This window comes from Mobula hypostoma, chromosome 28 (assembly GCF_963921235.1).
Source record: "Mobula hypostoma chromosome 28, sMobHyp1.1, whole genome shotgun sequence".
NCBI lineage: Eukaryota > Metazoa > Chordata > Chondrichthyes > Myliobatiformes > Myliobatidae > Mobula > Mobula hypostoma.
This window is the reverse complement of record NC_086124.1, coordinates 2,274,315-2,500,012: the sequence shown is the minus strand read 5'-3', so window position 1 is coordinate 2,500,012 and position 225,698 is coordinate 2,274,315. Positions and strand designations below refer to the sequence as shown.

Sequence of the window (225,698 nt, the reverse complement as noted above, 5' to 3'; positions counted from 1 at the left end):
GTATACAACCTGAAATTCTTACTCTTCACAGACATCCACAAATCTAAAAAAAAACCCAATGAACAACAAAAAAAGTTAGAATCCTAAAGCCCACCCTCCCCCCATGTATAAACAGCAGCAAAAGCATCAGCCCCCTCCCCATCAGCCACCACGCATGCAATATCAAGCCCCCAGGGACCATGATCTAGAGTCCATCAAAAATTACTGTCCATCCCAACACGTTGACATTTCAGACAGTCTCCCTCTTGCTCTCTCTCTCTCCCTTATGATGGAGAGGTAGATATCGTTCCTGCCACAGTGATAGAGGAAGCCAGCAGCTCACTGTTTCTGCAGCATTGCTTATTCGAGTTCTCCCAACTCAAGAAGCAGCGGACTCTCTCTCACCATCGAGAGAGAGAGAGAGAGAGATCGCTCGAGTGCAGAGGCCTCCAGCATCTGCGCCCGCTGTCTTGATGTTTCGATCTCCCGTGATGCTTCAGCCAGCGACATCAGTGAGGAACAAGGTCATCCATAGGGTCGTACCCCGAAGGCGCATATCCTCCAAACCGCTCCTGGAGATCCTGAAAGAGTTCGGAAGAGTGAGGACCCACCACTCGTGAAGAACATAGTTCGAGCACAGCTGTAGATCATGGATTCTGACAGCACCCCAGCCACCTTGCAAAGGGAAAAAAGAGACACGAGACCAGGAGATATAACCTGTTTCACAGACAGAACATGGAATAGTACAGCACAGTACAGGCCCTTCGGCCCACAATGTTGTGCCGACTCTCAAACCCTGCCTCCCATATAAACCCCCACCTTAAATTCCTCCATTTACCTGTCTAGTAGTCTTTTAAACTTCACGAGTGTATCTGCCTCCACCACTGACTCAGGCAGTGCATTCCACGCACCAACCACTCTCTGAGTAAAAAACCTTCCTCTAATATCCCCCTTGAACTTCCCACCCCTTACCTTAAAGCCATGTCCTCTTGTATTGAGCAGTGGTGCCCTGGGGAAGAGGTGCTGGCTGTCCACTCTTATCTATTCCTCTTAATATCTTGTATACCTCTATCATGTCTCCTCTCATCCTCCTCCTCTCCAAAGAGTAAAGCCCTAGCTCCCTTAATCTCTGATCATAATGCATACTCTCTAAATCAGGCAACATCCTGGTAAATCTCCTCTGTACCCTTTCCAATGCTTCCACATCCTTCCTATAGTGAGGTGACCAGAACTGGACACAGTACTCCAAGTGTGGCCTAACCAGAGTTTTCTAGAGCTGCATCATTACATTGCGACTCTTAAACTCTATCCCTCGACTTATGAAAGCTAACACCCCATAAGCTTTCTTAACTACCCTATCCACCTGTGAGGCAACTTTCAGGGATCTGTGGACGTGTACCCCCAGATCCCTCTGCTCCTCCACACTACCAAGTATCCTGCCATTTACTTTGTACTCTGCCTTGGAGTTTGTCCTTCCAAACTCAAACCTCGCACTTCTCCGGGTTGAACTCCATCTGCCACTTCTCAGCCCACTTCTGCATCCTATCAATGTCTCTCTGCAATCTTTGACAATCCTCTACACTATCTACAACACCACCAACCTTTGTGTTGTCTGCAAACTTGCCAACCCACCCTTCTACTCCCACATCCAGGTCGTTAATAAAAATCACGAAAAGTAGAGGTCCCAGAACAGATTCTTGTGGGGCACCACTAGTCACAATCCTCCAATCTGAATGTACTCCCTCCACCACCACCCTCTGTCTTCTGCAGGCAAGCCAATTCTGAATCCACCTGGCCAAACTTCCCTGGATCCCATGCCTTCTGACTTTCTGAATAAGTCTACCATGTGGAACCTTGTCAAATGTCTTACTAAAATCCATATAGATCACATCCACTGCACTACCCTCATCTATATGCCCGGTCACCTCCTCAAAGAACTCTATCAGGCTTGTTAGATACGATCTGCCCTTCACAAAGCCATGCTGACTGTCCCTGATCAGACCATGATTCTCTAAATGCCGAGAGATCCTATCTCTAAGAATCTTTTCCAACAGCTTTCCCACCACAGATGTAAGGCTCACTGGTCTAAAATCACCTAGACTATCCCTACTACCTTTTTTGAACAAGGGGACAACATTCGCCTCCCTCCAACCCTCTGGTACCATTCCTGTGGACAATGAGGACATAAAGATCCTAGCCAGAGGCTCAGGAATCTCTTCCCTTGCCTTGTGAAGCAGCCTGGAGAATATTCCGTCGGGCCCCGGGGACTTACCCGTCCTAATGTATTTTAACAACTCCAACACCTCCTCTCCCTTAATATCAACATGCGCCAGATCATCAACCTCACTCATATCGTCCTCACCATCATCAAGTTCCCTCTCATTGGTGAATACCAAAGTGAAGTATTCATTGAGGACCTCGCTCACTTCCACAGCCTCCAGGCACATCTTCCCACCTTTATCTCTAATCGGTCCTACCTTCACTCCTGTCATCCTTTCGTTCTTCACATAATTGAAGAATGCCTTGGGGTTTTCCTTTACCCTATGAGCTGGAAGAAGTCATCCAGGTCTGCAGAAACCGCTGGTGTCGTCTTTAGCTCCTCCCAGTCCCACTTCACTGTGGAAGCTTTAGAGAGGTTAGAGGTAATTTACCAGATTTCTCTTTGGTTTATGAGGGAAGGTTGAGTGACCTAGAACTTTTAGAGCAAAGGAGAATAAGGGGTAATTTGATATGTATGTATAAGAGTGAAAGGGCAAAGGTGGGTTACAGGCACCTTAAAACCAGTTGCTTCAGGCAGTTGGGGCCTATCAGTCGTGCTTGGCTGCTTTGAAGTAAACCCTGAGGGAAAATTACAGAGCTGAGGTCCCTACATTGAGTTCAACGCCGACTGGTGACTCCTGTGACATCTCTGGATCCAAACTGAATTGGTCTCTGCCATTCCTTTGGGTTTATCAGATGCGTGGAGAGGGGGAGCTTGCTACATGGGCAACAGTTTGCTGTCCATATTGTACTCCCCTGGCTTGTGTATCCAGACAGATAGGATGCCACATCCATGGTTGACCCTCAGCGATGGAAGCCTCAGAGTGGACAGCCAGCACCATTTTCCCAGGGTATCAATGGTTGATACCAGAGGACATACAGTTAAGATGAGTGCAGAAATGTTTAGGGGAGATGGGTCTGAGAACACTACAACATAGTAACAGGCCTTTAGCCCATCTAGTCCATGCTGGCCCAGTGCTCCACCTAGTCCTATCTACTTGCAACCTGGACCATATCCCTCCAAACCGCTCCCATTTATACCTTTACAAACCTTGCCTAAATCTTAGAATTAAACTTGTGTTTACCTTTTCCGCTGGCAGCTCATTCCACACTCCCAGCACTCAGGTGAAACATTTCCTCTTTCACCCTAAACCTAGCTCCAGTCTCACTCAGCCTGAGGGGGAAAGTCTGCAAAATGTCGGAGTTATTTTTAAACACAGTAATAGATGCCTTTAACTTTTGAAATTTTGCACTTTCTATATAACTGGTTTGGATATGAATGATAGCTGTTTGCAGATGACATGAAAATAGGTATGAGTGTAGGTATAAATGAGTCCTGAAGTAGGGTCTCGGCCCGAAACATTGTCTGTTTATTCCTCTCCATAGATGTTACCTGAACCGCTGAGTTCCTGCAACATTTTGTGTGTGTTGCTCTGGAGAAACATCTGCAGAAAATAGGTATTTGCAGCAAGAATGATATTTTTCAGCTGTTAAAATGGACAGGGAAGTGGCAGATAGATATTATTTTATTTAGAGATTCAGCACCTTGTGGCCCAACAAGAATGTGGGAGGAAACTAGAGCACCCACACGATCACGGGGAGAATGTACAAACTCCTTACAGACAGGCGGGAATTGAACCTGGGTCACTGGTGCTGCTATGGTGTAACACTAACTGTTACACTACTGTGTTGCAATTTAATCCGTGTGAGATGACGTGCTTTGGGAGGTCAGATATTTATAGGCATGACTGTCGATTTATCCTTCTGGTAAAAAAAAGTTTTCCTCCCCCTCCCCTCTTCTATTCCCTACTCAGACTTACCTCTTCTCCTCGCCTGCCTATCACCTCCCCCTGGGTCCCATCCTTCTCTTTCTCTTGTGCTCCACTCTCCTCTCCCGTCAGATTCCTTCTCCAGCCCTTTACCTTTCCCACCCACCTGGCTTCACCTATCACATTCTAGTTATCCCACTTCCTCTCTCCCCACCTTTTTATTCTGGCATCGTTCCCCTTCCTTTCCAGTTCTGAAGGAGGGTCTTGGCTTGGCTCGAAACATCAACTGTTTATACTTTTCCATAGATGCTACCGGACCTGCTGAGTTCCTCCAGCATTTTGTGCGTTGCTCTGGATTCCAGTATCTGTAGACTTTCTGCTGTTTGGTTAGGACGTACTCTGTGAAAAGTGGAGTCCCAGGGAGTCCTGACAAACAGAAAGGCCTTTGTGTTCAAGTCCAGGAATCGCCGGGAAAGGTGGAGAAGGAGGCATACAGAATATTTACCTCCTTTGGTTGAGGCATAGAATATGAGAACAGGGAAGTTACAGCACAATATTTGAAATTTTGCTTTGTCCAGTGGAGGATTATTGTTTAAGTTCCGGTTGCCACTCTGTAGGAAAGAGGTGATTGCACTGGAGAGGGTGCAGAGGAGATAACCAGGGTGAAACACTTCCATTATAAAGAGAGGTTGTATAGGCTGTTTTTGTTTTCCTTGAGGGACGGACGTGGATAAACAAAGTTATGAGGAGCATAGATAGTAAGAAAGAGCCTAAGCACGAAGGGAAAACCTATAGGATCAAGGATCTTCCAAAGACTCAAAGTACATTTATTATCAAAGCATGCATGCTGCAAACAACCTTGAAATTTGTCGTCCCCACAGACAACCATGAAACAAAGAACCATGGAACCAGCCCGTCAAAAGAAAAACATCAACCACCCCCTCCCCACACATACAAAAAATATCTCCCAACCCACAACAAAACACAGAATAAAAAACACAAAACCAAATGGCATATTTCAGTGCAGTTCAGCTCAGTGTTCATTATCTGCAGGCCGCCCTGGTTTAAAAATCGCGCAAAAGTAGCAACCAGGGCTAGAACACATCATAAACCTGATTTAGAGTCTTAAATCTACAAACTGTGGCGATTAAACCTTGCTCTGGCACCATTCTCCAACAGCATCAAGGGGGGGAGAGAGAGAGATCGCTCAAATGCAAGGACTTTTCCTAGAGAGCGAGAGGGAGGCTGCCTCATGCAGATACCCTCCTCCGACAGCAGCGAGCGACAGGCTGGTAGGTGGTAGTGCAGCCGCCTCGATGATTTCAGTCTTCCTTGGCACTTTAATCGGTGAGAGATGGAGTCAATCACGGGCCCGCGCCCCTTCTCCAGGCTTCCTGTCCTCCACGTCGCCCACTTTGCTCACAGCCTCGTGGAACACTTTCGGAGACAGCAAAGCGCCAGATTGTCTGGCCTGAAAACATACCGCCAGAATGTCCATTGGCAGCAGAAGCACATCAGAAATAAGATGAAGACGTAAAAGAAATGACAGGAGTTGCTTTGTGAAACATCTTGAAGATGTCGCCTTTGGTAACGTTGTTTGCTGGCGCTTTCTCCTCCTGGATAAATGTGGATTTACCATGCACGCTTATGTGTATTAGGGATTTGCTGTGGTGTTTTGGCAGGACACGCAACCAAAAAAAACAAAACAACTACAAAGAATCACATAAAAATCAGTTTGAGGTTAAAGGGAAGGGGTAGGGGAATGAGATTTAATGGGGATCTAAGGAATGAATTTTCACCCAGGATCTGATTGGAAAATGGATCACCCTGCCTGAATTAAAGGTGGAGACAGGTACACAACATTCAATTATCTGACAAGCGCTTGAATTGCAGGGTATGGAGGGTGACACACCAAGTGCTTAGAAATAAGTTTCCCCTCAAATTCCTATGAAAAGAAAGGGAAAAAATGGTGAATTACACTAAGTATATATATATATATATATATATATATATATATATATATTAAATAGTTAAATCAGTGCAAAAATAAAAATTGAAAAAAGTAGGAGGTAGTATTCATGGGTTCAATGTCCTTTCAGAAATTGGATGGCAGAGAGGAAGAAGCTGTTCCTGAATCATTGAGTGTGTGTCTTCAGGCTTCTGTACCTCCTCCCTGATGGTAGCAATGAGAAGAGGGCATGTCCTGGGTGATTTTTTTTTATTAAATGCAATCGTGAACAATAGCCAGATCAGAAATGCTGATCAAGTCAACTAGTTCCCAAAGAGAAATCTGATAGGCCAGTCAGATGGTTCACTGTGGCTCAGCGATAGAACACAAAAAATCATATGTACAGTTAAGAAACATTAAAAAATAGTAGAAATACTGGAGTCATGATGATCATGATGAAATCTGCTGGAGAGAGACATTTATACACATGCTGTCCTCCTTAATTCAAAGAGATTGAAGGATAAGGTTGCAGGGTGACAAAACGTGGCCGGAGCCCTTGGAACTAAAATCTAATCTCTACCGGGAGAAAACAGCACCTGTTCTTTGCGCACTGTTCTCCAGCAGTTTAAGGACTAAGTCCAGCCGGAACATAAACAAGTGTTGTTGAAAGTCGGTATTAACCCTACCTACCAACAACCAAGCATTGCCATCCTGGTCCCCTTCATGATAGCTTATGAAGAAGCACGTGACTTCCCTCCCAGAGATCCTTAATGATGGATGCCACCTTTTTGAGGCATTGCTCCTTGAAGGTGTCCTGGATAGAACAGAGGCCAGTGTCCTCAATGGAACTAGGACAACTCTCTGCAGCTTCTTTGGATCTTGTACAGTAGTACCAACACCCCCCCCCCAACACCATACCAGACAGTGAAGCAACTAGTTGAATGCTCTCCACGGTACATCTGTAGAAATTTGCGAGTGTTTTTGGTGACAAACCAAGTCTCCTCAAACCCTGAATGAAACAGCCGCTGTTGTACCTTCTTTGTAGCAGTATCGATGCCCAGGTTAGATCCTCAGAGATATTGACACCCAGGAACTGGAAATTGCTCATTCTCTCCACTTCTGACCCCTCTATGAAGACTGGTGTGCCCTGTATAACATCATCTCTGTTTCCTTCATTCCAAGGAATAAAGGCCTAGTCTGTCCAGTTTCTCCCTATAACTCAGTTCCTCTAGTCTTGTCACCATCCTTGCAAATCTTCCCTGCACTCATCCCAGTTTAATAGCATCTTTCCTATAGCAGGGCGACAAAATTGTACAAAATACAGCAAGTGCAGCCTCTCCAGCATCCTGTACAACTGCGCCATGGACTCCCAACTTCAAAACTCAATTAGTTAATTCGAATATGAATGAGGGCATAAAAATAACACAACGTGAGAGAAATAAAGCAACAGTTTCAAGATATGTAAATGCTAGAAAAATGCAGTAGGCCATGCTCCATTGGTGAAGGGAAGAAATTAAGTCTTGCCCCATTGGTGAAGGGAAGAATGAAGTTGTGCCACATTAGCGAAGAAATGAAGCTGTACCCCATTGGTGAAGGGAAGAAATGAAGCTGTACCCCACTGGTGAAGGGAAGAAATGAACTCATGCCCCATTGGTGAAGGGAAGAAATGAAGCTGTACCCCACTGGTGAAGGGAAGAAATGAACTCATGCCCCATTGGTGAGGGGAAGAAATGAAGCTGTACCCCACTGGTGAAGGGAAGAAATGAAGCTGTACCTCATTGGTGAGGGGAAGAAATGAAGCTGTACCCCATTGGTGAGGGGAAGAAATGAAGCTGTACCCCACTGGTGAAGGGAAGAAATGAAGCTGTACCCCACTGGTGAAGGGAAGAAATGAAGCTGTACCTCATTGGTGAGGGGAAGAAATGAAGCTGTACCCCATTGGTGAGGGGAAGAAATGAAGCTGTACCCCATTGGTGAGGGGAAGAAATGAAGCTGTACCCCACTGGTGAAGGGAAGAAATGAAGCTGTACCCCACTGGTGAAGGGAAGAAATGAACTAATGCCCCATTGGTGAAGGGAAGAAATGAAGCTGTACCCCATTGGTGAGGGGAAGAAATGAAGCTGTACCCCATTGGTGAAGGGAAGAAATGAAACTGTACCCCACTGGTGAAGGGAAGAAATGAAGCTGTACCCCACTGGTGAAGGGAAGAAATGAACTCATGCCCCATTGGTGAAGGGAAGAAATGAAGCTGTACCCCACTGGTGAAGGGAAGAAATGAACTCATGCCCCATTGGTGAAGGGAAGAAATGAAGCTGTACCCCATTGGTGAGGGGAAGAAATGAAGCTGTACCCCATTGGTGAGGGGAAGAAATGAAGCTGTACCCCATTGGTGAGGGGAAGAAATGAAGCTGTACCCCACTGGTGAAGGGAAGAAATGAACTCATGCCCCATTGGCGAAGGGAAGAAATGAACTCATGCCCCAAATGAACTTCAGAACTGGTCTTTTCTCGTAGATGCAGAAAGGCTTGTCTATCTGACACTGTTGAAAATGCTGAATTGTCCAAGTGTAGAAGAGTGAGGTAGTTCATCACAGGAACAGGCCCTTCAGCCCACAATGTTGTGCTGCACCAATTAAATTAGTAATCACATGGCCAACTGAACTAATCTCCTCTGCCTACACGATGCCCATATCGTTCCATTTTCCTCACATTCCTGTGCCTAAGAGATGCTCTGCAGTCCCTGACATATCTGCTTCTACCACCACCTCAGACGGTGCATTTCAGGCACACACCACTCTGTGTATAAAAAAAACTTGGCCCTCGCGTCTCTTTTGAAATTAGCCCCTAGGGCCGGAAATGCATGCCCTTTGGTATTAGACATTTCAACCATGGGGAAAAAGGTGTCTGTCTAACCTATTTATGCCTTTCAAGCTGAAGTTCATTCGTCATTCAACCGTACATGAATAGAGTCAAACAAAACAGCATTACTCCGGGACCAAGTACAAAACACAGTACTGACAGTCACACACAGCACAAAGCACACACAGCCTATGTAAGACAGCAAGCACTTAGAAGATATCAGTAAAATCCAGTCACATAAAAAATATATAGTCCAAGATCCGGAGTCCTTGAATGTTGCAGAAATCTGTATTCAGGCGCAATATGGCATGTCTTCTGCCGAGTGAACATGGGGGTGGGGTGGGGGAACACTGACTCCAGCTCATAATCGTATAACCTTCTATCAGATCTTCCCTCAGCCTCGCCTCCAGAGAAAACAACCGGAGTTGTCTGACCTCTCTAATGTTCTAGCGTATGCCCCCTTATCCAGGTGGCATCCTGGTAAACCACTTCCGCACCCTACAAAGCCTTCACATCAGATCCATTGGTTGACTGGTATCACAGCAGGAGTCTTGCACTCACCAGTCAGACCAAGGGTTGATTGTGAACCTCAGGAAAAGGAACATGCAAAGGACCTCATTGAAGTGTCATTGGTGGAAAGAATGAGCAACTTTAATTTCCTGGCTGTCAACATCTCCGAGGACCTGTCCTGAGCCCAGCACTTCAACACAGTCACAAAGAAGCCACATCAGCAGCTCTACAAGCAAGGAGTTTGACAAAATATGGTATGTCACCAAAGATGGATGGTGGAGAGCATTCTGACTGGTTGCATCTCAAATGGTATGAAGGTTCCAATGAGCCCGATTGAAAGAGGCTGCAGAGGATTGTAGTTCCACCATGGTCACAATACTCCCTGCCTTCAAAGACCTCTTCAAGTGACAGTGCCTCGAGAAGGTGGCCATCATTAAAGACCCTCACCGCCTGGAACATACCCTCTTCCCCATCGAGGAGGAGGCACAGGAGCCTGAAGTTACCCACTCAACTTTTTAGAAGCAACTTCTTCCCCTCTGCCATCAGATTTCTGAACGAGCACTACCTCACTTCTTGCTCTCCTTCTGTGCTAATTGATTTTTCAAATATTTCTTATTGTAACTGAGTCATTTTTATGCATTGCTCTGTACTGCGGCCACAAAACAACATATTTCACGACATACAGTACTGTATTTGTCAATGTGGAGTGGAGAGCGAGTTTGTAAATTTGGCGGGAGCAAAGGATGTTGGGAATGGCGAGGGTGGAGCGCTGTGGGGAGGGGTGTGGGACAGGGGGCAGAGAATGAGTGCTGAGGCATGGGGGGGGGGTGCGGGTGCAGACACACCCAGCCCTGATGCACCAGGCAAAGTAATTTGATTCCAAACATGAGGAAATCTGCAGATGCTGGATTTTCAAGCAACACATAAAAATTGTTGGTGAACGCAGCAGGCCAGGCAGCATCTCTAGGAAGAGGTACAGTCGACGTTTTGGGCAGGACTAACTGAAAGAAGAGCTAGTAAGAGATTTGAAAGTGGGAGGGGGAGATCCGAAATGATAGGAGAAGACAGGAGGGGGAGGGATGGAGCCAAGAGCTGGACAGGTGATAGGCAAAAGGGATATGAGAGGATCATGGGACAGGAGGCCCAGGGAGAAGGAAAAGGGCGGGGGGGAAACCCAGATGATGGGCAAGGGGTATAGTGAGAGGGACAGAGGGAGAAAAAGGAGAGAGAGAGAAAATATGTAATAAATAAATAAATAACAGATGGGGTACGAAGGGGAGGTGGGGCATTAACGGAAGTTAGAGAAGTCAATGTTCATGCCATCAGGTTGGAGGCTACCCAGACGGAATATAAAGTGTTGTTCCTCCAACCTGAGTGTGGCTTCATCTTTACAGTAGAGGAGGCCGTGGATAGACATGTCAGAATGGGAATGAGATGTGGAATTAAAATGTGTGGCCACTGGGGGATCCTGCTTTCTCTGGCAGACAGAGCGTAGGTGTTCAGCGAAACGGTCTTCCAGCCTGTGCTGGGTCTCGCCAATATATAGAAGGCCACATTGGGAACACCGGACGCAGTATATCACCCCAGCCGACTCACAGGTGAAGTGTCGCCTCACCTGGAAGGACTGTCTGGGGCCCTGAGTGGTGGTGAGGGAGGAAGTGTAAGGGCATGTGTAGCACTTGTTCCGCTTACAAGCGACTCCCTTGTCCATTCGCCCCCCCCCCATCCCTTCCTACCGATCTCCCTCCTGGCACCTATCCTTGTAAGTGTGAACATTGACTTCTCTAACTTCCGTTAATGCCCCACTTCCCCTTCGTACCCCATCTGTTATTTATTTATTTATTACATATTTTTTCTCTCTCCTTTTTATCCCTCTGTCCCTCTCACTATACCCCTTGCCCATCCTCTGGGTTCCCCCCCCCTCCCCCTGGCAGGTATGATATTGTGGCCATCACTGAGACCTAGCTAAAGGATGCATGTCTCTGGGAGCTGAACGTCCAAGGATACACGGTGTATCGGAAGGATAGGAAGGTAGGCAGAGGGGGAGGTGTGGCTTTATTGGTAAGAAATGATATTAAATCATTAGAAAGAGGGGATATAGGATCGGAAGGTGCAGAATCTTTATGGGTTGAGCTAAGGAATAGCAGGGGTAAAAGGACCCTGATGGCAGTTATTTATAGGCCTCCAAACAGCTGCAGGGATGTGGACTGCAAATTACAACTGGAAATAGAAAAGGCTTGTCAGAAGGGCAGTGTTATGATAATTGTGGGGGATTTTAACATGCGAGTGGATTGGGAAAATCAGGTCGGCACTGGATCTCAAGAGAGAGAATTTGTAGAATGTCTGCGAGATGGCTTTTTAGAACAGCTTGTTGTTGAGCCCACTGGGGATCGGCTGTGCTGGATTGGGTATTGTGTAATGAATCGGAGGTGATTGGAGAGATTGAGGTGAAGGAACCCTTAGGAGGCAGTGATCATAACATGATTGAGTTCACTGTGAAATTAGAAAAAGAGAAGCCAAAATCTGATGTGTCGGTATTTCAGTGGAGTAAAGGAAATTACAGTGGCATGAGAGAGGAACTGGCCAAAGTTGACTGGAAAGAGACACTGGCGGGAAAGACGGCAGAGCAGCAGTGGCTGGAGTTTATGCGAGAAATGAGGAATGTGCAAGACAGGTATATTCCAAAAAAGAAGAAATTTTCGAGTGGAAAAAGGATGCAACCGTGGTTGACAAGAGAAGTCAAAGCCAAAGTTAAAGCTAAGGAGAGGGCATACAAGGAAGCAAAAATTAGTGGGAAGACACAGGATTGGGAAGTCTTTAAAACCTTACAAAAGGAAACCAAGAAGGTCATTAAGAGAGAAAAGATTAACTATGAAAGGAAACTAGCAAATAATATCAAAAAGGATACTAAGAGCTTTTTCAAGTATATAAAGAGTAAAAGACAGGCGAGAGTAGATATAGGACCGATAGAAAATGATACTGGAGAAATTGTAATGGGAGATGAGGAGATGGCAGAGGAACTGAACAAGTATTTTGCATCAGTCTTCACTGAGGAAGACAGCAGGATACCGGACACTCAAGGGTGGCAGGGAAGAGAAGTGTGCGCAGTCACAATTACGACAGAGAAAGTACTCAGGAAGCTGAATAGGCTAAAGGTCGATAAATCTCCTGGACCAGATGGAATGCACCCTCGTGTTCTGAAGGAAGTAGCTGTGGAGATTGCGGAGGCATTAGCGATGATCTTTCAAAAATCGATAGATTCTGGCATGGTTCCGGAAGACTGGAAGATTGCAAATGTCACTCTGCTATTTAAGAAGGGGGCAAGGAAGCAAAAAGGAAATTATAGACCTGTTAGCTTGACGTCGGTGGTTGGGAAGTTGTTGGAGTCAATTGTCAAGGATGAGGTTACAGAGTACCTGGAGGCATATGACAAGATAGGCAGAACTCAGCATGGATTCCTTAAAGGAAAATCCTGCCTGACAAACCTATTACAATTTTTTGAGGAAATTACCAGTAGGCTAGACAAGGGAGATGTAGTGGATGTTGTATATTTGGATTTTCAGAAGGCCTTTGACAAGGTGCCACACATGAGGCTGCTTAACAAGATAAGAGCCCATGGAATTACAGGAAAGTTACATACGTGGATAGAGCATTGGCTGATTGGCAGGAAACAGAGAGTGGGAATAAAGGGATCCTATTCTGGTTGGCTGCCGGTTACCAGTGGTGTTCCACAAGGATCAGTGTTGGGGCCACTTCTTTTTACATTGTACATCAACGATTTGGATTATGGAATAGATGGCTTTGTGGCTAAGTTTGCTGATGATACGAAGATAGGTGGAGGGGCCGGTAGTGCTGAGGAAATGGAGAGTCTGCAGAGAGACTTGGATAGATTGGAAGAATGGGCAGAGAAGTGGCAAATGAAGTACAATGTTGGAAAGTGTATGGTTATGCACTTTGGCAGAAAAAAATAAATGGGCAGACTATTATTTAAATGGGGAAAGAATTCAAAGTTCTGAGATGCAACGGGACTTGGGAATCCTCGTACGGGATTCCCTTAAAGTTAACCTCCAGGTTGAGTCGGTAGTGAAGAAGGCGAATGCAATGTTGGCATTCATTTCTAGAGGAATAGAGTATAGGAGCAGGGATGTGATGTTGAGGCTCTATAAGGCGCTGGTGAGACCTCACTTGGAATACTGTGGGCAGTTTTGGTCTCCTTATTTAAGAAAGGATGTGCTGACGTTGGAGTGGGTACAGAGAAGGTTCACGAGAATGATTCCGGGAATGAGAGGGTTAACATATGAGGAACGTTTGTCCGCTCTTGGACTGTATTCCTTGGAGTTTAGAAGAATGAGGGGAGACCTCATAGAAACATTTCACATGTTAAAAGGCATGGACAGAGTGGATGTGGCAAAGTTGTTTCCCATGATGGGGGAGTCTAGTACGAGAAGGCATGACTTCAGGATTGAAGGGTGCCCTTTCAGAACAGAAATGCGAAAAAATTTTTTTAGTCAGAGGGTGGTGAATCTATGGAATTTGTTGCCACGGGCAGCAGTGGAGGCCAAGTCATTGGGTGTCTTTAAGGCAGAGATTGATAGGTATCTGAGTAGCCAGGGCATCAAAGGTTATGGTGAGAAGGCGGGGCAGTGGGACTAAATAGGATAAAATGGATCAGCTCATGATAAAATGGCGGAGCAGACTCGATGGGCCGAATGGCCTACTTCTGCTCCTTTGTCTTATGGTCTTATGGTCTTTTCTTTCTCCCTGGGCCTCCTGTCCCATGATCCTCTCATATCCCTTTTGCGAATCACCTGTCCAGCTCTTGGCTCCATCCCTCCCCCTCCTGTCTTCTCCTATCATTTCGGATCTCCCCCTCCCCCTCCCACTTTCAAATCTCTTAATAGCTCTTCCTTCAGTTAGTCCTGATGAAGGGTCTGGGCTTGAAACGTTGACTGTACCTCCTCCTAGAGATGCTGCCTGGCCTGCTGCGTTCACCAGCAATTTTTATGTTTGTTGCTTGAAGTTCCAAACAATTGGTTTATTGATCATTACAGAATGTCTCTCTGGTGCTTCCCGCTCCCTCCCCTCTCCCTTCCCCTTTTCCCAACCATGATTCCCCTCTCCCTGCCCCCTTCCCACTCTCAGTCCACAACAGAGACCCGTATCAGAATCAAGTTTATCATCACTCACATACGTCATTAAATCTGCTTTTTTTTTGGTAGCAGCAGTACAGCGTAATACATAAAATTACTACAGTACTGTGCAAAAGTCTCAGACAGCCTAGCTATATAAACACTGCCTAAGAGTTTGCGCAGTACAGTATGAAAGTGATAATAAACCTGACTGATTCTGAACTCCTTTATGTGTCTCCCCTCTGGCAATCTGATGGTTAAACAGGAGGCAATGGTCCAGTTTCCACCCCCTGACTGAACTCCACGTTGAGGCATGAATCCAGTTACAGTCTGCCGATGGGGGTGTAACTCTCTGGTTTTGCACAGGCATCTACGGTCACTTCTAGGTTGGAATAATCAGAACTCTGACTATTTCTTCCCTCCAAGAGGACCACAACTTTGTCATAGGGTTTGGAGGCTGGCGTGCCTCAGTGACTCAGCTACGCTGGCTGGAGTCAGGGCTTTATGCTTTGGCTCCTGGTAGGGCCACCCATGTCGAACAGGTCAAAGAGTAGAGGCCAGACAAGGAGTGGTTCGGGGGCTCAGCTCAGAATTAATAATCCTGACCAGTAAAACAAAACTGTTATGGAAACAGCAATGAAAAATCCTTCTACACCTGTACGTGATGATATTTCTGAGTCTCCACATGACTGCCAGTAGGAGCTTCATTGCTGCCCTAGTTGCCAGCATCATGGGCAGCAGGTGACTATTTATGGCTCTCCACAAATCTGGTCTGACGGTGAGACCTTAAGCAGTATGACAATAATTCTACGTTTCTGTAAAATCCAAAAACTTGCCTTATAAGAACATATAACATAGAATAATACAGCAGAGGAACAGGTCCTTCAAAGTTCAAAGTAACTTTATTATCAGTGTACATATATGTCACCATATACAACCCCGATGTTCATTTTCCTGTGGGCATACTCAGCAAATCTACAGAATCAGTGAAAGACTGCCCAACTTGGATGATCAACCAGAGTGTCAAAGACAACGAGCTGTGCAAACACAAAAAGAGGGAACAATGATAATAAGTGAATAAGCAATGAATACCAAGAACATGAGGTAAAGAGTCCTTGAAAGTGAGTCCATTGGTTGTGGGAACAGTTCAATTAGTTTGGCCCACAATGTTGTGCCAAACTAATTAAATTAGTAATCAAATGGCTGACTAATACCTTATGAATACGCAACGTGCATATCGTTCCATTTTCTTCACACCCATGGATGTGTCAAAGAGTTTCTCAAATGCCCCTAATGTATCTGACTCTACCACCACCCATGACAGTGATTTCCACATAACCATAACACTCCTTGTCAAAACAAGAACTACCTCTGACACCCCCTCCTATGCTTTCTTCCAATCACCTTAAAATTATGCCCTTTTCCATTAGCCATTTTTGCCCTAGGAGAAAAGTTTCTGGCTGCCCACTTGATCCTAATGCCTCTCATCATCTTGTACACCATTTATCACCTTCATGTCTATTCTTATTGAGGGATTTGCCTCCAGCAAATTCTCCAGATTCCAGCAACTGCACTATCTCATGTTCTGAGCATTTTCTCCCTCTGCTTTTGGTTGGATTTGACACGCTCATTATATGAGAACTCAAGACCTAGGAGCAGAATTAGGCCATCTCACCCATCAAGTCTGCTCTGCCATTTTATTAAGGCTGATCCATTTTCTCTCTCAGCCCCAAACTCCTACCTTCTCCCCATATCACTTCCTGGCTGACCAATCAAGAACCTATCAACTCTGCCTTAAATGCACCCAGGCACATGGCCTCCACAGCCAGCTGTGGCAATGAATTCCAGAATCCCAGTGGATTATCAACACCCAATTGCCCACCATTGAGAACATCTACCATAAACGCTGCCTGGGCAGGGCGAAAAGCATTATCAAGGATGCATCTCACCCTAACCATGGACTTTTTACTCTCCTCCCATCCGGTAGGTGCTACAGGAGCCTCCGCTCCCACACCAGCAGGCACAGGAAGAGCTTCTTCCCTGAGGCTGTGACCCTGCTGAACCTCACATCACAGCGCTAAGCAGTATCGCATCCATATTGTACTGTCTCAGTACTTTTATATTTGTGTGCTGTAGCATTTACTTTTTATTCGCAGTTATTTTGTAAATGACACTATTCTTTGCATTTCTGGTCAGATGCTAACTGCATTTCATTGGCATTGTATCTGTACTTGGCACAATGACAATAAAGTTGAATCTAATCTAATCTAATCTAAAATTCATCATCCTCTGGCTAAAGAAATTTCTCCCCATCTCTGTTCTAAATAGAGCCCCTATATTTTGAGGCTGTGTCTTCCGGTCCTAGACTCCCCCCCCGCCCCCCCCAATAGGAACCATCCTCTTCACATCCACTCTATCCAAGGCCTCTCAACATTGGATTAGTTTCAATGAGATTCCCCCCTCATTCTTATAAATTCCAGTCAGTACAGGCCCAGAATCATCAAACGCTCTTCATATGACAAACCATTCAATCCCGGAATCATTTCCGTGAACCTCCTTTGAACTCTCCAATTTCAGCACATCCTTTCTTAAATAAGGTCCCAAAACTGCTCCAAGTGAGGCCTCACCAGTGCTTCACAAAGCCTCAACATTACATCCTTGCTTTTATATTCTACTCTCAAAATGAGTGATAACATTGCATTTGCCTTCCTCATCAACTCAACCTCCAAATTAACCTCTGGGCACATGAATGTAGGGAAAATGCTGTCCTTCCCGACAACGTCAATACTCATTCCAACAATAGTTATTCCATTGTGCTTAAATTACTGATGAGGTTTGTTTTTTTTTCATAAAAGCCATATCCCTCTGAATCTTTAGGATGGTTGAGCGCTCTGAGAGAGTGGCAGGTCATAAAGGTAACTCGTGGTCAGATATTTACCTTACTTGGACGTGACAGATTGTCTGATTTATTATTGTGAAATGTACGAAGATAAAGCTTTGCCTTGCATGCTGTCCACACAGATAATTTCATCGCATCAGTTATTGAGGTTGTAAAACAATAAAAGCTTACAGAAACACTGACAACACGCTGGAGGAACTCAGCAGGTTGGGCAGCATCCGTGGAAACGATCAGTCAACATTTCGGGCCGGAACCCTTCGTCAGGACTGAAGAGGGAAGGGGGCAGAGGCCCTATAAAGAAGGTGGGGGGAGGGTGGGAAGGAGAAGGCTGGTAGGTTCCAGGTGAAAAACCAGTAAGGGGAAAGATAAAGGGGTGGGGAAAGGGAAGCAGGGAGGTGATAGGCAGGAAAGGTGAAGGAGGAATAGGGGAAAACACAATGGGTAGTAGAAGGAGGCGGAACCAAGAGGGAGGAGGTAGGCAGCTCGGGGAGGGGGCAGAGTGACATAGGGATAGGGGAAGGGAGGGGGAGGGAATTACCGGAAGTTGGTGAATTCTATGTTCATACCAAGGGGCTGGAGACTACCTAGACGGTATATGAGGTATTGCTCCTCCAACCTGAGTTTAGCCTCATCATGGCAGTACAGGAGGTCATGTATTGACATATCTGAATGGGAGTGGGAAGCAGAGTTGAAGTGGGTGGCTACTGGGAGATCCTGTCTGTAAACTTCCAGTAATTCCTTCCCCCTCCCTTCCCCTATCCCAGTTTCACTCTGCCCCCTCCCCCCAGCTTCCTATCACCTCCCTCATGGTTCCGCCTCCTTCTACTACCCATTGTGTTTTCCCCTATTCCTTCTTCACCTTTCCTGCCTATCCCCTCCCTGCCTCCCCTCCCCCACCCCTTTATCTTTCCCTTTACTGGCTTTTCACCTGGAACCTACCAGCCTTCTCCTTCCCACCCTCCCACCACCTTCTTTATAGGGCCTCTGCCCCCTCCCTCTTCAGTCCTGATGAAGGGTTCCGGCCCGAAATGTCGACCGATCTTTTCCACGGATGCTGCCCGACCTGCTGAGTTCCTCCAGCGTGTTGTGAGTGTTACTTTGACCCCAGCATCTGCGGAGTATTTTGTGTAAAAGGTTACAGAATAGAGTCGTAGAAAAGTACAGCACGGAAACAGGCCCCTCAGCCCACCTAGTCCATGCTGAACCATTTAAACTGCCTACTCCCATCGACCTGCACTGCCTTCCATACCTCTCCCATCCATGTCCCTATTCAAACTTCTCTTAAACGCTGAAATCGAGCCCGCGTGCACCGCTCGCGCTGGCAGCTCACAACCCTCGGAGTGAAGAAGTTTCCCCTCATGTTCACTTTAAACTGTTCACCTTCACCCTTAACCCCTGACCTCAGGTTGTAGTCCCACCCAACCTTCGAGGGGAAAGCCTGCTTGCATTACCCCTATCTATGCCCCTCTTAATTTTGTAAACCTCTGTGAAATCTCCCCTCAGTCTTCTACGTTCCAAGGAATAAAGTGTGACAGTTTTAGAGAAAGTGCAATGCAGGCAGACAATAAAGTGCAAGGTAGATTCTAAGGTCAAAAGTCAGAATCAGAGTCAGGTTTAATATCACCGGTACATCGCGAGAAATTTGTTAACTTTGTGGCAGCAGTACATGCAATGCATGATAATAAAGAAAAAAATAAATGTTCTCCACAGTACATCTGTACTTTGTACTAGGGGGACTGTTCAAGTTTCTTACAATAGCGGGTGCAAAGGGACTTGGGAGTCCTTGTGCAAGACTCCCAGAAGAATTATTTAAAGTTTGAGTCTGTGGTAAAGAAGGCAAATGCGATGTTGTCATTTATTTCAAAGGGAATAGAACATAAAAGCAAGGAGATAATATTGAGGCCTTATAAGACACTAGTCAGGCCACACTTGGAGTATTGTCAACAGCTTGGGGCCCCTTATTTCAGAAGTCATGGGTCGTCATTGGAAAGAGTCCAGAGGAGTTTTTTGAGGATGATTCCAGGAATGAAAGGGTTAACATACGAGGAGTGTTTGGCAGCTTTGGGCCTGTACTCACTGGAATTTAGAAGAATGCAGGGGATCCCATTGAAACCTACTGAATGTTGAATGTGGAGAGGATGTTTCCTATGGTGGGGGTATCCAGAACTAGAGGGCACAGCCTCAAAATTGAGGAGTGAGCTTTTAGAACGGAGGTAAGGAGGAATTTTTTTTTAGTCAGAGAGTAGTGAATGTGGTGGAGGCCAAGTTTGCGGGTATATTTAAAGCGAATATTGATAGTTTCCTGATTGGTCAGGGCATCAAGGGATATGGTGAGAAGACAGGTTTATGAGGCTGAGTGGGATCCAGGATCAGCCATGACAGAATGGGGCAGTAGACTCAATGGGCTGAATGGCCGAATTCTGCTTCTTTGTCTTATGGTCTTTTGGATAGAAGCTGTCCTTGAACTTGGTGGTACATTGTATTTTCTGCCCTAAGCCCTGTATAAATGGGATTTAATCTCTCTACTCATAAGCATATGGTTCCTTAAGTTTTATATATACACTGTATGTATATTTATTTGGTTCCTTAAGGTTGCTAAGGGGGGGAGGAATGGGGATAAAACCCTACTATCTATTAAATGCTCCAAATGGCTTGTGACTCAAATATCCTCTGACAAGCAAGTCCATCTCCTGGGTTTCACATGTAGCTTAGTGACTAAGCCCGGTGGAACCATTTCTATTGACAGGAGAAAGGGCAAAGGTGGGTTACCTTTAATCCAGTCACGTCGGGCAGGTGAGGCTCGTAAGCCATAGTTGGGAGCTCATCTAGAAGGAAAGCTCTGATCTCAAACCTTGGCTGCCTTGCGGCTCTACCTGCTAATGGGGAAGGCTTTAGGAGTAAACCTGGAGGGAGAAATCCAGAGCAGGTGTCCCGAAGGCGGTCCTACATTGAGTTCGATGCTGACTGGCAGCTCCTGCGAAGCCGCTGGTGCCAAAATGTATTGGTCTCTGCCATTCCTTTGGATTCATCTGATCCGTGGAGACGGGGAGCATGACACATGACCAAAGGCTTGCTCTCCATATCGTACTGCCCTGGCTTGCATATCAAGACAGCTAGGACAGAGCATCCACGGTTGACCCTGACCAATGGAGCCCTATGTTAGCCCATGATTTGCCTCTTATAGCAATGCTCTTTAGTAAAATAAAGTGATGTTGCTCACTAGTTCATTTAATTGCTCATTAATGCACAAGTATGATGTTCAGCATTACACAACAATCTTCAGAAATGCCAACTTGCTTCATTTATCCCAGATTTGACATTATGATGGGTATTTGGCACTGTATCAAAAATATTTAGAAGCATGGGAGCAATTTACAGGGAAAGTCACTCTAGTCCCATGAAGGTGATAAAATTGACATACTGTATCCCAAAGAAGTCTTTAAATCTTTGAGATTTGTCATTGGTTAGAATCAACTCCTGTCTCAATAAGGAGCCACATTAGGTCTACAGCAGATGTGATCCCATTGGCCTTTGGTCACCTGGACAATACAAATTCCTACATCAGGACGCTGACTATTTACTATAGCTCACCATTTAATGCCATCATTCTCACAGTCCTGATCAATTAGGTTACAGAACCTGGGCCTCTGTACCTCCCTCTGGAACCGGATTCTTGACTTCCTAACCAGAATAACATCTCCACTGCACTGACAATCAACCCTGGCCCTCTACGGGGATGTGTGCCTAGCCCACTGCTTCACTCTCTCTACACCCATGGCTGGGCACAGCTCAAAGGCCATCTATAAATTTGCTGATGACACAACCATTGGCAGAATCTCAGATGGTGACAAGAGGGCATACAGGAGCAAGATATACCAGCTAATTGAGTGGTGTTGTAGCAACAACCTTGCACAAGATCTCAGTAAGACCAAAGAGCTAATTGTGGACTTCAGAAAGGGTAGGACGAGGGAACACACACCAATCGTCATAGAGGGATCAGAAGTGGAGAGAGTGAACAATTTCAAGTTCCTGTTGTTAATACATAAAGATTTTATTACTCATTTTTCGAACTTCCTCTCAAACACTATGCCCAACTTTGATCGAGTTCTGATTCTTGGTGATTTTAATATACATATTTGCTGTCCCGCTAAGCCTCTTGTAAGTAATTTTATGCATCTGGTTGAATCTTTTAATCTTGCTCTGCTTATTACCGGACCCACTCACAAGCTAGGCCATACACTTGATCTAGTCTTAACATCTGGTTTTCCAATCTGCAGTGCGGTAATAATTGATGCTTGTCTGTCAGATCATAGCGCTGTTATGTTTGAGGTATCTCTACTTTTTTCCTCTATGAAATCTCATCTTCCTGTACGTTATGCTTGCTATATTAACTCTTCGACTGCCAGTAGGTTCTTTGAGGCTCTCATAGCTGCTCCCAACACTCCCCATCTCAGCACTGAGGAACTTTCTTCCTTATTTAATACCACCTGCTCTTCCATTCTGAATACTGTTGCTCCCCTTAAGTTCAAAAAGCCTAAGCCTAAAGGTTTGCCTTGGCTTAATGACACCACCAGAGCCCTGAGGAGGGAGTGCAGGATATCCAAACGAAAGTGGAAGTGTGATAAGCTTCTAATTTCTTTTGAAGTTTTGAGAAACAATCTTCACAAATATCAGGAAGCAGTTAAAGCTGCGAGAGCAAAATACTTTTCTGACCTAATTTCTAACAACTCTCATAATCCCAAGGTTTTATTCAGTACCATAAGTTCTGTCATTTGTCCCACCCTTAGTATCAGCTTAGATGCGTCCCCTGCTAAGTGCAAAGAATTTTTAAAATTCTTCATTGGCAAAGTTGAGGACATTAGAATGAACATTTCCCACCCCTCCCCACCCGCCCGTAACCTAACTGTCTCACTGGTTTGTTCATCTAAACTGGACTGCTTCCAACCCACCACGCTTCCCTTCCTTACAAAGATTGTGTCCACCATGAAACCTGCAACCTGCCCCCTTGACATTGTCCCCACTGCCCTCCTGAAGGATGTCTTTGACATAGCCGGTCCCAGCATCTCTCTATTATCAACAGCTCCCTGGCCACTGGTACCGTTCCAACCTGCTTCAAACGCGCCGTGGTCCAGCCCCTCCTGAAAAAAAACAACTTAGACCCTACCTTACCTAATAACTACAGACCTATTTCTAAACCTCCATTCCTGACAAAGGTTCTCGAAAAGGTTATTCTCAGTCAATTGCTGCCCTACCTACACCAAAACAACATCTCAGAAAGATCTCAGTCAGGTTTTAAGGCTTATCATAGCACAGAGTCTGCTCTGCTGAAAGTGTACAATGCTCTCCTCCTCTCTACCGACTCAGGTGACTCTGTCATTCTAATTCTTCTTGACCTCAGCGCAGCGTTTGATAAGTGGATCACATCATTTTAATAGACCATCTCCAGTACGGAGTTGGTGTTGATGGCACTGCCTTGAATTGGTTTATATCCTACCTCAAAAATAGAAGCTTCTCCAACAACATAGGCAAATTTTCCTCTCCCCCAGCTGGTCTCTCCTGTGGGGTTCCACATGGTCCATCCTAGGTCCTATTCTTTTCTCTATATATATGCTTCCCCTCGGCCAAATCATTCAAAAATATGACATTTCTTTCCACTGTTATACTGATGACACACTGCTTTATCTCCCCTTAAAACCAAACGATCAGTCAAATCTAGTCAGCCTCATGAACTGCCTTGAGGACATAAAGTGTTGGATGGTACAAAGCTTCTCACAGCTGAATGAAGGCAACTCTGAAGTTGTCCTATTTGACTCCATCAAAGTGATTACCAACAGTCTTGGTAACCTGTCCACCCTTGTCAAACCCCATGTTAAATCCCTTGGTGTGATATTTGATTCCACCTTTAAGTTTGACAAGCAAGTTAATGCAGTAGGAAAAGCCAGTTTTATCCAGCTTCGTACTATTGCCAAAATCAAGCAGTTTCTCTCTTTCAAAGATCAAGAAAGTCATCCACGCCCTTACATCCTCCCGCTTGGACTACTCCAATTCCCTGTATACTGGGATTAGTCAGTTGTCCCTGTCCCATCTGCAACTGGTCCAGAACGCCGCAGCCAGGCTGCTGACAGGTGCCCGGAAGAGGGACCATATTACTCCTGTCCTGGCCTCTTTCCACTGGCTGCCAGTACAGTTCAGAATTGATTTTAAGGTTCTCCTGTTTGTTTATAAAGCCCTAAACGGGCTGTTTCCTCCTTATATCACAGACCTTCTAACCTCTTATTCTACTTTCAGGTCCCTCAGGTCGGCTGACTTGGGGCTCCTGGCTGTCCTGCGATCTAAACTTAAGCTCAGGGGTGACCGCGTCTTTGCTGTTGTAGCCCCTACACTGTGGAACAGCATTCCTCTCCCTATCAGACCTGCCTCCTCCATCGACTCTTTTAAATCCAGGCTCAAAACTTACTTTTATTCACTAGTGTTTGATTCCTCCTGATGCAGCTGATTTTTGGCTTGTGCCTAGGGCCCTTGTGTTATTTCTTTTGTGCCTACAAGCTGTTTGCCTTGTGGTTATGTCTGCATTTCTCGTATTTGTGATTTTAGCTATTCTGCTCTGATCTGTCCAGCACTCTGGTCAACGTGGGTTGTTTTTAAATGTGCTATATAAATAAATTTGACTTGACTTTAAATCTCTGAGGACCTAGCCTAGTCCCAACATATCAATGCTCTATAAAGGCGGCAACACAGTGGCTATATGTCATTAGGAGTTAAAAGAGATTGTGTGTATCACCTAAAGCACTCCAAATTTCTGGAGATTTACTGTGGAGAGTATTCTGACAGGCTGCATCACCATCTAGTACAGGTGAGGGGTGGGGGTTTGCAGGGTGGAGTTTCTGCACAGGATTGAAGCAAGCTGCACAGAATCATAACATTATCTCTATCATCTGTACTAGCCAAGATATCTTCAAGAAGCAGTGTCTCAAAAAGGCAGCATCCATCATTAAGGACCCCCATCACCCAGGACCTGCCCTCTTCTCATTGTTACCATCAGGGAGGAGGTACAGGAGTCTGAAGACACACACTCAGCAATTCAGGAACAGCTTCCTCCCCTCTGCCATCGATTTCTGGATGGACATTGAACCCATGAACACTGCCTCACTACTTTTTTATTTCTGTTTTTGCACTATTTATTTAATTTAACTATTAAATATATATACTTACTGGAATTCACAGTTTTTTCTATATTATTATGTATTGTATTTTACCACCTTTTCAGAATTAACAAATTTCACAATATATGTCAGTGATATTAAACCTAATTCTGAAATACGGGATTGGCTTTAATAATGTCCTAGCGTGATCTATCTGAAGCTTCAGTAACCAACTGGAGAAGGTATCAGCCCATGAGATTCACTCTCAGAAACTGACAGGATGTGGCTGTGGCATAATTTTTTGTGAAACTGAATATAGCTATTTTAGCCGCATCCTTTATTACGCGTTCAAAGTGAGCACAATACACAATACAACTGACTCCTTAAAGCAACCACCGTCAGAAGCACATCTAGAGACAACGCTTTCTGTACCAGGACAAGACTCCATGCAAGACAGAAGTATGATTTGAAAGAAGCCAAGTATATCTCTGTGATTTCATGAAGTCTCCCTGTCCTAAATGAAGCATTCTATATAAAGAAAATTGTATTTTCTGTAGGTGTGGTTTGCCAATCTAAATATCTGTCAACTTACAAGATGGGAGTGTTGAATGAAGTAAAGGTCACAGGGTGAAGGAGGAGGGTGCTTGCACATGTTGCAATACATTTGGTCATTTATACAGATTTATATTGTTACTGTGCATTTAGATCATAAGACAAAGGAGCAGAAGTCGGCCATTCGGCCCATCGAGTCTGCTCCGCCATTTTATCATGAGCTGATCTATTCTCCCATTTAGTCCCACTCCCCCGCCTTCTCACCATAACCTTTGATGCCCTGACTACTCAGATACCTATCAATCTCTGCCTTAAATACACCCAGTGACTTGGCCTCCACTGCTGCCTGTGGCAACAAATTCCATAGATTCACCACCCTCTGGCTAAAAAAATTTCTTCGCATTTCTGTTCTGAATGGGCGCCCTTCAACCCTTAAGTCATGCCCTCTCGTACTAGACTCCCCCATCATGGGAAACAACTTTGCCACATCCACTCTGTCCATGCCTTTCAACATTCGAAATGTTTCTGAGGTCTCCCCTCATTCTTCTAAACTCCAAGGAATACAGTCCAAGAGCGGACAAATGTTCCTCATATGTTAACCCTCTCATTCCTGGAATCATTCTAGTGAATCTTCTCTGTACCCTCTCCAACGTCAGCACATCCTTTCTTAAATAAGGAGACCAAAACTGCCCACAGTACTCCAAGTGAGGTCTCACCAGCGCCTTATAGAGCCTCAACATCATATCCCTGCTCCTATACTCTATTCCTCTAGAAATGAATGCCAACATTGCATTCGCCTTCTTCACCACCGACTCAACCTGGAGGTTAACCTTAAGGGTATCCTGCACGAGGACTCCCAAGTCCCGTTGCATCTCATAACATCCAGTCGCGCTCTGTTCTTGTCATAGTCATTCACAGGGGTTCCCAACCTTTTTTTTCTGCCACGGATCCTTATATTAACCGTTGGTTCATGAACCTGAAGGGTTCCCACCATGATGTGTGTTGTGGCCGATAGCCTAAGGAGTATTTCACAATTAAATCTAAACCATACTGGCGGTTGATTTTTCTTCTTTATATATATAGATAGATGATTGTAAGATGTATTGCTCTGGAGGTTGGTTACTAATGGGTTTTTCTCTCTCTCTTTTTTCTTTTTCTTTCTCTTGTAGTTACTGGGTTTTTTTCTTTTAGTAGTAGGGGTTCTCTTTTTCCTTCTTTTCTATATAAAAAATATTTTTTTTCATTGTCATATATTATTCTTTTTTGATAAGTTTTTTTTCATCAGCTTTATTAACTGTATATATATATCAATTTGCTGAAATCTTGTACCATTTTAAAGCTATAGAAGATTATATATCAATAAAAAGATTTTTAAAATGAAATCTAAACCATACAATTCTTGTCTTGATCTTCTCTTGAGCATTTCCCTGGAGAAGGAGTTCCCAACCTGAGGCCCAGAGACCCCTCGGTTAATGGTGGGGGTCCATGGCATAAAAAAGTTGGGAACCCTGCCCTGGAGCATAGATTGAAAGAGTGCAGAGAAAACTTACAAGGCTGTTGCCAGGACTTGATTTATAGGGAAAGGTTGAATTGGTTCAGACTTCATTCCCTGGAGTGTAGGAGAATGAGGGGAGATTATTGATAGAGATATACAAAATTATGAAGGATATACTGTAGACAGGGTAAATGCAATGCTTTTTCCACTGAGGTTGGGTGAGACTAGAAGTCATGGGCTAAGGGTGAAAGGTGAAATGTTTAAGGGAAATCTGAGAGCAAATTTCTTCACTCAGAAGGTGTTGAACCAACAGACTCTTGAACCAAAGAGGATAATTTCTCTCAACTTCATGTGCCCTATCACTGAAATGTTCCTGCAACCTATGGACTCACTTTCAAGGACTCTTCATCTCATGTTCCCGATATTTATTTCTTATTTCTTCTTCTTATTCTTATTACTACATCTTCTTTTTGTATTTGCACAGTTTGCTATCTTCCACACTCTGACCGGATGCCCTAGTTGTGGTGCCTTTCATTGATTCTGTTATGGTTATTATTCTATAGATTTGTTGAGTATGCCCACAAGAAAATGAATCTCAGGGTTGTATGCGGTGACATATATGTACTCTGATAATAAATTAACTTTAAACTTTGAGAGTGCGGAACGAGCTGCCAGCAGGAGTGGTGGATGTGTGTTCAATATCAACATTTAAGAGAAACTTCGACAGATACATGGCTGGGAGGGGTACAGAGAGCTATGGTCCAGGTGCAGGTCAATAGGACTAGGCAGATTAATAGGTCAGCACGGACTAGATGGACCGAAGGGCCTGTTTCTGTGCTGTAGTGCTCCATAACTCTTTCTCTTGTATCAAGAATCAGGGCCTGACTTGCCAAATATTTCAGTACTTTGAGCCATTCACATTTCTGCTTTATCTATAATTACATATGCAAACGATTTGTGTTTTTACTGTGTCTGCACATTGGTCATTGGTCTTTTTTCTCATTGGGTTCTTTTGGGTTTCTTCTTTTGTGGCAGCCTGTAAGCAGACGAATCATAAAGATGTATAATCTATACATCCTTTAATAATAAATCTATTTTGAATTTTAAACTTACTCTGCAGAAACTTAAATGAAGAGCTGGTTGTCTCAAAATCTGTGCTTTGTTGCTCTGGATAGTTTTCAGTCTGAAGGACAAAGTAGTTTGCCGAGTGTACCTGGAAAGCAATATATACAGCATCTCTTCCACAAGATTATTCAGATTTAGATTCATATTTATTTATTTATTCACTTCCTTATAGAAACAGAAATCTACAGCACATTACAGGCCCTTCAGCCCACAATGTTGTGCCGACCATGTAACCTACTCTAGAGACTGCCTAGAATTTCCCTACTGCACAGCTCCCTATTTTCCTAAGCTCCGTGTACCTATCTAAGGATCTCTTAAAAGACCAAAGTATTTCAAAAAAACAAGATGATTGAAACTGTGCTCAAAGACATAAAGTTTAAAGATAAAGGAAAGTACTCTTCGAGGGATGCCTACCGTGAAGGAGATTAAATCTTCTCTTCAACGGGAGTTCGGTGTAATTGGGCAGTCTGGGCTCATTGGGCTGGAAGGATCCATTATGGTGTTATATCTACAAACCCCATTTCCAGAAAAGTTGGGATATTTTCCAAAATGCAATAAAAACAAAAATCTGTGATATGTTAATTCACGTGAACCTTTATTTAACTGACAAAAGTACAAAGAAAAGATTTTCAATAGTTTTACTGTGCTTTAGTTGTAAAGTTTGAGGGAGAGACAGGAACACAGAGCCTTGGTCAAGGGAGAGACAGGAACATGGAACACAGAGCTGGGACCCCTCCTTGGAAACAGGACATAGGGCCCACTAGGTAGCGGCAAACAGCCAGACCTACCTAATGAAGGCATGGACACAGAGACAGTTCAAAACAACAACAGACAGTTCCTTATCTTGCTCCAGTGATGGAACTTGAAAGCAGAGCAGGCAAGGCTTGGCAAGGCTTCAGACAAGGCAACAGAAGGAAGGGGAAGGGATTCAGACAGGGGGTAAGGACAGGAACAATCCAGCAGCTGGAGGCTGAATCCTGAAGCTATTTCTGAAGCCAGCCCAAACGAGAATCAGCTGCCTCAACAGAAACTGGGGGAAACTGGAAAACCTGGAATAAGAAACATGGACCGGACCGTGAACCAGAATGCGGATTTCACGGACCGGACCATGACAACTATACATGATTTTGACAGTGTATGCTCCTTTCTCTGTTTGTATTATTATTGAATTATGTATTTGAGATAACCTCTCCTCTGGTTTGTATTTACCCTTATTCTTTTAAATCAATAAAAAAAATTGAAAGTGAACATTACATCAGGGATGATACAAGAGGGCATGTGTCATTTCATCAGGGACACACAGAAGACTAGCAGGGACACAACCTATCCCTCAAGCACCTCCTTCCCCACAAACATTAGAGACCATGGGTTCCACACCAGCTTCATGAACTGTCTGAGGATCCACAGGTTGCCATGGAAACAAGTCATCCTTGATCTCGAGGGACTAGCCAGGATATATACAAATGCAGTCCTAAAGATTGTTCTAACTGTGGCTGGTGGTGGGGAAAAGCTCCCACTACCTACTTAATGCTCTATGGCATGCATCTCAAATAGCCTCTGACAACCCAGTCCAGCTCCTGGCCTTCACGAGCACCTTAGCTACTAAGTCCAGTGAAAATATGCCTTATTTCAGGAGAAAGGTGAAAGGCAGGTTACCGGCACCTTAAAACCAGTTGCTTTGGGTGGATGGGGTTCATCAACCATGGCTGGCAACTCATCTAGGAGAAGGAAAACTCTGATTTCAAACCTCTGCTGACTTGCGGCACGGGGAAGGCTTCAGAAATAAACCCAGAGGGAAAAGTCCGGAACAGGAGTCCCTAAGGCTGTCCTACATTGAGTTCAAAGCTGACTGACAACTCCTGTGATACTGCTGGTGTCAAATTTTATCAGTCTCTGCTGTTCCAGATGTGTGGAGAGAGGGAGCTTGCTACATGGGCAACAGCTTGCTCTCCATATTGTCCTGCCCTTGTGTGTCCTCCGAGAGGACCACATCCTTGCCAGGGTTTGGAGGCTTGCCTACTTCAATGACCCAAAGAGTTATGTTGGCTGGAGTCAGGGCTTTATCCTTTGGCTCTTGGTAGGGTCACCCATGCCAAACAGGTCAAAGGGTAGAGGTCAGACTAAGAGTGGTCCACCGATCCTCCAGGTTTGGTGGTTCAGCTCTTGTCTAACAACCCTGACTGGTAGGACAAAACTGTTACGGAAACAGCAATGAAGAATCCTTCTACATCTGAGTGTGACGGTATTCCTGAGTCTCCACCCGGGACTTGTATAACTGACGTAGTGAAAACCGAGAGGAAGCTACTGGCGTGATGAGGGAAGCCCTGAACACCACCAGAGATGGAGGACCTTCATTACGGCCCTGTGCACTGCAGGCACCCAGCACTCTCTGCGTGGAAAACTTGCCCCTCATATCTCCTTTGAAATTACCCCCTCTCACCTTAAATGCATGCCCTCTGGTATTCAACCCTGGGAAAAAGATATTGTCTGTCAACTCTAACTATGTCTCTCATAGTCTTATAAACTTTTAGCAGATCTCCCCTCAAGTCTATCCAATCTCTCATTCAAGTACTTTCCCTCTAATCAAGGCACTATCCTCGTAAACCTCTTCTGTGTCCTCTCCAAAGCCTCAACACCCTTCCTATAATAGGCTGACCAGAACTGTGTGCAATACTCCAGATTTAGCCTAACTGGAGTCTTCTGAATCTCCAACATAACTTCCTGGTTTTTGAACTCAGTGCCTCAACTAATAAAGGTGTTGCCTAGAACCAGATGCACCTCCTCAGCAAAAGGCGAATTCTTGTAGAAGGAAGTATTTGCTTTAATTATACCTCTGCCCCACCTTTCTGAATCACGTTTGCCATTGCCAAGTAATCTTTGTCCAGGTAACTTCATGAATGTAATCGGACCAGTAATTAAATCAGACAAAGGAATGTAGGATCCTGCAAACAAACCTCCTGTCCCTTAACCAGGAAATCTGGCTGATCAGTACGTGCATATCCTTCAGAGGAGCATTTTCTATCACAGATAATCCGTATGTGGCTCGATATAAATGGGAATACGTTTACTAATGCTGAAGACTTGTTCCTTTCTCTGACTACGAAAGCCAGGGGCTGCCTGACACCCAGACACGACCTCCAACTTGCAGTTTTAAAGGGAATTCTTGTCTGATAGTATGAGTGAACGAAGCTGCAGAATGTGGCTCAGCTGGGTCCTGGTTCTAATCGCTGCTTCTGTTGGTGAGTACTTCAGAACAGATGAGTTTTAACTTTCTTACTTAGTTTTAGATTTTTTTTTACTTTAACTTGTGCAGTTTTTCCACGTCTTATTAATCTTTTGATAAATCGACAATGTGAAAAGATACAACTGAAAAAAATCAATTTAAAAGCCAAGGTTTACAAAGTTTCTGCCAACTATTAGTTCAAGGGCAGATCAACACGAGGGAGCAGTCTTTCCATGAAAGAATATATTGAGGGCTATAGGTATCCCGAGGTAATTCCTATAGCGAGGATGCGTTCGGCACAGCTTTGTGGGCCGAAGGGCCTGTATTGTGCTTTAGGCTTTCTATGTTTCTAACATATGTGGCATCTGCTTATCGTTCCTCTACAGAATGATATGGAATGATATGATAATGATATTGATATGGAATCAATTTATTAAATTGCTGTTGAAGTGTAACAATTCTGTGAAGGATTTCAGGCCAAAATGTTGACTGTTCATTCTGCTCCATAGATACTGCCTGACCTTTGAGTTCCTCCAGCAATTTGTGTGTGTTACTCAAAATTTCCAGCATCTAAAGAATCTCTTGCGTTGAAGAATATGCAAATCTTTGTTGCTGCTGCCATCAGTCGAAGTCTTGATCTAAATTTAGTTTTCAGTGAGGTCCTTGATCTGCCTTATCTCCTACATCTTCAATATTAATAATTACAACAAGAGTCAATCTTGGAATGGTTGTTCTTTGGAACTCACCTCCACAGTCTAAAAGCTTGGATTTGAACCCCCTTGGATACAGAGACCAAAGCACCTCATGTTTCACATACAAATTCTCCTGAATGTCAGTCCAAGGCCTCCTCTACTGCCATGATGAGGCCACACTCAGGTTGGGGCAACCCTTATATTCCATCTGGGTCGCCTCCAATCTGATGGCATGAACGTCGATTTCTCGTACTTCCAGTAATTGCCCCATCCCCACTCCTTATTCCTGTTTTCCTCTCTCACCTCATCTTACCTGTCCATCACCTCCCTCCAGTGCTCCTCCCCCTTCCCTTTCTTCCATGGTTTTTTACCTTCTCCTGTCAGCTTCCCCCTTCTCCAGCCCTTTATCTCTTTCACCAATCGACTTCCCAGCTCTTCACTTCACCCCTCCCCCTCTTCCGGTTTCACCTGTCCTCTATCATCTTGTACTTCTTCCTCCTCTTCCCCCCCCCTCACACCTTCTCCCCTTCCTTCCGGTCCTGGTGAAGGGTTTCGGACCGAAATGTCAACTGCTTACTCATTTCCATGGATGCTGCCCGACCTGCCGAGTTCCTCCAGCATTTTGCATGTGTTGCTCTGGATTTCCCCCATCTGCACACTTCCTCGTGTTTGTGATCTTCCTTTCCTATCCTGCCTGGATTTCAACTTGCACAGGGGTCAATTGGAAATTGGTGGTGGGAGTGTGGGGAGTGGGTTGTAAGTGATGAGGTTGTGGTATGGTGTGGGACTAAGCTGATAACTGAGATCTTTGCAACCTTGAAATGTGCCTTCTGCTCAGAATTCACCACTGAGCTCGAGGGAGAATAAATCTGAAACCCTTCAGCGTTCCATAATCAAAATCTGCAGAATTGTATGTCATTTAAACTATTTTCCATTTTTAGGTTCCTTTGCTCTGATGGAGTTGCCCAGACCAATTCAAGTGCAGATTAACTCCAGTAACTTCAAGTACGTGCTCCACTGGATACCTGGAGGACCTGAAGATTCCACGTACATTGTTGAGTACCAGATGTATGTCCTTTTCATAAATCTACTTTTAATAATGGGAGCGTCCTAAAATGCCTCAGCGAATGTTGCTGATAGGGAGCTGTAGAGTCAGCTGAACCAACACTTGGTCAAAGCTACTACAGCACAACCGTCCCTGGTTCGGTTCCTGCCGCTGTCTGTAAAGAGTTGATATGTTCTCTCTGTGTGACTGTGTGGGTTTCCTGTGGGTGCTCCGTTTTTCTCCCATATTCCAAACTAACCATGTGTGGGTTAATAAGTTAATTGGTCACAGGGGTGTAATTGGGCCCTTGAATCAGAAGGGCCTGTATTGAAAAAAACAAGTGCCTGAAAGGAGAGTGAGATAGGGAGGGCTAGGGAGGACATTCCTCAGCATGGAGCCTTGGCTGCTGAAGGGAAGACTGCTAATGGAGGGGCAAACTTTGGAGTTAGTCAGCAGATCAGAATTGGTGTGCAGACCACAGGGATTGGCTGTTTTGGAGAAGAAAGATCTGGCAAGAGGTAATGATGGTCAGGAGACCGGAACTGGTATGTAGACCTCAGAGGATGATTGTTCTGGAGGAGGTTAAAGATCTTGCAAGGGGCAGTAATGGTCAGGAAATCAGAATTGGAGCATAAACCTTAGAGATAGTTGCGTTGGAGGAGGTTAAATATCTGTCAATGATGGGTATGAACGACTTTATTTTTAAAATCAAGGCCCTTTTATAAATGACTTGGATGAAGAAGTGGGAGGGTGGATTGGTAAGTTTTCAGCTGCCACAGAGGGTGGTGGTTTTGTGCACAGTGTGGAGGCTTGCCCTTCCTGAAAGACCCCAGGCTGCCCTTTCTGAAGGACCCTCAAAGCAGGATCTCGAGGACATTGAAGCACACTGGGCCTCTCTGAAGACCACCATCCGTGATACGTAAAAACATCACTGGACACAAAACCAGGAAAAACAAAGATTGGTTTGATGAAAATGACAATGAAATGGAAGAGCTAATCGACAACAAAAGGGAAGCTTTCTGTGCCTGGCAAAAGGACATCAACCGCAAGGCAAAAAGAGAAGCCCACTCTGAAGCTAAGGCCGAGTTCCAGAATAGAGTATTGGAAATAAAAAATCACTGGTGGACTGAAAGGGCCCCAGAAATACAGTAGCCTGCTGATTCTGGTGATATCAGGCGTTCCTTTATTGTCACTAAGGCAGTGTACGGCCCAAATGACTGTGGTCTAAACTCTCTTCGCTCCAAAGATGGACAACGGCTGCTAAAGGACAATGATGCCATCAATTCTTGATAGAAGGAACACTTTCAGTAGCTACTGAATTGTAACACCACCATTCACATTGAAGTCATCGACCCACTCCTATAATGATCTATGAAGGAGGACATGAATAAGCCTCTACTACCAAAGAGGTGAGGGCAATTGGCAAGAAACTGAGGAACACCAAGGGCACCGGCCTGATGGAATTCCAGCAGAAACCCTCAAGGAAGGTAGCACAGAACTTTTAAATCATATTCATCATCTGCTTGTCAAAATCTGGGACCAGGAGAAGATTCCTGCTGACTCAGAGACACCCTGGTTGTCATACTCTTCAAAAAGGGTGACAAAGCTGAGTGCGGAAATTATAGAGGCATCTGCCCCCCTGTCTACAACAGGAAAGGTACTCACCCCAATTTTATGTGACCAGCTTTCACCTCCGGTGGAAGATCGCCTTCCTGAGACTCAGTGTGGCTTCTGTCCAGCCAGGAGAACATCTGGCATGATTTTTACAGTGCACCAATTGCAGAAGAAAGCCTGGGAACAAAATCTCCCACTCTATATGGCCTTCATAGACCTTACAAAAGCATTTGACCTTTGGCAGGTACTGTCCAAAATCGGGTGCCTGCAGAAAGACCTCCTACAAATGAAGCCAGATTCTCCATAGGACAGATGAGGGGTCTTTAACCTTAACAGATTCAAGGCAAAGAGCAAGGTGCCAACTACTTCCATCACGGAGCTCCAATATGCAGACAACAATGCCACCATAGCTCACTCTGAGAAGGATCTGCAGTGCATCATGAATGCTTTGGGCAGAGCATACAAGCTGCTGGGACTTGATCTAAACAAGAAAACCCAAGTTCTGCACAAAGCCACTCCAGATCAAGTTCCTAAACCTCCAACCATCCAAGTTGACCACATCCCTCTTGAGAAAGCTGATCAGTTCTCATATCCTGGCAGCCTTCTTTCTTCAAGAGCCAACACTGACCTTGAAATAAACCACAGAACAGGCTGTGCAAGTGGAGCTTTTGCCAGGCTGAGAAAGATCGGGATATCAAGACCAACACTGAGCTTCTGGTCTATAAAGGTAAAGTCGTCCCCTCCTTGCTACATAGAGCAGAGTCATGGACACCATACAGCAGGCACATAAAATACATAAAAACTTACCATCAAGGATGCCTCTGAAAGATTCTGAGAGTTAGCTGGAAGGACAGGTGCAGTAACTCCAGCATCCTGGAGGAAACTAACATTAACTCCATAGCCACATTTGTGATTCAACATCCATATGCCTGACTCCCAGCTCGTTAAACAATTCCTGTTCGGCCAACTCAACGATGGAAAGTGCACTCCAGGAGGGCAGAAAAAGCAATTTGAAGACAATATCAAGTCTACCTGAGGAAGTGCCACATCAACCTGAATGGATGGGAGAAATTAGCACCGGATAGGAAAAGCTGGAGAAGGACTGTCTATGAGGGGACCGCATTGCTCGAAGAATACCTCCACTGTGCCACTGACACTAAGCTGCTTCAACGTAAGGAGAGACTGGGAAAGGCCCAACCAGATACGTCCGCCACCACTTCAATGTCTTTGCCAACACTGCATTAGGACTTGTGGATCGCGGATTGGCCTCTTCAGTCATCTCAAGAGCCACAAGTGACCAGATCAGCCACCAGGAGAAGAATCATACTCAACTATGAGTGGTTGCTGGTGATGATGCAGTGTGGAGAGTTGTCATAGGTTATGAATAGATACAATGCAGAGCTCGGCTGAGAAGTGGAGGATGTAGTTCAATCTGGAAAAGTGATTCACTTTGGAAGGTCGAACTTGAAGGCAGAGTACATGCTTAATTGCAGAATTCTTAGCAGCATGGAGGAACTTGGGGTCCACGTCCATACATCCCTCAAAGTTGCTGCACAAGTGGATAGGCTGGTTAAGAAGGCCTATCATGTGTTGGCCTTCATTAGTCATGGGAATGAGTTCAAGATAGACAAGGTTATGTTGCATAGAACTCTGGTCAGACCACCCTTGGAGTATTGTGTTCAGTTCTGGTTGCCTCATTATAAGGAGGATGTGAAAGCTTTAGAGAAGGTGCAGAGGAGATTTACCAGGATGCTGCCTGGATTAGAGAGCGTGTCTTATGAGGAAAGGTCGAGTGAGCTAGGGCTTTTCACTTTTAAAAGAAAGAAGGATGCAAGGAGACTTGATAAAATGGTAAGAGGCATGGATAGAGTGGACAGCCAGAGACTTTTTCCCAGGGTGGAAATAGATAATACAGGGGGCATAATTTTAAGGTGATTGGGGGAAACTAAGGCAGGATGTCAGAGGTGGTTTTTTCACACAGGGAGTGGTGGGATGGTGGAACATATTGCCAGGGGTGGTGGGTGGGGGTAGATATACGTATTAGGGACATTTAAGTGATTCTTAGATAGGTACATGGTAAAATGGAGTGCTGTGTGGGAGGGAAGAGTTAGATTGATCTTGGAGTAGATTAGAAGTTGTATTTGCATAAGTTGTATAAGACATTAGTGAGACCTAATTTGGAGTATTGCATGCAGTTTCGGTTACCTATCTACAGGGAAGATGTAATTAGGTTGAAAGAGTACAGAGAAAATTTACAGGGATGTTGCCAGGTCTGGAGGACCTGAGTTATAAGGAAAGATTGAATAGGTTAGGACTTTGGTCCTTGCAATGTATAGATGATTGAGAAGAGATTTGATAGAGGTATACAAAATTATGAGGGGTATAGATAGTGTAAATGCAAGCAGGGTTTTTCCACCGCGGTTGGGTGAGACTACAACTAGAGATCATGGGGTAAGGGTGAAAGATGAAAAGTTTATGGGGGACATGAAGGGAAACTACTTCACTCAGAGGGTCTTGAGAGTGTGGAACGAGTAATTCAAAGTTTAAGAGAAGATTAGATAGGTAGGGGTATGGAGGGCTATGGTCCCAGTACAGGTTGACGGGAGTAGGCAGTTTAAATGGATCAGCATTGGCTTGATGGGCCAAAAGGCCTGTTCCTGAGCTGTGGTGTACTATTCAGATAGCCTGGAGACACAAGAGACTAAAAGGGCCGGAATCTGGAGCAACACACAATTGAAAGGAGGAACTCAATGGGCCAAGCAGCATTTGAGGAGAGAAAAGAATTGTCAAGGCAGGGTTTCCACCCAAAATGTCGACAATTCCTTTCCCCCCAAAGACACTGCTTATCGTGCCGAGCTCCTCCAGCAGGATGTTTGTTGCTGAGAGTGGAGTTCGGGCTCTGACAATGGCTGGCGACGGAGCTGCTAACTGGGGCATGGAGTTTGGGGCTAAGGAAAATGGCTTTGATTTTCCCAGTTCTTATTTGAATTTATTTAAATCTTTAAATATTTAAATAAAGAAGTTTCTGTGCATCTTCTACCAGACGCTGAGATCTTGTAGCATAAAGACTGAAAGTAGATAGACGACGGTGTGTGTGTGTGTGTGTGTGTGTGTGTGTGTGTGTGTGTGTGTGTGTGTGTGTGTGTGTGTGTGTGTGCCCTTAACTCCTGGTGGAGTCGTCGGGGTGCCGTCATGACAGGCTTTTTGAATCGATCTGTTTTTTGGTGATTGCTCATTGTACGGCGTGTCTTGGGCATCTGAAACTTGGCGGAGCCCATCCCTCTCCAGGTTTTTTTTTACGAGGTCAAGTTGCTAGCTCAACACAACCCAAGGGCTGAGTGTCGGATGGAGAGCGTGCAAGGGAGCCGGTCGGATTCGAACTCAGGACCTCTTGCCCTGAAGTCCAGCGCTGATGCCACTATGCCACCAGTCGGCAGTGGCCATAGTTAAATAAGGTGATCAAGTTCACCACAGAATGTGAATATGAGAGATTCTGCACTTGCTGGAAATCTCAAGCAACACACATAAAATGCTGGGTTATCTCAGCAGGGGAGTTTGGGGGTTGATGTTCTTGTCGCCATCAGCACAATTCGTTGTTATTCCCCATGGTGGTGGGGTGTGGGTGTTGATGGTTTTTTTTGATGGTCTTCTTTGTTCCATGGCTATCTGGAGAAGATGAATCTCAGAGTTGTATACTGCTTGCATACTTTTGTAGTGCACTTGGCTTGCCCACACGTTCATGTAGAGGAATCAGCTTTCAGCCCCGCCAAACAGGGTATTCAAGTTTGGATGGATGCTGTGTAACGTACTCCAGTACAAACCCACAACACAAAATATCAGACAGTACACAATATGTGATAAAATGATTACACTTTATATCTCTTACTTTGCTATGTGGTTAGTAGAGAAACAAAATATAAAAGAAAAAGGCACCGCTTTTATTAAATAGTTTGTGCACAAAGATCGTTGGAGCTCACGCCTCAGGTGTTCCTCCATAGACGACCTCCGCCAAAATGTCGCCGACCTCCGGACCCTCGAATTCCCGTATACACCGTCTGGTGATCACCAAGCGCTCTCCGCACTCGTCCTTCCTCTTCACTCCCCTCGACCGAAAAACCCCGCAAAAAGCCCCGGCTCCCAGACATACAAGAAAAAAAAACATGTCTCCCATTGGTTAGTTACCCGTTATCTGTAGTCATAACCCAAACATCGCAGCTACAGAGAAACCACTACGTCAGCGGTTAACATTACAGAGAAGCCATAACTTTAGCCTTCGCGGTTAACATTACAGGGAAATGCTACACTTTGATAATGAATGTACTTTGAAGCTTGAAGGTCATGCAGCATCTATGGAGGGGAACAAACTGTCCCATACAACCATTAAACATAGGAGCAGAATTAGGCCATTTGGCCCATCAAGTCTGTTCTGCCATTCCATCACGGCTGATTTATTATCCCTCTAAATCCCATTCTCCTGTCTTCTCCCCGTAACCTTTGACGCCCTTACTAATCAAGAACCTATCATCCTCCGCTTTAAATATACTCAATGACTTGGCTTCCACAGCTGTCTGTGACAATTAATTTCACAGATTCACTATCCTTTGGTAAATAACTTCCTCTTCAAGTATCCAGTCCTGATGAAGGGTTTCAACTCAAAACATCGACTGTTCCTTTCCCTCAGTAAATGTTGCCCAACCTGTTGAGTTCCTCCGGTATTTTGTGTGTGTTGCTCAAGATTTCCAGCATCTGAGGAATCTCTTGTGTCAGCAGTGCTTAGTTCCAAGTCAGGTATCTTTCAGCAGGAATTGAGTCCTTCACATTAGTCAACTATACAAAGTTCAAAGTAAATTTATTATCAGAGCATAATGCTAAGATTCATTTTCTTGCAGGCGTACTTGATAAATCCAAAGTAGAATAATAACCATAACAGAATTAATGAAAATCCCACCAACTTGGACGTTCAACCCAGTGTGCAGAAGACAGAAAACTGTGCAAATACAAGAAAAAAAAAAGAAATAATGATAATAATAATAATAGATAAATAAGGATATGCAACCCTGAGATTCATTTTCTAGTGAGCATACTGAATAAATCTGTAACAGAGTGATAACTGTAACTGAATCAATGAAAGGCTGCAGACACGAGGAAATCTGCAGATGTTGGAAATTCAAGCAACACACACAAAATGCTGGTGAACGCAGCAGGCCAGGCAACATCTATAGGAAGAGGTACAGTCGACGTTTCGGGCCGAGTCCCTTCGTCAGGACTAACTGAAAGAAGAGCTAGTAAGAGATTTGAAAGTGGGAGGGGGGGGGGATCCAAAATGATAGGAGAAGACAGGAGGGGAAAGGGATGGAGCCAAGACCTGGAAAGATGATTGGCAAAAGGGATACAAGGCTGGAGAAGGGAGAGGAACATGGGATGGGAGGCCTAGGGAGAAAGAAAGGGGAAGCGGGGGAAGCCCAGAGGATGGGCAAGGAGTTATAGTGAGAGGGCCAGAGGGAGAAAAAAGAGAGAGAGAAAAAGGAGAAAAAATATATATATTTATTTAATATATTTTATATATATATTATTTCCCCCCCCCTTTTTTCCCCTCTCTCTTTTCTCCCCCTCTGTCCCTCTCACTATAACTCCTTGCCTGCTCTCCACCCTCCGGGCTGCCCTCCCCCCTTCTCTCTCTCCCCAGGCTTCCCGTCCCATAATCCTCTCCCTTCTCCAGCCTGGTATCCCTTTTGCCAATCATCTTTCCAGCTCTTAGATCCACCCCTCCCCTCCTGTCTTCTCCCATCATTTCGGATCTCCTCCTCCTACTCCCACTTTCAAATCTCTTACTAGCTCTTCCTTCCGTTAGTCCTGACGAAGGGACTCGGCCCGAAACATCGACTGTACCTCTTCCTAGAGATGCTGCCTGGCCTGCTGTGTTCACCAATGATAGACCGCACTAACTTGGGCATTCAACCAGTGTGCAAAAGACAACAAACTGTGTAATTAGAACAAGAAAGAAATAATAACAATAATTAAATAAGCAATAAATATTGAGAACGTGAGATGAAGAGTCCTCGAAAGAGAGTCCATAGTTTGTGGGAACAGTTCAATGATGGCAGAAGTGAAGTTGAGTGAAAGAGCCTGACATTGCTGCTCATGCCAGCTGGCGGTGCTGGCAGTTGATGGTATTGTGCACGTACATACACACCCACTAATGTTTGCCACTGGTAATGATCGCTTTAAGTTCAATTCCTCTAAACTCTCAGCTTCAGAGTTTTGTTTAGATCTGTTTTAAGCAGTGAAACAGCTTCAGTTGCTCGACTGGCAGCTCTCCAGCGCTTCCTGTTCACATATCCGTACCCAGAAGAAACCCAAAGCCATTACCCTAAAAGGAAGTATATCTCTTGTTTTGTCCTATGTTTTGTAAAGTTGTCGTCTCATTTTATCAAGTCAATCCAAATCCAGCTGCCGATTGTTTACTTTTCACTGGAATTATTCAATAATTTCCCTGCAAAAGGCGTATATATTTTTTTCTTAATGGTGAGCATTACAGCAAGATGTCCTGTAGAGCCTGCAAAATACCGGCATTCAGTTTCACTTGCAAATTGACTGATGACTTTGTGTTGACCTTGCCTCATAGTTCAAACAGTTTTTATTGTATTCAGTTCAAAGGGCTGAATAAGTGATTTGTTCATCACTCGAAACTGGATCGTTGCCAGTAAGTATATTAGCCTTTTTAATGGCCGTCTCTGAACTAGCCTAGTCATTGATATGTTTGTCTAGATAGACACATATAACTATAAGATCATAAGACATAGGAGCAGAATTAGGCCATTTGGCCCATTGAGGCTGCTTCGTCATTTCATCGTGGCTGATCAATTTCCCTCTCAGTCCCAGTTTCTCGCTTTCTACCTGTATCCCTTCATACCCTGACTAATCAAGAATCTATCAACCTTTGCTTTAAATATACCTACTGATTTGACTGCCACAGCCGCCTGCGGCAGTGAATTTCAGATTCACCACTCACTGGCTAAAGAAATTCCTCCTCATCTCTGTTCTAAATGGATGTCCCTCTATTCTGAGACTCTAACGCCTGGTCCTAGACTCTCCCACCAAAGGAAACATCCTCTGCACATCCACCCTATTGAGACCTTTCAACGTTCGATAGGCTTCAATGAGGTCACCCCTCACTCTTCTGAATTCCAGTGAGTACAGGCCCAGAACCACCAAACGCGCCTCATATAAGTCTTTCAATCCCGGAATCATTTTCGTGAACCTCCTTTGAACCCTCTCCAATGTCAGCACATCCTTTCTTAGATAAAGGGCCCAAAACTGCTCACTATACTCCAGGTGAGGCTTTGCCACTGCCTTATAAAGCCTCAACAGTACACCCTTGCTTTTTAAAGATCATTGCTAATGAAAACCTATCACTAGAACAAGTCTACCATGCTACAAAATGCTACAAGTCTACAAAACACCTAAAATAAGTAAAATACGAATACAGTGAACTGTAACCTCCTAATCAAAACATGGCATCATAGGTGGAGAGTGAAAGCCTGCCGTTGTTTGTTGGGGTTCAGGTGTTCTCTCAAAGCTGCTGTGTCGTTTCAGTTACCCTGCAAACTTCATATGTTCATTATATTAGTGGTATTGTGATAAATTTTACTGTTAAGTACATATGTGTGATGGACAAGTGTAAGACAAACACTGCTTACCAGCAGCATTTTTTTTTAGATTATGAAGACACACAGTCCTCTTTTATTGTCATTTAGTAATGCATGCATTAAGAAATGATACATTATTTCCTCCGGTGTGATTTCACAAAACACAGGACAGACCAAGACTGGAAAAATCTGACAAAACCACATAATTATGACATATACTTATAACAGTGCAATAATACCATAACTTGATGAAGAAGTCCGTGAGCACAGTAAAGTTCAAAGTCTCTCAAATGTCCCACATCTCATGCAGACGGGAGAGGGAAGAAAAACTCTCCCTGCCATGCCGACCACAATCCAACTCTGAGTCATCCGAAAACTTCGAGCTCTGATCAGCTCTCCGACACCGAGTACTGAGTGCCATCTCTGTCCAAACAATTTGACCTCCTTCTTGGTCGCCAAAAGCAGGCAAGGCCGGGGATTTTGAGGCCTACCCTCCAAAAGATTCCCGACCACGCAGTAACGACAGTAACGAAACGAGCATTTCAGAAATTTCTCCAGATGTTCCTCTGTGCTTTCACGTCCATTCTCCATCAAATCAGAATTGTCCACGGCCCCTACTTAACATATACGATATCATTTTTCACCGGAGGGCTGCGCACGCGCAGGCGCGCCGCCATCCTCTCCTCCCGAAACCAATTCGATCAGTTCAAACTGGGATTTAGCGTCATGGAAAAGTACAGCGCAAAACTGGCCCTTCGGCCCATCTAGTCTATGCTGAACTGCCTACTCCCACCGACCTGCACTGGGACCATAGCTCTCCATACCCCGACCTATCCAAACTTCTCTTAAACATTGAAATCGAGCTCACATGCACACTTGTCCTGGCAGCTCATTCCACACTCTCACAACCATCTGAGTGAAGAAGTTTCCCCTCAGGTTCTGGTTAAACTATTCACCTTCCACCCTTAATTTATGACCTCTGGTTATAGTCCCACCCAAACTCAGTGGGAAAAGCCTGCTTACATTTACCCTGTCTATACCGTCATAATTTTGTACGCCTCCATCAAACCTCCTCTCAATATCTACATTCCAAGGAATAAAGTCCTATCCTATTCAATCTTTCCTTCTAACTCAAGTCCGCCAGACCTGGCAACATCCTTGTAAATTTTCTCTGTACTCTTTCAAACTATTCTCTGTACATCTTTCCTGTAGCTAGGTGACCAAAATTGCACACAATACTCCAAATTAGGCCTCACCAATGACAGCCATCCCAAACTATCTCATCATATAATCCAGAATCTGAAAAGGTCCGAAATCCGAAACACTTCTGGCCCCAAGATCTCAGATAAGGGATACTCAACCTGTACAAGTTGCCACTGAATAACTGGTGTAAAATAGGACAGGTGACGTGGTGTTAATGTGACAGGGAATTTGTCCAGGTGCTGGTTGACTGTTTGGCATGGTCTAGATGGCCCAGATGTAGTGTTCTATAACTTTAATACTGGCATTTCACACTTGTTCTATATAAACATCACCTCTGTCCATCCCAGATGCCAAACACAATGATATTTCAGCAACTTAGAAACGTAGAAAGCCTACAGCACAATACAGGCCCTTCGGCCCACAAAGCTGTGCCAAACATGTCCTTACCTTAGAAATTACCTAGAGTTACCCATAGCCCTCTATTTTTCTAAGCTCCATGTACCTATCCAGGAGTCTCTTAAAAGACCCTATCGTTTCCACCTCCACCACCGTTGCCGGCAGCCCATTCCACGCACTCACCACTCTCTGCATAAAAACATACCCCTGACATCTCCTCTGTACATACTTCCAAGCAACTTAAACCTGTGTCCTCTTGTGGCAGCCATTTCAGCCCTGGGAAAAAGCCTCTGACTATCCACACGATCAATGCCTCTCATCATCTTATACACCTCTATCAGGTCACCTCTCATCCTCCGTCGCTTCAAGGAGAAAAGGCCGAGTTCACTCAACCTGTTCTCATAAGGCATGCTCCCCAATCCAGGCAACATCCTTGTAAATCTCCTCTGCACCCTTTCCATGGTTTCCACATCCTTCCTGTAGTGAGGCGACCAGAACTGAGCACAGTACTCCAAGTGGGGTCTGACCAGGGTCCTATATAGCTGCAACATTACCTCTGAGCTCCCAAACTGCAAGAGTTGGATGCTGCGTTTTTGTTACACTGTGCGGGGTGGAAAAGTAGTGGTTAGCATGACCCTATTAAAGCACCAGTGACCCCCATGCAATTCCATCAGTGTCTGCAAGGAGTTTGTGTATTCTCCCTATCATCACGTGGGTTTCCTCCGGGTGCTCTGGTTTCCTCCCACAGTCCAAAGACATACCGGTTAGTAAGTTCAGAGTGAGGATCAGAATCAGGCTTAATATCACCAATGAACTGAAATATGTTGTTATGTGGCAGCAGTACCTGGCAATGGACAATAATAAAAATGTTAATTACATTAAATGTATATATATTTTAAAAAATTCAATCACTCCAATCACATCATCAAGTTCACCGATGACACGACCGTGGTGGGTCTCATCAGCAAGAACGACGAGTCAGCATACAGAGAGGAGGTGCAGCGGCTAACGGACTGGTGCAGAGCCAACAACCTGTCTCTGAGTGTGAACAAAACAGAAGAGATGGTTGTTGACATCAGGAGAGCACGGAGCGACCACTCTCCGCTGAACATTGACGACTCCTCCGTTGAGACCATTAAGAACACCAAATTCCTTGGTGTTCACCTGGCGGAGAATCTCACCCCGTCCCTCAACACCAGCTCCATAGCCAAGAAAGCCCAGCAGTGTCTCTACTTTCTGCGAAGGCTGAGAAAAGTCCACTTCCCACCCCCACCCGCTATCCTCACCACATTCTACGGAGGTTGTATTGAGAGCATCCTGAGCAGCTGCATCACTGCCTGGTTCGGGAATTGCACCATCTCGGATCACAAGACACTGCAGCGGATAGTGAGGTCAGCTGAGAAGATCATCGGGGTCTCTCTTCCCGCCATTACAGACATTTACACCACACGCTGCACCCGCAAAGCTAACAGCATTGTGAAGGACCCCACGCACCCCTCACACAAACTCTTCTCCCTCCTGCCATCTGGCAAAAGGTACCGAAGCATTCGGGCTCTCACGACCAGACTGTGCAACAGTTTCTTCCCCCAAGCCATCAGACTCCTCAATACCCAGAGTCTAGACTGACATCTACATCATTCATTATTATATTGTAATTTGTCCTCTACTGTGCCTATTGTCTTGTTTATTAATTATTGTACTGCCCTGCACGGTTTTGTGCACTTTATGTAGTCCTGTGCAGGGCTGTAGTCTAGTGCAGTTTTTGTGTTGTTTTACGTAGTCTAGTGTAGCCTTGTGCTGTCTCACATAGTCTAGTGTAGTTTTGTGTTGTTTCAGGTAGCACCAGGGTCCTGGAGGGACGTTGTTTCGTTTTTACTGTGTACCGTACCAGCAGCTTATGGTCGAAATGACAATAAACTTGACTTGACTTGACTTGATTGAATAATTAGTTCAAAAAGAGATTTTAAAAAATAGAGGTAGTGTTCGTGGGTTCAATGTAATCAGATGACAGAGGAGAAGAACCTGTTCCTGAACTGGTGAATTGTTGAGTGTGTGCGATCAGGCTTCTGTACCTCCTCCTTGGCAGCACTGAGAAGAGGGCATGTCCTGGGTGATGGGGGTCCTTAATGATGGAGGCCACCTTTTTGAGGCATCACTCCTCGAAGATGTCTTGGATACTACAGAGGCTGGTGCCCATGATGGAGCTGACTGAGTTTACAACTCTCTGCAGCTTATTTCGATCCTGTGTGGTGGCCTCCCCCACCCCCCCAATACCAGATGCAGCCAGTTAGAATGCTCCACATGGTACATCTGTAGAGAATTGCAGGTGTCTGTGGTGACCTACCAAGTCTCCTCAAATTCCTAATAGAATCCGGCTGCTGTCTTGCCTTCTTTGTAGCTGTATCGATATGTTGGGTCCAGGTTAGATCCTCAGAGATACTGACGCCCAGGAACTTGAAGTGTTAACTGTTCTCATGGGTGGAGTTGGATGTGCGGTCTTGTTGTTCCAGAATGCCCTGTTATCGTGGTGTATTGCTGAATAGTAAAATATACTTCTGATTCCTTTTTCAGTTACGGAGATGCTTGGAAGATGAAACGTGAGTGTTCCCACACCTCCGCTCACTCCTGCGACTTAACCGCTGAGATTGCGCAGGAGGATAACTGGTACTATGCCAGGGTGATGGCAGTGGGGACAGACACCAACTCATCCTGGTCCATGTCTGAACGGTTCTGCCCTTTGGACAAGAGTGAGTATCCTTTCCTAGCATTATAGATTAGATTTTAAAAGGATAGTTTCATTTGCACACTGACACATGAAAATCGTAGGCATAAGAGATTCTGCAGATGCTGGAAATCCAGAGCAAAACACACAAAATGCTGGAGAAACTGAGCAGATCAGCATCTATGGAGAGGAATAAACATCTGATGTTTCGGGCCGAGAAGGAGGATTCTGAAGAAGGGTCTTGGCCCAAAATGTGACTGTTTATTTTATTTTCCATAGATGCTGTCCAACCATCAGACTCTTCAACCAAAGGGTTGAAACTTGCCCCATCATTGAAGGGGAGGGAGAGAACGTCGACTCAGACCATGACAGGCCTGCGTCGGGCAGTTTCATGCCTTACAAGGCGCAGATTGGAAGTCTGTGTGGGGCGCCACTCCTCGCACAGACACCAGAGCAATGTGTGGTTAAGTGCCTTGCTCAAGGGCACAAACACGCTGCCACAGCTGAGGCTCGAACTAGCGACCTTGAGATAACTAGACGAACACCTTAACCACTTGGCCACGTGCCCAACACAATTGCCCATCATTGAAACGTTCCCACAACCGATGAACTCACTTTCAAGGACTCTTCCTCTCATGTTGTCAATATTTATTGATTGATTGATTGATTGATTGATTTATTATTTTGCCTTTCTTTTTGTATTTGCACACCAGTTCTCTGCTCTGTTGGGTGTGGTCTTTTATTGATTCTGTTATTGTTATTGGATTTATCGAGTATTCCCCCAAGAAAAATGAATCTCGGGGTAGTACATGGTGACATACATGTACTTTGAAAATAAATTTACTTTTTACTTTGAAATTTCCTCTTCTACGTCATCTACGGTCCAATGCCTCTCCTGCCTAGCACCTGAGGAAGGGTTTTGGCCTGAAACGTTGACTGTACCTCTTCCTAGAGATGCTGCCTGGCCTGCTGCGTTTACCAGCAACTTTGATGTGTGTCACCTCTCAGGTTCTGACACTATTCCCACTCTCCCTTCCTCCACCTGCCCCCTCCCTTTACCCAGATCGACCCCTTCCCTCCACTTCTACCCCTCCTCAATCTTTCAGCCCTGATGAAGGTTCTCAACCCAAAACATCAACTGTCCATTTCCCTCTGCAGGTGTTGCCCGATCTGCTGAGTTCCTCCAACAGCTTGTGTGTTGCTCAGTGATTTACCAGCTGACTTTCTGTCCTGTTGTGTTAGATCTGCACGACTCCTCCCAAAGTATAAAACTGGCTGTGTTGTTTCTGTTCCCTGCTCTCCTCTGGAAGCCAGCACAAGGAGGCATTCTGGAGTTGGAGTATTTAACATTCCACCTCCACAAGTACCTTTATTAGAAACCAAGCAATTTGCATTCACACAGCTCCTTTCACATCCGATAATTTCAAAACACTATACGGTCAGAGAAGCTGTTTAAAATGCAGAGACTAATGTAACACTGGAACTGTAGTGGCCCATTTCTCTTCAGAAAAGCCACACAGACAGTACTGGGACAATGAGCAGGTGTTGTGTTTCAAAGTTCAAAATTCAAAATAAATTTATTACCAGGGTACAAGCATGTCACCACATACAACCCTGTGACTCATTTCCTGCCAGCATACTCAGCAAATCTATAGGACGGTAACTGTAAACTGTAAACGAACTGAGCAAATGCAGATGTAAATAAATAGCAAGAAATAACAATATAACAGAGTGCTTAAGTGAGTGTAGCTATTCCCTTTTTGTTTAAGGGTGTGACGGTTGAGGGGTAGTAACTGTTCTTGAACCTGGTGGTGTGAGTCCTGAGGCTCTTGTACCTTCTACCTGATGGCAGCAGCGAGAAGAGAGCATGTCCTGGGTGGTGGGGATCTCTGACGATGGAAGCTGCTTTCCTGTGACTGCATTTCATGTAGGTCTGCTCAATGGCTGGCAGGGTTTTACCCGTGATGGACTGGGCCCAATTCCTAGCTTTTCTAGGATTTTCCACTCAAACACATTGACATTCCCATACCAGGCCGTGATGCAGCCAGTCAGCACACTTTCCACCACACATCTATAGAAGTTTCCCAAGATTCTTGATGACATGCCAAATCTCCGCAGACTCCTGAGGAAGTAGAGGCGCTGTTGTGCTTTCTTTGCAATTATATTTATATGATGGGTCCAGGTCAGGTCCTTTGAATTAGAGACACCCAGGAATTTAAAGTTACTGACCCTCTCCATGTCTGAGTGTCTGATGATTACTGGCTCATGGACCTCTGGTTTCCCTCTCCTGAAGTCTACAATCAGTTTATTGGTCTTATTGACATTAAGTGAGAGGCTGTTGTTATTCCACCACTCAGCCAAGTTTTCAGTCTCCCTCCTGTGTGCTGATTCATTACCACCTTTGATACGGCCCACAACAACAGTGTCATCAGCCAACTTGTATAGGGTGTTGGAGCCGAACTTAGCCACACGGTCATAGGTGTAAAGCGAGCAGAGCAGAGGGCTAAACACACATCCCTGTGGTGCCCCTGTGCTGTGGAGGAGATGTTTTTGCAAATCTGAACTGACTGAAGTCTACAAGTGAGGAAATCCAGGATCCAATTGTACAAGGGGCACTGAAGCCCAGGTCTTGGAGTTTACTGATTAGTTTTGAGGGAACGATGGTACTGGATGCAGAGCTGTAATCGAAAGGGAGCATCCTGATGTATGCATCTTTGCTGTCCAGATGTTCCAGGGTTGTGTGAAGAGCCAACGCGATAGCATCTGATGTAGACCTGTTGCATTGGTAGGCAAATTGGATCCAAGTCACCATTTGACAGGAGCTAATACGCTTCAACACTAGCCTCTCAAAACACTTCATCACTGTGGATGGAAGGGCCACTGAGCGATAGTCATTGAGACAGGTTACCACACTCTTCTTGGGCACTGGTACGACTGAAGCCTGCTTGAAGCAGGTGGGTACCACATATAACTGAAGTGAGAGGTTAAAGATATCCATGAACACACCAGCCAGTTGGTCAGCACAGGTCTTCAGTACTCAGCCAGGTTCTCTGTCTCGACCAGATGCTTTCCCTGGATTTACTCTCTTGAAGTCAGCCCGCACATCATCCTCAGATACTGAGACCAAAGAATCTTCAGGGAGACATGGCGGTGTGCGATGGTTCCTCCCTGTTCTGGTGCCAAAGTGAGTACAGAAGGCGTTGAGCTCATCTGGAAATGAAGCTCTGCTCTCCACTATGTCACAATTTTTAGCTTTGTAGGAGGTATGGCATTCAAACCCTGCCACAGTTGTCGAGCATCCTTCGTTGATTCCAGTCTAGTCTGGGGTCTCCACTTTGTCAGAGAGGTGGCTTTCCGGAGATCATACCTGCACCTCTTCATCTCCAGACCCGAATGCCTCTGGTCTGCGCTATGCCAGGCAGATGCGGCTCACCAGCTGTGGTTGGCAGCTCAGCAGAAGGAAAATTCTGATCTCAAATCTCTGCTACCTTCTGGCCATACCCTCTACTGGGGAAGGCTTTGGGAGTAAACCCCGAGAAAAAATCTGACACTGGAGACCCTAAGGCAGTCCTACGTTGGGTTCAACGCTGATGGGCAAGTCCTGCGACGCCATTGGTACAAAACAGTATCAGTCTCTGCCGTTCCTTTGGGTTCATCAGGTGCACGGGGAGGGGGAGCTCGGTACATGGGCAGCAGTTTTCTCTCCATATCGTACAGACCTGGATTGCATATCTAGACAGCTAGGACACAACATCCATGGTTGACCCCGACCCGCAGAGAGCTCCAGTGTGTTTTATGGAGGCACAGTGGCATAATGGTTAGTGTAACACTTCACAGTGCCAGCGATCATGGGTTGGGTCGCCCATTGTCTAGAAGGAGTTTGTACGCTCTCCCCGTGACCACGTGAGTTTCCTCCGGGTGCCCCAGCTTCCTCCCACTTTCCAAAGACATATGGGTCAGACAGCTTCGTTGAGCACCTCTGTCCCATCCGCCACGAGCAGAACTCCCCGGTGGCCAAACATTTTAATTCTGATTCCAGTTCCCATTCCAACGTGTCGGTCCATGGCCTCCTCTCGTGCCAGGATGAGGCCATCCTCAGGGTGGAAGAGCAACACCTTACATTCCACCTGGGTAGCCTCCAATATTGATTTCTCCTTCTGTTATAAAAAAAATCCCTCTCCACACTCCCTTCTTTCTCTTCTGGAGAAGGGGGGGAGGAGAAGATGGCGACGCGACGGCAGCGTGCGCGGCCACTTCGGTGGTGATGTCTGTTATCTGTCAAGTAGGGGACCGTGCACAATCCTGATTTGATGGAGACAGACATGAGAGTACGGAGGAACATCTGGAAACTTCTGAAATGCCCGCTTCGCTGCCGCTGCTACTGTGTGGTAACCAGAATCTCCGGAGCAGAAGGCCCTGAAATCCCCGGCTTTATGTGTTTCAGCGGCCGGGGTGAGGTCGAAGGTGCTTGGCAGAGGATGGCGCTCGGGAGGCTGGTCGGAAGCTCAGCGTTTTCGGGCGGATGGGCTCAGTGTTGGCTGTGGTCGGCTGCTTCCAAGGCATTGGCAAGTTGACGGTGCCTGGTTTATGGCAGGAAGTTTCTCCCTTTTGCCGCCTGCTATCGGGGACTCGGGAGTCGATCGACTCGGGATTTTTGAGACTTTATTTACCGTGCCCATGGTTTGTTCTTCATCAAATTATGGTATTGTTTTGCACTGCTGTAACTATATGTCTTAATTATGTGGTTCCGTCAGTGTTAGTCTTTGATCTGTCTTGTTTTCTGTGATATCACTCCGGAGAAACATTGTATCATTTCTTAATGCATGTATGCATTTCTAAATGACAATAAAAGAGGACTGAGTGTTCTCATAATCTAATTTCCCACTCTGACCTTTGGTCCACTATCCTCTCCTATCAGATACCTTCCTCTCTAGCCCTTGACCTTTCCCACCTACTTGGTTTCACCTATCACCTTCCAGTTAGCCTCCCTCCCCTTCTCCCCTCTCCCCACCTTCTTCTGCTGTCATCTTCCCCCTTCCTTTCCAGCCCTGAGGAAGGGTCTTGGACCGAAACATCAACTGTTTGTTCATTTCCATAGACGCTGCCTGACCTGCTGAGTTGCTCCAGCATTGTGTGTGTGTGTTGATATAGGTTGGTGAGTTGCGGGCAGGATATGTTGGCGCCAGAAGTGTGGTGACACTTGCGGGCTACCCCCACCACTGTGTTGGTCATTGATACAAATGCGATGTACATGTGACATCTTACAGCAATGTTGCGAGGGATTGAATGGAGCTCAGAGGAGAATGCTGGAGCAGCGTGACTTCCAGAGAGTGACATCCCTGCACTGATGTCAGGCAGATCTTGGTCATTTTTATCCACCCTGAAACTTCTTTGGTTAACTAAAACTGGTTATGTGGTAGTTGTCAGTGACTAACAGAGGTAGTGGGTAAGATTAAACATTAAAGATAAAGATACACTGTATTTGTCACATGTACATTGAAATGTCGAAGCATGACATGAAATGTGTTGTTTCTGTCTGTGACCTCTGCCCTCAGGCCCGAGAGTGTAACGAAGTGCCAAGGCCTGAGTTCGAGAATGAGGAACGATCCAAGGTTGGGACGATTTAGGTGCCAGGCCAGATCATGGCTTTGGGGCTAGAAGGGAGGGACGGGGCGGTTCAGCTCACTGTTCTGTGAGGTCTACTCGTCTCTGCGCTGAACTGAGGCTGCGGCCTACAACTAACAGGCTCCTGGATCAGCTGTGGCGATGGCCGGCTTCACAGCTGTGGACTCACTTTCGTAAACTTCAATTGTTTGTTTCCTTTTGTTGTTTGCACAAATTGTTTTTTTTCCCCTACACATTGGGTGTTTCATGGTCTTTTTTTTTAAATGGGTTCTATTGGGTTTCCTTGTTTTGCGGCTATCTGTAAGGAGACAAATCTCAAGGTTGTATATAGTTCACATACTTGGACAATAAATGTACTGTGAACTTTGACCAACACAGTTCAATGGTGCACTGAGGGCAGCCTGCAAGTGTCGCTGTGCGTCTGACTGTTGTGTACGATGCTCACAACTTACTCAGCCTCACCTGTTAGTCTTAGGAACGTGGGAAGAAACCGGAGCCTTGTTAAAGAAGTTTGAATGTACGGCCCCAGCGAAATCACTGTGCCTTGGGTCTTTCGATTACTGCAGCCAGTTTTAAACATTCTCCACATCTGTGTCTCTTCCAGCTGTTATCGGAGCCCCAGCCGTGAAGAACACTGTCAGCACGCGATCTTTCAATGTCTGGGCAGAACCACCGAGCCTCCCACCTGTTGGGGGAATTCGGCGCTCGATTCAAAACATTTTCCCCGAGATTATATACGACTTGCAGGTTAGCCATCCAGCAACAAATCAAGTGGTAAGCAATTATGTCACTTCCGTTAAGTTTAAACATGACTTTCGGTAAAATGAAATGGTTGGAAGATTATACATTCTGATTTTAGTTTCATTATACAGAGTCATAGAAGAGAACAACACAGAAAAAGGCCCTTAGTCTATACCAAAACCTTTTAATATGTCTGCACTGGGGCCACAGCCATCCATACCCTTATCATGCACGTGCCTGTCCAAACTTCTCTTAAACGTTGAAATTAAACTCATACCCACCACTTGTGCTGGCAGCTCGTTCCACACTCCCACCACCCTCCCAGTGAAGAAGTTTCCCTTCATGTTCCCCTTAAACTTCTCACCTTTCACCCTTAACCCATGACCTCGAGTTGTAGTCCCAGCCAAACTCAGTGGATCTATACCCCTCATAATTGTGTATCCCTCTATCAAACCTCTTTTCAATCTTCTACGTTCTAAGGAATAAAATTCTAACCTATTCAATCTTTGCTTATAACTCAGGTCCTCCAGACCCAGCAACATCCTTGTGAATATTCTCTGTACTTTTTCAATCTTGTTTACATCCTTCCTGTAGGTAGGTGACCAAAACTGCATTCAGTACTCCAAATTAGGCCTCAGCAATGTCTTATACAACTTCAACAGAACATCTTGTACTCAGTGCATTGATATATTGTGTGTGCTATATTCTCATTTTACATCTTGTATTTTCATATTCTGTGTTGCATTTTTATATTCAGAAATTATGCATTATAATTTTATTTTGATTGTATTTATTATTACTTGGTGCGTGGCCAAGTGGTTAAGGCGTTGGTCTAGTGATCTGAAGGTCGCTAGTTCGAGCCTTGGCTGAGGCAGCATGTTGTGTCTTTGAGCAAGGCACTTAACCACACATTGCTCTGCGACGACACCGGTGCCAAGCTGTATGGGTCCTAATGCCCTTCCCTTGGACAACATCGGTGGTGTGGAGAGGGGAGACTTGCAGCATGGGCAACTGCTGGTCTTCCATACAACCTTGCCCAGGCCTGTGCTCTGGAAACCTTCCAAGGTGCAAATCCATGGTCTCACGAGGCTAACGGATGCTTATATTATACGAGTTGAGACTTTATAAAGCACTGGTGAGGCCTCACTTGGAGTATTGTGAGCAGTTTTGGCTCCTTATCCAAGAACGGATGTGCTGACATTGGAGAGGGTTCAAAGGAAGTTCATGAAAAGATTGAAAGACTTTTCATATGAGAAGCATTTGTTGGCTCCCTGTCTGTACTCATTGGAATTTAGAAGAATGAGAGGAGATCTCATTGAAACCTATCGAAAGTTGAAAGGTCTTGACAGAGTGGATGTGGAGGGGATGTTTCCGATGCTGGGGGAGTCTAAGACCAGAGGACACAGCCTTAGAATAGAAGGGCATTCTTTTAGACTGAGATTTACAGGAAGTTGTTGGTTCCTGATTAGTATTGCTGCCTGCCACACCTCCAGCATTGCCTGAGGTCAGCTACAGGGTCATCAGTCAGGGATGTCTCACTTCCTTAACCCTGGTACATCTCCTGGTGGCGGAGCAGTGACAGGGACGTCTCCCTGCCACCCCTGCAGCTTCCAGTGGGGTTAGTCAGTCCCCTGATTTCTGTCCTTCCTCCTCAGCCACAGCAAAAAGCTGCCCTTTTCTGCCTCTTCAGCCAATTCTCTGGTGGCCGTCCTGAGCCTTGTTCCAGTCTCTGTCATATCACAAAGTAACCTTCATCGTTGGGCTGACGAAGCCCGGCATCCGACCTCCACAGGCTCGGTGCTGGTCATCCAGCCATGTTCCCTACACTCAGCTGCCAGGCCTGAGTACTTCAGCCTCTTTCATTTGAGGGCAGCCTCCGTTCCTTCCTCCCATGGGATAGTTAACTCAATGAGGAGGACCGTCTTGGTGGCTGTGGACCACAGTACAATGTGTGGGTGGAGAGATGTGGTGGTGATTTCTCTGGGGGACTGCGGCTGCCTGTCGAGATCTGCCCTCGTGTTCCACTCCTTGCCTGTGGACAGGAGTCCTGAAGGAGATCTTGGGTGAATGCATTCAGCACTCTTGCCAGCTTTAACAAACGGGATGAGTTGTTGTCCTGCTGGGGAAAGGTTGCTTCTCACATCCTGCCTGCAAGTCTCTGGGACAGAGATGAGGAGGAATTCCTTTACGCAGAGAGTGGTGAATCTGTGGAATTTGTTGCTGCAGGCGGCTGTGGAGGCCAAGTTCACTGGGTATATTTAAGGCCGAGGTTGGTAGATTCTTGATTAGTCAGGGCGTGAAGGGATACAGGGAGAAGGCAAGAGATTGGGACTGAGAGGGAAATGGATCAGACATGATGAAATGGTGGAGCAGACTCGATGGGCTGAATGGCCTAATTCTGCTCCTATATCTTATGGTCTGGCTTCCTCCCTCTTCCTTTCCTGTCGTGATGAAGGGTACCGGTCTGAATTGTCAACTCTTATTCCTCTCCAAGACGCTGCCAGACCTGCTGAGCTCCCAGCACTTTGTGGGTATTGCTCTGAGTTCCCAGCATCAGCAGAATCTCTTGTGTTTATGTTATATTTCTATGATATTTTTATAATACATATTTTTAATTAAATGCATAATATTGAGGGATTACACATTATACTATTTATTATTTGTATGGTAACTTGTAATAATTTTTCATATCTTGCACTGTACAGCGGCCATTAACTGTCAAATTCCATGACACACGGTAGTGATAATAGATCTGATTCTGTTTGGTTTATTTTAGTTGAGAGATTACAGATCATATTTTGTTTTCAGGTATTTTCTGACATCAGCAAGAGTGGAAATTTCACAGTTAAGCCCTTGGAGCCCAGTACCGAATACCATGGGACCATGAAGCTTCTCCTGAAGAGAGGAATTTTTTCCAAAGAGAGCCAGACTGCACACGTCTTTATCAAGACTGAGCAAGGTTGGTATGGTTGCGGGATGTGGGCTCCTTCTGGCCCTTCAGGTGGGAGGTTTGACCTTGCTCTGTAGTGAGGAAGGAACGTCCTTTAAACGAACCATCAGTGACCGACATGGCCGAAGCGACTTTCGACCGGCAAATAATTCGACCCCCAACATGACATCGGGAAGTCTGGGACCAGAGGGCACACCCTCAGAATTCAGGGACACCCATTTAGAACAGAGATGAGAATAAATAGAGATGAGGTGGGAAAGCTATTGGAAAAGATTCTTAGAGATAGGATCTCTGGGCATTTAGAGAATCATGGTCTGATCAGGGACAGTCAGCATGGCTTTGTGAAGGGCAGATCGTGCCTAACAAGCCTGATAGAGTTCCTTGAGGAGGTGACCAGGCATATAAATGAGGGTAGTGCAGTGGATGTGATCTACATGGATTTTAGTAAGGCATCTGACAAGGTTCCACACGGTAGGCTTATTCAGAAAGTCAGAAGGCATGGGATCCAGGGAAGTTTGGCCAGGTGGATTCAGAATTGGCTTGCCTGCAGAAGGCAGAGGGTCGTAGTGGAGGGAGTACATTCAGATTGGAGGATTGTGACTAGTGGTGTCCCACAAGGATCTGATCTGGGACCTCTACTTTTCGTGATTTTTATTAACGACCTGGATGTGGGAGCAGAAGGGTGGGTTGGCAAGTTTGCAGACGACACAAAGGTTGATGGTGTTGTGGATAGTGTAGAGGATTGTCGAAGATTGCAGAGAGACATTGATAGGATGCAGAAGTGGGCTGAGAAGTGGCAGATGGAGTTCAACCCAGAGAAGTGTGAGGTGGTACACTTTGGAAGGACAAACTCCAAGGCAGAGTACAAAGTAAATGGCAGGATACTTGGTCGTGTGGAGGAGCAGAGGGATCTGGGGGTACATGTCCACAGATCCCTGAAAGTTGCCTCACAGGTAGATAGGGTAGTTAAGAAAGCTTATGGAATGTTAGCTTTCATAAGTCGAGGGATAGGGTTTAAGAGTCGCGGGGTAATGATGCAGCTCTATAAAACTCTGGTTAGGCCACACTTGGAGTACTGTGTCCAGTTCTGGTCACCTCACTATAGGAAGGATGTGGAAGCATTGGAAAGGGTACAGAGGAGATTTACCAGGATGCTGCCTGGTTTAGAGAGTATGCATTATGATCAGAGATTAAGGGAGCTAGGGCTTTACTCTTTGGAGAGAAGGAGGATGAAAGGAGACATGATAGAGGTGTACAAGATAATAAGAGGAATAGATAGAGTGGATAGCCAGTGCCTTGTCCCCAGAGCACCACTGCTCAATACAAGGGGACATGGCTTTAAGGTAAGGGGTGGGAAGTTCAAGGGGGATGTTAGAGGAAGGTTTTTTACTCAGAGAGTGGTTGGTGTGTGGAATGCACTGCCTGAGTCAGTGGTGGAGGCAGATACACTCGTGAAATTTCAGAGACTACTAGACAGGTATATAGAGGAATTTAAGGTGGGGACTTATATGGGAGGCAGGGTTTAAGGGTCGGCACAACATTGTGGACCAAAGGGCCTGTACTGTGCTGTATTGTTTTATGTTCTATGTTCTATGTTCTTTAAGCAGAAGGTGGTGAATCTGTGAAATTTGTTGCCACAGGTGGCTGTGGAGGCCAAGTCATTGGGTATACTTAAGACAGATCTTGATAGATTCTTGATTGGTCAGGGCACAAAGGGATACAGGGAGAAGGCAGGAGATTGGGACTGAGAAGGAAATGGATCAGCCATGATGAAATGGCAGAGCAGACTCGATGGGTCAAATGGCCTAATTCTGCTCCTATATCTTATGGCCGTAGAGAGACTGCTGGATACAATGGGTTGGCAGCATCAGTTGAAAGTGAAACAGTTAATGTTTCAGGCCTGGGATCTTTCATCAGAGCACCTGAAGGGTCCAGACCTGAAATGTTATCTCTGATTCCCTCTTCACAGATACTGCCTGACCTACTGAGTATTTTTTACAATATATATTAATGACTTGGATGAGGGAATTAAATGCAGCATCTCCAAGTTTGCGGATGACACGAAGCTGGGTGGCAGTGTTAGCAGTGAGGAGGATGCTAAGAGGATGCAGGGTGACTTGGATAGGTTGGGTGAGTGGGCAAACTCATGGCAGATGCAATTTAATGTGGATAAATGTGAAGTTATCCACTTTGGTGGCAAAAATAGGAAAACAGATTATTATCTGAATGGTGGCCGATTAGGAAAAGGGGAGGTGCAACGAGACCTGGGTGTCATTATACACCAGTCATTGAAAGTGGGCATGCAGGTACAGCAGGCGGTGAAAAAGGCGAACGGTATGCTGGCATTTATAGCGAGAGGATTCGAGTACAGGAGCAGGGAGGTACTACTGCAGTTGTACAAGGCCTTGGTGAGACCACACCTGGAGTATTGTGTGCAGTTTTGGTCCCCTAATCTGAGGAAAGACATCTTTGCCATAGAGGGAGTACAAAGAAGGTTCACCAGATTGATTCCTGGGATGGCAGGTCTTTCATATGAAGAAAGACTGGATGAACTGGGCTTGTACTCGTTGGAATTTAGAAGATTGAGGGGGGATCTGATTGAAACGTATAAGATCCTAAAGGGATTGGACAGGCTAGATGCGGGAAGATTGTTCCCGATGTTGGGGAGGTCTAGAACGAGGGGTCACAGTTTGAGGATAGAGGGGAAGCCTTTTAGGACCGAGGTTAGGAAAAACTTCTTCACACAGAGAGTGGTGAATCTGTGGAATTCTCTGCCACAGCAAACTGTTGAGGCCAGTTCATTAGCTATGTTTAAAAGGAAGTTAGATATGGCCCTTGTGGCTACAGGGGTCAGGGGGTATGGAGGGAAGGCTGGGTTCTGAGTTGGATGATCAGCCATGATCATAATAAATGGCGGTGCAGGCTCGAAGGGCCGAATGGCCTACTCCTGCACCTATTTTCTATGTTTCTATGTTTCTATTTTCAGCATTTTCTGCTTTTGTTTCAGAATTCCAATATCTCCAATTTTTGGATTTTCAAATCCATGATTAAAATTGGAATTATCAGTGAAAGGCTGGTTCTGAGAGGGCAGCTGTCAAATATGTCACTAATCATCAGCATCTCCTGCCTCACCATGAGAAAGTTACTGATGACCGGCAAAGTGCTGTGCTACTCCATACCTCCAATCTCCCTGGTGACTCTTCAGTCTGCAATGCCCCTTGGAGAGTTAAATATTCAAGATTCAAAATTCAAAATGTAATTTCCTGTGCACAAGTGTAAAGGAGAACAAAATAATTGTTACTCCGGAACCAATGCAACACAAAAAAAACACAATTAGATAAAGAACACAATATTAATAAAAAAGAATAAATATACAAATGTTTGTAAATACATAAGATAGTTTATATTCACAGATTGATTGTACATCCATAAAGTGATGCTAGGCACAGGAGTGTCTGTACATAAGGTGACTCTGACAGGCAATGATAAAGTAGTGGTGGTTGAGGGTGTGGAGGGCTGGGTTAGTGGGTGGAGGTGTTGATCAGCCTCACTGCTTTGGGGAAAGTCACTGTTTTTGAGTCTGGTGGACTGGCTACGTAGCCTCTTCCCTGGTGGGACTGGGACGAACAGTCCATGAGCAGGATGGGTGGGATCCTTCATAATGTCACTGGCTCTTTCCTGGCACGTTTCTGTATCTATGTCCTTGATGGTGGGTAGGCTGGTGTCAGTGTTGTGTTGGGCAGTTTTGACTACCCGTTGTAAAGATGTCCTGTCACCGCAGTATAGTTCAGTGTAAGTGGGGCTGTATCTACGTTTGTTCTGCATTTTTGCCATTAAACTGGAAAGGGCACAGAGTTTTACAGTGTTATGAAGATCTACCCCTTAGTGATAATGATCAGAGAGGCTCAGAGGGAATCTGTAATTACCAACAAATACCTTCATTGTCTCAACTAAAAAAGCACATAGGTCCACAAGCAAACTACTTGTGTGCACACCCACTAGGATGCCCTGACCCTCCATGAACAGGAAATGAAGAGAAAAGGTATTACCCAGCAAAAGAGTCTGTGCTGGCCAGGCATTCCCACTCCAATGTCTCCGTGTCCATGGAGTCCTCCACATCCACAGTGGTTGATCTCTGGAGAGTTATCATTCTCCCATATTTGAAGCTCATGACTCTTATAGTGTTCCTCCATCAGTTCAAATGATGCATCTCCGTCCTGTTGGCTCAAAATCTACCTGGGCCACCTCCTTATTGACTTGGGTCCAGGGTTATAACCGGCATTGTTCTATGGTCTCTGCCCTTGGACTCCTGCCTAAATTCTTTTCAATTCTGATTGGCTCAAAGCAGGTGATCCAGACACTGGGTCTAATGAGATTACAGATTGCTTCTCTGGCAAGCCTGCCACTTTACATAATAAATAACTAGTTGCCAGAGAATGGTGTCAGGTTTAGCAGGTCATCAGCTGAAACTCCTTGTGTCCACATTCAATTACTCTGATTAGATTATCCCAGAGCAAGAATCAGCTCATCAAACAGTTCACAAGATGGAGATTACAGAGCAGCTTCACAAAGTGGCATCTTCCATCTCCTTCAAGCAAATGACAAGAACAAAGGCAATTGGAACAACAATTGTCTACTTCCACCGTCCTTGTTTCATTTGAATTCACTGATTTGTAGACTGTAGTTCTTTCTGGCCAACAACACGAACATTGCCTTGTCACAGGAGCCTGAGTTAGAGGGAGAGGTTGTGCAGGCTAGGACTTTATTTCCTGGAATGTTGGACACTGAGAGGTGACTTTAGTTGAAGTGCAAAGGGTATTGATATGATGAATGCATGCCATCTTTTGCCAGGGAAAAGGAGCCAAAAACTAGAGGTCAAAGGTTGAAGGTGAGAGGGTGGAGCATACATGGAATAAGCTGCCAGAGAAAGTATTTGAGACACAGAGAATAACAATATTAAAACAATATTTGGGCAAGTACATTGATGAGAAAGGTTTCGACCAGCGCTTCTCAACCTGGGATCTACGGACCCCTTAGTTAATGGTAGAGATCTGTAGCATGAAAAAGGGTTGGGAACCCGTGGTTTAGAAGGATATGGGCCAAACATGGGTAAATGATGGGCATCTTGGGCAGCATGGATAAGATGGGCTGAAGGGCATGTTTCTGTGCTGTACATCACTATGACTTTCTGATCTTCCTGGCTGCTGGATCAAAGGAGAGGGAATGAAGTCAGCGCGTAATTTCTACAAGGACTTCACTCAGCTTGGGCGGGGGGAGGGTGGAGTAAAAAGGTCGCAAAAATTAAGCAAGGTGATAAGGTGCAAGAGGGGAATGAGTTGTCCGGTGTTAGTAACGATGATGATTATTGAGAAATCTGGGTGCATTTACATATCTGTCTCAGTTCCTCAATGACTTAGTAACCATGAGATCATAAGACATAGGAACAGAATAAGGCCATTCAGCCCATCGAGTGCTCCACTATTCCATCATGACTGATCTATTATCCCTCTCAACCCCATTATCCCTGGACCCATTGATGCCCTGACTAACCAAGAACCCATCAACCTTCACTTTAAGTATACCCAATGATTCGGTCTGTGGCAATGAATTCCACAGGTTCACCACCTTCTGTCCAAACAAATTCCTCCTCCTCTCAGTTCTAAAGAGACATCCCTCTATTCCGAGGCTGTGCCCTCTGGTCCCAGGTACTCTAGGAAAGAGTGTATGAATGTAGCACAAAATAGTAATGTAGCGGTTGGCACAACGCGTTACAACGCTAGATGTAAACTCGGGGTTCAACTCCTGCCAGAGCCTGTAAGGAATGTGTACACTTCTCCCGTGACTTCATGGGTTTCCTCCCACATTCCAAAGACTTGTGGGTTGGGGTTCGTGAGTTTTGGGTCTGTGGACTATGCTGGCTCTCTACCATGAGGGTCACAACCTCGTCTACGCCGGCTGGAGTCAGGGCTTCATGCTTTGGCTCTTGGTAGGGTCACCCATGCCAAACAGGTCAAAGGGTAGAGGTCAGATTAACAGCGGCCCACCAGTCCTCCAGGCTTGGGGGTTCAGCCTAGGGCTAACAACCCCGACTGGTAAAACAAAATTGTTACAGAAATGTCACAAAGACTCCTTCTACATCTGAGTGAACAGGACAGGCAGAGATGGACCTTCACAGCGGTGTAACGGGCCGTTGGTATGTTGGCTCTGGAGGTATGGTGACATTTGCAGGCTGCCCAGCACAGTCCTCACTGATTTGATTTGACGCACACAACACCTTTCACTCTATGTTTCGATACACATGTGACAAGTAAAGTTAATCTTTTTATGAAGTCTTTTAAGCCAATTAGAATAATTAATCTGCTTTTGCTTTTCACAGAATGGACACTGGTGGCTATTCTGCCAGCTGCTGCGTTTATTTTGTTTGTAGTACTCATCGTTGGAATATTTATCTGGATGGCGTACAGTTACACAAGACACCACCGATCTTTGCCCCGAGCCTTGGTATGTTCGGCGTCTGTATATTCAGTAATAAGTTCAAGTTCAACTTCAGAATCACAATCAGAGTCAGAATCAGAATCAGGTTTAATATCACCAGCATCTGTTGTGAAATTTGTTGTCTTTGTTGCAGCAGTACAATGCAATACATAACAATAAAAAACTGAATTACAGTAAGTATATATATATTAAATAGTTAAATAAGTAGTGTAAAAACAGAGATAAAAAAGTAGTGAGATTGTGTTCATGGGTTAATTCAGAAATCTGATGGCAGAGGGGAAGAAGCTGTTCCTGCATCACTGAGTATCTGTCTTCAGGCTCCTGTACCTCCTCCCTGATGGTAGTAATGAGAAGAGGGCATCTCCTGGGTGATGGGGGTCCTTAATGATGGATGCCTCCTTGGTGAAGGATGCCTTCTTCTGGTCAGTGTATTTACAAGACGGGCGATCCCAGCCATTATCAATACTCTTCAGAGATTGTCTGCCTGGCGTCAGTGGTCACATAACCAGGACTTGTGATGTGCACCAGCTGCTTATAAGACCATCCACCACCTGCTCCCATGGCTTCAGGACATACCCCGGCCGGGGGGGTGGGGGCAGGGGTGGTATGGGCTAAGCAGGTGCTACACCCTGCACAAGGGCAACTTGCAGGCGAGTGGAAGGAAAGAGAGCCTTACACCTCCTTCGGTAGAATCATATCTCCACCCCACCACCCACCAGAAAACAACACGAGGAATTCTGCAGATGCTGGAAATTCAAGCAACACACATCAAAGTTGCTGGTGAACGCAGCAGGCCAGGCAGCACCTCTAGGAAGAGGTACAGTCGATATTTCAGGCCGAGACCCTTTGTCAGGACTAACTGAAGGAAGGGCTAGTAAGAGATTTGAAAGTTGGAGGGGGAGGGGGAGATCCAAAATGATAGGAGAAGACAGGAGGGGGAGGGATGGAGCCGAGAGCTGGACAGGTGATAGGCAAAGGGGATATGAGAGGATCATGGGACAGGAGGCCCAGGGAGAAGGAAAAGGGGGAGGAGGGGGAAAACCCAGAGGATGGGCAAGGGGTGTAGTCAGAGGGACAGAGGGAGAAAAAGGAGAGAAAGAGAAAGAATGTGTGTATATAAATAACTAACAGATGGGGTACGAGGGGGAGGTGGGGCATTAGCGGAAGTTAGAGAAGTCAATATTCATGCCATCAGGTTGGAGGCCACCCAGATGGAATATAAGGTGTTGTTCCTCCAACCTGAGTGTGGCTTCAACTTTACAGTAGAGGAGGCCGTGGATAGACATATCAGAATGGGAATGGGATGTGGAATTGCTGAACACCTACGCTCTGTCCACTAGAGAAAGCAGGATCTCCCAGTGGCCACACATTTTAATTCCAGGTGAACTGAGGCGGGAGGAAGGGGGATGAAGGGAAAAGCTGGAAGGTGATAGGCAGATCAGTAAAGAGCTGAAGAAGAAGGAATATGATAAGTGATGAGTTTTTCCAATAGGAGAAAGGCAAGGAGGAGGGGAAAAAGGGAGAGGTGATAGGCAGGTGAAGGATTAAGGAGGATCCAGAATGGGGAATGGAAAAAGAGATGGGGGGGGGGAGAAATTACCAGAAGCTCCACACCTTCTTAGTCTGACTCCTCATCTTTTTCTCTCCAGTCCTGATGAAGTGTCTTGGCCTGAAACGTCCACTGTTTATTCCTTTCCATAGGTACTGCCTGACCTGCTGAGTTCCTCCAGCATTTTGTGTGTATTGCTCTGGATGTCTAGCATCTACAGATTTTCTCCTGTTTGTGATCATTGAAGATTTGTGTTAATTGTCACCAATAAGAGCAGTATTTTTGTAATTAATGCAACTACAGGTCAAATGAAATCTGGATTAAAGATTAGCGTTATTGGTCAAATATACACCAAACCATTGAAACAAGCAGTGACATGTGTCATTTGTGTGAATGACCAACACAGTCCAAATATGCAAGTGTCACCACTCATTCTGGTGCCAACGTAGCTAACCCATAACTTCCTAGTCCTAATCCTAACCATACATGTTGTGTATTTAATATTTCAATAACATTTGAATATTCTTGTATATAGATTGTTTGATTAAGCATTCTTGTTCGTTTTAATAATTCATTGTGTGTTATATGTAAAAATCTGTTTATTGCGTACGTCACCACACTACCACGTGATACGTGCACGCCTCACTTGAAGAAAACTCATATTTCGGACTCCTGTGTCTTCACTTGAATTATTTTATTTCATTGAGATACAGTGCAGAGTAGCCCTTCCTGGTCCTTCAAGCCGAGCCGCCCAGCAACCCCTGATTTAACCCGAGCCTAATCACGGGGCAATTTACAATCCTACCAACCGGAACCTCTTTGGGCTGTGTTTTGAAGTTACAAAACATAACAATATATCTTTGGAATATGGGAGGAAACCAGAGTACCCAGAGGAAACCTACACAGTCAGAGGGAGAACGTACATATTCCTTGCAGACAGCGTGGGGAATTGACGCGGACCACTGGCGCTGACCTGGTGTTATGTTAACCGCTACGCTCTGGTTCCACCCCACATTTCGACTCATCATTGATAAGGGCAGATTTTCTTTGTAATTCATGCAATTACAGGTCAGCTCAAACATGAGATAACTCTGTATAACTGCTATTCCAGAGAGAACCATTGGCTCAGCTTACTATTTTAAGAGAGTGATCTGTTTATCAACCTTGAATGAAGCCTCGTCCAGGAGTTCACTAATGCTCAGCTTCTTGGGATGGGGGTCAGTCATTGTCTTTATACAGAATGGGGGGAAGTTGGAAATCCCACTGACTGTACCACAAATAATATCTGCTTGCATTCCGGCAGCTGTGCCCAACACTCACACGCGGTTATTTTTACAGCCCAGCTTAACTGTAGCTGCAGCTGTTGTCTATCTGAACAGCTAGCTGTTAAAGGGGCTCATTTAGCAGGAATCGCCAGTCTAAATCATTAAAATTTAAGATATTATCTTCTCATCATCAAGGTGTTCGGTAGAATTACTTTCTTAGGATTAGTTGGAGTTATTGTGAGATCGGTTGTAGATTGGTGAGCAGCATCAACCCTCTGTAATGAAAGCAGCTCAGCTGCCAGGCTTCCACCTCTTGCCCCTCCTGTCCCTCCAGCCTACCTCCCCACCTGCCCCTCCTGCCCTTCCTGACCCACCTGCTCCTGCTGTCTCACCTGCTCCTCCTGCACCTTCTACCTGTCCTACCTCTCCCGGCTTCCGTGGATTGGCACCAGAGGGGAAACAGTACTGCCTGCAGAAATGAACTTGGGAGGAGCGGAGTTCATGGTTACCACATAAAGATTGCTGTTATCAATGCCTCAGCATGAGGGTTGATTGTGTGGATACTGTAGAAGGTTGAAGTGGGACATCGGTGGGGTGCAGAGTTGGGCTGACAAGGGGCAGAGGAGTTCAACCAGGAGAAGCGTGTGACGTGGAAGGTCGATCTTGAAGGCAGAGTTCAGAATTAATGGCAGTGTGGAGGAGCAGGGGGACCCTGAGTTTCCACATCCATAGATCACTCAAAGCTGCTGTGACGGTTGATGTGGTTAAGAAGGCATATGGTGTGTTGGCCTTCATTAGTTGGGGGATTGAGGTCAAGAGCCGTGAGATAATGGTTACAGCTCTGTAAAACCCTGGTTAGACTTCACTTGCAATATTGTGTTCAGTTTTGTTTCAGTTTGGTCGCCTCATTACAGAGAGGATGTGGAAGCTTTTAGAGAGGATGCAGAGCTGATTTACCAGGATGCTGCCTGGATTAGAGACAGTGTCTATGAGGAAGGGTTGAGCGAGCTAGGGCTTTTCTCTTAGAAGTGGAGGATGAGAGGTGACTTGATAGGAGTGTATAAAATGATAAGAGGCACAAGCAGCCAGGGACTTTATCCAGGGCGGATCTGGCTAAAACGAGGGGAGATCATTTTATGGTGATTGGAGGAAAGTACGGGGGATGGGGGGGGGATGTCGGAGGTAGGTTTGCATGAAACGCTCTGCCAGGGTGGTGGTAGAGGCAGACATATTAGGGATGCTTAAGATGGGTGCATGGATGAAACAAAAATAGACAGCTATGTGGGAGGGAAGGGTTAGATTCATTTTGGAATAGATTAAATGTTTGGCAGAACGTCGCAGGCCTGTATTGTGATGTACTGTTCTATGTTCCAATATGGAATGTAAGGTTTCTGAACTGATACATAAAACATAGAACAGTATGGCACATTCAATCCACAATGTTTTGCTGACCCAGCTAAAAAGCAAATCAAAAACACCCAAACACTAATCTCTTCTCCCTACATAATGTCGACATCCCTCATCTTCCTCACATCCATGTGCCAATCCAAACATCTCTTAAAAGCCTCTAATGTATTTGGGTCTACCACCAGACCAGGCAGTGCATTCCAGGCATCCGCAAACTGTCTGAGTAAAAAACTAACCTCTCACATCTCCCTTGGACCTATCCCCTCTCACCTTCAATGCATGCCCTCTGGTATTAGACATTTCAACCCTGGGAAACAGATACTCTCTGTCTACTCCATCTGTGCCTCTTATAATCTCCATCAGATCTCCCCTCAGGCTCTGGCGCTCCAGAGGAAACAACCCAAGTTTATCCAGCCTCCTGTGATAGCACATGCTCTCTAAACCAGACAGCATCCTGGTAAACCTCTTCTGCACTCTCTCCAAAGTCTCGACATCCTTCCTATAGTGGGGTGACCAGAAATGTACGCAATACTCCAGATGTGGCCTAACCAGAATTTTATAAAGTTGCAACATAACCTCTTGACTTCTGAACTCAAAAGTCTCAATAGTAAATAGTGTTCTTAATACTAATGATAGTTTAATTGTCTGTGTTAATTTCAGGATCTGGAGCAAATCCTTTCGAAGAAGCAGTCTCCACTACATTTGACTCCAACCCTCCATCTGATCTCCAGCCATAAGGATATTTTCCAGTTTGAACACGATGTCCATATGGAGGATGTGGGTCTCTTAATGTGCCATTCCTGTGACAGAGAAGAGATATTGAAACCGATAGAACTTGGCTTGGGCATGCCGAGGGGCACCTATGCACCCCAAAATCACACCAGGAAAACACAGACAAATGCTCCGAGTTCTAGTGATTGTGAAGTTCAAAGTGGTCTCTCATCCGGACCAGTGGATAATGGATGCTCTTCGCTATATCGTCCCCAAAGCAGTGAGGGTCCGTCAGATACTGACGCATCAAGCCAAAAATTTCTACAGCCACTGGCTGAAAATTATTGGGCAGTTCTTCCAGTGATATCTCCAAAAACTGATGCAAATGGAGAAAATGTATCCACCACACAAGATAAACCATTAAGTGCATTGAAAATACTGGGAGAAGAACCTTTTTACAATAAAGAAGGCAAAATATTGCACATTGATCCTGGAATGGAGATGCAGATATTGGATCTCCTGGATGGACAACCAGTACCATATCCATCATTCCATGATGACAAGCAGCACGTGTACCAGGCCAACTGGCAGGAGAAGCAGCCCATGGAAATATTGTCTTCACTGAAGGAAGAAATCCAACTCAACCCATCGTTGTGTCAATATAGGCCACAAGTGAAGAGACAAATATTTCTGTCACAGTTGGAGGACAAGGATGTAATTCAATGTGAAGGAATGGATGGACTCCCACCAAAGAAATTATCCTTAACTGATGTTTTACAAACTGATCAATATTTTCCTGGGCCCTCGCTGTTGGACAACTTCACTGCCCTGGTCCCGGTAAAGCCTCCTTGGGAAAGTGACTACAAAAATCAGCTGCTCACTTCAAATTCATCCAGGAGGGAAGGGCAGCAACTGAGTTTACAGACAGAAACTGTAGCTCAACCAAGCGACCTTCTTGCAAATTGGGAAGTCCGCGTTCACTTGGACGATTAGATCCCTGAAGAAGTACTTCTTCTCCTAGATCAGGGGTTCTCAACTCTTTTTTTATTTCATGCACCCCTACCATTAACTGAGGGGTCCATGAAAGCCAGGTTGGGAACCCCTGTCCTAGAAGTATTCTCCATCCCTGGTCTGTGTGATTTGAATATATTGGAACAGGAGGAAGGCAACTTCTAAAGATACTTGGTGAATGGAGAATTTTCATTCTGATGTTGAAGCTGAACTATTATGATCTGTAGCCTGGTTCCAATGCATTCTATGGACTGTTATCAATGAAGGAAGCCAGGTGGGTGGGAAAGGTAAAGGGCTGGAGAAGAAGGAATCTGATAGTTGAGGAGAGTGGATGTCACTCATGTTAACTGAGATGCTAAAGCAATCTATATGATGACTCTCCAGTAATATTTCCTTTCCTCAAACCACTTTTCCTGGTTGTACATAACAAGAAATTTAAATAAAAACCATTGTATATCATTTGATTCTAAATCATAAAGGATCATCGAATATTGGACTTTAAAATCAAACATAGTTTATCAGTACATTACAAACTGTGAAATGGGTAAGATTACCACCAGTACAGCCCACTTTTAATCTACTCCAAGATCAATTTATCCATTCTTTCCTGCACAGCCGTCCATTTTTCTATCATCCAAGTGCTGATCTAAGAGGCTCTTTAATGTCTCGAAGACATCTGACTCTACCAGCACCCCAAATATATCTGACTCTACCAGCACCCCAAATATATCTGACTCTACCAGCACCCCAAATATATCTGACTCTACCAGCACCCCAAATATATCTGACTCTACCAGGGCCCTAATATATCTGACTCTACCAGCACCCCAAATATATCTGACTCTACCAGCACCCCAAATATATCTGACTCTACCAGCACCCCAAATATATCTGACTCTACCAGGGCCCTAATATATCTGACTCTACCAGCACCCCAAATATATCTGACTCTACCAGCACCCCAAATATATCTGACTCTACCAGGGCCCTAATATATCTGACTCTACCAGCACCCCAAATATATCTGACTCTACCAGCACCCCAAATATATCTGACTCTACCAGCACCCGAAATATATCTGACTCTACCAGGGCCCTAATATATCTGACTCTACCAGCACCCCAAATATATCTGACTCTACCAGCACCCCAAATATATCTGACTCTACCAGGGCCCTAATATATCTGACTCTACCAGCACCCCTAATATATCTGACTCTACCAGGAGCACTCAGAGTCGGATTGTGGTCGGGCATGGCAGGGAGAATTTTTCTTCCTTCTCCCGTCTGCGTGAGATGTGGGACATTTGAGAAACTTTGAACTTTACTGTGCTCATGGACTTCTTCAATAAGTTATGGTATTGTTGCACTGTTGTAACTATATGTTATAATTATGTGGTTTTGTCAGTTTTTTCAGTCTTGGTTTGTCCTGTGTTTTGTGGTATCACCCCGGAGGAAATAATGTATCATTTCTTAATGTATGCATTACTAAATGACAATAAAAGAGGACTACGTGTCTTCATAATCATATATATCTGATTCTACCAGCAGCATAATATATCTGACTCTACCAGCACCCCAAATATATCTGACTCTACCAGCACCCCAAATATATCTGACTCTACCAGCACCCCTGGCAAGGCGATCCACACACCCACCATTCTCTGTATAAAAAAGTACATCACAACAAGAAGTTCATAACAATTTAGCGTGCAGGGCAAATTAAGTGATGAATGAACTACAGAGGCAAGTTGCGAAAAAGTCATCTGTTGGATTCTGTCCACCAGAAGAGGAGGAAACATCTCCCAGATCCAGCCCCTCGAGCTAGAAGGCGTTGGGAAGATGATTATTGTTTGGTCTGAAGTTCTGTCCTCAACAAAGAAAATGCAATCAGACGGTGACAGTCCAGAGAGGGCAGTGTGTTCACAAGTGTGTGTGTGTGTGTGCACGAGTGAGCGCACATGCTTGAGTGTGCATGTGTGTGTGTTTGTGCGTGTACTTATGTGTTATGTATGTTCAAGTATCTGCGTGTGTGTACACACGTGTGAGTGTGTACATGTGTGTGTGAGTGTTCACACATAGACGTGTGTGTGCATACTTCCTCTTTCTGGGCCCTCAGCTCCCAGTGGAGCACAGGCCATCGGTGACCTTCCATCTCCATCGTCCTCTGTTCTGAGCCAGTTTCTCGAGGGTGGGCCAGGAGTGCTCCCATCGTCTAATGTCAGTATCGACGTCTCTCCTCCATGTATTCTTTGGACGTCCCTTTTCCCTCTTTCCTTGGGGATTCCATTGCAATGCCTGCCCAGTGATGTTGTTGGTTGGATTTCTCGAGGTGTGGCCAACCCACCTCCATTTCCGATTGTGTATTTGTATGTCTGTGGACTCCTGGTTGGTGTTTTCCCACAGTGTCTGGTCAGTTACTTTGTCAGTCCATCTGATGATTAGGATTCTTCACAGGCACAGGTTGATGAAAGCCTGCAGCTTTTGTAATGTCTTCTTTGTTGTTCTCCAGGTCTCAGGGCCGTTTAGGAGCACTGTGTTAACATTTGAGATGAAGATTCTGATGTTGGTTTTGCTTGATATGACTCTGGTTGTCCACACTTTCTTCAAGATGTTGAAAACAACTTTGGCCTTGTTGATCCTGGCTTTGACATCCTCCTCCTTTCAACAATATCTCTCTGATGGTGGACTTTCCTGCCTGGTACATGGTTCTCATGTTCAGGTACCCAAGGTAGATAGTGACTTTAGTGACAAAAGAGTCGTTGGCTGCACAGGATCCTGATGATTTACCCTGCGCTCTCTCATCTGCTCACTCGATAATGAGCCTCTTCTCACAAAGTCGATGGTCTGGTTGGAGTTCATCACTGTTTCTGCAATCCATTGTATCCCCTGTACAGGGGATTGGCCTGTACGGCCTCACCAGAGCCCTGTTGGCCAGCCATACCCGTTTCCACCTCTCACGATGGGAACATAGGATTGGACTTGGAGAGGTTGTGTGTGCATACATACTGTATGAAATGATATATGTGTGCATTCATGGCTGGTAACTTAATTTATTACTCAGTTTTAATTGCCGTGGTCAATTGCCCATTATGCCACTGGCATTTTAGGACAGCAATGAAGGTCCTCCATCTCTGGTGGTGTTCAGGGCTTCCTTCATCACGCCAGTAGCTTCCTCTCAGTTTTCACTACTGTCAGTCATACAAGTCCCGGGTGGAGACTCAGGAATACCGTCACACTCAGATGTAGAAGGATTCTTCATTGCTGTTTCCATGACAATTATATTTTGACCAATCAGAGTCGTTAGCCTGGAGAACCAGTGAAGCACTCTATGCTTTGACCTGTTTGGCATAGGTGACCCTATCAAAGGTCAAAGCCCAGAGTGGGCAGGGGAGAAGGGAAGGAAAAAAAACTGGAAGAAGAAATCAGTATTCATGCCATCAGATTAGAGGCTACCCAGATGGAAAATGTTGCTCTTCCACCCCGAGGGTGGCCTCATCGTGGCAAAAATGGCCATGGACCGACACGCTGGAATGGGAATGGTAGTCGGAATTTAAATCTTCGGGAAGCTCCTCTTTTGGCAGATGGAGCAGAGGTGCTTGATGAAGCGGTCCCCAAGTTTACAACGGGTCTCTCCAATGCAGAGGAGGCCACATCAGGAGACGGTCAGGCCCAGGGAACTGGAAGTCGGATGAGGAGATTGGGAGCATAAGAAGTGGAGGTGGGACTGGACTGAACCAAGGGGATAGAATGGAGTCGAGGTTTGTGGACACAAGTTGCCGTGGGGCAGGAACAGGCAGAGAAAATGGGCCTAGCCAATCTGATTCCCTTGCTGTGTGTGAAGAGCTTGTACCGTACATTCCCCCTCCAGGTTTCCCCCGGATGCTCTGGTTTCCTCCCACATTCCACCGATGTACGGGTTAGAATTAGTAACTTGTGGGCGTGCTACGTTGGTGCCAGAAGCACGGTGACACTTGCGGTAGCACATCCTCAGACTGTGTTGGTCATTGACGTAAAAGCCACATTTCACCGTATGTTTCGATGTTGTGACGACAAACAAAGCTAATTCTTAAAGACAGGTTCTTCCAGTATTTTGTGTGTGTTATTTAACTGACAGAACCTCTGCATCTACTTACCTGCCTGTGGCAAACCACCGAGTCTGCCTGTCCGACACAGCTCTGTTCACATCCATTGTGATTCGAACATTCGCCAAAAAGGGCGGAGTTGGCCAAATTATCTTGAACCTGATTGCAAAAGCTGTATTCCTGTTGTTTACCTTAGATATCATGTCATCTTTCCAGTGATGACAAGCCCAAACACATTTCGTTCACTTGCCTTTGGATTCCTTTGGCTGACATTCTTCAGAGTTTTGTATCAGTTCATCTTCTCCGGTTCCCACGCTGAGTGGAGGCACAATTGAAAAGGGAGGGGAGGAGGAGTGGAGGAGGGGTGGGGAAGGGCAGGGAGGAGGGTGAGGAGAAGAAGGAGGGAGGAGGAGGAGAGGAGAGTGGAGGAATGAGGGAGAGGGATGAAAAAGGAGGGGAGGAGGAGGGAAGGGGGAGGAAGGTGAAGATTAAAAGGGGAGAAGAGGAGGGGAAGGAGGGTTAACGGGAGGAAAGTGAGGAGGAGAATGGGCAGGGGAGGAGGGGAGAGAGGAGGGATGAGGGAGAGTAGAAGGTGAAGTAGAAGAGGGATTCTGCAGATTCTTTCTGAACCATCTCCCATCGACCCAAGGCAGACCAATGTGCCATCCAGATGGAAAATGAGGTGTTGCTCCTCCAAACAGAGTGTGGCCCCATTGTGGTGGTAGAGGAGGCCATGGGCGGACATAGCGAAATGGGAATGGGAAGTCAAATTGAAGTAGGTGGCCACTGGGAGGTCCTGGCTTTTGCAGTGGACGCACCAAAGGTGGCATGACAATTCAGAGGTTGAGACTTCGTTTTGAACTCCCAGCAAGATGTTGAACTTCAGAAGGTGTTGTACTCTCTCCCCAGAACACGAGAAGGCTTGTTCATGAATGGGAACACATACGAATTAGAAGAGAGAAGGTATCGGAGGCCTTGAAATGCATAAAGGAGGAGAAACCCCAGGACCTGACCTGATGAATTCTCAGAACTTGTGGGAAGCAGGTGAAGAAACTGCAGAGACACTTGCATCAGATCTGGCCACTAACGCAGTCCGGAGAACTAGAGAGTGGTTAATGTGATACCATTGTTTATAAAAGGTAGCAAAAACAAGCCAGGAAGCTCACAAAGGTGGGTGGGTAAATTGCTGAAGGGATTTCTGAGAGACAGGATCTACCAGCATTTGGGGAGACGGGGCCTGATTGGGGACAGCACAGCTTTGTTTGTGGGAAGTCATGTTTGATAGATCTCTTTTAGGAGGTAACCAAGAGGGTAGATGAGGAAAGGGCATTAGATGTAGTCCTGACGAAGGGTCTCGGCCCAAAACGTCGACTGTAACTCTTCCTATAGATGCTGCCTGGCTTGCTGCGTTCACCAGCAACTTTGATGTGTGTTACTAGATATAGTCCACCTGGATTTTAGCAAGGTCTTTGACAAGTACCCTCATGGCAGACTATTCAGGGTTAACCTCATGGTTCGATCGCGTGGGATTCAGAGGGAGACAGCAGACTGACTCAGTAGTAGGATGATGATCCAGGGTTGTTTCTCAGACTGAAGGCCTGTGTCCACCGGTGTACCGCAGGGGGCTGGTGCTGGAACTGTTACTGTTTGTAACAGAGATCACCAAAGAATGCATGGGGGCATGTTAGTAAGCTTGTGGACAGTACTTTAACAGGTGGTGTAGAAAGTGTGGAACATGATGAAAAACTACAGAGGGATCTTGATCAGTTAGGTATGGGGACTGACCAGCTAGTTGAGCGGTGTCAAAGCAACAACTTGGCAGTCAACATGAGCATCACCAAAGAGCTGACTGTGGGCTTCAGAAAGGTTAAGTCGAGGGAGCGCATGCCAGTCCTCGTAGAGGGATCAGAAGTGGAGAGAGTGAGCAATTTCAAGGTCCTGGATGTCAATACCTTTGAGGATCTCATTTAGACCCAACATATCGATGCAGCTACAAAGAAGGCATGACAGTGGCTGTATTTCATTAGGAGTTTGAGGAGATTTGGTTTGTCACCTAAAATACTCAAAAACTACTGCAGATGTACGGTGAAGGGCATTCTGACTGGTTGCATCACTGTCTGGTGCGGGGGGGGGGGACGGTCTGCTAGTGCACAGGATCATAGCTGCAGAGAGTTGTAAACGTAGTCAGCTCTCATGGCCACTGGCCTCTGTGGTATCCAGGACACCTTCAAGGAGCAGTGACTCAGAAACGTGGCGTCCATCGTTAAAGACCCCCAACCACCCAGGACAAGTCCTCTACTCAATGTTACCATCAGGGAGGAGGTATGGAAGCTTAAGGGTGCGCATTCGGTGATTCAGGAACAGCTTCTTCCCCTCTGACTTCCAATTGCTGAATGGACATTGAACCCATGAACACTACCTCACTACTTTTTTATTTCAGTTTTCGCACTACTTATTTAACTATTTTTCATTTTCATTTTAAAATCTTTTTTATTAATTATTATTGAAGATCAACAGAAAAAATTCATTAAAGTAATCAAGTCAACATGTCAATATGTACAATGAGAATTAAATTATCAAATAACTGACTAAAAAAGCTAAATAATATATCAATAATAAGAAGAATTTAACTATTATATATATATAGTCTTACTGTAATTCACAGTTTTTTCTATACTATTAGGTCTTGCATTGTGCTGTTGCCAATAGGTTAACAAATTTCATGACATATGCCAGTGATATTAAAACTGGTTCTGAGGATTGGCAAAAGTCTTTCAATCCCGATAAATATGAGGTATTGCATTTTGCGAGAACAGACCAGGTTAACACTTCTATAGTGAATAGTTGTGGCCTGGGGAGTGCTATGGAATAAAATGACCTTGGAGTACGATTGTCACAACCTCAGGTCATCGGTAGAGTATTCTGAGTGTTTTGCTATTTTTTTGTATTCCCTGCATTTGATTAATTATAATTATTTGTATTGTTGCCCTTCAGGTTTTTTTGATGTGTTATAGTTGGGTCTTCTCTAGTTTACATTTAAGTTGTAATTGTCACTGAACTTAGACCAGTACAGCACAGGAACAGGCCATTCGGCCCTCAATGTTGTGCTGAACCAGCTAAAAAGTAAATCAAGAAGTACCCAAACACTAATCCCTCCTACCCACACAATGTCCATATCCCTCCATCTTTCTCAAATTCTTGTGCCTATCCAAATGTCTCTTAAGAGCTTCTAATTTATTTGTCGCACCACACGATCAGGTTTATCTCTGCCTGCTCTTGCTGTTTCTATGCCTGATGCGAGAACCTACACACTGGATAAAAGCTTCCTTCACTGTGCTATCAGAATTTGGAACAGCCTTCCAGATGCTGTGGTTGGAAACTTCTGCGACGATGGGGTCCAAGCCTTCAAGAGTCGAGTGCACAAACACCTATCATCTCTGGGAGGGAAGTCACGTGCTTCTTCATAAGCTGTAGGGTAAGAGTTCAGCACGGACCAGAAGGGCGGAGATGGCCCGTTTACGTGCTGTAATTGATATATGGTTATATGGTTATCATGAAGGGGACCAGGATGGCAATGCTTAGTTGTTGGTAGGTAAGGTTAATACCCGACTTTCAACAACACTTGTGAGTTATGCTCCGGCTGGATTTAGTCCTTAAACTGCTGGAGAACAGTGCGGAAAGAACAGGTGCTGTTTTCTCCCGGTAGGGATTAGTTTTTAGTTCCAAGTGCTCCTGCCATGTTTTGTCACCCTGCAACCTTATCCTTCAATCTCTTTGAATTATGGAGGACAGCGTGTGTATAAATGTCTCTCTCCAGCAGACTTCATCATGATCATCATGACTTCAGTATTTCTACTATTTTTTAATGTTTCGTAATTGTACTTATGATTTTTTGTGTTCTATCGCTGAGCCACAGTGAACCATCTGACTGGCCTATCAGATTTCTCTTTGGGAACTAGTTGACTTGATCAGCATTTCTGATCTGGCTATTGTTCACGATTGCATTTAATAAAAAAAAATACCAGCTAGCACATTCCAGGCATTCACCACTCTCTGAGTAAAACACTTACCCCTCACATCCCCTTTGAAATTACCCCTCTCACCTTAAATGCTTGCCCCCTGGTATTAGACATTTCAACCCTGGGAAAAAAGATACTCCCTGTCTACTCTCTACCTCTTATAATCTTATAAATCTCTAACAGGTCTCCCCTCAGCCACCGCTGTTCCAAAGAAAACAACCCAAGGTCCAGTCGAAGAAGACAATCCAGCCTCTCATGATAGCACCTGCCCTTTAAACCAGGCAGCATCCTGGTAAACCTCTTCCGCACCCTCTCCAAAGCCTCAACATCCTTCTTATAGAGCGGTGGCCAGGTGTGGCCTAACCAGAGTTCTATAAAGTTGCAACATAACCTCTTGACTTTTGAGCTCAATGCCTCAGCTAATAAAAACAAGCATTCTGTAAGCCTTCTTAACCAGTCTATCTATCTGGATACTTCCAAATGTAATACAGGTCAACCTTCACTAATCCGGCACCACTGGGACCTGACCAGTGCCGGATTAGTGAAAATGCCGAATTACAGAAGGATCACATTAAGCATAATCAGTGCCGGATCATCGAAGGAACCGGATTACAGGTAGTCGGATTACTGGAGGTCGACCTGTATCTGTTATGTTTTGTAACTTCAAAACATCAAATTAAAACAGTCGATTCCTTACAGGCAGTGGTGGGAATTGAACCCATCTCACTGGAGCTGTAAAGCATTGTGTCACCCAGTAGGTTAAAAGCTTGGCAGAACATTGTGGGCTGAAGGGCCTGTACTGTTCCATGTTCTATGTTCTCTATGTCAGTGATAATTAACCTGATTCTGATTCTGAACACTCAGAGCCATAGCTGAGTGGTTTTGATATAATTGTCCATGTTAGTTAAAGTCCAAGAAAAGAGAACAAAGGTCTTATTCTCTATATTTATTGAGGTGATTAATTAAGTTTCTAAATATAACGGACTGGAAAGGTCACAATGAACAGCAGCAACATTTCCTTTCACTGTGGGTCATTCCTTTTGTCAGCAGCTGAGAAGCGGCTGCTCGCATTTGTCCTTCAGCTCTCGTTCAGACTGAACACTCTCGTCATAACCTCCACCTTCCGACTCCTGACGACTGAATTTAACCAGCTACTGGTGAGTACCTTGCTTTTCGAGATGGAACGCTGATAAAGAGGTTGCCTCCTCATTAAGACTGAAACCTGAATGGTTCGGTTTGAAGTGGAGAATGCCTTCAGGATTAGATGTTGTAAATCAGGATCCTGAACCAGTGTGGATTACTTCACTCACTCCAACTCTGAACTGATTCCACAACCCATGGACTCACTTCCAAGGACTTTACAACCCATGTTCTCAGTGTTCTTTATCTGATATTATTACTTTGTTTTCATTTTATTCTTGTACAATTTGTTGTCTTTTGCTGATTGGATGTTTGTCCGTGTTTGTTGTGTGTATTTTTAGACCATACGACCATACGATATAGGAGCAGAATTTGGCCATTTGGCCCATCGAGTCTGCTCTACCATTTCATCATGGCTGATCCATCTCCCTCTCAGCCCCAATCTCCTGCCTTCTCCCCGTATCCCTTCATTCTCCGACCAATCAAGAATCTATCAACCTCTGCCATTAATATATCCAATGACTTGGCCTCCACAGCTGCCAGTGCCATCGAATTCCACAGATTCATCTCTCTCTGGCTAAAGAAATCTGGCCTCATCTCCGTTCTAAAAGGACGTCCCTCTATTCTGAGGCTGTGCCCTCTAGTCTTAGACTCCCCCACCGTAGGAAACATCCTCTCCACATCCACTCTGTCGAAGCTTTTCAACATTTGATGGGTTTTAATGAGATTCCATCCCCCACATCCCTCATTCTTCTAAATTCCAGTGAGTAGAGGCGCAGAGCCATCAGATACTCTTCATATGACAAGCCTTTCAATCACAGAATAATTTTCGTGAACCTCCTTTGAACCCTCTCCTATGTCAACATTTTCACTGTTTTTATGCGTTTCTTGTACTTACTGTGAAAGCCTGCAAGAAAATGAACTCTTTATGTACTTTGATAATAAATTTACTTTGAGATGGCATCCCCAAAGGCAGTAAGTGTCAGCAGAATTCTGCGCTGCAAAGCTCAGCTCTGTGTCGTTTAATCAGAGCTGACGTTTGACGTACACTCAGTGGCCACTTTGTTAGGTACAGGGCTGGAACCCCAGCGTGGTCTTCTGCTGCTGTGGCCTATCCACTTCAATGTCCGGTATGTTGCGTGTTCTTCTGCATACCACTGTTGTAACCTATGATTATCAGTTACTGTCGCCTTCCTGTCGGCTTGAACCAGTCTGGCCATTCTCCCCTGACCTCTCTCATTAACAAAGCATTTTCACCCACAGAACTGCCGCTCTCTGAATTTTTTTAAACCCTAGAGACAGTTGTGTGTGAAAGTCCCAGGAGATGAGCAGTTTTTGAAATACTCAAACCACCACATCATTCCACAATCAGTCACTTAGATCACTTAACGTCCCCATTCTGGTGTTTGGTCTGAACAGCAACCCAACCTGTTGACCGTGTCTGCGTGCTTTTATGAGTTGCTGCCACATGACTGGCTGATTAGATATTTGCATTAATGAGCAGGAGCACAGGTGGATCTAACAATGTGGCCACTGGGTTTCAGGGCCGAGTTAGGCCATTCAGCCCAGGAATGCATCTGAATTGAGATCATGAGCATTCTCGAGCAAAGTTCTGCAGATACTTCTGGCACTGGTGAGGGTTCACCTCGTGGCATTTCGCCACCCACGTCCACGTTCAGTGGCTGGGATTTCAGCTGCTGTGGGTCACAACAGGATGTGGCGTAGACAGCTTACGGGCTGGCTCTCAAATCTGCTCAGTCTCTGTGCCCCTGAACATACGTTTGACGAGATATTGAATGCTGTCCACTCTCTCACAATTTAAACTAAAGATAAAGAGAAAAGACTAAATTTTATTTGTCATGGGGAGAGTTATAGAGAAGAACAGCACAAAAACAGCCTCTCGGCCCATCTAGTCCATGCTGAATCATTTAAACTGCCTACTTCCATCAACCTGCACTGGAACATCGGAAATTAGGACTAGAGACTAGGGATGGGACAAGGCTGTTTAAATGGTTCAGCAAGGGAATGATGGGCCAAAGGGCCTGCTGTATGGCTCTATGATTAGGCCTTTATTCCCTGGAACATTGGAGACATGCCCTTCTTACACCTCTGATCCATGAACCAATCCAAACTTCTCTTAAACACTGCAATCAAAATCGTACCCATCACTTGCGCCGGCAGCTCATTCCACACTCTCACCACCCTCTGAGTGAAGGAGTTTCCCCTCATGTTCCCCTTAGACTTTTCACCTTTCACCCTTAACCCATGACCTCTAGTTGTTGACCCACCTAACCTCAGTGGGTACGTCGAAGCATGCTGGGAGATGTTTGTTGGTAGGGCTGTTCGCCCAGCCTGGAGTTCGGGACACATGCATTTCGTCACCAGTCAAGGTGACACCACCACTGCACTATTGGTCCTCAGGCTCAACGAACAGGCCTACAAACAAACAGCCAATCCGAGCCACTGACCTTCTCTTTTCATTTCAGACTCTGAAGTGTTTTGTTTGTGCTAATGACCAACACAACCCAAAGGTATGCTGGGGGAAGTCCATTCTTATATATCCATATAACAATTACAGCACGGAAACAGGCCATCTCGGCCCTTCTAGTCCGTGTCAAACTCTTACTCTCACCTAGTCCCACCGACCTGCACTCAGCCCATAACCCTCCATTCCTTTCCTGTCCATATATCTGTCCAATTTAACTTTAGACGACAACATCGAACCTGCCTCTACCACTTCTGCTGGAAGCTCGTTCCACACAGCTACCACTCTCTGAGTAAAGAAGTTCCCCCTCATGTTACCCCTAAACTTTTGCCTTTTAACTCTCAACTCATGTCCTCTTGTTTGAATCTCCCCCACTCTCAATGGAAAAAGCCTATCCACGTCAACTCTATCTGTCCCCTACATAATTTTAAATACCTCTATCAAGTCCCCCCTCAACCTTCTAACACCCACAACTTACTAACCCTAACTCGTATGTCTTTGGAATGTGGGAGGAAACCGGAGCACCCAGAGGAAACCCACACGGTCACAGGGAGAGCGTACAAACACCTTACAGAGACAGAATTGACCCTGGGTTACAGGCGCTAACTACAGAACGATGGAATACAATAATTGAAGGCCCTTGGACAGGTATTGGATAGGAAAGGCATAGGGAGACATGGTGTCAAAACCAGGGGTAGTTTTTTTAAAAAAGCGAGGTTTTATTGTCATTTAGTATGTAGACTGTATTTTCTCAGTCTCACCGCCTTGGTATGGGTAGTCTTTGGATTGTTTGCCTTTCACGTCTAATTGTCTGCCTCTGCTCCAGCTCTTGGTTTTCACTTTGGTTCTCAGGGATCATGGGGATTGTTAGACTCTCCTTGTATTTATCACGTCAATTCAATTTGGGGTAATTGAATTAGCACAGGATTTTCAATGTTTTGACTTTACCTGTTTACTTATTTGGGGTCATTGTGGCTATCCCTCGAGGTCGAGGATGATGGTCTTGGTTCCATTGATCTATTTTTGGGCTCTCAAGTGGCTTATGGGTCCAAACTTGGCTTTGAAAGTTCTTCCGCATTCAGGACAGGTAGTTCCAGATGGCAGATCAGGCTTTGGTTGTTGCTGCCTCTCTTTCCATTTTCTTCTAATTCTGCATATCTGTTGGCTTCGAAAGTTGCTGTTCCTTCCCGGATGATGGCTCGCCAGAGTTTCCTGTCCTTGGCATTGGTTTCCCAATTGTTGATGTCGATGTTACATTTCTTCATGTTTGCTTTTAAGATGTCTTTGAATCTCTTCTATTGTCCGCCTCTTCTACGTTTGCCTTCTTTAAGCCGGGGGTAGAAGATTTATTTTGGCAGACGTTCGTCTTTCATCCGAACAACATGACCCCTCCATCTTAGTTGGTTCTTGATGACGGAGGCTTTAATGCTTGTTGTTTTTGCTTCATTTAACACGCTGACGTTGGTTCTTCTATCTTCCCAGCTGTGGTACAGTAGTGTAGTGGTCAGCCCAACTCTTCACAGTACCAGCGACCTGGGTTCAATTCCCGTCGCTGCCTGTAAGGAGTTTGTATGTTCTCCCCTTGACCACGTGGGTTTCCTCCGGGTGCTCTGGTTGCCTCCCACAGTCCAAAGACATACCAGTTGGTAGATTAATTGGTCATTGTAAATTGTTCCTTGATTAGGCTGGGGTTAAATTGGGGGATTGCTGGGCAGTGTGACTTGAAGGGCTGTATCTCAATAAGTAAGTGATTTATTTGTTCATTCCTTTATTTTTGTGACTTATAGCTATTTGTTATACCTGCATTGTACTGCGACACAAAGCAGAACATTTGATGAATAATGGTGAGCGACAATGACCCTGATGCTGTTCCGATCGTCAGCACAAGGGCGGGGTAATATTCGAGCTTGAGACAAAGCATTTCTCTGCTCCTGTCTGTCACAAACAACTGGAACGGTTTTGTTACTAAGCTAGGACCAGGGGCACCAGGATTGGAGTTTTCCGAATTCCTCCTTGGCAGCTGGGATCAATAAATTCAGACCATTGACTAAATAGAAAGGGAACTCAAATATGCAGGGAATGGAAGGATATGGGTGTGTGTACGTCAGAAGGTTGGATATGGCCCAGGAGCAGAGAGAGAGACTGAATCGGGTCAACAGTTCACTGACTTTAATCGGAACTGTTGCAGAATTTAAAGGAGAAGAAAAACAATAAATGCTGGGCTGATAGGGCCGTTAACTAAAACTCTCAGAGTGAAAGTTAAACACCAACACTGCAGCTGGAAACAACAACTAAATACGAACTGAATATTGCCCCTTTCCAGTGTCAGTCGAAACGGTCGTCCTCTTTCCTGGGTATGCAGAGAGCATAAATGTTGCTGTGCCTTTGGTCAAATGTCGACAAGTCTGCAATGAAAAGAAGGGAGTTAGATACCATCATAATGAGAGAATAATTAGCAGGAACGTACGTACTCCCCAGCATGATTGCCGAAACTGACACGCAGCTCGCTCAGGGTGGGGGTGCCCCATTGCAGAGCCCGTGGTTGTGAGAGTGTGGGCAGAAAGGATTAGTGGAGTTGACCATCTGATGACTAATGTAATGAGCTTGGCACAACATTGTGGGGAGGAAGGCTTGTTCCCGCACTGTTCTATCCATCATATCCATCTTTCTAAAGACCAGCGTCAGTAGTGAGCCTCAAACTACTGGAGTAGAACCATCGTTATAGAGAACTATAGCACAGAAACAGGCCCTTCAGCCCATCTAGTCCATGATGAACTGTTATTCTGCCTAGTCCCATTGACCAGCACCTGGACCATATCCCTCCATACCCCTCCCTTCCATGTACTTATCCAAACTTCTCTTAAATATTGGAATCAAACCTGCATCCATCACTTCTACTGGCAGTTCATTCCGCACTCTCGCCACTCTCTGAGTGAAGAAGGTCCCCTCAGTTTCCTCTTAACCCATCTTTCACCCTTAACCCATGACCTCTAGTCCTTATCTCACTCAAACTCAGTGGAAAAGGCCTACTTGCATTTACCCTATCTACACCCCTCATGATTTTGCACACCTCAGACAAATCTCCTCTCAATCTTCTACATTCCAAGGAAAAAATCCTAACTTATTCAACCTTTCCCTATAAATCAGGTCCTCAAGTTCCAGAAAGAGCTTCATAAATTTTATTGCTATTTTCCTGTAGGTAGGTGACTGGAGCTGAGCACAATGCTCACAATTAGGCCTCACCAATGTCTTATACAACTTCAATATCACATCCCAGCTCCTGTTCTCAATGCTCTGCTGTGAAAACCAGTCTACTTCAGCAGTGTGTCCTCTCAGGGAGTAAACCTCCACCCCTCACCTGTTCTGGAATCTCCATGTGTCGCCCTCAGCTGCCCTCCAACACTTTGACAACAGTTCTACTATTCCACACTGCACTTCACAGTTCCGCAAACTTCATCAAGTTGGAAGACAAGAGCAGCAACTACTTGGAAATGCCTCGCTCCCAAATTACACAGCAAACTGACCGGGTATCCAACAGCGAGACTGTACAGAGGACAGTAAAAATTTCCGAGAGGACCACTGGGGTCTCCCTCCCCCCATTTGTGACTCATTGCAGCTGTACAGGGCCCTGGAGACCACACCTGGAGTACTGTGTGCAGTTTTGGTCTCCAAATTTGCTAATGAGGGAGTGCAGCGTAGGTTCATAAGGTTAATTCCCGGGATGGTGGGACTTGCATATGTTGAAAAATTGGAGCGACTGGGCTTGTATACACTGGAATTTAGAAGGATGAGAGGGGATCTTATTGAAACATGTAAGATTATTAAGGGTTTGGACACGCTGGAGGCGGGAAGCATGTTTCCGCTGATGGGTGAGTCCAGAACCAGAGGCCACAGTTTAAGAATAAGGGGTAGGCCATTTAGAACGGAGTTGAGGAAAAACTTTGTCACACAGAGGGTGGTGGTTCTGTGGAATGCTCTGCCTCAGAAGGCAGTGGAGGCCAATTCTCTGGATTCTTTCAAGAAAGAGTTAGATAGAGCTCTTAAAGTAACGGAGTCAAGGGATATGGGGAGAAGGCAGGAACTGGATACTGATTGTGGATGATCAGCCATGATCACAGTGAATGGAGGTGCTGGCTCAAAGGGCCGAATGGCCTACTCCTGCACTTATTGTCTATTGAAGTATTGTTGAGGATCCCAACCACCCACCCCACAATCTCTCTGTCCCACTACAGTCAGGAAGGAACATCAGGACTAGGACTGATGGACTGGATAACAGCTTTTACCATCAGGATGTGAGACTGATGAAACACTGCCACCACTGAGGTCTCATCACCAGGAGAGTGAGCTTGTTTACCCCTGCTGGACACTCAATGTATTTTGAATTATATTTTATTAATGTATTCATGGTGATATTTTGGTTTATGTGTGGCGTGCGATATATGTTTCGTAGGAACACTGCAGTCCTGAGGAATGTAGCTTCATTTGGCTGTATATATGTACAGTTAGGTGACAATAGACTTGAACTTGAAACACGGTGCCCCCTCTGTTCCAGGAAATATCAGACGCGAGTCATTGTGTTGAGTCATGTCTACCAGGATCCTGATGCTTCACCAGGGCAGACCAGAGCACTTTGAACGTTCACCTCGAGGGCCAAGTTCAGACATAAAGGCAAGACCAGCAGAGACAAGGCCTGTCGTACTAAGGTGGGTCCAGAATGGGAGATTTAGTTCTCATCTGTTAAATGCCGTAAAATATTAGCATAATGAATAATTATCTTCTATATTCTGTACAACAGCAGTTATATTTCATTGGAGGTTTGAGGAGGTTTGCTATCTCACCAAAGACACTTGCAATTTTTTACAGAAGTTTGTAGAGAGCATTCTAACTGGCTGCATCACCGTCTGGTATGGTTGGGGGTGGGGAGGGTGGGGTCACTGCACAGGATCGAAGTAAGCTGCAGAAAGTTGTGAACTCAGTCAGCTCCATCATGGGCACCAGCCTCCGTAGTTTCCAGGACATCTTCAGGGAGTGACGCCTCAAAAAGGTGACATCCATCATTAAAGACCCCATCACCCAGGACATGCCCTCTTTTCACTGCCATCATCAGGGAGGAGGTACAGGAGCCTGAAGACACTCACTCAGTGATTCAGGAACAGTTTCTTCCCCTCTGCCATCCGATTTTTGAATGGACATTGAACCCATGAACGCCACCTCCTACTTTTTTATTGCGATGTTTACACTAATTTAATTTATCTATTCAATATATTCAATATATACATACTGTAATTCTTTTCTCTCTATTATTTTGTATTGCATTGTACTGCTGCCACAAAGACAACAGATTTCACAACATATGGCAGTGATATTGAACTTGATTCTGGATTCTGATTCTGATTCTGATATGTATTGAGATACAGCGTAAAGCTTTTCTAGATAGAGTGGACGTGGAGAGAATGCTTCCAATAGTTGGGGAGTCTGGGGCCAGAAGACACAGCCTCAGAATAGAGGGATGTCCATTTAGAGTGGAGATGAGCAGTAATTTCTTTAGCCAGAGGGTGGTAAATCTGTGGAAATCATTGGCACAGGTGGCTGTGGGAACCAAGTCATTGGGTATATTTAAAGTAGAGGTTGAAAGGTTCTTGATTATTCAGGGTATCAAAGGTTATGGTGAGAAGGTAGCAGAATGGGATTGAGAGGGAAAATAAATCAGCCATGATGGCATGCCAGAGCAGACTGGATGGGCCGAATGGCCTCATGCTCGACGAGCAACACCTCAAATTCCATCTGGGTAGCTTCCATCCTGATGGCTTGAACATCGATTTCTCTAATGTCCAGTAATTTCACACCCCTCCCCCTTCCTTCTCTTTCTATTCCCCATTCTGGCTCTCCTCCCACCCCTTCTTTCCTCCTCACCTGCCCATCAACCCAGTCTAGTACCGCTCCTCCTTCCCTTTCTACCATGGTCTACTATTCTCTCCTATCAGATTCCTTCTTCTTCTCCCCTTTCCCTCTTCCACCAATCACCTCCAGCTTCTTGCTACATCACCTGTCCCCACCTACTCACCTGGCCTCACCTATCACCTGCCAGCTTGTGCTCCTTACCCTCCTCCCACCTTTTAATTCCTCCTTTGGCTCCCTTTCTTCCCACTCCTGATGAAGAGTCTCGGCCCAAAACATCAACTGTTTGTACCCATCCATGGATGTTGCCTGACCGCTGAGTTCTTCTGGAATTTACTGTGTGCTCCTCTAGTTTTCCAGCACCCGCAGAATCTCTCGTGTTTGTGCTGGAGAAGAGTACAGGCACTGACGGGGCACCTGTGAGCAGACAGGGAACGGGAGATGACAGAATCAGACAAAGGAAATGGACACTTGGGCTTGGCAAATGCCATCCCGCATTTCAGCTGATGTCAGAGGTGGGAGGTAAATATAGCCAGCCATGAGTGTTCAGACCAACTGCAAGGACAAAGGCCAAGCTTTCAATGCATTCACAGTGACCTGATCACCATCCCATTGCTCATTCCTGGTTGGACGCTTCACTGCTCCTACAGTGACGGGGCACCTCCCGCTCACTCCCGGTAAAGTTCAGCTTCTCTCACCAACAATCCAGGATAATTCAAAGTTATCAGAATCAGGCTCATTATCACTGACACATGTTGTGAGATTTGTTGTTTTTGTAAAAGCAGTACAGTGCAAAACACAATTACTTACTTACGGCCTGTTACGGCACTGGTGTTCAGGGCAACAATGGAAGTCCTCCATCCCTGGCGATGTTCAGGGTTTCCTTCATCGTGTCAGTAGCTTCCTCTCGGTTTTCACTACTGTCATTCATACAAGTCCCGGGTGGAGACTCAGGAATACCGTCACACTCAGATGTAGAAGGATTCTTCATTGCTGTTTCCGTAACAATGTTGTTTTACCAGTCAGGGTTGTTAGTCCTGAGGTAAACCCCAGAACCTGGAGGCCCGGTGGACCACTCTTAGTCTGGCCTCTACCCTGTTTGGTATGAGTAACCCTACCAAGAGCCAAAGCGTAAAGCCCTGATTCCAGCCAACAGAGCTCTCGGGGTCACTGAGGCACACAAGCCTCCAAACCCTACAACAAGGTTGTGGTCTTTGTGAAGGGCAATACATAAAATATGCTATAAATTAGAATACTGTGCAAAAGTCTTAGGCACATATATGTAGCTCGGGTAACTAAGATTTTTGCACAGTAACTGTAGTACAAATATAATAATTTACTGTAGTGATTTTATATATTGCACTGTGCTGCTTCTGAAAAAAAAAACAAATTTCACGACATGTGTGAGTGATGATAAACCTGATTCTGATATGGGTCTCTATTGTGGTCTGAGAGTGGGAAGGGGACAGGGAGAGGGGAATCATGGTTGGGAAAAGGGGAAGGGAGAGGGGAGGGAGTGGGAAGCTCCAGGGTGACATTCTGATAGATGCCAGCTCTTTGAGGCACCGCCTTTTGATTGTGCCCTGGATGGTGGAGAGGGTGGTGCCCAGCGTGGAGCTGGCAGAGTTTACAACCCACTGCAGCTTTGACCGACCCTGTACCGCGGTGCCCCCACACCAGACGGTAATGCACCCAGTCATGGGGAGAATGCACAGGCTCCTTAAACTCCACCGTAAATAAAACTTCTTGTACTTCATCTTCGTAAAGATAGCTTAATTCCAGTTGTGCTGAAAGATTCTGACAATACTAGAATTTAAGTGTTATGACTTTTGTGTATAGCTTTTCGAGGCAAAACTTAATTCAAGCATTCTCTTCATGCAGACCTGGACCACACAGGCATGGGAGAAGAGGGGAGAGGGAGCCGGGAAAGCAGGTGTTATTTGGAGATGACATGAAGAAGGTGGATAAAAGCTACTATAAGGCTCAGAAACTTCTGCTAACGAAGGCTGATCACAAAGCGATATATGATCAGGTAACGTAAACCGTCCCAAGAACCATAAACACGAGATAGTTTGCAGATGCTGGAAATCCAGAGCAACACACACAACATTCTGGAGGAACTCAGCAGGCCCAGGCAGCCAGTCGACATTTCAGGCCGAGATCCTTCATCAGGACTGGGAAGGAAGGGGAAGACACCAGAATAAAAGGCGGGGGGAGGACGGGGGGGAGGGAAGGAGGATAGCTCAAAGGTGATAGATGAAGCCAGGTGGGTGGGAAAGGTCAAGGGCTGGAGGGGGCAGAATCTGATGGGACAAGAGTGGACCATGGGAGAGAGGGTAGGAGGAGGGCACCCTGGGGAAGATGATAGGCAGGTGAGAAGAAGTAAAAGGTCAGAGTGGGGAATAGAAGGGGAGGGGGAGGGAAAATATTTTTTACCGGGAGGGATTTTTTCTTGGTATTTCCTCACACTACTGTCAAGGCATCGCAGAGGTGTTATGGCGCAGAAGGAGATTATTTGGCTCTTTGAGGGAATCACAATCAGAAACAGGTTTACTATCGCTGACAACTTTCAGGGACCACTTTATTCGGAACCTCCTGTAACAAGTAACGTGGCCGCTGACGGAGGAGTGCTGATGGAGGGGTGTGGGGCAAGTAGTAGAGATCGAGTGCCAGGCGTGAGTGTAGACACACCCAGCCCTGAGACATCAGGCAAGGGCATTTGACTCCAAACAATTGGTTTATTGATCATTACAGAATGTCTCTCTGGTGCTTCCCGCTCCCTCCCCTCTCCCTTCCCCTGTTCCTGACCATGATTCCCCTCTCCCTGCCCTCTTCCCACTCTCAGTCCACAATAGAGACCCAGATCAGAATCAGGTTTATCATCACTCACAAATGCCATGAAATTTGTTTTTTTGTGGCAGCAGAACAGTGCAATACATGAAATTACTACAGTACTGTGCAAAAGTCTTAGGCACCCTGCTACATATGTGTGCCTATGATTTGATTACCAAAGTACATATATGTCACCATATACCACCCTGAGATTAATTTTCCTGCAGGCATAAATGATAAATCCAATAACCGTAATAAAATCAATGAAAGACCATAGTGGACAGCCAGTGTGAAAAAGGCAGCAAACTGTGAAGATATAAAAAGAAAGAAACAAAAGAAATAGCAATAATAACAATAAATAAATAAATACGCAATGACTATCGAGAACTTGAGGTGCGGGGGTCCTTCAATTTGAGTCCATTGGTTGTGGGAACAGTTCTGTGTTAGGGTGAGTGAAGTTATCCCCTCTGGTTCAGGAGCCTGATGGCTGAGGGGTAATAACTGATCCTGAACCTGGTGGTGTGGGTCCTGGGGGCTCCTGTACCTTCCAGTATGCAAGACAAGCTTTCAAATAAAACTTGTCTTACATATTGTTCATAGAAATCAAATCATTATACAGTACCTTGAGGTAGAACAAGGTAAAACAATAACAATGCAGAATGAAGTGTAACAGTTACAGAGAAAGAGCAGTGCAGGAAAGCAATAAGGTGCAAGATCATAACGAGGTAGACTGTGAGGGCAAGAGTCCATCTTATCGTACAAGGGAACCTTTCAATATCCTTGTAACAGTGGGGTAGAACCAGCCCTTGAACCTGATGGGCTGTGCGTTCAGGCTTTGGTATCTTCTGCCCGATGGAAGAGGAGAGAAGAACAATGCCTATGGTCTTTGATTATGTTGGCTTTCTTTACTGAGACAGTGAGAGTGTAGACCATGAAGAGGAAGCTAGTTTTTGTGACGTGCTGAGGTGTGTCCAAGACTCTCTGCAGTTTCTTGTGGTCACGGGCAGAGCAGTCACCATACCAAGTCTTTATGCATCCTGCGGAAATATATCTGTAACCCCGAATTCTTGATGAATTCATAACTCTCGTAACGTGTAATGTGTCAAAATGGAACCTGCGTGATCCCAGGGTGCTTTGCTGGTTTGGGTGGAGGCTCACAAGAAGTGTGTGTGTGTTTTATCGCAGGGGGTGAAGTTGTAGCAGAGAATGTTTTTACAACAGAGAAAAATAGGAGACTGCTGTCATTGGGGGAAAGAAGTCTTAAATGGACTGATTAAAGACAAATGCAGATAAGGAAGGAATGCCATTCCGGGATGGAACGACCTCAAAGACATGAAGTTGATGAATTACTGGACTTTGCAAATGTATAAAAAGTTTGTTTTAAGCTGCAAGGTTGTAGCTAGCCTCCAATGACTTAACACACAGAGTTAGACCTTCCCTTGCAAGTAATAAATGTAATTATAATTTGATTCTCTCTGAATTAGTTGTAGTTTGTTACTATGTATTAGAAGACCTCGCTGAACAGTGCACAACAATCAGATTGGATGCTTTTTATGGTGCAGCAATCGAAATTGATGAAGCTCTATAGGAACATGCCAAATTTCTTTGGCTTTCCGAGGAACTGGGAGTATTGGAGAGCTCTCCACACCATGGTGGGACCAGGAACATCAGATAACACCCTGGTGAAACTCTTCTAGAGTCATGGAGTCATAGAAAGGCGTAGCACAGAAACAGGCCTTTCAGCCCATCTAGTCCATGCCAAACATTTAGACTACTTACTCTCATCGACCTGCACCAGAACCATAACCCTCCGTACACCTCCCATCCATGTACCTATCCAAACCGCCCTTAAATGTTGAAAGCGAGCTCGTATCCACTCCTTGCAGCTCGTTCCACATGCTCACCACCCTCTGAGTGAAGAAGTTTCCCCTAATGTTCCCCTTAAACTCTCACCTTTCACCCTTAACCCATGACCTCTAGTTGTAGTCCCACCCAACCCTTATAGATAAAGCCTGCTTGCATTTACCCTATCTATGCCCCTCAGAATTTTGTGTAGAACATAGGACATAGAAATCGACAGCACATTACAGGCCCTTCGGCCCACAATATTGTGCTGACCATGCAACCCACTCTAGAAACTGCCTACAGTTTTCCTACCGCATAGCCCTCTACTTTTCTAAGCTCCATGTACCTATCTAAGAGGCTCTTAAAAGACCCTGCACCGTCACCTGCAGTGCATGCCACGCACCCACCACTCTCTTTATCAAATCTCCTCTCAATCCTCTACGTTTCAAGGAAAAAAGTCCTAGCCTATTCAATCTTCTCTTCTTGCTCAGGTCCTGCAATCCCAGCACCATCCTTGTAAATTTTCTCTGTATTCTTTCAATCTTATTGATATCTGTATCTCTTCTGTTGCCGCTGCATCTCTGCTGTAGTGTGGTTGTCCAGACCTGCACACCCTGAGCACGGTCTGACCAACACATTGTATCGATTGGGCCCCTGCCCCTGAAGACCCGAGGAGATCTCGGGCCATAACCCTGCATCAAGGCATGAAAGGGTGTCAAATCACGAAATATCATCCGTCCACTTCCCCCCTGCATGACTGCGTGACCCACTGAGTCCCCACAACTGATTGCATGATCTCCAGATTCTGGTATCTGCCGTCTCGTGTGTGTCTGGCACGAATATACCTGAGGCCTGTGGACATGTTGTTGTAGGTCGAGAAAAGAACGACAGAGAAGAGGAAATATTCCGAACAGCTTTCCATTCACCAACCCGAGATTGTGGTTGGACTGAGAGCACACACGGTGTGGGAGAAGATGAATGTCACACTTTCCTGTATCATCCAGGGAGCTCCAACCCCTCAGGTGAAATGGTAAGAATAAGTGAAATTTAATCTGATGCGGTTACACGTCCCCTTAATCTACTAAACACAAAGTATAAAGTGAATCCCTGGAATGTGTAAATACTCAGCAGGTCAGACAATGTCACCGCAACCTTTCAAATGGTGAAAGACCTCGAAAGAGTGGATGTTTCCCATAGTGGGGGAGTCTAGGACCAGGGGACACAGCATCAGAATAGAGGGGTGTCCTTTTAGAACTGAGATGGGGAGGAATTTACTTAGCCAGAGGGTGGTGAATCTGAGGAATTTGTTGCCTCATGCAGCTGTGGAGGTCAAGTCATTGGGTATATGTAAGGCAGAGGTTGATAGATTCTTGATCGGTCAGAGCATGAAGGGATACGGAGAGAAGGCAGAAGTTTGGGGCTGAGAGGGAAATGGATTGGCCATGATGAAATGTTGGAGCAGACTTGATGGGCTGAATGGCCTAATTCTGCTCCCATATCTTATGGTCTTATCTGCGGAGCTGGTGGAAGAAGATGACGCATCACAATAGCGGTGAAGACGGAGGAAGGCTGCAGTAGTGAAGAACCCCCAGTCACTCGACCCTGACCCTGGTCTGACAAAGATCACGTGGAGGCTGCCCGTGCATCAGCCTCCCCGCGTTAAACAAAATCACGCATAGGCATTCTCCATTAAGGGAATGAGTAGGTGTATCTGGATCGGTTTCTATGGCCACCTGAAGACTCCACAAATAGACAACCCCTCGACTCAGGGACTGAATTACTTTAGCAGACAGTGTAACCTCAACACTGTGTTGTTTGATATTCTGAGCAGGACAGGGCTCCCAGTGAGAACTCAATCTAACATTGTTTCCGTCAGGTACAAGGATGGAATTCTGATTAAACCAGAAGATGTTCCAGGAAAGTACACAATTGAGAACAAAGTTGGCTTACAGATACTTGAGATTAGTAGGTAAGTTTGCTGAGAGTCATGTACATACATACAGTAACTGAAACAAAAATATGGGACAGAATGGAGAAAACATGATGTCCATCTTTCACAAGTGAAACCTGATTTATGTCTTGATTCCTTTAACAGAATATTGGAATAAAACACTCAATGGATACCTCCTGTACTGAGTAATGGTCACTGAGTCTATGTTCATGATCTTCTGCTGCTGTAGCCCATCCACTTCGAGGTTTAACATGCAGTGCATTCAGAGATGCTCTTCTGCACACCACTGTTGTAACGTGTGGTTATTTGAGTTACTGTCAGCTTGAACCAGTCTGGCCATTCTCCTCTGACCTCTCTCATTAACAAGGCGTTTTCACCCACAGAACTGCCGCTCACTGGATATTTATTTCTTTCTCGCACCATTTTCTGTGACCTTTAGACACTGATATGCATGAAGATCCCAGGAAATCAGCTGTTTCTTAGACCCTCAAACCACCCCATCTGACATCAACAATCATTTCGTACTCAAAGTCACTGAGATCACATTTCTTCCCCATTCCGATGCTTGGTCTGAACAGCGACTGAACCTCTTGACCATGTCTGCATGCTTTGATGCATTGAGTTGCTGCCAGATGATTGGCTGATTATATATTTGCATGAACGAGCAGGTGTACCTACTAAAGTGTAGATTTCTTCAGAGCAATTATGTCTTATCTCTTAGAAGTTCCCTTACAATCACCAAAAGGTGGTAAAAGTTTCTTTGGTTCTTTGACCTTTCATCAGCTCTCACCCAAACTAGTGGTCATTTATTCTCCTCCATGGATGCTGACCGACCTGCTGAGTGCTTCCAGCACTTTGTTTGTACTCCTCAACCATTGCCAAAATGGATTTGTCATTACATGCAGAATGAATCCTGACAAGACCATAGTTTGGAGGCAACACACACAAAATGCTGGAGGAACTCAGCAGGGCAGGCAGTATCTGTGGAGAGGAATAAACAGTCGACGTTTCAAGCCGAGACCCTGCATCAGGACTGCAAATACAAAACAAAAGAGGGAAATAGTTATGATAAACAAATAAGCAATAAATATCGAGAACATGAGATGAAGAGTTCTTGAAAGAGTCCCACTAGTTGTGGGAACATTTCTGTGATAGTTTGCTCCATTTTTTTTCTCTCTGTGTGTGATGGTCTTTTGCTTTAATGGATTCTTTTGAGATTTATGTGTCTTGTGGCTGCCTGTAAGGAGACAAATCTCAAGGGTGAAGAAGGTATAGATGCTTTGATAATAACTGTACGATGATAGTGCTTGCTGCCTAGGTATTGGCCACCTCCGTTGTCAAGTACCTGTCTTCTCTACTTCTCTTCCTACACACTAGCTGTGATGTCGAAGTAACTCGGCCTCTCTCTGATTACTAGATGCAGCCCAAAGGATTCTGGCGAGTATTCTGCGATAGCCACGAATCCCCATGGAGAGGCATCGTCCTTTGCTACAGTCCTTGTGAACAGTAAGTCTCCCTCTTGTCTCTAAACTGTGTGGCAACTTCGAGTGATTAATATATCAAAGAAGTTTGATGTGCTGTGCAGAACACAACATTTCTATTCCCACTAATTTGTCATGATTTATAGTAATATTATGTCTTTGCACTGTCCCACTTTTGCAGAGCAACACGTTTCACAACTGGTAGGTCAGCGATAACGAACATGATTCTGGTTTGGACAAACATTTTAGGAACAGTTTCTTCCCTTCTGTAACAGGTTTCTGAACAGTTCATGGACACGACCTCACTATCTTGTTCTCTTCTTGCGCTTTTTTATGTTGATAATTTTATGGCTTTATAAGGCATTGGTCAGACCGCACTTGGAGTATTGTGAGAAGTTACAGGCCCTTTATCTAGGAATAGATGCGCTGGCTTTGGAAAGAGTTCAGAGGTGGTTCGCAGGAATTATTCAGGGAATGAAAGGGTTAACATGTGAGGAGCGTTTAACAGCTCTGGGCCTGTACTCACTGGAGTTTAGAAAAATGAGAGAGAACCTCATTGAAACCTATTGAATATTGATGGGCCTGGCACACTGGTTGTCTGCCCTATTGGTGCAATCTTTCATTGACTCTGTTACGGTTATTAGATTTATTGAGTATGCCTACAAGAAAATGAACCTCAGGGCTGTATATGGTGACCTTAATAAGGCGATAAGACCATAAGACATAGCAGTAGAATTAGGATATTCAGCCCATCGAATCTGCTTCGCCATTCCATCATGACAGATCCCGAATCCCACTCAACCCCATACATCTGAATCCTTGCCATATCCTTTGATGCCCTGACCGAACAGGAAACGATCAACTTCCACCTTAGTATAATGAGACCATTAGACATGGCAACCATAGGTACTTTGATAATAAATTTACTTTGAACTTTTTGATCTTTGAGTGGATGTGGAGAAGACGTTTCCAATAGTGGGGGAGTCTAGGACCAGAGAACACAGCCTCAGAAGAGATGGACATCCTGTTAGAAGAGAGATGGTGAGGAATTTCTTTACCCAGAGGGTGGTAAATCTGTCAAATTCTTTGTCATAGACGGCTGTGGAGCCCCAGTCATTGAGAACATTGATAGGTTGATAGGTTCTTGATTAGTCAGGCCATCAAATGTCATGGGGGGGAAGGCAGGAGAATGGGGTTGAGAAGGATAAGTCAGCCATGATGGAATGGCGGAGCAGACTCATTGGGCCGAATGGCCTAATTCTGCTCCTATGTGTTCTGGTCTTATAACCAGTCTATGTACGTAAACCAACCTTATAACCAGTCTATGTACGTAAACTAACCTTATGTATTTTTTATTTGTTGTACATTTTATTGTGTTTGTTGGGCTTATTGTGGCTTTTATGCTGCGTCAGATCCAGAGTAACAGTCACTTCCTTCTTACACTCATGTAATGATGAATGACAATAAACGATCTTGAATCTTGACCTCATCCAATTATGCCGATGGCCAACAGCTGTGTATAATCTGCATAACATTCCGGTCTGCTGGTGCTCACGGCTGGAAAACTACCGGCACATCCCAACCAACTGGAGACACAAGATTCTGCAGAGACACAAACTACTAACCTCAGAACGGGCATTGACCATTGCAATATCGTTAGGGACTACAGCAGAACTACAGAAAAGGAGGTTAGAATGTGAAATGCACAAAATGTCCCCGAATGGTACAAAAAGCCAAAGATGTTATTGATGTGGCAAATCTTCCCATGATGCAAATGGCTGTTGGTTCAAAGAAAAAGTCTGCAGGAAATGTCACAGACATAGAGAGAGTGTGCAGGACAGACAGAAAGCACAACCAAGTGAAAGGTCTCAAACACAAAAATAAGCAAATGCATAAAAGCGAATGTAAAGCAGAATCAGACAATATAGAGTCTGACAAAAGTGAACAGCCATGCCTAGAACTGAAGCAGATTGCAATATAATATGAATCACAATAAATGTGTCTGGTGTAAAACAGAAAATGAATCTGGATATAGGTTCAGCTTTGTCTATAATTTCAGAGGCTGACCACGACAGACTGTTTTCTAAGATACCGTTAGTGATGCTAAAGACCTACACAGGAGAAAAAGTGTCTCCCAAAGGCAAACTGAAAGTAAATGTGATGAATGGAGGCCAAACACAACAGTTAGAGCTTTATGTATTGGAAGGCAGAGGGCCAGCACTTTTCAGATGGGAATGGTTGAGAAAAATCCAACTAGACTGGCACTCAATCAAAGCTCTCAGTGTGACATCCACAGGCAACAGCAGCCCAAATAGTGGGACTAACGAGAGACTGGCACAGCTACTTAATGCTAATGAAAAGTGTTTTGAGAAGGGGATTAATAAACTCAGAGGCATGAAGGCCAGAAGTGAACTGGATGAAACAGCAACACCAAGATTCCTCAAAGCGTGTCCAGTGCCTTGTGTACTGCATCCTAAAGTGGATGCTGGCCTTCAGAACTTAGAGGTGTCTGGAATTCTCTCCAAGGTTGAGTGGAGCAACTGGGCCACACGCATTGTCCCAGTGATCAAGAAAGGGAAGGGCAGAGCTGTTCACATATGTGGAGATTTCAAAGTGAGCAGCAACCCAGTATTATGTACTGCGGAGTATCCCCTGTCGTGGATGGAAGACATTTTTGCATCTTTGGCAGGTGGGGAGAGGTTTCCAAAGATTTGACTTGTCTCAAGCCTATCTGCAAATGGAGATTGAGGAGTCAAGCAGGAAGTTCCTCACAATCAACACTCCGTAGGGACTGTTCCAGTACAATCATTTCGTCTTTGGCGTCACATCAGCTCCAGCAATTTGGCCAAGTGTTCCAAGATATCTCAGGAACACAATGTTATTGTGATGACATCATTGAGACTGGCAAAAATTAAGAAGAGCATCTCCAGATCCTTGGTAAAGGGCTTCCCTGGCTGAATGTGTACGTCCACGCGCAAAGAGAGGGAAGTGTGAGTTTTTCAAGAATGAAACCTCAGTATCACGCCCCTGTCCTTGTGTTCTAGACCTCCTGAAATGAATGCCAACATTCTACTTGCCTTCTCCACCACCGACTCAACCTGCAAGTTAACCTTTAGAGTATTCTTCACAAGGGCTCCAAGTCCTTTGCATCTCAGATTTTTGGATTTTCTCCCTGTTTAGAAAATAGTCTGCACATTTATTTCTACTACCAACATTGTATTTCATTTACCACTTTCTTGCCCATTCTCTTAATCTGTCCAAGTCCTTCTGCAGCCTACCTGTTTCCTGAGAACTACCTGCCCCTCCATTAATCTTCATATCACCTGAAAACTTGGCAACAAAGCCATTTATTCACTCACTTCAAAACTGAATTGATTTCACAACATCTGGACTCACTTTCAAGAACTCTACAACTCATGTTCTCAGTAATATCTATCTATTTAATTATTATTATTATTTTTGTATTTGCACACTATGTCTTCTTTTGCACACTGGTTGTTTGTGTGTGTTTTTTCATTGAATCTATTGTACAGTGGATTCCAGATAATTGGGCCACCAGTTAATCAGGGTAGATTCTTAGGTGGGACACTCTTAAAGAATAAAAACAAATTGACAAAATTGATGGGATTCCTTTATTTAGGACACTGTACCACTTAGTTGGGACAGAAGACTGTTGCTGAGCCGTTTCTAACTAGCGTCAGTCTCATGCACTTGTGTGTCCAATAGACAACTACATTGTGTTTCAAACAAACAGTTTTTAAATTGCTTCAATTGAGTGTTTTGTTTTCAAAACGCAGCAATTTTTGTCACTGATAGTTACTGAGAAATAAGCAGTAAGACAATTCAGAACTGTTAAGCCTCACTGCATTTTTAAGCATTCAGTCTTAGAGATGTCAGGAACAGCTGGGATTAAAAATGAAACAAGTTCACTACCTCAACAAGTTAGGAACTATGAGGAATTTGAAGGTAGTGACAATCATCTTGAATGTTACAATGAAAATGAAGATTTGTAGGATGCAATCGTCGAAAGCATTGTATGAAGGCAGTCCATTATCTGCACTAGGTGTCTATGTTGATTTTGTTTATATACAGTCAATCAAAAGAACATGGCAGGGTACACTACATTATTTTCTCCGTCATTAACTATTGGGAACATACACAGTTTTACAGTACTGTGGAGGCATTGGTAGTGTTCTAGCTTGTACTGTATTTCATTTAAATACATACATTGTTAGTCAGTTAAATGGTAGTTTGTCTCTTTTATACCTTTTAACTCTTTCCATAAAACTTTGGCTAATTGGGGCAGCCACTTAATTGGGCCAAAAACTACTGGCCTCGATGTGTCTCATCTAACCAGAATCCAATGTATTTCTTTGATCTTCTGTGAATGCCTGCAAGAAAATGGATCTCACGGTTGTATAGGGTGATATATACGTACTTTGATTAAAAAAAAATTACTTTGAAGTTCTGAGCTGGGTCTCCATGTTCACCAAATTTCCTTCAACACTTTGATTTGTGATCTTTTACAGAATATGAAGGCTCAGACGCAGGCAGTGACTCTGTTGGGCTGAAAGGTAAGTGACGTGTGCCTCCAGGCAAGCAACAATTTATTTATAATTCGGAGATACAGCACAGTGACAGACCCTTCTGGCTCAATGGCCCAATTACACTCATCTGACCAACTAACCAACTAACTCGTCCATCTTTGAAGCATAGGAGGAGTCCCGAGTATTCAGAGGAAACGCCCGCGGTCCTGTGGAGGACAAACTACTTACTAACAGTGGTGGGAATAGAACCCATGTCACTGGTGCTATAATAAGACATACCCCATTCGGCCCATTCAGTCTGCTCGGAGTAGCACAGTAGCGATATGCTAACTGTCATGCTACTAGGCCAGGCCCTCACCCCACCCCACCCAAGAGTTGTTAACCCTTTCACCAGTGGAGCTGCAGGATAGGTATAATGATTTAGCCAGAAATGGTTTTAATTTTGCCTTTGTGACTCTCACAGTTTTATGTCAGCTAACGTAATAATGTAAGTGTGAAATACAAATCGGAATGTTATTTAAAATAATCTAAAAGTGAACAACTTACTAACTGACTTACTCGGGCCCTCAGCTCCCAGCGGAGCACAAGTCATCGGTGACGTCCCGTCTCCATCGTCGCCTGAAGTCGATGGTCTGGTTGGGATCATCACTGTTTCTGCAATCCATTGTATCCCCTGTACAGGGGATTGGCCTGTACGGCCTCACCAAAGCCCTGTTGGCCAGCCTTACCCGTTTCCACCTCTCACGCCGGGGACTTAGGGTTCGACTTTGAGAGGCAAAAGCTGAACGACACCAGCAATACAAACCTGTAGATTTAGAGATTAGCTTTATTTGCTGCACGAACATTGAAACATACAGTGAAATGTGCCGATTGTGTCAATGGCCAAAACAGTCCGAGGATGTGCTGGGGGCAGCCTGCACGTGTCTCTGTGCTAGTGGTGCCAAATTAACACGCTTACAACTTACTAACTGTAACCCGTACGAGTTGGGAATGTGGGAGGACAGCAGAGCACCCGGAGGAAACACACACAGTCACGGGGGAAAAATGCACAACCTTTTACAAACAGTGGCAAAATGAAACTGGGTCGCGTATGCACTGTGACCTGGTGAAACCACACCTGCAGTACTGTCTACAGTTTTGGTCTCCAAATTTGAGGAAGGACATTCTTGCTATGGAGGGAGTGCAGCGTAGGTTCACGAGGTTAATTCCCGGGATGGCGGGACTTGCATATGTTGAAAGATTTGAGTGACTGGGGTTGTATACACTGGAAGTTAGAAGGATGAGAGGGGATCTGATTGAAACATATAAGATTATTAAGGGATTGGACACGCTAGAGGCAGAAAGCATGTTCCCGATGTTGGGGGAGTCAAGAACCACAGTTTAAGAATAAGGGGTAGACAATTTAGAACGGAGTTGAGGAAAAACTTTTTCACACAGAGGGTTGTGGTTCTGTGGAATGCTCTGCCTCAGAAGGCAGTGGAGGCCAATTCTCTGGATTCTTTCAAGAAAGAGTTAGATAGAGCTCTTAAAGATAGCGGAGTGAAGGGATATGGGGAGAAGGCAGGAAAAGGGTACTGATTGTGGATGATCAGCCAAGATCACAGTGAATGGTGGTGCTGGCTCAAAGGGCTGAATGGCCTACTCCTGCACCTAATGTCTATTGTTACATTAAACGCTAGGCTACCATGTTGCCCTTTGCCCTGTGAAATCTCCAAGCAATCCAGTCAGGTCAAGGACAATTAGGAATGGACAATAAATACCATAACGTCATCATCATCATCATTATGTGCTGTGTTGTATGACATCATCATTATGTGCCATGTCGTATGACATCATCATTATGTGCCATGTCGTATGACATGAGCAGTCGTGGTCTTTCCATGATCATGATTGTTCTTGGCAAACTTTTCTACGGAAATGGTTTGCCGTCGCCTTCTCCTGGACAGTGTCTTTACAAGATGGGAGACCCCAGCCATTATCAATACTCTTTAGAGATTGTCTGCCTGGTGTCAGTGGTTGTGATGTGCAGCGGCTGCTGGTACGACCATCCACCACCTGCCCCCATGGCTTCACGTGACCCTGTTTGGGGGCTAAGCAGGTGCTACACCTTGCCCAAGGGTGACCTGCAGGCCAGCAGAGTGAAGGAGCGTCTTATTCCTCCTCCTTTGGTAGAGACATATCTCCACCCTACCACACCAAATGTTTTGCCGTGCATGTGATAAATAAATCTGATTCTGAATCTCCGTCTCAAGCGCAGTTATGGGTGAGTGTAAAATCAAGATCCAAGAGATGAATAAATCGCAAAATCTTACAAGCTGAAATGCATTGCCAGTACCACTGGAGGATTCGTGGTCCACTGGGATTTTCACTGGGAACATGAGTGAAACCAATTATCAGTACGATGAGCAAAAGAGCAGAGGAACGTGGTGAGCAGGAGTAACATGTCCACAAAAACTGGCATTTACACCTTGGGTCAAAAGAATACATTTCTGTGCGGTGGTGATGCCATGATTCTATCATCTTAATGCTCTTGGTGAATTGGATTGGCTGTCTAATTCACCCTGGTCAGTAGAGTCAGAGAGTCATAGAAAAGTACAGCAGAGAAACAGGCCCTTCTGCCCAAATAGTCCATGCTGAAACCATTTAAACTGCCTGCTCCCGTCAACCTTTCCTGGGACCATAGGCCTCCATACCTCTACCATCCATGCTACTCTTAAACATTGAAATTGAGCTGGTATGTACCTCTTGTGCTGGCAGTTCATTCCACTGTCTCACGACACTGTAGGTAAAAGAACATAGAACAGTGAAGAGTACAGTACAGGAACCGGCCCTTTGACCCACAATGTCATGCTGAGCCAGCTAAAAAACTAAAAAAAACACAAAAACTAATCCTTCCTACCTACACAACGTCCATATCCCTCCACCCTCCTCACATCCATGTGCCTATCTAAATGTCTCTTAAAAGCCTCTGATGTATTTGGCTCTCCCACCATACCAGGCAGTACATTCCAGGCATCCGCCACTCTCTGAGTGAAAAGCTACCTCTGACATCCCTCTATTCTAAAAGTTTGACAATTCCTCTCCCCCCCCCCATCCCCACAAGTGTTGCTTGACCCTCTGAATGCCTCTAGCAGGTTGTCCGTTGTATTAACCATTTCAATGGCAGTGTCAAATGTGCGGCCAGAGTAAGGTGATGGGCAGGTGAGGAGATGGGGTGAGATGGATCATGAATAGGGAATGGAAGGAGAAGGAAGGTGGACGGTGGAGAGATTACCAGCCATTGGAGAGATCGATGTTCATGCCATCAGGTTGGAGGCTACCCAGACAGAGAATAAGAGGCATTACTCCTCCAATCTGAGTGTGGCCTCACTGGAACAGTGAAGGAGGACGTGGACCGACACGTCAGAATGGGAGTGGGAATGGGGTGGCCATTTCTGCCTTTTGTGGTGGACAGAGCGAAAGGTTTTGACAAAATGGTTTCCCATTCTGCATGGAGTCTCACCCATGTGGAGGAGGTTAAACCTCCTCTGTGTTGTGTCATCTTGTGGTTCTGTACTGTCCTGTTTGGTTTTGCAGCTACGGTTTTGTGTACCAATTGAAAGCAACATCACTCCCTCTTACTCTTTCCTCCAGCCAGTCCAATAGTGCCGGCCATTGACATCGTTGATGGGTTTGGAGCTTCATTCGGGAAGGAGGGTGGATCTCTAACCCTGAGCTGCACCTTCTCATCGGCCTTGACAGGACACCCAGGAGAGATCTGCTGGCTTCATGACGGTGGGTGCTAATGGCTTTTCACTTTCTATATGACATTTCTTCTCACTGCTGCTCCCTGAGATTGAGTCATACCTTAATTCAGACCAAGAGACATGGGAGCAGAATTAGGCCATCATGGCTACTCTGCCATTCCATCATGGCTGACCAATTATCCCTCCTAACCCCATTTTCCTGCCTTCTCCCCATAACCTTTGACACCCTGACTAATCAAGACCCAATCAACCTATCAACCTCTGCTTTAATTATACCCAATGACTTGGCCTCCACAGCCGTCTGTGGCAGTGAATTCCACAGATCCACTACCTTCAAGTTCCTCCTCATCTCTTGTCTAAGTGGACATGACTCGAGTGCCCTCTGGTCCTAGACTCACCCACTATAGGAAACATCCTCTCTACATCCACTCTATCATGAGTTTTCAATATTTAATAGGTTTCAATGAGATTCCGCACTTCCCCAACATCCTTCTAAATTCCAGCAAGTACAGACCTAGGGCCTTCAAATGCTCCTCATGTGTTAACTCTTTCATTCCCAGAATTATTTTCCTGAAACTCTTCTGCACCCTCTCCAATGCCAGCAGAGTAAATTAAGTTTATAATCGCAGTGTAAAGTGTGAATTGCTTAAACCAGTGAATGACCTTGGCAACTTAGTAAAATTATCTTCTGTTTGTTTTGCCTTATCAGCATTCACATGTTGAGTTAACAAGGGTTCAATGAGTGTGTTCCACTTCTGGCTCTGTGATAGGACTGACAAACAGTTAGAAGTCAGATAACTTAATGTGAATATTGTTGCCCAGAAATTAAAGTAACAGATTGCACAATACAGTAATAGCTTACTCATTTCCTGTCTAAACAGATGTCTCTCTACTCTAATGCTGTGTCCTTTTGTCTTAGGCTCCCCCACCACAGGAAACATCCTTTCCACTTCCACTTTATCAAGGCCTTTCAACATTTGCTAGGTTCCAGTGAAGTCACCCCTCATCCTTCAGATTCCAGTGAGTAGAGGCACAGAGCCATCAAACACTCCTCATACGACAAGCCTTTCATATAACATATAACAATTACAGCACGGAAACAGGCCATCTCGCCCTTCTAGTCCGTGCTGAACTCTTACTCTCACCTAGTCCCACCGACCTGCACTCAGCCCATAACCCTCCATTCCCTTCCTGTCCATATATCTATCCAATTTGACTTTAAATGACAACATTGAACCTGCCTCAACCACTTCTGCTGGAAGCTCGTTCCACACAGCTACCACTCTCTGAGTAAAGAAGTTCCCCCTCATGTTACCCCTAAACTTTTGCCCTTTAACTCTCAACTCATGTCCTCTTGTTTGAATCTCCCCCACTCTCAATGGAAAAAGCCTATCCATGTCAACTCTATCTATCCCCCCTCATAATTTTAAATACCTCTTTCGATCTCAGAATCGTTTTTGTGAACCTCCTTTCTCAGATAAGGGAGCCAAAACTGCACACAATTCGCCAACTGAGGCGTTGCCAGTGCTTTGTAAAGCCTCTCTAGTATGTCCCTGCTTTTATATTCTAGCTTGCTACCAAGGAAATCCATAACATATGCTGAGTTGTCTTCTGCAGCAAGAGCCCTGTGCCAGTTGTTATGAGATGTGACCTGTCAACAGAAATGCAATAACATTTGAAATGGAAGCAAATATGTGGGCTAGACAATGTGGCAAATGCTGATGCTAATCGTTATTGTACCTGCAGGAATTCCAGTGAAGGAGTCTAATTTGGTGAAGATTAAGACCTCGAAATATTCCACCACACTGACCCTCACTCACATCTATAAGGAGGATGAGGGTCTCTATAGTATGTGCCTCCTGACAGGGGCAGATTACAAGGAATGTAGTGGATATGTCTTTGTGAGAGGTAAGAAGATGCTCCTGCTCTGAAAATAAAGAACGTGTCCTGTTTTAAACACAGAATGTGTCTACTTTATCAGACTTCGATGGGACACTGACCTGGTTAATCTGTCCACTGTTACGCCGTTATATGGTGGCGGAATCTAGGACCAGAGGGCACAGCCTCGGAAATAGAGGAATGTCCATTTGGAATGGAGATGAGGAGGAATTTCTTTAGCCAGAGGGTGGTGAATCTGTGGAATTTGTTGCCACAGACTGCTGTGGAGGCCAAGTCATTTGGTATATTTAAAGCAGAGGTTGATAGATTGTTGATTAGTCAGGGCATGAAGGGATACGGGAAGGAGGCAAGAGATTGGAGCTGAGAGGGAAAATGGATCAGCCATGATGAAATGGTGGGGCAGACTCAATGGGCCGAATGGCCTAATTCTGCTGCTATGCCTTATGGTATTATGGTCTGTATTTCCAGTCTGTGCTCCGTTCTTTGTGGGTTCACATTGTGGAGTTTATTCTGGGCTCCTTGACTGTGTAGGTTAGTTGCACAGTCAATCAATGTTGGCTGCCTATTCCTCAGGTAGATTTGCCCTACCTCAACCTGTAATCGTTGGATTTCAGAAGGATGAGACAGGGCATCTCATTGAAACCTACTGGACACCGAAAAGCCTGGATAGAGACAACGTACAGAGGATGTTCCCATTAGTAGGAGAGTCTAGGATCTGAGGTTATGGCTTCAGAATAAAGGGACATCCTTTTAAAACAGAGATGAAGAGGAAATTTCTTCTTTCAGGGAGTGGTGAATCTGTGGAATTTATTGGCACAGGTGGCTGTGGAGGACACGTGATTAGGTATATTTAAGGATGAGATTGATGGGTTCTTGGCTGGTAAAGGGGTTTAAGGATTACAGGAGGAAAGAGGGGGACTGCCAATGCGGGTATCAGCCATGGTCGAATTACCGAGCAGTTTCAATGGGCCAGGTGGTCTAATTGTACTCCTATGACCTGTGATCACTCAGTTGTTCTGATGATTTACTGATCAGTTTTTTTTTGGTTGCTATACCATCTTCTTATTTAAATTTACTGAAGTTATATCAAAATTGACACAAATAGAGAACACTTCTGTCTTCAGGTTTGAGTGTCATTGGACTTTTGATAAAATGTTGATAAACTCCTAAATGCCCGAGAGCGTACTGTAGTGCCAGGGACTGGGTTCGAGAGTGAGGAATGACCCAAGGTTTGGCCAATTTAAGCGTGGGTGCAGATTGCAAAGGTCAGAGTGTCGGGGCTGGAGGAGAGGGACAGGCTGGTGTGCCGCTCCCTGCTTGTGAGGTTTACCCGTCCCTGCGCTGAACTGAGGCTGTGGCCTGCAACTACCGGGCTCCTGCATCAGTTATGACTGGCTTCATGGCTGTGGACTCACTTTCCTGAACTTCAGTTCCAAATGCTATTGGCGTACCTGTTGTTGGCACGGTTTGATTTCTGTTCTGCATATTGGGTGTTTGACAATCTTTTTTTTTAATGGACTCTATTGTGCTTCTTTGTTTTGTGGCTGCCTGTAAGAAGATGAATCTCAAGGCTGTAGCTAGTATACGTGCTTCCATAACGAAAGCATTATGCAAATTATAAATAAATACATAATTAAATAAATAATAGAGAGATAGATAAATACTTTATTGATCCTAGAGGAACTTACAGTGTCACAGTAGCATTACAAGCGCACAGATATACAAATATTAGAAGAGAAGTAGAAAGAATAAAAAGATAAGTTACCACAAACATTCTGACAGGAGGGGGCCATCACTTCCCTGACTATAAGTTGACTCATTATAAAGCCTAATGCCTGAGGGTAAGAATGGAGCAGCGCAGTTGTCTTAGTCTATTACTAAAAGTGCTCCTCTGTTCAGCCAAGATGACATGCAGAGGGTGAGAATTGGCAGGATTTTCTATAGGGTCTTTTATTCTACCACAGCCTCCAGTGTGTCCAGTTTGACCCCCATAACAGAGCCAGCCTTTCTAATCAGTTCTTTCTAGTATTGAGAACATGTGTTTCAGAGTCCTCTAAAGTGAGTCTATGGGTTGTGGAATCAGTTCAGAGTTGAGGTGAGTGAAGTCATCCATGATGGTTCAGGAGCCTGATGGTTGTAGCGTAATAACTGTCCCTGAACCTGGTGGTGTGGGGCCTGAGGCTCCTGTACCTCCTGCCTGATGGTAGTAGCAAGAAGAGAGTATGGCCTTGGATGGTGGGGGTCCTCGATGATTGTGCTTGGGGATGAGTTCGATGCAGCGGTGAGCACAATGAATCATTAGAAGTCGGCACGTAACAAAGCAAATGGGATCTGCCAGTGCTATTGTATTGAGCTCCCCCTTCAGGATATTCTTCAAAAGCTGCATTTATCATTCACCGTAGAAGAAAGCAACACCGGAATGTTCAAGGCAGTCAAGTCAAGATTGCTTAATGTCACTTCCAGGTCACAAGTGTGAAGGAGAACAAAATAATTGTTACTCCGGATCTGATTCCTTTGAACATAGAAGATTGAGAGGGGATTTGATTATAGTGGGTATAGACAGGATAAATGCAAGCAGACTTTTTCCACTGAAGTTGGGTGGGACTACAACCAGAGGTATGGGTTAAGGTTGAAGATGAAAAGTTTAAGGGGAAACTTCTTCACTCAGAGGGTGGTGAGAGTGTGGAATGAGCTGCCAACACAAGTGGTGCATGCGAGCTTGATTTCAGCCTTTAAGTGAAGTTTGGATAGGTACGTGGAAGGGAGGGGTATGGAGGGCTATGGTCCCGGTGCAGGTTGATGGGAGTAGGCAGATTAAATGGTTGGCAAACACTAGATGGGCTGAAGGGCCTGTTTCTGTGACTCTATGATGCAGCACAAAAAAAACACAGTAAGGTAAAGAACAAGATTATTGGTTGTCCATTGTATCTGACGATGACAATAGACAATAGACAATAGGTGCAGGAGTAGGCCATTTGAGCCTTCAAGCCAGCACCGCCTTTCACTGTGATCATGGCTGATCATCCACAATCAGTATCCAGTTCCTGCCTTATCCCCATAACCTTTGATTCCACTATCTTTAAGAGCTCTATCCATCTCTTTCTTGAAAGCATCCAGAGACTTGGCCTCCACAGCCTTCTGGGCCAGAGCATTCCATACATCCACCACAGTTATATTTGTACAGTTCTGTGGTGTGATTGTAGGTGGCTGCTGGGTCCAAGTTGTGAGCGACCTAGATGTCCTCAATAAGGACATGAGTACTGTGCTGGATCTGGAAGGGGAGCCGCTGTTATTGGTTTCCTTCTCTGTGGGGCAGCAATTCGTACCGCTTGGCGCCCGTACTCCAGGTTGTTGTGAGCGGTCCTAACCAAGGCAGGCCAGCCACTCTGGTCTTGTGTCCTCTGTTCCAGCCGTTTTGGTACAAGCCCGGCAAGTGCACTGTTAGTTTTCAACCTGTTATGGGCCTGCCTCCATTCCTCTTGCCCAGTGAAGCTCACCATATCACAGCTGATTGGGGATTCAGGAACCCTTCATGCATAACACGCCCTGTCCACCGAAGCTATGCATTTACAATTATGCCTCAACATTCATAGCACAATAATAATATAAACACAATAAATATAAATACATAAAAACTTAGATACATAGATTGATTAATTGTCCATAAAGTTACTTTATGTACAGGAGTATCTGGACAAAGGTGACTGAGAGGAAATGATAAAGTAGTGGTTGTGGGTGTGGGTGTGGAGGGGTGAGTTCGGGGTGGAGGTGTTAATCAGCCTTATTGTTTGGGGAAAGTAACTGTTATTGAGTCTGGATGCTGCATAGACTGTTCCCTGATGGGAGAGGGTCAAATAGTTCATCAGCAGGGTGCAGTGCAGTCAGGGTGAAGGCGAGGACCTTGGATGCCAATGGAATGTGTTGAAGAGAGATTAGTAATGGATGTCGTGGTAACACAGCCCTGATCTGATGAAGTCAATGGAAGTTATTGGGATCTCTTCTGGGGGGGGAGGTGTGACCTGTATAAAAGGGATGAGTTACCCCTGAATCTGAGGGGGACCAATATCCTTGCTGGCAGATTTGCTAGAACTGTTGGGGGGGATTTAAACTAAATTAGCAGGGGGTAGGGAACCAGAGTGATAGGGCGGAGGATGGGACAGTTGGCATACAAGTGGATGCAGGGTGTAGTGAGACTGTCAAGAAGGATGGGGCAAAATTGCAGTCAGTGGGATGAGTTGCAGTGTAATATAGGGACAGATCAAAAGGGTGATGAATACAGTTCTGAAGGTGCTATATTTGAATGTACGCAATACATGGAATAAGGTAGATGATCTTGTAGCACAGTTAGAGATTGGTAGGTACGACTTCACGGGCTTCACTGAATCATGGCTGAAAGAAGGTTATAGTTGGGAGCTTAAAATCCCAGGCCACACATTGTAATGACAGGACAGGCAGGTGGGCAGAGGGGGTGGGGCAGCTCTAATGGTAAAAAATTAAATCAGGTGTTTAGAAAGAGGGGTCTTGGGATTGGAAGATGTAGAACCCTTGTAGGCAGGGTTTAGAAACTGCAGGGTTAAAAAGACCCTGGTGGGAGTTACCTACAGTTCTCTGAACAGTAGCCAGGACTACAAGTTACAATGGGAAAGAGAAAAAGCATGTCAAAAGGGTAATGTTACCATAGTCATGGGATATTTCAATATGTGAAGAGATTGGGAAAATCAGGTTGGTGCTGGATCCCAAGAGAGAGAATATGCAGAATACCCATGATATGGATTTTTAGAGCAGCTTGTGGTTGGGTCCATTAGGAAAAAGGTTATTCTGGATTGGTCATTTCATGGACACCCCGCTCTGGTCTTCTGCCTGCTCTGGATCTCTTTATTGCCAACTGCCGACGGGACATCAACCGTCTCGACTTCACCGCACCTTGTCCCCATTCCAACCTCACTCCTTCGGAACGCTCTGCTCTCCACTCCCTCCGCACTAATCCTAACATTATTATTAAACCAGCTGATAAAGGGGGTGCTGTCGTAGTCTGGCGTACTGACCTCTACCTTGCCGAGGCACAGCGACAACTCGCGGATACCTCCTCTTATTTACCCCTCGATCGTGACCCCACTAAGGAGCACCAGGCCATTGTCTCCCACACTATCAACGACTTTATCCGCTCAGGGGATCTCCCATCCACTGCTACCAACCTTATAGTTCCCACACCCCGCACTTCCCGTTTCTACCTCCTACCCAAGATCCACAAACCTGCCTGTCCTGGCCGACCTATTGTCTCAGCTTGCTCCTGCCCCACCGAACTCGTTTCTGCATACCTCGACACTGTTTTATCACCCCTTGTTCAATCCCTTCCGACCTATGTTCGTGACACTTCTCACGCTCTTAAACTTTTCGATGATTTTAAGTTCCCTGGCCCCCACCGCTTTATTTTCACCATGGATGTCCAGTCCCTATATACTTCCATCCCCCATCAGGAAGGTCTCAAAGCTCTACGCTTCTTTTTGGATTCCAGACCTAATCAGTTCCCCTCTACCACCACTCTGCTTCGTCTAGCAGAATTAGTCCTTACTCTTAATAATTTCTCCTTTTGCTCCTCCCATTTCCTCCAAACTAAAGGTGTAGCTATGGGCACCCGTATGGGTCCTAGCTATGCCTGCCTTTTTGTTGGGTTTGTGGAACAATCTATGTTCCATGCCTATTCTGGTATCTGTCCCCCACTTTTCCTTCGCTACATCGACGACTGCATTGGCGCTGCTTCCTGCACGCATGCAGAACTCGTTGACTTTATTAACTTTGCCTCCAACTTTCACCCTGCCCTCAAGTTTACCTGGTCCATTTCCGACACCTCCCTCCCCTTTCTAGATCTTTCTGTCTCTGTCTCTGGAGACAGCTTATCCACTGATGTCTACTATAAGCCTACTGACTCTCACAGCTATCTGGACTATTCCTCTTCTCACCCTGTCTCTTGCAAAAACGCCATCCCCTTCTCGCAATTCCTCCGTCTCCGCCGCATCTGCTCTCAGGATGAGGCTTTTCATTCTAGGACGAGGGAGATGTCTTCATTTTTTAAAGAAAGGGGCTTCCCTTCCTCCACTATCAACTCTGCTCTTAAACGCATCTCCCCCATTTCACGTACATCTGCTCTCACTCCATCCTCCCACCACCCCACTAGGAATAGGGTTCCCCTGGTCCTCACCTACCACCCCACCAGCCTCCGGGTCCAACATATTATTCTCCGTAACTTCCGCCACCTCCAACGGGATCCCACCACTAAGCATATCTTTCCCTCCTCCCCTCTCTCTGCATTCCGCAGGGATCGCTCCCTACACAACTCCCTTGTCCATTCGTCCCCCCCATCCCTCCCCACTGATCTCCCTCCTGGCACTTATCCGTGTAAGCGGAACAAGTGCTACACATGCCCTTACACTTCCTCCCTTACCACCATTCAGGGCCCCAAACAGTCCTTCCAGGTGAGGCATCACTTCACCTGTGAGTCGACTGGGGTGATATACTGCGTCCGGTGCTCCCAATGTGGCCTTTTATATATTGGTGAGACCCGACGCAGACTGGGAGACCGCTTTGCTGAACATCTACGCTCTGTCCGCCAGAGAAAGCAGGATCTCCCAGTGGCCACACATTTTAATTCCACATCCCATTCCCATTCTGACATGTCTATCCACGGCCTCCTCTACTGTAAAGATGAAGCCACACTCAGGTTGGAGGAACAACACCTTATATTCCGTATGGGTAGCCTCCAACCTGATGGCATGAACATTGACTTCTCTAACTTCCGCTAGGCCCCACCTCCCCCTCGTACCCCATCTGTTACTCTTTTTTATGCACACATTCTTTCTCTTACTCTCCTTTTTCTCCCTCTGTCCCTCTGAATATACGTCTTGCCCATCCTCTGGGTCACCCCCCCCGTCTTTCTTCCCGGACCTCCTGTCCCATGATCCTCTCGTATCCCCTTCTGCCTATCACCTGTCCAGCTCTCGGCTCCATCCCTCCCCCTCCTGTCTTCTCCTATCATTTTGCATCTCCCCCTCCCCCTCCAGCTTTCAAATCCCTTACTCACTCTTCCTTCAGTTAGTCCTGACGAAGGGTCTCGGCCTGAAACGTCGACTGCGCCTCTTCCTATAGATGCTGCCTGGCCTGCTGCGTTCACCAGCAACTTTGATGTGTGTTGTTTCTGGATTGGTTGTTGTGTAATGAACCAGATTTGATTATGGAGCTTAAGGTGAAGGAACCCTTGGAGGCAGTGATCATAATATGATAAATTCACCATGCAATTTGAGAGGGAGAAGTTAAAGTCAGATATATCAGTACTAAAGGGAATTACAGAGGCATGAGAGAGGGGCTGGCCAAAGTTGATTGGAAGGGAACACTAGTATGGATAATGGCAGAACAGCACAATGGTTGGAGTTTCTGGGAACAATTCAGAAGATGCAGAATAGATACATCAGATCCATCCCAAGGAAGAAGTAATAGTATTCTAAAGGCAGGATGAAGCAACTGGGGCTGACAAAGGAAGTCAAAACAACATAAAAGCAAAAGAAAGTAGAGAAGAAACCAGTGGGAATTAGAGGATTGTGAAGCTTTTAAAAACCAACAGAAGGCAATTAAGAAAACCCATAAGGAGGGAAAAGATGAAATATGAAGATAAGCTAGCCAATAATATCGAAGAGGATTTCTGGTTAGATGCTAACTGCATTTCATTGACTTTGTATCTGTACTCGGCACAATGACAATAAAGTTGAATCTAATCTAGTCTAACCTAATCTAAAAGGATTTTCAGACATTGAAGAGTAAAAGAGAGGCAAGAGTATATTTTGGACCACGGGGAAATGATGTTGGGGAAGTAGTAATGGGGGACAAGGAAATAGCAGACGAACCAAATAAGTATTTTGCATCTGTCTTCACTGTGGAAAACGCTAGCAGTATGCTGGAACTGCAAGTGTGTCAGGGGGCAGAAGTGAGTGCAGTTGCTGTTGCTAGTGGAAAGGTGCCTGGGAAGATGTTTGGTGTGGATTGTTAAGGATGAGGTCTCAGGATACTTGGGGGCACATGATAAAATAGGCCCAAGTCAACATGGTTTCCTTAAGGGAAGATCTTGCCTGAAAAATCTGTTGGAGGAAATTACAAGCAGGATAGACAGAGAAGAATCATTGGATGTTGTTTATATGGATTTTCAGAAGGCCTTTGACAAGGTGCCACAGGTGAGGCTGCTTAACAAATTAAGGGCCAATGGTATTACAGGAGAGATACTAGCCTGGATGGAGCATTGACTGATTGGCAGGAGTCAAAGGGTGAGAATAAAGGGATCATTTTTGGATTGGCTGCTGGTGACGAGTGATGTTCCACAGGGGTCTGTGTTGGGACTGCTTCTTTTTACCTTGTATGTCAATGATGAAATTGATGGTTCTGGGCCTCTACTTGCTGGAGTTTAGAAGAAGGAAGGGGGATCTCATTGAAACCTATTAAATATTAAAAGGTATAAACAAGTGGATGTGGAGAGGATGTTTCCGATGGTGGGGGTGTCTAGGACCAGAGGCACAGCCTCAGTATAGAGGAACATCCATTTAGAACAGAGATGAGGAGGAATTTCTTTAGCCAGAGGATGGTGATTCTGTGGAATTCATTACCACAGTCGGCTGTGGAGGCCATGTCATTGGATGTATTTAAGGTGGAGGTTGATAGGTTCTTGATTAGTCAGGGCATGAATGGTTACATGGAGAAGGCAAGAGAATGGGGTTGAGAGGGAAAATGGATCAGTCATGATGAAATGGCAGAGCAGACTCGATGGGCCAAATGGCCATATTTCTGATTCTACCTTTTATAGTCTTATGCCCTTATGGAATCAAATATTGGAGGATGAATATAACAAAGATGTGGTTTCTTCTTCCTTCCAGCCCAAGTTATCAAGATGGGTGTCAATGTTTGAACATGCCCTAGAAGGGAAATATATATCCAGGGAGAAGGAAAAACACTAAAGATGACGAAAATCTGAACTAAAAACTGAAAATCTTCAAAGCATCAGGCAGTATCTGTGGAACACACACAAAATGCTGCAGGAACTCAGCAGATCAGGCAGCATCTATGTCAGGGAATAAAGAGTTAACACTACAGGCTGAGGCCCTTCATCAGGCCTGGAAAGGAAGGAGGCAGAATCCAGAATAAGAAGCTGGGGTAGAGTGGAGGATAAAGAGAGCAAGATGGCAAGAGATAGGTGAGATCAGGTGAAGGGGAAGGTGGGTGAGGCAGAGGGGATGAAGTAAGAAGTTGGGAGGTGATGGACAGAACAGGTAAAGGGCTGAAGAATCTGATTGGAGAGGAGACTGGATCATGGGAGAAAGGGAAGGAGGCAGTGAACCAGAGGGAGGTGATGGGCAAATGAGAAGAAGAGAAGGGGTGAGAGGGGAGATCTGTGGAACGAGAAACAAAACTCAGATGGAGACAAAAGACACTGCAGATGCTGGAATATGGAGCAAGAAGTTAACTGCTGAAGGAACTCAACAAATTGGGCAACATCTGTGGAGGCAGACAAATGGTTGTCGATTTGGTCAAGTCTGGATTCTGATCATTTCGTTCCCCATGCAAATGCTGTTTGACCCAATGACTTCCTCAGGTGGGTTGTTTCTTGCAACAGAATGTGTGTTTCTGCACAATGACCTTTTATTACAGAACAAAATTCCAAGCCACACTACAGCGTAGTAGTGCTCACTCGATCAAGGGAAGGATGTGGAGAGGTGCTGGAGAGGGTTTACCAGGACGCTACTTGGATTAGAGAGCATGAGCTATTAAAGAAAGGTTGGACAAAGTTGTATTGTCTGAGCTTTTTAAAATCATGGGAGCCACAATTTTATGGATGCAAGGAAAATGGAGGGAACATGGATAAAGGAAGATGGAGAGATATGGACATCACGTTGGTAGGAGAGTTTAGTGTTTGGGTGTTTTTGATTTGCTTTTCAGCTTGTTCAGCACAACATTGTGGGCCGAATGGCCTGTTCTGTGCTGTACCATTGCAATTTGGGGGAGTTTGAGAGACATTTATATTGAATTCTAATTAAGGGGAGATATGGATGGTACACAGGCAGAGCACATCTAGTATAAGTTAGCATCAAGATTGGCACAACATGGTGAGATGAATGGCCTGTGCAGTTCTGTTCTGCTCTATGTTATTCTGATGGTATCAGATTGATTGTCACCAGAGGATGTTCTTCCTGCTAATGAAAATAAAGCCTCCAGCTTTTCTGAAGTGGACCACGATGAGAGGGACGAGGAAAATGTCCGTAAATATCTCAGGAGCCTTGGGTCCCACACCACCAGTTTTAGGAAGAGTTATTACCTTACAACCATCAGGCTCCTGAACCAGAAGAGATAACTTCACTCACCTCAACTCTGAACTGACTCCATGATGTTCAGACTCACTTTGAAGCACTCTACTACTTAAGTTCTCAGTATTATTGATTTACTTATTTTTTATTAATTTGCACACTTTATCTTCTTTTGCACATTGTGTCCAGAACTTCTGACGTGGCCTCCTCTACACTATGAGACCTATCATAAATTGGGAGACTACTTCTTCGAGCACCTGTGTTCCATCTGCCGAAAGTGGAACTTCCCGGTGACCAAATATTTTAATTCCCATTCCGACGTGTCAGTCTAGAGCCTCCTGTATTGCTATGATGAGGCCACCCTCACCTGATGAAGGGTCTCGGCCCGAAACGTCGACTGTACCTCTTCCTATAGATGCTGCCTGGCCTGCTGCGTTCACCAGCAATTTTTATATGTGTTGCTTGAATTTCCAGCATCTGCAGATTTCCTCGCGTTTACCTTATATTCAGTCTGGGTGGCCTCCAATCTGATGGCTTGAATATCAATTTCTCCATCCAGTAAAAGAAATTCCCTCCCCCTCCCCGCTTCTTCTATCCCCACTCTGACCTTTTACTTCATCTCACCTGTCTATCACCTCCTCCTGGGTCCTCTCCTCCTTCCCTCTCTCCTATGGCCTACTCTCCTCTCCTATCAGATTCCCTCCTCTCCAGTCCTTTACCTTCCCACCCACCAGGATTCACCTCTCACCTTCAACTAGCCACCTTTCCCTCCACCCCAGCTTTTTATTCTGGCGTCTTCCCCCTTCATTTCCAGTACTGATGAAGGGTCTCAGACCAAAACATCAACTGTTCATTCCCTTCTGTAGATGATGCCTGACCTGCTGAGTTGCTCCAGCATTTTGAGTGTGTTTACATTTGCACATTGCTTGCTTGTCAGTCTTTATTTATGTATAATTTTTCATAAATTCTATTTTATTCCTTTATTTTCCTGCAAGAAAATGAATCTCAAGGTAGTATATTGTTCCCTACAGGCACTTTGATAATAAACAGTGTGACTAATTCACAATCAGTGGCACTATCTTGCTCACACAGATGCCTCGGCGGCAGTACCTGGAGCAGCCGGGTCTCCTCTGGACGTGGAGTGTCAGGATGTGAACAAGGATTACGTGCTTGTTACCTGGAACCCACCCAGTGCAGAGGGAAGGAGTCCAGTGATCGGCTACTTCATCGACAGGTCAGTGACGGGAAGTTCTCTCTGTCCAGTTGCTACCAGCGGCAGTGAATGGCCCCATTTATTCCTGGAAAATCTGTTTTTTCTGGGCGGACCTGTCTATAAGGAAAAGGATTAGCATTTAAGCATTTAAGGAAATCTTAGATCAGGGGTTCCCAACCTTTTCTATGCCATGGACCAATACCAGTAAGCAAGGAGTCCATGGACCTCAGGTTGGGAATCTCTGTTGTAGATGATCACATGGATGAAATTCAAATGGAGGGCTATGTAGGAGGGAAGGGTTAGATTGCTGTCGGAGTAGGTTAAAAGGTTGGCACATCATGGTAGGCTGAAGGCTCTATACTGCGCTGTTCTATGTTCTGTGTTTTATGTCACATATACATTGCAACACACAAGGATCGTTTGCAACAATGACCAACACAGTCCAAAGATTTGCTGGGAATAGCCCACAAGTGTCTCCACGCTTCCGGATATTTCAAAGTTCCAAGTAATTTTATTATCCAAGTACATGTATGTCACCAGATACAACCTGAGATTCATTTTCTTGTGGGCATACTCAATAAATCTGTAATAGAATAATAACCATAACAGAATCAATGAAAGACTGCACCAACTTGGGCATTCACCCAGTGTGCAGAAGAGAACAAACTGTGCAAATACATAAAGAAAGACATAATAATCACAAATATATGAGCAATAAGTATTGAGAACATGAGATGAAAAGTCCTTGATAGTGAGTCCATAGGTTGTGGAAACGTTTCAATGATGGGGTGAGTGAAGTTATTCCTTGTGGTTCAAGAGCCTGTTGGTTGAGGGATAGTAACTGTTTCTGAACCTGGTGCTGTGGGTCCTGAGGCTCCTGAACCTTCTACCTGTTGGCAGCAGCGACAACCTAGTGGTGAGATTCCTGATGATGGCTGCTCCCCTCCTGCGACAACATTTCGTGTCGATGTGCTCAGTGCTGGGGAGGGCGTTATCGTGAGGGACTGGGCCGTATCCATCACTTTTTGTAGGATTTTCCATTCAAGGACATTGGTGTTTCCAACGTCTCTGGAATGTTGGAGGAAACGGGAACCCCTGGAGGAAAGGGGAACCCCTGGAGAAAACCCACAGGGTGAACGTACAAACTCCTTACAGAGTCCTGATCACTGCCTCTGTAAAGGATTACACTTGCCTCTATACCACTGCGCCACCATACCAGAGGATACCAGGTACCAGAAGACCTACTTCTTTGGCAGAACTGATGAAGATCTGGCAGGAGGAAGGTGTGTGAGGAAGCTAAGTGACAAACAGTGAATTCAGGTCCTCTGTGGTTAGTCGCCATTGACGTGACCAAGGCCAGTTGTGTGAGGGGCACTCCCAGGCTGGGGGCTGGCATTTGGTGGAGCACCGTAGTGGTGGGGTGGAGTTACAGTCAGGAACATATCCATGCTGATCACAGAGAAACAAATTTTCACATATAAAATTTCTCAGACAAGGTAATGATTTATTTGCAGTTCCAAGGAGTGTAGTGGTTAGCGCAACGCTGTTACAGCTCGGGGCGTCGGAGTGCAGAGTTCATTTCCAGCGTCCTCTGTAAGCAGATCTGTACATCCCTTCCCGTGTGTGCGTGTGTGTTTCCTCCGGGTGCTGCAGTTCCTCCCACAGTCCAAAGACGGACAGCTTAGCAGGTTAGAGTGTAAAGTGTCCTGTGATTAGGTTGGGGTTAAATCGGTGGGTTGCTGGGCAGCGAGGCTTGATGGGCCACAGGAGCCGGTTCCACACTGTATCTCTCAGTAAATAAATAGGTTCACCAATAAATAAATCACAAATAAATCAAGAAATCAAGCAATCAATCAATCTCACCTGTCATCTGCCAGCTTGAACTCCGCTCACTCCCCCAAACTTCTTATTCTGCTTTCTGCTCCCTCCCTTATCACTCCTGATGAAGGGCCTCGGCCCAAGGTGTTGACGGCTTGTTCATTTCCATAGACGCTGCCAGACCTGCTGAGTTCCTCCAGCATTTTGTGTGTCTTGATAAAGAAACACATCTCTGACTGTAGCACGAAAGGCATTATGTTGTAATGGCCACACATTCGACACCGCCATTGAAATGGCTAATGCAACAGAGAGTCTGCTGGAGGAACTTAGCAGGTCAAGCAGCATCTATGCAGGAGAAAGAAATAGTCAAACCTCTGAGCTAAGTCAATTTGACCTGACCCTCTGAGATTCCTTGGCCTCTACAGATGCTGCCTGACCTGCTGAGTTCCTCCTGCATTTTGTGTGTGTTGCTCCAGATGTTGAAGGAATGGGCCAGGCACCATCTACCAAGGGAAAAGGACAGGTGAGGTTTTGGGATGAAACTCTTCATCAGGACTGGAAGACAGAGGAGAGCTAACATGAATATAGATGAGGGAAAGGGTTGAAGCATGAGCTGGCTTTCTAAACTGCTTATCTTCCCGTTAGCTTTCAGTCCAGATGGAGGGTCTCCACCCACAACATCAACTGCCCATTTCCCTCCACAGTCCTGCTTGATCCACTGATCTCCTTCAGCATAGTCATAGAAAAATACAGCACAGAAACAGGCCCTTCAGCCCATCTAGTCTGTGCCGAACTACTTAAACTGCCTACTCCCATCGACCTCCACTGGGACCATAGCCTTCCATACCCCTACCATCCATGTACCTATCCAAACTTCTCTTAAACATTGAAATTGGGCTCCTCCAACCTGAGCGTGGCCTCATCGGGACAGCAGAGGAGGCCATGGACTGACAAGTCAGAATGGGAACAGGAAGTTGAATTAAATGAGTGGCCACTGGGAAATCCCGCCTTTTGTGGCGAACGGAGTGAAAACAGTCCCCAAATCGACACTGAGTCTCCCAAATGAGAGGAGGACCAGGAGCACCAGATACCATAGACAACCCAACAGAGTCGAGGGCGAAGTGTTACCTCACTTGGAAGGACTGTTGGGGCTCTGAATAGTAGTGAGGGAGTGAGTTGGGGTAGAGGGCAAGTGTAGAACTCAGAGTCACAGGGAACTATGTCCCGCTGGCAGGGTTAAGTGCCTGAAGGGAGATCAGTGGGGAGGGATGAGTGGACAAGGAAGTCACGTTGAGACTCCAGCAACCGGTGTGTCTGGAGTCTGTGTGCAATGGCATGGTAGTGTAGTGGTTAATATAACATTGGTTGGTAACCCAGGCTCAATTCCACCGATGTCTGTAACAAATTCATATGTTCTCCATGTAACCGTGTGAATTTCCTCCGGGTGCTCCGGTTTCCTCCCACATTCCAAAGACCTGAAGACATAGGAGCAGAATTAGGCCATTTGGCCCATCGAGGCTGCTCTGCCATTTCACCAAGGCTGATCCATTTTCCCTCTCAGCCCCAATCTCCTGCCGCCTTCTCTTCATGCCCTGACCAATCAAGAGTCTATTGACCTCTGCCATAAGTACACCCAATGCCTTGGCCTCCACAGCGGCCTGTGGCAAACACATACAGGTTAGTAGGATGATTGGTCACACGTGTGTAATTGGGCAGTGTGGGCTCATTGGGACAGAAGGGTCTGTCACTGTGCTGAATCTCTATATAAAATAAAATCAATACAACCGCAAGGTCGCCAATGGTAGGCAACAATTCATCAATGCCATGTCAGTGAGATTGTTGCCTCTGTCACTCTATATCTGTTGGAGTCATGTCAATGAATCTCTCGGCCATGGAGACTGGTGTATTTTGATCTATAATTCTAGGAAGGAGGTGGGGAGTGACGAGTGGTTGACGTGCAATGAAACCCCCGAGAAATTATGCAAGTTTCCCGTCCTGGGTCTCTTGGAAAACCGAACATATCAGTTCCGTGTCCGGGCTGTCAACAGCGCAGGGATCAGCAGACCGTCACGTGTGTCTGAGCCAGTGACCACGGTCGACACTTTGGCTGCAACCAGGATAATGCGTATGTATCTTCGACAGAAGCAACCTTGTTTTGTCAGACATAGAATACCAGAGTTCAGAAACAGGCTCTTCGGCCTGTCTGGTCCATGACAAACTATTATCCTGCCTAGACCCACCAACCAGTAACTGGACCGGAGAGCTCCAAACCCCTACCATCCATGAACCTATCCAAACTTCTCTTAAACGTTAAAATCAAACCACATCCACCACTGGCACTGATAGCTCGTTCCACACTCTCACCAACCTTGAAGTGAAGAAGTTTCCCCCTCATGTTCCACTTAAACTTTTCACCTTTCACCCTTAACCCATGACCTCTAGTTGTAATCCCACCCAACCTCAGTGGAGAAAGCCTGTTTGCATTTACCCTATCTATACCCCTTATTATGTTGTATACCTCTATCAAATCTCCCCTCATTCTCCTGAGCTCCAGGAAATACAGTCCTAGCTTATTCAACCTTTCCCTATAACTCAGGCCGTCCAGTCCCAGCAACGTCACGTCCTTATAAATTTTCCCTGTACTTGTTCAATCTTATTGACACCTTTGTGAATGGGGTGATTTTACATGGATATCTCTGTACCATTGATTACTTCCTTTATCTAGGGGATGTTTACAAAATGCAAGCAGGCTTTTTCCACTGAGGTTGGGGGAGACTGCAACTAGAGGTCATGGGTTAAGGGTGAAAATTGTGTAAAGTTGAAGGGGAACATGAGGGGAAACTTCTTCACTCAGAGGGTGGTGAGTCTGGAACGAGCTGCCAGGGCAAATGGTGGATGCAACTTCAATTTCAACATTGAAGAGAAGTTTGGATAGGTACATGGATGGGAGGGGTATGGTCTGGCTGCAGGTCGATGGGAGTAGGCAGTTTAAATGGTTCAGCATGGAATAGATGGGCCAAATAACCTAGTTCAGTGCTGTACTGCTCTATGACTCTTGGATGGGAGGGGTATGGAGGGTTATGGTCGAGGTGTAGGTCGATGGGACCAGGCAGAATAACAGTATGGCACAGTCTAGATAGGCCGAAGGGTCTGTTTCTGAGCTGTAGTGCTCTAGAGACTCTATGTGGGTGTTTCTGGGCTAATTGCCCATCCTTATGGTCACTCCTAGAGCTGCTGTCGTCCCTGTGATGTGGCCTTGGCCCATTGTGCTCCTGGCAGCTGTTACAAGGTTTAGGCTTGATGACAAAAGATCTCAAAGTCAGGATGGTGTCTGACCTGCAGTTCAGCCAGAAGCTGCCGCCCTTGTCCGTTCAGTCAGAAGCTGCCGCCCTTGTCCGTTCAGCGGAGAAGCTGCCGCCCTTGTCCGTTCAGTCAGAAGCTGCCGCCCTTGTCCGTTCAGCGGAGAAGCTGCCGCCCTTGTCCGTTCAGTCAGAAGCTGCCGCCCTTGTCCGTTCAGTCAGAAGCTGCCGCCCTTGTCCGTTCAGCGGAGAAGCTGCCGCCCTTGTCCGTTCAGTCAGAAGCTGCTGCCCTTGTCCATTCAGTGGAGGGTGGTGATGGGTGCAGCAGGTACCGCAGAAGAAGACTTGACAAGGGACGGACTGGCATGCAGCTCTGGAGAAGGGTTGGGGGTGGACCGTAAGTTCGATCCAGGTCCTGGAACGTGCATGAATTATCTGGTGGGGGAGGCTGACATTCTGCTAACTGATTGTCGTCCTGCCCTCGCAATGGTGATTTCTTACCAGTATCCATTGAATAAAGATTCTCTCGTTTCACACCCACAGACATCCAGACCGACAGAGGTGAGATCGTGATCACCAAAGATGAACTTGAAGGTAGGCTTCGATCAGTGGAGCTATGGGGGGGTGGGTTGTGTCACTCCTCTCACAGCAGTGAGCAGCCCTGTCTGCTTGTGACTCCTTCGACAGAGTTACACACACAAAATGCTGGAGGAGCTCAGCAGGCCAGGCAGCATCAATGGACAGGAATTAAATAGTCAATGCTTCAGGCTGACACCATTCATCGGGACCGGAAAGATGACTCTTCATTCCTCTACATAGATGCTACCTGACCTGCTGAGTTCCACTAGCATTTAGTGCGTGTTACTCTGGATTCCCTCAGTTGTAATTGTGAACAAAATCAATGGAGAGACACTGAAGCCAATGCACATAGAAATGTTTTATTCAGCAAACATGAGCAACAGGCATCACATTGAGTCACTCTTGAAAGAAGAGGCCTCCCGACCCAATAGTACATGATATTTTTACATGCAAAAGATCAAAGGTAAACGCAGGATCATTCTTTAGTTACAACGTATCTACAATGCTTCCTTTGAATTCCATGTAATTTTCAAACACCCCCTGTTTGCACCCTCACTCCAGACACCCAACATCAAACTTAATCCCCACTGCCTCTGGGCCACGTTCATGTATATGCGAGTATCCAAGGTCCAAGGGGAGTGTGTCTTTGTTTGGAATTGACCCCAACCTGCAGCTCCAGGAAGCCCGTGGTTTAGAGCTGTGTTTCAAATTCAATCTGCCATCCATATTCAAATCTGAAGGTTGGCTCTCGTTGAACTTAATATTTACTATTTACCCTACATCCAGAATACACCTTAACACCCAGCATCTTCAGAATCTTGTGCGTTTTGATAGAATTACATTCCATTATTAATTTTATTTCGAACATAGAACATTAAAGCACCATTCAGGCCCTTCGGCCCACAATGTTATGCTAACATTTTAACCTACGCTAAAATCAATCTGACCTTTCCCTCCTGCATAGCCCTCCATGTTTCGATCATCCGTCTGCCTATCTAGGAGCGTCTTAAATGTCCAAAATGTACTGTACCTGCCTCTTCCACCACCCCTGGCAGGTACAGTGCATTCCAGGTACCCACTACTCCCTGTGTAAAATACCTTTTATCTGACAAGCCCCCTGTACTTTCTTCTAATCACCTTAAAATTATGCCACCTCATATTAGCACTTCCGCCTGGGGAAAATATCTCCGGCTGTCCACCAGATCTGTGCCTCTTTCCATCTTGTAAACCTCTATCAAGGCACATTTCATCCTCCTTCACTCCAAAGAGAGAAGCCTTAACTTGCTCATCCTTTCCTCATAAGACAAGCTCTCTAATCCAAGCATCACCCTGGTAAATCTCCTCTGCACCCTCTCTAAAGCTTCCACCTGCTTCCTATAATGAGGTAACCAAAGCTGAACACAATATTCCAAGTGCAGTCCAACCAGACTTACTATTTGATCTCTTTCTTCTCAGCATTCTGGGAGAGATCTCATGTGGCCCTGGGGATATATCCATCATCATCATCATTACGTCTTCTGATGTAGGCGATCGCGTCTTACCATGACTGTTCTCAGCAAATGTTTCTACAGAAGTAGTTTGCCATTGCCTTCTTCTGAGCAGTGTCTTTACAAGATGGGTGACTCCAGCCATTATCAATACTCTTCAGAGATTGTCTGCCTGGCGTCAGTGGTTACATAACCAGGACTTGTGATATGCACCAACTGCTCATACGACCGTGCACCACCTGCTCCCATGGCTTCACGTGTCCCTGATCGAGTGGTGGGTGGGTGGGGGGGGGGGGTTAAGCAGGTGCTACACCTTGTCCAAGGTGACCTGCAGGCTAGTGGATAGAAGAAGCGCCTTACACCACCCTTGGTACATACATATCTCTCCACCCCACCACCCATTAGCCAATATTAATCATTGTAATATCTTTAAATGTCTCCATCTTGGCCTTGACATCCTCAGGGACTAAGACTCCACACACCTTCTAGGATGAGATTCCATAGACAGGGACAATAATGGGAAAGGTTCCCAACCTGGTGTCCACGAACTCCTCGGTTAATGGTGAGGCTCCATGGCACAAGTAAAGTTTAGAAACCCCTGGTTTAGAATGAAATGGGCCCAACGTGGCAAATGGGACTACCTTAGATGGCACTCTTAGTTGGCAGGGACCAGATGGGCCGAGGGGCCTTTTTCATGCTCTATGACCCTATGACTCATCACTTCCTGTGTGATGACATCATCTCTCACCTCTGACCCGAATGGCTGACCACTTATTTTGAGGTTGTGACCACTGGCTCCACACTCCACAGGAAATGCTATCCCGCATGTTCTCTGTCAAACCCCAGGGGGATCAATTAAATGCTGAGAACTGAACCTTTATTTTCTCCAGGAGATGTCCTCATTCCGCTGCCTCCCACCAACCTCCGGGTTTCCGAAGTCGGACAAACGTACGCAGCCCTTTGCTGGAACGAGCCGAGCCCGCGAGGGAGAGAGCCTCTGACCTACTGCGTGGAAAAGGTGAAGGCAAAACCTCGTGGTCCAGCAGCCAGGTTGGACGCCTGTCCACGTATCATTCAAAAGTTTTGACCTGACTAGTGGCAACCTTATTTCAGCAAGCGTAAAGCTGTCATCATTATGTACTTTATTGTCCAGGAAGTGGGAAGGGAATTCCGATCTGACCCAAATATTAGTTACTGACCTCCTGCACAACTTAAAATGGGCCACATCTGCTGAGCTTAAAACAGATCAGAGATACATTTTCAGGAGGATGCTGATCCAAAGTCCCATCTGGATATGACGAACAACGCACACAAAATGCAAGAGGAACTCAGCAGGTCAAGCAGGATCTATGGAGGGGAATAAACTGCTGACATTTCGGCTGAGACCCTTCATCAGGAACAGAAAAGAAGGAGTTAGAAGCCAGAATGAGAAGCTGTGGGGAGGTATGGATCACAAGCTGGCAGGTGATAGGCAAGATCAGGTGAGGGGGAAGATAAGTTGTGGTGGAGGTGGGGTGAATAAGAACCTGGGAGGTGATTGGTCAAAGAGGTAAAGGGCTAAAGAAGAAGGAATCTGATTGGAGAGGACAGTGGACCATGGAAGAAAGGGAAGAGGAGGGCAACCAGAGAGAGGTGAAGGGCAGGCGAGGAGAAAAGAAGGGCTGAGAGGGTAGCCAGAATGATGAATAGTAAAAGATAGAAAAGGAAGTGGGGAGTAATTACTGGATATTGGAGAAATCACTCCACTCCAGACAGAATATGTTTAGGGTGTTGCCCCTACAACCTGAGTTTGGCCTCGTCGTGGCAGTAGAGGAAGGCATGGGGCTGACATGTTGGACGGGAAGTCAAATTGAAATGGTCTCCACCAGGAGATCATGCCTTTTTCAGCAGATTGAGTGTTGGTCCTTGACAAATCAATCCCCCGAGTCTGGATCAGGTCTCACTGAAGCGGAGGAGGCTGCACTGAAAGTACTGGATCAGTAGATGACCCAAAACAGATTCACCTCACCTGCAAGGACTGATTGGGGCCCTCAATATCGGTGAGGGAGGAGGTGAAGGGGCAGGTGTAGAACTTGTCTCGCTTGCAGGGATAATTGCCAAGAGGGAGATCAGTGGGGAGGAACGAGTGGACAAGGGAGTCAGATAGAGAGAGACCCTGCAGAAAGCGGAGGGTGGGGGAGAGGGAAAGATGTGCCCAGTGTGAGGATCCATTGGAGTGGTGGAAGTTATAGAGAATGATGTGTTGGGTGTGAAGGCTTCTGGGGTTAGGGTATGGGGAACCGTGTCCTTGTTATGTGATGAGAGTTTGGGGGGAGTGTGGATGTCTGGAAAACGGTGGAGATGCAGGTGAGGCCAGCATCAATGGTGTGAAAGGGAAAGCATGTTCTTTGAGAAAAGAGGATATCTCAGATGTCCTGGAATAGAAAGTCACATCCGGACAACAGATGGGACAGAGATGGAGAGAAGGGAATAACATTCTTACACATGGCTGCAGTCATGATAGCTGTGAGAGTTAGTGGGTTTGTAAAAAATGTCAGTGGATAGCCTATCACTAGAGATGGAGACAGACTGAGAAAGGGGAGAGGATCAAATACACCTGAAAGCAGTGTGAAAGATGGAGGCAACTCTTTCCATGCTGCAGTTGTCAAAGCAGCGTAGAAAGAGTTGAGGAGCATTACCGGTGAGGGTTTGGAACATGGACTGCACCCTACAGCCGAGAGCAAGGCATGGCTGGGGCCCAGGGCCCATCTTTTGTTTGGAGAAAGTCGAAGGAGCCGAAAGAGAAATTGTTGCGGGTGAGACCCAGATCTGATTAACTCAAATTTGCAATAAGCTCCATTTAAGTTTTAAAAAATGAAACGTTCCACTCACCCAAGCAGTCCGTGTTGGTGCAACAAACAATCTTCTGTGGGAACTGAGTAGGTCGAGCAGCATCAGTGTGAAGGTAAGGAATTGTCGACATTTCGGTCAGACCCTGCTTCAGGACCGGTTGCGGAGTTTGACCTAAAACATCGACCAATTCCTTTCCCTTCCACAGATACTGCTCGACCAGCAAGTTTCTCCAGCAGACTGGTTGTTGGTGCTCCAGATTCCAGCAACTGGGACCCCTAGTGTGTCTTCAGTCCATGTCGGTCTTTCTTCTCCCACAGGCTGTGAGGCTCACTTGGTTCCTACGTTCCTCAAATGTGGTCTCCAGTACCGAGCACATTAGTCTCTCCGACCTCCTCTGCTGTTCCATAGATGGAACAGCACCACCGTGAAGCTGGAGAAGTAGTTACTAATCCCTCAGCCAGCATCACCAGAAGACAGTTCCTGATTTACCATGATTGATCGTGTGGACAGTCAGAGGCTTTTTCCCAGGGCTAACATGAGAGGGAACAGGTTTAAGGTGCTTGGAAGGAGGTACAGAAGAGATGTTGGGGTAAGTTTTTTATGCAGAGAGTGGTGAGTGCGTGGGGTGGGCTGCTGGTGACGGTGGTGGAGGTGGATATGATGGGGTCTTTTAAGAGACTCCTGGATAGGTCCATGGAGCTTGGAAAAATAGAGTGCTTTGGGTAACCCTAGGTAATTTCTAAAGTAACTACATGTTCAGCACAGCTTTGTGGGCTAAAGGGCCTGTATTGTGTTTTTTTAATGTTTCTATGTTTCTATGCTCCCAATGGCATTCATCCCAAATAGCCTCTGACAACCAAGTCCAGATCCTGGTCTTCACATGGGGCTTGGCTACTCAGCCTGGCTGAAACATTTCTACTGATGCGAGAAGGAGAAAAGGCGGGTTACTGACACCTTAAAGCCAGTCACTTCAGGCAGATGGGGCTCGTCAGCCGTGTTTGGCAGCCCATCTAGGAGAAGGAAAACTCTGATCTGAAACCTCCGCTGTCTTGCGGCTATCCTTTCTCATGGGGAAGGCTTCGGGAGTAAACCCCATGGAAAATTCCAGAGCTGGAGTTCCTAAGGCAGTCCTACAATGAGTTCAACGCTCACTGGGACTCCTGTGACGTGACCAGTGCCAAACTGTATTGGTCTCTGCTGTACTTTTGGATTTATCAGCTGCATGTTGGGGGAGGGGGGGTCTGCTGTATGGGCACAGCTTGCTCTCTCTATCCTATTGCCCTGGCTCGCATACCGGCCTGCGTTTCACAGAGACAGCTCAGACACAATATCCATGATCGACCCTGACCAACGAAGAGCTTCAATCTAGGCCGCATCTCATAAACCCCTTCACTGACCACGTTGCTCCGGAACGATTTAATTCTCTGAAAGGTGTTGAGAGAAATGCAAGCTTATCTCCCTTTCCCTCAGACACCCAGGGCGGGAATGTTGAGTACTTGGGTTTCATAGCTACAAGTTCCCCAAATAACCTTACAAATGGCCGGAGACCCAAGTCCGTTCACCTCTGTAAGTTTGCTGGGAAAATCAAAGGCCTGACGTCTGCGAATCTGCTAGTCTACCGGAAGCCAGCGCTGGGGTTAGAAGACTATGTCCGGGGTGGATGGGAGGACGTGAGGGCAGAAAGGGGCTTGTTTTGTTGTGTTCTTTAGTTGCTTGTTGTGTCCTGTCCTGTTCTGCCGAGCATTGTGGGTAAGCTATGCTGGCGCTGGAATGCGTGGCGACTCTTGCGGGCTGCCCCCAGCACATCCTCGGGTGTGTTGGTCGTTAACGCAAATGATGTATTTCACTGTATGTTTCAAAGTTCAAAGTAAATTTTGTTATCAGAGTACATCTATGTCACCATATACAACCCTGAGATTTATTTTCCTGTGGGCATACTCAGCAAATCTATAGAATAGTAACTATAACAGGATCAATGAAAGATCAACCAGAGTGCAGAAGACAACAAACTCTGTGAATGCAATTATAAATAAATAGCAATAAATAACGAGAAAATGAAATAACAAGATAAAGAGTCCTTGAGGTGAGATCATCGTGGACAAGTGTAGTTATCCTCTTTTGTTCCAGAGTCTGATGGTTGAGGGATAGTAACTGTTCTTGAACCTGGTGGTGCGATTCTAGAGGCTCCTGTACCTTTCAGCTGATGGCAGCACCGGGAAGAGAGCACGGCCTGGGTGGTGGGGATCTCTGGTGATAGATGCTGATTTCCTACAACAGTGTTTCATGTAAATGTCGACGTACACATGATAAATAAATCTGAATATAGCTATTAAGCAAATGGGGCAGGCAGGTTACGCACAGCAAGCCCCCATGAACATAATTCACCAGACAATTTTGGCCAATCACATCTCCTGTGCGTTAGGCACTGACCTTTGCCTTGTACTGACGCGTTCTGAGTATATCACCCCCCTCCTTTCCACCCACTGCCTTTCAGCCCACACCCTCTTCCACCTGATGCCACTCTTGCTGAAAACCCTTGGCTTTCTCCCCGTCCCAATGCCAGGCCATCCATCCAACCTGCAGAGTGCTCCCTGTATTTATTACTTTGATATACACACACAAAATGCTGGAGGAACTCAGCAGGTCAGGCAGCATCTATGGAGGGGAATAAACAGTCAACATTTCAGGCCGAGGTCCTTTGTCAGGACTGGAAAGGAAGGGGGATACAGCCAGAATAAGAAGGTGGGGGGTAGGAGGGGAAGGAGCACGAGATGGCAGGTGATAGGTGAGAGCAGGTGAGGGGGAAGGTGGGTAGCGGTGGAGGAGGAGGGATGAAATAAGAAGCTGGGAGGCGATAGTGGAAGAAGTAAAGGGCTGAAGAAGAAGGAATCTGTTAGGAAAGGAGAGTGGACCATGGAAGAAAGGGAAGAGGAGGGAAGCCATGGGACAGAGGGAAGAAGAGGGACCAGAGTGAAGTGATGGGCAGGTGAGGAGAAGAGAAGGGTTTAGAGGGGAGCCAGAATGGAAAAAGAGAGAAGAGGGAGGGAAATATTTTGATCTGATGTTGGGAAGGGTGAGGAACCTGTGACCATAACTGGATGGTAACCTCTGCCAACTGGAACCAAGTCGGTCCATGTCAGAAAACCATTAAAGTCGTTGGTCTGTAACAATGGTTTTGTACGTGAGTAACTGATTACAATTCATGCTCAGTCTTTCTGTTTTCTTCCCGTTTAGTCCGTGGCTGGAAGCAACAGCTGGCAACGAGCAAGCATGGACATTACAGTGAGCTGCCCGAGATTTGCAGTCACTGGCTTGGACGAGACGACATTGTACTGCTTCAGGGTGCGTGCCGTCAATAAGTACGGCATCAGTGAGCCATCCCAACCTTCTGAGGTCATTCAGTTTGGACAAACACCAGGTAATGTCTCACAGGCATAAAGACTAGCACTTGCCAGGTCTCGTCACTAGGACTGTTTACCTGTGCTATGCACTATATGCATTTTGAGTTATATTTTATTAACTTATTGATGGTAATATTTTGGTTTAAGTGCTGTGTGTGATATATATTGTGTGGGTGCTCCATGGTCCTGAGGAACGTTGTTTCATTTGGTTGTATATATGTACAGGCTGATGACGATAAACTTGAACTTGAAATTGTTCAGTCCATTGTTGTTAGAGGGTGAAGCCAAAGTACAAATGTAAATCAATAAACTGGGTTATGATTGTTCCAGTATGTACTGAGACAGTGTAAAACAAAACTTGTCTTACATACTGTTCGTGTAAATCAAGTCACTACACAGTTCATTGTGTTAGCTGTCTGTACCATTCAGCCAGCTTTTCTAAATAGGTAGTAACAGACGACAACAAACTCAGAGTGGATCAAACTTTCAGCACATTTATTACTTGCAAGAGTAGACTTCCTCCATCGTCCAAGTCATTGGTAGATAGCTTCAATCTAACAGCTCCAAACAGATCATTTTTATAGCGTTTACAGATTCTAGTAGTCATCAGCTTCATGTCCATGAGGTTATTCCATCCCTTAACTGCATTCCTGCTTTATCTCACATTTGTCTTGCATGAGCCCAGTTGACTTTGTCCTTGGATCTTCTCCACCCAGCGGCTACGTCCTGTGCTTCTGCTTTTAATCATGCAATCTCCAAACACTTCCAGCTTGAAGTTGTGTACTCCTGCGAGCTTCTCATCCAGCTATGGCTTGGGGCGTCAGAGTCTGGGGTTCAATTCCAGAGCCGTCTCTAAGCAAGTTGGTGTGTTCCTTCCCGTGTGGTTGTGGGTTTCCTCCGCGTGCTCCGGTTTCCTCCCACAGTCCAAAGATGTAGCGGTTAGTAGGTTAATTGTCCTGTGATTAGGCTAGGGTTAAATAGGTGTGTTCCTAGGCCGGAGGGGCCTGTTCCATGGTGTATCCCAAAATAAATAAATTACCCAGTGCATTGAGGTAGAACAAGGTCTCTCCCAGATCCAGCAGGTCACCACTGGGAGCTCTACTTTGGACAACCACTAACTCTGTCTTTCTTCTGCTGTCCAGCTCCTCCATCCCCACCACACAGCGTCGTTCCTGTCCGAGACACAAAGACGTCGGTGGACGTTCTCTGGAAAGGCCCCGAAGATGAAAGTGAACCGATGGGTTTCTATGTCTATGCTTGTCAAGTTGGGACCAACAACTGGGAAATCTGTAATAACAAGCCTGTGAAATCAAACAGGTCAGGAGAAACTTATTTCAGTCTAATCAAACCAGGTCAGTGTAATCTGTGAAAGTCTCACAGTAAATGGGACGAAAGCGTTGTCTCTCCATAAGACTCAGCAGCAGAATTAGGCTATTCGGCCCATCGAGTCTGCTCCACCATTTCACCATGGCTGATTTATTATCCCTCTCAGCCCCAGTCTCCTGCCTTCTCTCCATAATCCTTGATGCCCTGACTAATCAAGAACCTATCAACCTCTGCTTTAAATATACCCAATAACTTGGCCTCCACAGCTGCCTGTGTCAATGAATTCACTCTCTGGCTAAAGAAATTCCTCCTCATCTCTGTTCTAAATGGGCATCCTTCTGGTCTGAGCTATGCTCTCTGGTCCAAGGCTCACCCACCATAAGAAAACATCCCCTCCCCATCCACTCTATCTGGTTTCAGTGAGATCCCCTCTTGCTCTTCTAAACTACAGATGGCACAGGCCCAGAGCCATCAAATGCTCCTCATACGTTAAACCTTTCATTCCTGAGGTCATTCTCGTGAACTCCTCTGGACCCTCTCCAATGTATGGATAAAACATTGGATCTGTATTCTTTGGAGTTTGGAAGAATTGAAGGTGAACCTCATCTGTATTGTTTCACTTTTTTGTGAATGCTGCTTGTACATGATGGTATGTTCCTGTGATGTTGCTGCAGGTACAGGTCCACAATTCATTGAAAATGCTGTCACCGGTAGGTAGGATCGTAATGAAAGCTTTTGGCACATTGGCCTTCATAAGTCAAAGTACTGAGAACAGGAGCTGGGATGTTCTGTTGAAGTTGTATAAAACATTGGTGAGGCCTAATTTGGAGTATTGTGTGCAGCTTTGGTCACCTACCTACAGGAAAGATGTAAATAAGGTTGAAAGAGTACAGAGAAAATTTACAAGGATGTTGCCGGGTCTGGAGGACTTGAGTTATAAGCAAAGATTGAATAGGTTAGGGCTGTATTCCTTGTAACACAGAACATTGAGGGGAGATTTGATGCAGGGATACAAAATTATGAGGGGTATAGACAGGATAAATGCAAGCAGGCTTTTCCCACTTAGTTTCGGTGGGACTACAACTAGGGTCATGGGTTAGAAACATAGAAAACCTACAGCACAATACAGGCCCTTTGGCCCACAATGCTGTGCCGAACATGTATTTACTTTAGAAATTACCTAGGGTTACCCATAGCCCTCTATTTTTCTAAGCTCCATGTACCTATCTAGCAGTCTCTTAAAAGACCCTATCATATCTGCTTCCACCACCGTTGCCAGCAGCCCATTCCACGCACTCACCACTCTCTGCGTAAAAAACTTACCCTGACATCTCCTCCATACCTACTTTCAAGCACCTTAAAACTGTGCCCTCTCATGTTGGCCATTTCAGCCCTAGGAAAAAGCCTCTGACTATCCACACAGTCAATGCCTCTCATCATCTTATACACCTCTATCAGGTCACCTCTCATCCCCTGTCGCTCCAAGGAGAAAAGGCCAAGTTCACTCAACCTATTCTCATAAGGCATGCTCCCCAATCCAGGCAAATCCTTGTAAATCTCCTCTGCACCCTTTCTATAGTTTCCACATCCTTCCTGTAGTGAGGCGACTAGAACTGAGCACAGTATCCAAGTGGGGTCTGACCAGCGTCCTATATAGCTGCAACATTACCTCTCGGCTCTTAAACTCTGTCCCACGAGGGTGAAAGGTGAAAAGTTTGAGGGGAGCATGAAGGGAGACGTCACTCAGATAGTTGTGAGAGTGTGGAATGAGCTGCCAGCGCAAGTGGTGCATGTGAGCTCGATTTCAATGTTTAAGAGAAGTTTGGATGGGTACACAGATGGTAGGGGTGTGGAGGGCTATGGTCCTGGTGCAGGTCGATGGGAGTAGACAGTTTGAATGGCTTGTCACAGATTAGATGGGCTGAAAGGCACATTTTTGAGCTGTACTTTTCTATGACTCTGTGTAAGTTTTTCATTGCCCTATGCATACATGTACCTGTGCATATGATCATAAACTTGACTTTAACACATCACTTTACAAGGATGTTCCTATGACTTGAGGGGCTGAGATAGAGGAGGCTAAGCCTTTATTCTCTTGAGCATAAAAAGGTTGAGAGTTGATGTAAAAGAGGTGTATAAAATCATGAGGAGCACAGAGAAGGTGAATGCACTCGGTCTATTTCCCAGGTCCGAGACTCAAGAACTGAAGGCCACAGTTTAAACTGAGAGGGGAAAGATTTAATAGAAACCTGAGGGGCAAAGTTTTCACCCTGAAGGTGGTGCGTGTGTGGAATGAGCTATCAGAAGGAATGGTTGAGACAGGTACATTCATCATCATCGTTATCTGCCATGTCATATGACGTGGGCGAACATGGTCTTTAACTACCATTGTTCTTGGCAAATTTTTCTACAGAAGTGGTTTGCCATTGCCTTCTTCTGGGCAGTGTCTTTACAAGATGAGTGACCCCAGCCATTGTCAATACTCTTCAGAGATTGTCTGCCTGGCGTCAGTGGTTACATAACCAGGACTTGTGATGTGCACCAGCTGCTCGTACGACCATCCACCACCTGCTCCCATGGCTTCACGTAACCGTGATTGGAGGGGCTAAGTAGGTGCTACACCTTGCCCAAGGGTGACCGGCAGGTTAACGGAGGGTAGGTAGTGCCTTACACCTCCTTGGTTGGAGACCTATCTACAGCCTGGCACCCAAAGGCAGGTACGTTAACAACATTTAAAAGATATTTGGACAGGTACATGGAAAGGAAAGATTTAGAGGGATGTGGCCCAATGCAGAAAAGACAAGATTCTCGGTCAGCATGGACCAGATGGGCCGAAGGGCCTGTTTTCATATGATAAAGTATGTCTCTGCCTCTCCATGATTACACATTGTTAAGGGTGCCAGCATTTCCATGACTGGAAGGGTCTCTAATGGGTGGGCTGAAGGTCCCCTCTGTCCACTTAGTGGGCTTTACACCCAGAGGAACGGGGAGGATTATAAGTAGAGGTGAAACTTTGTACAGATGTGCTTTAAAATAAAATTTCAGTTTAACATGGGACCTTTTCTTATCCATCTGATTCCTAGAAAGAATCATAACAAATGTGTCTGTCTCCCTCCACCAGTATCATAGTGCATGGTCTCATCCCTGGGAAGGAATGTGTGGTGATGGCTCTCTGTTGAATCCAACAAGGACAGGAGACTTGTGCAGGGGAGTTTTTGTTGTGGAAAATTCGTTGCACTGGGACAGTTCCACTCTCGCAACCTCACAAGTCCAGGTTCAGTGGGACAAGTAGTTGTCACAAGCTGGGGACTTTCTTGGTTGCAGTGGATGACTATGACTTCTCCTGTGCCTTGTCGTGCCCTTCGCTCTCCACGGAGCGTTGCAGATTCGCCATCTTCACCATTGGATCTCACAGCTGATCCCACCCGCCCTGCCCACGGGAGCTGACTTGGCATGCTAGGACAGACATGACCCTATCTCACCAGGCCATGACACCCACTGGCTACCCTCGCCTGGTTTAGCCCGCCTGTCGAAGCGGTGTATCGGGATGTGGCCGCTGTCATATCCAAACAGCTACTTGGAGCCACAGGTGAGAGCTGAGTGTCCGGTGGGGACCACAGGTGAGTGAGCTGCCCTGGAGTGGACACAAGCCCCTTCACCGGTGCTGCTACCCCTCCCTAAATACCCATACACCTGAACATAACCATTGATCAATGCGGGATCTATTTGTGTCCATCTAATACCACATGAACCCATGGGTGACGGGGTGGAGATATGTCTCTACTAGAGGAGGTGTAAGGCATTCTAGCCTACAGGTCACCCTCGGACAAGGTGTAGCGCCTGCTTAGCACCAGCCCCCTCCCCCCCCCCCCCGGATCAGGATCACCTGAAGTCATGGGAGCAGGTGATGGATGGTCGTACGAGCAGCTGGTGCACATCACAAGTCCTGGTTATGTGACCACTGACGTCAGGCAGACAGTCTCTGAAGAATATTGATAATGGCTGGGGTCACCCATCTTGTAAAGACACTGCCCAGAAGAAGGCAATGGCAAATGAGGAGCAATATTCTCTCTCCTTCACCAGTGAGAGAGAGGCTGTCTGAGATATTGAAGTATAGGAATGGACTGTAGTTCTTGATGGACTCTAGATCATGGTCTTTGGGGGCTTTGCTATTGCCGGCACGGTGGGCGGTGGGGGTTGATGCTTTTGCTCCTGCTTGTGCATGGGACTGGAACAGGTGGGGGAGCGGCTTGGAGTTCTAACATTTTCTGTCATTCATTCTTGGCGGTTTCCTTCTGTTTTGTGGATGTCTGTGAAGAGTAAGAATTTCAGGTTGTGTTCTGTATACATTCTCTGGTATTAAATTGAACCATTGAAAGCAGTTCTGTAGAGAAATTTGCAAAGAACAGACATGGCCATGGAAGGAGCATCATCATCTACATCATATGACAGGGCACATGATGATGATGATGATGACGATGATGATATTGGTGGTGATGATGTTGATGATGTTGATGATGATGATAATGATGATGATGACAATGATGATGATAATAATGATGATGGTGATGATGATGATGATGACCACATGAAACTGGAAAGAATCACTCCAAATGTGTCCATTTCCTTTCGGCAGTTTCAAAGTGCATGGTCTCAAACCAGGAAAGGAATATGTATTCCGTGTGAAATCCATCGGCAAAGCTGGACTCAGTGACTACTCCGCTGAATCAACACCAATCATTGTCAACAATTCCATCTGTGAGTATTCAACAAAACCTTTCTGCCAGCAATGGTGATTATTGCCTTAGGTTTGAGTTCACCTGTAATGGCCATCAGGCTGGGCAGCAGGTAAAACTGAAACACGGGGCCCTGAGGCCCCCACTGCCTACTATCCTTCTGATTCATATACAGTCTCTGGAAAATAACATGACATTGAAGACCTCAGAGCAATATCACAGTGCCAGAGGGACATCAGGAATTGCCGTGTATTCTGCTCACAGACCCAGATTCAGAGTCATTTATTTATCAGGTGTACATTGAAACACACAGTGAAATGTGCCGTTTGTGTTAACAACCAACACACCCAAGGATGTGCTGGGGGCAGCCCACAAATGTCGCCACACATTCTAGCACCAACATAGCTTACCCACAATGCTCACCAGAACAACAAAACAAGGCTCAACAGACACGACACTCCAGCTCGATGGCTCTACCTTCCACCACATGGGCCAGACAGCAGTGATGGGTACAGGCAGAGGCAGCAGCACTTGCTTCGTGATTAACCCATTGTGAGCCACACCTGGGGCACGGTAGAGAAGATGGCTGAGGACAAACAGAGATGGAGGACCTCCGTTGCTGTCCTGAAAAGCATTTGACGATGGTGCTGTGCAGATGAGATGGTCCTCTTCCAGGTCGCCAGTTCCTTTTAGACAATTTTTAAAATTGTAATTTACAGTAATTTTTTACACCTGCATTGTACCACTGCTCCAAAACAGCAATTGTCACAATGTATGTCAGTGGCAATAAACCCTGTTTCTGAACAATGTTCACAGACAGAAGAACAAAGATTCTTTGAGTGTCCCGCTGTGGAATTTCATCCACTGGGGAATGTTGTTTTCAGCCATCTGTGGTTTCAGAACTTTGGACTTCTATTCTACAATGTAGAACATGGAACATTTTGCTTACGTCCATGTGCCTGGTCTAAGAGTCTCTTAAACGTCCCTAATGTATCTGGCTCTACCACCACCTCTGGCAGTGCATTCCACACACCCACCACTCCGACATCTCTCTATACCTTCCTCCAATCACCTTACAAAATATCACCTGTTTAACAGCAAACACGAACAGTTTGACACAGTATGGATGAGAGCATGAAGATAAATCCTGGAGAGAAACAGGTCTAAAACTGTAAGGAACATCGCCACCTACAGGTTTTAAAAGTTGCGACTTAAAACTCGGCTTATCGATTCCATTACCTATCACAGGCAGGGAGTGAATGGAGCTATGAAAAATGGGGAAATATTTCTCTCTTTTAGCCTTCCCCTTGGGGAATGGAGCAGGAAATTCTCTCCTGGCCATGTTTCTGGGACGGAATGGGCTTTGACATGGTTAAGACTGAGAAGGGCCAACATCAGACCGGTTTAGTCTGCATCAGATGCATTTAGTAACTACTGTTAGCTCGTGTGGCCAAGCCACTCTTTGGCATTCACCTTCCCACAAACAACCACGAAACAAAGAAACATTATGGAACCCGTTCAAAGAAAAACATCAAACACCCGATGCACAAAAAAAGAACAAATCGTGCAAATGGCAAAAAAAGCAAGCAAGTAATGCACAGAATATATAACATCAAACCACAAAGTCATTGAAACAGTTCAGTTCAGTTCAGTTTAGCACTGTGTCGTTCGTTGACTGCAGGCTGTAGAGCCAGTAGTCCCATCAAACTCACACAAAATAGCAGTTTAAAAAAGGAGTACCAGCTGAGGGGTTGTACTATGTTCTGTGTCCTAAGAATGTAAAATGTAATCAGAATGTAAAATTTTATCTGCCCATGGAGGTTGTAGGGACAGGATCACCACAAGGTCAAATTTTACAAAAATCCAAGGTGAAACAGTAGCCTGTTATACGTGTGAGGGAAACCGTCTGGATGCATTTTGGATTTTTAATATTTTAACCTGATGAACCTTTCTTCCCAGTTCTTCCGTCTGCTCCTTATGACCTGACGCAGCTGAGCTCTGGAAGGACTGAAATGATTATTGCCTGGAAGGAGCCCAAATTCCCTATTGGACCCGAGATTTTGGGATATTTCCTGGACTGCTGTAACGCAGCGCTGGCTGAGTGGCATGAAGTTAACATTAAACCCATAAAGACCAGATTCTACAAGGCAAGACTACGTGTTTACACTTATTTTCCAGTTTTCTTGGACTAATTTCTCAATCAGCCTCAGAATAGAGGGACGTCCATTTAGAATGGTGATGAGGAATTTCTTTAGCCAGAGGGTGGTGAATCTGGAATTCATTGCCACAGGCAGTTGTGAAGGCCAAGTCATTGGGTGTATTTAAGGCAGAGGTTGATAGATTCTCAATTAGTCAAAGCATCAAAGGTTATAGGGAGAAGGCAGGAGAATGGGGTTGAGAGGGAAATGGAGCAGCCATGATTGAATGGTGGAGCAGACTCGATGGGCCTACTGGCCTAGTTGTGCTCCTATATCTTATGGTGTTATGGTCTAATTTCTTTATGGTAAAGTTATTAGCGCATCAGTACCTAGGGCTTCTAGTTTTGTCATCTATATTAGTAGTTTTTTTTGTATAATTGCTACATCAGTTCTTCATTATCTACGATTTGGGGTAGTTTTTATGTTTCTTTTTCCATGAGGACGACACTAAATATGTTTCCTTTTTGCTCATTACAAATCCCTTACTCATCTGTAAAAGAACACAAATGCCCTCTCTGCTCCCTACTGTTGTTACATCTATAAAAATTGTTACACTTATAAATATTTGATGTTCCTTGCCTGTTTCTTTTTCTTGCCATCCATCTTCCCGCTTTTTAATTGATCTTCCTTTGCTGATGTCTCAATTGCCCCCAACCCCCAGATTGGGTCCTTTCTGTCAGAGTTATATGCCTCTTCCTTCAATGTGCTACTGTTTAATTTGGTCTGTCAGCCACAGAGAAATATCTTTACTTGTTGGGTTTTGACCATAAAGGATTTTTTTTTGTATTTTGCTTATTATTTGTTGAAGCACTGTCGTAAGAAAGCAGCATCCATCATCAAGAACAAACTTCTATAGATGTGTGGTGGAGAGTATACTGACTGGCTGCATCACAGCCTGGTATGGAAACACCATAGAGACGTAATCATAGAAACAGACCCTTCGGCCCATCTAGTCCATGCCAAAGCATTTAAAGTGCCTAGTCCCATCGACCTGCACTGGGACTATAGCCCTCCACACCCCTGCCATCCATGTACCTATCCAAACTTCTCCTAAATGTTGAAATCGAGCTTACATGCACTACTTGCACTGGCAGCTCATTCCATGACCCTCTGAGTGAAGAAGTTTCCCCTCATGTTCCCCTTAAATTTTTCACCTTTCACCCTTAACCCATGGCCTCTGGTTGTAGTCCCACCAAACCTCAGTAGAAGAAGCCTGTTTGCATTTACCCTATCTATACCCCTCATAATTCTGTATTAAATCTCCTCTCAATCTTCGACATTCCAAGGAATAAAGTCCAATGCCCTTGAATGGAAAATCCTCCAAAAGGTAGTGGATACAGCCCAGTTCTTCACAGGTAAAGTCCTCCCCATCGCCGAACACATCTACATGGAGTGCTGTCGCAGGAAAGCAGCATCTATCATCAGGGACCTGCCCCACCCCTACCCTGGTAATGCTATCTTCTCAAAGCTGCCATCAGGAAGAAGGTACAGGAGCCTCAGGACATGCCACAAGGTTCAGGAACAATTATCACCCCTCAGCCATCAGTCTGTTGAACCAAAGGGGATAACTTCACTCAACTTCACTGGCCTCAGCATTGAAAGGTTCTCACAATATATGGACTCAATTTCCAAGGACTCTTCATCTCATGTTCTCAACTTTTGTTGCTTGTTTATATATTATTATTATTTCCTTTTTATACTGGCACAGTTTTGCAGACTGGTTGAACACCCATGTTGGTGGGTTTTTTTGTTGATTCTGTTATAGTTGTTATTATTCTATTATGGATTTACTGTGAATGCCCACAAGAGAATGAATCCCAGGGTTGTGTATGGTGACGTACATGTACTTTACTTAAATTTACTTTGACCTTTGAACTCTAAATGCTTACCTGCTTGCAATCGTATCTTGCATCCAACCACAGTCAGCTGCCCTTTTACTCCTTCATAGAGCATAAAACATGGAAGATGACCAATTTTACTCTCCAATAGAACCCTCTATCATTTTCCTATAATCTACGTGCCTATCCAAGAGTCTCTTAAAAGTCCCTAATATGGGTGAAGGGTGGGGTGTGGAGATACGTTTTTTAGTACAGGAGGTGTAAGGTGCTCCTTCCCTCTGCTAGCCTGCAGGTCACCCGTGGGCAAGGTGTAGCACCTGCTTAGCACCCCCCACCCCCACCCCCGGATCAGGGTCACGGGAAGCCATGGGGGCAGGTGGTGGATGGTCGTACGAGCAGCTGGTGCACATCACAAGTCCTGGTTATGTGACCACTGACTCCAGGCAGACAATCCCTGAAGAGTATTGATAATGGCTGGGGTCACCCGTCTTGTAAAGACACTGCCCAGAAGAAGGCAATGGCAAACCACTTCTGTGGAAAAATTTGCCAAGAACAATCGTGGTCAAGACTGTGATCATTCATGTCAAAAAAACACAACACATAATGATGACGATGAAGAAACAGTTAACCATATAACCATATAACCATATAATATGTAGGTAGATAGATATGGCAGATAGGTAGATTTTTGCATGGCAGGGTAATTAATCGTTCTGGGGAACAGACAGGAGATGAGTCCACTGCCAGATCAGTCATAATCTTATTGAATGGTGGAGCAGGCTCGATGGGCCGAATGGTGGATCAGACTCGAGGGGCCGAATGGCCCATTCCTGCTCCTAGTCCCTCATGAGCAGCATGTAAGACAGGTTTCTCACTGTAGCTCGGCGCACGTGACAATAACAAACCAACACCAATTCCATCTTTGTGTTATTTTCTGTGATCAGTCCAGAGCACCGTGGGCCATAGTTCCCACCACAACGATACCCCCACCTGAATGGAGGCAGAACTCATATTTGGTGTTTCATTGCTTTTGTAGGTGAAGAACCTAAGAGAGGGCTGTTTCTACGAGTTCCGTGCCTTCGCCATGAACTGGGCGGGTGTGGGACCGCCGTCGGCAGTCAGCGACCAGTTTAAGTGTGAGCTGTGGACGATGCCACAGCCCGGTGAGTCTTCCACCCCTCTTTAGCAGTCTCAGTTACTGCCTCTCTTTGGCTAACACTCGCCACCTTTCAACTGCCCTTGGAAGGAATGTTCCGGTACAAGTCAACGGGAGTAGGCAGTTTAAGTGGTTCAGCATGGACTAGATGGGCTGAAGGGCCTGTTTCTGTGCTGTACTTTTCTGGGGCTCATGTTTCTAATTGCCAAGTCATAGAACACAGAATGTAGAACAGTACCGCACAGGAACAGGCCCTTCGGCCCACAATATTGTGCTGCACCAATTAAAGTTAGTAATCAAATGTCGACCTAAAGTAATCTCTCTGCCCACACAGTGCCCTCACATTCATGTGCCTATCTAAACATCTCTAATGTATTTGCCTCTACCACCACCCAGGCAGCACATTCCAGGCACCCACCACTCTTTCCGTAAAAAAAACTTTCCCCTCAAATCCCCTTTGAAGTTACTCCCTCTCACCTTAAATGCATGCCCTCTGGTAGTAGACATTTGTACCCTGGGAAACATACTCTCTGTCTAACCTATCTATGCCTCTCATAATCTTATAAACCTCGATCAGATCTCCCCTCAGTCTCCAGTGCTCCAGAGAAAACATCCCAAGTTTATCCAAACCTCTCATTATAGCACATGTCCACTAATCTGGTCAGCATCCCGGTGAACCTCTTCTGCACCCTCTCCAAAGCCTCAATATCCTTCCTGTAGTGGCCAACCAGAAATGTACGCAATACTTCAGATGTAGCCTAACTAGTTTTATACAGCTGCAATATAACTTACTGACTTTCAAACTCAATGCTTTGACTAATAAATGTAAGGATTCCATAAGCCTTCTTAAACACCCTATTAACCTGCATAGCCACTTTCAAAGATCTGTAAACTTGGACCCCAAGATCTTTCTGCTCAGCAACACTATTAAGGGTCTTGCCCTTAACAGGGTACTTTCTCCTTACCAAGGGTACTTTGCCCTACCAAGGTGCAACACCTCACATTTTGCTTGGTTAAAATTCATTTGCCATTTCTCTGCCCAGATTTGCAACTGGTCAATATCATGCTTATTCTTTGCCGGTTTTCTACACTATCCACAATTCCACCAATCTTGCAAACTTGTCATCTGCAAACTTACTAACCCACCCATCTACATTTTCATCCAGGTCTTTTATATACATCACAAACAGCAGAGATCCCTACAGAACACCACTAACCACAGAGCTCCAGCTAAAAGAAGCCCCTTTGACCTCTACCCTCTGTCTTCTATAGGCAAGCCAGTTCTGAATCCAAACAGCCAATTCACCAAAGATCCCATGCATCTTAATTTTGAGCCTCCCATAAGGGACCTCGTCAAATTCCTTACTAAAATCCAGGTAGACAACATCTATCCAGCAATCACCCTCATAACCTCAACAAAATACCTATCGTTAGAAAGACATGACTTGTTCCGTGCAATGCTCGCCCTAATTTGGCCATGGTTTTCCAAATGCCCATAAATCCTATCCCCAAGTATTCTCTCCAATAGCTTCCCTATCGTTTCCAGGCTTATCTCTGGTTCCCTTCTTGAATAATGGAACAATATTAGCTACTTGACTGCGATTCTGATTCACCAATGACGTATGTGTAGAATTCCTTGGGAGTCTCTTTAACCCTACTTGCCAAGGGCTTTTCATGGCCCCTCCTGGCTTTCCCCTTCTTTATAATTCTCAACTACTCTGTTTGATTCAAGCTTCCTAAGCTTTACATACTTTCCCTTTTTTTGACTAAATTCATCACCTCTCAGTACTTGATCCTCTTGATAAAATGTGGGCAGATACGAAAGGGAGAACAAACTTGTTCTATTTGTTGGACGGATCTACCTGATACTAATAATGATCAGGGAGGCACAGAGAGAATCTGTAATTACCAACAAGTATCTTTTTGTCTCCATGGAAGAATATGTGAATTTACGCAGCTGAATACCCATGTGCACACCTGCTAAGTTTTCCTGACCCTCCACGAATAGTCAAAGAATAGAAATTTAATACCCGGGAAAGAAATCTATGCCGGCCTTCTGTTTCCGCTTGCGGTCCCACTCCGATTTCCGATGGTGCTACCAAATACGTGTGACAGCTTACTGGCAAATCATACGGCAAGAAAATTGACTAAAATCATTACTTATAGCATCTTTTGTGAAGCAAATTGTGGTGACCTATCGCCGCAGACAGTGAAAGGGCAAGCGGAAGAGAGGCTGGTTTGGTGGACGAGCCGTGCTGGGGCCTTGTGAGGCGCAATGTGTTCGAACCGCCGGGTTTGCAGACAGATTCACAGTTTGTATTGCTGCAGGAGATGGAGTGAGAAATTTGGAGGAGCCGATACGGAAGAGTCCACCTAACCCGGGTGTGAGGTTGGATTACTCCAGTGCCGAGCCGATTTGGCGAGATCGAGACCGGCTTTGAGTGGTGCAACCCAGCCGTATCGGGGTGCCTGGGTCCAACCCTAGTACGTGACACGATCCGGTGCTTGGACAACTTAAACGTCAGCCCAGCTAGACTGAAAGTCCAAGTGTCGGGTACGGAGGCGAGGATCAAGATAATTTTGCTCCCACTCCCACAAATGGAACTGATCGGACTGCTGTGGGTTTCTGTCCCACTGCTGTGAAAACTGGGGGCCAAGGCTTAGCCTGGACCCAGTCTAGCTGCTCCGGGAGTGGATCTGGGACACAGACTGGTTCACGATGCTGTTGACTTGATTCTATTGTTCGCACAATGTGTGTTTTTTACTGTCTCGTTCTCTAAGCAGTGGTTTTTTTGGTCCTTTATTTAATTGGATTGTTCGAGTTTCTTGCTTTGTGGCTGCCTCTAAGCAGACAAATTTCAAGTTGTATAGTTTATACATTCTTTTGAAAATAAATATGTTCTGAATCTTTGAATCACCACGTGTCCATGAGGTCCCCCATGTCCACGATGGTTGGTCTCCAGAGAGTTGCCTCTCCTTTGCATTTGAACCTCTTAGCTCTGATAGTGTTCCTCATCAGTTCAAATGATGCATTTCCATCCCTTTGGCTCAAGGTTTCCTGACCCACCTAGGTTACCTCTTGTTGTCTCTGGTCCAGGGCTACAATCAGCGTTGTTCTAGGCCTTTGACCTCAGCCTTGTGCCTTCTGTTCTTTTCAATTCTGACTGTTTCAAGCCAGTTAAACCAGGTGACCCAGACAATGGGTCTAATGAGATTACAGATTCCCTCTCTGGCAAGCCTGACACTTTACATAATAAATAGCTACTCATCTGAGAATGGTCTCAGTTCTAGGCAGTCATTAGCTGAAACTCATCATGTCCAGATCCAATTGCTCTGATGAAGTTATCCCAGAGCAAGAATCAGTTCATCAAACAGTTCACAAAATGGAGTCTGCAAGGGCAGTCTCACAAAATGGCCGTCTCCATTCCTGTTCACAGTTTTTTTGGCTCTTTTTGGCCAACTTGATGAAGCTTGTGCTCAGATTTCACTTTGACACTCTGATCTGTTTCAAACTCTGCTGACTATGATACTCACTCGTCTCTGGTCTGAAGGATTATCTGAGCTGAGGTGTCGTGCTCGGGATGTAACAAATATCTGTGCTAATTCTGGACTCTCGCACATCAACAAATATAATCACTCTGCTGCTGTTGGCCTTGGTCCTGGATACCAAAAAGCTGTAAATGCAGGAACTCCCTCTCTAACCCTTTCTTTCCCTTTGTGACTTACCATCTACCCTGAAGCTAGCCCTTTGCCATCAGTCCTAAATCTCATTATGCAGCTTGATCATAATTTATTTTTATTTGCATTTTTAGAAAATGAGACCATGAGACATCGGAGCAGAATTAGGCCATTTTCCAGTCTGCTCCACCATTCAATGATGGCTGATTTATTAACCCCCTCAAAACCATTCTCCCACCTTCCTCCTGTGATCTTTGACACCACTACTAATCGAGAACCTATCAACCTCCATTTTAAACATACCCAAAGACTTGGCCTCAGCAGCCATCCGTAGCAATGAATTCCACAGGTTCACCACCCTCCGGACAAAGAAATTCCTCCTTATCTCTATTCTAAAGGGACATCCTTGTTTTCTGACACTGCCTTCTTGTCCTAGACTGCCCCACTATAGGAACCGTTCTCTCCACATCCACACCATTGAGGCCTTTCAATATTCGGTAGGTTTCAATGAGTCCCCCCCCCCCCCACCACCTTAGTCTTCTAAACTCGAGTGCCTACAGGCCCAGGCTATCAAACGTTCCTCATATGTTAACGCTTTCATTCCTGGGATCATTCTAGTAAACATCCTCTGGACCTTCTCCTCTGCTGGCATACTCTTGTGTTCTGAGAGTGTACACTCTGGCCCTAGACTCTCCTACTACTCTTGTGAAGTAATTTCAGCCATGCGATGTTGGTAACGATGGCATGCCTCATAACTTGTCTGTTTCTGCTCTGCTGATCTGTTGCTCCAAAGGTTTACAGTGCGTCTTCCGTTACCTCTGGCAGGGCCACCGTTTGACGTGATGTTCTTCGAGGTTCGCAGCAACTCTCTGTTACTAAAGTGGCAGTCTCCGCTCTACACGGGGAAGGACTGCGTAACGGGCTATCTCGTTGAGATGTGTGAGACAGATGGAGGAGAGTGGACACTCCTAAATAAAAAGCCAACGCCTGACACGCACATGAGGGTTTGTAAATGTTCTGCAAGTTCTGACAAAAATGACAGGCAATGGATTTTCAGTCGGAGAAAAATATGAATTGCAGTCACTCTGTAGGCTTCCCTACATCGTTGGGATGTGAGTTCACGTCCAACTTTATTCCTTGGAACATAGAAGACCGAGGGGAGATTTGATAGAGGTACACAAACTTATGAGGAAAATAGATAGGGTAAATGCAAGCAGGTCTTTTCCACTGAGGTTGGGTGAGACTGCAACCAGAGGTCATGGATTTTGGGTGAAAGGTGAAATGTTTCAAGGGAACATGAGGGGAATCTTCTTCACTCAGTGGGTAGTGAGAGTGTGGAATGAGCTGCCAGCACAGGTGGTGCATGTGAACTCAATTTCAACATTTAAGAGAAGTTTGGTGAGGTACATGGATGGCAGGGGTATGGAGGGCTATGGTCCCAGTGCAGGTCAATGGGAGTAAGCAGTTTAAGTTTTCAGCATAGATTAGATGGGCCAAAGGGCCTGTTTCTTCACTGTACTTTTCTATGGCTCTGTGGCTGCTCCAGACCCCAGTACAGATGGAATTCAAACTCAAAGTAAATTTATCATCAAAGTCTGTATATGTTCCCATATTCTACTTTGAGATTATGTTTTTCACAGGGATTTACAGGAAATTAAAGAAATACAGTGGAATTTATTAAGACTGGCATAAAAAACAAATTTGATGGAGAGAGAGGAGACTGAGGCCGGGCGGTTTCTCATGGGTGAGGAGAGTAACTCAGGTACCACAGCACCCCCGTGAGATGTCTTTGGCATCTGAGAAAGCCAGTCCCCTCCCTCAGCCAGATACTGAGACTCTACACTGCACTGGCAGTTAAACAGTAACTTCCCGCTGTGGCTCTCAGCCGTTTCTGGCTTTTGATTATACTTTCCGATCCCTTTGGTGATAACCACACCTCACTTTCAGAAGAACTGTTCTCTGAAAACCCTGTTTCACAATAATATTCCAAAGTCTCCCTCCATTACTCTGTGTACATGCACAGAGGTAGCAGGGATAGAAAAAACAGAGGGGGTCTAGATTCCAGATTGTTTAATGTCAGTCCCAGTACACAAGTGTTAAAACCATAAAATACAGGAACAGAATCAGGCCATTTGGCCCATCGAGTCTTCTCCGACTTTTCATCTTGGCTGATTCATCTCAGCTCCAATCTCCTGCCTTCTCCCTTATCCCTTCATGTCCCGACTAAACAAGAACCTATCAACCTCTGCTTTAAATATACCCAATGACTTGGCCTCCACAGCTGCCTGTGGCAATGAATTCCATGGATCCACTACCCTCTGGTTAAAGAGACTCGATTGTGTTTCCTTGTTTTGTGGCTGCCTGCAAGAAGATGAATCTCAAGGTTGTATTTTATACATTTAGCAATACCGTGTGGAGCAGGCCTTTCTGGCCCTTCAAGCCACAGCGCCCCAGGGACCCCACAACGGACCCTAACCGAGTCACGGGACAATTTACAATGACCAATAAGCCTACCCAGTATGTCTGTGCGAGGAAATTGGAGGAACCGGAGGAAATCCGCGCACTCCATGGGGAGAGACTCCTTACAGAACAGCGTCGGAATTGGACCGAGCTCCAGAACATCCCAGACTGTAATAGCGTCGCGCTAACCACTACGCTACCATGGCGCCCGCCTTCCTGACGCTCTCTGTAAGGAGTTTGCACGTTCTCCCCGTGACCACATGGGTTTCTGTTGGGTGCTCCGGTCTCCTCCCACAGTTCAAAGACGTACTGGTTGGTAGGTTAAATGATGATTGTAAATTGTCCTGTGATTAGGTTGGCTAAGTTGGGGTTGCTGGGTGATTCAGCTCGAAGGGCCGGAAGGGCCTATTCCACACGGTATCTCGATAAACAAATAAATACCACAGGTATTCCATGGTGCATACTTAAAGTAAAGGCATCCGTTAGTCTTGCGAGACCATGGATCTGTGCCTGGAAAGTCTTCACTCTCCAGGGCGCAGGCCTGGGCAAGGTTGTATGGAAGACCAGCAGTTGCCCATGCTGCAAGTCTCCCCTCTCCACAACACCAATGTTGTCCACGGGAAGGGCATTAGGACCCATACAGCTTGGCACCGGTGTCATCGCAGAGCAATGTGTGATTAAGTGCCTTGCTCAAGGACACAACACGTTGCTTCGGCCAAGGCTCGAACTAGTCCAACGCCTTAACCACTTGGCCACGTGGTGGATTCTTACTTCGACAATAAATGTACTTTGAACTTTCAACCTTGAACCTGTGCCATCTGTTACCTTGTACAACCTGTTACCAGGTGACTGCCAAATAGTTAACAGATGATGAGGCAGGAAAAGAAAGAAAAGTTTCTGAGGTTTAAATTACTTGTGTTTCTTTAATCTCATTAAGATTTCTCAGCTGGTAGAAGGCAAAACTTATGTTTTCCGTGTGTCAGCACTGAACTCTACGGGAGCCGGGGTCCCATCAATGCCATCGGATCCTGTCTGTGCAGAAACCAGACCAGGTTTGGTGATTTCTCTCACGATCTGCAACATTCCCTCTGATTTCCCGATGTCCCTGTTCTCACCGGGACAAGAGACACGGCCTGAGGCACATCTGTTGTTTTCCACAGGTACCACAGAGATAGAGACGGGTGTGGATGATGATGGAAATATCTTCCTGGTTTTCCAGAGCCCAGAGATTGACGATGCATCAAAGTTTCTTTGGTCCAAAGATGACCAGGAAATCGAAACTCCTGACAGAGTGCAGATTGAGACTTCAGGAAACAGGTAAGCATCTGGGCAAATTCTACAACTGTCGGCAGTAAGTAATAAGATGGAAGATCAAAGACCATAGTCAGCAGTTCTAGCAGCTGAGGTCCCTGGGCGGCGTGTCTCAAAGTTGTAGGCCTGACGTTTGTGAGCCTGGAGGCCCAGAGGCCCGGAGGCGGCCTGTCCTGGACCGGAGGCCTGTCTGTGTATGTGAGTGATGGGTGGGGGTGGTGATTGGGGCTTGTTTTGCTGTTGTTGTGATGAAGCCCATGGGCATGCTGTGTTGGAATGTGTGGCTACACTTGTGGGCTGCCCCCAGCACAGCTTCAGATTGTGATAGCTGTTAATGCAAATGACTCGTTTCACTGTATGTTTTGATATACATGTGATGAATAAATGAATCTTATATCTGGAACAAGATAAACACCATCATGATTAAATTCGGCAGGTCAGACTGCCTCTCTCTCATCTCTCCCTCTCTCTCATCTCTCTTGTCTCTCTCATCTCTCTCTCCCTCTTTCTTTCTCTCTGTCCTTTTCCCTCTCTCTCTACCTCTCTCCTCTCTCTCTCCATTTGTCTCTACTTTTTCTCTCTCTTTTTCTTTGTCTCTTTCTATCTTTCTCCTGCTCTCTCTCCCCTTTCTCCCCTCTCTTCCCCTCCCTCTCTCTCCCATCCTCTCCCTCTCTCTCGCACCCCCCCTTCCTCCCTCCCTCTCCCCTCCCCGTCTCTCTCCCCACTCCAGGTCTAAACTCATCCTACTTGACCCATCTGCTCAGGACCTGGGAATGTACTCTGTGGTGGTAACCGGTACAGATGGGGCCTCCTCCAGTCATAAGTTAACCGATGAAGGTAAATCTAACTCCAACCCTGTCAAATACAAAACTGAACGTTTCCAATTGGAATTTAAGTTCTAACCATTATCTTGCAGAGCTGCAAAAGCTGAAGGAACTGAGCCACCGAAAAAAACACCCACGTGAGTCTTCATTATTGAAATGTTTCCAATCCGACCTAGTCTGAAATGGAAAATAGTGCTCCTTTCACCCTCAGCTTGAGGAAGTCCAACTCCCATTCTATTTCTGTAGGTTTGCAGAGGCAGATGTGTCCAGTGTGGGAACCACAGGCTCTCCCGCAGCCAGGGTAGGTTAACCAGGCAGTGGGCGATCAGTGCGTTTTCCCTGACCACCTACCCCAGACCTGTGTGTCCACACAATGCATGGCGTTAAAGTTTCTACTACTGTCCCAGATGTTCCCACAGAGACGGGAGGGAGAGGAGGAGAGGGGGAAGGAGGAAAGGTTGGGGAGAGAGAGGGGGTGGGAGGGAGGAGTTGGTGGTTCTGGGTGCAGTCTCCATAGGAACTGCTCGCCATTAACTGTGTTCCCACAGACAACATGCTGGGCATGAAATGTCCCATGGTGCCAAAGGCTGCAGAAGCCTCTGTGCATTGGCAAACCAGGTTTAACAAAAGTCTTCATCAACATTGTCCCTGCTGGGGACCTGTTGCCTGGGATTATCCCATGCATGGAAATGCAGTGACCTGGATCAGTAAATGTTCCAATGACACTAAGATTGGGGGTGTCCTGAACAGGGAGGAAGGCTATCAAACTGTCCAGCACAAACTGATACAGCTGGAAAAATGGACTGAAAAACAGCAATTGGAATTTAATGCAGACAAGTGTGAGGCATTGCATTTTAGTAGGACCAACCAGGGCAGGTCTTACACAGTGAATGGTAGGACACTGAGGAGTGTGATAGAACAAAGGGATCTGGGAATGCAGGTCCATAATTCATAGAAAGTGGAGTCACGGGTAGATAGAGTCATAAAGAAAGCTTTTGACACATTGGCCTTCAGAAATCGAAGTAGTGCATACAGGAGTTGGAATGTTATGTTGAAGTTGTATAAGATGTTGATGAGGCCTAATTTGGAGTATTGTGTGTAGTTCTTGTCACCTTCCTACAGGAAAGATGCAAACTAAATTGAAAAAGTGCAGAGAAAATTTACAAGGATATTGCCAGGACTTGAGGACCTGAGTTATAGGGAAAGTTTGAATAGATTACGACTTTATTCCTTGGAACATAGAAGATTAAAAGGAGATTTTATAGAGGTATACAAAATTATGAGGGCTCTAGATGGGGTAAATGCAAGCAGGATTTTTCCTTTGAGGTTGGGTGAGGTGAAAACTAGAGGTCATGGGTTAAGGGTGAAAGGTGAAAAGTTTAAAGGGAATATGAGGGGGAATTTCTTCACTCAGAGGATGGTGAGCATGTGGAACAAGCTACCAGCAGAAGTGATGGATGTGAGTTTGATTTCAACATTTAAGATAACTTTGGATAGGTATATGGATGGGAGGGATGTGGAGGGCTGTGGCCCAGATGGGACAAGGCAGAATAAGAGTTTAACATGAACTAGATGGGCCAAAGAACCTGCTTCTGTGCTTTAGCGCTCGATGACTTTAAGTGAGAAGGAGCAGCTCTGTTAGTTCTGCAGAGAAGCCTGTGACTGAAAGGACAGAGGATGCACAGGAAAAGCACAGGAAGCTCAGTGTTCAGCTGCCTGTCATGCTCCTCCATGTTGTCAAGATTATCCATGGTCCCAGCCCAGTGCAAGCCCAGAACTGAGGAAGACAGACAACGGTGAATGGGAGGAACACTTCAAAGACTTTCTCAACCATGACTCAGTGGGAGGAAGATCATGTTTGTAAGTACATTGGATTTGGATTCAGCACTTTGTCTCTTCGAGATCGCAAAGAATAGTTTTTATATATGGACAGAACTTGAGGACAAGCAGGCACTGTGATGGAAAATTGCTTCCTGGGCCAATGGGCCTCTTGCTTTTCCGAGTTCAATTTCTATACACATCAGTTGCCACTTGTAACATCAAACAGAAGTAAGTAAACTTCCAATTATTTTCTTTGTTTAGCTTTGGGTTATAAATGGGAGCCAGTCTTCAGTTCTTACAATGTAAGTGGCAAACAGTAATCAGCTTAAAGTTAAAACAAGCACTATCTATAGACCATCTTTGCAAACAAGCTCTAAATACAGCCTCAGATTTACTGGCTCATAGCATCCTGTCTTACCACTCAAAGAGGTGAAGTATAAGACAGCAGTTGTTTAATTTGGCTTGTTTCAAAACAGACTTATTTGGCTTAGTTCAAGGAAGCTTGCAGACAAGATGGAAATAAACAATTAGCATATTAATAACTAATCAATTAATGCTGGAAGGGCTTTGTACTCAAGGAAGTTAGCTTCACAGCATTAATTGTGGGTAGTGGGAACTGTGTCTGCAAGAAGCTTTTAGATTGTTTGTGTAAATGGGTATCTGAGAAATATCATATGTGTGTGAAGTCACCCAAGTGGCAGATAAACTGTTTAAATATAGAGAGCAGTTCAAGCGTATTAGAGGCAAGAAATATCAAGCAACATGGAAGAGACACAGGGTGAGCTAGAATCCATTCTGACCTGCTGAGTTCCTCCAGCATTTTCTGTGTGTTACTTTGGTTTTCCAGCACCTGCAGATTTTCTGGTGTTTGTGAATCCATTCCTCTGGTTTTGATTTCTGCAATGAATGATTGTTAGCAGGGCTTGTTAGTTTAGAGGAATTGTACCTGTGTTTTGGAAATCCTTTGTATTTGTAATTGGGAAGTGTTTAAATTAGAAATCCATTGTGAGTAAAAGGTGGGAAGATGTGCCTGGAGGCTGTGGAAGTGAGCGAGGTCCTCAATGAATACTTCTCTTCGGTATTCACCAATGAGAGGGAACTTGATGCCGGTGAGGACAATATGAGTGAGGTTGATGTTCTGGAGCATGTTGATATTAAGGGAGAGGAGGTGTTGGAGTTGTTAAAATACATTAGGACGGATAAGGCCCTGGGGCCTGATGGAATATTCCCCAGGCTGCTCCACGAGGCGAGAGAAGAGATTGCTGAGACTCTGGCTAGGATCTTTATGTCCTCGTTGTCCACAGGAATGGTACCGGGGGAATGGTACTGGAGGATTGGAGGGAGGCGAATGTTGTCCCCTTGTTCAAAAAAAGGTAGTAGGGATAGTCGGGGTAACTATAGACCAGTGAGCCTTATGTCTATGGTGGGAAAGCTGTTGGAAAAGATTCTTAGAGATAGGATCTGTGGGCACTTACAGAATCATGGTCTGATCAGGGACAGTCAGCATGGCTTTGTGAAGGGCAGATCATGTCTAACAAGCCTGATAGAGTTCTTTGAGGAGGTGTCCAGGCATATAGATGAGGGTAGTGCAGTGGATGTGATCTACATGGATTTTAGTAAGGCATTTTACAAGGTTCCACACAGTAGGCTTATTCAGAAGGCATGGGATCCAGGGAAGTTTGGCCAGGTGGATTCAGAATTGGCTTGCCTGCAGAAAGCAGAGGGTCGTGGTGGAGGGAGTACATTAGGATTGGAGGTTGTGACTAGTGGTGTCCCACAAGGATCGGTTCTGGGACCTCTACTTTTCGTGATTTTTATTAACGACCTGGATTTGGGAGTAGAAAGGTGGGTTGGCAAGTTTGCCGATGACACAAAGGTTGGTGGTGTTGTGGATGGTGTAGAGGATTGTCAAAGATTGCAGAGAGACATTGATAGGATGCAGAAGTGGGCTGAGAAGTGGCAGATGGAGTTCAACCCAGAGAAGTGTGAGGTGGTACACTTAGGAAGGACAAACTCCAAGGCAGAGTACAAAGTAAATGGCAGGATACTTGGTAGTGTGGAGGAGCAGAGGGATCTGGGGGTGCATGTCCACAGATTCCTGAAAGTTACCTCACAGGTAGATAGGGTAGTTAAGAAAGTTTATGGGGTGTTAGCTTTCATAAGTCGAGGGATAGAGTTTAAGAGTTGCAAGGTAATGATGCAGCTGTATAAAACTCTGGTTAGGCCACACTTGGAGTATTGTGTCCGGTTCTGGTCGCCCCACTATAGGAAGGATGTGGAAGCATTGGAAAGAGTACAGAGGAGATTTACCAGGATGCTGCTTGGTTTAGAGAGTATGCATTATGATCAGAGATTAAGGGAGCTAGGGCTTTATTCTCTGGAGAGAAGGAGGATGAGAGGAGACATGATAGAGGTGTACAAGATATTAAGAGGAATAGATAGAGTGGATAGCCAGCGCCTCTTCCCCAGGGCACCACTGCTCAGTACAACAGGACATGGCTTTAAGGTAAGGGGTGGGAAGTTCAAGGGAGATATTAGAGGAAGGTTTTTTACTCAGAGAGTGGTTGGTGCATGGAATGCACTGCCTGAGTCAGTGGTGGAGGCAGATACACTAGTGAAGTTTAAGAGACTACTAGACAGGTATATGGAGGAATTTAAGATGGGGGGGTTATATGGGAGGTAGGGTTTAAGGGGCGACACAACATTGTGGGCCGAGGGGCCTGTACTGTGCTGTACTGTTCTATGTTGTATGTTCTAAATGTGCTTTAAGAATGTTGTCTGGATTTAAACATGTATCACTGAAAATAAATGAATTGTGTTTTAATCTACTTTGTTAGCTGGAAGTATCTTCTCCTTGGTAGGGAGAAGGGTCCCATGTCTCGAAGAGTGGGTATTGACAGCTAAACTCGCCTTGAGAATAAACAAGGAAGTGAGAGACTTTGAAGATTGGGTAGTTACAGTATTATCACCCTTCAGTGAGAGTACTCATGGCTATTTAAATCTGGTAGGGCTTAAATCTTTTTTTACAGTCAGCAAACCCAATGCCATCACATCATTTGCTATTTATAACAGTTTGCAGGTGTGAAATTACATGTTAATCTTCAGTTCCAGTTCAGAGAGAAAGTATCAGGTCTGAGATTACTTCCCCCAGTAAAACACATCTGAGTTTTTGCAGAGTGACATTTGAAAGGTGAAGATTAGATTTATTTGTCACATGTACATCAAGACATTGAAACATACACTCAGTAGCCACTATATTAGGTATATCTGTCCACCTGCTCATTCATGCAAACATCTAATAGGCAATAGGTGCAGGAGTAGGCCATTCGGCCCTTCGTACCAGCACCACCATTCACTGTGATCATGGCTGATCATCCACAATCAGTACACCGTTCCTGCCTTATCCCCATATCCCTTGACTCCGCTATCTTTAAGAGCTCTATCTAACTCTTTCTTGAAAGAATCCAGAGATTTGGCCTCCACTGCCTGAAGGCAATCAGGCAATCATATGGCATCCACTCAATGTATAAAAGCATGAATAGTCAAGAGGTTCAGTTGCTGTTCAGATCAAACATCAGAATGGGACGGCACGGTAGAGTAATGGTTAGCACAATGCTTTACGGTACCAGAGACCCAGGTTCAATTCCACCACTGCCTGTAAGCTGTTTGTATGTTCTTCCTGCAACTATGTGTGTTTCCTTTAGGTACCCCGGTTTCCTACCAGAGTCCAAAACCATAACAGTTGGTAGGTTAATTAGTCATTTTAAATTGTCTTGTGATTAGGCTATGGTTAAATTTTGGGGTTGCTGGGCAGTACGGCTCGAAGGGCCAGAATCTCAATAAATAAACAATTGTGACATAAGTGACTTTGACCATGGAATGATTGTTGGTGCCAGATGGGGTGATTTGTGTATCTCATAAACTACTGATTTCCTGGGACTTTCATGCACAACAGTCCCCAGCGTTTACCAGAAAATGATGCGAAAAACAAAAAAAGATCCAGTGAGCAGCAGTTCTGTGGGTGAAGTCACCTTGTTAATGAGAGAGCTCAGAGGCAAATGGCCAGATTGTTTCAAGCTTGAAAGGAAGGCAACTGTAACTCAAAATACCTTGTGTTACTTAGAGTGGCTGTGGAGAGGACGTGTCCTGTGGTGGGGGAGTCTAAGACCAGAGGATACAGCCTCAGATTAGAGGGGCATCCTTTTAGAACTGAGCTGAGGAGGAATTTCTTTGGCCAGGGAGTGGTGAATCTGTGGAAATCATTGCCACAGGCAGCTGTGGAGGCCGAGTCATTGGGTATATTTGTGGCAGAAGTTGCTAGGTTCTTGTTTAATCAAGGCATGAAGGGATACAGGGAGCAGGCAGGAGATTGGGGCTGAAAGGGAAAATGGATCAGCCATGATGAAGTGTTGGAGCAGACTCGATGGGACAAATGGCCTAATTCTGCTCCTGTATCTTATGGTGTTATGGTTGCACCAGTGGTGTGCAGAAGAGCATCTCTGAATGCACAACTTGTCAGACCTTGAAGTGGAGGGCTACAGCAGCAGAATACCATCAACAGCCACTTCATGGCCACTTTATTAGGTACCGGGGGTATCTTATAACCATATAACAATTACAGCACAGAAACAGGCCATCTCGGCCCTTTTAGTTCATGCCAAGCTCTTAATCTCACCTAGTCCCACCGACCTGCACTCAGCCCATAACCCTCCATTCCTTTCCTGTCCATATAGCTGTCCAATTTAACTTCAAACAACAACATCGAACCTGCCTCAACCACTTCTGCTGGAAGCTCGTTCCACACAGCTACCACTCTCTGAGTAAAGAAGTTCCCCCTCATGTTACCCCTGAACTTTTGCCCTTTAACTCTCAACTCATGTCCTCCTGTTTGAATCTCCCCCACTCTCAATGGAAAAAGCCTATCCACGTCAACTCTATCTATCCCCCTCATAATTTTAAATACCTCTGTCAAGTCCCCCCTCAACCTTCTACGTTCCAAAGAATAAAGACCCAACTAATGAAATAATGAAATAATGAAAAAGATACCCTTGAGTGTACAAGAAATGGATCATTTGTGTCAACGACAAACACAGTCTGAGGGTTGTGTCGGGCGCAGCCCAAGGTTCAAGTATATTTGTAACATGTACATCAAAAAATACAGTGAAATGTGTCATTTGTGCTGACAACCATCACAGTGGAATGTGTGCTAAGAGCAAATACAAGTGTTGCCACACATTCTGAAACCAACATAGCATGCCCACAAGTGTCGCCTATCGTACGTAATTAATACCTCTTCAAGTATGTCTCAGTTACTGATCCATAGTATTCATGTGTCGCACTCAGTGATGCAATGGCTGAATTTATTAAAGGAGAATGTACACAGTCTGAAATTCTTATTCTTCACAGACATCAACGAAACCAAAAAATACCCAAACAATGAATGACAGAAAAAACGCATGAAATACGATCACAGGGAAGCAACATCCATCATCAGAGATCCTCACCACCCAGACATGCTCTCTTCTCACTGCTGCCATCAGGTAGAAGGTGCAAGAGCCTCAGGACTCACACCACCAGGTACAGGAGCAATTACTACCCCTCAACCGTCAGGCTTCTGAACAAAATGGGTTAACTACATTCACTTGCCCATCCACTGAGATGTTTCCACAATCAATAATCTCACTTTAAAGACTATTTATCTTGGTATCTCGTGTTCTCGTTACTTTTTGCTATTTATTTATATTTGCATTTGCACAGTTTGTTATCTTCTGCACTCTGGTTGGTCTTTTACTGACCATGTTATAGTTACTATCCTATATCTTTGCAGAGTATGCCCTCAGGAAAATGAAATTCAGGGTTGTATGTGGTGACATAGATGTACTTTGATGATAAAATTTGCTTTGACCTTTGAATTTTGCCAGAAACGTCAGAAGCCCAAAGCCATTCTAGCTAATGTTCAGAATAGGAATTGGCAAATTTCAGCGGGTGTGTTGATATGTGCACCCTTGAGCCAACCGCAGAAACGTCAGAAGCCCAAAGCCATTCTAGCTAATGTTTGCAGAGTTGCCTTTCCAGTCCAGCCTGACTGATAAGGTGTCAAAAAGATCTCATCCTGAAACAGAACAACGCCCCGGGAGCAGAGGAGGGATACTGAGGGTGTTCGGTACCTGCAGGTATGAAGGTCAAGTACAGAATTGTTCACCTATTGGCACCACTTAGAACTTACTGGGTGTCTCTGAAGTGTTGATAAGGAATGCCAAATTTCAAAGTAGCTTTATTATCAAAGTACATATACTGTATGTCACCATATTGATCCCCGAGATTTATTTTCTTGCAGACATTTACAGGAAAATAAAGAAATACAGTGGATTTATGAAAAACTACAGATAGAGATTGAAAACAACCAATGGGCAAAAGAAGATAAATTGTGCAAATAAACAAATAAATAATTCTGAGAACATGGGTTGCAGTGTCCTTGGGGAATGTGAGACGATAGATTGTGGAGTCAGTTCAGCATTGAGATGAGTGACCTTATCCACACTGGTTCAGGAGCCTGATGGTTGTGGCGTAATTACTGTTCAGAACACGGTGGTGTGGGGCCTAAGGCTCCTGTACCTCCTTCCCGTTGGCAGCAGCGAGAAGACAGCATGGCCTGGATGGTGCGGGTCCTTGATGATGGATGCTGCTTTCTTATGGCAGCGCTCCTTGTAGATATGCTCAGTGGTGGTGAGGACTTTGCTTCTGATAGACTGGGATGTACCCAGCACTTTCTGTTGGGTATTGGTGTTTCTGTACTAGGCTATCCTACAACCAGTCAGCCAACACAAACAAAAGAAAATCTGTAGACACTGGAAATCCGAGCAACACATGCAAAATACTGGAGGGATTCAGCGTGCCAGGCCGCATCTATGGAGAAGAGTAAACTGTCGATGTTCTGGGGCAAGACCCTTCATCATGACTGGGTCCTGAAGAAGAGTCTTTGCACAAAATGTCGACTTTAATCTTTTCTATAGATGCTGCCTGGCACGCTGAGTTCCTCCAGCATTTTGTGTGTGTTGATCTAAAATACACCATTAGGCCAATTGGAATGCTAAATCCCAGCGATCCTGATAGCTGGTCGGCCAGTTGAGTTTTACCTCCCAGAGTATAATATTACCAGAACTGGTCACGAGTCATCTTTGTGGGTGTTTCACAAACAGACTAGCCTCCAAGTGCAGACACCCCAGTTCATTCTCTTTACTGTATTTTGTCCTTTAGCAACTAATGTTGCTGAAGATTTGGAAAGGTTTAGCAACATTACTAACCCTCACGGCCTAGAACTTCAGCCAGGAAGTGATGGTGTTTCTCCCACCAAGTTAGCAAGTTGTTATTATTTGCCGGGAATTTTGTTACTGGCTTACTGAAACTGTATATAAAACCAAGGATGTAATGTTAAAGCTTTATAAAGCACTCTGAGTGTTGTGAGCAGTTTCAGACTCCTTGTCTAAGAAAGGATGTGCTGATGTTGGAGGAGGTTCAAAGGAGGTTCACGAAAGTGACTCCGGGCAATGAAAGGCTTGTCACAGGAAGAGTGTTTGATGGCTCCGGGCCTCGACTCTCAGAAATTCAGAAGAATGAGGTGGGATCTCATTGAAGGGCATCCATTTAGAATGGAGATGAGGAGGAATTTCTTTAAGCCAGAGAGTGGTGAATCTGTGGAATTCGTTGCCACAGGTGACCGTGGAGGCCAAGTCATTGGGTATATTTAAGGCAGAGGTTGATAGATTCTTGATTAGTTAGGTCATGAAGGGATACAGGAGAAGGCAGCAGATTGGGGCTGAGAGGGAAAATGAATCAGTCATGATGAAATGGCAGAGCAGACTCGATGGGTCAAATGGCCCAATTCTGCTCCTATATCTTATGGTCTTATGGAAACTGTGACCTGTACAGCCAGCCCCTGAAACAGGTGCCAACCCGCTTGCATTTGCAAATGAAGGACAGAGGTCCATTGTGGGTGTTCCGATACAAGACTGGTTCTCTTGAGACAATGATGAAAAGTGCCCCTCACACTCTGGTCTCTGAAGTCCGCGTCTACCAGGCAACAAGCCATACTAAGACTCTGGACTGCATTTCCATAGTGGGAACATACTCTAACCCGATGGATGTCAGTAACAGAGAGTTGGAGTGTTTTCAAACATGGGCAAGCAGTATTCAATTGGATGACGGCTGTGTAATGTATATTCAGAATTCTGTAGAGAGTGTGAACTTCCTGTGTAATCCCCCCTGCCACCCCCAGACTTGTAGATTTCCATATGTATGCAGAATAGTGATTAAATATTAGCTTTAGTTTTCACATGAACATCAAACCAGTAAAGCCTACAATGAAATATATTGTTTGCATCAATGACCAACACAGCATGAAAATGCGCTGGGGGCAGCCCACAAGTGTCACCATGCTTCCAGCGCCAACATAACACCCACAGCCTGACAACCTTAGCCTGTTCCTCTTTGGAATGTGGCAAGTGTTATGGAGTATTCTGGAGTTAGGGTGTAGAGCAAAATATTAATTTCAGCGACCAACCTTTAGACCTGAATGTGAATTGTAGATTAAATTTAAAATGCAGTTCTGGGCAATAGTTTTCCTAGAGCTGTGGACATCAGTTAATTGAAAACCAGACAAAGCTGATAAATAGTCGTTTTGGGTGTCTGAAGGAGGTGAGAAATTATATTTAATTCAAAGGAAGGATTGTAGCTACATTGTAACTAAGGAATTGCCCATTGATCTTCAGCATATAAAATGTCATGCAATATTGAGTCAAGCAAGCCTTGTCCTCTGAGAATGTCTCATTTTGTCGAATAAAACTCTTGTACACCCTCTAGCTTCAGGGTCTCTCTGGTGACCTTGATCATGTTACAACAGGAGGAAATCAGAGCACCTGGGGGAGACCCATGCAGGAGAACGTACACTGGCAGGGCTTGAACCCTGACGACGATCACTGCCACTGTAGAGCATTACACCAGCTGTTACGCTACCATGCCCAGTCTATGTAAATAAACCACCACTTCCTTGATCTTTACTATTGAGATCTGTGCATATTTAAAGCACCATAGACCCAGGTGTAGCCCTCATTCATGGTCTATGACAGTTACACCACAACAGCACCCTAACCATCTCACTTCCCTTCTAAAACTGTCCGTGTTTAAATAATTAACATCGTTAGGCAACAGAGCATAATACAAGATTAGGGAGTGTTCTCTACTAGCAGTCTAGATAGCTTAATTCCTAACCTGGTAGTTTTCATAGAAGCTGTTAAAATGCATTTAATAGGTCACTTTTGTCTATTGCAAAGTTTTAACCTTAGAGGGTGTGAATAGTAAATTGTCACATTGAGATATAGGTAGATTGATTGCTTGGATTAGATGGGCTGAAGGGCCTGATTCAGTGTTGTAGTGTTCTGTGACTTTATGGTGGTTGTCCATCATGTCCGACGATGACAGGAAACCTGTGTAGGAGAGTTTTAAGTTGGAAAAACCATTGCACTGGGCAGTTCCACTCTCTTGACCTACCTTGGAAGTCTGGATCCATTGGTACGAACAAGTGTCACAAACTGGGCTCTTCCTCGGTTGCAATGGATGCCCATGATGTCTTCTGTGCCTTGTCATGCCCTTCGTTCTCCATGGAGTGTTACAGAACCACCTTCCTGGCCATTGGATCTCACTGTTGATCTCATCTGTCCATTCCTCCAGAGCTGACTTCACACGCTAAGAAAGGCATGTCCTTGTCTCACCAGGGTATGAAGCTCACCAGCTACCCTCACCTGGACACCCCATATACCCCTTTGTCTACCATTTGTGTGATGTTCCTACAAACTAAAATACACCTTCTGAGTTTTGCCACTTCCTATACAGAACATTAGCAGAGTACCCCAGTGCGTCTTTGCAATTCTCCATAAATAATGTGGGTAGACAAGATATTTTTGTCCTCCTTTTATTATTCACTTGAAAGAGATATTTATTATTAGATTTTCTCCTTTCAAATGTCACAGGATAGGGGAACGATATTCAGACCTGATGCTTTTTCTTTGATCTGAAGCCGTGACCATCCCACAGCTGCTCCTGGCTTTGTGTCTGAGGACTCACTTTTGTTCTAAATGCTACTTGCTTACTTTTATTGTTTGCATGATTTGTTTTTTCTCTCTCTCTGCACATTGGGTGTTTGTCAGTCTTCTTTTTTTAAAGGGTTCTTTTGGGTTTCTTGTTTGTGACTGCCTGTAAGGAGACAAATCTCAAGATTGTATAATTTATACATACTTAGATAATAAATGCACTTTGAACTTTGAAATTAAACTTTGAATTTATATCTGTAAACTGTCATAAATAGCAAACAATGTTCGCATTTCCTCAAGTGCCATCCACCTGTAGAAATTATTCCTCGTGACTCAGTGCTGAACACAAATCCAACATACTTGCGAACCTACATTGTGAGTTACATTACAGGCAACCACCATCATCACCATCATGTGCCGTGTTGTATGATGTGGGCGATCATGTCTTTAATCTGAGAAGTTCTATAAGCTCTTCAAAACTTGCCTGTCCATCCCTTGTGCTGCCGGCCGTGACTTTTTCTTCCATCAATTTTTCCTGTCACTGCAAGACTTTCAAGCTTCCCTTTCCTCAGTACATGTCCCAGAAATTCCATCTGCCATATCCTGACAACCAGCTGACTACTAATTACAGGTAGCCAACACGCTGTAAATACACTCATGCAAATAATGGTAATGTAACAGAATTAGAGCCTCTGGAGGCTTCTCGCCAACTAAAATAGTTATTTGCTCGATTACACGCAGAGTATTATTGACATAATATGCTGTGTTATTTTCAGTAATTAATGTGAAGACTGACTGGGTCGTCGAACCACTTGAGAAGGGAGCTGTTCGACTTTGGCTGCAGGTGGAGAGTTTAACTCCTGCCGCACAGTTACGATTCATCTTCAATGAGAAGGAAGTTTCGAGTACACCGGTAACCCTTTACTGTTCAGAAATCTTTCAACTAATTCATTCAGAGTATTTTGGAGCCTAAATCAGAATGAGGCTTGCCAATCTATCTATCTGTCTGTCTGTCTAACTGTCTATCTACCTGTCTGTCTACCTGTCTATCTATCTATCTATCTGTCTACCTGTCTATCTATCTGTCAGTCTGTCTACCTGTCTATCTATCTGTCTGCCTGTCTGTCTATCTGTCTGTCTGTCTGCCTGTCTATCTATCTGTCTGTCTGTCTACCTGTCTATCGGTCTGTCTATTTACTTATTTACTCACATTTTTTTGCTTATTTATGGAGATACAGCGCGGAATTTCAAGCAGCATTGCTCATTAAGCCTGTTTAACCCGAGCCTAATCATGGGACAATTTACAGTGAAACCAATTAACCTAGTTACAGGTATGTCTTTAGACTGTGGGCGGAAACCAGAGCACCCGGAGGAATCGGACACGGTCAGGGGAGAACGTGCAAGTTCCTTACAGCCAGTGACGGGAATTGAACCTGGGTTGCCTGTACTGTAAAGCGTTGTGCTAACCACTATGCTACCGTGCCTCCTCAATTATCACTGACACATGTCATGAAGTTTGTTGTTTTGTGACAGCAGTACAGAGCAATATATAAAATAGATGACGGTTTACAATACAAATATACACTGTGTGTGTGTGTGTGTGTGTGTGTGTGTGTGTGTGTGTGTGTGTGCGCGTGCGCACGTGCATTTCTCTGTGTGTGGTCTATATTACGTAACTGTGTGGTGGCTGCCCATCGTGTCCGACGTTGACAGGAGATCTGTGCGGAAGAGTTTTTAAAGTGGAAAAGCTGTTGCACTGGGGCAGTTCCACTCTCTCGACCTCGGGAGTCCAGGTCCAGTGATACGAGCAAGCGTCACAAACTGGGGTCTTCCTTGGTTGCTGTGGATGGCCATAACGTCTTCTGTGCCTTGTCACGCCCTTCGCTCTCCACGGAGCGTTGCAGACCCGCCTTCCTGGCTGTTGGATCTCACTGTAGATCCCATTCACCCGGTCCGCCGGAACTGACTTCATATGCTAGGACAGACATGTCCCTAACTCGCTGGGGTATGAGACTGTTGGCTCCCCTCACTTGGTATAGCCTGCCTGTCAAAGCAGTGTGGCTGCTGTCAATATAACCCTATATAATAAAATATATACTGCAAACCAAAGAGCAAAATTAGTGAGGTAGTGTTCATGGGTTCATTGTCCATTCAGAAATCTGATGGCAGAGAGAAAGAAGCTGTTCCTAAAATGTTTTGAGTGTGTGTCTCCAGGCTCCTGTACCTCCTCCTTGATGGTAGTGATGAGAAGAGGGGTCTCCAGGCTCCTGTACCTCCTCCCTGATGGTAGTGATGAGAAGAGGGGTCTTCAGGCTCCTGTCCCTCCTCCCTGATGGTAGTGATGAGAAGAGGGGTCTTCAGGCTCCTGTCCCTCCTCCCTGATGGTAGTAATGAGAAGAGGGGTCTTCAAGCTCCTGTACCTCCTCCCTGATGGTAGTGATGAGAAGAAGGCACGTCCTGGGTGATGGGAGTTCTTCATAATGGACACGGCCTTTTGGGGGCATTGCCTTTTGAAGATGTCCTTGGTGATTCGGAGGTTAGTCCCCATGGTGGAACTGGTTGAGTTTGCAAACCCTTTGCACCTCTTTTCCCAATCCTGTGCAGTGGCCCCTCCATAACAGATGGTGATGCAGCCACTTAGAATGCTTCCACAGTACATCTGTAGGAATGTGCAGGAGTCTTTGATGACATATCATATTTAATTTCACTGAATTAGCATCGTAGAGCTTTCTATTTAGAAATTTATGATATAGAATAAAGTGATTGGTCCATTGATGGCTGATATGAAGTTGTTGGTCTTGTCCCTCCATTTAGTCTGGAAACTGTAGGTGACTGTTCGTCCCAGATCCCTTTAAGAGCGGTGAGAATTTTAGTCTCTATGCTCCTCGCAGGGAAGTGATCTCGAGACCACCGATGGGTTACTCTCACACCACGAGACAGTTTCTGCAAGTAACTAATCCCTCCAGTCCAGTTTATCAAGCTTGGGGATGGGGGAAGGGGGTGGTATAACCAAACGCGTGTATCGTCTCTGCACTGAACTTCAACTCGCCGCTCCGTGAGGCTCCCTCGTCTCTGCACCCGACGGAGGCCGTGGCCTGCACCCGACGGGCTTCTGTGCAATCACTCCTGCGAACTTTGCTGTTTGCTTACTTTTATTGTTGGCACAATTTGTGTCTGTCTCTGCACGTCGGCTGTTGAGGGTCTTCTTATGTCTTAATGGATTCTATTGTTTCTCTGCTTTGTGGCTGCCTGTAAGGAGACGAATCTCAGGGTTGTATATCGTATGGGTACTTTGATAAACCTTAAACCTTGAACAGGTGGCAGGACAACCTACCGATGGGACAATATTCTAGGGTGGCAAGGGGAAAATTAACCAGGGTTGTTTCTCACTCCTCTCCAGAAGTGCCTTGGGAACACCTAAAAACCACCATCCTGCAAACCTCTGAAGAAGTCCTAGGGCTTTCCACAAAGAAGAACAAGGACTGGTTCGATGTAAGCAACCAGGAGATCCAAGAATTGCCGGCGAAGAGGAGATCCGCCCACCAGGCACACCTTGCTCAGCCGTCTTGTCCTGATAAGAAAGCAGCCTCCCGCCTTGTATGCAGCAACCCCCAGTGCAAGTTTCGAGAGATTCAGAACGTGTGATGGACCAACCTCGCAAAGAGAACTCAGCTTTGCGTAGACACCGGTAACTACAGAGGGATTTATGAAGCCCTGAGAGCGGTGTACGGCCCTTCGCACCAGGTCCAGAGGCCCTTGCACAGTGCAGACGGTCAGGCGCTCTTCACAGACAAGGCGTCCGACCTGAACCGGTGGTCGGAACATTTCCAGACTCTCTTCAGCGTCAACCGTATGGTCCAAGGCTCAACAATTCATCGCATCCCACATCAGCCAGAGAAAACAGAACTGGACAAGATTCCAACCCTAGAAGAGACAGTCAAGGCCATGGAGCAGCTGAAAAGTGGCAAGGCAGCGGGAGTTGATGGAATCCCACCTGAAATTTGGAAGCATGGGGGCCCAGTGTTACACACCAAACTCCACGAGTTCTTTGTCTGCTGCTGGGAACAAAGTAAACTACCACAGGCCTCCATGATGCAGTCATCGTCGCCCTGTATAAGAACAAGGGGGAAAAGTCCGACTGCTCCAACTACCGGGGATAACTCTGCTCTCCATCGCAGGAAAAATCCTCGCAAGAGTACTCCTGAACAGATTGGTGCCCATCATTGCAGAAGATCACCTCCCAGAGAGCCATTGTGGCTTCAGAGCCAACAGGAGCACCACCAACATGGTATTTGTTCTCAGGCAGCTCTAAGAGACATGTAGGGAACAGAACAAGTGATTGTACATGACGTTTGTCGACCTTACCAAAGCGTTCGACGCCATGAGCAGGGAAGGTCCGTGGCAAATCATGGAACGACCGGGATGCCCCCCAAAGTTCCTCAGCATGGTCATCCAGCTACATGACGATCAGAGTGGCCAAATCAGACACAACGACCTCTCAGATCCCTTCCCAATAGGCAACGGAGTAAAGCAAGGCTGCGTCCTCGCGCTGACTCTCTTCAGCATCTTCAGCATGATGCTCGAAAGGGCCACAGAAGACCTTGATGACGAGGATGGTGTCTACATCCGATACCGCACCGATGGCGGCCTGTTCAACCTGAGGCGACTACAGTCCTACACCAAGACATTGGAGCAACTCATCCAAGAGCTTCTCTTCGTTGACGATGCTGCCCTTCTTGCCCACACAGAGACAGCCCTGCAGCGTATAACATCCTGCTTCGCAGAGGCTGCCGAGCTCTTCGGACTGGAAGTCAGCTTGAAGAAGACTGAAGTTCTCTATCAGCCCGCACCTCAGGAAGATTACCACCCTCCCTGCATCACCATTGGTGAGGCAGAGCTGAAGACAGTCCACCAGTTCAGCTACCTGGGGTGCACCATCTCGTCAGATGCCAAGATCGACAAAGAGATTGACAACAGATTGGCAAAGACAAACAGCGCATTCGGCAGGCTGTACAACAGAGTCTGGAACAACATGCATTTGAAGAAAGGCACAAAGATCAGCGTGCACTGAGCCGTTGTACTGACCACCCTCCTGTACGGCTCCGAGTCATGGGTCACCTACCGTCACCACGTACGACTCCTTGAGCGTTTCCGCCCGCGCTGCCTTCACACCATCCTCAACATCCACTGGAGTGACTTCGTCACCAACATCGAAGTCCTCCAACAGGCGGAGGTCACCAGCATCGAGGCCATGCTGTTGCAGACACAGCTGCGCTGGGCAGGGCACGCCTCCAGGATGGAGGATCATCACCTGCCCAAGATTGTGCTGTATGGCGAACTCGCCACTGGCCACCGTGACAGAGGGACACCGAAGAAGAGGTACAAGGACTCTCTGAAGAAATCCCTTGGTGCCTGTCACATTGACCATCGCCAGTGGTCTAATCTAGCCTCAAATCGTGAGGCCTGGCGACACACCATTCACCAGTCTGTCTCCTCCTCCGAGAACGCATGCAGGGCTGGCATTGAGGACAAAAGGAGAAGGAGGAAGAACCCTGACACACCAGCACCAGACCCAGAACAGAATTTCCCTTGCAACTGCTGTGGCCGGGCCTACCTGTCCTGTATTGGCCTCGTCAGCCACCAGCGAGCCTGTAGCAGACGTGGGCAGCCCCCTTTGTTCGCGATGCCAAGCCATGAATGAATGAATGAAATTACTAGCTAGTATGGTTCAGTGCAGATAGTGAGTAAGGGACTGTCCTCAGCTGCGAGTGGGGAAGGTACCCAACTCTCAGTCATTAGATTGTGGTATACAAGGACTCTCCAGATACCACGGTGGGTGGTGATGTGTTTAACAGGTGTGCTGGCGGCTACAGGAGCGATGGGGAGGAGATCAGTACAGAAAAATAAAATTGTACTGATTGCAAACAGAACTGGCCGGAGAGTTTGAGGGGAAGTAGTGAATAGGACAGACTATAAGCCTTTAATCAAGAGGTTGGTGCGAGACTCAAATGTGTTCATTCATGCAGAAATGTATTGAAAGATGAAAACATGGTAGATCATAAACCTTGATCGAGTGGATGTCGAGAGGATGTTTCCTATGGTGGGCTTTAATGTAGTGCCAGATTCAAGGATCAGGTGCAGATTATGAACGGGCACATTAACTATTATTTTAAAATAAACACTGAAACACTAAGCCAGGCGTCTAGCTGAATAAGCCTTCATACACCTTGTTCATCTACAATGAATTCTGAGAACTACTGCTTCCATCACTGTCAGATCAACAGTTCTGGGGAGAACGATGCCCTCCGTCAGTCAATCTTTCTGCCCATTGAAGGTTTTAAATACTTCGGTAGGCAGTAAGAGGTGGAGGTGGTTCAGGGAAGGAGACGGCCTGAATGGAGCAGGCAAACGGAGAGGTTCTCCCTTCAGCAATCACTTGGATGGGTTGTGAAAGTAACTACGCACAGACAGGCAAGCTTATTAAACTTGACCAGGTGAATTTGGGCACAACCAGAGAAATAAAAGGTGGAAGGAAAGAAAGAGAGGGTGAAATGTTCAGAACTTTTCAACAATTACAAGAGTTCAAGTCAAAAGTTCAGTTTATAGTCATTCAGTCGTGCACATGTACACCACTAAATGAAACAATATTCCTCCGGACCAAGGTTCACAACGCAGTAAATATAAGCAACACAAACAAAATGCTGGAGGAACTCAGCAGGTCAGGCAGCATCTGTGGAAATGAATGAACAGTCAATGTTACGGGCTGAGACCCTTCACCGGGATGTCCTGACGCAGGAGATTAGATTTGTCCAATCTAACTACCACAATCAACCTGCACATGGTCCAAATCACTCCATTCCCTGACTGAACGTGGGTTCGTCTAAATGCTTGTTAAATGTTCCTCTCGTCTTCTACCACTTCCCTGACAGCAAATTACGGGCATACAGCTCGGGGCGTCGGGAGTTCAGCGTACAATCTGTAAGAAGTCTGTACGTCCTCCGCAGGGGACATGAGGGCTTTTACCATTACGGCTGCTCCAGTTTCCTCCCACAGGCCAAAGATGCACCAGGTAGGTTAACTGTCAATTGTCAATTGTCCTGGGATTAGGTTAGGGTTAATCAAGTTTGTCGGGGGTTGCTGTGCGGCTTGGTTCGAAGGACCAAAAAAGCCAACTCTGCGCTCTTTTGCTAAATAAAACTAATTCAAATTAAACAAACAACAGGAATTCTGCAGATGCTGGAAATTCAAGCAACACACATCAAAGTTGCTGGTGAACACAGCAGGCCAGGCAGCATCTCTAGGAAGAGGTACAGTCGACGTTTCAGGCCGAGACCCTTCGTCAGGACTCAAATTAAAGATTGGCTTTATTAGTCATTCTCCGGTTTCCTCCCACAGACTAAAGACGTACGGATTAGTGGGTTAATTGGTCAGTGTAAGTTGGCCTGTGAGCAGGCTAGAGTTAAAACGGGGGGTTTACTGGGTAGTGTGGTGCGAAGGGCCAGAGAGGCCTCCTCCGCACTGTATCTCAATAAATAAATAAACGGAAATATCCCTGCACCATCAATCTACAGGCTAGGCAAGTCATGGGCCAAAGCTATGTCGTTTTGTGACGGTATTTGTTTCTGCTGTTGTAACTATATATGCTATCTGGGCCGTGTGCAGTGGGCCGTGTGCTGTGGGCTGTTGGCACTATATTTTGTACCTTGGCTCTGGAAGAGTGCCATTTCATTTGGCTATCTTTAATTGTACGGTTGAATGACAATTAAACTTGAACTAGCTCACTACTTTCTTATTTCTATTTTTGCACAGCTTATTTAGGTATTCAATACTTATTGTAATTCATGCTTTTCTCTGTTATTGTGTATTGCATTGTACTGCTGCCGCAAAGACAACAAACTTCACAAGTTATGCCAATGATATTAACATGATTCTGAATTCCGAAAAGTGTTGCTATGCTTCTGGCACCAAAGTAGCATGCCCACAACTCACTGATGCTAACCCAGATGTCTTTTGGAATGTGGGAAGAAACCGGAACACCCGGAGGAAACCCACGCGGTCGTACAGAGAGAACGTGCAAACTCCTTACAGAGGGCGGCGGGAATTAAACCTCGATCACCAGCCCCGTAATGGTGTTACGCTAACAACTGTGCTAAAATACCACCCTGTAAAATTTGTTCTTTTCCACACAGACTCACAAAATCAATTTCGATAAAGCCAGCGGCCTCATAGAAATGATCATTCAGAACTTCACTGAAAAAGACCAAGGCTCTTATACAGCCCAGCTCCGGGATGGGAAAGCCACAGGCCAGTTCACCTTGGTGCTGATCGAAGACAGTAAGTTTTAACACTCGCGTATTGCATGCATCCAGTCACCTGTACGGTCCCTTCGCATTCACCAAAACTCGGTGCTGTGACCCTAGCTCAGAGGAATAATCTCACCTTCCCTTGGGTCCCATATGCTCACTTCATTGTCAACCCCATTCCCCACCCCTTCATGCTGGGCTTAAAGAACATAAAACAGACTAACACAGGAACGGGTTCTTCCAGCCATGATATCTGCTTATGAGTTACGGGGAGAAGGCAGGAGAATGGGGTTGAGAGGGATAATAAATCAGCCATGATGGAATGGCTGAGCAGATACAATAGGCTGAATGGCCTAATTCAGCTCCTATATCTTCTGTTCTGGTACATTCATTCATTTGTTATATGCCATGTCAATTATGTGGGTGATCACGGTCCATGACCATGACTGTTCTTGGCAAATTTTTCTACTGAAGTGGTTTGCCATTGCCTTCTTCTGGGCAGTGACTTTACAAGACGGGTGACTCTAGCCATTATCAATACTCTTCAGAGATTGTCTGCCTGGCATCAGTAGTCACATAACCAGGACTTGTGATGTGCACCAGCTGCTCGTACGACCATCGGCTACCTGCTCCCATGGCTTCACGTGAACCTGATTGAAGGGAGGGGGCTGAGTGGGTGCCACACCATGAGGGACCTGCAGGCTGGCGGAGGGAAGGAGCTCCTTACACCTCCTTTGGTAGAGACGTATCTCCACCCTGTCACCTCTTATATTTGACCTCCCAAACTGCTGCTCCTCACACTGCCCAGATGAATCTCCATCTGCCATTTCTCTGTCCATATAGTGTGATAGCATGGAAACAGGCCATTCAGCCTGCCTGCCCATGCCACCATGCCAGCCAAAGCACGCACTAAGCTGGTCTCATTACCTGTGGTTGGTCCATTTCCCTCTGAATCCCTCTGCTGGGCATTTAATATCACAGTAGTATTTGAGTAATCTTGTGTGTGTGTGTGTGTGTGTGTGTGTGTGTGTGTGTGTGTGTTAGACCTGCATTCCCAGACTCCTGTGTCTTCCTCTGAATTAGTTCAATGTTTTGAAGTTAGAAAACATAACGTTGGTAATGAGGAAAACGAAGTACACAACTTATCTCCCAACTCTCTTGTTTTCCTTTGAACTAGTTTTGAAGACACCAAATATAACAGCCTCCAATCCATGTACTTATCCAAATTTCGTCATCCAGATTATCTACAACAGATCTGTATCCCACACTATAAAGCCGCCATGATAGAATGGAGGAGCAGACACGATGGGCAGAGTGGCCTCAGTCTGCTCCAATGTCTAATGATGTCGTAGTTTCATTGGACAACCTTCTTCACTGTCCACAGCAGCACCAATTTCTGTGTCGTCTGCAGACTTACTAACCAGCCCATCCACATTTTCATCCAGGTCATTTATATCTGCTCTCACCACCAGTTCCTGCAGAACACCACTGGTCACAAACTTCCAGACCTCATTTTCTGCTGCTCAACAGGCAAATAATTCTGCCTCATTCTTGTACATGTTATGCACAGGTAGATGTCATAGAGTCACAGAACACCATAGCATAGAAACAGGGCCTTCAGCCCATCTAGTCCATGCTGAAGTATCATTTTGCCTGGTCCCATTGACCTTCACCTGGACCATATCCCTCCATACCCCTCCCATCTATGTACCTATCTAAACTTCTCCTAAATGTTGCAATCAAACCCACATCCATCATCTCTGCTTGCAACTCGTTCCACACTCTCACCATCCTCTTAAACATCTCACCTTAAAACCTTAGCCCATGACCTCCAGTTCGAACCCAACATTATTGCATTTACTCTACTATCCCCTCAAAATTTTGTATCCCTCCATCCCCTCATTCTCCAAACTCCAGGGAATAAAATCCTAATCTAGTCAATTTTTCCCTATATATCAGATCCTCAGGTCCCGGTGTTGGGGAGTTTTATCGGCTTCTCAACCAATTGAATCCAAGCAAGGTTTTTATTTTTATTTACGGCGTTACAGCGGGGAACAGGCCCTATTGCCCCGTTGAGCCACGCCACGCAGCAATCCCCCTATTTAACCCTCACATAACCACAGGACAATTTACAATGACCCATTAACTTACTAACCGGTACATCTTTGGACCATGGGGAGGAACCCAGGCACTCGGAGGAAGCCCATACACAAGTGGGAAGGTGCGTACGAGAGTTCTCACAGAGGACACGAGAATTGAACTTCAAGCTCCGGTGTAGAATAGTGCCACGTTAACAGCTACTGAAACAGCCAGATACCATGATTTCATCTTTTTAAAAATTCATCAGGGTGTCTTGTTCCATTTCCTTTCAGAGTTCCGACAGATCCTATCTCATTGTGATTTCCAAAGATACGAGTGGAAGAGAAAACAAGGTAACGAGGTCCAAAGAGGCCACCGATTTTATCTGCGTGTGGTTACATTGAGGGTGAAGAACCTAGGCAAGGTCAGCGGACGTGGGGTCACTGATCTGTAGCAGTGTGCTACAGCTCACGGCAGTGGGAGGTGCCGAAACAGAATTTTGTATCTACTTTAACCAAGACAAGTGCCTGAAGGAAGGATATTGCTCGTTAAATGTTTCTAGTCCGAGCTTAGCTTGGCAATGAAGCAGAAGAAATAACTAACAGAGACGTACAAAATTACTCTTTGGCCTCAGAACCTAATTCGTTACAAACTCTAGATATTTACGTTAGGAAACAAGACCTTTCACATCAACTTCTCTCAGGTCTCCCAACAAGGAGATCGGAGAAATGGCAATAAATTCCATCTGGCTTTTCTCTGCCAACGTCAGCAACGGGTCTGGAAAGTGGCGTTGGGAAGCACTGTTGGTATCGTCAGAATTTATTGTCCCTCCCTTAGACCCCAGGGAGTTTGTTTGTGGGTGACTTGGACAGTGAGTTGTTTGGGGCAGTGGGTGAAGGCGAGGGGAGTCTTTTTAAAATATAGAGCAAAGAACAGTCCAGCACAGTACAGGCCCTTCGGCCCACGATGTTGTGCTGACCTCTTAACCTACCCCAAGATCAATTTAACCCTTCCCTCCCACACAGCCCTCCATTTGTCCTTCATCTATAGTGCTGTGCAAAAGTCTTAGGCACATGTATAGAGCGAGGGCACTTAAGAAATGTGCCCTACAGTGCTGTATTTGTCAATGGGGAGTGGGGAGCGAGTTGGTAGATCTGGTGGGAGCCAAGGATGTTGGGAATTGTGAGGGTGGAGTGCCATGGGAAGGGTGTGGGACGGGTGGCAGAGAAGGAGTGCCGGGGTGGGGTTGGGGTGGTGTGGGTACAGACACTCCCAGCCCTGAGACACCAGTCAAGGTCAATTGATTCCAAACAATTGGTTTATTGATCATTACAGAACGTCTCTTTGGTGCTTCCTGCTCCCTCCCCTGTCCCTTCCCCTTCTCCCAGCCATGATTCCCCTCTCCCTGCCCCCTTCCCACTCTCAGTCCACAATAGAGACCCAGATCAGAATCAGGTTTATCATCACTCACATACGTCATGAAATTTGTTTTTTTTTGTGACAGCAATACAGAGCAATACATAGAATTACTACAGTACTGGGCACTGGTCTCAGGCACCCTAGCTATATACATGTCCCTCAGCCTGTTGCACAGTACTGTGCGTGCCTATCTAAGCGTTCTCTTAAATACCCCAAATGGATCAGCCTCTGTCACCAACCCTGGCAGGCTGTTCCACACAGTCACCACTTTATACCAGTCAAAAGCCGCTTGAGCTTCCAACACTCATTCTGGGTCTGGGGTCACATGAAGAGACATCAACTGGTTCCCTTCCTACAGACAGGATTGGACCCGATGGGAGTTATAATGTAGGAAACCAGTAGGTCAGCACAGCATCTGTGGGAAGAGGAACACGGGTAATGTTTCAGGTCAGAGCTCGGAAAGAAGCTCAAAAATCTGCAGAGTGGAGAGAGATTTAGGAAAACTGTCCGAGACAAGCCTATCCCCACCCTGCAGAGAGTGGAGAGAGATTTAGAACTGTCCGAGACAAACCTATCCCCATCCTGCAGAGAGTGGAGAGCGTTAGGAAAACTGTCCAAGACAAGCCTATCCCCATCCTGCAGAGAGTGGGGAGGGAGTGAGGAAAACTGTCAGAGACAAGCCTATCCCCACCCCGCAGAGAGTGGGGAGGGAGTCAGGAAAACCGTCAGAGACAAGCGTATTGCCCTTCCTGCAGAGAGTGGAGAGAGAATCAGGAAAACTGTCCGAGACAAACCTATCCCCATCCTGCAGAGAGTGGAGAGCGTTAGGAAAACTGTCCGAGACAAGCCTATCCCCACCCTGCAGAGAGTGGGGGGAGAGTATGTTTAGTTGTCTTGCGCTTGCAGTTTGATTGATGATCATTTGACAGCTTCATGGCCTTCATTACCAATAGTTTTAAAATCCTGGATTAGTTTAATTGGTGAAGTTTTACTTTCCCTTGTGGTCAATGGTAGAGTTTGACAGACCTTTATAGAGTCATGGAACAGTACAGCACAGAAACAGTCCCTTCAGCCCATCTAGTCTGTGCTAAACTATTACTCTACCTACTCCCATCAACCCACATCGGGACCATCGCCCTCTGTACCCCTCCCATCCATGTACTTGTCCAAACTTCTCTTAAATGTTGAAATCAAACCCTCTTTCCCTCCACTTACACTGGCAGCTCATTCCACACACTCATCACCCTCTGAGTGAAGAAGTCCCTCGTCAGGATTCCCGTACATGTTTCACCTTTCACCCTTAACCTATGACCTCTATAGTTATGGTAGCTTCCAACCTCAGTGAAAAAAAGGCCTGCTTGCATTTACCCTATCTATACCCCTCATAATTTTGTATATCTCTATCAAATCTCTCATTCTCCTACACTGCAGGGAATAGAGTCATAAACTATTCAACCTTCCCCTAGAACTCAGGACTTCAATCCTGACCTTCAGAGATGCTTGTCCAAACAGAACATACTGTAAATGGGTGTGCAAGCACTTTGTCCCTGATATCTACACAAACATATTCTGAAATATCCCAAAGCGTGCTTCCGCCAGTGAGGTAGGGCTATTGAACTGTACTTGCTGGTGCCTGAGGGGGAACTTCTCTCAGAGGGAGGTGAGAGTGTGGGACCAGCTGCCAGCACAGATGGTGGACGTGGGTTCCATTTCAACATGTAACGCAAGTTTGATTAAGTAGGTGGATGGGAGGGTTACGGCGGGCTATGGTCCAGGTGTGGGCTGATGAGACCAGGCAGAATAACAATTCAGCATAGACTAGATGGGCAGAAAGGTCTGCTTCTGTGATGTAGTCTTCCATGATCAGCTTAGTCCCATCGACCATATCCCCACCTCTCACACCACCCCAGCTCCCACCCCTTGCCGAATCCCTGCCTCTCAACACCACTCCCATTCCCCTGCCTCTTGCCATTACCCCTTTCTCCAGCTGCAGAAAATCGGCAATATTTCAATTGTCTCATCGTTCTGTTTTCATTGCTTTTAAATTTTAAAAAGTATTCGTCCAAAATTCCAGGGCCTTACTTTGAAAAATTCTTGGAATGGAAGGTGACAGAAGACTGCAACATCCTCTTCACCTGCAAGGTATTAACCAGTTTTCCAAAAGATAATTGCTTGAAGGTTAAATACCACAATCAAACAGTGGTGTGATGTTCAGACAAAATTTCTGTTTGATTTGGACATTAAACAGGTGATGAACACAAAGACCCAGACCAGCATTCAATGGAGTAAAGACGGGAAGCCACTCACGGGTTCCACTTACGATCCCAAGACAGGCATCAGCTCCCTCTCGATTTCACAGGTAATGGAAAGATAACCTTGCGTTCTAGTCCTTGGTTCTGCTTTGGTCTACACACTACAACAATTTATACCGTACCTGCTGCCCTGAAGCGTCTAGACTTGGTTCAATTTACTCAGTTTACAGTATACATAATGACAGCAGGAACATCGATTTCTCTAACTTCAAGTTCAAGTTTATCGCCATCTGACTGTACATACACAGAACTGTGCAAAAACTTTCGAGACATTTTTATAGCCAAAGACTTTTGCGCGGTACGGTACTTGTCAACGTGGAGCAGAAAGAGAGTTTGTAAATCTGGCGGGAGCAAAAGATGTTGGGAATGGCGAGGGTGGAGTGCCACGGGAGGGGTGTGGGACGGGTGGCAGAGAGGGGGTGCCAGGGGAGGGTGGATGATGCAGGTGCAGACACACCCAGCCCTCAGACACGAGGCAAGGTCATTTGATTCCAAACAATTGGTTTAATTAATCATTACAGAATGTATCTCTGGTGCTTCCCTCTCCCTTCCCATTTTCCCAATCATGATTCCCCTCTCCCTGCCCCCTTCCCACTCTCAGTCCACAATAGAGACCCAGATCAGAATCAGGTTTATCATCACTCACATATGTCATGAAATTTGTTTTTTTTGTGGCAGCAGAACAGTACAATACATAAAATTACTACAGTACTGAGCAAAAGTCTTAGACAGCCTAGCTATATTTATGTGCAAAAGACTTTTGCACAGTACTGAATAGAAACAAATGAAACAATGTGCCTCAGGACCACGATACACCCACAAAACATATATCACACACTGCACATAAATCAAAGAAGAAGTTAATAAAATATAATTCAAAATGTACGTAGGGTGCAGCAGGGGTCAACTGTAAACAGCTTGCTGTCCTAGTGACAAGATCTCAGAGGTGACAGGGCCTGAGGGAAGAAACTGTACCCAGACTGACAGTCCAAGTCCTGACGCTGCTGTACTCCCTTCCTGACGGCAGTGGGTCAACGAGATTGCGGGATGGGTGGCAGGGAACCTCAGCAAAGCTTTGGGGCCTTTTTTCTGCAACATTTCCAGTAAATGTCAGAAAAAGTGGGGAGGGAGACCCCGAGGACCTTCTCAATGAGTTTACTGCCCTCTATAGGGTCTTGTGGTCCAATACCTTGCAGCTTCTGTTCCACACAATGAGGCAGCCAGAAAGGACATTCTGGACGGTGCTCCAGCAGAAGGTTGTTAAAATGGAGGTGGGGAGCCTTGCATGATGCAGTCTCCTCAGGACATGTAGATGCTGCTGTACCTCCTGGACCAGGGTCAAGAAGAGTCAAGGGTTATGGGTCCAGGTTAGATCATCCATTATGTCCACACCAAAGAACTTTTACTCTTCACTCTCTCCACAGCAGAGCAATTGATGTGCAATGGAGAGTGGCCAGTCTGTGCCTTCCTGAAGTCCACAATCATCCCTTTAGTCTTGTCCACCCATTGTTCTTACACCATTTGACAAGCCTCTTCACCTCCTCTCCAGGTTGCCGATGAGGCCAACCACTGTTGTATCATCAGTGAGCTTGATGATGTGGTTTCAGCTGGATCTACCAGTGCAGTCGTGGGTCAGCAGCGTGAACAGCAGTGGGCTGAGCACACATCCCTGGGGGGCACCAGTGCTCAGCATGATGGAGCTTGAGATGTTGCTCAACTCAGACTGACCAGTGTCGTTCCATCAGGAAGTCCAAGATCCAGGTATAGAGAGGGGTGTTGAGTCCCAGCGAGGACAGTTCACCAGCCAGCCTCTGAGGACTAATCATGTTTAACACCCAGCTGAAATCGATGAAGACCATCCTGGCATATGACGCATCATTTTCCAGGTGGGACAGGACTGAGCAGAGGACCGAATCTATGGCATCATCAGTGGATCAGTTTGAGCAGTGTGTGACCTGGAAAGGGTCCAATGTAGCTAGAAGGTGGGATGCTATACAATCCATTACCAGCCACTGAAAGCTGGAGGAAACAGGCGGACTCGCGGGGAGGACGTACAAACGATATAAAGACAGTGGCAAGAATTGAACCGTGATTGTTGGTGCTGTAAGCCCACGCAGCAACCATTACACTAAAGTGCCACCCACGCCACGGCCGGACACCCCCGATTAGAGGTACAGCCTCCCTCAGATGAAGAGAGCACGAGGAGGAAAATCCCCTCCATGTCCACATTGTATTTCCCTTTTCAGTTTACAAAGCTCTCTCTTTTCTAGATCACGCAAAATACCCAAGGAGTTTACAAAGTGACCGTAGCCGACGACAGGGGAGAGGATTCAAGTGTTTTGGAGATGCGCAATCAAGGTATGTTTCTAATTAAAGCCCTGATGTGTTTGGAGACGTATATCTCATTGCAGGGAGGGTAGTAAAGACCGAGGTTGTGATTCTTTTAAAGCTGAGGAGGTGCAGCTTTTATGTACAGTGGATTCCAGTTAATTGGGCCAATGGTTAATCAGGCCAGGCACTTTTATTTGGGGCATCTCTTCAGGAACAAAAACTAACTGAGGAAATTGTTAGGATTCCCTTTGTCTGTTTGAGTCACTATGTCACTTAATTGGGACTGTTAAGACTATAAGATACAGGAGCAGAATTCGGCCATTTGGCTCATGGAGTCTGCTCCGCCATTTTATCATGGTTGATCCAATTTTCCTCTCAGCCCCAATCTCCTGCCTTCTCCATATATCCCTTCATGCCCTGACTAATCAAGAGTCCATCAACCTCTACCTTTAAATGTATATGAAGATTTGGTCTCCACAGCTGCCTGTGGCAATGAATTCCACAGATTCACCTCTCTCTGGCTAAAGAAATTCCTCCTCATCTCTGTACTAAGAGGACACTCCTCTATTCTGGGGCTTAGATTCTCCCACCACAGGGAACATCCTCTCCGCATCCAGTCTGTCAAGACCTTTCACCATTCAATAGGTTTCAATTAGGTCACCTCTCATTCCTCTGAATTCTAGTGAATACAGGTCTAGAGCCATCAAACTCTCTTCATATGACAAGCCATTCAATCCTGAAATCATTTTCATGAACCTCCTTTGAATCCTCTCCAATTTCAGCACATCCATTCTATGATAAAGCAGCGCAAAGCTGCTCACAATACTTCAAGTGAAACTTCACCGGTGCTTATAAAGTCCCAAAATTACATCCTTGCTTTTATATTCTAGTCCTCCTGAAATGAATGCTCGCATTGCATTTGCCTTCCTCACCATAGACTCAACCTGCAAATTAATATTTAGGGAATCCTGCACAAGGACTGCCAGGTCCCTTTGCACCTCAGTTTTTTGTATTTTTTCTCCATTTAGAAAATAGACAACACTTTCATTTATTCTACCAAAGTGCATGACCAGACACTTCCCTTCACTGTATTCCACCTGCCATTTCTTTGCCCGTTCTCCTAATCCATCTAACTCTTTCTGTAGCCTCTCTGCTTCCTCAAAACTACCTGCCCCGCAATCTATGTTCATATTGTCTGCAAATTTTGCAACCAAGTCATTAATTCCATCATCCAATTCATTTCTATGTAATAATATTAATAATAGAGATACGATATAAAATGAAAGTAAAAGGCGCCAAACTTATCAGAGTTCAAACACTTCGTGCACAACCGTTGGAGCTCAATGAACGGGGTCTTCCTTCCGCCATGCGATCTCCTCCGACCCCCTCGACCCGCCGTCTGGGACCAACCACAGTGGTCGAACAGAGTGCATCCAGCACGTCCTTCCTCTTCGGTTCTCCTCCCGATAAAGCCCCCCAAACCACACGTTCCCAGCCATATGAGACAGAATATCACCCACAAAAAGAATAACATGGACACTCATTGGTTTGTTCGCCACCTTGTCAATAATATAACCCAAACAAGCAGGGGAGAGAGAGAACTCCTTACATCGCAGTTATTATTACAGAAAAGCCATTTTATATAACATACAAAGAAGCCATTTTAGACACCTCAGACCCAGTTACAGACATATAACATAAAAAGAATCAGTCCCAATACAGACCCCTGTGGAACAGCACTAGTCACTGGCAGTCAACTAGAAAAGGCTCCCTTTATTCTCACTCTTTGCCTGCTGTCAATCAGCCACTGCTTTATCCATGCTAGAATCTCCCGTAATACCATGGGCTCGTAGCTTGTTAAGCTGCCTCATGTGAGGTTCCCTGTCAAAGGCCTTCTGAAAATTCAAGTGCACAATATCAAGCGATTCGTCTTTGTCTTTCCTGCTTGTTACTTCGAAGAATTCCACCAGATTTGTCAGGGAAAATTTTCCCTAGAGGAAAACATGCTGATTACGGCTTATTTTATTATGTGGCTTCAAGTACCCTGAGAGCTTGTACTTAGCAATCAATATCCAACATCTTCCCAACCACTGAGGTCAGACTAACTGGTGTTTATGGAGATCGGTGCGAAAGACAAAAAACATCCAGTTCTGTGGACGTAAATGCCTTGTTAATGAGAGAGGTCAGTGGAGAATGGCCAGACTGGTTCAAGCTGACAGGAAGGCAACAGTAACTCGAATAACCATTACAACAGTGGTGTGCAGAAGAACATCTCTGAATACACAACATGGCAAACCTTTATGTGGATGGGCAAGAACAGCAGAAGACCACAAGCATACACTCAGTCGTCACTTTATTAGCTACAGGAGGTTCTTAATAAAGTGGCCACTGTGTGTAGTAAACTAAATGTGTACGTTCTCCGTGTGACAGAGTGGGATTTCTCCAGGAGCTCCAGTTTCCTCCCACATTCCAAAGACATTCGGGTTAGTAGGCTAATAGGTCACATGGGTGTCATTAAACAACACAGACTTGTTGGGCCAGAATGGCCTGTTACTGTACTATATCTCTAAATAAACAAACAAATAAGATTAGTTTTCTGATTTCTAATGTGGTGCGCTGACAACATCATTGCTTTAACTCTGCCAATGATTTATTTCAGTGTTTGACAACGTTCTCCGGGAAGTCTGCAGAATCGGCGGTGAGTAATTCAAAACAAAAAATAAACTTGCATTTTAGTACCGCCTTTTATCATATCGTGACGTTTACAATTAATGAAGAAGATCGTCTTCGTCTTCATGTTTTGCAATGTTCGCCTTAACCACTCCCGGTGGCAGTGATTGACATCTCCCAGCGGGTTCGGGGCCTGGAGGTCTCCCCTGGACCTCCCTTTGGATTACTGAAAGCAGACGGTGGAGTTCCGAAGCTCCTTGGTCTTGCTGACATTGAGTGAGAGGTGGTTGTTGTGGCGCCTCTCGACTAGATGTTCATGCTGCCGTGCGGTGCCCCTGTGCTGGTGGAGACTGCGAGGAGATGTTGTTGCCAGTCCGAACTGACTGGGGTCTGCAAGTGACGATTATTCAGGATCCAGTTCCTGGACTGTTCAGAGATCTGGTGGTGGAGGGGAAGAAATGGTTCCTAGACGGTTGACTGCCTGTCTTCGGGCTCGGGTACCTCCTCCCCAACAGTAGTAAGGAGAAGAGGGCATGTCCTGGATGATGAACGTTTTGCATGATGGATGCCACCTTTTTGAGGCATTGCCTTTTGAAATGTCCTCAGTGGTGAGGAGACGAGTGCCCATGGTACAGCTGGCTGAGTTTACAATGCTCTGCAACTTTTTCAGATCGTATACACTGGAGTCACCGTACCAGGTAGTGATGCAACCAGTCAGAACTCTCTCTATGATACATTTGCAGAAACCTGTAAGTCTTTGGTGACATGCCAGTAGATCAATATCCAATAGATCGAAATGCAATAGATCGATATCCAATAGATCAATATGCAATAGATCCCACAATTAAATGCAAATATGTTTCAGGGACGTTGGAGAGCCATCAGCTTAGTGCTGCTTGGTACCTCTGCTCAATTATTACCCCAGACCATAGAGAATGGGTTTGGTTTTCTTTATAGAGAGAGTCATATGGCACAAAAAGAGGCCCATCGGCCCATTCATTCCATGCTAACCATCAAGCACCCATTCACATTATGTGGCTGCATCAACGTCTGGTACGGCGGTGGGGGGAGGGGAACCGGGTTGAACACTGTAAACGTAGTCAGTTCCTTCACGGGCACCAGCCTCCCCAGCATCCAGGAGGGCTGCCTCAAAACAGTAGTGTCCATCGTTAAGGACCCCCATCACCCAAGTAATTCACAGTTTTTTCTCACAATGTTTATGTAATGCAATGTACTGCTCGGCAAAGACAACAAATTTGACGACATACGCCGGCGATATTAGACTTGATCAGATTTCATCTGTTCTCCCCCTGCCTCCCAGATTGCACCACCCACCTATACGAGAGGTAATCTACAGCGGTTGATTAACCTACCAACCCTCATGGCTTTGGCATGAGGAGGAGATCCGGCGCATCCAGGTGGAATTCCCGTGCAGTGACGGGGAGAACAGGGAACGTGCAAACTCCACACCGAGAGTGCTGGAGGTCGGAATTGAACCAGGGTCGCTGGAGTTGTGAGGCAGCACCTCCACCAGCTGGACAAGGTGCACTTTTAGATAATTGCCGGCGAGGTCCCTGTTAGGACTTTAATGCAGTTGGGCGGCTGGCATTCCCTCACAATGCATCACTTTGAGAAGGAGTGTGAATGATTTTAGACAGAAGCACTTTCTATCATCACTGCTCTCTCCCACAGGTAATTCAGCTTCAGAATTGAAAATACAACCAACAGCTGAGGGAATAAAGATTTATTCCTTACTGAAGTGGAATGTGGACTGCCTGAAGAAAAGCTGGTACTTAAAGTAAGTAAAAACATTCTGTGAACTTCATCCAATTCCACTGTCCATGTCCCTCCACAGATACACAAACGATTCTGCAGATCCCCAACTTTACTTGGTCCATTTCTGACACCTCTCTCCCCATTCTTGATCCTTCTGTCTCCATCTCCAGAGGCAGTCTGTCTACTGATAACTTTTGCAAACCCACTCACTTCCACAGTTGTCCTAACCATACCTCTTCCTGACCTATCACTCGGAAAACTGCCATTCCCTTCTCTCATTTCCTTTGCCTCCACCCCACCGGTTCTCAGGATGAGGCTTCCCATTCCAGGACATCAGAGGTGCCATATATTTTTTCAGAAAACAGTTTAATCTCTTCCACCACCATCGGTGCTGCCCTCACCCACACCACTCCATTTCTTGCACATCTGCCCTCACACCATTCTCCCACATTGTGACAGGGATAGGGTTCCCTTGTCCTGACCTACCACTGCATGGGCCTCCCGTCCAGCACATCATTCCCTCCAGCCTCCACCATCTCCAGTGGGATCCCACCACCAGGCACGTTTTCCCTCCCAGCACTCCCCATGTCTCCCTTGTCCACTAGTCCCTCCCCACAGATATCCCTCCTGTCACTTATCCCAGCCATCAGCACATGAACTACACCTGGCCCTACGCCTCTTCCCTCACCACCATCCGGGGCCCTCAACAGTCCTTCCAGGTGAGGTGACTTTTCACCTGCGGGTCTGTTGGGGTCGTCTATTACATATGGTGTTTCCAGTGCAGTCTCCCCTACATTGGTGAGACCCAGCATAGTTTGGGAGAACCACTTCATCAAGCACCTTCAGTCCATCTGCTGCAAAAGGCCAAATCTTCTGATGGCCATCCATTTCAATTTGACTTCCCATTCTCATTCCAACATGTTGGTCAATAGCTTCCTCTCACATCACGATGAGGCCAAACTACGGTTGGAGGAGCAACACCTCTGTTTGGGTAGTCTCAAACCCCATGGTGTGAGCATCAATTTCTCTAACTTCTGGTAACCTCTCCCCTCAGCTTTCACCACCCGCCCCCCATAAATCTTTTTGGCCCTCTCATGACTTGTCTCCTCTACTGCCCTCATGACCTTCCCATCATCTCCCTCTCCTTCCCACTCTTCCATGGTCCACTGTCCTCTCCTCTCAGATCTCTTCTCTGACCCTTTAACACTTCCACCTATCCCCTCCCACCCCCTCACATCATGTCCCACTCCCCCACCCACCCACTCCGGGGAAAGGTGCTGGCTGACCGCTCTGTCCATTTCCCATAACATTTCATTTCAATGATAGTAATATTCTGCTGAAATGACTCAAGTGTTGTCATTTCTTTAGCAACAAAAGCCTGGAGTCTCAAGACCGGAGGAGGATTGGATCTGATAATCACCAGGTCTGGTTACAGATCTACAATCCAACTGAGGCAGATAAGGGTCAATACACCCTGGAGTTATTTGACGGAAAACAGAAACACGTCCGAGAACTGAATTTATCACAGAAAGGTAAATGTGCTTCCAAGTATCCTCTGTTACGTACCCCGTAACTGGGTTGCCAAACCAGCAGAAATGGATCACTCAGTTGGAGTCTGGATTACTAGAACTAAGAAAGTTTTATTAAAGAAACAAGCAACACTGTACTCTAATCAAAAGGATAATAAATGCAACAGTTCAGCAATGATAAACACACATGCACACAGAATTAAGATAACAGGATTAATCAAACTCTATCGTTGTCAAGGGGTAAATGACCAGTTTCAAAGTGACGCAAAGTTCAGTTCAATTTAGTTCAGTTCAGTTCGCAGTAATCGCTGCCGTGGCGATGGACAGTGGGGGGGAGGAGAGAGAGAGCAAAAACGAATGAATATTCAAAACGGCTTACACACAGACCTTCGCAGTCAGCTTTCAGGCGAGTCCTTTTTGATGTCATCTGAGGTCACCGACTATGACCCCTCTGTTTCCAGATACGATCGTTTCCCTGCGGTGAACCTGGCACCCAGGCAAGGGTGGACACACACCAGGTTCCCGCCGATCGTGCCTTTCCACCCTGTGCGTTTATGGCCCGATACTTCCCACCGACTTGTGAGAGACGCACCGCTTCCAGGGTCTTGTTACCTCGGGTGCCGTGTGTGTGTCCTGCCTTAGCGAACCTGTCCCTTTTTATCCCCCTGCTGGGGTATCGCCTGTCCATCACTTCAAACAGTTCAGGGTTCAAAGGGGGAGCCGATCCTGACAACTCTCCTTCCTTCATTAACATCTCCAAATGCTGCTCCATTGTTTTCCTTATCTCTCTTTCTCCTGAAGACAGGTGGCAGACCAACTGCTGATTCCACTGGTGCCAGCCCAGGCCAGCTACATCTTAATCTATGTGTATTCTTGTCACACCTCCAATATACGGACATTCTACAAATGTTCAAAACAGAAAGAAAGAAATAAATAGATAAGCAATAAATATTGAGAACATGAGATGAAGAGTCCTTGAAAGTGAGTCCATAGGTTGTGGGAACAGTTCAATGATGCGGCAAGTGAAGTTGGGTGAAGTTATCCCCTTTGGCTCAAGAACCTGCTGGTTGAGGGGTAATAACTTTTCCTGAACCTGATGGTGTGAGTCCTGAAGGTTCCTTACCACCTTCTTGATTGCAGCAGTGAGAAGAGAGCATGTCCTGGGTGGTGGGGTCCCTGATGAATAATACTGCTTTCCTATGACAATGTTTCATGTTGATGTGCTCAGTGGTGGGGAGGGGGGAGGGCCCTACCAGTGATGGACTGGACCATAGGATTGCCCGTTCAAGGGCATTGGTGTTTCCATACCAGGCTGTGATGCAGCCAGTCAATATACTCTCCACTACACATTTATAGAAGTTTGTTAAGGTTTCAGATGTAATGCCAAATCTCTGCCAAACTCCCAGCGAAGTAGAGACACTGCTATGCTTTCTTCGTAATTGCACTTGTGCTAGGCCAAGGCCAGGTCCTCCGAAATAACACCAGGGAATTTAAAGTTTCTGACCCGCTCCACCTCTGATCCTTCGGTGAGGACTGACTTATTGGACATGTTGAGGGACATGAGCAGGAAGCAGCTGATGGTGCCAGATGACAGATCCAAAAGTATGACGGCTCTTGTGGGCTGTGCCCAGCACATCTCTAGGTTGTGTTGGTTGTTGGCACTGATGATGCATTACACTGTGTGTTTCGATGTACATCTGATAAATAAATTAATCTGAATCTGGTTCCCAGGTGGCCAAGTATTTAAATTCCGAATCCCATTCCCATTCCAATATGTCGGTCCAAGGCCTCCTCTTGTGCCACGATCAGGCCACCCTCAGGGTGATGGAGCAACACCCTATATTCCGTCAGGGTTGCACCCCAGGATGAAAGACGAAACTCCTCAGTGTGATAAATCAACCCAACAATGAAAAAGTAAAAAGTGGTGGGGGGTGGGGATTCCTCTCAGTGGCGTACAAAAGCGCCCGATTTGAATGGGTCCATTATCTTCTGTGTTGTCTGCCGAGCATTGTGGGTACGCTATGTTGGCACCAGAAAGTAAGACCAAAGAGCTGACTGTGGACTTCAGAAAGGGTAAGATGAGAGAACACACACCAGTCCTCATAGAGAGATCGGAAGTGGAGAGAGTGAGCAATTTCAACTTCCTGGGTGACAATATCTTTGAGGATTTATCCTGGGCCCAAGATATCAATGCAGCTACAAAGAAGGCACAACAGTGGCTGTATTTCATTCGGGGTTTGAGAAGATTTGGTATGTGACCTAAAACACTCATGAATTTCTACAGATGTACCATGGAGAGCATTCGACCTGTCTGGTATGGGGGGCGGGGGGCACTGCACAGGATCAAAAGAAGCTGCAGAACATTGTGACCTCAGTCAGGTCCATCATGGGCACCTGCAAGGAGCGATGCCTCAAAAAGGTGGCGTCATCATTAAGGACTCCATCAGCCAGGAAAGCCCTCTTCTCATTGCTACCATCAGGAAGGAGGGACAGGAGCCTGAAGGCACACACTCAGTAATTCAGGAACAGCTTCTTCCCCTCTGCCATCCGATTTCCGAATGGACACTGAACCCATGAATACTACCTCACTATTTGTTTATTTCTGTTTTTGCACTACTTATTTAATTTCACCATTTTATATATATATTCTTCCTGTAATTCTTGTTTTTGTTCCTATTATTATGTATTGCAATGTACTGCTGCCACAAAGGCAACAAATTTCATGACATATGCTGGTGATATTAAACTGATTCTGGGATGTGTGCTGACTCTTGCAGGCTGCCCCCAGCGCACCCTTTGGTTGTGTTGGTTCTTAACACTAACGATACATTTCACTGAATGTTTCGATGTACAAGTGATAAATAAAAGAATCTCAATCTGATGTGATCAATGCCAGAACTACTTTTAGGAGCCGAATGTCATCTTCCTGTTCTGATGCCCCATTATTGTTCAATACAAGTCTTCTCATTCCCTTTGTTCTTTCTCTTTTCAGTTTTAAATGAAGCTATCTCAGAATACCAAACACTGAAGTAAGTTTCTGTTCACTAGTTTACGTGATGCATTTGAACTACAAGGTTATTGACCTGAGAGTAACCAAGTTGACTGTCTCCAACACCCCTTAACAGTGCAGAGGCTTCCAACCCGAGGGAAATTAGATCTCAGCCAATATAGACCTAGTGCACTGCTAATGTGTTCCATTTGGCAATAAAAGTACAAAGGAGATTTGATAGAATATAGCTTGTTGGAAAAGTCCTAGAATCATGGACTCATACTTCAAAGTCAGGGCAGTACAGTTAGCACGATGCTTTACAGTACCAGCGACAAGGGTTCAATTCCCACCACAGTCTGTAAAGGGTTTGTACGTTCTCCCTGTAACTACACAGGTTTCCTGCAGGTGCTCCAGTTTCTTCCACAGTCCAAAGATGTAGAAACATAGAAAACCTACAGCAAAATACAGGCCCTTCAGCCCACAATGCTGTGCTGAACATGTACTTACTTTAGAAATTACCTTAAGGTTACCCATAGCCCTCTATATTTCCAAGCTCCATGTACCTATCCAGGAGTCTCTTAAAAGATCCTATCGTTTCCTCCTCCACCACCATCGCCGGCATCCCATTCCACACACTCGCCACTCTCTCTGTAAAAAAAACTTACCCCTGACATCTCCTCTGTACCTACTTCCAAGCACCTTAAAACTGTGCCCTCTCGTGTTAGCCATTTCAGCCCCGGGAAAAAGCCTCTGACTATCCACACGATCAATGCGTCATCGGTTATCATGTATCAGTCGCTGGGTTAATTGGTCATTGTAAATTGTCCTGTGGTTACGTTAGGATGAAGTCAGGGGTTGCGGGGTGGTGTGGCTTGAAAGGACAGAAGGTCTATTCCACACTGTAACTCAATCAGTAAATGGAAAGAAACCTGTTTTATCAGCCAACTTTGCCCATGCCGGCTGTGATGTCTAACTGATGGGAGGACTATAAGACGATAAAATATAGGAGCAGAATTGGGCCATTTGGCCCATCGAGTCTGCTCCACCATTTCATCATGTCTGATCCATTTCCCTCTCAGCCCCAATCTCCTGCCTTCTTCCTGAATGCCTTCGTGCCCTGACTAACCAAGAACCTATTAACCTCTGCCTGTAACATAGCCAATGAATTCCATAGATTCACCATCCCCTGGCTAAAGAAATTCCTCCTGATCTCTATTCTAAATGCCTGTCCCTCTATTCTGAGTCTGTGCCCTCTGGTCCTAGACTCTCCCACTATGGAAGACAACTGACCTGCATCCACTCTATCAAACCCTTTCAACGTTCGACGGGTTTCAGTGAGATCTCCCCTCATTCTTCTGAATCCTACCGAGTACAGGCCCAGAGCCATCCATCGGTCCTCATATAGTAACCCTTTCATTCCCAGAATCATTCTCGTGAGCTTCGTCTGCATAAGGGGCTCACGATACTCCAAGTAAAGCCTTACTAATGCTTTATAAAGCCTCCACATTACATCCTTGCTTTTATAATCTAGTTCTCTGGCAATGAATCCGAACATGGGATTTCCCTTCCTCACCACTGACTCAACCTGCAAATTAACCATGGGGAATCCTGCACGAGGACTTCCAAGTCACTTCGCACCTTGAATTTTTGAATTTTCTCTCCATTTAGAAAATAGTGTGAAGAGCTATAGCTCAGGTGCAGGTCGATGGCTCTATGCAGAATAATAGTTCAACGTGGATTAGGTGGGCCATATGGCCTTTCTTGCTGCTATAACTCTAAGAGTATCAGGAGTAGGACCTGAGTTCACATCAGAAAGGTCTCAGCCCAGAACGTCTCCTCCACAGAAGCTGCCTGACCTGCTGCGTTCCTCCAGAGCTGTTTGTGTGTTGTCCAAAGGAAGGAATATCAGATACTGAACCATGGTTAATGTAACATGTGTGTGGTCTCATGTTACTGATACATTCTTCCGAAAAAAGCTAATCACATGAAGGTTTAAAATGTAGAGTGACTGTGAATGTCCTCATGTTGTTCTATTTGCCTTTCAGACAAGCAGCATTTGCAGAGAAAAGTAAGTTAATCAATTGTAAATTGTAAAGGGCTGGGTGTGTTAGTTTGTAATCTTTTCCTCTGCATTCACAACTTGTTCTCAGAAACACAGAAAACCTACAGCACAATACAGGCCCTTCAGCCCACAATGCTGTGCCGAACATGAACACTTTAGAAATTACCTCGGGTTACCCATAGCCCTCTATTTTTCTAAGCTCCATGTACCTATCCTGGAGTCTCTTAAAAGACCCTATTGTATCCGCCTCCACCACCGTCGCCGGCAGCCCATTCCACGCACTTCACCATTCTCTGAGTAAAAAACTTACCTCTGGTATCTCCTCTGTACCTACTTCCAAGCACCTTAAAACTGTGCCCTCTCGTACTAGCCATATCAGTCCTGGGAAAAAGCCTCTGGCTATCCACATGATCAATGCCTGTCATCATCTTATACACCTCTACTAGGTCACCTCTCATCCTCTGTCGCTCCAAGGAGAAAAGGCCTAGTTCGCTCGATCTATTCTCATAAGGCACGCTCGCTAATCCAGGCAATGTCCTTGTAAATCTCCTCTGCAACCTTTCTATGGTTTCCACATCCTTCCTGTAGTGAGGTGACCATTCTTCCATGCAGGTAGTGTCAAAGACAGGCAAAGAATACTGCGCGATATAGATCAGTTGCTGATATGGGCAGAGAAATGGCAGATGCAGTTTAACCGAGATAAATGTGAGGTGTTGCATCTTGGTGGGGCAAATGCAGGGAGACGGTACAGGGCGAGGTCCTTAACAGTGTTGCTGAGCAGAGAGATCTTGGGATCCAAGTTCTTAGCTCTTTGAAAGTGGCTACACAGGTCGATTAAGGTGGTTAAGAAGGCTTGTGGAATGCTTAATTTTATTAGTCAAGGCTTTGAGTTCAACTTGGGTTGTTTTCTCTGGCGTGCTGGAGGCTGAGGGGAGATCTGATAGAGGTTTATAAGGTTATGAGAGGCACAGATAGAGTGGGCAGGGAGTATCTTTTTCCCAGGATTGCAAAGTCTAATACCAGAGGGCATGCATTGAAGGTGAGAGGGGGTAGGTTCAAGAGGGATGTGAGGGGGTAATTTTTCTACTCAGAGAGTGGTGGCTGCCTGGTGTGGTGGTAGAGGCAAATACATTAGAGGCTTTTAAGAGACAATAGACACATGGATGTGTGGAAGATGGAGGGATATGGACACGGTTTAGGCTGGAGGGATTAGTGCTTGGGTGTCTTTGATTTCCTTCTTAGTTGGGTCAGTACAACACTGTGGGCCGAATGGCCGGTTCCTGTGCTGTACTGGTCTATGAATTTGCTGCTTTTGGGACTTTTGGGTTAAGATGCTGAGAAAACATCAGCACAATAGGGTGCCACAGTAGCAAAGCTGTTCACACGACACGATTACAGCTCGGGACATTAGAGTTTGGTGTCCTCTGTAAGCAGGTTTGTACAGTCTTTCCCGTGGGCGTGTGGGTTTCCTCCAGGTGCTCTGGTTTCCCCCCACAGTCCAAAGACTTACTAGTTGGTAGAACATAGAACATAGAATAGTACAGCACAGTACAGGCCCTTTGGCCCACAATGTTGTACTGACCCTTAAAGCCTACCTCCCATATACCACCCCCCCCACCTTAAATTCCTCCATATACCTGTCTAGCAGTCTCTTAAACTTCACGAGTGTATCTGCCTCCACCACTGACTCAGGCAGGTAGGTTAATTGGTCTTTGTAAATTGCCCCGTGATTAGGCTGGAGTTAAGTTGGTGGGTTGCTGGGTAGCATGGCTCGAAGGGACAGAAGGGCCTGTTCCATGCTGTGCCTCAATAGTAATAAATCACCTTGACCAGACACACATACTCTAGGTCTGGACGGTGGAGGGAGGAGCACACAGTTCTGTGCAAATGTCTGAGGCATACATATATATATAAAACGGAGAGGGGAATCATGGTTGGGAAAAGGGGAAGGGAGAGGCGAGGGAGTGGGAAGCAGCACACAGACATTCTGTAATGATCAATAACCCGATTGTTTGGAATCAAATGACCTTGCCTGGTGTCTCAGGGCTGGGTGTGTCTGTACCCATGCCACCCCATGCCCCTGGCACTCTCTCTGCCACCTCTCTCACACCTCTGCCATGGCACTCCACCCTCGCCATTCACAACATTCTTTGCTCCCACCAGATTTACTAACTCGTTGTCCACTCCACGTTAACAAATACATACAGTACAGCACATAAATCTTCCCTTTCCTTTTCCCACCCACCTGGCTTCACCTATTCTCCTTCCCCTCCCCGCACCTTTTTATTCCAGTCTCTTCCCCTCCCTTTCCTGAAAAAGGGCCTCACCCCAAAGGGTCAACTATCTACACATTTGCATAGTCACTGCCTGACCTTCTGAGTTCCTCCCGCATTTTGTGTGCGTTGCAAGTTCTCAATCTGCCTAGTATATCATTCTGGCTTTGAGTAGGTTGGAACTTGTTGTTTCAGCAACTCTGTTGGACTTCCCAAATACAGTGTCATTCTTCTTCCTTCAGACAGAGCGAAAGTGTCACACGGTCTTCCTGATGTTGTTAACGTCATGGAGAGCAAGGTAAAAAATGAAAAAAATATCAGCATGACAACATCAACATTATCACAGCTAAAGCTAATCTCACATGAAATACATTGCACTCTTGTTCTTTATCTTTCCACTGCCTGTTACATTACTGATTTAATTTTCTGTAAGAAACCTGTTTTGTGACTGTGAATACTAATCTGTCAATTATAAACTAAAATATAACTTTGATGCTTCATTATTCCGTAATAATGGTTCAGCGGGTCCATTGAATGTCAGAGAATGTATACAGTATACAACCCGAAATGGCAAGCATTTAAAGGTTGCATGGATGAACTACAACAATTGTTCATCCCAGTTTGGCAAAAGAATAAATCAAGGAAGGTAGTGCACCCGTGGCTGACAAGAGAAATTAGGGATAGTATCAATTCCAAAGAAGTAGCATACAAATTAGCCAGAAAAAGTGGCTCACCTGAGGACTGGGAGAAATTCAGAGTTCAGCAGAGGAGGACAAAGGGCTTAATTAGGAAGGGGAAAAAAGATTATGAGAGAAAACTGGCAGAGAACATAAAAACGGACTGTAAAAGCTTTTATAGATATGTAAAAAGGAAAAGACTGGTAAAGACAAATGTAGGTCCCCTGCAGACAGAAACAGGTGAATTGATTATGGGGAGCAAGGACATGGCAGACCAATTGAATAATTACTTTGGTTCTGTCTTCACTAAGGAGGACATAAATAATCTTCCAGAAATAGTAAGGGACAGAGGGTCCAGTGAGATGGAGGAACTGAGTGAAATACATGTTAGTAGGGAAGTGGTGTTAGGTAAATTGAAGGGATTGAAGGCAGATAAATCCCCAGGGCCAGATGGTCTGCATCCTAGAGTGCTTAAGGAAGTAGCCCAAGAAATAGTGGATGCATTAGTGATAATTTTTCAAAACTCGTTAGATTCTGGACTAGTTCCTGAGGATTGGAGGGTGGCTAATGTAACCCCAATTTTTAAAAAAGGAGGGAGAGAGAAACCGGGGAATTATAGACCGGTTAGCCTAACGTCGGTGATGAGGAAACTGCTGGAGTCAGTTATCAAGGATGTGATAACAGCACATTTGGAAAGCGGTGAAATGATCGGACAAAGTCAGCATGGATTTGTGAAAGGAAAATCATGTCTGACGAATCTCATAGAATTTTTTGAGGATGTAACTAGTAGAGTGGATAGGGGAGAACCAGTGGATGTGGTATATTTGGATTTTCAAAAGGCTTTTGACAAGGTCCCACACAGGAGATTAGTGTGCAAACTTAAAGCACACGGTATTGGGGGTAAGGTACTGGTGTGGGTGGAGAATTGGTTAGCAGACAGGAAGCAAAGAGTGGGAATAAACGGGACCTTTTCAGAATGGCAGGCGGTGACTAGTGGGGTACCGCAAGGCTCAGTGCTGGGACCCCAGTTGTTTACAATATATATTAATGACTTGGATGAGGGAATTAAATGCAGCATCTCCAAGGTTGCGGATGACACGAAGCTGGGCGGCAGTGTTAGCAGTGAGGAGGATGTTAAGAGGATGCAGGGTGACTTGGATAGGTTGGGTGAGTGGGCAAACTCATGGCAGATGCAATTTAATGTGGATAAATGTGAAGTTATCCACTTTGGTGGCAAAAATAGGAAAACAGATTATTATCTGAATGGTGGCCGATTAGGAAAAGGAGAGGTGCAACGAGACCTGGGTATCATTATACACCAGTCATTGAAAGTGGGCATGCAGGTACAGCAGGCGATGAAAAAGGCGAATGGTATGCTGGCATTTATAGCGAGAGGATTCGAGTACAGGAGCAGGGAGGTACTACTGCAGTTGTACAAGGCCTTGGTGAGACCACACCTGGAGTATTGTGTGCAGTTTTGGTCCCCTAATCTGAGGAAAGACATCCTTGCCATAGAGGGAGTACAAAGAAGGTTCACCAGATTGATTCCTGGGTTGGCAGGACTTTCATATGAAGAAAGACTGGATGAACTGGTCTTGTACTCGTTGGAATTTAGAAGATTGAGGGGGGATCTGATTGAAACGTATAAGATCCTAAAGGGATTGGACAGGCTAGATGCAGGAAGATTGTTCCCGATGTTGGGGAAGTCCAGAACGAGGGGTCACAGTTTGAGGATAGAGGGGAAGCCTTTTAGGACCGAGATTAGGAAAAACTTCTTCACACAGAGAGTGGTGAATCTGTGGAATTCTCTGCCACAGGAAACAGTTGAGGCCAGTTCATTGGCTATATTTAAGAGGGAGTTAGATATGGCCCTTGTGGCTACGGGGATCAGGGGGTATGGAGGGAAGGCTGGGGCGGGGTTCTGAGTTGGATGATCAGCCATGATCATAATAAATGGCGGTGCAGGCTCGAAGGGCCGAATGGCCTACTCCTGCACCTATTTTCTATGTTTCTATGTTTCTATGAAATTCTTACTCTTCAGAGACATCCACGAAACAGAAGAAAACCCCCAAAGAAAGAATGACAGGAAAAATGACTGAAGAACCCCAGAGCTCCCCGCCTCCCACGCACAAGCATCGTCAACCATCCCCCTCCCCCGACGTTCTAGCACTTTCACCACCCACCATGCCAGCAACAGCAACGCCCCAAAGAGAGACCGTGGCCTACAATCCAACAGAAACTACTGTTCATCCCAACAGTTCGACATCCCTCAGGAGCTCTCTCGTTAACAAGGGAGAGAGAGATATCACTCCTTCCACAGTGAGACGGGAGACAAACAATCACCGTTTCAATGTTACAGTCTGTAGTGCCGTGTTTATTTCAAGTTCCCTGACTCGAGAATCAGCAGCAAACTCTCACTCGCCATTGAGAGAATGATCACTCAAGTGCAGAGGCCTCTGACAGCTTCTCTTGCTGTCTCAACGTTCCAGCTCCCCGCAACACTTCGATTCACAACACTGGCGAGAAATCGGGGCCGCTACTGGAGATATCAAAAATGCAGCCGATCGGCAAGCTCCAAGAATAGGAACTCACTGCCATGAAGAACCACAGTCTGAGTAGAGCTGTAGATCAGAGACTCTTTTCAAATCTTTTTATTATTTTTATCCAAAATAAACACGAGTACATCGAAGTAAACAACACTTACAATGTCTCAAGAAAAAAAAACATTATATAAGGATTGAAAAAATTTTGTGATGAAAAAACCCCTACTAAGCAAGAAAAGTGGGGAAAAAAGAGAAAACCCCATTAAGTGTTCAAACGCAGAGCCATGAGTCATACATAAAGCTTCTCAAGATAAACATCAAACTGCCAGCAAAAAGAAGTACCAAAAATTTACAATTAGATCAATTAGCTCAAATGATAATAACAAGCAAATGAACCCCACCTTTTCCCAAAATCAAACATAGGTTCAAAGGTTCAACTTCTAATTTTCCCCGAACTAAGATATAGCATCACTTGAGAGAACCATTGTGACAAAGTGGGAGCCGTTGTATCCTTCCACTTCAACAAAATGGCCCTCCTGGCTATTAGATCAGAGACCCTGACAGGACCCCGGCCACCTTGAAAAGGAATCGCTTGAATACAAATTAAATTGCAAATCAATTTAATTCTTGTTCTAATTTATTTGTTCCCCCCCCCCACCCCGTCCTACCCCCAGCTTGATTGGCTGTAGTGTAGGAACTCTCAGAGATCTGAATCGATCCAAATTACAAGGGAAACTGAAGAGCATTCTTTTAGTGTTTGATTTTGTGTTTGTTCAATTTTAATCATATTTTTAGCATTTGGCAGCTGAATCCTTCTCAAGTCTGTTAGCTGAAATAACCTGACTAAAATAATAAAAATTTTACAATAGCGGGGATCCTACCAAAGGTAAAGAGACTTATACTCAGACATCATCATCATTATGTGCCATGTCATATGACATCATCATTATGTCCCATGTTGCATGGTGTGGGTGATCATGGCTGTTCTTGGCAAATTTTCCCACAGAAGTGGTTTGCCGTTGCCTTCTTCTGGGCAGTGTCTTTACAAGACGGGTGACCACAGTCATTATCAATACTCTTCAAAGACTGTCTGCCTGGTGTCAGTGGTCTCATAACCAGGACTTGTGGTGTGCACCGGCTGCTCGTACGACCATCCACCACCTGCTCCCATGGCTTCACATGACCTGATTGGGTGGCTAAACTTGTGCTACACCTTGTCCAAGGATGACCTGCAGGCTAGTGGAGGGAAGGAGCACCTTACACCTCCCTCGGTAGAGACATAGCTCCACACTGTCACCCTGCAATACAATAGCACAGTTATTAATGGCAGCGCCCCTTAGGCTCAGTGGCCACTTTATTAGGTACACCAGTACACCGACTAGTTAATGCAAATATCTCATCAGCCAATCATGTGGCAGCAACTCAATGCATAAAAGCATGCAGACATGGTCAAGGGGTTCAGCTGTTGTTCAGACCAAACATCAGAATGGGGAAGAAATGTGACCTAAGTGACTTTCACTGTGAAATGTTTGTTGGTGCCAGATGGGGTGGTTTGAGTATTTCAGAAAGTGTTCATCTTCTGGGATTTTCATGCACAACCATCTCTAGAGTTTACAGAGAATGGTGTGAAAAACAAAATAAAACATCCAGTGAGAGGCAGTTCTGTGGGTGAAAACACCTTGTTAATGAGAGAGTTCAGAGGAGAATGGCCAGACTAGAAGATGACAGTAATACAAGTAACGCCACCTTACAACAATGGTGTGCAGCAGGGCTTCTCCGAATGCACATCATGGCGAACCTTGAAGTGGATAGGCTGGGGAAGCAGAAGCCCATGAACATACACTCAGTGGCCACTTTACCAGGTACAAGTGTACCTGGACTTTCAGAAAGCCTTTGATAAGGTCCCACATAGGAGGTTAGTGTGCAAAATTAGAGCAAATGGTATTGGGGGTAGGGTACTGACATGGATAGAAAATTGGTTGGCAGACTAGTGACCAGTGGGGTACTGCAAGGCTCGGTGCTGGGACCGCAGCTGTTTACAATATATATTAATGATTTAGATGAAGGGATTAAAAGTAACATTAGCAAATTTGCAGGTGACACAAAGCTGGGTGGCAGTGTGAAATGTGAGGAGGATGTTATGAGAATGCAGGGTGAATTGGACAGGTTGGGTGAGTGGGCAGATGCATGGCAGATGCAGTTTAATGTAGATAAATGTGAGGTTATCCACTTTGGTGGCAAGAACAGGAAGGCAGGTTACTATCTGAATGGTGTCAAGTTAGGAAAAGGGGAAGTACAACGAGATGTAGGTGTCCTTGTTCATCAGTCACTCTAAGTAAGCATGCAGATACAGCAGGCAGTGAAGAAAGCTAATGGCATGCTGGCCTTAATAACAAGGGGAGTTGAGTATAGGAGCAAAGAGGTCCTTCTGCAGTGAAGTGCAGAATGAAGTGGCCACTGGGTAATAGTAATAGTCTTTTGCATTGACACAATAAAGTGCAACCACTTGGATTGTTTATAGTCTCATTGTGCTCGATACTACCCTAAAGTAATATTAATATTTTGTTGTGTTCTACAGACCCTGTACCTGTCCTGTAGCATCTCTGGAGACCCTCTCCCCGAGGTGGTCTGGCTGAAAAACGACAAAGAGGTGGTGGCCGGCGAACACTGTCAGATCTCCATCCAGAAGACCACCGTCAACTTCAGTATCCAGCAGGTCACCTCTCAGGACTCCGGGAGATACAGCCTGTTAGTGAGGAACAAACATGGCTCGGAGACAGCGACCGTCACCGTCGGAGTGTACAAATGTGGCGGCAAGGCTGAGCAGGAATGACAGCCGCCGCTTGTTATAAAAATAGGTCAGACTTTCAGGATTAGCAACGGCGGTACATTGAACCTGCAAGAAATCTCTAGCTCAGACCCAGTTTTGTGAAATGCCTTGAATTCCGGGAGATGATATTTTAGTTTGTAGTGCTGTTGATGTTTTAACTATAGAGTCAATGTAGAAATTATAGTTTAGCGCTTTGAGTGGAATAGGAACTAATTTGAAGAAATCTTAGAATGCGTTACGATGACAGAAGTCAGCTTTCAGAATTAGTAGTGAGTGAAAGGGAGTCTTGCATACACTAAACATCTAGAACTTGCTCCTAGTGAAAGTAATTGAAGGATTTGGCTTTAATTACATACCTTTCTGAAGTGGGATGATGCTAGTGCTGTTTGGGAGGGTTTAAACTAATTTGGTGGGGGAGGGAAGGGATACGAAATGGAGTGATTGTGCTGAGGATGGGGTAGCTGGTTTACAAACCCAGGCTCTGTTAGTGAGACTGCTGGCAAGGAGATGCTGACGAAAGGGTAAAATTGCAGTCTGCAGGATGAGCTGCAATGGAAAAGGCGGAGAAAATCGAAAAGGGGGGACACAGGTCTGAAAGCGCAGTATACGGAATGAAGTAGATGATCTCGTAGCATAGTTAGAGATTGGCGTATGTAATGTCGTTGGTATCACTGAATCATGGCTGAAAGAAGATTATAGCTGGGAGTTTAACATCCACGGATACACATTGTATCGAAAGGACAGGCAGGTAGGCAGAGGGGGTGGCGTGGCTCTGTTGGTAAAAAATGAAATAAGATCATTAGGAAGAGGTGACGTAGGATCAGAAGGTGTTGAATCGTTGTGGGTAGAGCCAAGGAACTGCAAGGGTAAAAAGACCCTGATGGGAGTTATATACAGACCCCTAAACAGAAGTAAGGATGTGGCCTACAAATTACAAAGGTTCATAGGTTCTTGATTATAGGGGAAAAAGCAGGAGATTGGGGCTGGGAGGGAACTGGATCAGCCATGATGAAATGACAGATCAGACTCGATGGGACAAATGGCCTAACTCTACTGCTATATCTTATGATCTTAAGAATCAGCGGGAATGCACCTAACGGAAGTTCTATTGGCAAATTCCTGTGAAGTGTTCAAGTGGCACGACCTGCCTTCCCCTGGTTACCACCAGTCAGCTCTCCCTGGAAATGGAGGTCGGAATATCCACCTCCTCGGGCACTCCTGTGTCCACCGCCCGTTCAGCTGCCCCACCTCTCTTCCGTGAGACGTCGGGCAAGTGAAGTGACGCTGGAAGAAGGAGGTTGCAATCGAGAAAGGGATGGACAGCCCTGAGGAAGGATGGGAGACAGTTTCTGCTGTGTTTGGAAGACAAGTGTGTAGGTGTACAAAATGACTCTGCTGGGACTTGAAAACTCGCCAAGCTTCACTCCCTGGACCCGCACCAACTGCTCTAGGGGTTGCTTTTACAATCAGTAACTTTTACCAAATAAATCTGTCAGTTTCAAAATGGAAATTTATGATCTGCCACATCTATTACTGAGCTGTTTTGAAATGTCGTCACATCGAGGTTAGCATAAACTGTTAGAGTGCTGAGACAAGCAATCTGCTTCTCTTTCCTACTGCACGGTCTATCTGGCAGTTTGAGAGTTTCCCACAATATCAGGAGTCGATGGAGAGATGTGAAGAGCCATTGATTGGAGCTTCTGTCTATTTTGTTCCTGGTTCACAGCTAATGGAAGTCTGAGTCATTAAAGAGTCGGTAAAACTGAAGGGAAACATTAAATATGAAGGCAAAGATTTTCCTTTAGTTTCTATGTTAGTAAGAACAACATTCCACTGTCTGGTTCACTCTTTCACTATGCTGAAAGTGACCTCTTCCCTCTCAACGTTTTGTGACTGACCAGGAGGAATTTGACTCCTAAAGTTATTCACCGATAGTGCAGATAGGATTAAACAAGCAGAGATAGCGGAGGAGACAGCAAACTTGGCTCTGGCTCCAGACGAATTACCTCTTACCTCAGCCTGTAAATTCAACAATGAAGCACAAAACTGTCACCTAATTCTTTAATCCCACTTTCCCGCCTATCCATTAAAAAAGTTAAGGACATTGGGAATTTTGTATTTCCGTGAACCACAGATCCTTTCAGCAATGGCCAGTAATTCCAATAACTAGGATTGGGACGTTGACCTTGCGGGAGTAGTAACAGTTTAGGTGGAGAGCATTGTGACTGATTGTGTCACCGTCTGGCATACGGGCACTGCACCGGGTCAGAAAAAGCTGCAGAAAGTTGTAAACTCAGTCTGCTCCATCATGGGCACTGGCCTCCCCAGCATTGGGGACATCTTCACAAGGCGCTACCTCAAAAGGGGGGCATCCATCATTAAGGACTCCCACCACCTCTTCTCATTACTGCCATCAAGGAGAAGTCAAAGTAAATTTATTATCAAAGTACATATATGTCACCACATACAACCCTGAGATTTATTTTCCTGTGGGCTTATTCAGCAAATCTGTAGAGTAGTAGCTATTACAGGATCAATGAAAAATCAACCAGAGTGCAGAAGACAACAAACTGTGCAAATGCAAATATAAATAAATAGCAATAAATAATGAGAACATTGGATCATGAGATAAAGAGTCCTTAAGGTGAGATCGTTGATTGTTGGAATGGTTCAATGATGGGGTAAAGTGAAGTTGAGTATAATTACCCCCTTTTGTTCAGGAGCCTGATGGTTGAGGGGTGGTAACTGTTCTTGAACCTGGTGGTGCGAGTCCTCAGGCTCTTGTACCTTCTACCTGATGGCGGCAATGAGGAGAGAGTGTGTCCTGGGTGGTGGGGATCTCTGATGATGGATGCTGCTTTCCTACAACAAGGTTTCATGTAAGGTGCTCAGTGATTGGGAGGGCTTTTTCCATAATATACTGGGCTGAATCCACTACTTTTTGTGGGATTATCCATTCAAAGGCATTGGTGTTTCCATACCAGCCTGTGAAGCAGCCAGTCAATACCCTCTTCAGCACACACCTATAGGAATTTGTCAGAGTTTTAGATGTCATGCCGAATCTCTACAGACTCCTCGGGAAGTAGAAGCAGTGTTGTGAATTGCTCGTATATGCTGGGTCTAGGATAGACCCTCTGAAATAGTAACACCCAGGAATTTAAAGTTTCTAATTTCTCCACCTCTGGTCCTCTGATGCAGGCTGGGTCATGGACCTCTGGTTTGCCTCCCCTGAAGTCTATAATCAGTTCCTTGTCTTGCTATTGTTGACTGCGAGGTGGTTGTTATGACACATCTCAGCCAGGTTTTCAATCTCTCTCCTGTATGCTGATCCATCTCCACCTCTGATTTGGCCCAGGACAGGACAGTGGTGCCACCAGCAAGCTTGAATGTGGCTTTGGAGCTCTGCTTGAAGCAGGTGGGTCCACACACTGCCAAAGCGAGAGGTTAAAGATCCCTGTGAACACACCAGTCGGCTGGTCAGCGCCACGTCTGTAGCACGCGACCAGGTGCCCCACTCCGTCCAGATGCTTTCCGAGGAGTCACCCTCCTGAGGGCATCCTGCACATCAGCTTCAGAGACTGAGACCCTGCAGGTGGTACAGCAGCCTGAAGACACATACGCAATGTTTTAGGAACAGCTTCCTCCTTCCCCTCTGCCAGCAGATTTCTGAACGGTCCGTGCATCATTGTGCTTGTGTATGTGTGGACTGAGCCTCAGAGCCGCAGTGTCACCTAATGGGCGTCGGGACTGGTTGAGAGATGATCTCGGGGGCTAGGAGGTCCGGACTATATACATGCTTAATCAGCGTCGTTATATTTTACTGATACCCTATATGGGTTTGTGGTCCTGTATGTGCGATGACTGGGTATCAGGCCGCGGTACCCGGGGTGGGGGGAGGGGGGTTTATTCCGTGATTATGATCTTGTGTGCTTTGTGCTGTGTGTGACTGTTGGTACTGCGTTTTGCAGCTTGACCCCGGAGTAACACTGTTCCATTTGGCTGTATACGTGGGTATCCATGTATGGCTAAATGACAATTAAACTTGAATTGAATTGAGTGCATAAACACAACCTCCTTTGCACTAATTATTAATTATTTATATATTTCTCCTTGTAATTTGTGGTAGATATATGTTATATATCACACTGCACTGCTGCCACTAAGCAGCATCTTTCACAACGTGCGCCAGTGATAATATATCAGATTCTGATGCTGATAAGCCAGCTTAGAACTCTAAATTAACACAACTGGATACTAGGTTAATTACATCCAGAACTACTCATGTTTGTTCAGGATATGGACTTTGATTACGTTTCAGTTAATCATTAGTCATGATCCTTCAAACCATTTCTGTGGTCAAATTATTAATAAATGTGAATGCACCGTGTGCACGGCCGGGTATAAATTCTGGTCAGTACCCTCCTGTCCCTGCATTGTGAAACACTTTCCTGACTAACCTGCAGCGAAGGGAGCTGGAGCAGGGAGAATGGCATTCTCTGGGACGTGGCAGGTCTACTCGCAGGAGAACATCGAGGACTTCATGCGAGCTCTCTGTAAGTGACAGTCACCACCGAGAGGAGCAAGGATTTCCATTCTGGGTACAGTCAACAACTTGGACGCATCTTTCGGTCAATTTCTCTGATGGTTAACTCGCAGTGTGTGGGATGGTCAAGGACATTTTAGCGGACACTAATGAGCCTTGAGCCTGTGGTACTTCTAGAGCGATGCTAAGCAAGATTTATACAGTGTCTCAGCAGAATCGGGTTTATTATCACTGACAAGTGTCGAGAAATGTGTGACTTTGTGGCAGCAGTACATTGCAAAACATAAAAATATGCTGTTATTTACAATAAGAAATTTAAAAGTTTATTAAAAAGTTTTCAAAAAATAGAAAACAAAAATAATGAAGGAATGTTCATGGTTCATTGTCCAGAAATCTAATGATGGCAGAAGGGAAGAAGCTGTTCTGAAAACATGAGTGTGTGTCTTCTGGCTCCTGTACCTCCTCCCTGATGGTAGTGATGAGAAGAGGGGTCTTCAGGCTCCTGTACCTCCTCCCTGACGGTAGTGATGAGAAGAGGGGTCTTCAGGCTCCTGTACCTCCTCCCTGACGGTAGTGATGAGAAGAGGGGTCTTCAGGCTCCTGTACCTCCTCCCTGACGGTAGTGATGAGAAGAGGGGTCTTCAGGCTCCTGTACCTCCTCCCTGACGGTAGTGATGAGAAGAGGGGTCTTCAGGCTCCTGTACCTCCTCCCTGACGGTAGTGATGAGAAGAGGGGTCTTCAGGCTCCTGTACCTCCTCCCTGACGGTAGTGATGAGAAGAGGGGTCTTCAGGCTCCTGTACCTCCTCCCTGACGGTAGTGATGAGAAGAGGGGTCTTCAGGCTCCTGTACCTCCTCCCTGACGGTAGTGATGAGAAGAGGGGTCTTCAGGCTCCTGTACCTCCTCCCTGACGGTAGTGATGAGAAGAGGGGTCTTCAGGCTCCTGTACCTCCTCCCTGACGGTAGTGATGAGAAGAGGGGTCTTCAGGCTCCTGTACCTCCTCCCTGACGGTAGTGATGAGAAGAGGGGTCTTCAGGCTCCTGTACCTCCTCCCTGACGGTAGTGATGAGAAGAGGGGTCTTCAGGCTCCTGTACCTCCTCCCTGACGGTAGTGATGAGAAGAGGGGTCTTCAGGCTCCTGTACCTCCTCCCTGACGGTAGTGATGAGAAGAGGGGTCTTCAGGCTCCTGTACCTCCTCCCTGATGGTAGTGATGAGAAGAGGATACATCCCAGATGGTGAGGGTCCTTCATGATGATGCCATCTTCCTGAGGCATCACCTTGTGATGATGTCCTCGATGGTGCAGACGGTCATACCCATGATGGATCTGGCTGAGTTCGTAATCCTCTGCAGCTTTGCCCAATCCTGTGCATGGGTGCCTCCACAGAATGTTCTAGGTGGTACACCTGTAGAAATAATGCTAGAGTCTTTGGGGATGTATTAAATCTCCCCAAAATCCTAATGAAATATAGCCACTGGCATGCCTCCTTCGTAATTACATCAATATTTTGGGCTCAGGATAGATCTTCAGAGATGTTGGCAGCCGGGACTTGAACCTGCTCACCCTTCCCACTGCTGACCCCTCGATGCGGAATACAAGTACAGTACATAGGTGGTGCATCCGTTCTGTTGGCTGAAGAGCACACGGGTAAATTGGGTTATTATTGTCATACGTACTGAGGCACAGTGAAAGATTTAGTTTTGCCCGCCAGCCACATCGATCATTTCACCACGTCGGTACGTGGAGGCAGTACAAGGAAATGCAAAAGCAGAATGCAGAGTCAAGTGTCACAGTTACAGAGTAAGGGCAGTGCAGCTAGACTGTTAGTTGCAAGGCCATAACAAGGTAGATTGTCAAGTCAAGAGTCTAGTTTATCGTACTGGGGGACCATTCAATCGTCTGATAACACTGGGATAGAAGCTGGTGGTTCGTGCTTTCAGATTTTTGTATCTCCTGCCCAGTGGGAGGGAGAGAAGAGGGAACATCCGGAGTGGGAGTCTGCGAGTAAGCAAGTTCAGATGGCATGCACTGTAATGGGGCACCGGGGGCGGACAGACTAAACATTTAGAGCAGCGAGCGGCATGTCAGATAGTATTGAGCTTTTGGAACTGCACTCAGATAGGAAGTCAGAGACACAAGGCTGCACACACAAAATGCTGGAGGAAATCAGCAGGTCAGGCAGCATCTATGGAGATGAATAAACAGTTGACATTTTGGGCCGAGACCCTTCTTCGGGACTGAGAAGGAAGGGGGAAGATGCCAGAATAAAAAGGTTGGAGGGAGGGGAAGAAGAATAGCTAGATGGTGGCGGGTGGGGGTGAGGGAGTATTTTTTTTTACCGGAAGGAGAAATCGATGTTCATGCCATCAGGTTGGAGGCTACCCCGACAGAATGTAGAGTGTTGCTCCTCCACCCTGAGGATGGCCTCATCTCGGCACAAGAGGAGGCCACGGACCGACACGCCGGAATGGGAATGAAATGTTTGACACAGGGGAGTCCCACTTGTGGTGAATGGTGCAGAGACACTCGACAAATCAGTCCCCCATTTTACAACAAGTCTCGCAAATGTAGAGGAGGCTGCATAATGATTCGGAGTCCAAAATGTTCGTCTAACTTTGAGTTTACTTTAAGTGAGGGGCGCACTTATCACTTGGTAAGCTCCTTATGGTGGTTAAGAAGGCTTCTGCAAAGCTTGATTTTATTAGTCAGGCATTGACTTCAAACATCAGGAGGTTATGTTGCAACTTTACAGAATTCTGGTGAGGCCACATCTGGAATACTGCGTACAGTTCTGGTCACCCCACTGTAGGAGGGACGTTGAGGCTTTGGAGAGGGTGCAGAAGAGGGTCACCAGGATGCTGCCTGGTTTAGAGGGCATGTGCTATCGTGAGAGGCTGGACAATCTTGGGTTGTTTTCTCTGGAGCGCCAGAGGCTGAGGGGAGATCTGACGGAGGTTTACAAGGTTATGAGAGGCACAGATAGAGCAGAGAGACACTGGTTCCCAGGGTTGAGATGTCTAATACCAGAGGGCATGCAATGAAGGTGAGAGGGGGTGGGATCAAAGGGGGATGTGAGGGGTAAGTATTTTACCCAGAGAGTGGTGGATACCCGGAATGTGCTGCCTGGTCTGGTGGTAGAGCCAAATAGTCTATTGGATAGGCACATGGATGTAAGGAAGATGGAGGGATATGGACATGGTGTAGGTAGGAGGGACTTATTCAAACCATTACTTAAATATTAAATACATAACATCTTTGGAATTTGGGAGGGAACTGAAGCGCCCAGAAGAAACCCATACGGTCAGATAGAGAACATAAAAACCCTTTACAGACGGTGGCAGAAATCGAACCTGGGTTGCTTGTGCTGTAATAATGTCACACAAACCGTTCACTAACTGAATACTAGGACTAGAATACAAAACAAGGGTGTGATGTTGAGGCTTTATAAAGCACTAGTGAGGCCTCACAGAGTACTGTGAGCAGTTTTGGGCCCCTTATCTAAGAAAGAATGCGCTGACATTGGGGAGGGTTGAAAGGAAGTTTACAAAAATGATTCCGGGATTGAACGGCTCGTCTCATGAGGAGCGCTTGACGGCTCTGGGCCTCTTCTCACTGGAATTCAGAAGAATGAGGGGAGACGCATTGATACCTATCAAATGTTGAAAGGCCTCGATAGAATGGAGGTGGGGAGGACGTTTCCTTTGGTGGGGGAGTCTAAGACTAGAGGACACAGCCTCAGAATAGAGAGGCGTCCATTTAGAATGGAGATCAGGAGTAAGGTCTTCAGCCAGTGAGTGGTAAATCTGTGGAATTCCTTGCCACAGGCAGCCATGGAGGCCAAGTCTTTGGGCATATTTAAGTCCAGTTGACAGATTTTTGATTAGTCAGGGCATGAAGGGATATGTTTAGAAGGCAGGAGATTGGGGTTGAGAGGGAAAGTAAATCAGCCATGATAAAATGCTGGAACAGACTCAATGGGCCAAATGGCCTAATTCTGCTCTGTTATCTTATAATCTTAAACTCTGGACAGAACTGATCAAATGTTCACTGAGACAGTTTGTGAGGCAGCGACAGATTGGATACGCAGTCTGAACGTATAGCAGGACCAGTATTTATTGCCCTTGATATCTGATGTCGAGCCTCCCCGTGAACCACTGGAGTCCTTCCGGTGAAGGTGCTCCCACAGTCATGCTATGGACACAGTTCCCAGGTTCAAACCCAGGATTTGGAACTGGTAATAAACCTCTAAATCAGGACGATGTGACTCTTAGTGGGGAACCAACTGTAGGTTCAAAGTTCAAAGTAAATTTGCTATCAAAGTACCATTGAGATTCATTTTCTTGTAGGCATTTACAGGAAAAACAAAATACTGTAGAATTTTACAAAAAACCTTACATAAGACTGAGCAGACCAGTGTGCCAAAGGAGACAAACTGCGCAAATAAAAAAGTCCAGAGAAGATGAGTTGTAAAGAGTCCTTGAACGTGAGTTTGTAGGCCGTAGAATCAGTTCAGTGTTGAAGTGAGTGATGTTATCCACGCTGGTTCAGGAGGAAATAACTGCTCCTGAAGTTGGTGGTGTGGGACCCAAGGCTTCTGTGCCTCTTGTCCATGGTAATGGTGGTCTTATAGAAACATAGAAACATAGAAAATAGGTGCAGGAGTAGGCCATTCGGCCCTTCGAGCCTGCACCGCCATTTATTATGATCATGGCTGATCATCCAACTCAGAACCCTGCACCAGCCTTCCCTCCATACCCCCTGACCCCCATAGCCACAAGGGCCATATCTAACTCCCTCTTAAATATAGCCAATGAACTGGCCTCAACTGTTTCCTGTGGCAGAGAATTCCACAGATTCACCACTCTCTGTGTGAAGAAGTTTTTCCTAATCTCAGTCCTAAAAGGCTTCCCCTTTATCCTCAAACTGTGACCCCTCGTTCTGGACTTCCCCAACATCGGGAACAATCTTCCTGCATCTAGCCTGTCCAATCCCTTTAGGATTTTATACGTTTCAATCAGATCCCCCCTCAATCTTCTAAATTCCAACGAGTACAAGCCTAGTTCATCCAGTCTTTCTTCATATAAAAGTCCTGCCATCCCAGGAATCAATCTGGTGAACCTTCTTTGTACTCCCTCTATGGCAAGGATGTCTTTCCTCAGATTAGGGGACCAAAACTGCACACAATACTCCAGGTGTGGTCTCACCAAGGCCTTGTACAACTGCAGTAGTACCTCCCTGCTCCTGTACTCGAATCCTCTCACTATAAATGCCAGCATACCATTCGCCTTTTTCACCGCCTGCTGTACCTGCATGCCCACTTTCAATGACTGGTGTATAATGACACCCAGGTCTCATTGCACCTCCCCTTTTTCTAATCGGCCACCATTCAGATAATAATCTGTTTTCCTATTTTTGCCACCAAAGTGGATAACTTCACATTTATCCACATTAAATTGCATCTGCCATGAATTTGCCCACTCACCCAACCTATCCAAGTCACCCTGCATCCTCTTAGCATCCTCCTCACAGCTAACACTGCCACCCAGCTTCGTGTCATCCGCAAACTTGGAGATGCTGCATTTAATTCCCTCACCCAAGTCATTAATATATATTGTAAACAACTGGGGTCCCAGCACTGAGCCTTGCGGTACCCCACTAGTCACCGCCTGCCATTCTGAAAAGGTCCCATTTATTCCCACTCTTTGCTTCCTGTCTGACAACCAATTCTCTATCCACATCAATACCTTACCCCCAATACCGTGTGCTTTAAGTTTGCACACTAATCTCCTGTGTGGGACCTTGTCAAAAGCCTTTTGAAAATCCAAATATACCACATCCACTGGTTCTCCCCTATCCACTCTACTAGTTACATCCTCAGAAAATTCTATTAGATTCGTCAGACATGATTTTCCTTTCACAAATCCATGCTGATTTTGTCCAATGATTTCACCGCTTTCCAAATGTGCTGTTATCACATCTTTGATAACTGACTCCAGCAGTTTCCCCACCACCTGCCTGTCCTGCCCTTGTCCCTGGTGGAAGAGTTGATGGGGAAGATATGGTGGACTGCTATAATGCAGTTTGTACATGGCAGGTACCGTGGTGATGGGGCACTGATGAACCATTATCACTGCCCTGTACCTGATCCTAACTCTTAATTATCGCACACATCTGCTCCTTCCACAGATGCCCAACAGAAAGTAACAAGGTAGGTAAACCTCGGGCGTCACTTGACAAATGAATGTTACCTGATCCAAGCGATGGACGCAAAATCCTGGAGGGGACCTCAGCAGGTCGGGCAGCATTTATGGAGAGGAATAAACAGTCGACATTTTGGGCCAACTCTTCATCAGGACTAGAAAGGAAAGGGAAAGAAGCCAGAATAAGTTGGTGGGGGTGGAAGGGGAAGAACAAGCTGGCAGGTGAGAGGTGAGACCAGGTGAGGGAGAAGGTGGGTTAGTGGGGGTTAAGTGAGAAGCTGGCAGGTGAGAGGTGAGACCAGGTGAGAGAGAAGGTGGGTTAGTGGGGGTTAAGTGAGAAGCTCAGAGGTGAGAGGTAGAAAAGATAAAGGGTTGAAGAAGAAGGAATCTAATAGAAGAAGACAGTGGACCATGGGAAAAAAGGAGGAGATTGGCATAAGAAGGAGGTGATGGGCTGGTGAAGAAAATGGGTGAGAGGGGAGCCAGAATGCAGAATGAAAAAAGAGAAGAAGGGGAGAGAAATTACTTAAAGTTAGAGAGAGTGATGTTCCTGCCATCAATGCTGGAGGCTACCCAGATGAAATATGAGGTGTTTCTCCTCCAACATCTCATGGTTGAATGGTCTGAAGTCCCTGCCCTCATCACCATCCTACCAATCCCCTCAATTCCGTAATCAACATTTTACCTACGATTGTAACGATGATATCTCACTCCAGTCTGACTTGTACATTTTTGCAGCTATTCCAGAAGACGTAATTAAGATTGGAAAAGATATCAAACCTGTCATTGAAATTAAACAAACTGGGAACAGCTTTGTCGTGACAACCAAAACTCCCCGCCAGTCGGTCACCAATGAGTTTACCATTGGCAAAGAGGCTGATATCACCAGCATGGATGGCACAAAGTTAAAGGTATTTTCATCTGTTTCCTAGTTGTTCTGTCATTGGTAACCATTCCTCATAGAACAAGCTTTCTAATCCAGGCAGCATCTTCTCTCCATCCTCTTTAAAGCTTCCACATCCTTCCTATAATGAGGTGACCAGACCTGAACACAAGTGTGGTCTAATCAAGGTTTTATAGATCTCTCTTCCCTTGAACTCAATCCTCGGACTAATGAAAGCCAACACACCACGCTCTCAACTTGTGGAGCAGTTTTGATGGACCTGTGGGGTATCTGTGCATCAAGAACATTATTAAATGCAAGTTGAGTGACTGCTTTCTGAAACACGCCTTGCCTCTGAAAACCCAACCCTCAGCTTCCGGGCACCAGTAGTTTCACCTCTGCCTCCTCGGACTTTTTGCATCCTCGCTTAGAGGATGGAGAACCGTACCGCACAAGAACAGGCCACTCAGCCCTCAGTGTCTATGCTAAAACATCTTGCCAAATAAAGCAAAATCAATTCTGTCTGTCTGTGACCCATATCCCTCTAAGCTACGGTAGGAAACTTTGTCACATGGTGTGAGCAGAATTATTTGCAGCTTAATGTGAAAAAGACTAAGGAGCTGGTGGTAGACCTGAGGAGAGCTGAGGCACCGGTGACCCCTGTTTCCATCCAGGGGATCAGTGTGGACATGGTGGAGGATTACAAATACCTGGGGATACGAATTGACAATAAACTGGACTGGTCAAAGAACACTGAGGCAGTCTACAAGAAGGGTCAGAGCCATCTCTGTTTCCTGAGGAGACTGAGGTCCTTTAACATCTGCCGGACGATGCTGAGGATGTTCTACGAGTCTGTGGTGGCCAGTGCTATCATGTTTGCTGTTGTGTGCTGGGGCAGCAGGCTGAGGGTGGCAGACACCAACAGAATCAACAAACTCATTGGTAAGGCCAGTGATGTTGTGGGGATGGAACTGGACTCTCTGACGGTGGTGTCTGAAAAGAGGATGCTGTCCAAGTTGCATGCCATCTTGGACAATGTCTCCCATCCACTGCATAATGTACTGGGTGGGCACAGGAGTACTTTCAGCTAGAGATTCATTCCACCGAGATGCAGCTCAGAGCGTCATAGGAAGTCATTCCTGCCTGTGGCCATCAAACTTTACAATTCCTCCCTTGGAGGGTCAGACACCCTGAGCCAATAGGCTGGTCCTGGACTTATTTCATAATTTACTGGCAAATTTACATATTACTATTTAACTATTTATGGTTCTATTACTATTTATTATTTATGGTGCAACTGTAACAAAAACCAATTTCCCCCAGGATCAATAAAGTATGACTATCACTATGACTGTAACCCTAGGGTTCCTAAAGTTTTTTTTTAATGCCGAGGAGCCTCATCATTAACTGAGGAGTCAGTGGACCCCAGTTTGGGAACCCCTGCACAGCTGATAGAACACAGCCCCGCGCAGGCCTTTCGGCCCACAAAGTTGTGCCGACCTTTTAACCTACGCCAAGATCTTCCTACATGGCTCTCCATTTTCTTTCATCCACGTCTATCTAAAGAGTCTCGTAAAACTCTATAATGTTTCTACCTCTAACATTTCCCATGGCAGTGCATTCCATACACCCGCCACTCTGTGAAAAAAAACTACCTCTCACATCCCCTCTAATTACCTTAAAACTACATCTTCAAATATTAGCCATTTCTGTCCTGGGACAAAGGTGATGGTAGCTCATTCCACCAATGCCTCTAATCATCTTATAGACCTCTATCGAGTCACCCTCTGATCCTCCTTCACTCCACAGAGAAAGGCCCTAGCTCATTCAACCTATCCTCATAAACGTGCTCTCTAATCCAGGCAGCATCCTGGTAAATCTCCTCTGTAAACCCTCTTTAAAGTTTCCTCATCTTTTGCATTACGAAGCAACAACCAGAGCTGAACACAATTTTTCAAACACAAACAAGAGAAAATCTACAGATGCTGGAAATCCAACCAAAACATACACAAAATTAGACCATATGACCATAAGATATAGGAGCACAAGTAGGCCATTCAGCCCATCGAGTCTGCTCCAGCATTCAATCATGGGCTGATCCAATTCTTCCAGTCATCCTCACTCCCCTGCCTTCTCCCCATTCCCTGACTAATCAAGAACCTATCTATCTCTGCCTTAAATGCACCCAATGACTTGGCCTCCACAGCCGCTCGTGGCAACAAATTCCACAGATTTACCACCCACTCTCCACAGCTCTTTTCTATCCTGCAATCCTGAAGTCGTGCCCTCTTGTCCTAGACTGCCCTACCATGGGAAATAATGTTGCCATACCTAATCTGTTCAGGCCTTTTAACATTCAGAATGTTTCTATGAGATGCCACGTCATTCTCCTGAACTCCAGTGAATACAGCCCAAGAGCTGCCAGGCATTCCTCATATGGTAATCCTTTCATTCCTGGAATCATTCTCGTGAATCCTTCTCTGAACCCTCTGCAATGTCAGTATATTCTTTCTAAAATAAGAAGCCCAAAACTGCACGGGATACTCCAAGTGTGGTCTCACAAGTGCCTTATAGAGCCTCAACATCACATCCCTGCTCTTATATTCTATACCTCTGGAAATAAATGGCAACATTGCATTCGCCTTCTCAGCAGGGCAGGCAGCATCTATGGGAAAGAGTATTGTCAACGATTCGGGCCAAAACCTTAACCCTAATGTGGCCTGAAATGTCGACAATTCTCTTTTCCATAGATGCTGCTTGGCGTGCCGAGTTCCTCCAGCAATTTTGTGTGTTACAATATTCCAAATGTGGTGTAAGCAACATTACCTCACAACTCTTGAACTCAGTTCCTCAACTAATGAAAGCCGACACACCATACACCTTCTTAACCACCCTATCAACTTGAGCGGCAACTTTGAGGGATCTGTGGACGTGTAGCCTAAGATCTCTCTGTCCCTCCACACTGCTAAGAATCTTGCCATTAACCTGGTATTCAACCTTTTTAAAGTGCATCATTTCACCCTTTTCTGGGTTGAACTCTATCTGTCATTTCTCAGCCCAGCTCTGCATCCTGTCAATGTCCCACTGTAACCTATGGCAGACTTCTGCACTCTCCTCAAGTAGAAATGCATTCTGTGAGGATCTGATGCTGACAGGTAGTTTCCCCACTCTGGATCAACCAGAATAAAGGTTCCCAGTACCATGACAAAGTGTCACAGGTTTGGGATGTGGAGTGAGCTGCTTAAAGCAGCCAGGGCAAATTTCTTTGCTCAGGGGGTTATGAACATCCAAAATTCCCTCGGCCAGAATGTTCCGTTGTTAGGTATCTCCAAGGCCGGCACCGGGACTCGTAAGAGCATATGGGGAATTACTGAACAACAATGGGTCAGAACTGAGAGTCTGTCGATGTTCCATGTTGTTAATGAACATGGACTTGTGCTACACTGCAGATGTCTCAACACGTTCACCTCTCAGCTCTTTCCTGACTGCAAGTTGGGACTTACCGCATGCATTGCACACACTTACAATGATCTTTCTTGCACAGTGCACAGTTCTGATGGAAGACGGGAAGCTAGTGTGCAAACTGCCAAAGTTTCTGCACACACAGGAGGTGCAGGGATCTGAAATGATTGAGGTGAGTTCAAAATCCAGCGGATTGTAGAACTGCAGAGGTTTGTGGCACCGAAGATCGTAGAGTCCATCCCGTCCACGGCAGGACATAGGGTTTCTCCTGACACTATGCTCAGTATCACTGTAAAGCTTCTCACAAAAGCAGACCAACAGATAAACCTCATATGTGAGATACAGTCATAGCATTACACAGAACTTTACTCCCTGAAATGTAGAATGAGAGCAGATTTGATAGAGGTACACAGAATTATGTGGGTAAGTGCAAGCAGGCTTCGTCCACTGAGATTGGGTGGGACCACAACTAGAGGTCATGGGTCATGGGTAAAAGGTGAAAAGTTTAGGGAGAACATGAGGGGAAACTTCTTCATTCAGAGGGTGCGGAAGAGAGTGTGGAACGAGCTGCCCGCACAAGTGGTCAATGCGAGCTCGGTTCTAATGTTTAAGAGAAGTTTGCATAGGTACATGGATGGGAGGGGTACGGAGGGTTATGGTCCAGGTGCACCTTGATGGGAATATGCAGTTTAAATGGTTTGGCACAGACTAGATGGGCTGAAGGGCCTGTTTCTGCTCTGTACTTTTCTATGGCTCTGTGACTTCTTCAGATTTATTAACTTATGACATGCACATCAAAATGTAGAGTGAAATGTGTTGTTTGTGTTAACAACCAACACAACCCAAGGACAGTCAGAAGAATGAGGGAGGAATCTCATCGAATGTTGAAAAACCTCGATAGACTGGATGTGGAGAGGATGTTTCCCTGGGTGGAGCAGTCTAGTACATTGGGCACAGCCTCAGGGTAGAGGGACGTCCATGTCAAACGGAGATGTGGAGGAATTTCTTTAGCCAGAGGCTGGTGAATCTATGGAATTCGTTGTGATGAGTAGCTGTGGAGGCCAAATTATTGGGTGTATTTAGGTTGATAGATTCTTTATTAGTCAGGGTGTGAAGGGATACGGAGAGAAGGCAGGAGATTGGGACTGAGAGGGAAAATGGATCAGCCATGATGAAATGGAGGAGCAGACACGATGGGCCGAATGGCCTCATTCTGCTCCTGCATCTGATGTGCTGAGGAGAGCCTGCAATTGTCACTACTTATTCTGCCACCAACATAGCATGGCCACAATGCTCAGCAGATCAACACAACCAACAAAAACAACAACAACGGCAAAACAAGCCTCTTTTCCACCCACTCACACACACAGCCAGGCCTCCTACCCCAGGACAGGCTGTTGCTGGGCCTCCATTCCTTGCTCCCAGACTCTCTAGCATTCAGTCATTAGGCTTCCAACTTTGGACTTCACAGACACCTGGGTATTTCTGCCCCAGGACTCGCTGATTATGGGTTTGACAGTGTCTGCCCAGCAAATCCATGCCAACTATCAAGCACCCATCTACACTACTCCGACAGTCATCATCATCATTATGTGCTGTGTCGTATGACTTCATCATTTTTTGTGCCGTGTCATAGTCGTATGACGTGGGCAATCATGGTCTTTCCATAATCATGATTGTTCTTGGCAAAGCTTTTTTGCATAACTGGTTTGTCATTGCCTTCTTCTGGGCAGTGTCTTTACAAGACGGGTGACCCCAGCCATTATCAATACTCTTCAGAGATTGTCTGCCTGGTGTCAGTGGTCACATAACCAGGACTTGTGATATGCACCAGTTGCTCATACGACCATCCGACACTTGCTTTCATGGTTTCACGTGACCCTGATCGGGATGGGGGTGGGGGGGGGTGCAGTGAATGACAAGGTTGTGGTCCAGTTGGAGGATTTCCAAGTTATATCTGATTATAATCCCATTCACTACATTTCCAAATCACTTGGGTCCAGTGGTACGAAGATTGGGGTCTTCCTTGGTTGGGGTGGATGACCGTGACATATTCTGTGCCTTGTCACACCCTTCGCTCTCCACGGAGCATTGCAGAACCACCTTCCTGGCCGTTGGATCTCACTGTAGATCTCATCCGCCATCTCACCAGGCTATAAGGCAACTGGCTACCCTCGCCTGGTTTAACCTGCCTGTCAAACCGGTGTACCGGGGTGTGGCCGCTGTCACATGCAAAACAGCTGCTTGGAGCCACAGGTGAGAGCCGGGTGTCCATGGGAACTGAAGGAGAGTGAGCTGCCCTTCACCAGAGGTGTTACCCTACCCTGGACTCTCCGTATGCTTCCAGTGATTAGGCTTGGGTTGCCGGACGGCGCAGAAGGGTCTGTTCAGTGCTGAATCTCGAAAATAATAAAAAATAAAAATGCACTTGGTCAGCTGGACAAAGGCTGGTTGCCCTGTGGTGAGTAACTCTTCCTCTGATATCCCACCATCTCTCTTTATTTCCATTACACGTAGGATGCCCTCCACTTGCCTGAACGAGGGCCTCCTAAAATTCAAGAAGCGCAGCAGCATCTAGGATGAAGCAGCTCACATGATAGACCAGGCAGCGACCACCCTGTGTATGGATACAGCCCACGCCATCACCAAGAAACCCCTCCCCTCCCCACCACTGAGCACATCTACAAGGAACACTGCCACAAGAAAGCGGCGCCCACCAACTCCTCCATCCCCACCAACCCCACCATCCCCACCAACCCCACCAACCCCCCCATCCCCACCATCCCCACCAACCCCACCATCCCCACCATCCCACCAACCCCACCAACCCCACCATCCCACCAACCCCACCAACCCCACCATCCCCACCAACCCCACCAACCCCACCAACCCCACCATCCCCACCAACCCCACCAACCCCCCCATCCCCACCATCCGCACCATCCCACCAACCCCACCATCCCCACCAACCCCACCATCCCCACCATCCCCACCATCCCCACCAACCCCCCCATCACCACCATCCCCACCAACCCCACCATCCCACCAACCCCACCATCCCCACCATCCCCACCAACCCCACCATCCCCACCAACCCCTCCATCCCCACCATCCCACCAACCCCACCAACCCCCCCCATCCCCACCATCCCCACCAACCCCACCAACCCCACCATCCCCACCAACCCCACCAACCCCCCCATCCCCACCATCCGCACCATCCCACCAACCCCACCATCCCCACCAACCCCACCATCCCCACCATCCCCACCATCCCCACCAACCCCACCATCACCACCATCCCCACCAACCCCACCATCCCACCAACCCCACCATCCCCACCATCCCCACCAACCCCACCATCCCCACCATCCCCACCATCCCCACTGACCCCACCATCCCCACTGACCCCACCATCCCCACCAACCCCCCATCCCCCCATCCCCACCATCCCACCAACCCCACCATCCCCACCAACCCCACCATTCCCACCATCCCCACCATACCACCAACCCCACCAACCCCACCAACCCCACCATCCCCACCATCCCCACCAACCCCACCATCCCCACCACCCCCACCATCCCCACCATCTCACCAACCCCACCAACCCCACCATCCCCACCATCCCAGCAACCCCACCATCCCCACCATCCCACCAACCCCACCATCCCCACCATCCCACCAACCCCACCAACCCCACCATCCCCACCATCCCCACCAACCCCACCATCCCCACCATCCCACCAACCCCACCAACCCCACCATCCCCACCATCCCCACCAACCCCACCATCCCCACCATCCCACCAACCCCACCATCCCCACCATCCCCACCAACCCCACCAACCCCACCATCCCCACCATCCCCACCAACCCCACCATCCCCACCATCCCCACCATCCCCACCAACCCCCCCATCCCCACCATCCCCACCATCCCCACCAACCCCACCATCCAGGCCACCATTCCCACCATCCCCACCAACCCCACCACCCCCCACCATCCCCACCATCCCACCAACCCCACCAACCCCACCATCCCCACCATCCCCACCAACCCCACCATCCCCACCATCCCACCAACCCCACCAACCCCACCATCCCCACCAACCCCACCAACCCCACCATCCCCACCAACCCCACCAACCCCCCCATCCCCACCATCCGCACCATCCGACCAACCCCACCATCCCCACCCCCCCCACCAACCCCACCATCCCCACCATCCCCACCATCCCCACCAACCCCACCATCACCACCATCCCCACCAACCCCACCATCCCACCAACCCCACCATCCCCACCATCCCCACCAACCCCACCATCCCCACCATCCCCACCATCCCCACTGACCCCACCATCCCCACTGACCCCACCATCCCCACCAACCCCCCATCCCCCCATCCCCACCATCCCACCAACCCCACCATCCCCACCAACCCCACCATTCCCACCATCCCCACCATACCACCAACCCCACCAACCCCACCAACCCCACCATCCCCACCATCCCCACCAACCCCACCATCCCCACCACCCCCACCATCCCCACCATCTCACCAACCCCACCAACCCCACCATCCCCACCATCCCAGCAACCCCACCATCCCCACCATCCCACCAACCCCACCATCCCCACCATCCCCACCATCCCACCAACCCCACCAACCCCACCATCCCCACCATCCCCACCAACCCCACCATCCCCACCATCCCACCAACCCCACCAACCCCACCATCCCCACCATCCCCACCAACCCCACCATCCCCACCATCCCACCAACCCCACCATCCCCACCATCCCCACCAACCCCACCAACCCCACCATCCCCACCATCCCCACCAACCCCACCATCCCCACCATCCACACCATCCAGGCCACCTTCCCCACCAACCCCACCAACTCCACCATCCCCACCATCCCCACCATCCCCACCAACCCCACCAACCCCACCATCCCCACCATCCAGGTCACCATCCCACCAACCCCACCAACCCCACCATCCCCACCAACCCCACCAACCCCACCATCCCCACCATCCCAACCAACCCACCCATCCCCACCATCCCCACCATCCCCACCAACCCCACCATCCAGGCCACCATTCCCACCATCCCCACCAACCCCACCACCCCCCACCATCCCCACCAACCCCATCAACCCCACCATCCCCACCATCCCCACCAACCCCACCAAACCCCCACCGTCCCCACCATCCCCACCAACCCCACCATCCCACCATCCCCACCAACCCCACCAACCCCACCATCCCCACCATCCCCACCAACCCCACCATCCCCACCATCCCCACCAACCCCACCATCCAGGCCACCATCCCCACCATCCCCACCAACCCCACCAACCCCACCATCCCCACCATCCCCACCAACCCCACCATCCCACCATCCCCACCAACCCCACCAACCCCACCATCCCCACCATCCAGGCCACCATCCCCACCAACCCCACCATCCAGGCCACCATCCCCACCATCCCCACCAACCCCACCATCCCCACCATCCCCACCAACCCCACCATCCAGGCCACCATCTCCACCATCCCCACCAACCCCACCATCCAGGCCACCATCCCCACCAACCCCACCATCCCCACCATCCAGGCCACCATCCAGGCCACGCTCTCTTCTTGCTACTAACATGTGGCAGGAAGTACAGGAGCTTTAAGTCCCACACCACCAGGTTCAGGGACAGTTATTACCCTACAATCATCAGGCTCCTGAACCTGCGTGGGTAACCTCACTCGCCTCAGCTCTGAATGGATTCCACAACAGATGGACTTTCTTTCAAAGAATCTCCATGACTCATGCTATCAGTATAATTTTTATTTGCATAGATTGTCTTCTTCTGCATATTGGTTGTTTGTCAGTCCTTGTTGATGTATAATTTATTCATAAAGAGTTTTTTTTTCTTTTTCCCTGTAAATGCCCATGAGAAAATGAATCACAAGGTAATATATGGTGACAGATATAGAAACATAGAAACATAGAAAATAGGTGCAGGAGTAGGCCATTCGGCCCATCGAGCCTGCACCGCCATTCAGTATGATCATGGCTGATCATCCAACTCAGAACCTTGTACCAGCCTTCTCTCCATACCCCCTGATCCCTTTAGCCACAAGGGCCATATCTAACTCCCTCTTAAATATAGCCAATGAACTGGCCTCCACTGTTTCCTGTGGCAGAGAATTCCACAGATGTATGTACTTTAATAATGAATTTACTTTGAACTACTTCCCCTAACTGTTGGAATTTTAAACAGACCCACTGCTTAACAGCAGTACGAACTCGAGACAATGCAGTCACTTGGTCTGTGGCCTTTTATTGTTCAGGACAGTGACGGTGAGATTACATTGTATTCTGGATTTTTCACACCATATCACTTCATAAAGTGATATCGTGGTCCAAACCAGTTTCTGTTGTCACCTACTGGCCTTGTTCTAGTTGATTGACGATGTGTTGCCATTACTTCAACTCATTTAACCTCCTACATCTCTTACAGAAGCTTACTGCGGGGACAACCACCATGATCAGGAAAAGTCACCGGACTTAGGCACAGCAGCAGCAGCTTGTGATGTACTGAAATAAAAGGAATACTAATCCTGCAGTTTGGGATGCATATCTTTATAGTTTAGTTCCCAGAACATCAGTAGTGGGCTGGATAAAGTAACCAATCCCAGAAACAAAGTTAGACAATAACTGGGCTCATGAACAATAGGAAAGGTGCCGGATACTCGAAACATATAACATACCACAGTCTAGAACAGGAAATGACCCTCTGGCCCACAGTGTTGTGTCGAGGATGATGCCCAAAAAAACTAATCCCGGTTGATTGCACATAATCCATTTTCCTCTGTTCCCCGGATAATCAGGTGCCTGTCTAAAAGATTCCTAAAGACCAGTACTGCATTTGTTTACACTGTTACCACTAACCCTGAAGAGAGTTCGAGCAATCATCACTCATCAGTAAAAAGAACTTGCCCCACACATACCCTTTCAACTTTCCCCCCCACTCACCGTAAAGCTAATCTCTCTAAATTTTGACACTTCTAACCTGGAATGGTACGGTGGAGATACGTCTCTACCAAAAGAGGTGTAAAGCGCTCCTTCCTTCTGCTAACCTGCAGGTCACCCTTGGGCAAAGAGTAGCACCTGCTTAGTCCCCCACCTTCCCGATCAGGGTCACGTGACGCCACGGGAGCAGATGGTGGATAGTCGTACGAGCAGCTGGTGCACATCACAAGTCCTGGTTATGCGACCTCTGATGCCAGGCAGACAATCTCTGAAGAGTATTGATAATGGCTGGGGTCACCCATCTTGTACAGACACTGCCCAGAAGAAGGCAATGACAAACCACTTCTGTAGAAAAATTTGCCAAGAACAGTCATTGTCATGGAAAGACAATGCTTGCCTACGTCATACAACATGACACATAGCGATCCCTGGGATAGAGTTTCTTATTTTCTACCTTATCCATGCCTCTTATGGCCCCATCAGGTCACCCCCTCAGCCTCCGACATTCCAGAGTAAACAACCTAAGATTGTTCAAGCTCTCCTCAAAGTTCATGCCCTCTAATCTAGTTTAAATTTTAAAGGCATCCGTTAGTCTTGCGAGACCATGGATCTGCGCCTGGAAAGTCTTCACTCTCCAGGGCGCAGGCCTAGGCAAGGTTGTATGGAAGACCAGCAGTTGCCCATGCTGCAAGTCTCCCCTCTCCACGACACCAAAGTTGTCCAAGGGAAGGGCATTAGGACCCATACGGCTTGGCACCGGTGTCGTCGCAGAGCAATGTGTGGTTAAGTGCCTTGCTCAAGGACACAACACACTGCCTCGGCCGGGGCTCGAACTCGCAACCTTCAGATCACTAGTCGAATGCCTTAACCACCTGGCCATGTGTCCAATCTAGTTAGCATCCTGATAAACCTCTTCTGCATCCTCTCCAAAGCCTCCACATCGTCCCTGTAAGGGTGTCCGGAACCCCAAGTGTGGCCTAACCAAAGTTTTATAAAATTCTAAAGTTTACATGAAAGCAATATATTTAAAGTCTGATGGCTGAAGCCTGGAGACTGGAGGACTGTCCTGGAGCTGGAGAACATGTGCGTGGGAGGGAGGAACGGGGCTTGTGTTGCTGCAGATGGCTTGTTGCTTGTTGTCTTCTGTGTTCTCCTGCCAAGCATTGTGGACGTGCCACGTTGGCGCTGGAATATGTGGCGACACTTGCAAGGCTGCCCGCAGCTCACCCTTAGGTTGTATTGATTGTTAATGCCAACAACGTCTCAAAGTTTTCAAAGGACAGTTGGCATCCAAAGTTCAACATCAGTAATCCAGGGGCTTGAGTTCAAATCCCACACTGGCATTGGGGAACGTTCAAGAAGATAAATAAACCTAGAATTAAAGTGTCTGCATCAGTAAATAGATGAAGATTTAAAGATTAGCTTTATCTGTCACATGTACCTGCAGCGACGTGCTTTGCTTGGGTCAAGGGCCATCACAGTCAGAGGACGCACTGCTGCAAGATATGCACCAGCAATTCAGATTTTGGATCTAATCTCAATTCATCAAAACATGAGGGAAACGTGTTTCATGTAACAATCTCACTGAAGAAAATGCTAAACGTTGTGGGGAAAATGGTAGTTCTATCTCAGCAGGTCACCATCACCTTTTGCCTCAGGTAGCTCTTCAACCTCTAGGCCTTTGTACAGTCCTCTACTGTGGAGAAGCAATACTTTTTAACTGAACAAAGCAATATTTTACAATCAGGTAGCAGAGTTCTAGAACATTCAGTGCGATGCACAGAGCTGAGGTCACCAGCATAAACACGGTAAAAATGGTTTTCTCGGTTGGTCTGGAAATGAAGCAGTCAACAGTATTAGGGCAGGGATATTCGCTGCACTTCACTAGTCGAACCATCTGGTATCCTTCGTAGATCCAGTAGAATAAATACATAAAGCTGCCTTCAAATAACATCTTGAACACGACGCTGACCAGGTAGGTCCGAAGGAGAGAGGTATCGATCTTTATTTTTCGCCGATCAGCATTCTGATTAAAGATTTTGATGTTCTTCTTGTTTTCCCTCCGTTGGGAAACATGCATCCCGATGAGACATGAGGGGACGGTCACAGCCAGGAGCTGGAAAACCCACAGCCGGATGTGGGAGATGGGGAAGAAGCGGTCGTAGCAGACGTTCCTGCAACCGGGCTGCTGGGTGTTGCAGACAAAGCCACTCTGCTCATCTCCCCAGACGGTCTCGGCCGCCACCACCAGCACCATCAGACGGAAAACGAAGATGACCGAAAGCCACACCTTCCCCAGCGACGTGGAGTACTTGTTCATTTCATCCAGCAAACTTTGAGGGGTGTCCCAATCCATTTTGGATTATCCTAGGAATAAACAGCATCAGCCACTTTATTACAGATAACAATTAGTACCAACATAGTAATTACCAGTTGAAGAAGACGTTTAAAAGTTCAAAGTTCAACGTAAAGTTTATTATCAACCTACATACATGCCACCATATAGAACCCTAAGTTTCATTTTCCTGCGGGCATACTCAATAAATCTATAGATTATTAACTATCACAGGATCAATGAAAGATCAACCAGGGTGTGGAAGACAACAAACTGTGCAAATGCAAATATCAATAAATAATGAGAACATGAGATAAAGAGTCCTTAAAGTGAGATCGTTGTCTGTGGGAACATTTTAATAATGGGGGAAATGAGTGTAGCTATCCTCTTTTATTCAGCAGCCTGATGGTTGAGGGGTGGTAACTGTTCTTGAACTTGGTGGTGCGAGTCCTGAGGGATCTTGTGCCTTCTACCTGATGGCAGCAGTGAGAAGAGAGCATGGCCTGGGTGGTGAGGATCTCTGATCAACACTCACAACACGCTGGAGGAACTCAGCAGGTCGGGCAGCATCCGTGGAAACCATCAGTCAACGTTTCGCACCAGAACCCTTTGTCAGGACTGGTGGGGATCTCTGATAATGGATCTCTGCTACAATACTATTTCATGTAGATGTGCTTTTTCACATAGTTTGATTGGTTTGGGTAGAAGCATATAAAATGCTTCCGTAAAGTCACTTGTTCTGTTGAATATTATGTTCAGAAACTTTTTTAGAGATACAGCATGTTAACAGGCTATCCCAGTTCAATAAACCTGTGTCGCCCAATAACAACCACATAACCGCTACGTCTGTGGATTGTGGGAGGAAACCAGAGCACTGGGAGGAAGCCCACGCGGTCACAGGGAGAGAGTACAAACTCCTTACCGACGGTGTTGGTATGGAACCCGGGATGCTGGCACTGTAACCGTGTTACACTAACCACTGCACTGCCATGCCACCCCAGCTGCTTTTTAAACTTTTAAAGATATAGAAATGAAATTCAGAAAACTGCAGAAGCTAGAAATCTAAAATAAAATCAGTTACGGCTGGAAATACTCAGCAGGTCAGGCAGCAACTGTGGGAAATGAAAAAGCGTTAACATTTCTTGTCAAAGACTTTTCATTAGAAGAGATGAATACAGTGGGAGCAGGAACCTATCATAAGAACCCTTCGGCCTGTCATTGAGTCATAGGAAAGTACAGCACAGAGACAGGCCCTTCGGCCCATCTAGTCCATGCCAAACCATTTAAACTGCTTACTCCCATCGACCTGCACCCAAACCATAGCCTTCCATACCACTACCATCCATTGACCTCAAGGCTGGCTGATAACGATGAATGAGAACCCACTCTATCATGGACAGTCTCCATTCTCACTGCTGCCAATGGGAAGGAGAGACAGAACCCACAGGACTCACAGCACCAGGCTCAGTTATTACCTCTCAACCGTCAGGCTCCTGAACCAGAGGGGATAACTTCACTCAACACTAAACTGTTCCCACAACCTATGGACTCTTCATCTCACCTTCCTGATATTTATCACTTATTGATGTATTACTACTATTTCATTTTTTTTCTTTCTTTTTGTATTTGCACAGTTCATTGTCTTTTGTACATTGGCCTGTTGGGTGTGGTCTTGAATTGATTCCATTGTGTTTTTTGTATTTACTGTGACTGCTTGCAAGAAAATGTATCTCAGAGTTGTACTTGGGGTATCTACTTCGATGATAAATTAAAAAATTCAATCAGTTAATAAATTTCCTTTAAACTTTGAACTCCAGGTCTTGACTCCAGACTCACCAATGATGGGACCCAGAACACTAGGCCTCAAACTCATCCCTCTGCATAAAACTATTCCTCCTCATCTCAGTCCAGAATGACCAACGTTTTTATCATGAGACATGAAAAATGTTCCAAATGTTGCCAGACAGTAAAACATTTTCAGGCTATTTCACTGGAGATTTTGCTCACCACGTTCTCAATCTTTCCTGTAGTCTTCCAGTCTTCCAACTGCCAGAGTCAGACAAGATCATAAGCAGGAGTTTAATTCAGGTTAAGTCAGTTTATTAGAGTGAAAAGTCAGGTTTAGTACAGTGGGCACAATATTGTAATCCAAGGTTATATTGTAATTGTTTTAATGGGCAGAAGTCTGAGATATGATCACATCCTGTGGAATGAGTCACGAAACTCCCGCCTCCCAAATAGGCATGACAAAGTGGTTGTACGTTCATCTAACATACCATCCAGACGACCAGTTTCCAGATTCGACATCCAGGAATTAGAACCACCTCAGGAGCTGAAGAAAATGGATCACATACACTTCTGCAGAAGTCTTGACTGTTCATGGAAGTTGTGATTCCATGACCTTGTCTGCCCAACAAAGCCTTGTTGCTCACCAAAGCTCTCTCTGCCCACTAAAGCTCTCCCTGCCCATCAAAGCCTTGTCTGTCCACCAAAGCATTGTCTACTCACCAGTCCTGTCTGCTCACTAAAGCCCTGCTTGCTCACTAAAGCCTTGTCTGCTCACCAAAGCTCTCTCTGCCCTCCAAAGCATTGTCTGCCCACTAGTCCTGTCTACCCAACAAAGCCTTGTCTTCCCACCAAAGTCTTGTCTATTTTGTAGCTCATCAGTCAATCTTACAGCCAGTATGTTTGTTATAGAGAAGGAATCTAGACCAGAGGGCACAGCCCAGAATAGAAGTACATCTTTTTAGAATAGAAATGAGGAATTTCTTCAGCCAGAGGGTGGTGAGTCAGTGGAATTTATTGCCACAGATGACTGTAGAAGCTGTGTCATTGCGTGTATTTAAAGCAGAGGTTGGTAAGTTCTTGATTAGTAAGGGTGTCAAAAGGTTACAGGGAGAATGAGGTTGAGAAGGATAATAAGTCAGCCATGACGGAATGGTGGAGCAGACTCGATGGGCTGAGTGGCCTAATTATGTTCCTATGTTTTATTGTCTTATGGTAACAATACCAATGGGAAATGAATTTATGAACATGATAATTCTTTAATCTCTGAACATACACAGAGCTTGAGCAATCCCCGAAATCCACGCAGCAGATGGTGGCTTCATCGCTGCTGCCTTATCAGGCATTGGTCAGACCTTTCTTGGAGCATTGAGAGCACTTTGGGCCCCTTACCTAAGAAACAGTGTGCTGGCATTGGCGAGAGTCCAGTGGAGTTTCACAAGGATGATCATGGGAATGAAAGGGTTAACGAGTGAGGAGTGAATTGAATTGACTTTATTTCTTACATCCTTCACATACATGAGGAGTAAAAATCTTTATGTTACGCCTCCATCTAAGTGTGCCATGTGCAATCATGGTAATTTATAATAATTTGTAATAAACAGAACAACCAGTATAACATAGAAATACATTCAAATCAGCGTGAGTTAATCAGTCTGATGGCCTGGTGGAAGAAGCTGTCCCGGAGCCTGTTGGTCCTGGCTTTTATGCTGGGGTACCACTTCCCGGATGGTAGAAGCTGGAATAGATTGTGGTTGTGATGATTAGGGTCCCCAATGATTCTACAGGCCCCTTTTACACACCTGTCCTTGTAAATAGATGGATAGATAGATAGATATACTTTATTGATCCAGAGGGAAATTGGGTTTCGTTACAGCCGCACCAACCAAGAATAGAGCATAAATATAGCAAATCAAAAACCACAGACAATCAAACAACAAAATGCAAACTATGCCAGATGGAAATAAGTCCAGGACCAGTCTATTGGCTCAGGGTGTCTGACCCTCCACGGGAGGAGCTGCAAAGTTCGATGGCCACAGGCAGGAACAATCTCCTGTGACGCCCAGTGTTGCATCTCGGTGGAGTACGGCCAGAGTCCAACAGTAAAAAGTTCAATATCTGGTCTACAAACACGTTCCTTGATCATAATATGACCAGAATTTCACCATCCGTTGTTAACCAGAACAGTAAGCCCCCAACTTCTTTATGCTTACTGCTCTCAGTGCACTTCCGGTCAGCCCGAATGGTCTGGAAGCTGTCCACGGAAAAGTTTTGATCAGGTATGTCCTCGTGCAGCCCCAGTAAAACACATAACACTGCACTCCCGAAATGTTCTCTGACGCCTGGCTGGCGCCATCAACTCGTCCATTTTATTACCCACCGAACTCCTCTTCTCCATTAGACTCTGTTGTCTCGACCCGGTCCTCTTTCCTCACCTTTGTGATCACCCTCTGAATCATGGGAAGTTTACAACTACAGATGCGCTGGGCTGTCCGCACCACTCTCTGCACACACCTGCGATTGAGGGAAGTACAGTTCCCATACCAGGCAGTGATGCAGCCAGTCAGGATGCTCTCAATTGTGCCCCTGTAGAAAGTTCTTAGGATTTGCAGGCCCATACCAAACTTCTTCAACCATCTGAGGTGAAAGAGGTGTTGTTGTGCTATTTCATCACACAGCTGGTGTGTACAGAACACAGCTGCTGTGTATAGTGTTTGATGGCTCAACGAGTTTAGAAGAACGAGGAAGGATCTCATTGAAAGCTATAAAATATTTGGAAAGGCCTGGATAGAGTGCATGTGGAGGGGATGTTTCCTGTAGTGAGGAAGTCTAAGACCAGAGGGCACAGCTTCAGGACAGAGGGACGTCCATTGAGAACAGAGCTGAGAGGAATTGCTTTAGCCGGAGATTGATAGGTTCTTGATTAGTCCGGGCTTCAAAGGTTACAGGGAGGATGGGGTTGAGAGGGATAATAAATCAGCCATGATGGAATGGCGGAGCAGACTCGATGGGCTGATGCTGCTAAGTCTTTTGCTCTTATGATCTTAATCCCAGGAACCGTTTGGCACAATCACATCACATGCAATAAGCTTTTCACATTCCAGTAGATGGGTACACCAAACTCGCTGGTGGACAACAGACCTGATCTGGTGGTGCATGTCAATGTAGACCCAGATTTCCAGGCACTGGTGTCATTGTCAGCTGTGGAAACTGCCATGAACCTTGTTGGAGGCAACAGAATTGTATATGGTGACAGATCTGTGCTTTGATAATAAATTTACTTTGAACTTTAATCTCTGTGGGATGTGATAACCTAGTGGTTGTAGTGTATAAAAGCTGCTTCATTATGCTCTAGGGATGCAGTGGGATAAGTTACA

General features: G+C 45.9%; 4 protein-coding genes across 4 annotated transcripts; 3 read left to right on the top strand and 1 right to left on the bottom strand.

Annotated features, from left to right (window-relative positions):
- The first annotated feature begins 30,564 nt into the window (after positions 1 to 30,564).
- Positions 30,565 to 69,462, top strand: LOC134339177 (uncharacterized). Its single transcript, XM_063035564.1, has 7 exons — positions 30,565 to 30,904; positions 32,522 to 32,648; positions 46,059 to 46,234; positions 52,439 to 52,608; positions 55,384 to 55,534; positions 61,902 to 62,026; positions 66,902 to 69,462. The coding sequence occupies exons 1-7, from the start codon at positions 30,841 to 30,843 to the stop codon at positions 67,943 to 67,945; spliced, it is 1,857 nt and encodes a 618-aa protein (XP_062891634.1). The 5' UTR covers positions 30,565 to 30,840; the 3' UTR covers positions 67,946 to 69,462.
- A 7,641-nt stretch (positions 69,463 to 77,103) lies between these two features.
- Positions 77,104 to 199,973, top strand: myom3 (myomesin 3). The gene is made up of 36 exons (XM_063035354.1): positions 77,104 to 77,222; positions 84,243 to 84,393; positions 87,470 to 87,620; positions 91,138 to 91,295; positions 92,142 to 92,234; positions 93,634 to 93,722; positions 98,227 to 98,271; positions 101,878 to 102,018; positions 103,737 to 103,898; positions 115,319 to 115,460; positions 119,183 to 119,382; positions 121,100 to 121,150; positions 123,513 to 123,640; positions 128,689 to 128,872; positions 129,998 to 130,172; positions 134,818 to 134,939; positions 136,877 to 137,064; positions 139,990 to 140,116; positions 144,613 to 144,791; positions 147,185 to 147,299; positions 147,408 to 147,564; positions 148,289 to 148,395; positions 148,475 to 148,519; positions 161,065 to 161,201; positions 168,478 to 168,622; positions 170,964 to 171,023; positions 174,164 to 174,231; positions 174,338 to 174,448; positions 176,672 to 176,759; positions 179,392 to 179,430; positions 181,095 to 181,200; positions 182,547 to 182,710; positions 185,700 to 185,736; positions 187,742 to 187,764; positions 190,274 to 190,329; positions 195,830 to 199,973. Exons 2-36 carry the CDS (start codon positions 84,275 to 84,277, stop codon positions 196,082 to 196,084), a joined length of 4,167 nt encoding a protein of 1,388 aa, XP_062891424.1. The 5' UTR covers positions 77,104 to 77,222; positions 84,243 to 84,274; the 3' UTR covers positions 196,085 to 199,973.
- Positions 199,974 to 200,475: 502 nt separating this feature from the next.
- fabp10a (fatty acid binding protein 10a, liver basic) lies at positions 200,476 to 217,794 on the top strand. Its single transcript, XM_063035356.1, has 4 exons — positions 200,476 to 200,634; positions 207,565 to 207,737; positions 211,254 to 211,343; positions 217,690 to 217,794. The coding sequence occupies exons 1-4, from the start codon at positions 200,568 to 200,570 to the stop codon at positions 217,738 to 217,740; spliced, it is 381 nt and encodes a 126-aa protein (XP_062891426.1). The 5' UTR covers positions 200,476 to 200,567; the 3' UTR covers positions 217,741 to 217,794.
- Positions 217,795 to 219,764: 1,970 nt separating this feature from the next.
- LOC134339076 (gap junction beta-2 protein-like) lies at positions 219,765 to 220,557 on the bottom strand. The gene has a single exon (XM_063035378.1). It carries the CDS (start codon positions 220,555 to 220,557, stop codon positions 219,895 to 219,897), a length of 663 nt encoding a protein of 220 aa, XP_062891448.1. The 3' UTR covers positions 219,765 to 219,894.
- Positions 220,558 to 225,698: the final 5,141 nt, after the last annotated feature.

Bases quoted from the DNA above. Each gene is read 5' to 3' on its own strand.
- myom3 (XM_063035354.1), top strand. From the start codon at position 84,275: ATGTCTACCAGGATCCTGATGCTTCACCAGGGCAGACCAGAGCACTTT. The intron at 161,202-168,477 runs GTAACCCTTTAC...TTTTCCACACAG, and splicing joins AGGAAGTTTCGAGTACACCG to ACTCACAAAATCAATTTCGA. The intron at 185,737-187,741 runs GTAAGTTTCTGT...TTTGCCTTTCAG, and splicing joins TCAGAATACCAAACACTGAA to ACAAGCAGCATTTGCAGAGA.
- LOC134339076 (XM_063035378.1), bottom strand. From the start codon at position 220,557: ATGGATTGGGACACCCCTCAAAGTTTGCTGGATGAAATGAACAAGTAC.
- LOC134339177 (XM_063035564.1), top strand. From the start codon at position 30,841: ATGAGTGAACGAAGCTGCAGAATGTGGCTCAGCTGGGTCCTGGTTCTA. The intron at 30,905-32,521 runs GTGAGTACTTCA...TTCCATTTTTAG, and splicing joins TCTAATCGCTGCTTCTGTTG to GTTCCTTTGCTCTGATGGAG. The intron at 32,649-46,058 runs GTATGTCCTTTT...TTCCTTTTTCAG, and splicing joins TACATTGTTGAGTACCAGAT to TTACGGAGATGCTTGGAAGA.
- fabp10a (XM_063035356.1), top strand. From the start codon at position 200,568: ATGGCATTCTCTGGGACGTGGCAGGTCTACTCGCAGGAGAACATCGAG. The intron at 207,738-211,253 runs GTATTTTCATCT...TTTCTTGCACAG, and splicing joins TGGATGGCACAAAGTTAAAG to TGCACAGTTCTGATGGAAGA. The intron at 211,344-217,689 runs GTGAGTTCAAAA...CATCTCTTACAG, and splicing joins AGGGATCTGAAATGATTGAG to AAGCTTACTGCGGGGACAAC.